Raw genomic sequence first — 285009 nt, 5'->3', positions numbered from 1 at the left:
CTTCATACCTCTGATGTCTGAATAATGTTGGCAGTGTGATAGGCTCTAGGTTCAGATCCTGACACAGAGAGTTTTGTCCAAAAAAGACTTTCAAAATCAAACAAGTAAAAACTGTTATCATTGGTTACATTTTTAAAAAGAGATGAACCAACACATGAATTTCTGTGTGGAAAACAAACTCCACCATGTAAAATAACACAGGAATAAAAAAAATGAGTAAGTGTATGCCCACATCTACCAGTGGGAATTTCACCCCCTAATTCTCTTAAAGAGATGCCACATGGTGGCTGTATAATTTCAACAACACCTTTCTTGTCATTTAATTTGACAATATATAATTCATTTGACATGGAAAAACATGACAAATTGAGACCACCCCAAACAAACAAACAATTTTGAGGTGAAATATAAAAACCAGCACTTGACTGCAAGTGTGGAAATTGACCTGAAAGTTTAATTTCAGACATGAAATCAATATTGACATCATTGTCATCTACAGCAAAAGATAATTTATACAATTTGTTTGACATGCTCCAGGTGCTCTCTTGCCCTCGTCTGGCACCACCAAAATATAAATATGTATAACTATTGATAGGTAATGAAACATGTCCTTCTGGTGGAAAATAATCAAACTCATCAGAAGCTGCACTTTTTCTTGTAATTCTCCTCAAGGGATTCGTTGAATGGGATTTAAAAGGCAAAGCACGGAATTGTTTGTAAATACTCATCATGCACAGGAAAATATGAATGAAATTGAAAGCTCTTCAAAATGGAATAAACAAACAGGAAAAAGAACAGATTTAGCTACCTAGGGGCCCATCATCAAGAGTATACATGCATAAATACTGTAATAAGAGAATATGTATATGTACTTGCAGTTGCATATACATTTGAAGTATACATTTTAAAATTTTTACTGAGAAGTAAATTAATAAAATGGAGATCAGGACTGCTAAATGTGAAAATTGCATCTCACCTACATGTAGATTGATTTAAGGAGTTCCTTCTTCATACAAATAGAAAAAATGCGATATTTTCTACAACAAAAAAAGTAAATATAAGAACAGATATCAAATGTAAATCCCCTCTGCATATAGACTAGCTACAGCTACATCTATGCACGTTCATTTTCATGAATTCTTGCACATTATTACACTTATAATTTGTGACACTGTATTACACAATCTCCTCTAAAACTAATATATCATCAATAAGTTTTAAAATAATCGTCAAATACAGCTTACCTTGTCTGTAGAGGGCTCGAGAGAATAGCGCGCGGCTATAGCGAAAGTAGGGCTCGACGTTCTCATAAACCGGAAATGTAGGAATTGTCGTTCTTGCAACCGGAAATACGGTAAAGGTTATTGCCCCTACGCACGAGTTATCGTTCTTTGCAGGCGACGGCTTATATAACGGAAGTTTGATAGTGTAAGAATTAATTTGCATATTTTAAAACATGAATTACAATATGAACCTGAACACAAATAAACATTAACGAGCAAAGAGGAGAAAAGTCCGTATTGTATCAATATTCTCTTTTTCTGCCCTCTTTTTCTGTCTATATTTTCACAATACATTTTGGGTGGGTTTTTTTCCAACTAACTATCAATTAAATTTCCTCTCCGTCAAAAGTTGAGTTCCCCTGGTCCTTTCCACCTCCTTCTCAGGAAATGATGGATTATTAAGCTTCTTTTTTCTTTCCTTTCCTTCTCAGGAAATTATGGATTATTAAGCTTCTTTTCCCCCCCGATATGCCGTCAGGATTTCTGTTCATGTTTTTCTGATTTCTAACCATTCTGAAAAGTTCAAGTGAATGTACATTCAATTTCAAGCGCATTTTTTCTCTCTATGCGTTAGAAATAGTAATTATTACAAAAAGCAAATAATGTAGAGGAATTGACCAACTGTTCAATAATAATAGCACTAAATCCAATGAGAGATTAAATTTAAATATCTGAACAGATACATCACGTACTACAAACAGATATGATACCTTCAATATTAGATGGTTGCAATGTACCAAATGATCTTCTATCATCTTAATTCTTTATGATGATATTAATAATAAAGACAAAGTTTATCATATTCATTGCTTTTACAAAGATGAATTTTCAAAAAATTCATGAAAAAAATTCTTTTTACCATCTGTTGAGTTTTAAAGTTTTAAAATTGTGTTTGTGTTGTCATTTGTTGAATCGGATACAGCATACTGTCACTAAATTGAAGTTCAGAATGAAAACGAACCTTTGATATCCATATTACAGCCATGAAAAGAACAATGGTAACATATCTGTTTTAATGTATCTGTTGGTTAATCATGTTTTTCTGGGAAAAAAATCATTATCCATCATGGAGAATAGATGTCGGTGTAAAATGCATATACCTGCATAATCATCATGTAATCAATTTTGTTGTACCCTTCTTCTGAAGCTGGATAGGCGGTAGCGTATCTGGTGCAAATGCGCGTCCAATGCTGACTTTTAGTCTTTCATGTGGATTATTTATTATATCCTTTTTCATGGTGCAAAATGTTTAAAACTAATGTTGTATCTAATGAACATGCTATTCACCTTGATATCAAAAATTAAGTAAAACACTTTATTTTTTTTGGTTTTTGTAGTCAGGTTCAAAAATCTGTAACGTACCAGGTGTTCGCAGTCCAACGGACATTGGTTTCAGAACATTTTTTTCCGTTAGAATATAATTTCTTTGAAAAATTCAATGTTACTTACTAGAAATTAGACTTGTTACCTACAAAGAAGAACCCGAAATCATAAAAATTGTTAAAATTGCCAGATCGTAATAACTGACACGGTGATTTTGCTTAATTTTCACATCATAGGAGTGCAGTACTCGGAGCAATGCATGATTCATCTTCGCAAGCCGTGCATGATTATGATACTATTATTATAGAATATATGTTTAAAATACACGATTTTATTAACTAAATTAAGCATTAAATGAATATTTGAGGGCCGCAGACACATAAAATATCGAATTTACGAATTTAACACTTTAATAGAGAATGTACCATATACACTATTGTCCCATTTCAGGTAGCTGAATTAGGCTTATATAAAGTCTACAAACTGGAATACATATCACATTTCAGTAGAATGTTTGAAAAAATGAATGATGTGAATTTTTTTAGTGCTGGAATAGACAACTATTGTTCTGTGGTTGATTTCTTTTTTAGTAAATTGACATTTGCAGTTTAATAGAAGAGAAAACAAAACATGTTGGATGTGTTGTCATTTGTGAATGCGATGGAAATTTTGAAGTTTAATGTGTTTGTCACTTATGTATATAATGTATGTGATTGAACTTCAGAAGTATAATATTGTCTTTTGTAACTTATTTTTGATTTTGTACAGACTGTAGAAAGGAAGATGAAAAAATGGAAAAAAAATAAAAAATGGAAAAAAAGAACAAAAAATGAAAGAAAAAAAAATGGAGAAAAGAAAAGAAAGATAACAAAAAATTAGCATGTTCAGTGTTCTTGCTGAAGTGTTCATACAACCATATATTTTAATGTGAAATGTGTTTGTTTAGTTTAGGGCTGAAACGATTCACAGAAATATCAATACTGTTCAACATGAATCCTCGATTCAATGTTTGATTCATTGCCTCGATTTTCAGTTTGATACGTTTATTACAAATGGGTTCAGTAAAATACATCAGGTTTGGCCTGTAATGATTAATTTTACCTACATGAGGGACACAATATCGTCAAATATCGTTCAGACTGTTGTTTGCCTTGAGTTTTACGAAAATGATAATAAAGTTAAACTACAGAGCCAACATGCATCTTATAGTTTGGCAATTTGGAAACATTTTGCTTTTAAAATTATGAATATGAATCTTGATATAAATTTTTCTTCAATGTTATCATTGGTTTCTTCTGTAAATTGCATCGTATTGAAAGAATGGAATTGTGGCAGAGGTATTGGTAATATGTATCATATCATGAAGGGGGCGTATCGTTTCAACCCTAATTTAGTTTTAGTGTGTTCAGAAGATAATTTTTGCATATTAGCAAAAACGCATATTTTTGAAATGTTTTTTTGTAAGAGCAATAAAATGTGCTATATTTTCTAACTTTTTTTAAATGTCATATTATTGGGTTAATGTATGTAGTTAGTAATTCGATATGAACTTTTCGATTTTCAAGTGTACAGGGAAAATCATCTTAAAAAAAATTTTGTGTACTATTTATTTGCATTCTTCAGTTTGTTGAAATGGAAGTATATACACTATTATCTCATTTCAGGGGGCTGAATTAGGCTTATAGAAAGTATACAAACTGGAATACATCATATTTCTGTACAATGATTGAAAATATGAGTGATGTGAAAATTTAGTGTTGAAATAGACAACTGTTGTTCGGTGGTTGCTTTCTTTTTTAGTAAATTGACTTTTGTTAGTTTAATAGGAGAGAAAGCAAACATGTTGGATAATGTGTTGTCATTTGTGAATGTTATGGAACTTCGGAAGTTTAAGAATTGTGGTTTTGAGAAGTGTTTATATTTTCTGTAAGGAACACAACTGCAGGGAAAGATGTTCATATGCTTGGAGATACTGACTGTGAATGAAATTTAACCAACTTTAAACCAAGAACATCGTCGTATTGTTTGAAAATCTGCTCTATGCTGAAAACTGTCAAATGATGGGACTATATATCTCCATTTCTTTAGTTATTTATTTACAAGAAGTAGAAAGGAGAGGAGGAAGAGACTAGAGAGTATATTCGTAACAGTGTTTCATTACGTACTGTTGCCACATTTTTACTAATATGTGAAGTGAGGTGTAGTGAGAAGTGAACTGTTGCCACATTCTTACTAATGTGAAGTGAGGTGTAGTGAGAACTGTTGCCACATTCTTACTAATGTGAAGTGAGGTGTAGTGAGAAGTGAACAATCCTTCGTTTTAAAATCGCGATTATGATGGAGAGAAGGAGGCAAAAGACTCGATCAATGTCCATGTGAAAGATCGAATATCTCGACAGATTACAATCAAGATATACCTTGTGTGTTAAAAAGAAAACATTTAATTTTGGAACTGTTTTGTGAATGTCGGATGAGTGTCTATCTCTCCGACGACTGTGAAGTGGATGTACATTTTGCTGATGGGGGAAAAGCTGGATGTAGTAAATTGGGACTGCAGTAGCCCTTTTGGTTCAAAGTAGCTGTTAGTTACTACCAGTTTGCATGTTGCCGTATGATTGTGTTGCAGTAGAAAAGACCAGATAATTTGGTGGATTGCATTCTCCAGCTTATTTTCCATGTCTCACTATACCTCAATGTGCACTGTGTTGGCATTGTGTGGACAAAAATATTCTGAAACATATTTCTGGAAAAAACAAGATTTTTGCTTAAGGAAAGGCCGTGCTTTTATGTATCCGGTTTTTAATTTTAAACACTGACTAGAAAGTTCCTGTTATAACTTCTTTGTCTGATGTGTGTAGTTTACGAAAACTGTATGATTTAGCATTCATGTGAATCTTAGATATATCTACCATGAATTATTATAGTTTCAAGTCCTCACTAGCTCCAATGGTACAAAGCCATGTAATATCTACACTGATCTCTAAAAGGCTCATAGCTTACAATCTAAGCCTGAACAAGTTAAAAAATCATACCTAGGCGTGACCCTCACAGTGGAATTAAAACTTTTAGTGAGTTTGTGTTTGCATGGTTAAAAAAACCCATAATTACAAAGTCTCAAAAAATCAATAACAAAGTTGTTGAATATTTGAATTCTTCTTCATAAGTACTTTCAAGAAACAAAATTATTTATACATGAGCTGTAGTTGCTAGAATCTACATGTATGTTACACTACATTAATTTTTTCTGTTAGTATGAGATAGAGTGTATGTATTTCTATGTATGATGTGATTGATAGCAAAAAGAAAAAAAAGAGGGGGGGGGGTGTGAGAAAAAGGAAGGGGTGGAGTCCCTCCCCCCACTCCTTGTGTTCTAATTGTCTGGTAGGACAAAATTTTCAGTATGTTTTACACACACACACACATATATATATATATATATTGTTATATTCCGTTAATTTTGATTTTTAAGACTGTATTTGCTGTTACAATTATTCTTTGCACAACATTTTACTATTTTCAAAGCCTGCAAAGAATAATTGTAAAACTTAAATGGGGGTTTACGTATTCAAGAGACCATTTTGCAAAATATCTCTGGTCATGCAGCTATGGTAAAATATGTTTTTTTTTGTTAACCTTAGATATAATTCTAAATAATTTAATTCTTATTGTATCCTTGTCTCGGATTGGTCAAATTCCAATTGAGGAATGCAAGTTATTTTTGTATAACCTGGTTTGGTATGGGGACACACCCCCTTGACAACTAGATGTCGGAACTATTTTTTTCTCTCTAAATTGACATCGCAGCACTGTTTTCAGCCTTCTATAGAATAGAAAGTCAACGTGTACATTAAGATACTTTGGTTTGATACACGTATTGTTTTCTCGTTGTCAATATTGGCATCTACTAGTACGCAAATCACTGTTGTAAAACATCTTTCTCTGTACATATTGTCGAATCATAGATTAAAAGAAAGATATTATATTCGAATTAATGATTTGCCAAGTAAGCATTACCCTGTTCATTTTGAAATACATTTCTCACTGGGGAAAAGGTGGGGGGTGGGGGTGCGTTTTTTCATTGCTTGATCCATCTTTCAACAAAGCAAACAAAAATTCATACGTCACATTTTATCACATGACGTCAGACACATTGACATGTGGATCGCGATTTGTTACCTCCTTGCATATTTTCTTGTGTCGGATTTACTATTTGCATACAAGGGTAAGTTTTCATTTAGTAGAAGTTTTCACAGAGTTGAAAGCCGTAAATTATTGCATTTTCTGATGTTTTGAAGATTTATTTCGGGTAGGCCTAAGCAATACAATTTCCCGTATTTTCTCAATCTGTCGGAGATGAAAGACTTCAAAGTCGATCTCTATCTCTAAAGGGCAACGAAATACGCATTGCATGGATAGTCTACATATATTTTCTATTATGATAAACTTCACTTTCGATAGGCTACAATATTTTGATAAATGGCTAGGCTCCGTAGAACTAAGATTAAAGATGGCGACCTTCAGCTTCACAGCTAGGCGCTTCGTGTCGTAGTTGCTAAGTGAATCATTGTGCGGCTTAGTTGACTTCTATTTTCCCGAGTTTATGTACATTTTGATAAACGAAGGTTAGCATCTTTGTCTCTTGCATTAAATTATAAAGAATGACTTCAATTCTGGGGCAAGTTATACGAGTATAACCGGGTTTGGGTCAGTTTACGCTTTTTTGTAATCCGCTTCGCGTATTGTAAAAAAGCGTAAACTTATCCAAACCAAGTTCGCGGATTATAAAAAAAATGTAAACTGACCCAAACCAGGTTATACTCGTACTCGTATAACTTGCCCCAGAATTAAAGTCATTCCTTAAATATTTTAAAAGAAAAACTGGCATGTAAGCAATTTAGATTTTGAGAAATTTTCAAAATTGCAATAATCTGTGATTTTTTCTGAAGGATGTGAGCAGATTAAACAGCAATTGTGTATGTTTTCAATTGAATATCTTTAAAAATTCTCTCAGTAAATGAATATCTATTGGTTTTTATATATCATATCTTGCATAAATTAATAAAACATGAGATCATGCATCCTCGTGTTAAAATTTGGCTTTTGCATTTGGAGGTGTATGTGCTCTGTAGCACATAGTATAGAATAAGCCTGCAAAGGTATGTCTATAATACGGGTTTTTAGTTAGTTCATGAGCTGTTAAAATTATTTAAATGAAAAAAATTTTGATTGACAGAAATTTCTAATATTATTTACCTACCTTAAGGGATTTGAAATGCAACATGTTTCATGGTGATGTGCAAATGATTTGATGCAAAAATAAGTGAAGGTCTGATTGAAGTTCCACAGAAGTATCAGCAAATAATGTGAAATAACTGATTTTGGTGTGGGTGTTTCATTGCGTAAAACTATTATAATAACTTATAAAAAGAATAACAATTAAGAAAAGTAATTGATATTTGTGAAAATGTGTGTGTCAAATTATGCAAGAAGATATAGAATAGTAAAACCAGTAGTTGAAAATATTTATGAAATCGTCACTCAAAACTTTTATCGGGAATAACACCAAAAATATTTACAGAATTGTTACTCAATATCAAAGTAAAATAAAGTGAATAAAAATAGAAAATCATGACTAGTCGTAAGAGAAAAATTCATGTTCTTCATTACAGTACTGATGCAGACATGGAGTGGAGGATACTCTAATCTATTGTCCCAATAACTGCCAGTGAAGTTAAAAAAAAGTTATTCTATAAATTTTTCTGTGCCCTCACCACAGTGCCAATTTTTGCATCAAATGCTGTCACTGTTGCTTATTTCCATCCATAGAAAACATTTTCAATGCATATGCTGAAAGACAATTTATACACATATAAAGGGTTTATATTAATTAATAATACATGTATAAAGGGTTTATATTAATTAATAATACATGTATCGTATTGCAAGTCTCTGATTGATTGATTGTTGTCCATTGTCCCTCTCGAGAATTTTTCACTGATATGGAGACATCATCAAATTTAGGCCAGTGCTCGGCGCTTATGGCCTTTGAGCGGGGGGGTGGGGTGGGGGGTGGGGGGTCGTCGTCATTACCATGCCACACCTGTTGTGACACAGGACTTTGGTTTTTGTGTTCTCATCTGAAGGACCGTCGCCTTCTATGACAAGCAAGAGGACACTGAGGACCTATTCTAACCTGGATCCCCACAGCACTGTCTCATATTGATGACAATGAAATAAGTTAAAACTGGAAACTGCAGAGTTGGCGAAAAAGATAGGCTCCTATAGTATATATCACTTCCAACTAAAGAAGGAAAACAAAATACTTGTAACAAATATGGCTGTATGAAAAGGTCAAGATAACGAAAGTGATCAATCTCAACTCCTATAAAGAATACAAAATAAAGAATTGGGCAAACAGGGACCTGTATGTGAACGGTGGCACTTTAAACCTAGGCAGTCACATGTGGAGGCACCTCATCAATTTGAGCCAAAATAAACAGAAAACGGAATTGTGTCCTGGTTTTTTGTCAGTTTTTGCTTTTGCATTTATCCTCTTTAGATGATTACTTTTGATGAAAACATTGTAATCCCCCTGTAAGTCTGACCAGAAGAAAGAATGTTAGGGAAAATCCTAAGAATGTCACTAATGTAGGGAAAATCCTATGAATGTCACTAATTTAGGGAAAATCCTATGAAATATGATTGCTCCGAGTAAAACATGTATATCTAAAAATGTCTTTTCTTTGAATGAATGTTTCTATAAAATTTTATTGATTGATTGATTGAATATTGTGTAATGTCCCTCTCAAGAATACTTCACTCATATGGAGACATCACCACTGCTGGTGAAGGGCTGCAAAATTTCAGCTTATGATCAGCGCTTGTGGCCTTTCATCAGGGAGGGATCTTTATCATGCCACACCTGCTGTGACACAGGATCTCGGTTTTTGCAGTCTCATTCGAAGGACCACCCCATTTAGTCGCCTTCTATGAAAAGCAAGGGGTACTGAGAACCTATTCTAACCTGGATCCCCAGGGGATATGAATCGTTTTTAAAAAAATTTTTTTTTTTGAGTTTAAACATATTTCATCGAGAAATTCAATAGGATCGGGCAACGGGCATTGCCTATGTATAAGCTCTCTCCCAAAACAATTAAGTCAAAATATAATCAATCGATCGTTGAGGCCAAGTATATATGCACAATTTACTATAGTGATCCATCCTTAGAATAAATTTCCCTTTTCTTTTTAGATGAATGAAAATGAGTTGAGAAGCAGCTCAATTAACCCATTATAAAAATTTTGAAAATTCAGTAAAGGCAATTAAATAAATGCATTTTAATTGCTACAAAATTTAATTGTTATTTATGACTGAAAGGAGGTGCAGGGCTTAGGCCAATTCAACTTAATTGATAGATTATCATCCCTGCCCACCCCTCAAAAATTGACCTGCCCCAAATTTTTTTATTGTGCAAAACTTGCAATTTCCGAAATATTTTGATGTGGACTCCGGTATTTACACTTCTTGTTTACATTTCCGGTAGAGCAACGTGAAAAGCCACGTGACAAAAATAGATCTATATGGTTTACTTAATTTCTCGCGTTCTTACAGACGTAAATCTTGAAGAAGTTAGGTATATTTCTGTTAAGTCCTTAAATTAAAGCCTAACCTGGAATTAAGCTATGAAAATAGCATAAATTGATATCCATCTGCCATTAAATGATGCGGATCTGTTGAAATATAAACTCATTTGTCTTTAATATTCCTCTTGGAAAATATAAATTAAAAAATAAAATCCTCCCACTCGCTCCATACTTTTTGCTGACCCTGGATGATACTCTACTAATTAAGTTGAATTGGCCTTAAATATTGACTTTTTCACAAAAATAAGGAATACAAAATTGTGATTGATGGATAAATCTCCTACGCACCTCCAGGAAAACCTGCATCTGCTTCCACAAGGAGGGCCCAAATACCAGGGTCACTGGCGCAATCGTCCCAGTCTTGTGTGCCGCTATCTGAAAAATTCAAACAGTACTGAGATCAATATTTCATTAAGGCCATGATTGCAAATCCTTGTGCATGGTTTTATGTAACCCCCTCCCCCAAAATGCAAAACCAAAACAAAGAAAACTCAAACTCAATGACAAGGACATGACTCTCCCCATTTCTCTCTGTTTGGCTGATGATCTTTAGGGTCATGCCAATGAGGGCTCCCACTTGCTGTGCTGTCGATGAGGATGTTGATTAAGACAAAGTTCCTCATCAGAGTTTACTCTGCCTTGCTCAACACCCCATTGACCACACCCTCGCACCTGCGGAACAGCTCCTCTGTCTTGTTGTAGATGGGGGACTCCACAAATGTCTGGATGTCCTCCGACTCGATCTTGTTATCTGTAAGTGACAATACGTTGATTAACCCCGTCATATTAGAACTCAAATTATCAATTACCAAAGTGTAAAAATACACGCACCATCATCTTCTGCCCTCTTCTCCACCCTTCTCCTCAGGAGATCACCCTTGACTGACCTTGACCATCTACAGAGACGTTCCGTGTTAATGGTATAGATCTCACCAGTTATCCTGCGTGAGTCTATCAAGAATTCATGGAAATCTTGCAATGATCCTGGCAAAACAATAAGAACAAAGTAGTGTCAATATGGAACTCTTGATTTAGAAGTCCTGGTTTCAACTTTGTTTGTCAAACTATACTGCTAAAATCTTACCAAGATGGCTCCTGATAGTTCCTGGGGCCAAATCCCCCCTAGAATCATCCAACCACCTCTCCCGGATCTGTTGGAGGTTGGTAATGGCCAGGAATGAAGTAGGGTCGACCCATCAAGGGCCTCTGCCACCTTATGCACCTGCTGGCAGTGCTGCCTCGAATCCTTCGTAGACCTGTTCTTTTCAAAGGAGCACTGCCATTCGAAGAATACCTTCATCGGTTCACCTTAATATAAAAAATTACAGGTGAAGTAATTTGGGTTAGTGGGGTGTTCAAAACCAGATTCACAGATTTGATGTAATTGGAAATCTTACTGCTCATCCAAGGACTCTTTTCCTTTGGTTCCTCCCCTTTCTTTGAAGAGCTAGCTGTGGCACTGAAATATTGATCATTACATTGTTAAAATCAACCATTTGAATAGTGCAGACATCAAACAATGTATGCATTCCAAAGGTCATGTACATATGTACCTATATGTGGGTACATGTATGTGGGTACCTGTATCTGTTTACATGTACGTGGGTACTTGTATATGGGTACCTGTATATGGTGTTGTCTGTAGATACCTGTATATGGGTACATGTATGTGGTGACCTGTAAGTGGGTACCTTTTGTGTGGGTACGTCTCAGTGAGTACTTGTATGTGTGTTTATGGGAAGTAGAATCAAGTTTCTAAAGTTACGTATGTAGGTACGCAATATCAAACCTGTTGGTATATGTTGCTATGGAATGTTATGAAATGCTAGTGATTGGTAGGGAAATATAACTCATTTACCTTTTTTTGGTCTCAATGACCTTTTCGTGAAGTTCCCTCCCCCTCTTCATGCCATGGCACTTCACAAAATGGGTGTCCATTCGAACGACGGACCGACCACACCCAGGCTCCGGACAGATCTTCCTGATGAAGGAAATTGGAAATGTATTTTCTAATAAAAAAAATAATGAGGTCTGTTATTTATTTTGAAAGTAGGTGATTCTTACTTCTTGCCTTGCGGGTTCGGCAAGGAAGTCTCTTGGCTGAGCCCATGGATCTTCCTCAGGTGCCGAGGCAACTTCACCACTAGAATGCCACATAGGTGGCGTTCCTTCCTCTACCGTGTGGTAGGCTCACTCCGGGGTTTCCTTGGCCGTTTCGCCACGTTCATCAGCTGAAACATGCCAGTTCGAATTAGGTGATATATTCAATTTTTATGAGTTATGTTTAGCCTTAATAGCCACTAGACCTTAGGGTTATGATGTAAGTATATACCTGCTCGTCCTCCTCTCCATTGCCTTCCTCCTCCACTTCCTCCTCTTCCTCCACGGTGTAGTCGGGATCGAAGTCCCGCTCCACTTCTTCGATGGCCCTCGCCCAATCCTCCGGCATATCTTCGTCTGACTCCCAAGTCATGATCGTCGATCTGAAATAACCACCTATGTTTTAGAATAAACGGCAAGGGCTAGGAGGCCTCCAGCCACACACCAAAATCCCAATGTTGTCAACAATTTTTAAAATTATTGACCTGATTTTCACACCACCTCTGCCACTATTATGTAACACTCGCAGTTGCTGAATTTGCTTGATCAGGATAAACAATCTACCACATCACCAGAAAAGCTATTTAGGCATTATAAGTATCCTCTTATTTTACTACACATATAGGAGATATTCATCAAAGTGTCTCAGAGGGGATTTAAAGAGACCACTGTATCATTGATATTTACCATTCTTTCTTCATCCTGCTCACGCTCCTCCTCCCTCTCCATCTCCCCTTCCCTCTCCTCATTCTTCTCCTCCCGGACCTCCTTCTCCCGCTCCTCCTCCTTCCCACCCTGATCTGCTCTTTCATCATCCTGCAACATATGAAATAATTTCAATGGTTACTGAAAATGGGTATCTGTATGTGGTATCTGTATGTGGGTACCAGTATTTGGTGTATGTAAGTATCTGTATGTGGGTACATGTATGCAGGTACTAGTATTTGGGTACATGTATGTTCATGCCTGTTTTAGGAACCTCTATGAAAGTAGCTGTATGTGGGTACCTGTATGTAGGTACCTGTATGTGGGTACCAAATTGTAGGTACCTTTATATGTGCTTGCATGTAGGGGCATATATGAATATATTCATTTTGTTGGTTTTTTTGTATTAAGAAACAACATTCTTTCTGGCCGTCCTGACCCGGTCTGTCAACTTTTTCCGCCACCCCTCTGGCTTGTCTCTTCTCAGGCGCGTCATCACTTTCCGGCCCTCAGGGTCCCTGCTCAGACATAGGACCACGTCCGCCTCACAGACGGCATGGTCTGAATCTACAAAAATCGAGACTCTTACAACTTGCAAATATTTTGACAATTCTAGTTATTTTCTGTTGCTTTCAACTTTTCATAAGCTATTCAAATGGTATTTCTTACAAATCAACTCCCAACAGAGTCTCTGGATGGTGGAGGCCTCCCCTGGGGAAAAGGCCCTCCTTCCATGGGCCCTGGGCGTCACCTCCTCCTTCGCTGCTCCCTGCTTCTCATGTCCCTTCTCCTTTAACAGACATAATCTCTATCTGATACTGTCAAATGCAGTCTTCAATTATATATGATATAGTGTACACACATGTGATGCTGTTAAACAGCATTCAGTATAATAAAAATTATGTACCACTTCTAGTACCTACATTAAGCTAAAGTATACCTCTCCTGGGGTCGCTGTGCCTTGCATACGGATGGGTTTGACCCTAAAAGTTGTTGGAGTGGCCTCCCAAAGCTGGGTTGGGGCCACAGCCTTCTCCCCCTCCTTATCCTCTTCCTCCTCTGCCACCCTTACCTCCTCCTCATCATCAGAAACCTTCAACAGACACAATCTCTATTTGATCCCATCATACCCAGTATTCAATGTTATATGGCATCGTACAAATACATACTATACTGTAAATCAATACTAACAGTATTATTTACCTCTAATCGCAGCCAACCTTCTGGCATCTCTTCATCCGAACTGATGAAGTCGTACACGTCCATTTTCTAAAACAAATCTGGTTTTTATACGCCCATCTTAAGACGGGACGTATTATGGTATGGCGTTCATGTCCGTCCGTCCGTCTGTCCGTCCGTCTGTTAGCTTTTTCGTGTCTGACCCGTAACTTAAATACTACAAGGCCTAGAATCATCAAACTTTGTCTGTAGATACATCTTGGGTAGAAGGTGTGTCGCACATTAAAACCAGGTCACTGTGACTTTTCATTAAGAAGATATCCGTCTGTCCGTCCGTCTGTTAGCTTTTTCGTGTCCGACCCGTAACTTAAATACTACAAGGCCTAGAATCATCAAACTTTGTCTGTAGATACATCTTGGGTAGATGGTGTGTCGCACATTAAAACCAGGTCACTGTGACTTTTCATTAAGAAGATATGGCAATATATGGCAAAAACTTGTCCGGCTCATAACTTGAAAACTATTAGACCTAGAATCACCAAAATTGGTCAACTAATGCATCTTAGGTAGAAGGTGTGTCACATCCTACTTTAAGGTCACTGTGACATTTAATTAAGGTGATATAAAAAAAATGTTTTAATGGGTACAATCTATACTGTTAACAATATGTGACGGGCGTATCATGTGCCGTGGCAGTGCACTTTATTTCTATTTATATTAGTAGATGTACATCATTCTGTTATAGTTATTTATGAAAAAAAATCCATACCTTTCCTAAATAATTTCAAATCTATAGCTTCCAGAGTATGTATAACCCCATAAAAACCCTAAGTCTGGCACCATACAACTGAGCTATTCAAAACCACTCATGGATTAAAATTTTATGTAATTTCATGAAAAGACACAGATAATAATTCCTTATCACCTCGGTAAAATGTTTGTGAAAAATATAGGAAATCTATTGCATAATGGATTTGACAAATAATTTAATGAAAACAGAGTTATTGTCCTTGGATTCAATATTTTGAAACACATCATTGACTATTCAAATATAACTAAGACTTTTGAAATATTTTATGGCTAACAAGATTTTTTACAATAACTATTGAAAAAGACTCCAACAAAATTTATGTTCAAGTCATTAAATTCTTGACTTTGCACAATCTTATGACGTCACAGGAGTGTGGAACTACGTTAAGTGACACAATAACAATTCAATTAATTTAATTTCAAGAACAATGACATTGCAAGTCATTTTTACCATATTCAGACACAAATATAAAAAGTTGATTCAAGAAAAGAAATGACCGGGTAGCTTTAAGATTATAAGACTCTCTTATGAGTAGCCATGAAATATAAGGTGATTCCACCCGAGGGTTGCAAAAAAGCTGTGAAACCCGAGGCTTTGCCGAGGGTTTTACCGCTTTTTTGCAACCCCGAGGGTGGAATCACCTTAATATTCATGGCAACTCATAAGAGAGTATTTTTCTCTCATAATTTTAGAGTTTTCCGTTTTCCTTGTGCCTAGAGACGCCATTTTGAGAAATTTCCAATTAATTAATTTTTCGCTGTACATTAAAAATAACACCAGAATCGAATTCTACGACCCTCATTTTGGCAACTATGTTGCCGACAAAAATCGGCCGATGAGTGTATAAGTGAATTGTATTAGAGTTATTCCTCTTTGAATAAATCAATAATCAGGGCGGTGCGTGACGTAACTCGACAGTCCATCAGCGCGAAACATTTTGACAGACCTAATCCACAACTGCACGTTTTTTTTTCTTAGAGGAGCATTGCTATTGATATTAATTGAGCAGTTATTTAATGACGAGTGTGTAAAGAGAGATTCTAAGTGGTTTTTGTTGGTGAATATGGGCATGGCTATTGGCTAGACTTTCGTTTTCCACGCGTTTAAGGACTCGAGTCTCATGGACATTGAAAGCACTTATTTCACCTGAGACACTGTCAGTAGACGTTGACAGGGTGAATTTGGAGGTAGACCTAGAAGTAATAGACCGTGTGGGCTGGGTTTCTGTGAACTGGCATAATGTACAGGATGACATAGGTGTATGAGGAATTTGTGACTGTTGTTGAGTGTGCGGTTATTGTTCAAGGAATGTGTATTTTTGTGTCCGGTCACATACACCTGGAGAGTATGAGGGACATTACAATCTGTCATTTTTTGTACAAGAGCTTTGCAGACGCATAGTGTTCGTCAATCAAGGCGAGATAAGTTGCAAGCTAGTTGTGTATTGATTATGACGTCACGGGATATGTAAGATAACGTCACGTGATATGAAAGATAGAAATATCTTGCATACCTTTCTTTCATAGAATATCTGTATCTTACATACGTAGATATGAGAGAAATGTTAATCTATCATAGATACAGCAGTAGAAAAAACATACTGGAAAATTACATATTATATGTAAAATTTCTCAAAAAACAGTAGCATTTTTAAAATATCACATGTATATCTTTAATATCTTATAACATCTATAATGTACAAGGTCTGAACAATGTAAGTAAAAGCTGTGAGAGGAGTTCGTTACAAAAAGTAGGTATCATGCTTAAGAAATTATGAAGTTCAACTACATCATGAACATGCAAATATTTCAAAGAATGTCTGGTCACTTCCAAAAAGCCACATGTACAATAAATTACGAAGCGGACTGTTTCCGCCACGATTAACAATCCCCCTCTCCCTATACATCCTATAAAACATGGAGCGGACTGTTTCCGCCCCCAATAAACACTCCCCATACATCCTATAAAACATGGAGCGGACTGTTTCCGCCCCCGATAAACACTCCCCATACATCCTATAAAACATGGAGCGGACTTTCCACCCCCGATAAACACTCCCCATACATCCTATAAAACACGGAGCGGACTGTTTCCGCTCCCGATAAACACTCCCCATACATCCTATAAAACATGGAGCGGACTGTTTCCACCCCCGATAAACACTCCCCATACATCCTATAAAACATGGAGCGGACTGTTTCCGCCCCCGATAAACACTCCCCATACATCCTATGAAACACGGAGCGGACTTTCCACCCCCGATAAACACTCCCCATACATCCTATAAAACATGGAGCGGACTGTTTCCGCCCCCGATAAACACTCCCCATACATCCTATAAAACACGGAGCGGACTGTTTCCGCCCCCGATGAACACTCCCTCTCTCCCCATACATAAAAAAAACCATGGAGCGGAATGTTTCCACCCCCGATAAACACTCCCCCTCTGCCATGCATAAAAAAAAGCACGGAGCGGACCGTTTCCGCCCCCGAATAACACTCCTCCTATCCCCATACATAAAAAGTAAAAACACGGAGCGGACCGTTTCCGCCCCCGATTAACACTCCTCCTATCCAATGAGCCACTCCACCCCTCCTATGGTAGGTCTCTTCTCCTTAAGTTCCTTCGTGCCGTGCGGACCCTGTCAGAAATCCTCTTTAGGTACCCCTTAGGATCTACTCCCTTTAACCGTGACAGGATCGCCCGTCCCTCTGGTGTTCATTCGAGGACTGGCACACGCCACACTTGTAATGGAGCAATCGGGATCTGCAAAAATTATATGGTGATTTGATTAATTGATCACTTCAAGTCAATTGAAGTTGTCGTCAGCTATTTTTGCTTTTTATCATATTGCTTACCAGAAATCAGATGGTGGCATTCATCGATTAGGAACTTGGCTTCCTCCTCTAAGAAAAGCCGCCTACCATGAGAGGAAATGTCTGCAGGTGAGAGACTCAATACAGTCGATCGCAGCGGAGTATGTTGTTCTCCCGGTTGCTCATTGGATGTCGTCGCAGTCTGGAATGGATAAATATAACTGTAATTTCAGTCTAATTTGTTCATGTTGAATTCTTTGTATACGTGATTTGAAGACAGAAATTTTTTATTAGTGCAATACCAAGGACAGGGTTTCATCTTCCTCCTCCACCTCTTCAATAATGGGGCCGGATGGACCTGGCCTGTCTTCCAATGCCTCTGCCTAATGGTAATACAAATATTATTTTCAAAAAGTTTTATTTTTCCTAAATTATTGAAAATTCTTGCCACCTCTAGTACTTAAATTAAGCTAAAGTATACCTCTCCTGTGGTTCTCTTGGCTCTAAACATGAGAGATGACGCCCACCATTGTGACTGAGTCCTCCTTCTGTTGAGTGAGATGGTAAAACTGGTCTTGCGTGTTGGGCCGGTGACTCATCTGCTGCGCCAACAACAGTCTGCTGTCTGGGTATCTTTCGCGCACCTGCAGAAATCCAGACATTTTATGCACTCACTCATTTATCTATGAATTCATTTCTATATGCTATAGTATCTTTTATATGCTACAAAATTTACCGATGTTGCAGCGGTCTTCCGCAGCTGGGTTCCCGACAATGGTTTCTTAAGCCCCGCCTGCCTCCATATGGATTTCATTCCCTTTGATACCATTGAGGAGTTCATAGGTGAAGGCTTCTGTGTTTGGCTGGGGTACGTAAAAAAAACAGCAGCATTTTCCTGGTCAAGTGCATCATCGAATCCGGGAAGTCTCCTTCGCACCTCTAGGAAAACCTGCAACTGCCTCCACAGAGAGGGCACAAATACCAAGGTAACCGGCGCTATCGTTCCGGTCTTGTGGGCCGCTGTCTGAAAAATTCAAACAGTACTGAGATCAATATTTCATTAAGGCCATAATTGCAAATCCTTGTGCATGGTTTTATGTAACCCCCTCCCTCAAAATGCAAAACTAAAACAAAGAAAACTCAAACTCACGACAAGGACATGACATTCGCCCTTTCTCTCTGCATATCTGATGGTCTTCAATGTCATGCCGAGGAGGGCTCCTACCCGCTGCGCGTTGTCAATGAGTGTGTTGAGCAAGACAAAGTTCATCATCAGAGTATACTCTGCCTCGCTCAACACCCCATTGACCACACCCTCATACTTCCTGAACAGCTCCTCTGCCTGGTTATAAATGGGGGACTGCATAAAAGTCTGAATATCCTCGGGCTCGATCTTGTTTTCTGTAAGTGACAATACGTGGATTAACCCCATCCTATTAGAACTCAAATTATCAATTATCAAAGCATAAAAATACACGCACCATCATCTTCGGCCCTTTTCTCTACCCTTCTCGTCAGGAGATCGCCCTTGATGGACCGAGACCATCTGCGGATACGTTCGGTGTTGACCGTGTATATTTCACCAGAAATCCTGCTGGAATCTAGGAGGAACTCATGGAAATCTTGGAATGATCCTGACAAAACAATAAGAACAAAGTAGTGTCAATATGGAACTCATGATTTAGAAGTCCTGGTTTCAACTTTGTTTGTCAATTTATACTGCTAAAATCTTACCAAGATAGCTCCTGATGGTTCCTGGGGCCAAATCCCCCCTGGAATTGTCTAACCACTTCTCCCGGATCTCTAGAAGGTTGGTGATGGCCAGGAATGAGCAAGGGTTATCAAGGGCCTCTGCCACCTTATGCACTTGCTGGCAGTGCTGCCTTGCATCCTTCGAAGACCAGTTCTTCTCGAAGGAGCATTGCCAGTCAAAGAACGCCTTCATCGGTTCACCTTAATATAAAACAATACAGGTGATGCAATCTGGGTTAGGGTTAGTGGGATGTACAAAACCAGATTCACAGATTTGATGTAATGTTAAAAATCTTACTGTTCATCCAAGAACTCTTTTTATTTTCTTGCTCCCCTTTCCTTAATGAGCTAGCTGTGGCACTGAAATATTGATCATTACATTGTTAAAATCAACCACTTTGAATAGTGCAGACATCAAACAGTGTATGCATTCCAAAGGTCATGTACATAAGTACCTATATGTGGGTACCTGTATGTAGGTACATGTATGTTGGTACATGTATGTGGGTACCTATTTGTGGGTTTGTGGGTACCTGTATCTGTTTACATGTACGTGGGTACTTGTATATGGCTACCTGTATGTGGGTACATGTATATGGTGTTATGTCTGTAGATACCTGTATGTGGGTACTTGTATATGGGTACCTGTATGTGGGTACACGTATGTGGGTATATGTATATGGAGTCCTGTCTGTAGATACCTGTATGTGGGTACATGTATGTGGGGACCTGAAAGTGGGTACCTTTTGTGTGGGTACGTCTCAGTGAGTACCTGTATGTGTGTTTATGGGAAGTAGAATTAAGTATCTAAAGTTAGGTATGTAGGTACGCAATATCAAACCTGTTGGTATATGTTGCTATGGAATGTCATATGAAATGCTAGTGATTGGTAGGGAAATATAACTCATTTACCTTTTTTTGGTCTCAATGACTTTTTCGTGAAGTTCCCTCCCCCTCTTCATGCCATGGCACTTCACAAAATGGGTGTCCATTCGAACGACGGACCGACCACACCCAGGCTCCGGACAGATCTTCTTCCTGATGAAGGAAATTGGAAATGTATTTTCTAATCAAAAAATAATGAGATCCGTTATTTATTTTGGAAGTAGGTGATTCTTACTTCTTGCCTTGCGGGTTCGGCAAGGAATTGTCTCTGCTGAACGCATGCATCTTCCTCAGGTGCCGGGGCAGCTTCACCACTAGAATGCCACATAGGTGGCATTCTTTTCTCTCCCGTGTGGTTGTCTCACTCCAGGGCTTTCTCTGCCGTTTCGCCACGTTCATCAGCTGAAACATACCCATTCGAATTCGAATTAGGCGATATATTCAATTTTTATGAGTTATGTTTAGCCTTAATAGCCACTAGACCTTAGGGTTATGATGTAGGTATATACCTGCTCGTCCTCCTCTCCATTGCCTTCCTCCACTTCCTCCTCTTCCCCCTCTTCCTCCACGGTGTAATCCGGATCTATGTCCCTCTCCACCTCTTCAATGGCCTTCGCCCAGTCCCCCGGTATATCCTCGTCGGACTCAAAGTCGTGATCGTCAAACTGAAATAACCACCTATGTTTTAGAATAAACGGCAAGGGCTAGGAGGCCTCCAGCCACACACCAAAATCCCAATGTTGTCAACAATTTTTAAAATTATTGACTTGATTTTCATACCACCTCTGCCACTATTGTGTAACACTCGCAGTTGCTGAATTTGCTTGATCAGGATAAACAATCTACCACATCACCAGAAAAGCTATTTAGGCATTATAAGTATCCTCATATTTTACTACACATATAGGAGATATTCATCAAAGTGTCTCAGAGGGGATTTAAAGAGACCACGGTATCATTGATATTTACCATCCTTTCTTCATCTTCCTCCTCCTTCCGCTCCCCCTCCCTCTCCTCCTTCCCCCTACTCCTCTCCTCGATCTCCTCCTCAATCTCCTCCCGCTCCTCCTTCCCCCATCTCTCCTCCTCCCGGACCTTCTCCCTCTCCTCCTTCCCCCTACTCCTCTCCTCCATCTCCTCCTCAATCTCCTCCTCCATCTCCTTCTCCCGTTCCTCCTTCCCCCATCTCTCCTCCTCCCGGACCTCCTCCCGCTCCTCCTCCATCTCCTCCCCCTTCCCACCGGCTCTTTCATCATCCTGCAACATATAAAATAATTTCAATGGTTACTGAAGATGGGTATCTGTATGTGGGTACCAGTCTTTGGTGTATGTAAGTATCTGTATGTGGGTACATGTATGCAGGTACTAATATTTGGGTACATGGATTTGGGTACCTATATGTTGGTATCTGTTCATAGGTAACTGTTAGAATGTAGGTGTATACCTGTTCCATCTCTTGATCATCGTCCAAGACTCTCCTCCTCATCCTCCTTTACTAATGCACTCTCACATGTTTTTTCACTATCATTTTTCAGTAGAGAAGATAAATTTGTAAAGCTTTAAGTCTTTGTAATAGATATTTACCTTTTCATCGCACCTTCTCAACTTGATCCTGAGCGGTATCAAACCGCTAAATTGGCATTCAATGGGGACTCCTTTTCTCTGAAAGAAATAAATTTGTAGACAAGAGGTAAATCTCAAAACTTCTATGAGAAATTCAAATTAAATAATGGAGCATGTGAAGGATAAAATGTTATCTTCCTTACCCTGACCCTTTTGATGTGCTCTGGGAGCTGTCGTGTTGGGGTTGGGTAGGCCTTAGGCCTCATCCTGAACAGGTTGGGATTCTCAGGGTTGAGCTCTTAACCCTCCAACACTGGAAACTAAATATTAGAGATAAATAAATAGATGAACAGATAGATAGATAACACAGTTGGCCTCCTCAACAGCTAAATTGTTGAAATAATGTTACCTCGAACCGAGGATTAACCGTAAGGTTGGTACGGATCCGGTGTACCGCCTCTGCGACAACTTTCTCCTCCTCTTCATTTAGACGTGCACTCTGAAATTATTTTAAGGGTTATTGCAAACAGGTATCCGTATGTGGGTACCTGTGTGTAGACACCTGTATGAACGTAGCTGTATGTGGGTACCTGTATGTAGGTACCTTTAGATGTCCTTGCAAGTAGGTCCCTATATGAATATTCATTAAAGTGTCTCAGAGGGGATTTAAAGAGACCACTGTATCATTGATATTTACCATTCTTTCTTCATCCTCCTCCTCATTCTCCTCCTCCCTCTCCATCTCCTCCCTCTCCTCCTTTCCCCATCTCTCCTCCTCCCAGACCTCCTCCATCTTCTCCTCCTCCTCAATCTCCTCTTCCTCCCCACCAAGCTCGGCTCTTTCATCATCCTGCAACATATGAAATAATTTCAATGGTTACTGAAGATGGGTATCTATATGTGGGTACCAGTATTTGGCGTATGTAAGTATATATATGTGGGTACATGTATGCAGGTACTAGTATTTGGGTACATGTATGTGCATGCCTGTTTTAGGAACCTCTATGAAAGTAGCTGTATGTGGGTACCTGTATGTGGGTATCTGTATGTGGGTACCTTGATGTGGGTACCAAATTGTAGGTACCTTTATATGTGCTTGCATGTAGGGGCATATATGAATATTCATCAAAGTATGTCAGATATCATTTAAGGAGAACACCATATCCTTGATATTTACCTCTTCCCTAAACAGTTCTGGAGAAACTGGCCAGAGCTCGGCCGTCCCACCTTCCTGCAGGCCCCTCACTGTCTTGGATACTGGTGTTTCCGACATCTTTTAAATATAAAAGCATGATTGAATTCTGATATATATATTTATACATATGGATATATATATATACATATCTACAGATCCAATATTACATACCTAACATTACATATGGGGCACCAGTATCTTAGTACCTGTATGAAGGTACCTTTAAGTGGGTACTCGTGGATACCTATCTTTGGATATCTGTATGTGTCTACCTGTCTTTAGGTACGTTTTCTTGGTACCTGTTAGTGGGTACCAGTATTTAGGCACCTGTATGTAAGAACCTTTAAATAAATGGATACCTTAATGTGGGTACCTTTACATGTGAACCTGTATGTAGATACTTGTATTTAAGTGCCCGTTTGTAGGTATCTGTACGGCACATTAAGATGTGATACTTTTCATGAATACAACAAACAAGTCTTAATGCTTTTCTTGGTTTCTTTATTTCGATTTCCAAAAGTGTCTCTTTGCCATTCTTACTGGAGATGTTGGTGTGTATACTGCACTAATTTCCTTGGTACTTACCTTAACCCTCCAGGGATAGGAACATGGAGTTCCCTTGTTGTAACTAAAAGTTACCTCCCTCCCTGCAGGGATGTCACTGATAGCAAAAAACAATAGCCTTGGCCGCCCATCCACCAACACAGCTTTTGTTGTGGCGTTGTCACACTTCTTATCATCATTGATGAGGCAGCCAAGGCTACCGTCTTCGGCAGTCGCATCCAACCTGAAACATTGATATGCTTATAAAGGAAAAACGTCATAAAGAAAGAAACATATGGACTTCTTCTTATAGTTCAAAATCTTAAGTGTAAGTATCAGTTGATAATTGAGACGTACCAGTATGTTTTGCCATTGAGGTCAAATTCAAACATATATTTTCCATCTCCTGGATCCCTTTCAGTCAACTTCCCCCTATATTCTAGGAGGAAGTCTCCTGCCTGAAAGGGATCCACAGCAAACACACCTCTGCCTAGAAGAATAATGATTGGAATGTCAGAACTCATAAATCTATTTATATCTCTGGCTATTTTCTTGTTAAAAATTTGTGATTCAATGCACACCTTTCACATGGCTTATCCATTTTTCTTCTAATCCCTTGGGATCAATCCCGTCCCGGCAGGTTTTGATGGCCATAACCATTGGCTTTATCCTTTGGCTGTACATGATATCTAAGAAAATATAGCATTGTAATACATTTCCGAATGTATGTATGTATGTGTATGTGTTTATGTATGTATGTAATTATGTATGTAAGTAAGTGTGTGTGTGTGTATGTTTGTATGTATGTATGTAAGCTTTCCTGTGTGTTGCTACCTTAATAACTGCAACCAAATGAACGTCATTTTGTCAAAACTGTATAAAATGACTTAATGTCAAAATGGTGTAACCCCTGGGCTAGCATTTAGAGTAGAGATACTTTTTATAATGGGGATAATTTTGACAATCTCCATCGACATTGACCAATAACTATGGGAACAGGTATTTTTGACGTAACAAAGACGTTTCCAAAACTGTAAAACTTGACTTGATATTATATCATAAATATATAGTATTGGTCTAATCATTTCTTTTTTTTTGAATTTCTATAGAAAATAGAAATCGGAGAGATAGGCCAGAGGTGTAATCATGTATCTAGGAGGACTGCGTATTCCATATCCACCGCTCACACCCGCTCTGAGCCCTAATTCTTGATCAGGTGAACGAAATAATCTGCATTCAAAACCAGTGTACCAAGAACGGTCTAACAATCGGTTTGAAACTCATCAGATAGGATTTGCCTAATACAAGTTTGTAATTGAAAACTAGATCGTTACAACGACCGTAGAACTTGCACCAAACCCTGACTGAGAGACTGTAGAAACCCTGCAACATCAACTTGTGTGTTTGTAGCCTGCCTCAACTTAAAATCTTATATGGAGATCAACCTCTTGTGCATATCGAATCAGTTGAAATATATATAAACACCATACTGTAAAATTGATTATTTTTGTTGTCGATAAATTTTTAACGTTTTTGCGAGTCAGCTGGATTCGCAAACATAATTTTGTCAAAATTAACGTTTCATAAGTTATTTTTATGTTTTTTTAACATAAATTCGCAAAAATAAGAAACACAGAAATAAATATATAGGCTATTTACTCAAATTCGCAAAAAGAAATCAACGCAAAAATATCCAGATTTGCGGTATACTGGTGATACTTATATGAATAACTCAAACAAGTTGTTAGGTAGTTTTTAAGTTGTTTTTTTTATTGAGCTACAATGTTCTTTCTGGCCGTCCTGACCCGGTCGGCCAACTTTTTCCTCCACCCCTCTGGCTTGTCTCTTCTCAGCCGCTCCATTATTTTCCGGCCCTCAGGATCCCTACTCAGAAATTGGACCACGTCTGCCTCACAGATGGCATGGTCCGAATCTACAAAAATCGAGACTCTACTCTGAATGGTGGCAGCCTCAGCTGGGGAGAAGGACCTTCGTCCATGGGCCCTGGGCTTCACTCCCTGCTTCTTCTTCTCCTTTAACATACATAATCTCTATCTGATACTGTCAAATGCAGTCTTCAATGTTATATGATATAGTGCACACACATGCAATGCTGTTAAACAGCATTCAATATAATAAAAATTATGTACCACTTCTAGTACCTGCATTAAGCTAAAGTATACCTCTCCTGGGGTCGGTTTCCCATTCATCCTGATGGGTTTGACCCGAAATATTGTTGCACTGGCCTCCTGAAGCTGGGTTGGGGCCACAGCCTTCTCCCCCTCCTTATCCTCTTCCACCTCCTCTTCATCGGAAACCTTTAACAGACACAATCTCTATTTGATCCCGTCATTTGCAGTATTCAATGTTACATGACATCGTACAAATATATACTATACTGTTAATCAATATAATGAAGAATATTTACCTCTAATCGAAGCCAACCTTCTGGCATCTCTTCATCAGAGCTTACGAAATTGTACACGTCCATGATCTAAAACAAATCCGCGATTTTTAAACATGAAATCCTACACTGAAAATGTTATACAAGTTGCAGTAGCTCAACAGTTAAAATTTTGGCTTCACAGGATTAGGGTTACCTACACAGAGGTATCTATATACAGTTATCTACAAAGAGGTACCTAGATCAAGGTAACCACACACAGGTATCCGCATACAAGTACCAACATACTTGTACCAATATATATGTACCCACATTAAGTTACCCCTAAATATTTACCCGCACAAGTACTCGCATACACGTACCTACATACAGGCATCTACATACAAGAAGAAAATCCTTCAGAATGTATCAATATACATTTACCTACATAAATGTACCCCTATACATGTACCTACATAAATGTACCATTATACAGGTACCCACATAAATGAACCCTTAAACAGTTACCAACATAAATGTACCCCTATACAGGTACCTATATAAATCTACCCATATACAGTTGCCAACATAAATGTACCCCTATACATGTACCCACCTAAATGTATCCCTATACAGGTACCCAAATAAATGTACCCATATACAGGTACCTCATATATGTACCCATATACAGTTACTAACATACATGTACCCATATACTGGTACCCACATACATGTACCCATATACAGGTACACACATAAATATACCCATATACAGGTACCCACCTAAATGTACCCCTATACAGGTACCCACATAAATGTACGCATATACAGTTACTAACATACATGTACCCATAAACAGGTTCCCACATGCAGGTACCCATATGCAGGTACACACATAAATGTACCCATATGCAGGTACACACATAAATGTACCCATATACAGTTACCAACATAAATGTACCCACATACATGTACCAATATTCAGGTACACACACAAAAACACCCACATACAGGTATTCACATACAATTACCCACATACATGTTGGTATCTGTATATGGGTACCAGTATGTAGGTACCTGTATATGGGTACCTCTATATGAGTATATGTATGTGGGTACCTGTATGTGAATACATGTATGCGTGTACCTTTACATGGTACTTCTTTATGGGCTCCATCATACATGAACACACATTCAAATGTCCACATACAGGTACCCACATGTGTACCCATAAACAGGTACCCACATACTGGTAGTCACCTGTAAATTGGTAACTGTATGTAGGTATCAGTATGCATTTACCTGAATGTATGTATCTATATATGAGTTTCCGTATGTGGATTCTTGTATATTTTCCAGGGTGAACTTTATACCCAGAACAGAAGTAGATGACAATATTTTAATGAAGGTGTGGTATTTTGAAACACAATAATTCTTATACTGATAAAAAATGACTCAGATGAATTTCATTCACTATCTACTTCGGTATTGGGCATTTATATTTTCAGTTTGAATACAGCAACAACAAGAGTAAGGAATGTTAAACCATTCTATATTTGGAATTTTTTTTCACAGTCCATTTAATGAATTGGATACTAATGACATTCAATTCAATGAAACACTTCATAAATAATAATAATACATTGGAGAACAAATATAAAATCAAGATAATTATAATAAAGCACAAAATAATAATAATGATAATAATGATAATTTGTTGTTTATTGTGTAGGTCCTGCTTAAAAACATGTCACTCCTAGAGCCATCAGCATTATTGGTGAAAGGCCAACACTAGTCGTAATCCTGGGCTTTGGTTTTGTAGTCTCCTCAGAAAGACCTCTCCAATTCGAACAAGAAAGGCTATGGTGGATCTATGATACTAATGAAATTAAACAAAAATAGAAATAATGATATAAAGATAATAATATAACTGATCATAAGAAATACAAACAATAGCAAAATAATAATAATGAAAATAATCATAATTCTTCCTCTCTATATGCATAGAACCTGTGCTCTCTTGTAAACAAGCACTTTAGCTGAAAATGACAAATTCCCAATCAGAACACTCAAGTGGATTTTTTTCTGGAGGAAATGCAGTTGTTGTGTGTGTTGAAGGTGGATATTGACTCAGTATAGGAAATAAAACTAATGTCTAACAGAAAAAACACCATTGCGATACACCTTCAACAACAATTAAGGCGATTATGCCTGTGCATGATCTCAAAATCAAGTAATCTGCTTTATGTCAGTCGCAACTTATTTTCTCGACAAACAATTGAGTGTGAACAATGCGGATAAAGGCGTATTTAGTATTTTCAGTCTCAATTCCAACCAAATAAAAAGATAAAGTGCTAACCCCAGGTAGACCATTTTGACTATTAAGTCCCAAATGACACTTTCACTAAAATGACGTTCTTTTAGTCGCAGTTATCTATTTCGACAAACTACCTGTTCCGACTAATGGGAATCAAGACTAATTTCATGTTTTCGGTCTCAATTCCAGAGAAATAAAAAGTAAACTGCTCGTCATTTCCAAATTCGTAGAAAAAGAGGGCCATTGATGGGCTGTCATACTGTTACGACAAGAGATAAAATGTAAACTCTTACAGAATTTGTATTTATTTAATGTACTGATTCTAAATGCTAATGACTATTTTTTCTGTCTATGTGGATACAGACTGTGCTCTCTAGTAGACAAACACTTTAGCTGAAAATATCCCATTCAGAATACTCAAGTGGATTTTTTTGGGAGGAAATGCAGTTGTTGTGTGTGTTGAAGGTGGATATTGACTCTGTATAGCAAAATAAACTAATATCTAATAGATAGCACCATTGCAATACACCTTCGATAAAAATCAAGGCGATTATGCCTGTTTATCATGTGAAAATCCCTGAATCGGCTCTAATTCAGTTGCAACTAATTTTTTCGATAAACTATATGTTGCGATTAATGCAACTGAAGAATAATTCTTTAATCGTTACTGTCTACACATATGCCTAGTTTCAAACAGATACCTTCCACATGAACCACATATTGGTAATTGAAAATCAATACTATTCTTTCTGCAGTCTGCATGCGCAGTAAATGTTTCATTCTCTTTGCAAAACACATCAGATATCATTGCTGTCTATCTGTGTGCTAATTTCAAAGTAATACCTTGCAAAATGAGGCAGATATTGACAAATCTTTATTGACACTAATTCTTTAAGAATTTGCGCATGCGCTGTGATTGACCCATTCTAAATAAGGCATATATAATATATAACTACCATATACATGTGTCCCTAATTTCAAACCAATATCTTTGAAAGTAAGGTAGATATTGAGATTTAAAAATTGATACTTATTACTGACGGCCGCCGAGTCCGAGTAGGGCAACTGGGTCGCGTGTGGGAAACGGCTTGTCTGTAAGTAACCAGAAGTGGATGAAATAATGAAAATGACAAAGTGGTCACGAAAGTCTGACACAATTCAATGAGTGGAAGAAAAGATTTACCTCTGGCAGGGGCTTGGAGCGCCCGGTCATGGCCCCGTGGATTTTTCCAGACACAAAGAAAGCCGAGTCCCTTGCCCTGGCCAGGTTGTAGAAGCGGTCGCTGGTCTCCGGGGCGTGGGACATGTGTCTGGCCAGCATTTCCCGGATCCACGGATCCACCATCCGTGTGAAGGTGGCCACTGCCTTGCAGTATAGGGAGGGCGACAGCTGGTGTCCCGGTCCGTGGACGGCACACCAGAGTTGGTTCAGACCTGCGTAGAGTCCTTGTCTGGATAGTGGGCGGACGGGTCCGTCGATGTGATCTAGCGTGACCCAGATGGTCTCCTCCCGCATGCGCTGGGCGTTGTAGCCCGGGAGTGCCTGGTAGCCCTTCAGGAAGTTACGCACCATGTTCCAGAGGGGTTTGATGACGGCGAACACTGCCGGCGCCACGTAGCCCGTCTTGTGGGCGGCGACCTGTCGAGAAAGAAATCAATAGAAACATGCCAATCCACATGCAGAAAAGTAACTGAGTAATCTTTTAAAAATCACTTGCCATGAGTATCGCTCCCTCGTCGGTGACTTCGGCCTCCTGGACGACTGTGGGCGTGATTCCCAGGAGGGCTCCAACCCGCTGGCCGTTGTCTAGGATGAGGCGGAACATGACGAGGTTCCTCACCTGACGAAGGACGTGGACGGTGGTGAAAGTCTTGGCGCGGGATAACCTGAGCGTTATGGCACTGACGTATTGCGAGTTGAGGACGGCGAGGACCTGGTCCGGGGTGACCATGTTGGCTGTAACGAAAGCAGAGATGAATAAATGATGGAATGACGTGTACACAGATATCAGACGACAACGAAGGAAAGGAACTCACCCACGGCTCTGACCTCCATCTGGGTCCTCCGCTCCCGCGTCCGGCGCTGTAGTCTTCGTTGGCTCCTCTTCAGCTCCGACACCGCGGCTTCCGTCGCCTGGACGTCCTCGGCCCGGTAGGTGGACAGGGTGAACTCAAGGAACATGGTCACGGATCCCAAATAGGACTTGGTCGTCCCCGGGGCGAACCTGCGGACCGCCTCCTCCATCCACAGTTCCTTGATGCCTGCCACTGGAACGAGGTCGCTCAGACTGTATTCCTCTCCCCGACGAACCCGCCTCCATATGTCGTATGTCTGCCGGGCGTGTTGGTAGGCCACCGGGTACGGCTTGTCCATGTCAACGGAGGTAAGCCACCTAAAGTAACGTCAGAGTAGGGGCACTGAAAAAAGGAAGTGAATGTTGAAAATGAAGGTAGACTACACGTCCCCGATCCCGATGCCTGCTGCGTAGATAATAGTACTCACCTGTCATGAAGCCGGTGACATCGGACGGGACTTCCGGGGACTGGGCTGGGCTGCTGCTGCTTTCCAGGGTACGGGCCTGTCCAAGCTCGCCGGATGAGTCTGTATGTCGCTCACGAAGTGCAGAGTCGGCGCTCTAAAAGGAAGAAAATAACATGTCGTGAGAGTTAGGAAACAGTGCAGTGTATCTAGCTGTGGCACTAGAGAGGAAAGCATGCTCTTACGTGGTTTTCACCGGTGTGGAGGTGAGCGGTTGATCGTACATCGCTGCCGTCCGAGGAGGTGTGGGGGGCGCGACCGAGCTCGCCGGAGGTTCCTGGACCCTGCCGAGTGCGGGACGGGCGCTCTGAAAGAAGAACATACGATGTCGTTTGAGCGTTGGGAAATAGTCCAAGTCTTGCAGGCCACATTGGTGACTTTGAGGGCAACAAAGGTTACCTAGAGGGCTAAAGTGGTTACATGCAGGGCTAATTGGCAACTTCATTTCGGGGATGAAAATATCAATCTTTTAGGGCAACAATGGTTACCTAGAGGGCTAAAGTGGTTACATGCAGGGCAATTTGGCTACTTCATTTCGGGGATGAGAATGTCAAAGTCCAGAAAAGCATGCATGATCTTACGTTGTCTTCTCTGGCGACGTGGTGTAGGTCAGCCTCCGTCTCTTGGGGTGCCTGGAATGCGAAAGCCAATCACCACTCTTCCTCTTCTCAGCCCCACCTGGTGGAGGCCGGCGGCGCTCAGGGGAGTCGTCCGACGACGACGACGAAGATGAGAAGGCGGAGGACGACGAGGGCCGCCGCATCATCTTCTCCAGTCTGGTTTTCCTAGAAAAAGAAGACGAGGAATGAAATGATTCTGCTGAACACTAACCCCCACCCTTGGCCGACATCGCCACCCCACCCCCCTTTTGCACCCTCAACCCACGAGAGATGAGAAGAAGAAAATATATATCCGAAAGATTCCCTTACCTGCCCTGAGTAACGGCTCTGATGGGATCGAGGGGCGGCCATATCTGTGGTTGTCCTCCTCCCGTGTGGAGTTCTTGGAAGGTCCTGCCCTGCTTGACCAATTCCTTCCGCATGGTTCCGGCCGGTATTTTGTGGACGACCGACAAGTGTTGAGCGAGGCGTGCCACAGCCTTGTGGCACCCTTCCACGGGGCACTCCCTGTACCGGTGTCCCGCACGACTCTTGACGGTGATGGGCTTGGCTGGTGGTTCCTTGTGGTGAACGTGCCGCCAATGACGCGGCAAGTTCACGACTAAGGTGCTGCAGTGGGTGCAGCGGCAAAGGGGTCTCACCCGCACGGGGTTCCTCTGCTGGCGCTGTCTGCATCTCGGTCGGCGCGGGCTGTGCTCCAGCTCCGACGAGGTCTGCGCAGCCGCGGACTCTGGTTCGGGCTCGCACTCCGACGAGAAGAGGGAGGGGGACTCCGAAAAGGCAGACTGTGTCATTGTGGCGCCGGTCCCGGGCGGCGACCGGAGTGGCGACTGGTGTGGCGACCGGAGTGGCAACTGGTGTGGTGACCGGAGTGGCGACTGTAATGGCAACCGGAGTGGTGACTGGTGTGACGACCGGAGTGGCGACTGGTGTGGCTCTTCTTCACGTTGTGGTTTGGGAAGGGTTATAATGCGGTAAGGACCGACCAGCAGGCCATACGAGCGGTTCCTGGTATCCTCGGACTCGGGCTCCGTCTCCGACTCGGAGGAGGAGGAAGAAGACGAAGAGGCTCTTCTGGTGGCGTCCGTCGAGGGTTCACTCTTCGAGGAGAAGGAGGAGGAGAGGGAAGACGTGGATTCGTCTGTGGATGATGCGGCAGGACCCTTCAATGCCGAGGCTTTCTCCAAAGAGAAAGGTTCTTCTGTACGAGTCGGGGCCGGCGACTCGCGAGTGCCGGAGGAGGAAGACGACGATGACAACTCTGGGAGTGGTACCGGCGCCTTTAAGGCAGAGGAGGACTCCGAAGAGAAAGACGAGTGGTGTACGGATGTTTCCGGAACAATAGAGTCATCGCCAGCATCATAGTCTATGGTTCGGTCGGTGTGGGTAGATGTGTCCATGACAGCCTTTGAACGTCGACTGACTGAAGTGTGTTTTTTCCGGCCTTATATAGCCCTTGGTTACACTGTCAGTCTAACCCTAACCCTAACCAACAAAATTCACCCAAAACACCCCAAAACAACCCAAAATCCTTATGAAAACTAGTTCCAACTCTAATTTAAGGCGAAAGAGCATGAAAAAGTAATGAAAAAAGAACAAAAAGCAAGAGATATGGGGAAGAAGGCAAATCCGTTTTTTAAAAAAAAAATGGCCAGATCACTTTTTTTAAATGCCGTCGTTGGTCGACGAAAACGCATTGCTTTTTCGTGCCCTTCACATGGTCGATAGTAGGTGGCCAGGCGATCATTATTTTATATAAAAAAAAAGCCATTATTTTACTTCCTGTGCAGAGATATGAGCCGTTAGAAATTTGCAACTTTCCCGCCCAAAAATTCACGAAATGCACTTTATTGGAAGGATAATAACTCGTTCGTTTCTAACCCCGAGAAGATGTCCTTTACACCTTAGATGGAGAGGGGTGGAGGTGGAAGTAGGCGGAAGAGATGGGATCGGTCGGTATTTCTGGTGCCGAGATATGACCCCTATAAAAAGGGTAAACATTGCCCTCTCCGAAATATTGAGAGTCATGTTTCTCCCCTTCAAAAAATTAGTTAAAAATTGTCCTGCACAGCATTTACTGTCCGTCCTAAGGGGACCCTATGTTGCCAAGATGGAGTTCCTCCCTACTTTCGGTACCGAGATACCGCTCCTCAAAATCGGCCGAAAACGCGACTTTTGGCCTAGAATGAATTTCTGTCATTTTCCCTTGTTACGAATTGACCTTTACAGAGTCGATAGACTCCCCCCCGGTGAGAATCGTCCGAAAAGTTGGTGTTGCCAAGTACTTCCGTTGAGGAACTTGGCTACATTGTGGACTATTGTTTACCTTTTAGGGACGAAATGGCTACCTGTTGGGAGGAGGTGAAAGTTTTTAAGTGTTTAAGGGCACAAATGGCTACCTCATCCAGGACCCCAAAAGGGTCGCCGACCCAAAGGGTGGAGGCCCCAGAAATATTGTCGGAGAGGGTAGTTTTCGACCCCTGTGGGTCGAAAAAGCCTCACTTGGGGTTATCGGGGGCCCAAAAACATGATTAGACGTGGGGCCAGACCGGACCCTTTTTGTGGTGAAAACTAGGGTTGGGGTCAGACGGTCAGTCTGTCTGTGGTCCGTTTGAGGCAACTTGCTCCCATCCAACTGACTCTGTACGCAGTGTCCTCTGGGAATGAGTTCTCTGCACAGCCTACACAGGGTGTTCACCTCCGGGCGTGAGAACGATCCCCTTCCGTGCTGGGGAAGCGACTGTAAAAGAAGACATAGACAACTGTTACCAAAGATGTAGTTTTGAAATGAAGTGAAGATGTTCGATAGAAGAGAGAATTTGACCTCGTCGGGGTCGATTGGGTCACTGCCCAACTTGTGGGGCCAGAAGACTTCAAGTTAGGGTTAGGGACCTTCACTGGTAGACGTGTGACGCTGGGGTAAAAATGGACCTTTAGTACTGACCTGCCATAAACCCTGTTACATCGGAGGAGAGTTCCGGGGAGGCGGCGGGTCGTCGGTGGGCTGCTGCTGTCTGGGTGGACGTTCGCTGGGGAGTGCGCGTCGCTGCTGTCTGGGGTCGGGGTGTTATCAAGGTCGCTGGACCTCGCCTAGAGAGTGCAGAATGGGCGCTCTAAAAGAAGAAAGTGAGATGTCGTTTACAGTTAGGAAATATTCTAAGGGCATAATGTGTTACTTTGAGGGCAAGACTGGTTACTTACAGGGCTAAAGTGGTTACCTCGGGTGAAACAGTTGCCCTTAAATGTAACCGAAATTGCCCTATTCTGGTAGGGCAACATGGTTACTCTGAGGGTTAGGGCAGAAATGGCTACCTCAAGGGGATGAAAGGGCTACCAGACAGAAGTGGGGCCAGGGGTCCCCCATTGGAAAGAAGGGCTCACGGAAGGGGCCGATCCGAAATCCCCATGGGGTGACCCAGCCCCTCCGGTCAACGCGAATCCCCGGGGGAGTACTCCTATTGTATTAAGGTTTGGTGCTCGTAAACGGATGGGGCAAGGGGCCCCCATCGGTTCGAGGCCCCTTGTATTGGGTGCCCCTCGGACCCAATTGGCCCCATGCAAGCATTGTTCGCACGAGTGATCCTGTTTTTTGAATACCTTTTGGGGGGGGAGTTGTTGGGGCTGCCGGTTCTAGTAGGAGCTGAAGGGCCCTTCGGGGCCGTGACCCCAACCGGTCCGGGGCCAGTGAGCCCCTTATTTTGGAAAAAGTCGGCATTTTGTCCCTTTCGGTCTTGACCCCATTGACATTTTTTCAAGGGTCCGGAACCGATGGGGTTAGAGAGCTGAAATCACCGGAGGACCCTTAATGGGGATGGGAGTCGACCCTCATGGGGTCTCTTGGCCCCTTGGGGTCGAAGGGCCGATAGGGTGACCATCGAATTTGGGGTACTTTTGGAGGAGGCGTAACTCTGAAACCGAGCATGCGAGAAGACTGAGTTTTGGCCCCTTTTGAGCCCCATCTCTGCTTTCCCCGACCCTTGAAGGGCATTGTCTGGCCTCGAAGGGTTTCGCGACCACAACTCCCGAATCGACCCCATCTGGTCCATTTTCGACCTTTTTTCTAAGAGTGGTGGCCCTAAGGTCGAGGGGATGGGAGGGTCCCAATTTTCGCGAGGGTCCTCCGAAGGGACCGCCCTCGACTCCCATGGGGGAAATTTGGCCCCTTGAAATCAGGGGCCAAGTGGGGCCCAAGTCGAATTTGTGACTTTTTGGCCCTTTTTTGAAGGGCCGGAAAACCTAGAAGCCTTAGTGCTAGGGAATCGAAATTCACGTGAGATGGGTCCCCCACCGTCCCGTCAGATGTCCAAAGGACAGCTTCTAGTCGTACAGGGTAACAGAGATATGAGGTCAGGACTGGAGTCCACGAATGGCAAAAATGGCGAAAATCGGCCCTTTTTGAAAGACCCCATCTTCCAGATCCTGGGAGGGATCGGCTTGCTTTTTACAGGGACAATCTAGAAAGGATAGGGCAATGCGGGGCCCAAAAATCAGGGGCTTGGGTCAAGGGCAAAGGGTTCGTCTGACCCCAACTCTAGCCCCACCCTTGGGGGGCGAGTCGGTGACTTGGACCCTTCACTGAGCCCAAGTCTTTGGGGTTGCCGAGGACCCCTTGGCACCCCAACATGGCGTGGCCCCACTCTATTGTCCCGTGGTGAAAAATAAGGGCTAGGGGCCCAGACCACCCCACAAGGCCTCCGGGAAGTGAATGGAGTGTCACCCGCCGCTGACTTCTTCTGTAATATCCTTCTAGGAGCCGACCGAAAAGGTGGGTGGCCCTTTGGGGTCCAGAAAAGGGGTCAAACCCCCTTTTCTAAAGGGGCACCACCCTCCAAAAACCCTTCGAGGGCCGATTTGACTCCTTAAGTAGCCATGGCGACCTGACTCTAACGTCATCCTGTCCCCCTTTCCAGACTGATTGGAGGGGCGAAACTTGCCAGATCTGTAGGGCAGGGCCCGCTCTTTAGAACCCACCCACCCCCCCCCCCCCCCCCCGAAAAAGTGTCTGAGGGGGGCGCTTAACACCCGGGGTTAGGGTGGAAAAAACGGTTAGGGTTAGCCATCGATCTGAGATGGGGGGGGGGGGGGGGGGGGGCAAGTGGGGTGACTTGAAAAAATTTCAAAGTCTCTCTCCACCCCCCAAGATGGGGGATCGGGCTGTAATTTGGGGAGGGTAGGTTTTCAAACAGGGCCCCTCGGACCAGGGTAAAGATCCCCCTAAAAATCCAAGGATAAAAAAACCCATAATACTTAGCCAAAAATATGAGTTACTTTCAGAGTTAGACATTACTATGGGGTAAGTTGGGTATACCCCTCAGAGGGTCCTTGTTCCTGGGTTCCTACGACCCCTATTTCTAGGGGTGCTGGGTCAAACCCTCTCAGAGGGTTAGAAATTAATTTTGACCCTCTAACCCACCCCTAATTAGTTGGAGGTCATTAATTAGTTTTAAAAAAGTTAGGGGGCAAAATCCTCGATTTTTGAAGTTTTACCCTCACTTGGTCAAAAAAAATCCTAGCGTCCCGGGGGTGGGGGCACGTTAAACCTTGGCGATTTCTGCAGCATCTAACCAACTGACGTGCCCCCACCTTAATTACTCTTAATTAACGGGCAATTAGGGTTGGGGTTCGCTTTATCCTAATTAGGGTTAGGTTTAGGGGTTAGGGTTAAGGGTTAGGGTTATGGTCCACCCCCTCAAAAGTGTTACTAGGGACCCGGTTATGGTCCTCCGTAACACTTTGGGGACTTGTGCCAAAAAAAGTGTTACTGGGGACTTATAAAAGTGTTACTGGGGACTTTAAAAAAAAAAAAAAGTGTTACTGGGGACTTAGTGGACTTAGTCATTTTTAAGGTCATTTTTGAGTGTTTGGATATTTTTTGACATGGTTACTAAGGTAACTTTTCCTAATAATCCCAACTTGGTTTCAGTGTTCTAAGTGGCTTATTTTCCGACTTATGGAAGGTATAAAGTTGAGAATTTGTGCTTTATTTTAGATATTCAAAAATCCGAGTTTTGGAGGTTTTTTGGGTATAGATCTATTCCTATATGTATTCTGAATAATAATATGTAATTTTTATAAAAATCGGCCCAAAAATGAATCTTTAAGATGAAAAAAACGTTATGTCCCCAAAAGTGTCACTGCTAACCCTGGGGTTAGAAAATTTCGCAAATATGGATATTTCTTGCAGAGAAGACAGTTCTTGTGGGGTTTTAAGGTTAATATTGACTCAATAGGACACAATAAACTGATATCAATGAAAAAAAAAATTTGATACATTTTTGGGACTAAATAAGTCGAAAATTTCAAAATATTAAAAACTCCTATTTTTTCGGGGTTTTTGGGTATAAATGTATTCTTTTAAGTATTCTGAATGATATTATGTAATTTTTTTTAAAAATGCTCAAAAATAAATCTTTAAGATGAAAAAAAACCAAAAGTCCCCCAAACTGTTCTTTCTAACCCTGGGCTTAGAAAATTGGGCAAATATGGACATTTCTTGCAGGGAAGACAGTTCCTGTGGGTTATTAAGGTTCATATTGACTCAATATCACAAAATAAACTGATATGTAGCCCCACACAGATACCCAGATAGAGGTAGCCATATACAGGTACGAAGATATAGATAGCTATATACAGGTACTCTGATATAGATAGCCATATACATGTACCCATATATAGATAGCCATATACAGATACTCATATATAGATAGCCCTATACAGGTACTGAGATATAGATAGCCCTATACAGGTACTTATAGATAGCTATATACACGTACCCAGATATAGATAGCCATATACAGGTACTCAGATATAGATAGCCATATACAGGTACTCAGATATTGATTTTCGGTCTCAGTTCCAGAGAAATAAAGGGTAAAGTGCTCGTCATTGTCAAATCGGAGAAAAGGAGGCCCATTGATGGGCTACCATACTGTTACGAAAGGAGACGAAATGTAAATTCTTAGAGAATTTATATTAATTCAATGTACTGATTCTAAATCCTAATGACCTTCTTCATGCCTATGCGGATACAAGCTGTGCTGTCTTGTAAACAAGCACTTAAGCTGAAAATGGCTAAGTCCAATGTGAAATCTGAAGATCTGCATTTCTATAGTCGCAATTAATATTTTCGACAAACTCCCTATGGCGACTAATGCGAATAAAGACTACTTTAATGTTTTCGGTCTCAATTCCAGAGAAATAAAGAGTAAAGTGCTCGTCACTGCCAAATCGGAGAAAAGGAAGCCCATTGATGGGCTACCATACTGTTACGAAAGGAGAGAAAATATAAATTCTTAGAGAATTTATATTAATTCAATGTACTGATTCTAAATCCTAATGAGCTTTCTTCCTGCCTATGCAGATACAAGCTGTGCTGTCGTATAAACAAGCACTTAAGCTGAAAATGGCCAAGGCCAATGTGAAATCTGAAGATCTGCATTTCTATAGTCGGAATTAATATTTTCGACAAACTCCCTGTGGCGAATAATGCGAATAAAGACTACTTTAATGTTTTCGGTCTCAATTCCAGAGAAATAAAGAGTAAAGTGCTCGTCACTGCCATATCGGAGAAAAGGAGGTCCATTGATGGGCTACCAGACGGTTACGAAAAGAGAAAAAATAAAAATTCTTAGAGAATTTATATTAATTCAATGTACTGATTGTAAATCCTAATGAGCTTTTTTCCTGCCCATGCGCATACAAGCTGTGTTATCTTGTAACAAGCACTTAAGCTGAAAATGGCTAAGTCCCGAATGACATTACTGCATTACAGATCCAATTTAGCCAAGAGACCCAGGTGTTCCAAACACACTATTGTGGTCTACATAGTCTAAAGTACCTACAGTAGAAAAATTATTTCAGTATCTCTACTATAAATGCTAACCCCAGGGGGTAGACCAATTTGACTATTAAGTCCCGAGTGACACTTTTATTAAAATGACGTTCTATTAGTTGCGGTTATCTATTTCGACACACTACCTGTTGCGACTAATGCGAATAAAGACTACTTTAATGTTTTCGGTCTCAATTCCAGAGAAATAAAGGGTAAAGTATTCGTTACTGCCAAATCGGAGAAGAGGAGGCCCATTGATGGGCTACCATATTGTTACGAAAGGAGAGGAAATGTAAATTCTTAGAGAATTTATATTAATTCAATGTACTGATTCTAAATCCTAAGGAGCTTTCTTTCTGCCCATGCGCATACAAGCTGTGTTCTCATGTAACAAGCACTTCAGCTGAAAATGGCAAAGTCCAATGTGAAATCTGAAGATCTGCATTTCAGTCGTCGCGATTAATGTTTTCGACAAATTCCTTATGGCGACTAATGCGAATAAAGACTGCTTTAATGTTTTCGGTCTCAATTCCAGAGAAATAAAGAGTAAAGTGCTCGTCACTGCCAAATCGGGGAAAAGGAGGTCCATTGATTGGCTACCATATTGTTACGAAAGGAGAAGAAATGTAAATTCCTAGAGAATTTATATTAATTCAATGTACTGATACTAAATCCTAGTGAGCTTTCTTCCTGCCCATGCGCATACAAGCTGTGTTCTCTTGTAACAAGCACTTAAGCTGAAAATGGCTAAGTCCAATGTGAAATCTGAAGATCTGCATTTCTGTAGTCGCGATTAATTTTTTCGACAAACTCCTTATGGCAACTAATGCGAATAAAGACTACTTTAATGTTTTTGGTCTCAATTCCAGAGAAATAAAGAGTAAAGTGCTCGTCATTGCCAAATCGGGGAAAAGGAGGTCCATTGATTGGCTACCATATTGTTACGAAAGGAGAAGAAATGTAAATTCTTAGAGAATTTATATTAATTCAATGTACTGATTCTAAATCCTAGTGAGCTTTCTTCCTGCCCATGTGCATACAATCTGTGTTCTCTTGTAACAAGAACTTAAGCTGAAAATGGCCAAGTCCAATATGAAATCTGAAAATCTGCATTTCTGTAGTCGCGATTAATTTTTTCGACAAACTCCCTATGGCGAATAATGCGAATAAAGACTACTTTAATGTTTTTGGTCTCAATTCCAGAGAAATAAAGAGTAAAGTGCTCGTCACTGCCATATCGGAGAAAAGGAGGTCCATTGATGGGCTACCAGACGGTTACGAAAAGAGAAAAAATAAAAATTCTTAGAGAATTTATATTAATTCAATGTACTGATTGTAAATCCTAATGAGCTTTTTCCCTGCCCATGCACATACAAGCTGTGTTATCTTGTAACAAGCACTTAAGCTGAAAATGGCTAAGTCCCGAATGACATTACTGCATTACAGATCCAATTTAGCCAAGAGACCCAGGTGTTCCAAACACACTATTGTGGTCTACATAGTCTAAAGTACCTACAGTAGAAAAATTATTTCAGTATCTCTACTATAAATGCTAACCCCAGGGGGTAGACCAATTTGACTATTAAGTCCAGAGTGACACTTTTATTAAAATGACGTTCTATTAGTTGCGGTTATCTATTTCGACAAACTCCTTATGGCGACTAATGCGAATAAAAACTACTTCAATGTTTTCGGTCTCAATTCCAGAGAAATAAAGGGTAAAGTGCTCGTCACTGCCAAATCGGAGAAGAGGAGGCCCATTGATGGGCTACCATATTGTTACGAAAGGAGAGGAAATGTAAATTCTTAGAGAATTTATATTAATTCAATGTACTGATTCTAAATCCTAATGAGCTTTCTTCCCGCCTATGCAGATACAAGCTGTGCTGTCCTGTAAACAAGCACTTAAGCTGAAAATGGCCAAGTCCAATGTGAAATCTGAAGATCTGCATTTCTGTAGTCGCGATTAATATTTTCGACAAACTCCCTATGGCGACTAATGCGAATAAAGACTACTTTAATGTTTTCGGTCTCAATTCCAGAGAAATAAAGGGTAAAGTGCTCGTCACTGCCAAATCGGAGAAGAGGAGGCCCATTGATTGGCTACCATACTGTTGCAAAAGGAGATAAAATGTAAATTCTTAGAGAATTTATTTTAATTCAATGTACTGATTCTAAATCCTAATGAGCTTTTTTCCTGCCCATGCGCATGCAAGCTGTGCTGTCTTGTAAACAAGCACTTAAGCTGAAAATGGCTAAGTCCAATGTGAAATCTGAAGATCTGCATTTCTGTAGTCGCGATTAATTTTTCAACAAACTACCTGTTGTGACTGATAAGAATAAATGGTAATTTAATGTTTTCGGTCTCAATTCCAGAGAAATAAAGAGTAAAGTGCTCATCAATGCCAAATCGGAGAAAAGGAGGCCCATTGATGGGCAAAAGGAGAGGAAATGTAAACTCTTAGGGAATTTAGAAATCCCTGCAACATTAACTTCTCTGTCAATAACCTCCTTCTGACTTGTTTGTCAATAGCCTGCTTCGACTTAATATCTAGTCATATGGAGAACAAGCTCTTGCAAATCGAATGTTTGTGGATTTTTATTGTTGGTTCTGAAACACAGTTTGCTGCAACTTTGTGGCACACTTCTGGCACTGTCTGCTCCAAATCAAGGGATCCTACATAAACTTAAGTGACACAATAACAATTCAATTAATTTAATTTCAAGAACAATGACATTTCAAGTCATTGTTACCATATTCAGACACAAATATAAAAAGTTGATTCAAGAAAAGAAATGACCGGGTAGCTTTAAGATATGTTAATCTATCATAGATACAGCAGTAGAAAAAACATACTGGAAAATTACATATTATATGTAAAATTTCTCAAAAAACAGTAGCATTTTTAAAATGTCACATGTATATCTTCAATATTTTATAACATATATAATGTACAAGGTCTGAACAATGTAAGTAAAAGCTGTGAGAGGAGTTCGTTACAAAAAGTAGGTATCATGCTTAAGAAATTATGAAGTTCAACTACATCATGAACATGCAAATATTTCAAAGAATGTCTGGTCACTTCCAAAAAGCCACATGTACAATAAATTATGAAGCGGACTGTTTCCGCCACGATTAACAATCCCCCTCTCCCTATACATCCTATAAAACATGGAGCGGACTGTTTCCGCCCCCGATAAACACTCCCCACACATCCTATAAAACATGGAGCGGACTGTTTCCGCCCCCGATAAACACTCCCCACACATCCTATAAAACATGGAGCGGACTGTTTCCACCCCCGATAAACACTCCCCATGCATCCTATAAAACATGGAGTGGACTGTTTCTGCCCCCCGATAAACACTCCCCATACATCCTATAAAACACGGAGCGGACTGTTTCCGCCCCCGATGAACACTCCCCCTCTCCCCATGCATAAAAAAAAACACGGAGCGGACCGTTTCCGCCCCCGAATAACACTCCCCCTCTCACCATACATAAAAAAAAACATGGAGCGGACTGTTTCCACCCCCGATAAACACTCCCCCTCTGCCATGCATTAAAAAAAACACGGAGCGGACCGTTTCCGCCCCCGAATAACACTCCCCCTCTCCCCATACATAGAAAAAAACATGGAGCGGACTGTTTCCACCCCCGATAAACACTCCCCCTCTGCCATGCATAAAAAAAACATGGAGCCGACCGTTTCCGCCCCCGAATAACACTCCCCCTCTCCCCATACATAAAAAAAACCCGGAGCGGACTGTTTCCACCCCCGATAAACACTCCCCCTCTGCCATGCATTAAAAAAAACCACGGAGCGGACCGTTTCCGCCCCCGAATAACACTCCTCCTATCAACATACATAAAAGGTAAAAACACGGAGCGGACCGTTTCCGCCCCCGATTAACACTCCTCCTATCCAATGAGCCACCCCTCCTATGGTAGGTCTTTTCTCCTCAAGTTCCTTTGTGCCGTGCGGACCCTGTCTGAAATCCTCTTTAGGTAGCCCTTGGGATCTACTCCCTTTAACCGTGACGGGATCGCCCGTCCCTCTGGTGTTTGTTCGAGGACTCTGGCACACGCCACACTCGTAATGGAGCAATTGGGATCTGCAAAAATTATATGGTGATTTGATTAATTGATCACTTCAAGTCATTTGAAGTTGTCGTCAGCTATTTTTGCTTTTTTTCATATTGCTTACCAGATATCAGATGGTGGCATTCATTGATTAGGAACTTGGCTTCCTCCTCGAAGAAAAGCCGCCTACCATGGGAGGAAATGTCTGCAGGTGATGGACTCAATACCTTCAATCGCAGCGGAGTGTGTTGTACTTCCGGTGACTCATTGGATGTCGTCGCAGTCTGGAATGGATAAATATAACTGTAATTTCAGGCTAATTTGTTCATGTTGAATTCTTTGTATACGTGATTTGAAGACAGAAATTTTTTATTAGTGCAATACCAAGGAGAGGGTTTCATCTTCCTCCTCCACCTCTTCAAAAATGGGGCCGGATGGACCTGGCTGGTCTTCCAATGCCTCTGCCTAATGGTAATACAAATATTATTTTCAAAAAGTTTTATTTTTCCTAAATTATTGAAAATTCTTGCCACCTCTAGTACTTAAATTAAGCTGAAGTATACCTGTCCTGTGGTTCTCTTGGCTCTCATCACATGAGAGATGACGCCCACCATTGCGACTGAATCCTCCTTCTGCTGAGTCAGATGATAAAACTGATCTTGTGTGTTGGGCCGGTGACTCATCTGCTGAGCCAACAACAGTCTGCTGTCTGGGTATCTGTTGCGCACCTGCAGAAATCCAGACATTTTATGCACTCACTCATTTATCTATGAATTCATTTCTATATGCTATAGTATCTTTTATATGCTGCAAAATTTACCGATGTTGCAGCGGTCTTCCGCAGCTGCGTTCCCGACAATGGTTTCTTAAGACCCGCCTGCCTCCATATCGATTTCATCCCCTTTGATACTGTTGAGGAGTTCATAGTTGAAGGCTTCTGTGTTTGGCTGGGGTATGTAAAAAAAACAGCAGCATTTTCCTGGTCAAGTGCCTCATCGAATCCGGGAAGTCTCCTTCGCACCTCCAGGAAAACCCGCAACTGCCTCTACAGAGAGGGCACAAACACCAAAGTAACCGGCGCTATTGTTCCGGTCTTGTGGGCCGCTATCTGAAAAATTCAAACAGTACTGAGATCAATATTTCATTAAGGCCATAATTGCAAATCCTTGTGCATGGTTTTATGTAACCCCCTCCCCCAAAATGCAAAACCAAAACAAAGAAAACTCAAACTCACGACAAGGACATGACATTCTCTCTGCATATCTGATGGTCTTCAATGTCATGCCGAGGAGGGCTCCTACCCGCTGCGCGTTGTCAATGAGTGTGTTGAGCAAGAGAAAGTTCATCATCAGAGTATACTCTGCCTCGCTCAACACCCCATTGACCACACCCTCATGCTTCCCGAACAGCTCCTCTGCCTGCTTATAGATGGGGGACTGCATAAAAGTCTGGATATCTTCGGGTTCGATCTTGTTTTCTGTAAGTGATAATACGTTGATTAACCCCATCCTATTAGAACTCAAATTATCAATTATCAAAGCATAAAAATACACGCACCATCATCTTCGGCCCTTTTCTCTACCCTTCTCCTCAGGATATCGCCCTTGATGGACCGAGACCATCTGCGCAGACGTTCGACGTTGACAGTGTATATCTCACGAGAAATCCTGCTGGTATCTAGGAGAAACTCATGGAAATCTTGTAGAGATCCTGGCAAAACAATAAGATCAAAGTAGTGTCAATATGGAACTCATGATTTAGAAGTCCTGGTTTCAACTTTGTTTGTCAATTTATACTGCTAAAATCTTACCAAGATAGCTCCTGATGGTTCCTGGGGCCAAATCCCCCCTGGAGTTGTCTAACCACCTCTCCCGGATCTCTAGAAGGTTGGTGATGGCCAGGAATGAGCTAGGGTTATCAAGGGCCTCTGCCACCTTATGCACTTGCTGGCAGTGCTGCTTTGCCTTCTTCGAACACCGGTTCTTCTCGAATGAACACTGCCAGTCCAAGAACGCCTTCATCGGTTCAATTTAATATAAAACAATACAGGTGATGCAATCTGGGTTAGGGTTAGTGGGATGTACAAAACCAGATTCACAGATTTGATGTAATATTAAAAATCTTACTGTTCATCCAAGAACTCTTTTTATTTTCTTGCCCCCCTTTCCTTGATGAGCTAGCTGTGGCACTGAAATATTGATCATTACATTGTTAAAATCAACCACTTTGAATAGTGCAGACATCAAACAGTGTATGCATTCCAAAGGTCATGTACATAAGTACCTATATGTGGGTACCTGTATGTAGGTACATGTATGTTGGTACATGTACGTGGGTACCTATTTGTGGGTTTGTGGGTACCTGTATCTGTTTACATGTACGTGGGTACTTGTATATGGGTACCTGTATGTGGGTACATGTATATGGTGTTATGTCTGTAGATACCTGTATGTGGGTACTTGTATATGGGTACACGTATGTGGGTACACGTATGTGGGTATATGTATATGGAGTCCTGTCTGTAGATACCTGTATGTGGGTACTTGTATATGGGTACCTGTATGTGGGTACACGTATGTGGGTATATGTATATGGAGTCCTGTCTGTAGATACCTGTATGTGGGTGCTTGTATATGGGTACCTGTATGTGGGTACACGTATGTGGGTATATGTATATGGAGTCCTGTCTGTAGATACCTGTATGTGGGTATATGTATATGGAGTCCTGTCTGTAAATACCTGTATGTGGGTATATGTATATGTAGTCCTGTCTGTAGATACCTGTATGTGGGTATATGTATATGGAGTCCTGTCTGTAGATACCTGTATGTGAGGACCTGTAAGTGGGTACCTTTTGTGTGGGTACGTCTCAGTGAGTACCTGTATGTGTGTTTATGGGAAGTAGAATTAAGTATCTGAAGTTAGGTATGTAGGTACGCAATATCAAACCTGTTGGTATATGTTGCTATGGAATGTCATATGGAATGCTAGTGATTGGTAGGGAAATATAACTCATTCACCTTTTTTTGGTCTCAATGACCTTTTTGTGAAGTTCCCTCCCCCTCTTCAGGCCATGGCACTTCACGAAATGGGTGTCCATTCGTATGACGGACCGACCACACCCAGGCTCCGGACAGATCTTCTTCCTGATGAAGGAAATTGGAAATGTATTTTCTAATAAAAAAATAATGAGATCCGTTGTTTATTTTGAAAGTAGGTGATTCTTACTTTTTGCCCTGCGGGTTCGGCAAGGAATTGTCTTTACTGAGCGCGTGCATCTTCCTCAGATGCCGGGGCAGCTTCACCACTAGAATGCCACATAGGTGGCATTCTTTTCTCTCCCGTGTGGTTGTCTCACTCCGGGGCTTTCTCGGCTTTTTCACCACGTTCATCAGCTGAAACATACCCATTCGAATTCGAATTAGGTGATATATTCAATTTTTATGAGTTATGTTTAGCCTTAATAGCCACTAGACCGTAGGGTTATGACGTAGGTATATACCTGCCCGTCCTCCTCTCCATTTCCTTCCTCCCCTTCCTCCTCCACTTCCTCCTCTTCCTCCACGGTGTAATCTGGATCTAGGTCCCTCTCCACCTCTTCAATTGCCTTCGCCCAGTCCTCCGGCATATCCCAATCCTCGTCGGACTCAAACTGAAATAACCTCCTATGTTTTAGAATAAACGGCAAGGGCTAGGAGGCCTCCAGCCACACACCAAAATCCCAATGTTGTCAACAATTTAAAAAATTATTTACTTGATTTTCATACCACCTCTGCCACTATTATGTATCACTCGCAGTTGCTCAATTTGCTTGATCAGGATAAACAATCTACCACATCACCAGAAAAGCTATTTAGGTATTATAAGTATCCTCTTATTTTACTACACATATAGGAGATATTCATCAAAGTGTCTCAGAGGGGATTTAAAGAGACCACGGCATCATTGATATTTACCATCCTTTCTTCATCTTCCTCCTCCTTCCGCTCCCCCTCCCTCTCCTCCTTCCCCGTACTCCTCTCCTCCAACTCCTCAATCTCCTCCTCCATCTCCTTCTCTCGCTCCTCCTTCTCCCCTCTCTCCTCCTCCTGCTCCTCCTCTATCTCCTTCTCCCACTCCTCCTTCCCCCCTCTCTCCTCCTCCTGCTCCTCCTCTATCTCCTTCTCCCGCTCCTCCTTTCCCCCTCTCTCCTCCTCCCGCTCCTCCTCCATCTCCTCCCCCTTGCCACCGGCTCCTTCATCATCCTGCAACATATAAAATAATTTCAATGGTTACTGAAGATGGGTGTCTGTGTGTGGGTACCAGTCTTTGGTGTATGTAAGTATCTGTATGTGGGTACATGTATGCAGGTACTAATATTTGGGTACATGGGTTTGGGTACCTATATGTTGGTATCTGTTCATAGGTAACTGTTAGAATGTAGGTGTATACCTGTTCCATCTCTTGATCATCGTCCAAGACTCTCCTCCTCATCCTCCTTTACTAATGCACTCTCACATGTTTTTTCAGTGTCATTTTTCAGTAGAGAAGATAAATTTGTAAAGCATTAAGTCTTTGTAATAGATATTTACCTTTTCATCGCACCTTCTCAACTTGATTTTGAGTGGTATCAAACCGCTAAATTGACGTTCTATGGGGACTCCTTTTCTCTGAAAGAAATAAGTTTGTAAACAGAGGTCAATCTCAAAACTTCTATGAGAAATTCAAATTAAATAATGGAGCATGTGAAGGATAAAATGTTATCTTCCTTACCCTGACTCTTTTGATGTGCTCTGGGAGCTGTCTCGTTGGGGTTGGGTAGGCCTTAGGCCTCATCCTGAACAGGTTGGGATTCTCAGGGTTGAGCTCCCAACCCTCCAACACTGGAAACTAAATATTAGAGATAAATAAATAGATGAACAGATAGATAGATAACACAGTTGGCCTCCTCAACAGCTAAATTGTTGAAATAATGTTACCTCGAACCGAGGATTAACCGTAAGGTTGGTACGGATCCGGTGTACCGCCTCTGCGACAACTTTCTCCTCCTCTTCATTTAGACGTGCACTCTGAAATTATTTTAAGGGTTATTGCAAACAGGTATCCGTATGTGGGTACCTGTGTGTAGACACCTGTATGAACGTAGCTGTATGTGGGTACCTGTATATAGGTACCTTTAGATGTCCTTGCAAGTAGGTCTCTATATGAATATCCATTAAAGTATCTCAGAGGGGATTTAAAGAGACCACTGTATGATTGATATTTACCATTCTTTCTTCATTTTCCTCTTCACTCTCCTCCTCCCTCTCCATCTACTCCTCCCTCTCCATCTCCTCCCTCTCCTCCTTTCCCCATCTCTCCTCCTCCCAGACCTCCTCCCTCTCCTCCTCCATCTTCTCCTCAATCTCCTCTTCCTCCCCACCGTGATCGGCTCTTTCATCATCCTGCAACATATGAAATAATTTTAATGGTTACTGAAGATGGGTATCTATATGTGGGTACCAGTATTTGGTGTATGTAAGTATATATATGTGGGTACATGTATGCAGGTACTAGTATATGGGTACATGTATGTGCATGCCTGTTTTAGGAACCTCTATGAAAGTAGCTGTATGTGGGTACCTGAGTGTGGGTACCTGTATGTGGGTATCTGTATGTGGGTACCTTGATGTGGGTACCAAATTGTAGGTACCTTTATATGTGCTTGCATGTAGGGGCATATATGAATATTCATCAAAGTATGTCAGATATCATTTAAGGAGAACACCATATCCTTGATATTTACCTCTTCCCTAAACAGTTCTGGAGAAACTGGCCAGAGCTCGGCCGTCCCACCTTCCTGCAGGCCCCTCACTGTCTTTGACACTGGTGTTTCCGACATCTTTTGATATATATATTTATACATATGGATATCTATATACATATCTACAGATCCAATATTACATACCTAACATTACATATGGGGCACCAGTATCTTAGTACCTGTATGAAGGTACCTTTAAGTGGGTACATGTGGATACCTATCTTTGGATATCTGTATGTGTCTACCTGACTTTAGGTACGTTTTCTTGGTACCTGCTAGTGGGTACCAGTATTTAGGCACTGTATGTAAGAACCTTTAAATAAATGGATACCTTAATGTGGGTACCTTTACATGGGAACCTGTATGTAGATACCTGTATTTAAGTGCCCGTTTGTAGGTATCTGTACGGCATGTTAAGATGTGATACTTTTCATGAATACAACAAACAAGTCTTAATGCTTTTCTTGGTTTCTTTATTTCGATTTCCAAAAGTGTCTCTTTGCCGTTCTTACTGGAATGTTGGTGTGTATATACTGCACTAAATTCCTTGGTACTTACCTTAACCCTCCAGGGATAGGAACATGGAGTCCCCTTATTGTAACTAAAAGTTACCTCCCTCCCTGCAGGGATGTCACTGATAGCAAAAAACAATAGCCTTGGCTGCCCATCCACCAACACAGCTTTTGTTGTGGCGTTGGCCCACTTCTTATCATCATTGATGAGGCGGCCAAGGCTACCGTCTTCGGCAGTCGCATCTAACCTGAAACATTGATATGCTTATAAAGGAAAAACGTCATAAAGAAAGAAACATATGGACTTCTTCTTGTAGTTCAAAATCTTAAGTGTAAGTATCAGTTGGTAATGGAGACATACCAGTATGTTTTGCCATTGAGGTCAAATTCGAGCATATATCTCCCATCTCCTGGATCCCTTTCAGTCAACTTCCCCCTATATTCTAGGAGGAAGTCTCCTGCCTGAAAGGGATCCTCAGCAAACACACCTCTGCCTAGAATAATAATAATTGGAATGTCAGAACTCATAAATTTATTTATATCTCTGGCTATTTTCATGTTAAAAAATTTGTGATTCAATGCACACCTTTCACATGGCTTATCCATTTTTCTTCTAATCCCTTGGGATCAATCCCGTCCCGGTAGGTTTTGATGGCCCTAACCATTGGCTTTATCCTTTGGCTGTACATGATATCTAAGAAAATATAGCATTGTAATAGATTTCTGAGTGTGTGTGTGTGTGTATGTATGTATGTAATTATGTAAGTATGTATGTGGCTAGGGGCCTGAAATATTTCTGACGTCACCCTTTGAAAGAGGTGATGCCAAACCCTTTTTTGCCCCTTGTTGGGGCTTGCCCTGCAAGGGGTCAGTAAAGGGCCCCCCAGGCTGGTCTGGTGGGGAAAAAAGGGTACTTCCGGTCCTGAGGGTAAGGACACTCGAAAACTTCCTTCGGGGCTCCCGGGGAGAGTCCGCCCCCTCTCGGGTCCTTTTGGGGTTCCCCAGAGATTTCGAGGGTCTGACCCCTGTGTCCAGGACTCTCCGCCCCTGGCCCCTCTGTTCCGACCCCATAAGGGGCCACCCTAACGAAGGGCACTTTGGCTACCCTGTGTTGGGGGTGAAAACGACTAAGTCTTTTAGGGCCTTTTTGCCATTTTGCCCGATGCCCTTAAAGAAAAATGGCTAAGTCTTTTAGGGCAGTAACCATTTTGCCCAATGCCCTGAAAGAAGATGGCTAAGTCTTTTAGGGCAGTAACCATTTTGCCCGATGCCCTTAAAGAAAAGGCTAAAGTGGTCACCTGCAGGGCTACTTGGCTACTTCACTTTTTTTCTTCTGAAAACTCTCCTGGCCCCACTCTGATGCCCCCCTTGGACCCGTTGGGGGCAAGAGGCCCAAAACACCCAAGTGACTTTTCTTTCCTAAAAGGTTGATCCCAATTCACTCTGGCCCCTTTCTGCAGACCTTGTTGGGACCTACCCTTCCAGGGGTCTTCAGAGGGCCCCTTAGGGTATCCGTGTGGAGAAAATGGGGTCCCTAAAAAAGGGGGGGTAGAGAGGTACCTATCTCGGAGGAAGACTATTATTCCGGTAGCCAAATTAGCCCTTAAATGTAACCAAAATTGCCTTAAAAAAGAGGGGGTAAATTTTCCAATCTCCCATTCAGGTAACCAAGTTAGCCCTAAAATGTAACCAAAATTGCCCTAAAAATAAGAAGGGTTGGCCCATTTGCCAATCGCCCCAGCTGCAAGACGAGTGGGGCTAGAGGACTCATAATTGGGGAGGGACCTTCCCTCGTAACGCCCTTTACCTCATGTGGGGCAAACTTGCCCCTTTGGGGCCAAAGTGGTCTAAAGTGACATCCCTTACTGGAGAACATGTAGGTCTGGGATTGATGGGGCAAGAGGACCCCCATTTGGGATTGGGTCTCAGAGGGGTCCGTTCTCGGCCCTTGTGGGGCAAATTGGCCCCCTTGGGGTCCGGGTTTCCCAAAAGGGGGCTACGAATTTTAAGACTGCTGACTGAGCCCCACCTGATGGGGTCATCCCGAATATTTTCTGGGGGCTAACATGAAGGGGCCACACTCTCTGGCCGCATGGGGTCGATTGGGGACAAAGGACTAAAAACCCTACCCCGGCATGACCCTTTTAAGAGGGTGACCCCAAACTAATTGTCGGCACCTCTAGGGACCTGCCCTTCCGGGTGTCAACAAAAGGGATTTCGAGGGGTCCAGAGCCAAGAAATGGGGTCGCTAGGTACATCCGGTCCTGAGATATGACCAATCGAAAGTTTTGTATTTGTAACGTTTTTTAGGGCCATTTTGGCTACATTTCAGGGCTATTTTGGCTACCTGAATAACAACCTTCTTAAAATGTATCAAAATTTTCTAAGTGTTTTAGGTCCAAAAATATTTACCTCTCGAAAGTGGGGCATAGGGTCACCAACTCGAAAGAGGGACCAAAGGGTACAATAATGATATTATTTGGGCCAACTTGCCCCTTTATAAGTCATGTGTGTTGGGCCCACTTTTTAGACTTGCTGCTGAGCCCTACTGGGGCAAGACCGATCCCATTGTTCCTCGTGGGGCTTTCAATGTATTGTCGTTATCCCATGAAATAAAAGACAAAAAATACAAAGACGTTTAAAATGAATTGTATTAAGTACATATAACCCACCACCAAATAGTACAAGAAAAAATGTCTGTGAATCCTAGTCCAGTGTGACTTCACCGACTCCTAATTACTGCTGGGACTGCTGTGAGGAGAGGGCACTCTAAAATAACCATAAACAGCCGTTAGTGAAGATGATGAAAAATGGAAGTAATGTTTTCAAAGTAAGAAATATGCTTACCTTTTTCGGAGATCCGCCTCATGTCCGTCCGCAGTCGGTCGGTGGTCCTTTTTAGCCAACTGGCTCCCATCCTGCTCTGGAGGGTCTCCAACAGGTAGCATCCTTCCTCCGACCTCTCGAGGGTATCGCGGACCTGGCTCTGCAAGCAGTGCCCTCTGGGAAGGAGTTCCCTACACAATCTGGTTAGGGTGTCCACCTCAGGGCCCGTGAAGGAACTCCTTCCGTGCTGGGGAAACGACTGTAAAAGAAGACATAGACAACTGTTACCAAAGATGTAATTTTGAAATGAAGTGAAGATGTTCGATAGAAGAGAGAATCTTACCTCGTCCAGGGTTATGCTGCAGGACGTGCTTGGGGACGGCGTCAGTGTGTAGGCGGACTGTAAGAAGAAATGATGGAAATGGAATTACCAAATGCAATGCTCCCGGAAGGGTTACCTAAGTTGTCATTGTCATGATAAAAGAACCTGTTCAAGATTAGAGTCTTCCCTCTGGAAGTGTTGGCGGGGGGACTGGTGGATTGACTTGCGCTTGCGATGTTGGGTTGCCGAGGCGCTTGCTGGTACCGAGGCAGAGCAGGGGGTGAAGGCTGACCTGGAGGGTTGGAAACGTTGGCTCTGTAACCAGAAATGGATGAAATAAAAATAACGAAGTTTTCAAGAAAGTATTACACAATTCAATCATTGGAAGAAAAGATTTACCTCTGGCAGGGGCCTCAACCGCCCGGTCATGGCTCCATGAATCCTGCCCGCAACTAAGAAGGCCGAGTCTCTGGCCCTGGCAAGATCATAAAATCTGTCGCTGGTCCCCGGGGCGTGGCACATATGTCGGGCCAGCATCTCCCGGATCCAAGGATCAGTCCGCTGCGTTTATGTTGCCACTGCTTTCCGGTACTGGGAGGTGGAGAGCAGCTTCTCTGGTCCGTGGACCGCACACCATACCTGGTTGAGTCCTGAGTAAACACCCTGTCGAGAAAGTGGCTGGACGGGTCCATCTATCTGCTCCAGCGTGATCCAGATGGATTCCTCCCGCATCCTGTTGGGATTGTACCCTGCCAGTCCCTGGTAGCCAGTAATAAAGTTGCGAAGCATGGTCCATAAGGGTTCCATTATGGCGAGAACGCCCTCATGAAAATTTTAGTCTGAAATTTTCTTGAAACATTTCTGAAATTTTCCTGAAACATTCCAGAATTTTCTATCTGAATCAAGTCTGAAACAAAGTATGAAAAATGCCTGTAATTGGAACATTCCAGGCATGTTTCAAACTTGGTGTTTCAGCCAATTGCGAGTGATGTTTCAGCCAAAATTTCAGCAATGTTTCATACAGTTTTCAAACTGTAAGTAAGCAAGGTTTCAGAAATATTCAGCAATTATTCAGTGCCGTTTCAGCAATTATTCAGCACTGTTTCAGAAATTATTCAGCACTGTTTCAGCAAATATTAAGTACTGTTTCAGCAATTATTCAGCACTGTTTCAGCAATTATTCAGTGCTGTTTCAGCAAATATTAAGTACTGTTTCAGCAATTATTCAGTGCTGTTTCAGCAAATATTCAGTGCCGTTTCAGCAATTATTCAGTGCTGTTTCAGCAAATATTCAGTGCCGTTTCAGCAATTATTCAGTGCCGTTTCAGCAATAATACCCCACCTAATCAGCAATGTTACAGCACTTATTCAGCAAGGATATGCTAGCTTTTCATCCTGCAATATACTTTAAAAAATAATCGAGACAAATATATTTCAATTTTTATTTTTCATTCAAAATATCAGTCTTAAATTGTCTTTTTCAGGCACTACCTTTTTATGCCCCCCTTTGAAAAAGGGGGGGGCATATTGTTTTGCACTTGTCGGTCGGTCGGTCTGTAGACCATGTGTTGTCCACTCAATATCTTGAGAACCATTCGCTTGATGATAATTATATTTCATATGTGGGTTAGTTATGAGTAGAAGAGGATCCCTATTGTTTTCAGGTCCAAAGGTCAAGGGTCAATCTACTCTGGACATAGGAATATAATGTCCGCTCAATATCTTGAGAACCCTTTGCTTGAAAGACATCAAACTTGGCACACTGGTACATCCTAAGGAGTAGATGACCCCTATTGATTTTGAGGTCATATGGTCAAAGGTCAAGGGTCAAACTGGGCATAGGAATATACTGACCATTCAATGTCTAGAGAACCCTTTGCTTGACAGACATCAAACTTGGTACGCCAGTACATCTTCAGAAGAAGATGACCCCTATTGATTTTGAGGTCACATGGTCAAAGGTCAAGGGTCAAACTTGACATGGGAATATACTGTCTGCTCAGTATCTTGTGAACCCTTTTCTTGACAGACAGCAAACTTGGTACACTGATACGTCTTCAGGAGAAGACGACCACTATTGATTTTGAGGTCACATGGTCAAAGGTCAAGGGTCACACTAGACAGGAATATACTGTCCGTTCAATATCTTGAGAACCCTTCGCTTGACAGACATCAAACTTGGTACACTGGTACATCTTCTTGAGAAAATTACCCCTATTTATTTTGAGGTCACATGTTTAAAGGTCAGGGGTCAAACTGGACATAGGAATATACTGTCCGTTCAATATCTTGAGAACCCTTTGCTTGACAGACATCAAACATGGTACACTGGTACGTCTTCAGGAGAAGACGACCCCTATTGATTTTCAGATCACATGGTCAAAGGTCAAGGATTAAACTGGACATTGGAATATACTGTCTGCTCCATATCTTGAGAACCCTTTGCTTGACAGACATTAAACTTGGTACACTGGTACATCTTCAGGAGAAGATGACACCTATTGATTTTGAGGTCGTGTGGTCAAAGGTCAAGGGTTAAACTGTACATAGGAATATACTGTCCGCTCAATATCTTAAGAACCCTTTGCTTGACAGACATCAAACTTGGTACACTGGTACATCTTCAGGAGAAGATGACTACTAATTATTTTAAGGTCACATGGTCAAAAGTCAAGGGTCAAATTGGACATAGGAATATACTGTCCGTTCAATATCTTGAGAACCCTTTAGTTGACAGACATCAAACTTGGTACACTGGTACATCTTCAGGAGTTGATGACCCCTATTGATTTTTAGGTCACATGGTCAATCCACTCTTGACATAGGAAGATATTGTCTGCTCAATATTTTGAATTGATGATACTACTCTCAATTAAATGATGTGTGTGTTTATAACCCTTTTCAATTTTGCACCATGGGGGGCATATGTGTTTTACAAACATCTCTTGTTTATAATTTAAATTTCCATTTACTGTTTACTTGGTATTACATCCTACCGGGTCTTCCCACCTCTCTGATTAGAAATAGCTAGCTGTTGTAGGCCTTATAGTCCACTGTGAGGTAATCATTCTGATTGTCATATAGATCTATAGGCCTTGTCTGTATCCAACGAATTTTTAGGATAATCCACTTCTTAATTTGCTTGAATCCATCTGAAATTATACTAGCATACATGTACATTGTAAACTTAACAATGTGTTTAATCTTATAAATAATGATCGAAGTTCATATAAATTCATGATCTTAATTAATTCAACATGGAATGCTTCAAATTTATGTGATCGAAAGTTCTGATTTTTACATAGTATAGGCACTTAATATGACTATTAGGTTAACATTAACACAAAAATTCATACCTCGAACTGCTAACAAAATGGCGTCGAAGATTCAGGCCAGGGAAACCAAGATCTGGAGGTTTTCATGCTTATGCATTCTCCCTCAAGGTATTTACTAAAATCTTTTCTTGGATCCTTTATACAGGAGAGTGGAATCGCATTAAATTCATCTTCACCCACTCATACAACGATGGTGTTATGATTTCAAGACATGGCTGTTGATCAAACGAATTTTTTCCCGCGTGCAATACTTCCGTCTGCGATGAATTATTTATCGCCGGGGCAGGCGCCACATAACCCGTTTTGTGCCTGGCGACCTGTCAATAAAGAAATCATTACAAAACATGCCAATCAATATCAAGAAAAGTAACTAAGTAATCTTTGAAAAATAATTTGCCGTTAGTATCGCTCCCTCCTCTCTGAGTTCTGCATCTGCTACGACCTGTGGGGTGATCCCCGTCAGGGCTCCGATCCTCTGGCCATTATCGATGAGGATGCGGAACATCATCAAGTTCCTGACGTGTCGAAGGACATCAACATTGGTGAAAGTCTTTGCTATGGAAAGTCTGATGTTGATGGCCCGGACGTAGTTGGAGTTGAGGACCTCGACGATCTGTTCCGGTGTCACCATGTTGGCTGTAAGGAAAGCAGAGATGAATAAATGATGGAATTACATATACACATATATCAGACAACTATGAAAGAAAGGAACTCACCCACGGCTTTCACCTCCATCTCGGACCTCCTCTCCCGGGATCGCCGATGCAGACGTTTCTGCGTCCTCTTTAACTCCAAGATGGCCCTTTCCGTCTGGTCAATGTCGTGGGACCTGTGGGTGGACACCATGAACTCCAGGAACTGGATGAGGGATCCCAGGTAGGATTTGGTAGTTCCTGGGGCGAATCTCCCAACTGTTGTCTGCATCCAGTCGTCTTTGATGCGTTGAACGTCCAGGAGGTCGTGCAATTTGTACTCTTCCCCCTAACGAACCTGGGTCCAGATGTGAAAGGTCTGTTTGCTATCTTAGTATCCCACAGGGTGTGGTTTCCCCATCTCCACCGACGTCAGCCAGCGAAAATAACGTCTTAGGAGGGGTACTGAAAAAGAAGTGAATGTTGAAAATAAATGTAGACTACATATCCCGATCCCAATGCCTGCTGCGTAAATACTTAATGATGGAAAGAAAATGGACAAATAGTACTGACCTGCCATAAACCCTGTCACATTGGAGGGGACTTCCGGGGAGGCGGGTCGTCGGTGGGCTGCTGCTGTCTGGGGTCGGGGTGTTCTCAAGGTCGCTCCCGGTCCCTGGACCTCGCCTACAAAGTGCGGAAGGGGCGCTCTAAAAGAAGAAAATAATATGTCGTTAGAGTTAGGAAATAGTCCAGTGTATCTAGCTGTTGCAAATGAAAGAAAAGCATGCTCTTGCGTTGTCATCACCGCGGTGGACGTGCGCTGGGGTGGGGGTAATATCAAGGGCGGTGGCGGTCCCTGGACCTCTCCTAGCGGAATGGACACTCTAAAAGAAGAAAATGATAGGTCGTTACATTTAGGAAATAGTCCCAAGTCTTTTAGGGCAACATTGGTTACGTTGGGGGCATATGGTGCTGCTTTGAGGGCAAGACTGGTTACTTGTAGGCTAAAGTGGTTACCTGCAGGGCTATTTGGCTACTTCATTGTGGGGAAAAATTTCAAAGTCTTTTAGGGCAATATTGGTTACTTTGAGGGCATATGGTGCTGCTTTGAGGGCAAGACTGGTTACTTGTAGGGCTAAAGTGGTTACTTGCAGGGCTACTTGGCTACTTGAGTTGGGGGATAAAAATTTGTAAGTCAAGAAAAGCATGATCTTACGTCGTCTTCGCTGGTGTGGAGGTGAGCCTCGGTCTCTTTCTGTGCATCGAAAGGGAGTCCCTCTTCCTCTTCCCCAATCCTAGGAGAGGCTGGTGCTCAGGGGAGGTATCCGACGACAAGGAGGAGGAGTAATCAGATGAGGAGGGTCGATTCATCATCCTCTCCAATCTGGTTTTCCTATAACAGAAAAAAAGAAGACAAGGTAGGAAATGCTTCTGCTGAACCCTAACCCCAACCCTTAGGCAACATCGGACAGTCGTTGGAGTGACCTTACCATGTCCTGGATGTACAATCAACATCAGAATAAGCCCCCCCCCTCCCTTTGCACCAGGACCAATAAGAGATGAGAAGAAGAAAATATAGCAGAAAGATTTCCTACCTGCCATGCGTGTTGGCCCTGTCTGGATCCAGGGGTGGCCAGATCTGTGGCTGTCCTCCCGTGTGAAATTCCGTGAAGGTCCTCCCCCTCTTGACCAGTTGCTTGCGCATGGTGCCTGCTGGTATCTTGTGTACCGCGGTCAGGTGTTGACCGAGGCGTACCACAGCCTTGTGGCACCCTCCCACCGGGCACTCTCGGTAAAGGTGGCCCCCCCCCTGACTCTTAATGCGGGTGGGCCTGGCTGGCGGCTCCCTCCGGTGCACTTGCCGCCAGTGATGCGGCAAATTCACCACAATGGCGTGGCACTTGGTACAGCGGCAAGTCGGTCTTACCCGCACAGGGGGCCTCTGGCGCTCTCTCGGTCTAGATTGGTGTTGGGTGGGCTCTGGTTCTGATGTGGTAGGATCAACCTCGGACTCAGAGGAAGATAAGGAGGAGGACTCCGAAGAGGAAGAGGGTTTCCTTATCCCGGATGTCGAAGGCAGGGTTACGATATTGTATGGACCCTTCAAAATGCCATAGGAGCGGTCCCTCGCATCCTCGTCGTCGTCGGAGGAGAACTCTGAAGAGGAAGAAGCTCTCTTTGTTGCGTCTGATGACTCTTGCCTAATTGAGGAGGACAAAGACGAGGACTTTTTGGATGATGCAGGCGCCTTCGAGGCAGAGCAGGACTCCGAAGAGGAAGATGCTTTCCTTGTCGTGGCTGGTGACTCTTGCCTGCTCGAGGAGGAGGAGGAAGACAAGAAGTCTGGGAATGATGCAGGAGGCTTCAAGGAGGCGGAGGACTCCGAAGAAGAAGACGAGGACTCTTTGGACGGTGCCGGAGCCTTCAAGCAATCCCCAATGTCATACTCCAGGGTTTGGTCCAGATCGGTTGATGTATCCATTTCGCCTGCCAAACGTCAAATGACTGAAGTGTGCTTTTTCCGGCCTTATGTATCTCTCGGTTACACTGTCAGTCTAACCCTAACCCTAACCAACAAAATGCACCCAAAACAACCCAAATCCTTATGAAAACTAGTTCCAACTATAATTTAAGGCGAAAGAGCATGAAAAAATAATTTAAAAACCCCAAAAAGCAAGAAATATGGGGAAGAAGGCAAATCCGTTTTTGTTTTTTTTTGTTTGAAAAATGTAAAGATCATGTTTTTTTAAATGACGTCGTTGATCCACGAAAACACATTGCTTTTTCGTCCCCTTCATATGGTCGATAGTAGGTTTCAAGGCGATCATTATTTTATAAAAAAAACAAACAATTATTTTATTTCTGGTGCAGAGATATGAGCCATTGAAATTTTGCAAGTTTTCCGGGAAAAAACTCATGAAATGCACTTTATTGGAAGGATAATAACACGTTAGTTTCTAACACTGAAAAGACGTCCTTTACACATTAGATGGAGAGTGAGGAGGTGGAAATAGGCGGAAAAGATGGGATCGGTCAGTACTTACGGTGCTGAGATATGACCCCTATAAAAAGGGTAAACATTGCCATCTCCAAAATATTTAGAGTAATGTTTTTCCCATTTAAAAAATTATTTAAAAATTGTCCTGCACAGCATTTACTGTCCGTCCTAAGGGAACAATATGTTGCAAAGATGGAGTTCCTACCTACTTCCGGTACTGAGATATCGCTCTTGCAAATCGGCCAAAAAAGAGACTTTGCATAGAATGAATTTCTCTCATTTTATCTCATTCAAAGTTGACCTTTACAGAGTCGATAGACTCCACCCCAGTGAGAATCGGCTGAAAAGATGGCATTGCCAAGTACTTCCGTTTAGGATATATGACCCCTTGAAAAAAGGGTGGAAATAACGTTTACATTTTGAAAGCCATTATCGGCTACTCAAGGGGCAATTCTGGTTACCTTGCAGGCTTCCGAGGTTACTTAGAAGGGAAATTTGGCTACATTGTTTACTATTTTTACCTATGAGGGCCAAAATGACTACCTGTTATTTACCCTGAAATATTTCTAAGTGTTTAGGGCAGAAATGGCTACCTCAAGGGGATGAAATGGCTACCTCACGAAAGTGGGGCAAGGGGTCCCCAATTCGAAAGAGGGGCCCTCGGAAGGGGGCGATCCAAATCCCCATGGGGTGACCGGGCCCCTCCGGTCAACTGGAATCCCCTGGGGAGTACTCCTTTTGTTTTAAGGTTTGGTTCTCTGGAACGGATGGGGCAAGGGGCCCCCAATCGGTTCGAGGCCCCTTGCATGGGGTGCCCCTCAGACCCCATGGGGCCAAATTGCCCCATGCAAGCATGGTTTGCACGAGTGATCTTCTTTTTGAATAACTTTTTTGGGGGAGGTTGTTGGGGCTGCTGGGTCTAGTATGAGCTGAAGGGGCCGGGGCCAGTGAGCCCCTTTTCTTGGAAAAGTAGGCCTTTTGCCCCTTTCCGGTCTTCACCTCAATGTCATTTTTTTGAGGGTCCGGAACCGATGGGGCTAGAGAGCTGAAATTACCGGAGGACCCTTATAAGGGATGGGAGTCTCTCCTCATGGGGTCTGTTGGCCCCTTGGGGTTGAAGGGCCCATATGGTGACCTTCGAATTTTGGAGGGGGCGTGCGAGAAGACTGAGTTTTGGCCCCTTTTGAGCCCCATCTATGCTTTACCCGACCCTTGAAGGGCATTGTCTGTCCTCAAAGGGTTTCGTGACAACAACTCCCCAATGGACCCCATGTTTTCCATTTTCGACCTTTTTTCTAAGAGTCGTTGCCCTAAGGTTGAGGGGATGGGAGGGTCCCAATTTTCGCGAGGGTCCTCTTAAGGGACCGCCATCGACTACCATGGGGGAAATTTGGCCCCTTGAAATCAGGGGCCAAGTGGGGCCCAAGTTGAATTTTTGACTTTTTTGCCCTTTTTTGTAGGGCTGGAAGTCCTAGAAGCCTTAATGCTAGGGAATCGAAATTCACATGAGATGGGACCCCAAACGTCCCCTGTCAGATCTCAAAAGGACAGCTTTGAGTCGTACAGGGTAACGGAGATATGGGGTCAGGACTGGAGTCCCCGAATGGTAAAAATGGCGAAAATCGGCCCTTTTTGAAAGACGCCATCTCCCAGATCCTTTGAGGGATTGGCTTGCTCTTTACAGGGACAATCTAGAAAGGATAGTGCAATGCGGGCCCCAAAAATCAGGGGCCTGGGTCAAGGGCAAAGGATCCGTCTGACCCCAACCCTAGCCCCACCCTTTGGGGGCGAGTCGGCGACTTTGACTCTTCACTGAGCCCAAGTCTTTGGGCTGCCGAGGACCCCTTTGCACCCAAACATGGCCTGGCCCCACTCTATTGTCCCGTGGTGGAAAATAAGGGCTAGGGGCCAAGACCACCCCACAAGGCCTCCGGGAAGTAAATGGAGTGTCACCCGTCGCCTTTGACTTCTTCTGTAATATCCTTCTAGGAGCCGACCTGAAATGTTGGGGGGCCCTTTGGGGTTGAAAAAAGGGGTCATACCCCTCAAAAAACCCTTTGAGGGCGATCCTGCACCTTAAGGACAAGTGGCTACCTGAGTCTAACGTCATCCTGTCCCCCTTTCTAGACTGATTTCAGGGGCGAAACTTGCCAGATCCGTAGGGCAGGGCCCGCTCTTTAGAACCCCACCCCGAAAAAGTGTCTGAGGGGGGCGCTTAACACCCGGGATGGGGGTTGAAAAAATGGTTAGGGTTGGCCAGGGTTAGGCGACGGAGGGGCAAGTGGGGTTACTTCAAAAAAATGAAAAGTCTCTCCCCACCCCCACCCCCCCAAGATGGGGGATCGGGCTGCAATTTTGGGAGGGTAGGTTTTCGAACATTGCCCCTCGGACCAGGGTAAAGATCCCCCTAAAAATCCAAGGATAATGAAAAACTTACCACTTAGCCAAAAAAATGAGTTACTTTTAGAGTTAGACATTACTATGGGGTAAGTTGGGTATACCCCTCAGAGGATCCTCGTTCCTGGGTCCCTGGAAGCCATATTTCTAGGGGTGCTTGGGCAAACCCTCTCAGAGGGTTAGAAATTAATTTTGACCCTCTAACCAACCCCTAATTAGTTGTATGTAATTAATTATGGGAAAGCAGTGTTTGGGGGCAAATTTCTCGTTTTTAGGGATTTTGCCCTAGCGTTGTCAAAAAAAACCCTAGCGTCCCGGGGGTGGGGGCACGTTAAACCTTGGCGATTTTCAGAGGATCTAACACTTATGCCGTGCCCACACCTTATTTACTCTACCCACGGGACTTAATTATGTAATTTGGGGGGCAATTAGGGTTAGGTTTATGATCATCCTAATTAGGGTTAGGGTCTACCCCCTTAAAAGTGTTTTATTGGGGACTCTGTATTGGTCTTCGATAACATTGTAGGGGACTTGATGCTAAAAAGGTGTTATTGGGGAATTAGAGTGGACCCTGGCATTTGTAATTTAATTATAACTCCATGGGGTTTTAGGAGTTTAGGGTTTATTTCTTAAATTGTGATGTTTTCTACCTTAGATTAAATTTTATCATTAAAAATACCAAAAATGGTCAGCCAAAGTGAGGACAAAATATGTAACCTAAAGGTTTTCACTAAATTATATATATATATTTTTAAAAACAGGTTTAAAAATACATTCCTGAGGGTTTCGGGGCCCAACCTAACTCTTAAGACATCCTAATTCTAACCCCCAGTAATTTAAATAAAAAACCTCTTTTCTTGATACTCTTCAGGACAACTGTACATATAAGGGACTCGTCAGAGCGAGTGCACCTGGGGGGGGGGGGGGGGGGGGGTAAATCAGATATCAACTAAAACAGCGTTTCGCTTGATCAAACACCCACCCACCCTCCCCGATACACATTAGATTCGATCGTGTATCACTATGAATAGAACTTTGGAAATAAATGTGAATAAGTTTGAATTAACAATCTATCAATGCTATTATTCTTAAATGACACAAAGGTGTTTTGGAACTTGACATTTATTGGTGATTGATTTCGGAGACTCGTTCTAAATAAAATCTGCCACCGATTGCATCACATATGCAACCGAATTAAATAATATGATTAACTTTAACATTCAGTCTTACCCTTATACATTCTCTTTTAACAAATGCAGACCGCATTTTCTTCGTTTGCGAGGGACGCCATATGTACACATCATCGGCATCGTGTGAAGGAGATCTTTTTCCTAGAAAAGAATGCAACGTCCCAGCAAAATGAATAGTGGGCACCGCATGTCGCAGGAGTGATTTCTTTTTAACCTAGAATCCGATGGATTTTTTTATCCTATACTCCATTGGATAGCAGTCGTGTGTGAAATGTTTTTCACACAGCACGGAATGAAGGGTGGGGCTGACAAAATCTTCCCGCTTTGTTTTAACAAAATGAATCCATTGTTGACGAATGTCTGCTCTATCCTCCTTGGGAAACTCGTGTAACGACACATTATCTTTGTGTGTGGATATACAACCTGCTGCAACGCAGAATTTCCCAGTTCTTCTCTTCGACATACTCATAGTTATGCAGACAGATGCGTCTACGTCTCACACTTATGACGTCATATCCGGTATTTATGTATTTTTACTGAGTGCATTCAGGTGTATATAAATTATTTTTAGCATTATCTTGGAACAGCGGTCAAAATGGGGGTTGGGTTGTAGATCATTTTACTCGTGATAATACTCGCTAGTAAATTTAGTTAATATTATGTAAAATCTCCCAAGTCTTTCTTTAAAGTAGGATACCCCTTTAACTCCCATTTCTGGCACTGGGTCATGCCATCTTCCTTCCAGATATTTTGCCTCTACTTTGTAGGTTGTAGTTTTTGTTTCTTTGGAAGTCCTCAAGTTGTCATGACTATCATAACTGTATGGCTGGTAGATATGGGAGTTGCCAGTTGTAGATATGGCAGAGGTTTCTCCTGCACTATCTTTACTTACTGATGCTTTTTGGTGTCTCTCGCATTACTTGCTGAATAAGCTAGACTGAAGAAGTTTCTGATCAGACACTAGTGAGAAATCATTTAGAGAGTAATGCCTGTAAGTTTTCACAATACCTGGAGTGTTCAACCATAGAATACAAAACTGTTTCCTCCAGGCATGTAGGGGGGGGGGGGGGGGGGGGGGGGTCCCGTCCTGTCCACCGTTTTTCAACAACGACCATTTTCTGTTATTTACAAATTCAAATAGCATTGAATAATAAAAATGTTTACTTGAAGTTATGAATTGAACTTAGTGTATTGAAGGGCCATGCAACCCCCACCACCCCACTCCCATAAAACATTCTCTTCCCATAGACTTAAATGTAAAATTCTAGGTGAAATGAATCAAACGGTAATCAATATTTTAAAAAAGCCATCATTCATGTACGAGATATTAAATATGATCATTTTTAAAACATTGAAACCTTAATTTGCATAAATAAAAAAAAAAAATTTTACACTGAAAAAAATGCAACCTATTTTCCATTGTGAATAGGGCAGAATATCTGGCCATGAGTAGGTACCAATAAATCCCTAGGTTTTTAGCTCACCTGAACCGAAGGTTCAAGTGAGCTATTCTGATCACATTTTGTCCGGCGTCCGTCTGTCTGTCTGTCTGTAAACTTTTCACATTTTCGACTTCTTCTCCAGAACCACTGGGCCAATTTCAACCTAACTTGTCCAAAAGCATCCTTGGGTGAAGGGCTTTCAAGTTTGTTCAAATGAAGGGCCATGTCTCTTTCAAAGGGGAGATAATCACAAAAATGCAAAAATAGGGTGGGGTCATTTAAAAATCTTCTCAAGAACCACTGGGCCAGAAGAGCTGAAATTTACCTGAAAGCTTCCTGACATATTGCAGATTCAAGTTTGTTCAAATCATGGCCCCCGGTGGTAGGATGGGTCCACAAGGGGGGATCAAAGTTTTACATACAAATATATAGGGAAAAACTTTAAAAATCTTCTTCTCAAGAACCACTAAGCCAGAAAAGCTGAGATTTACATGAAAGCTTCCTGACATAATGCAGATTCAAGTTTGTTCAAATCATGGGCCTCTGGGGTTGGATGGGGCCACAATAGGGGATCAAAGTTTTACATACAAATATATAGGAAAAATCTTTAAAAATCTTCTTCTCAAGAACCACTAAGCCAGAAAAGCTGATTTTTACATGAAAACTTTCTGACATAGTGCAGATTCAAGTTTGTTCAAATCATGGCCCCCGGGGATAAGATGGGGCCCCAAGGGGGGGGATCAAAGTTTTACACACAAATATATAGGGAAAAACTTTAAAAATCTTCTTCTCAAGAACCACTAAGCCAGAAAAGCTGAGATTTACATGAAAGCTTCCTGACATAATGCAGATTCAAGTTTGTTCAAATCATGGGCCCCTGGGGTTGGATGGGGCCACAATAGGGGATCAAAGTTTTACATACAAATATATAGGAAAAATCTTCTTCTTAAGAACCACTGAGCCAGAAAAGCTGATTTTTACATGAAAACTTTCTGACATAGTCCAGATTCAAGTTTCTTCAAATCACGGGCTCCGGGGGTAGGATGGGGCCACAAGGGGGATCAAAGTTTTACATGCAAATATATAGTTAAAATCTTTTTCTCAATAACCACTGAGTCAGAAAAGCTGATATTTACAAGAAAACTTTCTGACATAGTGCAGAATCAAGTTTGTTCAAATCAGTGCAGAATCAAGTTTGTTCAAATCATGGTCCCCGGGGGGTAGGATGGGGCCACAAGGGGGGGGGGAGGTCAAAGTTTTACATACAAATATAGAAAAAAGCTTTAAAAGAACCATTGGGCCAAAGAAGTTGACATTTACATGAAAGCTTTCTGACATAGTGTAGATTCAAGTTTGCAAAGGGTAGTTTGGGCCATAATAGGGACCAAGGTTTTACATGCAAATATATATGGAAAGTCTTCAGATATGGGCCAAAGTGACTCAGGTGAGCGATGTGGCCCATGGGCCTCTTATTTTTTTTTTTATCATATTGCACATCTGCGACAGGAATAACCCCTATCTGCGCATGTGCAGCATTTGATAAAATTTTGCTTTGAAAATAACAATTGCTCCAAAGTGGATAAAAATCCTTGTCAACATTTTCCCATTGCTCTATCCACATGGCATTGAAATTTCATTTCTCTGAATAAGACTTCTCATTTACAATGACAAAGTGCACAGAGATACCAATCAAAGGTTGTGCCACTTCCACTGATGTTAACGTGTTTCAATTTCAATGTAATTTCTGTTTGCATTAGAACCTTTGTCTGTCCGATCAACAAAGGAAGCATGATTTGTGCAAAAATAAATTTGACTGGTGAAAGTGTGATGAAATTCAAACCTGTCCTCTCCCCCAATGTAAATACAGCTACAGCAGACACAACCCGTCCTCTCCCCAGTGTAAATACAGCAGACACAAACCGTCCTCTCCCCAATGTAAATACAGCAGACACAACTCGTCCTCTCCCCAATGTAAATACAGCAGACACAACCCGTCCTCTCCCCAATGTAAATACAGCTACAGCAGACACAACCCGTCCTCTCCCCAATGTAAATACAGCAGACACAAACCGTTCTCTCCCCAATGTAAATACAACAGACACAACTCGTTCTCTCCCCAATGTAAATACAGCAGACACAACCCGTCCTCTCCCCAATGTAAATACAGCAGACACAAACCGTTCTCTCCCCAATGTAAATACAACAGACACAACTCGTTCTCTCCCCAATGTAAATACAGCAGACACAACCCGTCCTCTCTCCAATGTAAATACAGCAGACACAATCCGTTCTCTCCCCAATGTAAATACAGACGCAACCTGTCCTCTCCCCAATGTAAATACAGCAGGCACAACCCGTCCTCTCCTCAATGTAAATAGAGCAGACACAACCCATCCTCTCCCCAATGTAAATACCGCAGACACAACCTGTCCTCTCCCCAATGTAAATACCGCAGACACAACTCGTCCTCTCCCCAATGTAAATACAGCAGACACAACTCGTCCTCTCCCCAATGTAAATACAGCAGACACAATCCGTCCTCTCCCCAATGTAAATACAGCTACAGCAGACACAACCCGTCCTCTCCCCAATGTAAATACAGCAGATACAACCCGTCCTCTCCCCAATGTAAATACAGCAGACACACCCCGTCCTCTTCCCAGTGTAAATACAGCAGACACAACCCGTCATCTCCCCAATGTAAATACAACTACAGCAGACACAACTCGGCATATCACTTCCACTAGAGTTACTAGCGCAACTGGTCATGTTGAAAAAATAAACAAGAAACCCAAAGATATTTTATTCTTAACTATAAAAATAACTGTAAAGAGTTTGCAAGCAATTTTGAACTGTGTGATGACATAATCTCAATTTTTAGTTCTAATGAATCGGTCGTGGTAGGAAGCAATGTTTTACGACTTCTACTCGATGTTAATTTGTGTAAAGTTATGTAAATCAGATAAAAAAAAATATAAATACATTTTTATTTTTAAAAACAAACCAGTTTATTTCAATTAAATATAAGAAAGTGTTTATAAAATTAATAAATTTCGTCATAAACCAGGGCTAGAAACTAACTGTTTATGTCACCAGTTCAGTTGGACTGATATTGTATAATTTCAACCAATCCGCAGAAAAATTCACCAGTCCACCAGAGTTTTCCAGTAATGATCATACATATTTCGTTAATGTTATTAAAATGAAATAATGAAATTTAAGTAGATTTTCCTCAGACAATATTGTAATACTTATGTGAGATTGATATAATTAACTTATTAGGTTCGTCTAATATCTACAGAGAAATACCAAATGCATGTTTAAGATTCCATAAGTATGTCCAAAATGATGCTTTAAAAAATTAACCAGTTCCATTGGACTGACTAAAACAAATGTCAGTCAGTCCGCCAGACTTTTAACCAGTCACCGACTGACGCGCACATGTTAATTTCGAGCCCTTTAAACCGCCATTTTTCGGTGGTGACATGTGCAGGAATGTCTATATTCAAATACGACCTCTTGTCCTCAAGGAAAGATGTCCCAAGATAAAAAAAAAAAAAGGAAAAGGTTGGGAAAAAACAAAGCAGGGCTTATGAAATCGAAATTTTAAAAGAAACGGTTGAGGTCATTTTATTTTAAATGGACTAAAGAATGTCCATGCCAGGTAGAATTTAAAGAAACAGAAAATGTGTTTGAAAATAAAAGTATCAAATTGAATGACGAGACTAAAGATTTTTTGAGATAATTAAATACATTTTTGTTCAAACTTAATTTAATGTTTGTCATTTGAATTAAGTATTTAAATATGGAGAAACTATTAGGTTTTTTCTGTAAAGTTGGTCAGGGCTAGTGGATGTAAGGTCAGATCTAGTAAAAATCATCTGAAGTAGCCCGACTGGTCTAGAGCTCAAAAAAGTAAATGTCAAACCCTGACAGTACTTCTTTTATATTGATGTACAATGTATGTTACGTTTAGGTATGGATATAATTATTTCTATTGACATTTTATTGTAATATATGACAGGTATGGATATGTTTTGTTTGCTTTCTGTAGTTTGTTTGCTATTTGCTAGTGTTTCTTTGCTGTTTGGTGATGGTGTTACAGTCCATGATACGTTCTTCTTTCCCACTTGAACGGTGAACGAATGCAGAGCGAATGGTGAACGCAATTTGGTGAACGGTGAGCAAACACAGAGTGCAAAGTGAACGATGAACGAACGCTGAGCGCACGCTGAACGCAAAATGATCTATTTACTCGGAATGTTTCGGATTTTTCCCTGGGAATTTACTTATTTCATAATCAAGTAATAAAATACATGTACATGTATATTTCATCAATTAATAAAATATTAAATAAACCGGAATCGTGATACAGCATATTTTACAGTTCTGGATACATTCAATGTAATATATTTTTGAACAAGTACCGAGTATACATGTATATATTTCATGAAATTATCGCAAATTGTACATTAATACACGCAACAGTCATACACAAGCAAAAGCAAATTTCGTATGTACATTGTATATACCATTACATGTACAAATACCTGTAATGAACAAACAACCAGGAAAGGAGTCAAGATAGATGCAGTAAACAAACAATATGGACGGTATACCGTGTCAACACCTCAACACTCCTAACAGTATTAAATATTCCTACTTACATCCCTTAGAAAAAAGAATGGCATTGAATTTCCATTACTTTTGTAGTTTTATTCTGACCATTGAAAGAACAGTGTTATACCAGTTTCACAAATTCAAATAAAACTAGCAATACAATTCCAACCTGGAAAAAGCATTGATTTTCCAGTTTTCATTGAAAATGCAGTGAAACTCCATTGAAATAAGCGAAATATGTAAATGAGCTTGAGCCAGTTAAATGACATCAAAGTTAACTGTAAAATCAATGGAAAAATAATAGCTCATATTATATATACATTAAAAACCCATTGAAATATCATTTTTTTTTTTTCAATTGTTTATTATTAACAGGAAAACTGCTTAATGAAATTTTGTTGACAATGTAGAAATACAGATATAATGATAAATAAAACTAGAATCAACCTTTTCTTTTCACAACCCACTACAAGTCAAATTATTTTGTACTTGGCATTTGAAATATATATATATATATATCAATAAAACAAATTTCCACTTGTGTGTAAACTCATATTCTGTGCAAATTCATGAATTGTACAAAATAGAATGAAGCAAAAACACAGAGAAAGTTGAAAAGCAAATGGTACATGATCAGTTAAATGCACATGCTTTTGCTGCTTATTCTACAACATTGTTTAAGAAAATATAAAACTGGACTTGAACATTCAACAGTGTTTGATCACTGCCATCAACAAAATGATGAAAGCATACATCGAAATGTATTATGTCATACAATTTTCTTTCACATTTTTACATTTTCTTGTTGTATTCCTCTAAAGCCTGTTTCTTCAAAGTTAATGTCTGTTTCCTGTTGTCCGACCAACCTGGACTCAAAACCCCCGACTTCGATTTTTTTTTTTAAATTCCGGAACAAAAATCGTTTCTGGTCCAATCCGGATCTTACTATGCCCGAAATGGCTGCTTCCATTGGAGCAACAAGCACGAATGTGCTACAGTTAACATTTAAGAAATGTCGGTACAACAAGGAAAAGTCCATTATGCAGATTTCATGTCTAGTCCTATAAATTCAGTGTAACAGTTAATTCACTCCAATTGTTTTAGATAACTGAGTATGAGGTAGTCACTCCTACATATAAAGAATGACTCATGCAATTATGATCCGTGCCTGTCAACTCGACATGATCCAATTCTTCGGATCAAGTTACTGTTGTAATAATATATACTTATCAGTCAGTTTTGTGTAGAGCTAGCTCAACTTTGGTGGAGTTGGCTTTTTGTCGTGCATTTCCTATTTTGTTTTGAACGGTTGATGTAAATGATTTCGGTGGCAGATGGTCGATGTTCAAATTCTGGCACCTGGCATACATGTACTCTGCAAGAAAAAAAAAGAAAATCTAATATATATATATATATATAGAGAGAGAGAGAGAGAGAGAGAGAGAGAGAGGGGTTAGCATCTTTAAAAAAATCTTATTGTAGTTTCAGTTTGTCATGAATATGGTGCAAGTTTCAGAGACCCTTATAGCTAAAATTAAAACAATCTTTTTTCCTTTTCAGCTGTTTTTAAAACAAGGGTAGAGACCTTCAAATAACATGATTTACTGTCCTGCATGATCTCTACTTTGTGTGTGATCTGAATGAAGTCAGATGAGTGGGATTTGTTAATACTTTAATTTGTTAAGTTTCATTAAATTCTATCTAATTGTTCTCAAGAAAATGCCAAAGGCTGTACATATTTTGCATATGTATAATAAATAAAGAAGGTTAATTAACAGGATGTACTGTCAGTGGCTCAATTGTATAATTTTAAATTCACACATACATGACAATAGAATTTATTTAATCAATTCAAGTTTCAAAAACTTCACACACAGACCTTTTCAACATAGCTAGTTAGGCCATTTCTCTTTAAAATGGTACATACACACCTTTAACTGCATCCATTTTATGACCGTCTAGGCCTTTTGCTCCTTTTGTCTGTTGGAGCTCAGTCCCGGTGAAAACCATCTCCAGAACTTTGTTCAGGAGATAAACTGAAGGATTTTTGGATGTCAGTGCCTTCATTTCAGCAGCACGAAGGGATGATGGATTTACAACCACATCATTATAAAGGTCTTCACCATCTTTGATCAATGGGAGCTTTCTCTGTCAAGGTGCAAATTACATAACTTATAAGCTAAGTGTTTTCTAAATATCCATTAATTATAAATCTGAAGTCATTATATATGTTATCTAGGATTAATCCAGTGTACAGATTTACCCCAGGCTGTGTCTCTTACACCCCGAGGCTGAAGCCTGTACACCCCTGATTCTTCCAACTCTTACCCCCAATTTTATGATTTGACGTTGGCAGCCCGTCAAATCATAAAAGCAGGGGTAAGAGTCGAGTATCTCGGATTACCCTGATTAGTCCTAGATAATGAATTTATTTCCTATGTAACCCATTCACCATCTTTGTGACTTAATTTAGAAAAATGATGGTCATGATCCCCATCTTTGTGTAAACATATGAAGAAAGTTCAATAAAAATAAAAAATCATATTCACAATTTACCTACCACTAATATTCAAAGTTTATGTAAAATTAATACTGTCATTCTCAGGTCAATTGTACATGGCCTTACTTTCACTAAAAATTGTCCTTTAAAAATCAAAAGCATGCAAAAACTATGTTATCTAGGATTAATCGAGTGTACAAAAACTATGTGTTATTGAAATATACACTATTTTTACACCTGGTGTTAATCGGGTATAAATGACATAGTATGTGGTACTGCAATTTACCCCTGGCTCAACAGCCAATCAAAACATTACATAGAAAATAATGAATAACATCATATTTTGAAAGAATGTTATTTATCTTTTTATGCTATAGGCAAACAATTATTTGTCATTATGAGGAATACATCATATATCAGGAGGAATCTACATAGAATTCAAAGTATTAAGTTTCATGTTCAGTTAATTTTTTTTCTAGACTAATTATGATCATTCAATACTAGTTACCTGCTCTGCTGTACATGTTTTCTGCATAGTGGCAATGGCTTTTTCAGGACCCTGCTGCATTATACCAAAAGATGTGCTACCCATACTGTTATATTCTGGTCCACACCCTCCATAAGTACATTCATGTAATGAACTTATCAAAACATGACAGAATGAAAGGATCTGTGTTTTTACCTCAAAAGGCAGTCCCTGGTAATATTCTGAAAGAAAAGTCATGCATCATCAATAACATGTACATGTACCATATAAAAAAAAATATCAATATTTACAATGAATATAATGTGCATTGATTTCAAGGAATTTATGCAAAGTTATAAGGTAAAATGATTTGCTTTCATACCCATTAAAGAATGAAATGGAAACCCATCTGCTGCTGTTGCATTGAAACCATATTCACCTTGATAGTTTTGTTGTGATGGCTGGTATGCTGTATATGACTGAAATAGATGATTGAAAATCATTGTTGTAACAAAATATTTCCTTATGTACTTTTCCAATGCTCTAGTTTTATTGCTTAAAATATTCCAAGATAACATGATTTTGTTATTAAAATTCATTTCAATGATTTAATACTTTTCTAAACCACAAACACACCTGATCAAATTCTGGCAAAAGTTCTTCCTCATTTTCATGAAGAACACCAAGGCTCTCGCCAATTAGGGAGGAAATGTCATTCACTGTTGGATCTTCTTGTGCCTTTACTGGTGTCGCAGATTTTGTTGCTGTTTCGAGTCTCCTTGGTTGATAAGCTGGGGTCCTTTTCTGTGGAGTTGCACTCCGTTTTTCCTTTACTGGCGTCACAGATTTTGTTGCTGTCCCGGGTCTCTTTGGTTGATAAGCTGGGGTTCTTTTCCGTGGAGTCGCACTCTGTTTTTCCTTTACTGGCGTCACTGATTTTGTTGCTGTTTCAAGTCTCTTTGGTTGATAAGCTGGGGTCCTTTTCTGTGGAGTTGCACTCTGTTTTTCCTTTGCTGGCGTCACAGATTTTGTTGCTGTCCCGGGTCTCTTTGGTTGATAAGCTGGGGTCCTTTTCCGTGGAGTCGCACTATGTTTTTCCTTTACTGGCGTCACTGATTTTGTTGCTGTTTCAAGTCTCTTTGGTTGATAAGCTGGGTTCCTTTTCTGTGGAGTCGCACTCTGTTTTTCCTTTACTGGCGTCACTGATTTTGTTGCTGTTTCAAGTCTCTTTGGTTGATAAGCTGGGGTCCTTTTCTGTGGCGTTGCACTCTGTTTTTCCTTTACTGGCGTCACTGATTTTGTTGCTGTTTCAAGTCTCTTTGGTTGGTAAGCTGGGGTCCTTTTCTGTGGAGTTGCACTCTGTTTTTCCTTTGCTGGCGTCACAGATTTTGTTGCTGTCCCAGGTCTCTTTGGTTGATAAGCTGGGGTCCTTTTCCGTGGAGTCGCACTATGTTTTTCCTTTACTGGCGTCACTGATTTTGTTGCTGTTTCAAGTCTCTTTGATTGATAAGCTGGGGTCCTTTTCTGTGGAGTTGCACTCTGTTTTTCCTTTACTGGCGTCACTGATTTTGTTGCTGTTTCAAGTCTCTTTGGTTGATAAGCTGAGGTCCTTTTCTGTGGAGTTGCACTAGCACTCTGTTTTTCCTTTGCAGGAGATTGCACATGAGATGTAGGGAATATAGAGTCAATTCCTGCAAAAGCCATCATTTCCTTTATTTTAAGTTCTTTGGCAGTTATTTTCTGGAAGCCCATTTCATGAGATTTCTTCTTCTTTGGGTTCTTTTCCTCTAATTTAGCTTCAGCTTCTATAGCCCTCTTTAGCTTTATGGAAGCACCACGCTTCCCAGCAGAAGATTTTATTTCCTTTGCTAACAACACTAATGATGTTATTGTCTTCTCCTCTGCAAGATTTATCTCTTCATTTACTTGACTTGAGTAATTTCTGCACTGGATAAGACCTACAAAAAAAAAAAAAAACTTGAGCTGAAGTTTTGTGAATCTTTATATAAAAAAAGGAAACTTTTTAAATTTGGAGAAAAATTATGCCCCTTCAAATGATGAAAATACCGATATGCAGTGCCTCAGGTCTGATGCATCATTTTTTAGTTTAATACCAGTGAAAAGGTTTTATCACAAAATATTGAGTCTTTATTCAAGATGTAAACAAAAATATAAGCGGCCATTGTGAAAAGATTGACACTTTTGGCACACACACACACATATATACACACACACACACACACACACACACACACACATATATATATATATATATATATATATATACACAAAACTTTCAGGTCCAAAAAGTGCTGAAAGCAATTATATTAATTATATTAGATAAATACATAATTCTGAATGGCAATTTTTGAATACAAATTAAAAGTTGAAACAACCACTTATCTCTTTGTTTTTACCGAGAATCATGGACCTGATATACTCCATTCGAGCATTTATTACAATCGTGTAATTAGATACTGTAGGGAAATAACCCCCGAAAAAAATAATGCACCCTCTGACTCCTGTGATCCGAGTTTTCTCGACTGACAGACGTTGTTTACAAAATGCAACAATCCATACGTCACACTAAGAGAACGATGATGTCATATTTAATGTAGCTACAGGCTTGGATAAAAATCATATATACCATTGGACATTGGTTATATTGTCTATATTATATATATATGATTATTACTAGTATAAAGCTAGCTTAGATATTCGTTCAGCTTCATAGCGCTAAGTAGCATTATGCAACCGCTAAGATCTAACACAGAATTGTAAATAAGTTCTATCTAGAGTATGGGGCCTAGTGCAGCAATCTTGATTTGTCACAAATATACTTTTTGCACTTGTCTGTATGCCCCTGCCCTCATGGTATACGGTGATAATTGATCTCCTATTACTATTATTAAATTTTAAACGTTTGTAAAGTCATGTTTTCGTTGTTATAATTCTGCAATAGTCAGTAAAGTACATTAATATATATACAGGGCCGTAAGTAGGGTTCTAAATCAGGGGAGGCAGGGGATTGGGGGCCGCCGATTGACTTTACGACTGAAAATGACACTTTTTAAATCCCAATTTATCATGTTTGTGTTTCATTTGTACTATGTAAAGAATCGTAATATGGTGTCAAAGACAAAGGTGCTTGTCTTCATTTTAAACATATATCCTATAATATAACATTTATATAATTTTATTTTCTTTTTTGCCAAAAAATCAGACGAGGCAGTTGCCTCGTCTGCCTCATCGGCAGTTACGGCCCTGATATAGAGTCTACTTACTTCCCGAGAAAACAATCACACCATCGTATGCCATGTCTTCCACAACAACAGTCCCGTCTTCTTTAATGTTCGATGTTTTCCACATCACTTTTACATTTTCGTCCTCAAAGCTTTCACTTTGGAAGATTATCTTGGCCTTCGATAAGACGTGCACCGTTTTATCTGTAGGGAAATACACTACAAAGTGTGAATCTTTTCTCTGAAACTGCGCCATGGTCTGTCTGTAAAAGTTGATATCGCGCGCTTTTCGAATTCTTCAACATCCTGTCGAGAATGCTGGGATTGTTTTCTCATCCAAATTTCCTCACGTCTTTCTCAGGCAGAAGAATCTGCATATTAAGATGAACAAAGGGAAACGTGGACCGTATAACAAGAGAAAGGTACTTACAAACATTTTAATCCTTGGAATTGTTTACCGATATGTGCTTAGAATGCTATATAATCACCTATAATACTGTTGTAACTTTGTTACATGCATAAATTCACAGAATGCTCCAGTATGGAGTATTGAACTCGATGAGTCAGTCAAAACGTATTATTAAAAAGAATTGCAAATTTATATATAGCGCTCTCCACAAATTATTATACATTACATGCGCATGCAGGAATGTAGCATCGTTTTCGGGGGGGGGGGGCTTACTGACTAAATTATAAAGGGGTGGGGGCAAAAAGTGAAAGGGGTAAATAACATTTGATGCAATTGTGAGTTAGTGCTTTCATTAATGTACTTTTGTTCATTATAATTTAGCGGAATTTATGAATTTCGCAAAATTGACTGTTCCAAAGCTGCATGCTAAAATGTGAATATCGCAAATATATAAGTACACATACAAAATAGCCTCACCACACCCCTGTTGCTACACATACTTGATGTTTAATAAAAAGAAAAAAATAACCTATTTTGTCGATATATTAACATGAAATATTCAAGATACAATTTTGTAAATTACCATGAGCTATAGAAGAATCATATTTATTGATCATTTTGATTCATTCTTATTTATCCTATGTTTAAATTGACTGATTACCAGTGTCATTATTGAAATTTATTTCTTCTTCTTTTTTCAAGCTTTTGGAACCCATTGCTGCTGAAGTAAACATTCCATGTAAAGTAGCCAGTGAGTTATATGATGTGGTTGATCCAGACTGTACATGTACACCAGTAGAAGAAAATAGAGTTCACGTTAGTAATGTTGCATCTTTACCTGCGGAGTCTCTTATTCCTTACCAGAACTTTCAGACCACAGTAACTGACAACACAGTTACAACAGCTATAGGTGAACCCTTCCATGTACAAACAACTTTCAATGAACATGGTAAAGAAGTTGATAATTTTAATAGTGATACCAAGAAAGATGTATCAGAGGAAAGAGAATTTAATAATATTAATGAAGCCTTTGATGCTCATTTCGAGGAAATTGTTTCAATTTTGAGTGATGAAGCAAAGCTGAGAGATTCAGATCTTCTAGCAGACGAAAATGAATCAAATGCTACATATGATCCTGAAATTGCTGAACATTTAGGTACCGTAGTAGTAAATGACAATATAACATGTGTAGAAAAAGAGAAGGAACAAGTGGATGACCCATGTGCAAAACCTCTGTATGCTGAATCGCCTCATACATTAGGAGTGACAATATTATTAATTTCTTGCTTCTTAATACGATTTCGTTTACCAGATGAAGCTCTCACCTACATGCTACGTTTGATAGCATGTATATTACCTCATGGACACCGTCTCATGGGAAGTCTATACCATTTCAAAAATATGATGAAACAATATTCTTCTGACTTGTTGCCCACAATTATTTATCACTGTAACAATTGTTACTCATCAATTGAAAAAAGTAGTAAAACTTGTCCATCGTGTGGGAAGTCACTTACTCGAACAGGTGCAGTTGCTTACTTCCTTCAACTGAAGATAGTGTCTCAACTAGCTTCGCTGTGGAAAAATTCTGAATTTTGTGACATGGTACGCAATCACAGATTTCAACACATTGAAAAATACAAAGGGCGCAGACTGGCTGATATTTATGATGGAATTTTGTATCAAAAGCTCTTTCGTGATAATGGTGTTCTTAGCAATGCAAACAATATTTCATTTTCTCTTAACACAGATGGCGCTCCATTATTCAAGTCATCTAACATCAGTGTTTGGCCAGTATATCTTCTTATAAATGAGTTACCAATAGCTCATAGGAAAAAAAGGATGAATTCACTTTTCTATGGTGTTTGGATCTCATCAAGTAAGCCTCAGATGTGGTCATTTTTAAAACCACTGTTTGAAGAATTAAAACTGCTAGAGTCAGATGGTCATTTATTTACTGACTACTTTGGAGAAGTGTTCAACTGTAAATGTGTACTACTAACATGTACATGTGACCTGCCTGCCAGAGCACTTGTTTATAATTGTTTGCAGTTCAATGGCGATAACAGTTGTTGGCATTGTCTTCAGAGGGGTGAAACATATAAACATGAAACTGGTGGAATTTCGCATAATTTTCAATATGATGAGCATGATCCAAAGGGCCCTCCTAGAACAAAAGAAAGTGTTAATCTAGATGTTGATAAAGTAATGGATAATGTCAGACGAAATGTAACACAGTCATCCGTGAATGGTCATAAAGGGAGGTTTTGGTTCATGTACCTTGAAACATTTGATTACATCAACAGCTGTATAATTGATTACATGCATGGAGTTTGCCTTGGTGTAGTAAAAACGCTACTAACTATATGGTTTGACAAAAAAAACAAAGACAAAAATTCCTCTTTCTTCAGTAAAAGAGGATTAGTGAATTGTGTTCTGCAGGAAATTAAACCAACCATTTTTGTATCAAGAATCCCAAGAGCTCTCGATGAAATTTCACATTGGAAATCCTCTGAATACAGAAACTTTTTACTCTACTGGGGCATTCCTATTTTACGATATGTCTTAGATATGGAACTTTACACTCATTTCTGCTTACTTGCCAGATCTATTTTTCTATTATCGAAGGAAGGTGTCGCTTTTGATGAACTTCAGACTGCAGAATCAGCCTTGCTGCTGTTTGTAGAACATTTCCAAATATTGTATGGGGAAAGGTATATGACATTTAATGTACATCAGCTTGTGCATCTTACAGATTGCGTACGTCATACAGGGCCATTATATGTGAACAACTGTTTTATATTTGAAGACTTAAATGGATATATTGTGAAGCAAATACATAGCACACAAGGTGTAGATACTCAGTTAACCAATATTATTTCCATGCTTAGAGTACCATCTAGAATGTACACATTATATCTGAAAGATACCACAAACCAGGAAGCTATTGATCTCTATAATGAGTTATCAGACAGTGTTACAGCAAGATACAAACAATTGGATGAAATAGAAGATGGCATAAGACCATTGGGTAGTGCAACATGGAAACAGTTAAGTGATGATGAAAAGAAAATGGCTTTGAGCCATGGTATAAAGAATGATGAAGTGAAGGAATTTTATCGTGTGAACATGTATAAAAAAGGGTTTTACGTGTATGGCAAAGCATATTCTCGATTAGATAAAAGACAGCAAAATGTAATATCTTATTTAAGATCAGAAAAGATCGAATTTGCATCTGTCATTTCATTTATACAGTCTGAGGAGAGACACCCAAATGTTACCATCAATATTGCAATTGTTAAACCATTCAAAAAGCTCCAGCCATTGGGATGTGTGTGGGAAGTTTCACCAGAGGACACATTTGAGTTCATTCCCATTCACAATATTATTAATGTAAACAATTTTGTTCAAATTAAGAATGCATACTATGTATGTCCTTCCCCAAACAGATATGATAGAGATTAATGTATAAGCTGCAACAATAAATTCATTTTTACCAATTGATTACTGAATTGTTACTTAGTAAACAATTACCTGTAAATTTACAGTGATATACTCAGAAGGAATACTGTTACTTAAACACAGCAGTATATGTGGATGGATGCAGATAGTCTATTCAATTTATTGTTTAACATCATACTAATTAATTGCAACAGGAATTGTTTTGTGAAAAATAAAGTCTACTACTCACAAAATATATGAGGTAAAAAATCGGAAGAGGGTAAATAATTATTTTTGGGTATATATCAATTATCTATGTAAATACTATAGAAAAGGGGTATAACTCTTGTCACTACTGTGCATTTTGGCTAATATCTTTAAGTATATTTTACTACCTAGAAGAAATAGGAGGTGAATTAAACTTTACAGAATGGCATTTATAGATCTATCAGAACATTATCATATCCAGGAAAAATATCTATTACATATACTTATAAGCCCATTTCTGAGTGTATTGTTGCTTTTCCTCACCTTAGATTAATATTTTGGTAGAGGTTATCAGAAAATTGGTCAAGGTCTGTCTCTAAAATCTATAATTATTGATTTTTTTGTAAAATTTTGTATTTAGGTTCTAAATGAAATAATCTATGTATACTAAAACATATAATACAAATGAAATTTTTGTTTTCTCTTTCTTATACTATATGTATTCACTGCTTGTTGATTAAAAAGCTAACATTTCCAAAATTTAAAAAAAATCAAACTCAGATTCACAACATCCATTTCAAATTAAAATTATCAATGGGAATAAATTATCTGTTAATTGTGCCATAATTTTTAAAAACAGATCACGCTATCTTGAAAAATATGCATTTTTCCTGATTATCTCAGCAAAATTTTGGATGGATTTACAGAGTTATGTCCCTTTTCTATAGTAATTTACATAGGATATTAAATGATGCCAAATTCATGCTTTCAAATCAACTGGCTTCGGTGGATTTTTTATTACATATACATGTATTTTATATGTGCTAGATTTTATTTATTGTAAAATAATTTCTGTTACAATTAGTTTGAGGTTTAAGCTTAAAATTTTGCAAGATTGCATGACTATAGACTAAGATATGCTTCACCATTGAACACAGAAAAACTGTAATAGAAATTAACTGGTGTAGTAATGTATATGTATAGCATTGATTATCAAGTTTTAAGAAAAACTGATGTTTCACTGGTAAATTTAAGGTATTGAAAGTGCATTTATCCAAAAACAGGTAATTCAATGGTCATGAAATAACTGTTCTGATAAGCCCCAAAAGCAAATCACTGATAAAATACTGGTATTTCAATGATAACTGCTATTTCAATTGATTTTCAATTTTATTTCAATGGAAAATTTCCAGTTATTTTGGCTAAGGGGAGCTTCTGAAGAAGTTACCTGTATTTACCCAGGATGAAGTTGGTGTCTTGGGAACACCAGAGAACAATGGCAGTCTCCCCTGTAAAAAGAACATCATTGGGGAAGAATTTTAACAGCTTCCATTGTAACAAGGATGTGTACCATTGAGAAGACTCCTGATGCTGATTGTAGTAACCTCATGAGAAGCGTCTTGGGTATGTTAACGTACATGGGTATTCAATGATTGGTACCATAGTAGGGTTTGAACAATACCCCAATAAGCATCTGTAGAGAAAATTAAATTGCAGCTGAAAATCAGGTTATTAAAACTTTTGAAATGGTACATATTAAAAAAAAAATTGTGTTCAATTAAAGATTTATTCATGAGTATAATGTTTGAAGACTGAATAATTTGTCGCTCATTTAGTTGTAGGACATTTCTTTGTACAACCCATAATAAGTAATATCATGTGAAAAAAATTAATTATCTTAATATCTTGTAATAAAATGAAAATATGTTTTGAAAATAGACACACTACAAGGAATAATCTTAATTTTAACTCAAACAAAGATATTGTTGCAATCTTTGCACCAATTCAAGTTGACATGATTTTGTGTCATGCACTTTCATCTGTTTATAATGAGTAAACACCTGATGGGGGTATCGTGTGTCGTGGTGTGCACTTTATTTTAAAAATGAAAATTTTTAAATCAAAACATCAATATTTTTCCCATCCCTGTAATCAATAATTTACTCTATTACAGACTATACTATATACTATAGCTAACAATGAATTCTATGTAACATTTACTGTAGTAAATGATGTAAATACAGTTTTACAGTAGGTTAACACAGGTTCTATAAAGTTACATTTACAGTAATAAATGATGTAAATACAGTTTTACAGTAGGTTAACACAGGTTCTATAATGTTACATTTACAGTACTAAATGATGTAAATACAGTTTTACAGTAGGTTAACACAGGTATTTTGTTTCAAGGCTATTGGGTTGATGAATATGTATTAATTAAAAAATTCATATTTGCTGAAGAAAACATCTGCTAAGGAGCTACATGCACACATTCCTCACAATAAAAGACATTTTAAAAGTTTCTACATTTTATCTCTGGTAGGAAATACTTAGATATATAGCCTTAAAATTTAGGTATAACCAAACCACATGATGAGTAAATGCCTGCTCTCAAATACGGCAGACAGATGGAAGGGGAGGCAAAACTTCAGTCCAAAGGTCTTACATGGAAGAGCAACACCAAAAGGGACGCAACTATACAGGAATGTGATTTATTTGTGCATCTAGATATAGCTTACCTAGGAACTATGCCTGGTGGTATTGTCAATATAGTGTTGGACACGGAGGGGTTACTGGTGTCCTATGGCATTGCCAACATCTCTTTCTGCCAAAACCTACCTTATTTGGAAGACCTTGACATTGGAATGAAACTAAAGTTGAACAACCCATACTACTACCAAATGTAAAGGCAGCTCGAAGTCACAAAAATAGAGTGATGTGATTTTTTCTTTATGTTTACCAAGGCAGGACGTCGACATCATTTGAAATTGAATGAAGGTGTCTTGAATGATATTAAGTGTTATGTAAAAGAGTTTTTCACAGAACACTTAGCTTAAGGAGAAATGCTACACCAGAGAAACTGATATAGATGAAAAGTGGAGGATATGTACAAGATTTTGAAATTGAAAACTTTCAAAATTTACTTTATTTAGTCATAAAATGTAGATTTAGTTGAAAGTAATCTGAATTTTTTTTTTATAAAACCCTTCCTGGACTTGAACCTGCTAACCTACTGAGCCACTCAGGTAATCATTTTTATAAGGAATAGACAAATATTGCTGATATTTATATTTTTATTCATGTTTTAAAGGAAGTCGGCCATTATGACGGATGTAGAGTACCTCCTTAATGAAATTATATGGCGGAGGGACATAACTTGTAATTTATATGGTATGGGCAATATGTTTAAGAAATATACAACCACATCTTCAAATGTATTGATTTCTTAATCATTTCTTTAATACTGGTAATTGTAATAGCCAATTTCGACTTTAAATTTTTTACATTTCCATATGAGTGAGAGATTCTTGAGTAGGAAGTTAAACAATATACAATCAATCAATTTTTTTGCACCAATATGAATGTTATCTCTGTGTTAAGTCATAGTTGAAAGAGCACATATATTTTTGTGGATGCACGAGTTCTCTGGGGAGAATGTGTGTATATTCCTGTCTCGCTGGACATTGTACTGAACTGCTGTTTTTTGTGAGAAACAACTAAGTTGGTAAGACGATGATGAACATTGAGCGCATTCCATACATTTGTTAGAAAATGATTTAGTTGAATTGTTATATAAAGAATGTTTTTGAATATGCCAAAGAGTATTACATAGTTCTGAAGATTTATGCTAACTATGTTCACAGAATTACAGTATCATATAATAATATAATTCAGTGATAGCTTAACATGACACAGTAAGCCCATGTTTAGTTATTATTTGCACAAAAGGGGCATACTGGTTGATTTCAAGCTTTTTGTAACTTCAGGGGCAATAACTCTGTTTGGCGTGCACTATTGATACTTTTATGCTCACCTGAGTTTTTCAGATTGCCTGTTGTCCGTCGTCTCTCTGTCTGTCTGTAAACTTTTTACATTTTCAACTTCTTCTCTAGAACCACTTGGTCAATTCCTACCAAACTTGGAAAAAAGCATCCTTGGGTGTAGGGCTTTCAACAGGTTCAAATGAAGGGCTGTGCTCCATTCAAAGGTGAGATAATCACAAAAATAGGTTGGGTTCATTTAAAAATCTTCTTAAGAACCACAACGCCAGAAGAGCTAAATTTACATAAAGGTTCCTGACATCATGCAGATTCAAGTTTGTTAAACCATGACCCCTGGGGGAAGTTGGGGCCACAATAGGGGATCAGTTTTGCATAAGAATATATAGGTAAAATCTCTGAAAATCTTCTTCTCTAGAACCTCTGGGTCAGGAAAGTACAAATTTACATGAAAGCTTTCTGACATAGTGCAGCTTCAAGATTGTGAAAATCATGGCCTCTGGGGTTAGGTTGGAACCACAATAGGGATAAAAATTTTACATGCATATATATAAGGAAAATCTTTAAATATGGGCCAAGGTGACTCAGGTGAGTGATGTGACCCATGGGCCTCGTTATATGATTGTAATTTCTCTCCGAGTATGACTTGTCTGGTGCAGTCTGTGTTATAAACTTCAATTTTCTGAATTGCCTGTGATTATGATTGTGTTTAATTGTGACTCTGATAAGTCAGTTGGCTCAAAGAAATAAAGAATTGAATTGAATCTGGGTTGGTGTTTTTTTTTTAAATATTCAATATTCCATACCAGTTCTTGTAACTGAAACCCTGTGTTCGGAAAGTGACACCCTTCCTTGATTGTTACTTACCAATTTATTATAATAAGAATTATGAATACAATGGCGTGGTTAGCTTGGACTGGGGTGTACCAAGTGATTTGGTATGGGCAAAAATCTTTTGTTCAAAGTGTGAAAAATGTACCAAGATGTAATGCATTTTGCAACATATGACCACCTTAGACCCACCCTGGGGCATGAACCCTGAATGCAAGGGTTAGGAATTTTACAGATTTAGTCAAGGAGCCTACTTTAAACTATGCTAATACAGTAAAAAGAACAAGATACAGCAAACGCGCTTAAAATGAATTCCAATCTAATTAAAATCAGATCCTAGGATACGCTCACAATCGCTATAAAACGCAGAGTATATGGCGCGGATCTAAGAAGTCTGATTTTAATTAGATTGAATGAATTCACTCTTACAGCAAATTGATTTTCATTGATTGTAAATTAATAACATAAACATATTGGATATTGTCCACCCCCTGCACTTTGCTATAAATGTGATTTAAGCCTTTCTGTAGTTTGAATGCTTGATGTCCAGGAATAAAGAAAACTTTTGAAAATTAAAATGATTTTGATGGATTAGGCCGTGCTCTAATGCTTCTTGGAGGCTGAGTCCATGAAATTCACCATTTTGTTCCTCTTGACCCTGAAAAGTTATGTACAACACTGGATGAAAATGTTTCAGCCGTGCCATATAAGGCCAAGTAAAATTAATTAGTAGATTATCATTCAAACTTCACAAAAAAAATGGGGCGGGTGGGAGGATTTTATTTTTTATTTTTCGCCATGGTATTCTTGACCTCGAAAATGCCTTCTCTCATTGAGAAAAAGGTTTATAAATCATAATTACATGTGTGTTTGGGTTTCTAAAAGGCAAAGTGAAACAGATTACGTTTACGATACCGGACCGGACATAAAAATATCCGGAAATCGTAATTTTGAAAAATAAAAAAAATCGGGGCGGGGCGATTTTCGAGGGGCAGGCGGGAATGATAATCTACTAATTAATTTTACTTGGCCTAAGGAGTTGAAAATGCATGTTCAAAATTTTACAACCAATGCATGACCATTAATGATGAAGAAGAAAAGAAATAGAAATAGGTGATCTAAAGAGAGCAGGCATTTGGGCTGTAATACACACCTGATTCAGCTGGAAAATGGCCGATTTTTGTGACACATTTTGCTGTGACAAATGTCTTGGATGAAAACATTTTACTTTGATTATGTAGGGGCTAGCCTAGATTGTAGAGCTACTGTCACAGGGTCAGTCAACAAGAACTCTTGGTGCAGGTTTAATCCAACAAATGATGACTCCAATAAAATATATGGCGTTGACCGAAAATGAAACATAAAATCACACATACAATTTTCCTCACATATTGTAATTTGAGCAATGAATTGCCACAAGATAGATTAAAACAATTTAAAAGAATTTAGTTCTTGCCAGATTCACCCCGACATACTGCGTTAAAGTCAATCTTCTAAATTTCTAGATTAGTTGGTGCTCATCCTTTTATACAAGCTCACACACGTGCGTACACTAATTCCACTTCCTGAAAACTTGTTTTGCAACTACTAATAAAATACTCACCCTACAAATACCTAACTCAGCAAAACACTATTCACAAAACAGTCATGTGACACCTTGTACACAAGAACACAACACGAATACGATGACAATGCATGAATGGATTAATAAACAGGTGAATGAATGAAATAAATAAAATGCATATAACATCTGATAATTAAGTAATTGTCACCCTGTGACACTTAACCTAGCCCTACATACCCGATACACAGTCCAGGTCTGACCGGGGACCCGAGATCTTCAGATTAGAGAATGATGGGACCTACAAACTAGTTGGTGTCGAGGTAAAGCGACTCCAGTGACCTTGATCATAGAAACTTTATAACTTCACAAGCAGAGCCAATAGAGACGTGGGATCTTCAGATGAGAGGGTGACTAGGATCAAGGTCAAGTGATGGGTTTTACAGAAGGAAAGAGGAATTTTTTTTAAAATTTTCAAAATGAAGGTCTTGATGACTTTAACGTTTTTTTTTAAAATGAAGTTAAAATTGGCCTGGACTTTGTGCAAGGGAGTAATATTTCAGTCTCTATTCATTTTCATCAGTATTTTTTAGTTGAATTTACCATTTAGTGTTAAAATTGAGTTCTAACAATTTTAAATTGCTCAAATGCTTTTGAGCCTAAATGGCTAGATCACATCTTTGATCACAATAAGAGCAATGATTACTGCATAGTACTCGGAAGCATAGCAATAAAATTTCCACACCCCAATGAAAATGTAACTGTTCTGTGACTTGAATACAACTAACTTTCCAGGTGTTCTTGATCAGCTGATTAGACAATTGGGAATGTTGAGCCTAATCTTAATACCGATTATTATTACATTTTATATATATAAATATATATATACACACACATTCTGTATTTGATTTGAACTATCTGACTGAAGCCAACCCACGTTGCATGGTGAACAAATTTGAAATAGACAAAGAATTTCAAATGTCCTCTAGACAAGTGCAAATAAAATCAAAATCTTATCATTTGAAATGGTAAAAATTAGGGATGGTCAAAATACACAAAACGTTTACATTTCAAGCTGCGTTTCTGCATTCCATAGTTGATGCTTCATGCTCTAGCTCAATTTCAAGCAAAATATACCAGTCATTATGAATCATATACCGGTCATTATGAATCATATACCGGTCATTATGAATCATAACTCATCAGTGTGTGACCTTTATTTCCATAACAAGTCCAAATATCAACATAAATACGATTTAATCACATACAGTTGTGTGTTACATTTAACACAAATACGAGTTAATCACATTCACTGTGTGTTACATTTAACATTCGATATATCTGTAAAGGTTGTGCTCTATATTCAGTCACTGAAATTCAAGATCTTGGATACAAATTAAATCTAGCCACAGTTTGTCTTTCTATCACAAACTTAGAGAGAAAACATTGCATATGATCAATACCTAAGCATTTGACTGCATGGTGTTTTTGCAAAGCCTTGATGAGATTGTATATATGGCGACACTTGATGAGATTGTATATATGGCGACACTTGATGGGATTGTATATATGGTGACACTTGATGGGATTGTATATATGGTGACACTTGATGGGATTGTATATATGGCGACACTTGATGGGATTGTATATATGGTGACACTTGATGGGATTGTATATATGGTGACATTTGATGGGATTGTATATATGGTGACACTTGATGGGATTGTATATATGGCGACACTTGATGAGATTGTATATATGGTGACACTTGATGAGATTGTATATATGGCGACACTTGATGGGATTGTATATATGGCGACACTTGATGAGATTGTATATATGGCGACACTTGATGGGATTGTATATATGGCGACACTTGATGGGATTGTATATATGGTGACATTTGCATTGGGGAAAAACACAAATGTGAATAACGTTATAATTGTGTGGACATTTACTTAATTCTGTCCTTGGCTAATTTATGTTGCATACTTTCCTTGGCATGGACAAACTAGGGTGCATGGTATGCTTGTGTACATGATGCATTTGTATCTTTGCATGCTGTGATGCTGTCTTTTGCAATTTGAAATTAAAGAATAGCGACAAAGTTTTGGGTCATGATCCCCCACAAAATTCGATGAGTGTGTATAGCCATAAAATTTTATTTGGCTCATGACACACCTCCCCTCTCCTAAGATGCACCCACTGATAAGGTTTGATGGACCCAAGTCTTAACAGGGTGAAAGATGTGATCCAGACACGATTTGCATATTATAACCATATCAAAAATGAGGCCAGTAACCTACTTTTCGTTCACCTCTCCTACTCTCTCCTCCCCAAAGATGCATCAACTGACCAATCTTGATGGTCCTTGGCTTCACAGTGCTCAAGATATGATCAGGAAACAATTTGAGTATGTATGCATAATTCCAGTAGTAGGCCATAATGAACCACTGTAGAATCATTAGAATTCGTGGTGGCTCAATTTCCATGGGTACCCCTCACCTACGAATTTACATCCTCAACAAATAAAGACAACTAGTATACAAGAATCTTACAAATATATAAATCCACGAAATCACGTCCCCACGAACCCGTAAAAATTCAGCAATCCACGAAAATTGGCCCCCATGAATCTAAATGATTCTACAGTATTTCTGGCTTCCAACTCCCCAACCCATGCATCAACTGGCAAATTTTGATAGTCCTAAGTTTCAACTTGTGAAAGATAGGACCCGGACATGAAAAAACTATCGGATGGATAGATGATGGACAGATAGAAGAGCCTATACCATACTAGGACCAGTATAGCGAGTCAACACAGTGCCAGGAACACTTAATTATAGTTTGTAATAAGCATAAATGGGTGGTGTCCATTTCTTTTTCCTACATTTCATGGGATTAACCAGGAATTCATTATAAACATGTTCATTATAATGGTGTTTTACAGCATAAACAAGATGTTAACAACAAACTGATGAAGGGCTAATAATCAGATTCATTGTAATGAGTAATTATCACACTGAGTGGATTATGCTGCTTTTGTATCTTGCTTGAAATCTATATTTTGAAAAATTTCTGAGTCATAAAACTGTATACCATACATAGTCCCAAATGCTTACAAAAAAATTAAAGGTAAAAGTGCATGATCTTTTATTTGTAAAAAGTGTGAGCTGTCCATCTGTTATTTTCTATGAAATCTTTTTAACAACAATTCATAATTTGGCAGGATAGCAGTGTTTCCTAACAGTCCACCAATTTGCTTAATTAATGTCAACTTCATTTGAATTTTCCACAAAAGAATGCAGGAGAGTAAGACGGAAAAAAATCACTGCATGTTCACAACTGGAACACATTAAAATCATTCAATGACATCTGTATAAACAAAGTACAAGTAATCATTTGTAAACAAAGTATAGGTTCAGTAGTTATAACTGCACATTTAAACTTGATACAGTAATGCGATCGAAGAAAAATACTAAGAAAAATAGGAACTTTGATGGTCAAGTACTGTACATGGAAACATTTTCATCCAACTATATTTTCACTCCCATTCACTTTTGACAAATTTTAAAATAGAGAAAATTGTATTTCAATGTGTCAAAATGGTAATGCTTTGAAATTTTTTTTATATTGAATGATGAATTTTCAAAGAATCAGTTTAAAATCAAACTCTCTGTAAAATCCCATTTTTGGCCTCTTTAGTGTATATATACATGTACTTAAGGTCGATCGATCCTCATGTGACTTATCAGAAAATCACACATTTTCGTTGTACAGAATAATTAAAATAGATAAAAATCTTGTTGAAATGACAAATTTTAAATGTCAACAGTTTAAGAAAACTGTTAATTCATAAATATGTATAAATTAATTGTGGATATTAGGGAAATCATGCATAATAGACATGCAGTAGAAGAAATACCAGCATAGGAGTTATTGCCCTTGACAACATTTTTTTTAATTATAAAGAAATGATTATCTATAGAAAATATACACTTTTTTAATATCAATAGTTTACCAAATTTTTTATTTTATGTAGTAAATAAAATTCCTCTGAAGATATATTTCTTTCATGCGTAAAGTTTAATTTGATAAAGATTTTTGCAAAAACCTATGACATCACATGAGGATCGATTAACCTTAAAACATAAATGATAATTTATTGTGATACATATCAAACATATCCATGACCTAATTTTCAAAATTGCAATTTCTTCTTGCAAAAATTACCAATATACTGTACATTTAATCAAATAGTATAAGCCAAAAGCTTTCAGCATGACGCAGCAGTGTCTGAAAATCCTCGGATTTATTTCTTAGTCTTCACAAAATCATTAAATGAAACTGTGATTCTCGCAGCCATATAGCTGTACAAGCATATATGTTTACATTCAGAGTTGCAAAATTCATTTTAGAAGTACAATAAACATTTGAAAATATTTTGACATTAACATGTTTTTTAAAAAAAGCTAACGAAGGATCATACAGTTATGTATCATCATGTAATGACTAATCATCATGTAATGACTACTTACTTACTTACTGCCCATTATGACTAGCGTGTAGGGCAGCAATGTAATGACTAGAGTAAAGATAATTCTACAACAATTGTGCAAAATACCCGATATGAAAAACTATGTTCAGTGTATATGAAAACATTCTTAAAATTGCTAATTCATAGTGATCAAAATTTCTGCCAGGTGTCTATAATTTCTATTAATAATTTGGAAGATAACAGATTTGTTAACATTGTATGTTGCAAGCAACAGCACCTTATCACAACCCAATACCATAAAGGGACTCCCTCCATATTCTGAGAACTGAGGAAGCTACTCAACATGTGACAACAATTTAACACTACTAAACAGGTTGGGAACACTTCCTCTATAGCGAGATATTCTCGCTAAAACGCGATGATCTCTCTCTAACAAGAGTAAATATATCCCGTTCAACCGAGAAAAACACCCTTGGAATACATCTCTTTGTGTTTCACGTGAGAAGAAGAAAAAGTGCTAAAATATGTGATACTTCTGCAAATATATTAATCAAAACAAAAACACTCACGATGTGTACTGTATTGGATTTCAGACTGCTTCTCTCTTACGCAGCAACTTTGATATGAAATTTCTTGACTATGTTGTCAATTTCATAGAAACAATTTGCTTCATGTTGGGTGTGTGTCGCACTTATTCAGCGTTGCATGGGATTTGCCATTATTTTCAATAAAGACACCAAAACACTTGTTTATGGTAATGTTTATTTCTCGCTAAAGAGGGATAATCGCGCTTTAGCGAGAATATCTCGCTATAGGGGAAGTGTTCCCAACCTGCTAAAAGCTAATGCTGATGCCTGTAATGCACTACAACAACTAAGCATTTAGCTCCCAGATTAGTCATCATAACAACATGAAACACAATAAAAATAAACATATACAACAACTGGACGCATTTAAACAATTGCACAACCTGTGGAATTTTAATAAACATTTTTTGATACAAAGCACTTCTATTTAGTTGTTCTTGTTCCCCTGTTTAACCCTGGAAAAACATCAATTTGGAAAATTAATTGACAATATTTTCATTATCAAGACATTCATAATGATGGAAAAGGGGTGCAATACTTTTCACCTCATAACATGATAATATACAATGAACTGAAGAGCTTTCATTGTGGGGTGGATCATTAATAATAAAATGACAGCTGATATTTGACATGATGCTCACTTTTCTTCCGCCTCTTTTCTCTCTATTAACTGCCTCTTCCACAGTGGCATGTTTTTAAACCTAGCTTCTATTTCTTCCAGCTGAAATCCAAAATACACACAACCAATATCAAGACAAGTGCCTGTAAAATGCTTTTAAATTTTACTTTACAACAAACTCAGTATGTTCAGAAAACTAACAAATTAACTTGTAAAATGTTTGGTACTTCTGTAGAACTCATAGATCCAAAATGATTTGGCAATAAAGGACCTCCCAACTTTAGATGTAGCTTGAGGTACCTTTTTACCATCCCTCTTTTCAAAGAAAAATTTATTTAACTATTATACTTTTTTAGCAAACATTAATCACTGATGTATCTTCACTAAGTGTACAGTCCTTTTCCCCTGGGATATTGGAAGATAAGGGGAGAAAACTTAAGTTTTAAATTATTACCCTTGGCCTGAAAACTATAGAATTACTTCTAGAGTTCAATACAAGTAAATGAAATAGAAAGAAAATGTATAGTTTTTGCAGATTTTTAAAATTTTTTTTTTTTGTATTTGATTTTATGAATTCCATCACCAGCACAAGATTGTCCACTCTTGCCATTTAGATATAATTTTCTTTATTAAAAAAAAGACTTCCTATAGAAAAATGAAATCTGGACAACCTTGTGCTTAAAATAAACAAAGGTTTTAGAAAGCGGTTGTTTGATGAATATCAATAGAGATTTAACAGAAACAGACAAACCCAATTTCAAAAGACAGCATAGCTCTTGATGTTAACAAACTTTTCAGTAAAATAAAATGCCAAACCTCTAAGTTAAGGTGTTGATGAACATCTTGGAGCATTGTAAATTGCATAATTCAAACTGATGTTTTAACCAGTATGTTTAATTTTGCACTTCATGATAAATCAGTGCAATATTGTGTACCTTTTTCTTTTCTTCATGCTCTTTGAAGGCTTTTTCAGCAAGATTTCTGGCTAACATTTGTCGTTTCCATTCTGGCAAAGGGTTTCCTGATTTATCCAAAGAGTCAACCTGGTCCATGAAGTTTCTGGGATCAAAGTCCCCTTCTAGTGCAATCTTTCCCTTCTTTGGCTACAAAAACAAATTCTACATCAGAAATATGATACTACAGTGCATTCAGAGAATGGGTATAGCTGACTGTAGCGCACAAACTACAGTAACACTCTAAAACTTCTTGTTAAATGATTTTAAATGCATTGATTTTATAATCTGTTTTATATACAGTCCTTCATCTTTTTAAAGAGACCGCTTAAGAAGGCAGGGAAGAGAAAAAACACTGCCTTGAAACATTTCCCTTGCCTTGTCCGAGTGTTGACTGGAGTTGTGATTACCATCTCCATTGGTAACAACACCAGTTTTTACTGGTCCTCCAAATGAGTATATGAAGTTCATCTTCCCCTCCTCATTTGGTTTCTTTGTTTTCTTTAGAGATGGAGTAACAGCAGCTTTTTTCAGCTCAGCAATCAGGTCTGTGTTCGATGGTGTGGGACTGCTTCTGGCCGAGCCAGAAAATGAGGAGGAAGCAGGACTATATCCTTGTCTGTTCTCTGACATTGGCGATGGATCCCTGTACAATATAATCTCACAGTACAGTACAATGAGAAGCTTAGCTTTCATTTCAAAGTACATGTATATAGAATTTAATGCGAATCTCTTGACTATGACTAAGGAAAATGTTTCATTTTGTAAGATGGATATAGTCACTTGCAGTAGCTAGTCTAACTTTTATGGATCTACGTAATACAATGTATTCCCCCTTGCCCAAGTTTCAGAAAGTACGTTTTCACTCCTGTATGGCTGTTTTCACTCATTTTCAAACGTGTAATTAAGAGAAGGGAGAACATGGTGCTATTTACAGAGTTACACCTGGGAATTGGGTAACTGCACATTACATGTATAAGCTAAGCTTTTGATAAAATACATGTATAGCATAGTCTAAAAGACTTTTATTCAAGTTGGAAAAAATAAGAAGTCTTTCATGCAAAAGAAATAAAGTGTTGTAGTTGGAACTACATCAGAAATGTTTGAAATAAAAGCCTGTGTACATCAAGGTACTCTATTGGGCCCTTTACTTTTCACTTATATCAATGATTTGGTACTAGATATTGAATGTGTTATTAAACGATTTGTTGTCATGATATATCACTTTATGCTATTGTTGAAAAACGAGGCCTATGGGCCACATTGCTCATCTGAGCCACCTTGGCCCTGTCATTGTTCAAGATCAACACCAAAGTATAACAAAGTCTTGCCATAAAGAATCTATATTTATATACATAATATGAAAGACCTACCTTAAACAGTTTAGGAGATATTAAATAGGTCAGATTTTTCTTAAAATAGGTCAAACTCCAAGGTGAAAAGATCAAACACCACTGTGGCACTATGTCTTGCCATAAAGAATCCCTATGCAAAATCAAGCTATGAAAGCCGACACAATGAAAGTGAAGTAGTAGCTGAAATAATCAGCCATTTTGGGTGTCAAATCTGGAGTTTTCATTTATATATCTTTGATAGTAGCACACAACAAAACACACACACTTTCATGGGCGCCGCCATTACTGTTGACACTTCAAGTTCCTAAAATATTGATGGCGAATCCCATTGGTCCTCGATAGGTCACGTAAGGTCATGCATTTTAATGAGTTAAGTGAAAATATCACCGTTGTGTCCCATGGGAGGTAAACGTAGTGCGACCAATCATGGGTGTCCGACGATGAATTTTTACATGACCCTGTGCAATACATGTTGACTTAATCTTTATATTACTCTTTATATCTATTTGTAATAGATTGATGAAACAATTTTCCTTGCTGTTCAAAAATTCATAGTTGATAGTAAATGATATTTATAGACTGAGTACTTGAATAATATATAAACATGATTTTGCATTGATTTATATTTATAATGATTGGCGAGTAAGTTTCCATATATGCTTATTATTCCACTTATTTTGCATTCTGTGTACTGCAGTTAGTACAATGGAAATCTTTAATATCATTCTGCTGCACAGTTATAACACATTTGTCATATCATCCAGTTTCAGTATCATTGTTGATCAATGTATTATTTTTTTTAAAGTTCTATTCTCTCTCACTGGTTAAATGCCTTAAGAGCCAGATTAATATAAGCCTTTTGGATTGTTTCTGCAATCTCCATTATATACTAATGTATATTGTAAAATATTGATTATCATGAAATGGATATTACGATCTAGCTACCCGAATCTCTGTGGCATTAACTATGATGTCATAGATGGACTTTTATTGTTTTGCCAATCTAGCAGAAAAAACATACTCACAAAGCATTTCAATTTGAAAATAACAGCAATGCAACAGTACACTGAAAAACATGCCCATCTAATTTATTCAGAAACACAGTAGTAATCAAAGAAAAGATTAACATTCACTGGTCCAGAAATGGCTCCAACTGTCTTCCTTTGGCACTTTAATAATAAAATGTTAGCTCTAAGATGGCTTTTTTTAAACATCAAATCACAATATACTTGGAATCAAAACCATGGGAAACATGTCACAAAGTTCAATGATCCTAGCCTTATTAGTTGTGTTTAATGATTACCTATGAAAGTACCTTGACCTTTGACCCTGAGAAAGAACAGATATCTTCCTCACACCATGGGGAACATTTGTACCAGATTTCATTATCTCGGCCATATTATTTTGTTCTTCTGCTGATGGATGAATAGAGAGACAACAGAAAGACAGAAAGACACACAGAAACTCTGCACCATACCATAATACAACCCACCTATGACGGTTGAACATGTTCATTAAGATCTATGATGGTTGAATAAGTATGATGGTTGAATATGTTTATGAAGATCTATCCTGTTATGCGTCTAAAATTTCTTTTCAATAGTACAAGTGTACCTTTTTTTCCCTCAACATAATACGTCAGCCTGAGGGCAGCCTGATCCATCACAACTTGTGAACATTCTTTGAAGTCAAGGATAAACTGAGAAAATGTTTAGGACATAATGCTTCTGTTTATAGCTTTTGAACTGAGCATGAAAATGTTGAATAATCATAAGTAGTAGATTGTATACTAGGTGATGTGCAATGTAGTCCACTACCATAGACATGTATACATGTACATGTATATGCATTTAATATTTGAATATACAAATATACTTTTAAAAAGTCTGCAATGCACATGCTAACCTTGGTCCAATTTTTGGATTGCTGACTGCCTCATATGCATGGACATGTTCATCATTGGACGGCCCCTCTCCATCCGCCTGTGCAGTCTTGACTTTGTCATTCAGTTCTGTCAGTAATAAGGTCCTACTGCTTCTGTAAGTATGGGGAGATAACTGCCTCACCTCCTCCTTCTCCACTTCACTCATTCTGCCTTTGTTGTTGTAAGGTGACACCTGAATAACAGGAGCTGCTGGTCTCTGTGTTAGGGGAGGTAACTCTCTGACCCCACTGTACCTCTGTAAAAAATCTGAGGTACCAAAGGACTTGGTACGGTTTACCTCCGTTACTGACTTGGTGTGACTCTGTGTTGGATTTCTGTAAGATTCAGACTGGTTCCTGTTACTTCCAGACTGATATTGTGAGGATTCTTCTACGATTTCAATAGAGTTATTATTTTGTGGAGTTGTGTTGTTGTTAGGTGTAGTGATATCCCTGTTATTATTCGTTGAATCTGATGGTTCAATGTGTTTGTAATCTCTGCTTTCACACTCGCCAGTCTCCTCTGACAATGTGCAAGATCCAGAATCTTCAAAATCTGTATATACAAAGTGTAGTCTTATTTACAAATACAGCAGGTTACTTTCAACATGCAACATGTACCAATGCTCAATACAGTCTGATAATTAACAAACTTCATAATGGTACGCCAAAGTTCACTACCCTCAGCAATTCATTCAATTGATATAAAAGTATGCCAAGCTACCATCATCATAAGAATAATACTCTCTGAATCACAGAAGCTTCAGAAAATAATGCATTGTGTCTGTCTGCTCTATGTCTTAATCAATTCAAATTGTTGTTTTACAGAAATTTAAATTACATGTATATAAAAAAATGTCCCTGTTTAGTTTGCACCCACAATTATTAAAATTACATCATAACCAAAAGATATTGTAAAACTAGCATTTAAATAGTTACACTACAGGTGTGTATACAGATTTCTTGTGGGCTTGTTTGAAGGATTATTTATTTACTCCCCCACCCCATGTCAACTTAGTAGATACTGGTAATAAGGAGAGGGATTAGTAATACATGTATTGCCTTAGATATAGCAAAAAGGTGGACAGGAATTCCATAGACAAGATGAGCAAATGTAGAAAATCATTTAGATAATATACTTGTAAATTATCAAAAAGTATAAAACATCATTCAATAGTAATTCATTCCAAATAACTGTAATTTTCACAGAGAAGGGGCAGTCCAAGGTTTTAGAGCTTGTACCCAATCCCTTTGTAATGGGTTCAAACCAAACCAATATTTACAGTTCTATGAAATTGATTCCTAGCCATCTTCTTTTTTTTTAAACATACGATACAATGACTATCATTTGCTACCCAAATGATGAATTCTAATGATAAGAGAAACTGAATCACCTACCGTGCTTACTGAAGTTACTGGCTGTGGAGGCAGTGTCTAAATGATGAGTCCAAGACGGTGGGCTTGGTGCTTCTACATCATAACCGGCTTGCTACAAAAGGTAAAAAAACCAGTATATCTTACTTCACATGCAACAGTTGCATGCATTTCATTAATTACTTAATTACGATGAAACGATTACTAACATTTGGAAACTTTCACAAAAATAATTAATAATTGTAATATACACATAGATACTTACTTAATGATATTATTGATATTTTGCTAATGATCTGGTTCTGCTTAGGTGTGCACCATCAATACACATGTGTGTTAAAAAGTAGACAGTGTAATAAATCACAAGATATTGACATCTGACTTTGACGAATTCTGCATCAATTATTCACAATTGTATTAACAAGGTCTGCTAGCATGTAATGACCAAATACTGATCATTGTACGAGAGTGAAAATTACATTCTGAAACAATCTTTCTGTTTATTAAAGCATGTAGGTGCAGTTTTACCAATTTACTTCATCCCAAATAATCAAGTTGGTGATCAGAAATGTTAAAATGCTTTTTAAAAGTTATAATAGAGACATGGAAAATTGCAAAAGTCACATATCAGCCGTTTATTGTGCGACAAAGGTTACAATTACGTTGTAATTTGATCAAAATTTACAAAAAGCAGGGCTTCCAATTAGAGAGCTCATCTTTCCCCCAAACAAGAGGTCATGGGCTTAATGGTCACCTGGGTTTCATGACGAGAAACATAAAATGTTGATGGTGAAGTAAGAGTATCTTTTATTCAAACACACACAGAATTGGCAGATCCAGAAAATTTTGCTTAATAAAGGTAAAAATAATGCATTTTGAGGGTGGACTCCCCCCACCCCTTCAACTGTAGTAGACCCCCCCCCCCCCTTTTCAAAAATTTTTGAATACGCCCTTATGGATTGATCATGATTTCATGAGACACAAAACTCGTTTCTCTATTTTAGACAAGCTTGAAATTTCATTATGTTGCCTGCTTTATTTTATTTTTTTTGTTTAGCCAAGATGATTTCTAACTTACGACAAAGGGAATCTCTCAACACTAAAAAAAATGGTGTTGGTGACAAAGCCCACCTCTTAATGCTTCTAAAGTTTGTTCAGATTGGTAAAAACTCATGCATACATTGATTGAATTCTGTGAGCTTTCAAGATGGAGAAAGTATGTACAGTTCTAACACAGCTAAATTTCTTAGCTTTTTTAAAATAAATTTGCCACTTTGTTTTCTTATGATGGAAATCCATGTACTCAGCCAGGTGATATAATTATTGCGGAGAATGCTGCAATTCATTGTTTTGACATGGAACATATTTTCAGAGGATAGGTGTAGAACATTCGAACAACACTGAAAAATCGTAAATATCTAAGAAATTAATTCACCTTCACGTCAGCATACTTCATGAAGAGGGTACCGGTACGTCATGAAAAGTAACCCAGCGTGAAGTGTCCCTGGCAGTTATTTTCAAGAATGAAATTTATTTTTTAATCTACATTCTACTTTCATATCTGTCAGAATTTCCTGCCATTTCAATAGATGTACAATATTTATCAAAATTTCCTGCCATTTCAATAGATGTACTATATTTATCAGAATTTCCTGCCATTTCAATAGCTGTACTATATTTATCAGAATTTCCTGCCATTTAAATAGATGTACTATATTGATCAAGATTCATACGCACCAAAGTTTTTGAAAGAAATAATGTATTTGCAGAATATAAGCTATAAAATCCCACACTAGCACCAAATCCCCTGACGAAGGGGTCGTGAATTTCACAAGTGTGGTAGAGGACTCCCAGCTCATCATGACTATATGAACAGTAAAGAATATTTTAAAAATTTTAGCCCCAGGGGACCTAGGTCACAAAATTCACCACTCTAGTTGGTCCTGCCTAAAAGTGCTCTCTACTGTATTGTGTGAAAACATGGAATAGGTATAATAGTATCAAAGAAATTGAAAATGTTCATGTTAACACACGATGTACAGTGATGGAAAAAAAAACCAATCGCATTATGTCACTTGAATGACTCAGGTGAACTAACAAAAACAAATGTGTGAAATAATGCCATACACACGAAAAATTCATATTACTTATGTTAGCATGTTATGCATATTTTTCAGCAATGTTTGTGACCTTCATCCCTCATTAAAGAAACCAAAGAAAGACATTTCATTATTTATATCTTTCTGTATTTTTAAAAATATATCACAGGCACTTGACGTTTTAAATATCTATAATAAAAAAATTATTTTTTTTTATTATAGATTTTTAAAACGTCGAGTGCCTGTGAAATATATATATACTTTCAAGTATGTAAAATCTGTAAGTAACATTTTTAAAAATATAACAGCTGAAAATAACCTGACCTTGAATTGTCTAAATATTTGGTATTATTTACATTCTCTGAATCTTTTCTCTTATATTTGATATTGCTTTCATCAAAGACAATGAATACATGTTTGTTGCAAACTAGTTCAATCCAGTTTGTAATACCACTTGTCGTGTAATCATTACCAAATATTGAGCGTTGTCAGGGTCATAGGTTGCATTGGCTGTTCGGTCTAAAGTAACGATATGATATTTCGGTACTTAAATCTAGCTTATATTTCTAAACAATACATGAAAATATAAATATAAACAATAAGATGTTTTTCTTTGTTGTTTCATCAGGTGGTGAAGGTAGCAATCATTGCATAAACCAACAAAGAAAGCTTTTTTTGTTTAAGTGATTTCCATATTTGGACGAAGGTAAAGGGAAATAGTCCAAGGACAAACTCTGAACTCGTAGAATAAAACATTGTATAATATACATGTAGGTATGCATTCTCCATTATTCTAAATTCTAATAAAATGTATAAAAAATAAAAATTTAAAACAATACAACAGAAAACATATTTTCCTACAATTTCAACAATGCCACAAAAGAGAGTCGTGAAGTTCATGGAATGTGCATATTCACATGCTGACAGATGGCCCTAAAATAGATTGAAACAGAATGTGCCTTTATAGTTGCAAATGATAAGCAATGAATCTCAATAGAATAAACACAGTGAATGTAAATATTACTGAATTAAGCGGTATAATTTTTGTTGTATGTTTTTGCTGTAGGTCATAACCATGAATTAGACCCGCAATCCACTACATACATATGTATATATACAATGGACAATCCACTACATACATATGTATATATACAATGGACAATCTGCTACATACATATGTATATATACAATGGACAATCCACTACATACATATGTATATATACAATGGACAATCCGCTACATACATATGTATATATACAATGGACAATCCACTACATACATATGTATACATACAATGGACAATCCACTACATACATATGTATACATACAATGGACAATCCACTACATACATATGTATACATACAATGGACAATCCGCTACATACATATGTATATATATACAATGGACAATCCACTACATACATATGTATATATACAATGGACAATCACTACATTTATATGTATATATACAATGGACAATCACTACATACATATGTATATATACAATGGACAATCCACTACATACATATGTATATATACAATGGACAATCCACTACATACATATGTATATATACAATGGACAATCCACTACATACAATGGACAATCCACTACATACATATGTATACATACAATGGACAATCCACTACATACATATGTATACATACAATGGACAATCCGCTACATACATATGTATATATATACAATGGACAATCCACTACATACATATGTATACATACGACGGACAATCCACTACATACATATGTATACATACAATGGACAATCCACTACATACATATGTATACATACAATGGACAATCCGCTACATACATATGTATATATATACAATGGACAATCCACTACATACATATGTATACATACGACGGACAATCCGCTACATACATATGTATACATACAATGGACAATCCGCTACATACATATGTATACATACAATGGACAATCCACTACATACATATGTATACATACAATGGACAATCCGCTACATACATATGTATATATACAATGGACAATCCACTACATACATATGTATACATACAATGGACAATCCGCTACATACATATGTATATATATACAATGGACAATCCACTACATACATATGTATATATACAATGGACAATCACTACATACATATGTATATATACAATGGACAATCACTACATTTATATGTATATATACAATGGACAATCACTACATACATATGTATATATACAATGGACAATCCACTACATACATATGTATATATACAATGGACAATCCACTACATACAATGGACAATCCACTACATACATATGTATACATACAATGGACAATCCACTACATACATATGTATACATACAATGGACAATCCGCTACATACATATGTATATATATACAATGGACAATCCACTACATACATATGTATACATACGACGGACAATCCACTACATACATATGTATACATACAATGGACAATCCACTACATACATATGTATACATACAATGGACAATCCGCTACATACATATGTATATATATACAATGGACAATCCACTACATACATATGTATACATACGACGGACAATCCGCTACATACATATGTATACATACAATGGACAATCCGCTACATACATATGTATACATACAATGGACAATCCACTACATACATATGTATACATACAATGGACAATCCACTACATACATATGTATACATACAATGGACAATCCGCTACATACATATGTATATATATACAATGGACAATCCACTACATACATATGTATACATACGACGGACAATCCACTACATACATATGTATATATACAATGGACAATCCACTACATACATATGTATATATACAATGGACAATCCGCTACATACATATGTATATATACAATGGACAATCCGCTACATACATATGTATACATACAATGGACAATCCGCTACATACATATGTATACATACAATGGACAATCCACTACATACATATGTATATATACAATGGACAATCCACTACATACAATGGACAATCCACTACATACATATGTATATATACAATGGACAATCCACTACATACATATGTATACATACAATGGACAATCCACTACATACATATGTATATATACAATGGACATTAAAATTGTGAATGTAAACTGTATGAAAATGAATTTGGAAAAGAAAATGTGAAAATGAAAATAACCAGAAGTGAATTCAAAGCTGTATACAATAGTAAAAAAAAACATGCAGTCTAGCTGTCAATTTATGTACTTTCATGTGATAGGAAAAGTACTTTTACATGCACTTAGAAAATTTGAAATTCACCCTCTAGATACCAAATTTCTATATCCTGTAAAACAGTGGAGAAATTAATTTTGGTATTTATGTTGCATGTCCAAATATTACTATACAACCAATATATACATCAACATGGCTTGATTTGCCCCTCAAAATCAGCAATTGTTTTTGTTTCAACGTGGAACTGGAATTATGACGTCATACACATAACATTTTGCTGCAGTTGTCAGTATTTAGGCATAAAATGGCTATTTCCGCACAGTTTTTCTTATAGAAAACATCGAGTGCAGACTTGGACAAAGTTTACAATTATATCACACACTTATCCCTACACATCATAGAAAAATTCTGTCTGTCCAAAGCTGCACCTTATGTTCTCTGAAAGAAAGAAAAAGATCCCAGAAATTAGCATTTTAACTCATTTTATGTAAAAGTGAAGTATTGCATTACTTTTGATGCTAACCGTAAATATCAGAGACAAATCATATGAAACTGTAATGGAAATAACAACGACAATCTAAAGCTTTAAAAAATTTTGTTTATGGAAGCCCAGAAAGGTTTTTATCATACATACATGTAATCCTTTAAATCCAATAACCTCAACTAGTCGACAGTAAATAATAAACAATTAAACCAGGAAAGTGACTCCAATGAACATGCTTATTTTTCTCAAACTACAAAAAATGTGACCTTGTGAAAATAAGTCATTCTTCAGTTGATGAATTTAAAACTTCAACAATCCCTAGAATTGTTACTGTGTGTTTTTGTACTGTACGTGCTTTAACTTTCAGTTCAACTACCACATCTACCCAGAGGTTGGGACTGTAGGGTTCTTGTCTAGGGAGCAGACTTCGCCCACTATATTATCACCATCTTAGATGTTTTGTCTAAGCACATCTATTGTTTTATCAAGTTTTACTTGAAAAGTCTTGTATACATAGTGACATAGAATTAATCCAATGCAGTCTGAGAAAACATTGTGCTTAACACATGCACCTCAAAACAAATTCAACATGTCATCACATCAAAAGAAAAGCGTTTTTTTAAAAACAAAATATAATTTATTACATATCACAACAGATTGTACAATGCACATAGAAGAAAGTCAACAGCTGCACTTTGTAAAAAGTATTACGCCAAAAATAAACAAACACGCCTTGGTGTATTCAAGCATAGTGATAATAAGTAATCAATATCATTTAGGCCCAAATTAGAATTTTGCTTTGTTTCCCTTTTGAATGATTCAGCAAATTGCCCCAACTTGAATTTTATTTCTCAGGAACCTTTCTTTTTCTAACCATACTCTTTCTAGGAATTTCATCTTAAGCTAGCTAACTCAAATTTAAGAGTATGCACCAGCTAAAAATTTGGTTATAATGAAGATCAATATATTTGCCCCTGTCCCTAAATGAATACTTTGTCCGTATCTATCCAAAGTCAAAAAGGTGGTTTGTAAAAGGGAAATCAACAATACTATAATGTAGGCCTTATAAATAGAATTATATAAATCTCATCAGTAAACGAATAATGCTATTATTGTTTAGTATACATGTACACGGTACTGGTATGCAGAAATATTTTTAAAATGAGTAAACAAATTAGATTCATAATTTGCCACTCATGAAGCCAAATTTTGGGTTTTTCCATCAAATTAAGAGCCTACACTGAAATATTTCATATTGTTAAATCACACTACCAGCTGATAGCATACACATTCCATCCTGTTATTATAGCATACATATTCCATCCAGTTATTATTTGCCTCATACTAAAATATGTAATGTTTTCTCTGATTATTGAGTTTTTAAAAAAGTGCTGATACATGTTATAACTATACAAGTGTAAAACATATTGCAAGGTTTTATTCACATCACATATATTAGTTACATGTAGCAGTACACTTGAGTTTGGCTAGCTTACTATGTATGTGTGACACAATACAAGACGCCTAAGGGCCACAGTGCTCATCTGAGTTATAACATCTTTTCTCAATTAGTATCTTGCACATCATATTAAATACTTTATGTAAAACAGGGTTTGACACTAAGGCACGTCCGACCGACCGAGTCTACTAGATGATAGTTCCGGTCGGGTAAAGTGTCGATTTACTAGTCCGACTGGTCTAGTTGACAAAATAAACAAGAGACTTTACTATAAACAATAAGATATTTTATTCTTAACTAAGAAAATCACTGTGAAGAGTTAACAAGCAACTTTGAACCGCATGATGACATAATCTCTATTTTTAGTTCTAATAAATAGTCATTGTCGGAAGTGATGTTTTACGAAATTTAGTCGATGTTAATGTGTGTAAAGTTATGTTGCGGATAAATAGATATTAACTGAATTTATTTTCATTTGAAAAAAAAACAACCCAGTTTATTTTAATTGAAGATAAGAAAGCGTCTATAAAATTAATGAATTACATCGTAAACAGCCATTTTTTCGGTGTTGACACATGTGCGGAAATGTCTCTATATTCAAATACGACTTTTCGTCCTCAAGGAAAGATGTCCCGAGAGATTCAGAAAAAAGGAATAGGTTGGGAAGAAACAAAGCAGGGCTTATGAAATAGAAATTTTAAAAAAAGTGGTTGAGGGCATTTTATTCTAATAAATTGACTAAAGAATTTCTGTGCCAGGTAGAATTTAAAGAAACAGAAAATGCATTTGAAAATAAAAGCATCAAATTGAATGATGAGACTAAAGATTTTTTTGAGACAATACGTTATAGTTGAAACTTAATGTTTGTCATTCTAATTAAGTATCTAAATATGGAGAAACAATCAGGGGTTTTTTTCCTGGAAAGTTGGTCAGGGCTAGTGGATGTAAGGTCAGGTGTAGTAAAAATCATTTGAAGTAGTCCAACTGGTCTAGTGCTCAAAAAAGTAAATGTCAAACCCTGTAAAAATTGGATTCAAATAAAAGTACTGCAAATATGTTATGCATATTGCTTTTACATTAGATTGTCACATTTTGGTCTTTTAAAGAAATATACCAACCAATCAGAAGCTATGACAGCCATGTTTGAATTCCAATTGCTCCAGAACAAATAACACATCTTTGAATGAAATCACTATAAAAATATGTTTGAGGTCGATAGTTAGTAAAAAATCGATTTGAAAAGTTTACATTACAAAGATAGATGAAGAGACTTGATATCTCTGATATCTGCTGACTGCTCTCTGTGGTACTAAATTCAATTATTCTAAAACTTTGTTCTGACATTATAAAAAGATAGGAAAGAGAGCAGATACATAGAATAAGAATCAACAACTTAAGCAAGTCTAATAGATGAAGGACAATCTTTGATCAGAAACCCCATGTGAGCCTTAATTTGGATTAGGTGAGCTAAAAGCAACACTTAGCGACTCCATCCGGTCTCCACCATCTTGAGGATTTGTTTGGTGCTTGTTGTTTGTTTTTGTTTGGGGTTTTTTTTTGGGGGGGGGGGGGGGGGATGGTTTACAGTTGAGGTCCATGATTTTGAAAATTCATCTACATTGACTGATGCAGTGTTTACATAATTTGTAGAATTTAGTGTCAAGTTTCCATTGGCATCCATGCACAGATTTCATTAGTTAATATCGTTCTGGTGTTACCTTAGTAAAACCTTATAGGTTCCTTCATCTGTCAATAACAAAAGGGTTATACACAATAGAAATCAGCAAAACAATGGGCCATGCCTTTCATCTTACATGCAAAACAACATTATTGACATTGATATTACATGATGTACTAGTGGATCAGGGTCACAAAAAGAATCATGTCAAATGGCAATCAAAAGAATGCTATTAAAGGTGTTTTCAGCTCAACATAAAAACTGCACTACACTGACATTTCTTCAAACATGATAATTGCATTTCAAATTGTTTCAGTAATTGCAGGTAATAAAAGTACATTGAAAATCTATGGGGGATTTTTGATTCAAAATTATGAAGTTCTCATTTGCAGATTTCAGTCTAAGTTGACCAGACGTCGACTCATCAGTATAAACCCATAATGGAAGCCAATTGACAGAATTGCAAATACCGATCTTTTGGCATGGTGATAAAACTGACTATAGCCAAACTTCAGAGCACCCTACCCTGTGTTTTATAGAATCACCCAAACTTTCCCTGTGATCTCTTCAGAGTTTATAAGATGGGATATACTTACTTTAGCTTTGATTTCCTTGGCACACTGCTCATTAGAACATTTCTCTGCTAACTCCGCTGCTGTCAGCCCTTGGTTGTCAGTGATATCTGGACTACAGTGGTTCTCTAATAAAATTCTCACAACCTGCAAAGTTAATTACAGATATTCACTGATTAACACCATTATAACTAATTACTAATGCTTATGTACTTAGTGAAGGATATCACACCTTTCCACTTGCAGAATGAACTTTCCTTAATCAGCTAATCAATTCTATTTCTGGAAGTGAATTCTTTTTCACTGAATGCATTGTCATGTCTATCTCATCTTAAGTATTACCTGAACTCAAAGGTAAGATATTACCTGTAAACTGAAGGTAAGAGAAACAATTAAAGTTCTGAGAAAATTTAATCCATTTCACATGTGAATTGTGAAACCTTGAGCGGATAGCAACATCTCTAGATGCTGAAGAGAAAACTACTTCAGTTAATGAAATCCACAAAATTACAGGGAGTCGGATGATGCAAACCTCTCCAGCTAAATAATTCAATAAGAAATCCACAACTGGTCCCTTTTCTACCACTACTGTGATCCTTTGAGTGGTAACAGATGTCAGGAGATATTTTGGAGACTATCAATAATTACATAGTCAGTGACAATGACAGATAACTGAAATTCTAATAATTAGCAAACATCCCCTGGTTGTCTCATCACTAAGAATGGCCGCAATTATACTGCAATTAAAATCTATGGCAACAGGTAGTCCATGCTCCAGGTAGGTAGAGCTAAAAATACACATTAGACCACAGGAACATTTTATTGATTTTTAACTTCATGAACAGATGCAAAATAAATGTAAACCTGAATCAACAATTCTTCATTTCTTCGAAAGACAAAATAAAGCTTGAAATTTTCCCAAATGAAAAAAACAACCCAATTCTAGACAAACAAATTCCAAAAGATTTGCATGGAAAGCAGAGAAGTACTCTCTCAATAGATGGCCATGATCTTACACAGTAAATAACTGTCAATAATAAAATGTCCATGTCAGTATAGGAATGTGTTGTAACTAAGCATGTGTTTGTTTTGGAAAAAAGTTTGCTGGGTTTTTTTAATTTGAAATTTTGGGAAAGTTTAAAGCATATTTCATACATTTCAATTGCTGACATAGAGAAAATGGTAGCAAAGCCATAACTTCTGATTTAACAGCACCCCTAATTGGAGCTATCCATATGGGAATGATATCCACATGGGGCACATTCAAACTTAACTTTTTCCCAGCTCTCAAAAATTGAAAGTGCTCTAAATTATACCCCCTCCCCTTGATGTACTGCATGGTATGGAGGAGAAAGCATGAGCAGGAACAAACAAAGACATTATGAACGCTACTTTGTGCATTGAGAGAAAAGATGTAGAAAATATTCTTCATGTACATCACTCCTCATTTACATACATGGATATCACAAATGGACATGACAAACACTATGCTCTGGCCATATTCAAATAGGGGGAAAAAAAATCCTCATCAACTGCTTTGAAACTGAGCTACCACCAAATAGCAAATAGCAAGGTAAAGGTCACAGGGAAGGTCAAGGTAAAAAAAAAAACAATGTCACAGTTGAATAGTTACCACTAATATGTGTCAGTGTAAGAGTTAACATAAAAATATTGTCATTAGTTGCTTTGAAACTGAGCTAAACACCAAATAGGGGGAAAAGAGGTCAAGATCAAAGGAAATGTCAAGGTCAAAAGTATTGATGCAGTTGAATAGATGTCATCAATATGTATCACCATTAAAGGTTTGATAAAAATATCTTAAAGAGTTCCTTTGAAACTGAGCTAAACATAAAGTGTGACGAAAGGACGGAAGACAGACACTACATGCCCCGGCCATATTCATTTTGCATAAAAAGTTGTGCTATATCAGGATCAGAGAGATATATTCACGCTTAATACAATAATTTTCAACCACAATAACAACATACTTGTTTAAATTTCTTATTTCCTGCAATCCTGATCCCGCACTGTAATGTGTGGTTAAAATGAAAGTAGGGATTTCAGAATACCCCCCACGTATAAGTCATGAAGAAAATAACAGGTTATTTTGCAAAGAGGTGTAACCTAGGTAACGTCTAGCTACGTGTTCCGTTCATTTGAATTTGCATTTATTTAGCTAGGATGACTGTTATAGAATTAATACAGGTTGAGTTGAATATTCTAGCTACTAAAGAAATATTGGGCAATTACTATCTAGCAAGAAGATGGTATGAACTTGTTCAGATAAGAAATTTCTGCCCAAGCCCTCCTCTTTTCATTCTTATTCTCTGAAACGAAGAGACAAGTCATCCAAGTGGGGTAGTGAAATGATGTACCACCATACATTTATAACTGAGACAAAATTCATATATCTAAATATCTGAAATACCACAATTTGCTGACATCTTTACCAGTGATTTTAGTGTCTAAAAGATAGTGCCTTGTAAATCTATAAAAAAAAAAAAAAAAAAAAGACCAAGCCCCCCCCCCCCCCTTTGCACCAAAAAAACATAGTCGCCCCCTCGCTTATTTCACCTACTTCTACTACAATTATTGAGAACCCCATATTCACAACATAAATTACCTTATATGGCTTTACATCCTTAATCAACAGTCAATATCCATTAAGCTTCCAATGTTTCCAAAAACATAACCAAACAGACTGCAGGTGCAATTTGTAAAATATTTCACGATATCTCTCTACAGGTATCAATGCACTGTTTATCAAGGGTGTGTACCCTACTGCCCACTCAAATGATGAAACCAATCATCAAAAATATAGGGAAAATATAGAATCTACCTGACAAAACACAAATGTATTAGAAAAATCTACCTTTTTCAAGATCACTTGAAAACCAATACTGACTGAAAGAAATATCACCTAGAGGTAGTTCACTGTTGTAGCTTTAACAGCCGATGAAGAGGGTGTTGTCACATCCTCAGGAAGCAGGTGCAATGTTAATACAGTGTGGCTGTTATCTAGCATAACTAAGACCCAGTCGCCATTGGATTTGAAAACTATGATAACCTGTCATTGGGGGACATGCTATCTAGATTCTACACAAATGGCATAATAGTCATGCAGGCCTGAGGTGTTAGATGATAAATAGGAATATATCCAAAGATTATTACCTGACGCTTTTGGCATCAGGTCTCTTGTTCCTCATAATAAGTTCAATGGTCTCTGTTATCTTTAAGAATATTTCAGAATGTCAGAGATAAATTTTTGATATGTGTTTGTTAGTATTGATTGTTTTTTCCTAAAGTCAACTTAATTAGTTTTCAGGTAATGATAACATGCAGGTGTAAATGGAAGTGGTCCCTCTCTCCCTCCTTCAAATTTCAGCCCCAAATTGGCCTTAAAAATCATTAGACACAGTCAGACACACAGACATGCACAAACTAAACTCAAACATAACCTCTGTGAGGCAGTAACAGACACACAGACAGAAATGTACAAACTAAACTCAAACATAACCTCTGTGAGGCAGTAACAGACACACAGACAGAAATGTACAAACTAAACTCAAACATAACCTCTGTGAGGCAGTAACAGACACACAGACAGAAATGTACAAACTAAACTCAAACATAACCTCTGTGTGGCAGTAACAGACACACAGACAGAAATGTACAAACTAAACCCAAATAAGTGACTAATTGGTAAAAATTCTATTTCATTTCTCTATCATTCTCATCGCTGAGGTCCAAGTAACCTTAAATCTAAATTATTGTTTCTTAAATTTCAAATTTCAACACACAAGATTGATTTGAATGTCACAATATTAACTTGAAAAACCATTTAAAGATTATATATACATGTAGTACCTTTAGGTGTCCTACTTCTGCTGCATTATGGAGAGGGCTGCCTCCAAGATTATCTAGGGTGATCTTAGCCCCTCCCTCTGTCAACAACCATCTAACAACCTCAGTGTGACCCATGCTTGTTGCATAATGAAGAGGGGAAGCTCCATCAAAGTCTCGTTCATTGACATTGCATCTCTGTTCGGAAATCTGTACAAAAAAAGTATTGTCGTATATCTGGATTTATCTGAAGGGTTATAATATGTAGTTACTAATTACCTCTGGGGGAACATTCAAATTGGATCATACTGTAAATGAGGGGTGTAGTGAAATACCAATATACCAGTATCAATACAAAGCAGTATTTAGCTGTCCAGGGATAGCCAACACAAGAGTTTGATTTGATGGAGAAAGTTAACTTAAAAAAAATATATCATTCAGTTTAGAATAATTAATCAAGGTTAATTTTAATGTTTTCTGTGGAAAATTCAATACAATATACATGTAAATGTTGATTGATATTTTCCGCCACACTCAAAAATATAAATAAATACAATATATAGAATATTGGTAGTATATACATTGAAAATTTGGCCAATATACACACAGCCCTAATAAAATACATATATATTACATACTATAGATTCATTAATTAAAAGCAAACTATTATTTATATTCATGATAGTTTGCAAGCATCTTCACTTACAAAATCAGAAGACTGACTTTTATTTGTATTGAATTTAGTCCTTCAGAGTACACCTTTTACATTTTCATACACTGATGCTGAATAAAAGTTTTAGCAAATCAAGTGCTTGCATAATTATATAAGAAATAACATACTAATATTCAAAACCATATTCATGTGAACTTCTAAAATCTTTGTATCAAAGGTAATGGATCAGATGAATTTCAAATCCCTGTTACATTGATATCCATCGATTTATCTTTTAATAATAAGCTGTTACATTGATATCCATTGATTTATCTTTTAATAAGCTGTTGGTCAAGTTGTTGTTTTCCATCAGTCTGAAATTTGCAAGGTCTCTCAAATTCTTTAATAATTTACCAGCTCAGTTTAATATTACAGTACCCCAATATTGAAAGGTATTAAACAACAATTTATGTTAATGTATTCCATTCCGGGTTATTTTTAATGTATAATATTTTGAAAAGTGTGAAAATCATGGAAAATATACCATGAGAGCACCTAATTTTTAAGACTTTTCTATGATAAAAATCATGCAAAGTTTATTATAGAATCAAATTGAAATTGAAATTTAAACAAGGCCTAGTACACTGCAAGTCTTCTTTTTTACTATTTAGAGTGATCTGCCCCTGATTGTAGAATGCAATTAACAGCCAAGAGGAATGAATGTCATGTGTCAACAGTGTCATCTGATAATACTTCTGTAAAGTGTTCCAATCCCATTGGAAATGAAAAATTTAATCTTACTCAGTGCTCAATGTAGAGAAATCAAGTCTCCCAAACAGTTACAATAATTTTTATTTTGGTTGTATCGTTTTTCTTCAGTGTAAATGACATGTCATTCTTACAACGGGATGCTGGGAAACAATTACATATCAAAGTGAAAAAGCCCTATCTTTAAAATAACTTGTAAAAAAGCATATTAAATGTTTTAATTTGAGCCGTTTTTTATAAGACACAAACTAGCCAGCTAGGTTGAAGAACTTGAAGTATCTGCCTAGCTGAATTAAGGAGGAGTATCATATTGTAATATATGAGAGAGGAGAAAATCTTTGGCTGGACTGGGAATCGAACCTGGGACCCCTGCATTACTAGTCAGGTGCTCTAACCACTGAGCTATCCAGGCCGATATCCACAGTCCGTACAGCCCTAATTACTACATTCCTCCCTCCTTAATTTGTCTTCACCCTCGAAGACACACACAACCCAGGTTCTTTTCGCCCCTGGCAGGACAACCTGCCAATCCAGGGGTGGTCAACGGCACCAAATGTAGTATATATAGGAGAGAGGAGAAATTCTTTAGCTGGACCAGGAATCGAACCCGGGATCCCTGCGGTCTTCACACTTGAAGACATCAACCCAGGGTCTTAATCCCCTGGCAGTTCCAGGGGCTGGTCTACGGCACCAAATGTAACAGGAAGGGAGAAAATGCAACGGACCTGATTGGGATTAAGACCCTGGGTTGATGTATTCAAGTGTGAAGACATTTAAGGAGTGAGGAGTATAGCGGTCAGCAGAGTTCGATCGCCGGTGGCCAGTTGGCTCAGTAGGTAGAGCACCTGACTAGACATTCAGGGGGCCTGGGTTCGAATCCCAGTCTGGTCCATTGTATTTTCTCCCTTCCCGTTGCATTTGGTGCCGTTGACCACCCCTGGAATTGCAGGTTGTCCTGCCAGGGACGAAAAGAACCTGGGTTGTGTGTGTGTCTTCGAGGGCAAAGACAAATTAAGGAGGGAGGAATTTAGTAATTAGGGCTAGATGGACTGTGGATAATGGCCTGGATAGCTCAGTGGTTAGAGCACCTGACTAGTAATGCAGGGGTCTCGGGTTAGATTCCCGGTCCAGCCAAAGATTTTCTCCTCTATCCTATACTACAATATCATCACATTTTTTGCAAACGGAAATACACCATGGATACAAAAATAATTTCAGTTTTATAGTAATGACCCTTGCAACTCAAAAAGTTCAAAAGCACTGTTCAGAAATAAATTCTTTAGTTTTTAAGCTTTCAAAGTTTCTCCATCTGTCTGTATTAGCATGTTAGCAATCAGAAGAATAGGCATTTGATTCTGGCTAATGTTGAAACATTTTGCTCAACTATTCTACACTAAAACTAAAAAATTTTGCTACATGAGACAAAAACCACAACATACAACTATAAGCTACCACAAAACAAATGTCAATGTATGACAGCTTCTGAAAGTTTTGCTCCAAAAGAACAGACTGTGAAAAGGTGAAATACAAGGATTTTTTTCAAATATAATGTGCAGGGGTGTGCAATTAAAAACAAATTAACTACTAGTCCAAGATCATCAGTTACTAGCCCATGAATATAACAAAATGCCTGAAAATGGTGTTGATATATTAATGCACGTTAAAATATAAATATTTTTTATTATTAAACAATTTGTTTGACATCTTCTGGCCAAGTGGTGAACAATTCAGTTTAGTCATAATCATATGGAATTTAATATTTTCTACATGGATTGTAAACAACCTTCAAGTTCAGAAAAGTTATAAATTTTACATGGATTTCACAATATTTCTCTTCATCAAAGTTCAAGTAATGTGATGTTGTCCACTGTATCTGTCTAGCTAAAAAAAATTGTTAAATGAAAAGAAAAAGGTACAGATAATGAACATTGATAAAAAATCCTTTCAAAAATACAAAATTCAGGACAGACCAAACAGCGAAACACAGACTCCTGGAAACATTGATACTTCTCCATTTTGTCACTGAACTGATAATTGCCATCAATGCACAATGTGTTAAAACAGATTGAAGATCTTGACTTGGTAATAAAGTTAATTCATACATAAAGTCGGACAACATAATATTAAAATTTGTACAATGAATGTGTATACTTTCGCTTTAGATCTACTAGGCCCAACACCAACGAGCTAACACAACATTGATTTTTGCTTGCCCAACCTTTAAAATTGGCAGCCCCGGGCGTCTGTAATTGTACACCCCTGATGTGTAATGAATGGTATTACTTTTACTCACCAAAAATTTCACACAATCCAGATGTCCACTTTGGGTTGCAGCATGTAGACAAGACATGCCATCATATGCATTGATTTTAATAGTGCCACCTTTCTGAACAAGCAACCTTAGGACTCCTAATTGTCCACTCTGTGCAGCAATGTATATTGGGGTTGCTCCATTCATCATCTGCATGTTAACAGTCCTATAACATATTGATTGAAAGAAAGATTATGCTAGAAAATGGGATTGTATGTAGCTGCAGAACTGTAGCTCTCTGGGACAAAAATGTCCCAATTTCCCCCCAGAGTTACAGTTCTGCAGCTAGATTGCATGCTGATGTGTTTTTATCACTTTGATCATATCAGAGTTTTATCCAGCATTTAGTTGTTACTACCCATTTTATATTTAAGGGGAATTTTTGAGAATGTATTCATGAGCTTCCAGGGGATGAGAATGGGGGACATCCATGGAATACAACATCCACAGATTATAACAGATTACTCATTTTATCTATATTGTAAGTCTGACAATTGTAGAAAATGATAGAATAATAAAAAAATTATTTTTGTTGAAAATTCTTATACAATTTTGTGAAGTTTCTACAAATAAAGGGGATTTTTTTATCTGTGGAAGGGGAAATATCTATTTGTTGCCAAGGGGAAAAGGTACCGTTTACCGGTAGTAAAAACCTAGATAAATCCCTGCATACAGAATAATAATAATTATGTGTAATGATATTCATAATTGCTAAACTCCGACCTTAAAGTAAAATTTGTCAACATGGTTTTATGGCCATCATTTTAAAAATGATTTGGGGTCATTAAATCAATCAATCACTAAAATTTGTATTGTAGATAATTCAGAAGAAAGGTATTCCTTATGCATTTGTTGGAAACTTATCTAGAATGTTCTTTTATCTGAAATGATTTGCATGATTAATTGCTCAGGCCAAAATAAAAATATTGTTTGTTTCCCCTCGCCCGACCGAGTCTGAAAATTCACACCGACCCATAAGTTTTTATTACGCCATTCTGGTGAAGTTTTTTTTTTAAATTTTAAGAAATATTCAAGGTCGTTTCTGGTGCAGATCAGTATTTTATAATGACAAAAATTTTCTATATCTTCTTTGGTTTCAATCCAAAATTAAAAAATAATAATACGAATACAGGAGGTGTTCTGGTCCGAAATCTAGAAATTTCGCCGCCTCCAGCTGGAGGCGGCATTCTCTGGCTGATTTCAAATACTTACAAGCCGAATTCAATTTTAAGCTCATAACTAATCAATAAAACGATTCTTCTTGTACTTACTAATATCAATTTTATGGGTTCTTTCATCACATAAACAGTCTCTTGAAAACATTTTATCAAACTGTCGAGCTTTGTTTTGAGTCACGAGACTCATTTGCTCAAATGGCAGTGAAAATTTGGTTGACTACAATTGTTGGCTTCTGTTTAATATCGAATTTTGGATTGATATTTTCTTTTAATCGATATTAATAAGTACAAGAATCATGATTGTTTTATTGATTAGTTACAAGTGAGTTTAACATTGAATTCGGCTCGCAATTCGGACTAGTGATCTGCAAGATCGAGATGGAGAATTGTTGTCTATACGAGGAGCGAGGAAACAAGAGAATTCGGGGCATCCAGTGTGCAAGTTGTGTTCTTCAGATGGGGAAAGTGTTGATATTTCGGATGGATGCGATATTTTTGACAGTCAATCAGAAGCATTCTCAATTTAACTTATTTCTGAACTAATGCTATATTTACAAACTGGAAAACACCTAATTATATGCACATGTGTAACTCAGCTCTGATTGGTTGATGTCAGCATCCATTTTGTTTGATCGGCAAAATCAAGTCCCGTTGAAACGTTTTCTGGTAAACTAGATCTACCGATATCATTTAAAAATATAATTAAAATCACTATCATATATAAATTAAGATAATGTGCAAAAAACAAAAGCATAAAATGTCAGTGAACCATAAATAAAAGACAGCAACCGAGTTTACCAATTTTATAACACCATGTGTCCAAAACTAACACCATTGTCCATAGTTGCAACATTCTCCCTAACTTTATTTAAGTGTTAGTATGTGGTATAAATAGCAGAGCAAATTCTGATGAAACCCAATGTTCGTCGAATCAACCAATATGTATACATGTAGTCCAATGCCTAAGTTTGGTGGTTAGATAATGAGCATTTCCAAAATACATGAAGTACTGTCTGAAATATCGACACCTTTCCTAATTGCAAAACGTGGCAATCAAAGCAGAATTTACGCGAGAACTGACTATACGAGTTTGATGAGGAAACATGGATGATGTGCTTCATGACATTTGGTATCGGGCATTGTTAATGGTTATAGGAATTTCATAATAAATAAAATTCTGCTAGCTAAAAAAAAAAACTTTTTACCTACCTACCGACCTTCCTCTGAAATTTAGGGTCGGGAGAGGGGAAACAAACATATTTTTAAATGTGGCCTCAGAATAAATCATAGATCTGCTATAATGATTAATAGCACATGTATTACACACCTTGGAGACTCTTTCAATAGAATTTGAACTGTTTCAGTGCTACCACCAGATGCAGCAAAATGAAGAGGAAGAGCGCCACTTGCTGCTTTTATTGACGTCAAGTTACCCTGAGTATTATCAAGAATCCATTCCACCACAGAAGCATGTCCATATCTAGCTGCCAAATGCAATATAGTCGCCCCAGTACCATCTTGGTCATCCTCAGACAAAGGAGGATTTGAGTGTTTCAGTAACCACTGTAGAGTAGCCAGTTTCCCTGAAGCTGCAGCATCGTGAGCTGGTGTTGAGCCTACCACCGATCTCTTGTGGTGGTTGAACTGTCTAGTCAAGACAAGGTACTCTATGATATCCACCCGACCCGCCCTTGATGCGTAATGACAACAATTCGCCCCTTGTTCGTCCACTAACTTGTCTGTGAGCTGTTCGGGTTTTAAAGTTGTCAGAAACGAAAGATTTCCTTCTGTAGCTGCATTGAATACTTGACTTGTCACCATTATTTCAAAAGACCTCCTACGTCCTGCCTACATTACTCACGGGCTAGGGCTCGATTTCGCTATTCGTCGTCTGCAACCGGAAGTGTACTCATATGGAATAGAATATAATAGAACGAAGAAAATGAAAGGTCGATCCCGATTTGACTTTCTGAACGTAGTCAACATTTTGGGTTTTATTATGTATGATCATGACACCTTATGTATATTGATAACTTATTTAGGTCGCCAATAATCAGAAAAATTATAAGGAAATCAGTTACGTCGGATTAGGATAGAAAATAAACTGGTTCCCTTAACTGGTAACATTAGAGCAGACGATTATACACGGTGTGTTGACAACGGTAATCGAATTCTATTAATTAGGCATTTAGGCCTAGTTGGGCTGCATTCAAGATCGTAGCAGGTAACCTAGCTGCTTGGTTAGATATCTAGGTATGTTGAGCAAACTGTGTGTATTATCGTTTGTTATCCTTTAACCTTATGAACAGCTAGCTTAGATGCTCAAGACCTAGTACAGCCGATATGATCTTGAACCAGGCGCTTGTTTCATAAATTTTGCAGTATAGCTTGCGAAGTTTATGAAACAAGCACCTGTGTCTTCAACACATTCCTGCAATAATTATAATAGAGCCCTCCCAATTCCAGGATTGGGTAAGTTACAGTTAATTAATGTAAAACTAGGGAGTCCTTTTATTATGATCATGGTACTAGAGTCTATCTCGCAACAGGATCACTGTTAACGGTTAAATAAATTTCATAGTATTGGACATATAAAATGACTATGATCTAAAAATATTCCTCTGATACCATATTTTATTCAATTCTGTAACGTGTAGCGGTCACTCAGCCAAGTACTGATCGCGCTCGCCGTTGCTTAACTTGCGTGATGAAGAGAGAGACTCTACCACATCATTAGAAAAGCTAGCTCCCTAGCGAGGCAGCATAAGGTCCCTCTTATACTGTCCGCTACACTCCCCACCCTCCCAATCGGGGAAGCTTTGTCCCGAAGCTTAGCGTGAGTCCTCTCTGAGTGTTTGGCACCTGCTCAGTAATAGCATCCGCCGTTCCCGACGACAACCACTGTCAACCCCGGACGAATCCACGTCCGTACCCAGAGCTCCGAAGAGATTCTACCTGAAGCAGGCCTCCCGCCAAACACCAGAGTCACTACACTGCCACCAATTTGTAACGTGTAGCAGTCACCCAGCCAAGTGCTGATCATGCTCGCCGTTGCTTAACTTGCGTGATGAAGAGATACACTCTACCACATCATTAGAAAAGCTAGCTCCCTAGCAAGGCAGTATAAGTTCCCTCTTGTACTGTCCGCTACAATTCATTATCATATCAAATTTAAACCATTTAAACTCAGACATTTCTGTAGTTTCTTAATTCAGTTTTTTTTTGGTACAAGTTTACTATTTCAACGGTATCAGGTCTGCTTGCCCTATCTACCTGTTACCTGTTCGCTAATCTCAGAGAGATTCGTCGAGGCTAAATATTTGGACTGACGCCTTTTCTGAAGAGGCGTCAGTCCAAATATCCAGTCTCGACGAATCTCGCCAAGATTACCTGTTTGCATGAGTCCGTTCGCCCAGAGTCTGCAGGTCTCCATAATTCTCGTTTGCCCTATACCTTGTTCACCCTAAATCATGTTCGCCCTTTTGTATTAAAACTAGATGTTATAAAACTAGTTTGTTCTAAACATCTAATCATGATTCCCTGGGGTAGGGTGGGGTCAAAATTGGGGATCAAAGTTTTATATGCCGATATTTAGAAATAATCTTTGAAAATATCTGGAGAACTATTTAAGCAAGCGATATAAAGTGAGTGAATCAAATAATTTAATTTTAATCAGATTGGCAAGAACACTATATACAGTATAACATCTCTCACACATACAGAGAGCATAATTAATACAAATATTTTTCAGTGTTGGCAGTAAATGGCACATACATTGCATCTAGCGGGAAATGCATCAGAACTGGATAAACTGATTCAAAGCTTTGGTTAGTATCAGGTTTTTAGCTCACCTGAGCTTTAAATGTATTAGTGAAGTTTTTGGAGGCCTAAAAATATATCTGTGTTTCTAGTAAATCGTCAAAATTAGGGTTGGTAGGTCATCTTTTTTTAAAAAAAATATATCTGAACTTCCTGAAACATTTCATCTCGCAAACAGTTCCCATATTGAAAAATGGAAATTCAGTAACACCACACTGGTGTCGCTGCTTTGTCTACCTTTTACACCTTTTTTTTCACGGATCTACCTTCCATGACGCAAAGATTCAGTTATCGAATGATCAAAATGCTGATTTTGACACCGATTGGAATTTTGTGTATTTGTGCTGTCATCATGCTCAAAGAAATCGAATGGCGGGGATGCAACCTAAGTCAAAGTGATGCTTCTTCATTTGTTGGTGCTAAGGTCATTTAAACAGCAATAACATCATATTGGTCATTATTGACTTGTAGAATAATCATCCGAGTACTGAATTATCACATCTGGGATAAGGTAGACCCACTTGAAATAAAGTTGTAAAAGGTAATTAGGCAAACCAGTGACACCAGCTGGTGTCGCGGACATACCCACTTTTCAATATGGATCCACTTTGAATTTCCCCGGCACACAGTGTTGGTAAGAGTTGGTGGAATCTCGGATTAATATTGAGCTGGTGATGGCCATGCTGCTTGTTTTGTATAGTTTTTAGCCACCATATCGGAAAATAATTACAGTTTATTAAAACAATGTCGAAAGCCCCTGAAATTTAGGATTTTTTTTTCTGTCAACCCATTAGATCTAGTTAAATAAATAAATGGATTTTTTTTTCAAAAATTAGGGTTGGGGGCTCAAAAATTGGGTCAACCCGGTCAGGTTACCGGAAACACAGGTTTTTGTAAAGCCTCATCAAAATTGGTCAGTTGTTCATTTTGTTTAAAGTAAAATCTCTCACTTTCCACCACTATTGATTGGTTGATTATGGTTTTACGCCGTTTTGGCAATATTTCAGCTATTTTACGGCCTCCACTATATCTCTTTCAGTAACAATAAGAACAAGAGCTCGGCAGAGTGGGGGCATATCCCCTTGCAATGAGTCAGAGTGCTACAAGCTTTTTTTATGAAGTCCCATAGTAACTTTTACCTTTTGACTCCAAAATCAAAAGGGTTCTTCCTCTCTTAATAACAAAGCTACATGTGAAGTATCAATTCAATCAAACAAAAAATGTGGCCTTTAGGGTGTCTACAGCCTTTCTCTATGAAGTTCTGTTTTGACCTCCAAATTATTAGGGTTCTTCCTCTCTTGATAACAAAGCTATATGTGAAATATCAAATAGATCAAACAAAAAATTAGGCCTGTAGAGTGTCTTCAAGCTTGGCGTTACATACACTCTCTAGCACATACCCACACACAAATGGTCCTGCTACTATATCCCCACTTGCAATGAATATATGCAAGGGGATAATGATGGAGTAAAGTAGGATGTTGTATTATAATAAAGAGTTCGAAAAACATCATTGTATATTGAAAGTGATTACTATCCGAATTGCATTATGCTGTATATCCTACCCTGTTGCAAATATTGAGGTGTGATGACTGCTGAGAACATGCCATAAGACACCTCTGCATACATTCTCATGTAGAATGAAACTTTTTAAAACTAGACTGGACTTTTGTCTATTTCAGAGTTTGAGAATCAGCAACATGTGAAACTGATTGAATCTGAGAATCAACAAATTGATGGTATTGTTATCATGGTTATGTCAAAAATGTATTAATTAGATACACTTAAAATTTGATTGACATTTTGAAAACATTTACTAGTAATCTTTTACGGGCCAATTCTTGATGATAATTTGAATATTTTTCAACCCATTACATAAGTCATTAAGATTCTTAATGCTCAAACACTAGTTTTACTATTGAAATATCTAGCATTGGTAAAAGAGTTGGTGGATAAAAAGGATACCTTTGCCAGACTGCAAGAGCAAATTTCAAGTTTTGATGAAGAAACGAAGAGAGCCCACAAACAGTTCACTGTCAACAGAGAAAATGTTGAAAGGTGAGATTTGAATACTCTAGTTTGATAAATATTGCAGCTAGCTATTACACCAGAAATAGTTATCATAGCTTTAGATTGTTTTTCCAAGTTCAATATGTAAACGTCTCACTGAATGTGATTTAGCGAAAATATTGTGATATAGAATTTCTTCAATGCTTATAAATGCATATGTTAAAATATCAGAAATATGATTGATTTTAAACATGCAGTTTAAAGAAGACATCTGTCGTACTGAAGGAACATGAGAAAGCTCTTCAGAAGAAAAATGATGCTCTTATTGAATTAGGAGAAAGAGAAAGGTAAATTCTGTACTTTGACTAATGAAAATAAAACAGGCAACATATTTTTTATACAAATCTAATGGATACAAACAGAACAGAAAGAGGTTAAAGTTAACACAGATTATTTAAGTTGCACTGTATTAAATCTTTTGCTATGTGTGGAGGACTTCAGTTTTGCCAGTCAGCCTAATGTCATTTACATGGACTGTTAATTAACTTTGTTATTATTTCACATTATGTTTCACAATGGCCTACATTTTTCCAGTTGCTGCTTTTATACGGGAAGTTGAGGGCATACATATCAATGCTGTCCTCAGCTTCAGTTTCTTCGATTTTATGGAGAACACTTTTTAAAGTGTACACTTTGTCAAATTGAAGGGATGGGTAGGGGGGTGTAAACTGTATTTGATGTTTATTTCTGTTCAAGTTTTGATACAATTACATCTCAAAATAATAGCATATGATAATGTAACTGTAATCAGGCATGTAGCATCGTTTTTCACAAAGATAAGAATAACCAACTTTGCATGTAATAATAACGGAAAAAATACACTGGTAAAAAAGCGGCAGCCTCCCAAAATACTTCTCATTACCAGCTCGTTGGAGTTATCGCGCTTTGATGACTCTTGTGCGTCATTGGTAAGAAAATGCACAAATCTCGCGAGCAAGTGCGAGATTACTGGGACATAAACGGAACAAAACGTACATAACACACACCCCCCCCCCCCCTTTTTTAAGAGTTAAAATGCATGGTGTATTTTTAAATAAAATTACCATTAGTCAAACCGCATTTTTCAAATATTCTAACACTATCTTATTAAAGATGTTACATGTTTTTTAAACTCCACCACATCTATTTTAAAAATTCCAAACAACGATGTTCTCTGGACATCCAAGTCCATCAATATTTTGTAATTTTCAAATTAGCTTAGATGCAGTTTGGAAACGCATTAGGTGTGTTAATTAGTGTTATAAACGTCTTTAAAAAATGCAGTTTGGCATATACATGTATATAACTTGTTGTAAAATATGGGGGGGGGGGGGGGGGGTGTACGTGTACGATTACAAAGTCCATGCCATATGAACCTGTCCTAATTGTATGATAAAATAGAATATCCTCATAGTCTGACAGAATAACTTTAAAAACATTAATCACATTGATTACAAGAAAATTTCTTGTGTTGGATGTGCATATAGGTTTTTCCCTTTACAGTTCTTCTTGTGATTGATGCTTTATATCGCACGGTCAGATTTGGCAAATTTAGTAGCTTCTCTCCCTCACATAGTTTAATAAGTTCGTCTGTTTTCTTGTAAGAATAATCAATTCCTAAATTTGACTTTAGAATTTTAATCAGCGTTGTGGTTTGCAGTCGGTTATAATATATATTCGATACCATTATTCATATTACGTATGCCTAAGTAATGTATTCACATTATGTTGTCCCGGTAGCACGACTTTACGCGCCTTTAATTTGAAGAGTTCCACTAATGGAAATGATAAGTATTGCCATGTGATTGATAATTATTTTTGTGTATATTTGAGCAAGTTTAAATACACAAATTTAATTTTCAAAAGATTGAATAACATGTGAGATAACAGATTTCAATAGAAAGATTACATGAGAGTGCAGATTCAATATAATTAAAGCTATATGATACAATGTTCATGTCTTACTTTGTACAAAATTACTTTAAAGCAGATTAATTAGTTTTTAAAGTTATTAACTTACCTTAAAAGCATTTAATTACAATCAGAAATAGTAAATTTTCTATGTATTCCTTATAATAACACTGATTGAGGTCAACAACATATTGTACGCCTCCTGTATTCAGGGGGAATAATTTGTACTGCTTTGTGAAAAATGTATGATAGTATTAAAAAATATTATAATCAGCAAATGAATTGAGATTTTTCATAATAGAAGCATAAAACATTATGGAAGATTTTACATGATTAAGAATTGTTATAAGAAATTTCACCAAATGAATTTAACCTAGAGTACATCTTAAATATATATACCCAGTATGTTACATATGAAAATGAGTGAATTTAATTATATAATCTTTCTATTATGTTCATGAAAGAAACCAATCATGATATGTTTCCATTTCATACCTAAATTCAAATAAGCACCTTATGCATTCTATATTGGAACAACAAGATGAAATGTTTGGAAATTTTGTTTATGAGACGTTTATTACAATGACTGTGTGTTTCTCAATTTTATTTTACAGAGATAAGCATTATTACAGAAAATATTGTTTAAAAGACTAAGCTAGACAATGTGTGATTGTTTAAATTAAATTTATGACCCAAATGTTTTGAAAAAATATTAGTGTCAAAAGCAAATCAAGCTTGATTGCCAAGATATCAAAGATATCATACTGTAAACGTACTTTTTTCCACGGGTTCATAAGTCTGCGGAATCACAATTTCTGTTTATTCCGCGGGTAGAAAATTGGGCGGATTTCTTAGATTGCCACTTAATGTCTTTCATTTACTTTAAGTATGCTGGGATAAATTTCCGCGGAAAATTTGTGGCCGCGTACATAGCGTAAATTAATACCGCGCGGAAAAAAGTACTTCTACAGTAATTTTAAATTATTTATTTTGACAGTAAAGAGAGATCCCAAATTCTTGAACACTACAGAAACATTTGGAGGGATTATGAGGCCAAGTACAAGTCTTTTCCTTTGGCAAAGACTTTGGAGACCCTTCAAGCCGAGAACAGACAGTTGGAAGATCAGTTGAAACAGGAAGAAGAAGAATGTGACAAACTCAGAAAGAAGCTGGTTGATTTAAGTGGTATGTGTACATTGGATGCATTTAAATGGGAATAATAAAGGATAAATGTCAGGAGAGGAATATATTTAATCTCATCAAACATATTGATACCTTGATATCTCTTCTTTAGGAAAAAGGCCTAAGCCTGTAACTCCTGCTTGTTGAGAGCTGTTTAATTTCTCACAGTATACCGGTATTATGATACAACTTTATGTATGCGACTGAAAAAGGGAGACTCAGACAATTATATAAATCATCAATCACTACATTGAACAAGCACATGTAATGACAAGGTGCAATGTTAAGGAAAATTGCTTTTCAGTTGTAATTTTCACATGTCATATACTATATTACATTTAGTAAGTCATCAATGTTCATTATACCCCCCGCAACAAGTTGTGGGGGGGGGGTATACTGGAATCGGGTTGTCCATCTGTCTGTCTGTCCGTCCGTCCGTCTGTAGACGCAATGGTTTCCGGGCTCTAAAGCATTATCCTTTCCACCTACCGTCACCATATCATATATATGGACTATCCATGGGATGAAGATATTCCCTATCAATTTTGGGGTCAAAAGGTCAAAGGTCAAGCGCACTGGACATCGAAGTAGCAATATGGTTTCCGGGCTCTAAAGCGTTATCCTTTCCACCTACAGTCACCATATCATACATATGGACTACCCATGGGATGAAGATGTTCCCTATCGATTTTCGGGTCAAAAGGTCAAAGGTCAAGCACACTGGACATCGAAGTAGCAATATGGTTTCCGGGCTCTAAAGCGTTATCCTTTCCACCTACAGTCACCATATCATACATATGGACTACCCATGGGATGAAGATGTTCCCTATTGATTTTGGGGTCAAAAGGTCAAAGGTCACGCGCACTGGACATCGAAGTAGCAATATGGTTCGGTTTGTCATACCATTTGTTTTTTACACTCAGAAAAGAGGTAGTTTATACCTATTACCAACACCCTTTGGGAGATTTGGGTAAGCGGGGGGTATTCTTAGTGAGCATTGCTCACAGTACCTCTTGTTAATTCTTGTAGAGACAGAGTGCAGTGATCTGAAAGACTTCAATTCTTTTGCTGTGATGATGTATCCTTAATGTTCAATTCTTTTTAAGTGCATGGATTAAGATAAATGTCTGTGAATTACTATGATATTGTATTGCTTAATGGACAAGTTAAAGAGAAAATAGTATTTAACAGATACTTGCAAATAACTTGATTCATTTGATTTCATGTTTATTTACTTAATAAGTAAAGAGCAGGAATAAAACTTGAGACTAACAGTGTAATTCAAAATTGTGTTATGGTTGATCTAGATCTATCAAAATCACTGGAGGAAATGCAGAATTTGACAATGGTAAACATCTGATGTTACAAAATTTTCAATTGATATATTTCTCATATCATTATAACTATATGAATATGTTGTGTTTCACTAAACATTTATTCCATTATGTTTGACTTTGTGGCCCATATGATTGTGTTTATCCTATCATTACAGTGTCCAAAGAGTTTTCAACAGAAGGCTACTTTTGAATGTACTACCCAGAGCAACCAGCAGTCCGACATGTCCAGAAGTCCTCGGCAACAGTCTACTGCTCAAACTCAATATAATCCCAAGCTTATCAGGTAATATGACAAGAAACTTCACATACCTACCACCCAAAGCAAAGCATAGCCTTTATAACCTTATCAGGTGTTTAATGCAGAGTCTGGCTAATGAAATTAATCATGTTTCTCATTAAATGGAACAGAACTTTTAAAAAGAATTTTTAATGAAATGAAACATTACTCCACTGTTGACATTATTCCATACTTATATGAACACTTTGATCTGCGGATTCGTTATCCCTTCTTAAGCCACGCACTCATACTAAACTGTATGGAGAAAGACAGTTTGACGTGTTCTCATCTACCCTATGGAACTGCCTCCTGCTGGATCTTCGATTCAAAAGTTCATTAGCTATTTTTTAAAATAAACTTGAAACATCTTTTTAAACTTGCATTTGATTTGTAATTCTGAGATTTTACAGGTATGGTATCCGAAACAAAAATAAAAGATCCCTTTCTCAGAAACTTTTACTATGTCTTAGATAACCTTTTATAGATTTGCCTACTTTTAGTTACTATGTTAACCTTAGTTTAGTATTATTCTTAAAATTAATTAATGTCTTTTAGTTCACCTGAGGTGAAAGCTGAAGTGAGCTTTTCTGATCACCCATTGTCCGCAGCTGTCAGCCTGTCTGTCTGTAAACTTTTCATACTTTTGACTTCTCCAGAACCAATGGGCCAATGCAACCTCATCCTTGGGTGAAGGGGATTAGAGTTTGTTTAAATGAAGGACCATGCCTCCTTCAAAGGGGAGATACTAGTAATCCCAAAAATGCAAATATAGGGTGGGGTCATTTAAGAATCTTCTTCTCAAGAACCACTAGGCCAGAGAAGCTGAAATTTACATGAAGGCTTCTTGACATAGTGAAGATTCAAGTTTTTTAAAATCATGACCCCTGGGGATAGGGTCGAGCCACAATAGGGGATAAAAAAATTTACATGCAAATGTATAGGGAAAATCTTTAAAAATCTTCCTTTCAAGAACCACAGGGCCATAAAAGTGGAGGCTTATCTGAAAACTTCCTGGTATAAAGTAGGTTCAAGTTTGTTCAGATTATAAGCCCGGGGGTAGGGTGGGGCTACAATAGGAGATCAAAGTTTTATATGCAAATATATAGGGAAAATCAAGTTTGTAAAAATCATGGTTCCCAGGGGTAGGTTGGAGCCACAATAAGGATCAATGTTTTACATACGAATATGTAGGGAAAATCTTTAAATATGGGCTCAGGTGAGCGATGGGCCCATGGGCCACTTGTTTAAATGTATGTATTGTTCTTTGTTTTCGTTTGTTTTGCATGTAAAGTACTGCTTTATGGTATTTGTGTTGAATAGAGTTCCATTTCAACTGAATACCTTCGGGGCAAAGTGAGCCCCTATATTAAAAATCATTAAAGCTTACATGAAATTTTAGTAGCCCACACATATGAAATTGAAAAACATGATATATTTTTGTTATCAATAAGGAAAAAACCATCAGGTTAAATTGCAATTTATTTAAAAAAATCAATAAGCAAATTTAATTTCCGTAATTCTTTCAAACACTCCTCTCTCTCTCTCTCTCTCTCTCTCTCTCTCTCTCTCTCTCTCATCCCCACTTTCATTTTGTCAACCTAGCAAAAATATCGGAGTTCATGCACTTAATGATCTTCACGGTGTTTGACTTTAACAAAGGTTCTTCAAACTTTTTATTCGATTTCGAACGTTTTCAGCTTTACAATGCTGTCAAGTTTATAGATCAGTCAACCTGTCATAGTGATTGGACCTTTCGTGTCATGTTTTGTTCACACAGCATACGTCATCCCCTTTTTGCCGTCATCAAGCCATATTCTCCCCTTCTTTCTACTTTGGTAAAATCAGACGCTTTCTTTTCGTTTCATACTCTTTTGAAGTAACCCTTGCGTGGTTCAACTTCATCTGGTTTACATTTTGGGTGGTTTGATATGCCAGAAATGTCTCGCCGAATCTCAACCGGAAGTTGAACTTCAATTATACATGTATTAGGACTAAGATCGATCAGAAAGAAAAAAGTTGATTGGACAATTACAGAGGGCGACGGGAATGGAAATTTGGGATGCCCACAAGCATAGTATGGTCGCCAATGCGAGTGGGTGAGCGGTAATTTGGAACCCTGTAAATGTACAATAATAATGGTAAACATTTTCACAAACCCATCCTTGAAAAATGATGGACTAAACTGAACATGGAAGATTTTCAAGACACAAGTGATAAAAATCATTCATTTGAATTATAATTCCAGTGAAATTAGACAGAGAGAGGAAGAAGGAGAGGCCCAGATGCAAGTGACAAACAACTCCCAGTCCGATCAAGTAACTCAACTACATCTCTCTGGAGACAGAATTATTCCAAGCTCTACAGTAACTACAGAACCACAGAAACAGTCAAACCAGGAGGAACCTATGGTTTTCAGTAGTTCTGGATTACAGGTGACAGAGGGAATTTTACCACAACCAGGTCTGTTTGAGGACAAGGGTAATCACACCAAGCAGATCCCAAAGGTCAATGAACAAGGTGATAACAACAAGGTGTCCAGCCTGCAAGTCGTGCCACCCCTCTTAAAGAGTACCATTCCAGCAGTATCAAAACTGGACGAAAGATCAGTAACCCATGAAATGAGTCCAATGATGCCTAAAGCATATATACCTTCCTTAGAAGAAATGAGAGCAAAAGTAGCAATCCCCTCAAAAACTCTGAGTCCAAAACTTCAGGTAGAAATCAGGTAATAAGTTGATAACAATTTTAATTTGGTCACTTAGATATTCCATGGTTGTATGTTAAGGACATGTGACGTTTCTCAATAATACTGTGGACTCATTTTAATTTGTGGGGCCAATGTTTGTGGATAAGCAAAATTTTGCTGGTTCGTGGGGAAGTAATTTCATGGGAAACCGATTCGATGTCACTAGGAGAGATAACTCTACTTGGTTTAAAAAAATGCTCGAGGACACGTAAATTCGTGGGTAAGAGTGACCCACGAAATCCACGAACATCAACCCCCCACGAACAATGATGATTCCACAGTATATAATTTTTTGTGATACGTATAAATCATTTGCATTCTATCTCATTTCTACAAAAAATCTTGGGGTGTCTATTTTAGAGTTAGCATATTTTGATGGTTACTGGTTGTTCGCAAGTAAAAATGTAAAGTCAGCTTTAATGTATTACAGTAAGTTGTATAAATGAACTTCACTGTAGTAAAGGAGAAAAAAATCATTGGAATAATCTGGTATTGAACCCGGGACCTTTGCATTACTAGTTACATGTAGATGTCTGTCCATTATGAGCTATCCAGGTTGATACACAAAGTATGGTAATATCACTATAATATAAAAGTTTAATCTATTTCAGAAATCATGAGAGAACTCTTCATATTGAGGAGATGAAAAAAAATAATTTTTGAGAAAATGTCAGAAACATTATGCTTATGTACTTTAAAAAACACCCAAAAACTTAATATTTGTATTTTTGCAGTTCAAAGACTCCACAGCTTCACATCCCATCCATTTCAAAGCTGTCAATAAGTCAAACTACCAAGGCCCCATTAAATAGCTCAGTGATTCCAGTTATCAATCAACAGTCCAGAAAGACAACCAAAACTTCAACAACTGAATATTTGCAAACTTCAGTTGGTCAGCATCTTGAGAAGAGTAACAGTGCACTTGGATTAAATACATGTACCAGAGATATCAGTGCTCAATTTGAAAGGCCACAAATTATAGAATCTTACAATGGTAAAACCTGTAAATTTAAAGTTTTATAAAAATGTGAAGTTTATGTATATGTAACTCCAAACTTAGTGTAAAATTCCCATACTTTGTAGAGTCAAGAAATCCAAAATTTACATCAACAAATGATAGTGGGAAAGTTATCTGCGGTGAAAGGGCTGTAATTGAAACCAATCAAAGCGAGGAAGTAGAAATGGAAGAAACAGAAGCATCCAGGACAGCAAACACACCTAAAATGCCAGAAGTTCAAGGGGAAGTTAGTAGTGCCTGTTCAACTCCAGGTTTGCCTCTATCAAGTACTAGATCAATTATTGTATTTTATATGCCAGTCAAGGACGTGCCATATTATTGTTATTGTAATTAAAAGATTTATGGTATATAGCGCCCTATCAACATTAGTTCTCTAAAGCGCTTTACAGATGTGAGAAAAAAGATAATATAAAATCAATGTGCACATACATGTGAATACAATATTCATAGTGTCAGAATTAAAATGCATAATTACCGTATTAATATATAGCGCCTAAATGTAAAATATAATTACTCTAACAACATAAAAAACAACCCTAGGAATAATTAAATACCTAGAAAGGAAAGGACATTATGGTATGGCATCGTCCTTCTGTCTGAACTATGGTGTCGTCCTTCTGCAGAATGCAAAATGAATTGTAAGCTCCAGGATCTTACAACCTGGTACATTTGGTTACCATGATGAGAGGAAGATGCCCGTTGTTTTTCAAGGTCATAGGTCAAGATCATAGTATCAGTTAATTGGAAAACCTTGTAAGCAGAATAAAGATCGAACTATAGGGGCTAGGATCTTACTACTTGGTACATTTCATCACCATGATGAGAGGAAGATGCCTATTGTTTTTCAAGATCAAGATCGTAGTATCAGTTAATAGGAAAACCTTTTAGGCAGAATACAGACTGAACAATTGGGGCTAGGACTGTCAATCTTGGTACACATACTCCTCATGCCAAGTGGAAAATGCCTTTTGTTCTTCAAGGTCAAAGGTCACGGTCGTAGTATCACTTAGTAGGAAAACCTTATAGGTAGGATACAGACCGAATTGTTGGGGCTAGGACTATCAAACTTGGTACACTTACACTTTATGCCAAGTGGAGGATGCCTGTTGTTTCTCAAGGTCAAGGGTCAAGGTATCACTTACTAGAAAATCCTTGTTTTTGTTACAGATATAGATATTGCCATGAATTTAGTCATAAGCTTCCTCTCGGAGGAATATAAGTCATGCACCATGACCTACTTTAGGGGTAAAAGTAGGTCAAACAGTTTTCCAATTTAATTTTTTTAATTTTTTTTTTCTGTCATGAATACAGGTATAACCCAGAAATTTTGTCACAACCTCCCTTTCGGAGAAAATACGTAATCTGTTCACATTTCAACTTGATTGGTGCACCATTACTTACTTTAGGCCTAAAATCAAAGTCTTTTAGCTCAAGTGAGCTTTTCTGATGACACTAAATGTTGTCCGTTGTCTGTCTGTTCGTCCATCTGTCTGTCCATCAGTAAACATTTTACTTTTTCGACTTCTTCAGAACCACTGGGCCATTATCAACCACACTTGGGAAAATCTTTAAAAATCTTCTTCTCAAGAACCATTGGGCCAGGAAAGTACAAATTTACACGAAAGCTTCCTAACATAGTGCAGATTCAAGTTTGTTAAAATTATGGTCCCAATAGGGAATCAAAAGTTTTACATACAAATATATATGAAAAATCTTCTCAAGAACCATGAGGCCAGAAAATTTTACATGACATATTGCAGATTCAAGTTTGTTAAAATCATGGCCCCCAGGGGTAGGATGGGTCCACAATAGGGAATCAAATGTTTTACAAACAAATGAATATGGAAAATCTTTTAAAATCTTCTCAAGAACCTTGGGACCAGAAAAGTTTACATGTACTTGAATGCTTCAAGTTTGTTAAAACCATGGCCCCCAGGGGTAGAGTGGGGCCACAATAGGGGATAAAAGTTTTATATACAAATATATAGGTAAAATCTTTGAAAATCTTCTGAAGAATCACTGGGCCAGAAAGGTTTATATCTACATGAAAGCTTTCTGACATAGTGCAGATTCAAGTTTGTAAAAATCATGGCTCCCAGGGGTAGGTTGGGGCCACAATAGAGATCAAAGTTTTACATGCAAAGATATAGGAAAAATCATTAGATATAGGCCAAGGTGGCTCATGTGAGCGATGCGGCCCATAGGCCTCTTGTTGGACCTTTTTCTCATCATGGGTACAGATATTGCACTGGCATTTTGTCACAACCTCCCTCTCAGAAAAATACATCATCAGTTCACATGTCAGATAGATTGGTGCACAATGACCTACTGTAAGGCTTTTCTATTTGGAATATGTATGATATCAATATTCAGAAAGCATAATGTGCTTACAGGTCCCATGAGCATATGTTGTACCATTTGTGGTACTCTTGTTAGATATATTTCAATAATTCACATTTCTAAGTACATGTAATATCCATTTTGATTTAATCTCTTCCTTATGCAGAATCTTTACAAGGATCTACAGGAGGAGGAAGTGGTGGATTTAGTCCATTTGATATCGATAAACATTCTGAAAGAGTTAAAATGTTTCACAAGTCCCCAGGCATTCCACCTGGTATCTACACATCTAAGCCAAGAGTCACCTCAGAATCAGTGGTAATAGTCCTTTCATATATTTTACGTGATATACTGTATGTATGTATGTGGAGATAGAGAAGGGGGGATAATCAACTCAATGTTGGAACACATAATGTAATGTAAAAAGGTGGATTAAAATGTCTCAAATCATTAACCAATCAAGTTACAGTATTTCAACTATTATCAGGAGTAGATGTATCAGCCAATCAACTTCAGGCAAAAGGTATAAATACAGCCACACCATATTTAGTCTGGGATTTTTTTTCCCCCCTAGTGTAGCAGGCCCCTACTGGGCAGTCTGCACTATAAATCTACACCATCGTCGTAGTCTGTTTTTTTTAGTTTTGATTGCCAATGACACCTCACCACATAATATACCAAGTGTAACAGGGCCCAAGCAGGACAGTTTGCATTTAAAATCTTCTCATGATTATTCCGTCTGTACACTTCAGGGTGAAAGCTGGGACAAGTCTTGGGACTGTTTCGGAAAGCAACAGAATTGTTCAGCATCCACTCAGATACTGGGCATGGTTTTGTATTAATGTGACTCGAATTTACATAAAGTGCATGTCTCTGTGAGTTATATGTTAGGGAATTGTGTTGGCAAGGGTCGATAGTTGTGGACTAGCTGTATCCGAGAAAAGTTGGCAGTGCAGTATACAGCTGCCAAAGTAAGTGCTTATTGTAAGGTAGGGTTTATTTTGTCTAGGTGTGACCTCATAGTTGATTTTGTTTATTATCATTGTTTTAGGTTTTAATCGTTATTCAAATATGACCAAGGAAAACTATATAAATATTTTCCGGATTGTACTTGTTTTTGTGGCTCTGGTTAGTTCTGCTGATCAAAATCACAAGTTTTGTTGTGATTTAACTTTATTTTTCTAGGATGGAAACCTAAGTAGACCCAATTAGTAATTAAAATGAGTTATTTGATTATGTAATTTGTTACTGTAGCCTGACTAATAAAATTGTTATGGACCAAAAGTATAAGATATGCATCTAAGTATAAATTTGGGAATTTTGAAATTTTTATTATTTTGAAAACATTGCAAGTTTAACAAAACATCAGTTGGCAAAAAATTAAAACTCTCACATGAGTGAGTATTTACTAGTATCATGATCAACAGCCTTGTGGCATAATCCACTGAGCAAATCAGATAAGCAAATATGATTTACATTTTATATTTTATTATTTATGTGTGTGTGATGTGTATCATTTTGAAATATTGTGATAAAGTTTTACTCATCTCTTTATGGTAACTTAGAGAGCTGTTCATTATCGTCACTTATTGTTGTACATCCCTACTTCTTTTTTTATTGCAGATAAATACCAACACAGTGACTACCAGTTCAGCAAGTCAGTCATTCCTAATGCAAAACACTGAAGCAAACCCATTCAGTATGAATGACTTTGATATGTACAATAGGGAAAAACCAAACCAATATTCAGGTAATTAACAGATTTTAGCATAGTTACCAAACTTACACAACATCAGATTGGTCAATTTGTTTGCTAAAAATGGGTGATGTAAAATTCTGTAAAGGCAAATACATGTATTGTAAAATCAACAATGTTATGCAAGTGGAATTTTCATTATTTCTGTGGTATGGACATGCAACTGAAATCAAATTCTCCATGAACAGGAGGATGTGAACCAAAAGAATGACAATTGTTTATCCATGAAATCTATACACCTGTAACATTTTTGTTGAGCCTAAATAACCACAAATTTAGATCATCCATGGACTGAAAAAACTGTTTAACCATCAAATCATGTCATGACAAATATCCTTATTTTCATGTTAGACTTTTTACATGCCTGTCAAAAGACGGGACATTTTATGGTATGGCACCATCCGTTGTCAGTTTGTCTGTCTGGACCTTGTAAGCAAAATGCACCGTAAGCTCCAGAATCTTACAATTTGAATGGTTTTTGAGCTTGGACTTTCACCTACTTTTAAAAAAACAACCTATTCAATTTCTCCTGAACTATTTAAGGTAGGGCTTTCATATTTTGTATATAGGTTCTTTATGGAAAGACCTTATTAATATTTTAACCTTGACCTTAGAGTTGGACCTACTTTTTAAATATCTTACCTATTCATTATCTCCAGATCCATTCAAGGTAGATCTTTCATATCTTGTTTAAGAGATTTCTTATGGAAAGACATTTTATTCATACTATGACTTTTGACCTTGTGACCTTCAAATTTGACCTTTTAAGAAAATTTCACCTGTTAAATATCTTTAGAACTATTCTAGGTGGGGTGTTCATATTTTGTTTATAGATTTTTTATGACAAGACCTTGTGATACAATAGTATTTGATCTTGTGACCTTGACTTACTTTCTTTAAAAACCTGACCAAATCAATATTTCCTGAACTATATAAGGTAAAGGTTTTATATTTTGTATATAAATTCTCTATGGCAAGACCTTGATATACTTTGGTGTTTGACCCTTGACCTTGAAGTTTTACCTACTTTTAATAAAATTCTTACCTATTCAATATCTCCTGAACTATTTATGATGGAGTTTTTATATTCTGTATGTAAATTTCTTAAGGTAGTACTCTACATCGTCATAATGGCTGACTTCCTTTAAAAACATGGATGACAAAATCGATATCAGCAATATTTGACTTTTCCTTTTCCATTTAAATACCTAGCCGAGTAGCTCAGTAGGTTAGAATACCGACTTCTGAACTGTAGGTAGCAGGTTCGAGTCCAGCAGGGGTTTTAAATTTTTTTTAGATTACCTTCTACTAAAACTGTATTTTTTGACAAAATAAAGTAAATTTGAAAATTTTTAAATTCAAAATATTTTTGTATATATCCTACACTTTTCATCTACATCAAATTTCTCTGGTGTAGCATACCTCCTTAAGGCTGCATGGTTTGACACTTACTTTTTTGAGCACGTACTAGACCAGTCGGGCTACTTCAAATGAATTTTACTAGACCTGACCTTACATCCACTAGCCCTGACCAACATTCCAGAAAATATTGATAGTTTACTTAATTCAAATGACAAACGTTAAATTTTATCTAAAACGTATCAAATTGTCTCATAAAAAATCGATAGTCTCTTTACCTGGCATGGAAATTCTTCAGTCCATTTAGAATAAAAACGACTTTGACCGTTTATTTCTATTTCATAAAGCTGCTTTGTTTCTTCCCTACATTTTCTTTTTTTCTCTTGGGACATCTTTCTGTTAGGATATTTGAATAGACATTCCCGCACATATGTCAAAACCGAAAAATGACTTTTTATGACGTAATTCATTAAAATTTTACAAAAACTTTCTTACTTAAGAAATGAAACTTATAATTCTTTGTTTAATGCATGTATCAAACAAAAAATTGGATGGAAAACTTCATCAATGTGCATAGCACATTGATGAAAAAGTCTTCCATCCAATTTTTCATTTGAAATCAAGTGAGCTTTTCTGATCAAAATTTGTCTGTTGTCCGTCGTCGTTGTAAACTTTTCACTGTTTCATCTTCTCCAGAACCACTGGGCCAATTTTAACTAAACTTGACACAAAGCATCCTTGTGTGAATGGAATTCAAGTTTGTTCAAATGAAGGGCTAAACCCTTCTCCAAGGGGAGATAATAGCGGGTACCTGTAAAGTGCGAAACGAAATCTACCGAAACGAAACGAAATCTACCAAAACGAAACGAAACCCAACGAAACGAAACCTACCGAAACGAAACAGATGGTATAACCGAACTTTTTAAATTAAAATAATTAAAAATGGTATCTTAGGCCCCTGTGAAAGTTACCACAGATAAATAAAATTCGCCTCCCCTTTGATGTAGGCTTAGGGCTTGACTGATACAAAGTTTTAAAAGTTGGAAGGGGGGGGGGGGGTGAGTAAGGACAAAGTACATATCCGAAGTTGATTAAATACCATGTGAAATTAGTTTCGGATCAGTAAATTTCAGAACGGAGGGTTACAGTCTCAGAGGTCTGGGGAAACACACTAAACGAGGGGTGGGGGTCCCCGGCGTTGGATCCGCCTTTGGGTATAGATACATTGTTTGAAGAAGCTGTTGTCTGAGAAAGTTGAAAGCAGGAAGAGCTCTTAACCTCTTATTTTATCTCTAACTGCTGAGGTGCGAGTGTATACTTTCAATAATGAAATAAATTAAATAGTATACCATATTATATGAATGCAATTCGGTAAGATATATATACATGTATTATTAAAAGTTATTATTGATATGTAGTGAGTCTAAAGATAACTCTATACATTTGGGGTGTTGCTAAGACGTGAAATTGAAAACGGGACGGAAAACGGAAATTGTTTTATGCAATAATATCAGGAGGAGGTCAGCATTTTGTAAAATCAAAAGACTTATGAACAAGGGAAGCATAAATTACAAAGAGAACGGGAAGACATACTCAGAATCCACCGTTTGATATACTACATACAAATACACAATATCCACATTTATACATAGATTTGTCTTTAGAGCAAAAAACACTGAAACATGTATTTATGCCCAAACGCGGATCCAGCGCCGGCGACCCCACCCCTCGTCAAGACCTCTGACCTGTGAGACTGTAACCCTCCGTTCTGAAATTTATGGATTTGAAACTAATTGCACATGTTATTTAATCAACTTCGGATATGTACGTTTTGCTTACTCAACCCCCCAACCCCCCCCCCCCCCCCCCCTATTCCAATTTTTAAAACTTTGTATCAGTCAAGCCCAAAGCCTACATCAAAAGGGAGGCGAATTTTATTTGTATGTGGTAACTTTCACAAGGGCCTAAAATACCATTTTTAATTACTATAATTAAAAGAGTTCGGTTGTACAATCTGTTTCGTTTCGTTAGGTTTCGTTTTGGTGGGTTTCGTTTCGGTAGATTTCGTTTCGTTTCGGTAAATTTCGTTTTGTTTCGTTTCGATTTCGTTTCGCACTTTACAGGTACCCGATAATAGCAAAATAGTGAAAGTACATTAACAACTTTTAAAAATCTCCTCCTTCAGAACCACTGGGCCAATTTCAACCAAACTTGGCGCAAAGCATCCTTGGGTGAAGAGGTTTGTTCAAATGAAGGGCCATGCCCCCTTTAAAGGGGAGATAATCACAAAAATGCAAGAATATGGTGGGTTCATCAAAAGAAAATTCTTCTCAAGAACCACTTGGCCAGAAGAGCTGAAATTTACATGAAAGCTTTCTGACATAGTGCAGATTATGTTTGTAAAAAGTATGGCCCCTGGGGGTAGGTTGGAGCCACAATAGAGATCAAAGTTTTACATGCAAATATATAAGGAAAGTCTTTAGATAATAGGCCAAGGTAACTCAGGTGAGCGATGTGGCCCATGGGCCTCTTGTTTATTTAAAAATTAGAATGTCTATCTAGGTCATTTAGGCATGTTTTATTAGAAACATCATACCATGCATCTTATTTACAAACAAAACACCTTTTTTTATCATTCCAGAAAAAATCACACACAAAAATAGAAAATAATTAAAGCTTGCATATCTCTTCAATGGTGAAATCATAGTTCATAAAGAGGTGTTTTGACAGCCATTAGATAAAAGTTTGGTGTAATGAGCTACCTTAAGTAATGTAAATTCAAGTTTAAAATTGGAGCCAGATTTGATGTTTTTATATTGATTTAAGTGACCACTCCTGCTTCGACAACTTATTGGCTAAAACATGGTTTATTGCTTTTCAATCTGATCGATTGCATTTGGTATTTTCACTGAAGAAAATGATATATAGACAACAAACAGTAAAGCTAACACAAGTCTTTTACTCAGGTGTGCCAAAGATAAGTATTTTATTTAAAATTTCCAGACTTACAAGGATTTGGGGAATTTAACTTCAGTGACAGAGGATTCAGCTTCAATAGCAATACAAATGATTCCTCTGGATCAGGTGGATTAAGTTTTGCTGACACTACCTCAAAATCTGAAGCATCAAGTGGATTCAACTTCGGAAATTCTTTCACTTTTGGAGGGAATTCTACCAAGGATGATAATTGTGAAAATTTCTTATCCGTGTTTGGAAGCAAAAAAGACGACAGTCAAATGGAGTCCCAAGAAACAAGTTTTACTTTTTCCTTTGGTGGATTTTAATCACAAAATATCAGTTGTTTATTGTGAATTATTTGTTGATTGACCAAAACACTTTAATGACTTTCAGTGCAATTTAAAATTGTTATTAATTAGTTGAAATGTTTTGAAATGTTATTTTTCTTATAACTAAGAATTCGAAGTTGTGGTTAATATAATTTGTACCATAAATTGACTTAATAATTCATTTTGTATAGCTTGGTATATACTGAAAAGTAAAATAAATAATAAGTAGGCTCACTGTCGATTGGATTAGGTATCTAGGTTTATTGTTCCTGAAAATAATTAAACAATGAGTGAAGCTGCCTGAATCACAAACAGCCATGAGGAGCTTGCTGCTAGTGACTCCTGTATGATCAAAGAAAATTGTCTTTCGTTGTAGGTACATGTATATACATGCACTAATAAAAACAAATGCATGATAGGTTTACTTACATGATTTATTTTATAACAAATAATAAAACTGATAGTATTGTTTATATAAAACATTATCAGAGACAAACTTTGTGGAGCAACAATGCATTTTCATACAAAACGCCATTCTATAACTTAAAATTATATAAGGAGCAATCTTCATTAACATATAAATTTCAGATGCACATCGAATCCTAGTGAATCATTTGTGAGCTGTGCAAATACTATCCAAACCTGCAATATGTCTACTTTTTGTTTTACAAGAATAAATATTCGAACATGTACCGTTATTCCCAGTGGATGTTTTCAAATTGCAATATCCCTGAAAAATCATGTACTAATAGCAGACCAGGAAAGATTCACTGTTATTTAGATTGCTTATACCCAATGGAGTTGTCATTTGTCATAATGACCACATTCAGTTCAGACATGCAGACTACATACTCAAGTACTCAACAGATAATATGGTAACTTTTGCATCATGGGTAAATTTTAAATGAGTTCAGTTATGAATTGCGAACACATGAAATAAAAAATTCACCCACCAGCAAAGACCCTGCTGAATATAGCTTTAAAGGGACTGGTTCACGATTTTTGATAAAAATATTTTTCATTTTTGATGGTAAACATTAAAACTATAACTCATTTGATATTGACAGCCAAAATTTTGACCTTCTGAATGCAAGAATTAAAGCAATATTTTACCCTTAAATCTGTGTTGTGTAAACAAAGACTCAAGTCTTTTTATGTATACAAACAAGTAAAATATTGATTTTGTAATATAAAGCATCTTAATTTTGTATAGTCACAAACTTTAACTTTCAGATGACACATTTACCCCAAACATTCTCAAAATCTGAAAGATATAATACACTTAGATCGATATCCATTTCTTTTGAAAATTTCATAAACAATAACATACCGCAATCTTTGTTTACAAAACAAAGAATAAACTCTCTAAAATGAGCTTCTTTGATCATGAATAACCTAATTTTTATGTGAATTCTTTTAAACACATTGGACAGTAGATTTTGATCATTAAAAGTGAAAAAGAAAATTTTGGGTAAAATCGAGAATCAGACCCTTTAAATGGCAGCACATATATTAAGAACAGCAAATGTTCATTAATTATATAGATTTGTACTAAAATCAAATATAAAAAATTGTAAAATTGCAAGTGTGAAGTAGTCAAAATGAAAATGTGATTAAACTTCATACATACTAATTACTATGCATGACTTCACTTAAAGTCTTAAACTCAACTACAAGAACTGCCAACTTCCTACATGTACAGATGTACTAATTTATCATGTACGAAAATCAAGTACAGTGTTAATATATTCATTTTCAGTAATTTACTTGCACCAAGCTTAAAAATAAAATGAACTCCAACAAGATTATAACAGTACATAATACGCCCGTGAAAAGCTGATACAGGGTGTTTTTCTTACACTATGATTTGTAGAACTTGGCTTCAAGTAGCATCCGCAATCATCAGGGTGTGACATACTTACTTTGCATTGTTAAAACAGAAAAATCATGTACTCTCTGTGTAATATTTTCACTTGGCATAAAAAAGATGTGTACCAAGTTTGATGGTGCTAGCCCCAACAGTTCGGTCTGTAATCCGCTACTACGACCTTGACCTTTAACCTTGAGAAACAATAGCATCCTCTATTTGGCATAAAGTGTATGTTTACCAAGTTTGACTGTCCTAGCCCCAACAGTTTGGTCTGAATACTGCCTACAAGGCTTTCCTACTAAGTGATCTGTGACTTTGACCTTGAAAAGTAATGGGCATCTTCCTCTCATTATGATGATCAAAGTTACCAACTTGCAATATTTTGGAACTTATGTTTCAGTTTGTATCCTGCCTACAAGGTCTTCTGTGATACTGCAACCTTGACCTTTGACCTCTAACCTTGAAAAACAATAGGTATCTTCCTCTCATTATGGTGATTAAATGTTCCAAGTTGCAATATCCTGGAGCTTACAGTTCAGTCTCTATCCTGCCCACAAGGTCCGGACAGACAGACGAACGACGCCATATCATATGCGTCTGTATAAAAAATGAAAATTTCGATTTTTGCAATAAAATAGAAAGGTCAGTCTGTGGAATACACTTAAAATAAATCATGACCAAATGAACAGATTCAAAGTCCTTAGGTCCTACAAAAATGGTCCCTTTGTTATGGACCGTTTCCATGCCCATCACATGAATGCCATTGTTATGTTCCATAAGATAAAGCCTACATTATTTATCAAACTACAAAATACTGTTAAAGTAACTGAAATTTTAAAATGCTATAAGAATATTTAAATTTACGAAGTAATATACAATATCATGTTTAGAATGAATACATTTGTTCTGCACACAGCTTATGAAACATGTACTGTATCTAAATACAAAAGAATATACTTCATTATTAATAGCATCTAATACTAAATATTACCGCCCAGTGGGTATTTTCTGTGGTTTTCCATTTCTTGCGGATATAAAAAAAAATCCGCAAAAATTACAATCGCAAAATATATATACATGCATATAGGTATAATGCAACTGCAGAAATTGGAAACGCAGAATATGATTTGCTACCATTTACAGATGGAATTGTAAAAATCTCCTATCACAGAAAATACCCTATATACGGTATGTTAGCAGAGAATCTACTACTAATAATTGATATTCATATTTGTGCCATATTGAAATGCCTTCACCAAAAGGGTGTGATTTTCCTGAAATTGTATCTTATGAATATAAAAGCTCTATCATTGCTTTCTAACTTCTACTAGCTCTGCAGTAGTCATAGCAGTGTGCAAGGAATATTGCTTCCATCAAAAATGAATGTAAGAAATGTCTTCTAATCCGATTTTCTTCTCTGATGACATATTCACTCCACTAGGGTGAATAATATGGTGACAATACTGTTTCTCTACTTTGTGCCAGAGCTCTTGCTAACTACTGTCACTTGTACTGTTGGTGCTGGATGACTCTCTTAAACCTGGCATGGGTTTTTGAGGTTTTCGTACATTCCAGTGCAGGCATTCTGCTAGTGACTCGAACCAGTCATCCATCTGATCCTTTGCACAAACAGAGGGAACAGGATATTGAGCTGTGGTTATTCGAACACTGGAAAACCAAAGAAGTATTTTATTTTACAAAGAAAGAATTTCTGTGTTCTGTCGGTAAATTCTCTTTCATTCAAGAACATATTAAGAGAACAATGAAATAGTTTTCGCTTGTTACAAGGCAGTTACCTGTCTCCTTGAAAAATTTCTTGTCTATTTCTTCCATCAAGTGACACCCAAACAGAATTCCTAGCCTCGGGAGAGACCATTATCTGAATAAGATTGAACTTTTTACAATTAGAGCTTCTCACTGAAATGTTTCAAATATTTCTGAATCCGTAAAGTCAAGCCATCTTTGGGAATTTCCAAAAAGTATTCTTCACACTGAAGACCTGTAATTCCAGGTTGTCGGATATGATCAAGATGCATATTTTGCAATCTGTCTTTCCTCAATACATAGATTAGGAAACATGATATTGAATATCAACAACTGCTTACACGTGTATGGACAGTAATCGATTTCCTTGTGAAACCATTAACCTGTCAATCAAACTTTTTAAGTGATTTCTAGGACAAAATGCTGATTCTTGTATTAAATTTTTTTTTTAAAAAGCACATAAATTAATTAGATTCCCTTGTATAATGTGCAATCCATCACTGTAGAGTAACAAGGTAATCTGTACCCAATTGTCATGTTACAAAAGTGAATGTTGAATTAGGTGTTCATACACATGATAGAAATTGTTTGGATAAATACAAGGTGTCCCCTGTGGAGAGGACCCTCTGAATCAAGGCGACCATCAAGACAGCTTCGACCGTAAGTCTCGAGAATGATCATCTCTTCTTTACACCTAAAAGAAATAGTATCACAGTCGTTTGATATTACTTCACAGCTAACCTTTATTTCTGCTCCTGCTGGAACAACAACTGGTCGGAATGAGAGAGAGTGAGGACAGATTGGTGTGATGACTATTGCAGGGACATTAGGGTGAACCATAGAAGCACCTGCAGCTACTGCGTAGGCTGTACTTCCTGTGGGTGTGGATATGATGAGACCTGAAAGGTAATTTACTAACTAAGCATCTGTCTGTGTCTCCATTGTTTTGTTTTAAAATGGTTTGAAATACTGTCAAAACTCGTTATCTCAAACTCGATGGGACCGAGAAAAAATTAATCGAGGATCAAATACTTAAAGAATAAGTGGTTGGGACTTCCGAATCACTTTGACATATCCATGGTATTCAAGATATCAGTGTTTGTGACACCGAAGATCAACTGTATATCATTCATGGGAATGTACTTGTCGAATCATATTTCTACAGGTAAATATGGACTAATGAACAATGCTGAACTTTCACTGATGTATTCAATTGAAATGCTTGAGGTATAAAATACAATAGGGATGTGTTACATATGCAGACTTTGTAAACTCACCATCTCCCTGAACTGTGGTGACCAGCCTGCCCTCCACATACAAATCGATATTACTGAGGTAGGGAGACTGCCCTCTGTCTACGACTACTTCATTGAACACCTGACAACACAATGCACAAAATTAGTTAGTAAAGAGTATTCCTTCCTGCAAACTAGACACTTATGAGCATCTTTCAGGTACAGGTTTGCCTAATACATGCGCAGTGGTGAGATACTTACAAGCATATGAGATTTGGACTGAACAGTACTTTGAGATCTCTGTATTTGCTTCACATGTGGGATTTTGGATATATGAGAATCCTTCCTACATATGACACACTTCAGTCTGGATCGCAAGAGCAATCCAGCGTTTCCTGTCAAATTAAGAACAAATTGAAACCTTCACTATCTGCAAAAATGACCTTTTCTGATGCTAAGTTAAGACACTATATATGGGTAAGGGGCAAAGAGAAAAGAAGTTGATCTCAAAACATAACAGTGACTGACTTACAGAGCTATAGCCTTCATCATTCCCTAGCAACAGAGGTGTAGGTTATCCGAGATTCCTCGAATTCTTACACTTGTTTTTCTATACTGACATGTGCAAGGGAGAATCGGAGCAGATGCCATACTGAAATATGGAATTCCCTACTACCAGCTGCTATCACAACTTTCCTTACCACTTGTTTCATAATTCAATATTGTCTGACCATTGGGACACTGAAGTTTCATTGTAGAAATGTTTTGCATGATTTAAACAATGACGATTTTGTATTTGTTTGCCGATGTCATCCACAGAGGAAGAAAATGACAGTGATGCTCAAGTGTAAATTAGTTACAATTGGTAGTGAAGATGATGCATGATCAATGCAACACATAGGTTTGACTACAAACATGTGAAATGACCCTCTAAAATGAAACTGCACCTTGGTGGTTTGGCATTAAAATACATGTATAATAAAAAAAAATTTTAAAAAGATACAGTGTAAGTTGTGACACCAGCTGATGGCAGTTAGTTTTCAATGAAGCATCAAATCTGCATCTTGCCTTCATGTCAAAATACAAAAACAAGCACATGGGTCAAAAGAATCTCCATTTGAGTTGTAGGAAAGATATATATTATAGTAAATAGCATATTCATTTGAATCTTCTGCATTGGTTTGGCCTTGGAAATAAGATTTGAGCTATCTTTTATCTACCTTCCAGGGATGGTTCAAATATTGCATTAAGGTCTGCTGGTTTTCAAGCTTTAAAGGAAGTTCAATGGTAGGAAAATTCTGCAATTTCTTCTGTGCAAGACTTTGAGAGTCTACTTGGAACCAAATTTCAATTATACTCCAACACAAAAATTCTGTGTTCTTATCGATTTTAAAGGTCACCCGATACATGTATTTTGTTTTGAATACATCATGCTGCAAGGGGGAAACTTTTTTATTAATTATCAAATGCAAAGACGTATAACTCAACGATACCTTCAAGAACTTGTGTGACTTGCTCTTTGTAATCATGAAAGCTAAATGGTGTCAGAAATCCCAAAGATCCCATGTTGAAAGCCATAACCGGAGGCATGCTGGTCTGCAAAATGAAAAAAGAACAAATATCTATCTGTTATGACACTAAAAGAAAAAACAGAAAAATATATATGCATTACCAATTCACATAAGAAAAAATTGAATAAAAATGAAAAGTTTCATAATAATTACACCTCACCTGGAAGAGAGATGATGCATAGAGCAAAGTACCATCTCCTCCCAAACATATCACAAAGTCAATTTTGTTGGTCAAGTCATCTTTCTCTAAAGATCAAAACAACTCTTATAACAAAGGATGAATTATATCATTTCTTCTTTTTCCTCAAGGTAATAAATTCTCAATGACATTGTGTTTTTAAATTTTACCAACCTTCTTCAAATGTTTGTATTTGTTTTTGAAGTTCTTGACACATTGGGTTGCCTGTACACACTGCATCATCAAACACAGCCTTTTCTACATACACTACCATGTTTTTCTCCTTCAAAAGAATTAATAGAATTAAAAGAATAGCAAATTGGCAAATACAGTAATACCTTGAGCAACATCACAACACTTTCTTCAAAATAATTGGAACAAAAGATATTATATTTTCCATAGTGCCCCTCCTCCCCCAGCCCAAGAAATTAGATCTTTTCATGATTCCAAAATGATATGTCACCACAATAAAACCTAAACTTGATTAAAAATCTAATTTTCAATAAATTAAATAATTTGTGGACATGATTTTTGATTGTTTTTGTTAAAGAAATAATTTTAAAGATCTTTTATAAAGAAGTGGATGATGAATCAATTCAGGGAGCAAGCACAAAGAAAAAAGAACAAAAAATTTTTGTGGTAAAATCATTTTACACCCAAGCCGTCAACTATGGCACCACTCGGATTGTTTATTCATGCGACATGTAAACATAAACTGGGCTCGTGCCTTCTTTTGAAAACGAAAAGTTTAGATGTCTCAAATACATCTTTGTGTCAGTTTTTGAAATTTAGGTTTCTTGCTATAATTTACACGTATGAAATAAAATCATGTTATTGATTTTAATGTCTAAATAATTTTTTGTACCGAAATCAGTTCCATGCCCCTTTAACACTAAGGCATATTCAAAATACTGCAGATTGGAATGCCATATTCATACATGCTTCTACAATCCCTGTGTTACATAGTCATCGTATTCTTGAAGTATGATCAGTGATTGTGTAATGTTTTTATTTTCCAAAAATTGATAGAATCCTTCATTGGTATGAGCGTGGAAATTCCACCGAGGGGATCAGATTCGTTGTCTAGGACAAGGCTTTGCACCCATAGGCAGACAGAAAGAGAGACTGCCAAGGTAATTATGGCTTCTCCCAAAAAACTTTGTTTGTGGGGGGTATAAAATCAGGTGTATTAAGTCAGTTGATATTTAGAATTCCGAGTTGTCAGCTGATATGTAGAATTCTGAGCTTTTTCAGATGACAGAAGGCCAGAATATAACAACAGAGGCAGTGATCGATGCACCTCAGAATGTGATAAATGCATGCAGGTAGACATATCTATAACACGATGCCCCTTGGGTAGTAAAAATGTTATTAGTAGTAAAAATTTTGAGTTTTTGTTTAGAATTATGCAGATGTTTACCCACCAGACAATATTGAGACAGTACCTGAATTATCCACTTCACAAGTTGGGTGAACGCAAACAAGGCGTTCTCGTCGTGCATCTTTTTGATGATGAGGACTGTGAGGGGGGGTTTGTTCCAATTTAGTTTCTGACTTCCTGGATCTGGAATGGTCCTGCATAAAAGTTTTATAGTATATAACTCAGAAAATTGTAGGGAGCAATGAAAGAAAACTTGGTCTATACTGCATTTTCAGTAAAATTGGTCAATGGGGTAAAGTAGTGCAAAGTGTTCTTTTTAAAGGGACATGGACACAATTTGAGCAGAAAATTTTCAATTTTTATTTTTCCATTTTAAATGTTTAAAATGCTTAACTAAGGTATTTCTAATGCTCAGCAAAAATTTGAATGTCAGTTGTTGAGATGCATTGGAGATACAGAGCTCACAATTCTTTGTTATGTAAACAAGGCCCTTGCCATATTTTTGTTTACATAGATAAATATACTAGTAAATTTTAAGTTAAAGTAGATTTTTTCAATTTATAAGTTAATTCTGAACACAATTAAATAGTTTCTAGTGTTTAGCACATCTCATTTTGTTTTAAACACGCTATTTTTCTATTAAGCAATCTGTATCTAAACAAAAACATGACATGAGCCTTCAATTGTTTACATAACAAAGAATTGTGAGTGCTGTATCCTACTTGTAACTCAACAACTGATATTCAAATTTTGGATGACTATTAGAAATACTTAATTAAGCATTGATAACAATAAAAATGGAAAAATGAAAATTTTCCAACTCAAATTGTGTCCACGCCCCTTTAAGGGGAAAATGTGAGGAAATTAAAGAAGTTCCATCTAGATTCTGTGATGTCGAGGCAAACCTATGATGATGTTAAGAAAGGAATTTTAAAATATTTTCCTTCTCTTTGATCATGTATCAATTAAATTCAAAACCTACATCATTTTGCCAGATATTTTCCTCCATTGTTTAAACTCATGTCCCCTGACCCCACCATTACTTTAAAAGGAACTGAATCACGATTTATCACCAAATTTTGTTTTTCACTTTTAATAATCAAAATCTACTGTCTAATGTATTTGAAAAGGCTCACAAAAATATTAAGGTTATACATTATCACAGAAGCTCATTTTAGAGAGTTTATTATTTGTTTTGTAAACAAAGACTGCAGTATGATATTGTTTACGAAATTTTCAAAAGAAATGGATATCGATCTAAATTTATTTTATCTATCACATTTCAAGTATTAATTCCTTTGGGAAAATGTGTCATCTAAAAGTTAAATTTGTGACTGCTTTGAATTACAAAATTAACATTTCACTGGTTTGTTTGTAAACATCGAAAGACTTATCTTTGTTTACGTAACAGAGTTAAGGCTAAAATATTAGTCTTATCCTTGCATTCAGAAGGTCAAAATTTTGTCTGTCTACATTATATGGGTTTAATTTTTAATATATCACATCAAAAAAGAAAAATATTTTGTTCTAAAAACATGAACCAGTCCCTTTAAAGAATAAGAGACCTATGGGCCACAATGCTCACCTTAGCCCTCCTGTTCTTCAGAGAAAGACTTTTTAAAATATCTTTTCTCTCTTTCATACCATGATAAAACTGAACCTCGACCCAGCCACATGGGGTTGTAAACTTCCATCCAAACAACATGGTGATACCTCAAAATCAATAGGACTTACATGGCCTCGTTGTTCTGGTGAGATTTTTAATAAGAAGGTTCTCAATTGAAAACTATGAAGGTGTCAGGCAAAGATTGATTGATGTTTTCGCCACACTCAACAATTTTTCAGTTATCTGGTGGCTCCCAGTTTTTATTGGTGGAAGAGAGAACCCAGATACACTGATCTCCACCGACCTTCCAAAAGTAAACGAGGAAACTTTCTCACTTACCGGCGCAAGCGGGATTCGAACCCACACCGACCAGGTGCGAGGCCATGTGATTTTGGGCATGATGCTCTAACAACTCGGCCACGGAGGCCCCTGTTAGGCAAAATCACAACTCTCTATGTAATATTTCTTCAAAACTGACTAAGCTCAACAATCTGTAACTTTCTCAAAGATTGAAGAAAATCACAATCCTTGCCACATGCACATCTTCAATACGCATACAAATACTCTATTAGATAAAAAGTCCTGACTTGAAAATTGCAAGAGGAGCGCGTCAGACAAATTATGTACCATCCATATAACATTTTTCAAATAAAGGGACAAAACTCTTGCAAGAGGTCGAAATGGATAAAATTGCAACATGATCTCGAGTGACCCACAAAGAAGCTACATACCAAGTTTCAGCTTGATGTGTGACAGAGAAATGAAATTAGAAACAGAAAACTCCAAACAGACAGATGGACAGACATTGCTGTACCTAAAAACCGGCATATGAAAAAAGTGCTGCTTAAGAAAAACAATTCACACAGTAATACAGTGCTCCCTCGATTGGACAATTTCTTGCAGACATCTGCAGTATCCTTCGCAATAAGATCCCCACACTATGTGTAATCACATAGTAAATGATTACCAAGAATATGAAGTGCCTCAAAACATCATTTACAGTGTCTTAAGAATTGCACTGATTATTAAAATTTAGTTATCATTTGAGTCTCAACTTACATTCCATAATGAATCCTCATTTTGACAAAAGTTTAATCCCCACACTGTAGCTATTCAACTGCATCTCAAACCAAATAGTGTGAAAAAGATTTTTAATTCGTGTATACATAGTCACTTAGACATTCAAATTGGTAAAGCAAAACCAGTCACCCTAAGAGTTCTGAGAAATCAGATATTTTGCTTTGCATGTAAACTTTTCGTGAATAAATATGATTGGCATTAGTGCTAAACTTTAACATGAACATTTCTTTTACAAATACACCCACAACTTCCAACTCCAGAATATTGAATAACTAAACTGTTAAATACAAAACTGTGTTTTAAAATACAAAAGTGTAATCCAAATACACAGGTGTTCTAAACATTTTTGCAATTAATTTTGCAAATAAATCAACAATAAAGAAAAAAATCCTATCAAAATGTTGGGGAATTGGGTGTTATTTGGAATCAGCAATGACCATTACTGAGTAATGAAGTTGTAATCAGGTATTCCAGATTTTCAAAATCCATTTCATCCAAATACACACATCCAAACTTCAGGAAGAATGCTACACCAGAGGAATTTAATATGGATGAAAAGTGGAGGATATGTACAATATTTTTTAAATTGAAAACTTTCAAATTTACTTTTTTAATCAAAAAATGCAGTTCTAGTAGAAAACAATCTGGAAAAAAAATTTAAAACCCCTGCTGCATGGACTTGACCAAACAATCTACATAAAGTTCAGCAGTCGTCATGCTAACCTACTGAGCTACTCAGATAGGCAATGATTTTTTAAATGAATAGACAAATATTGTTGATATTTATATTTTCATCCATGTTTTATCAATATAAGGCAGTCAGCCATTATGACGATATCCATGGGAATCAACCTATTCATTTACCTGAATGACAATGAAGTACCGATATCTGTGAAACCATTTTCTCCAATTATCACCCCAAATTTGTGATTATGCAAAGGCTCCTCCTGTATTGGGTGAGAAGGTGGTTGTAGGTAGAACATCATTTCAGTACATCACCACATCCTTATCAGAACCTTATAGTGCCTCAGAATTACCAACATAACAAGTTTATTCTCACATGATAATTCTTCAATGCATACAAAATCCCAAACTCACGATATCTTATGAAATGAGAGATTAAATATTCTAATTTATTAGGAAGCAATCTATGCTTTATTTTCCTAGTCTCTAACAAAAACTTGGCTTTTTTCACATGACTTTAAAGGTCCAACAGAAAACAATGTATTATATTTCTCCTGAGAAAAATGTCAGCTGTTTCATAAGGTCTAAAAGTCTTAACATACATTAACTTCAACAACAAGTGACCAGCACCTACAGTTCATTAATTCTTTGTTTACACAAGATTTATTACATACTTCGACAACTATCAAAACCTAAAAGATCAATCATCAATTGCTAAATACTCTAATTAACATCGTTTCATTGATTAAACTTGGGAAATAAGGAAATAATACATGTACCTTATTCAATATGCATATATGCCCATACCTAATACATAAAGTGGAGATCCTTAACTTAAACATTCTCTGATTTTTAGTTAAAAAACCAAAAAGCATGAGAACACCATGCTTGTCTCCAGTGCTTCCTTTAACAAGACACAGGCTGATTCCAACATTCTCACTGAGGACAAACCAGTACTTACAACAAATGATTTCTGTGTTAAACAGCGGTAATTTTAGCCAAATTTGTGAAAAGTAACCACTGTTACATTGGACGTATGTCCTCAAGATTTTACAAGGTTGACATTTTCTGAGTAAAATTAAGTCTGTTCTTGATTGTGTAAACTTGGGTTTCCAAGAAAAATAGACCAATGATAATTTTTTACAAAAACCTGTGTACTACTCTAGCTATAGCATACATGTATAAAGAAATTTCAAAGAACACACTACCTGAAGATCCTCATGACAGGACATTGGCTATCATACTCAATGGAGGATCACACACAGGACATCTACCTGTCTATCATACTTCATCAAAGGAACTAAAGGTTATCCACATTTTAGATAAAACATGACCTCAATTTTACTCATGCAACAGGTTATGTGCAATTGTGCACTACAAATTTTCAGAAATTCTCTCAAAAATGGACTCTCAACATCTATATTTGAAATTGAATATATCAGTATTTTAAAAGTTACAATTATTTATTTATTGTACAATTTATAGTTGTATGCATATGTAATTAATCAACATGGTGTTTAAAACCAAACTATATACAAAAAAAATTCTTCTTCTAATAAATCAATACCAAACTTCATAAGCATTCTTTAATGAACTGTATATGGCAGCTAGAACCAGACAAGTATCTTATTGTACTCCATCTGGGAACTGGACTGGGACAGAATATGCGCCAGGTCTTTGAAAATAGTCCACAGCTCGAATACGATAAAACCCAGTCACTGACTCATCTGTTAGAACCTTAACATTCGGCACATAATTAAACGCTGTCATAATGCAGGTACTGTTGTTAATTTTTGTGTATGGACCACTCTCTGCCTTAGAAAATTCCACATCATAGAACAAAATGCACTTAGTATTCACACAGTTATCTGTCCAAGTGATCAGAACTTGACCAACAGTTATATTATGGACCACAATTCCTGTGGCTTGGTCTGGAGGTAGCATGGCTTTAGCACATATATGGATTAGGATTACTCCTGGCTGTATCAGCTGTGGATATTTGTGTCGGTACATATGGAAATCTTTTTTCTTTCTGATATATTTTACCTGTGACGATGTCAGTCCTTCTTGAGAGTGCATTTCCCTAAATTGCTGAACAGAGGGAAAAGATGGTTTGCCCTGTTTCAGCCAAACTCCATATGGATTTGTAACAGTATTATCTATGTAATATTCTACAACTGCAAAGTCACCAGATCCATGCATATTCAAACTTACAGTTATAGAGTCTGTTCTGGTGGAGGATGAAGTGTCATTGCTACTATATATAAGAATGGTTACCTGCCAAGCATCTGCTGTTGGAATGCCTTTGTAAGGTTTATGGAGACTTGCAACAGCACCCACATTACTATCATTTCCAACATGCTTATAACCAAACTCATCTGATGCAGTTAAATTGATGTGTAGCTGTTTGTCACCCATAAGTGATAATGCTGCCATCACCAAGAGAACTGGCTTCAAGACAAACTGAACATAAGGGCTTACTGTAGTATTCATCTGGAATCTTGCAGTCAAAGTCCTCTGCGTAAACTGATGTGGAACATAGCTCAGAAAGGCATTATCATTACTTAGAAGGGTGTAATTCAAAGGTGGTTTCTTTTTGGATAATATCATGTTTTGGTGTTGGGCTATAACTTTGGCTACCATTGCAGCATAGGTAGAATCTGCACGCCATGCCAAATCTTTACTCCAACCTACCATAGGATCTGCTTCATCATTGAAAAAAGGAACTGCGGAAAGAGATGGAAATTTTTTCTCAATTTCTGTCATTGTTTTAAGTTCACGCTCATAGATATTCAGAGAGGAACCATTCCCTTTTCTGTGATAGGAAAGGAAGTCTATCCTGTTGCCCTTTTTGCCTGTGAAGAAATTAGTTCCATTGACAACATGTTTTAAGAGAGCATCAGAGAAGTTTGTATGCCTAGGTCTATCACATCCATCCCCTGGGCCTCCAAATTTAAGGAATGGACTAGCAGCTAACAAGCCCTCTGAACAGGCATCATAATAATTCAGAAAGCCCTGAACAGAAAACTTGATGTCATCAAAATCATGACAGTCTGGCTCATTCCAGGTCTCAAAGTTCCAATCCATCACTTCACTTATGCCAAACTGGTCTATATAGTTTGAAGCTAACTGGGTCACCATATCTTTCCACAAACACACCTGTGTGGAGTTATCAAAGTCACTGAAAAAGCCTGACGGATTTCCCATAAGCTCAAATCCTGGTTTTAATCCATAGCTCCATAGCAAACTGATCACATTATCCAATCTTGAAAAGTCATAAGACACATTATCATTGGTTTGTTTCACAGTGATAAGTTCCAATAACCAATGGATTCTCACCTGTTTTATTCCAGAATGAGGAAGTGATCCAATCAGAGCCATGTTTAGTTGGACATCTTTGCTAAAATCAAACTTATAAGCATCTTTATGTGGCAGTGGGGGACAAAATCCTGTGCTCTTCCAGAAATGTGTCAGATTGTTTCTTACATCTTTTGTGTCAACATTTAGAGTATATTTAAATGATGTCACTTGAGACATCAAAGAGAAAATGCTACAAATCATCAGCATGGTTTTTCCAAAAGTCTTGAAAGAGTAACTCGATGACCAGGACTGGAAGTGTCCATCCACAGATTGAGAGTCTGTTACAAGCAGAATGTCTTCCAGTTCTTTAATCCATAATGGTTGATAACAGTTGTCACAGGACCTAAAAGGGGGTTGAAATGACCTTGCTGAAGTTATCTTTACTAAACTATTACCTGTTATGATCAATGATTAATGTGATGCATTTTCCCACTGTTTACATACAATAATAACAAGAGGTACTGTGAGCAATGCTCACTAAGAATACCCCCCGCTTACCCCAATCTCCCAAAGGGTGTTGGTAATAGGTATAAACTACCTCTTTTCTGAGTGTAAAAAACAAATGGCATGACAAACCGAACCATATTGCTACTTCGATGTCCAGTGCGTGTGACCTTTGACCTTTTGACCCCAAAATCGATAGGGAACATCTTCATCCCATGGGTAGTCCATATGTATGATATGGTGACTGTAGGTGGAAAGGATAACGCTTTAGAGCCCGGAAACCATATTGCTTCTTCGATGTCCAGTGCGTTTGACCTTTGACCTTTTGACCCCAAAATCGATAGGGAACATCTTCATCCCATGGGTAGTCCATATGTATGATATGGTGACGGTAGGTGGAAAGGATAATGCTTTAGAGTCCGGAAACCATTGCGTCTACAGACAGACGGACGGACGGACAGACAGACGGACAACCCGATTCCAGTATACCCCCCCCACAACTTGTTGCGGGGGGTATAATGATATGCATTTAATATTTTCAGTTTCCAAAATTGCCTTCAATGACAGGGATCGGTAGTTTTTAAAATGTTTTAGGCACCTGCTTTTGTTAAATTAATTCAAACTCAATAACTATAGATATGTTAGAACAATACAAATGACAAATGTTCCCACCCATAGCCAAAAAGTAAGTACATGAACATGTAGAATAACTAGATGTGTCAAATGGAACAAAGTATAATAATTAAGGTGGGTCCCTTCAATATTTTCTATAGTTCACTTAGTTTGGCTGTGTCTTACTAGGAAGTTCTTATTCCATTATCTGATCAATACACTTCACAATCATACGCTTAATATATACCTCTAGAAAATGGCATATCTACAAGAAATCAGGAAGAATAAATATTATCCATTTCTTATGTTCCATATCTCTTTGAGAAGAACTAAATTCCGTGGCAAATTTCCAACATAATAGGACATTCAATACACATAAAAGAAATATCAACAAGCTGCATCTGTGAAATGCATATATCTTTCAATAGCAAAGTCCATGCTAGCAACACTGAAAAGCCCAGTCTCTAAAATAGGAAAACTAGTCCTCTCTCTTACAACTAAAAATTATAAGCTCTCAGTAAGTAGCTACAAGTAGGTCACAGGACACAGTCAAATGGCTATCAACTCTGGCACAGTGAGATAGTTTTGTCACATGGATTTCACTAACAAAATCTCAAAGCCCTCCATCTTATTATATTTCAAAAGATATGAGCAATCTTAAAATTTGGACATTGGATGTAAATAAAGTGGGTCAAAGGTTACAATGTCATATAATGTGGCACTGTCAGAAATATCAATCCTTCAAAGTCGCAGTTAGAAATACACCCAATCAACACAAAAGTTCAGTGTTATAAGTTATGCAGAAGATTTTTGATAAATGGGTCATGTAAAAAGTTAATGTCAAGGTCACACTACATCATCAAATGTGGCACAGGTGGAAAGAATTACACCCATATAAAGTCAAAGACCTCTCATTTGTAATTCAAAAGTTGTAACCAATATCAAGTTTTTGGCCAGATATTTGACAGGCAGATCGAGGAACAAAACAAAAACTAACTGCCTCATATCTTGTGCTCTGGAACCATGCATATGTCATGCACATTTTTGACACAATTAACTTCTGATTCAATGACTGTGTCTTGGATATTTCGGAGAAATAGCTTTAACAAATGGTAATATCTTTTAATAGTATTTTCTTAGAATTTATTTTACCAGTACAAAATGAACTACCAAAATTTGTTCACTGTGACAAGCAGCATACAAATCTATAGGCATTTTCATCAAATCAAAAGAAAGATTGGGTACATGTGGTACATATTCTATAGGTCTTTTACTATATAAAACTTAAACAAGAACTGTTATACATTGCTGGTGTAATAATTGCATATTTCCAGCTCAGATAACTGTCGTTTTTTATTTGTGGAAAAGTGGTGATTATTGTCCATTACTTTCCCCCCTAATGACCAGATTTAAACAATGGTCAAATGATGTTCTTTCAAGGTCAAGGTCACTTTTAGATTCTTTAGTGGTATAACAGAACAGGAGAGGATTTATAATTTTTTAAGGTGGGTGGGTAAATGTCACCCGAGATGGTACATGTTCCTTCCCCAGAAAGTGGAGGGGTGCAGCCCTATAATAAACCATCACTGCTGATAGTGATGTTTTGTACTCACAGCTCTACCACAGTATATATGAACTTTACTGCAAAACATTACATTTCAGTTGATTTTAAAACATCCAATTCTGTCACCAAGTAAATTTTATTCACAATACTATAATTCTCTTGCAAAAGTGGTCCAATTGTGATGAAATCTATAGTTGTTGAAATGGAAATGACATGAAAGTTTATACAAAGGGTAACAACTCTTGTTTGTTACATTCAGTATCTCAAAGTACAGGAGTCTGAAGTTTTATCAATTGAATTATAATAAAAATCCGGGGAAAAAATTTATCCAATCCAGAATAAAATATACACTGTCTTCTATTAAAATACACCAGGATGGCAACATAATTAAAGGGGGGGGGGTCCCCTGAAAAAAAATATTCCTGGGTTTAGCTGGAAGATTTAGCGACTATTTCAGCAAACGGATTGTTTTAGGTATTTATCAAAATAAATTCATTCAACCTCCATGGTGATTATCATCAATTCATGGGGCTGTTTTCCAGAGTTTTTCCACTTTGACAAGAATTTTTTTAAAAAGGAAAACAAAATTAAAAACTATTCTTAATCAGGTGGGGGAATTCTATCCTTTGTTCAGAACCACAGGTTGTTTCCCCTGTTTACAATAACCGATGGTTTGCGATGATGATACTCGACTAGCTTCTCAAAGAGTGATCTGTAAGCTCTTTGTCTGTTATTTGTAAACAAACGCTACACATTAGAGCAATTAAAACATTAAAACCTGTTATTGTGATGACTGGTCTATAAATAATTGTGTCATTTCATAAATATTCATGAAAATTGAGGGTTTTGCTTAACATACATCCACGGTTTAAGGTAGGGTAGATACTCCCAGACTCAATACACGTGGCTAGTGGCGATGAACCTACTGATGCATCTTTAAACAAATATGAACTATATAAGAGATACAGTTACTAGGGAATGGCCCTTCTGCAAACACTCTAACCTGATCACTCATCTGAACAAGAGGCCCATGGGCCCCAATGCTCACCGGAGTCACCTTGGCCCTGCATCAGAAGATTTTTAAAAGATCTTGACCTTCCTTCATCCACACAACATGGAGATGACTCGCTATCAATATGACTAACATGACCTTGCTATTCTGGAGAAGATAGAGGGACCAACAGAACTCTCCAGTCCCAATGGCAGGGGCTAGATATGTAGTTTATACATGCAATATGTATCGAAATATGTAATGAAAATGTCTAGAAACTAAAGAGATTGTTTTTTATGAAAAACCAATGTCTCCCCGCTGCTCCCCAAATGGGAAGTGTTCTAAATGAAACCTCCTTCCCTTAATGTACTGCATGGTATGGAGGAGAAAGCATGAGCAGGAACATAGACATTATGAACTTCAATACACCACATAGGAGAAGTGTTCACAAACTATTTTACACCTTCCACCCCTCAGATCCACTATAACTTTAAGGATAACAATTGGATTCTCCTGTCCCCACAATATGCACTTCTGCATATGGAACTGAAGTATTGTACATACATGTATGTACAAAATTTCAAGTCTATCAGATAAGCCATATAGGAGAAGTGTTCACAAGTTATTTTAACATCCTCCACCCCTCTTTGATCAACTATAACTTTTTAGGAAAGTAATTGGATCCTAACCTGTCCCACCAATATGCACATCTACCAATAGCAACGAAGCAATATAGTACAAAGTTTTAATTCTATCCGATAATCCATATAGGAAAAGCATTCTCAAGAATTTTTGGCAGACAGATGGACAAAAAGTACAAAAACAATATTTTTCCCCTTGAAAGAGTAGGGGGGGGGGGGGGGCATATAATTTGCACTCCAACTGTTGCGAGGTCTGGAAAACAGCGAGTACCGATAAATAAATGTAAACTTTCATGTTTCCTTCTTACACAGATTAAACAAGAAAATTTAATTAACTCTGTATCTTGAAATATCCTTTTAAAAGTATTCAGCCTCAGGATGTTTTGAAATATATATATAGGGGTACATTTAAGTACAAATATTATTTCATTCTTTTCCTTTGAACTTCATGGCCTTGTGGCTTTAGGGACAACAACCTTTTTACAAGTAAGAGAAACCCTGTCAACAAGTATTGATCACAGTTGTGCAAGACGTAAACATTTAGTTTATGCATGTTTCTTCTCAAAAATTCGAGATTACTGCATATTTACTATTCATGTCAAATTTTATTATACTTTAAAGAGATTCACTTAAACCATCATTTTGACAAGCAAAATTTGGGGGAAAGTATGAAAAAAAATTGTGGGTTTTTGCATTTTTTAACATTTTGTACAAATTATATGGGTTTTCCAACTATTACATTTTGTACAAAATATATGGCCATGCACACTAATTAATATTGTTCATAATGATGAGTCATTAATCTAATATACAAAGTTCAAAATATATTCATAAGGAAATTGATAGCAAGAGCACATAATACCATGAAATTAAACTTACAAACAAGTTGCTGAATCATCCAATATGGTTCCACACCGACCAAACTTGCAATTTGGCATTACACCATAGAGGGACTTTGTTCGCCTAAAATAAAAAAAATTCAATTATCAATAGAAATCTATATAAAAGTACAAATTCATAATGCATAGTACGAAATCTTGCTCGCGCACAAAATCTGTCAAGATAAAAATCACTTGTATATATCATTTGATTTAAATGATATCATACAATTAAATTTTAACACGTTACAATCATGAAAAATTCACATGTATTTTCTTCTGATTATTGGGTTAGTATGTTTAAACTCACTGTACAAAGAGTCTTAATGTAGTAAGGGGCTTTAATTCAATAAAATCTTCAAACTTTTTTAATTTAGACCAAAACAGATATCAAACCTATAGACAATACAGATATCAAACCTATAGACAATACAGATATCAAACAGATATCAAACCTATAGACAATACAGATATCAAACCTATAGACAATACAGATATCAAACCTATAGACAATACAGATATCAAACAGATATCAAACCTATAGACAATACAGATATCAAACCTATAGACAATACAGATATCAAACCTATAGACAATACAGATATATCAAACAGATATCAAACCTATAGACAATACAGATATCAAACCTATAGACAATACAGATATCAAACCTATAGACAATACAGATATCAAACAGATATCAAACCTATAGACAATACAGATATCAAACCTATAGACAATACAGATATCAAACCTATAGACATGGTATTTTGTCCTATCAGAGATCTCAACATAATTTACTCCATTCATTGTCAAAATCATAGAAAGCCCGGCAAAACATCCACTGATTCTATGAGTAAAGCTAAGTAAAGACATGATCATTTAACATACCACTGGCTTTTTATAGATAGTGCACATCTTGACATCAGGTTTAAATGCAATTAATATTAATCACAAACTTTGGACACATTTAAAACAATAAAATTAGTAGCAGTGATTTATTTTTCTTGTTATTAAATGAATTATTGATAAGTCATGCAAGTTAGGAATTTAATATGTTGTCAATCTGTTAGAGAGCAGTATGACAGAAAGTAATCTAAAACAAATATACTGAACATAAAGAAAACAATGTGTGCTGTGCATACAAAATTTCAATTTTGTTCTATACCGGCTGGATTGCTTCAAAATTTTGGAAGTCTTTTTTTGTTTGTATCTTTTTTGTTGGTATCTTTTTTATTTGTATTTCTTTTTTTGGGAATCTTTTTTGTTGATATTTTGTTTTACGTCCCATTTAAGAATTTTTCACTCATGTCGAGAGTAGAGACATTACCAGCTTTAGGAGAAGTATCAAAAAATTTTATCTATGTGTAGTACTCGGGATTCTTTAATGTCAGCACATGCCTAGACTATAACACAGGACCTTCATGACTATAAATAAGGCCATATCTGAAAGATCTGTAACTTTCACATTTATCTAGTGCCAGGTGCTTTGTAAGGAACAGGTTGAGAAAGGAAAAGACATTCATCTGAATCACCTGAGTATTATCAGAATCACCTGACAACTTCAATCTGAATATCATTTCTCAAGTAGCAAATACTGTGGGGAAAATTTGTAAATGACTGTTACATGCAATTTTCACACACACATACAGTCAAAAGTACACACACGACTCTAAATACATAAACTACAGTAAACTTTTTGCATGTTGAAGGTGCATTTAAGAAACTTGTATAATGACTCTCTTGACTTCTAATATTTCTGCTATGCAAAAACTTTTGGCCTAGACAAATAATTCTAACTTTTTAATCTGACCTGAATCTTCACCCAATACCTTGATATACAATATGGTCATGGTTTTCGTACCGAGTATGAACTTCTCAGTGTCATCCCATTACAAAGGTTATGGTATGTGAAACCTTTTTTTGCCAATGACATTGACCTTGTCCACACAATATTGGACTTGGCAGTCATGACACATAATACCTGGTCATGAGCATATGTATAGGCATTCATTATTTTGAATTCAGTACAAATATACAGCCCCCGAGATATCCATCTTAACTCTTACTCTAATTAAATACTGTCTGATCAATCTTTATGCCAAGTATGAGCTTCCGATGTTTATTAGTTCTAAAGTTGTGGCCCTAACAATTATTTCTAAAATTTTTATTATTTAACTCTACCTTGACCATATGACTGGTTCAGAGCCAGGTCACACCATAAAGTCAAAAGCAACGTCTTTGCTAAATATCCTATTCCTAAACTACAAAGTTATGGGTGCACTTTTACACCATTGACCTTGCCCTTGGATAAATGACCTTGCTTTATTGGTTTAGGGCGACAATACAATACCTGATCATGAAAAACCTCTCAAGCAAGTGAACTCCTGTCTGTCCATCACAAGGTTATGACCTTGAGGCATAATATGGAAGGAAAGAAGATGGACATGAGGGCATTGGTTTGAAAAGACAGAAAGACATCATGAGATTCCTATATTATAAGCAAATTAAATTTTTGTTTGCATCCAGTTTGTCTGCTATAAGAGAAAAGAGAATTAAATCTTTCATTTTCAGTATAGTATATGAGCTTGTAGCCTTGCCCTGTAACCTGACCCTGGGGCGAATATTTTCAGAGTTTTTGGTAGATCTCAAAGCCTTCATGCTCAAAAATTGCTCATTATAATTTTTAACTCACTGTTTCTTTATTCAAATTAAAGTGGCAAGGAAGAAGATGCTATATCAATCATAGACCCCCACCCCACATAATTTTGGTACAAGCTTCCTGCTCATCAAGATTATACACAAAGTTTGCCTGCTAGAGGTCTTTTTTTTAAAATTTGCATTATTTTCTAGGTTCTGGTGCCATTTCTGAATTCTAAGGAGATGAATCATAGCATTCAAAATCTTTATTCCCCTTACTGAATAGATTATTAATTACCGGTATACCAAATTTTATTAAAACTGGAACACCAATTTTGAAGAAGCTGAAAATATTGCAATTGATAATGGATGATGTACAAGACAATAATAATGTTATGATTCAGCCCAACTTTTACACATTGGTAGCAATTTACCATGTTTCATCTTTGAATATTCCAATGTCACTGTTTATAATATCAACTTAAATATCATAGTGACTACTTGTTGTAAACTTAAATAAAGTTTATCGTTTCACGGGAGCTATATTATCCATTTTGATATTAGTGATTTTCCATTAGTAAACTTTGATGCATGCATTTTCCCTACCTTATTTACATTGGAAGTGTCATAGGGTCATTTCAGGTCAGGGATTGGCTAGTTTGGGTCACATAAGGGTAACGTCTAGTATACAAGCTGACAAAATCATCTGCTCAAGTACTTGGACAGACTGATTTAGACGAACAGTCCCCACGATCATCTATTCCTCCCATATTATCACCTACTTTGGGAAATGGAAACAAGCTCATATACCAGTTAGGGTAATTATATTTTACCATTAGTTATATAATATTAATTGTGATGCCAAGACACCTTTGTGGGATTAGGTGGCCCATACATAGAATGGGAGGCCATGCAATCTGGGAAATCTACGAAAGTTAAAATATACATTAAATAATTGAGGAACATAATCAAATTAAGGAAGAGTTAAAATCATAGGAAATTTATACATTACCATAATTAAGGAAATTTTATAAGTACAAATAGCTAGCCGGCTACTACTATTAATTTTATAGAAATATACAGATTATTTTACAGGTTGTGGGAGTGACATAAATAACTGTTGAAATTATGCTGTGATTTTCATTATCATCTATTACAGCATAAAATCATAATTAATATTGTACAAAGTGTAAATAAACCCATTTGTTGAACTTTTAATCCTGACTTAATTATTTATTTCACAGAGTCGATGCACGAGAGTGGAAACCCACTTGAATCCACGGGCCAGGGCCCTTAAGTTTGGGGAAATACCAATATTTGATTAAAATTGGGAAATTTGTTTCACACAAAAAATAAGAAAAAGCAATTTTTCATAATTTGCAAAACATTTAAGAATTGAACAGCACTTTTAAGCTGTTCATGGTCAATATGAATGAATTTGGATTTGAGGCAAATTCTGTGAATCGCACTAGCTATTCACAGAGAATTTCCCTCAAATCCAAATCTGTTCATATTTACCATGAATAGCTCTAAAATGCTGTTCAATTCTGATATTTATATTCATCTACTAAATCAACGTTTGTTTAAATTGTTTCTATAGGTCAGGAAATATTTTGTTGCATAAAACGAACTCCTAAGATCCCCCTATGTCAAAGTCGTATTGTGACAGTATGTGACAGTATGTCAAAACATGGACATGACATCACACTTCGTCTTACCCTGCCTTTTATCAACATTGCACGGTGCACTGTAATTTGGAGCTAAGAGACCACAAGATTTGGATGATAATCCACATAAATTCATAAATTCCGAGGTGTGACTTTGCGAGATCTTTTTAACACATGTATTTTTTATCAAATCATTACGCTCTCTCATTTGCATGCTTTAAACTAGTCCATAATCCGTTTATAGTCAATATGAACGGATCGTGTCGCGTGCTGAAATTGGTTGGTTCATAGTGGAAAATGCTATTTGTAATATAAATATAGGAATATGTACAACTGTTTCATTTGTGTCATGTTACGTTGAACGATGACTGAATACGTAGAGTGAGTGACAAACACATGTAATAACTGCAACTCTCTTTTCTGGAACACAGAAACATGATGTCACACATATCAATACACACAAAGATATCATGGGGGGCATTTACAGCAGTTGAGTCCCATGGGGATCCGGGTTAGAATAGGTCCTCATGCAGTACCCCTTGCTTGTCGTAAGAGGTGACTAAATGGGACGGTCCTTCGGATGAGACCGCAAAAACCGAGGTCCCATGTCACAGCAGGTGTGGCACGATAAAGATCCCTCCCTGTTCAATGGCCTTAAGCGCTGAGTATAAGCCTAAATTTTGCAGCCCTTCACCGGCAGTGGTGACGTCTCCATATGAGTGAAATATTCTTGAGAGGGACATTAAACAATAATTAATCAATCAATCAATACAGCAGTTGATAGTTACGTTTCCCTGTTGTTTACGCGTGTGCAATTCTTCTGGACAATTTCAGAAACAATTTTTAAATGATTGTATTCAAGTAATTGCCATAAAAGAGAGCTGGTTTGTGAACTTACATGTGAGAAGCAGATCGAGGAGCTAATTTAATCATATTGTATATCTAGTTACAATGTGTTCACTTGAGATCACAAGCTCATTGGTTTCTGTCTGGGAACAGAATGTAAAATATGTTGAGAATCAGTTTGAAATCAGGAAATTATCTAAATATGCATATTAATCTTTCAGTTTGATTATCATAAGCAATTATATTTTAAGATTCATAAAACCATCTTGAAAAACAATTTATATTTTCTTTTTCACATTTGATCCACTAAACACAGTTTTAGGTAACAAAAGTAGTATTTTCAAAATGTCAAATTCTTCTCACACTCACAGATTTTTCACATTTAGACTTGCATTTATTTCTCATTTAACCTTACTATGATTTACTTCGCTAGGCAGTTTGATTAGAATTTGAAGTAGAGCAATAGATGCAAGAAACATATTCATCCAAGCAATATATTCTATGGACTAAATTTAAATGTTTTCTTCTCATGTCCTCTGTAGTATATATTTCTAATTATAAAAATCTTAAAACATATTTTTCATATAGATATAATTAAGGTATAGAAATTTTAAACAAATTGCTCTGACAAAATCAATTAAGAAGATGTTAGAGTTGTAGTTTTCATGTATATGCCTGAACTGAATTTATTTCTCATCACAATTACACAATTGTATACAGAGATTTAGTACATATATTTAATATAAAAGTGATGGTAATATATCACTAAATGTTTGAAGGCATGCGTAAGTATGGCGATAGGTAACATATGCAATATTGATATCATGGGTGGGGAGTCTTAAAAATGTCACAGATGGTTTTCCAAATCCTATTTTTTTTTAAATTATTATTCAAGTTGCTGTTAAAGTGGACTAGTGGACAAAATCTCAGATACTTCTGTTAAAGCCATATTTAGCTACGAACACCAGGAAGTCATTGGATTACGTAAAGGAGAGGTGGTTTTCCAAATCCTAGTTTTTTTTAAAATTATTATTCAAGTTGCTGTTAAAGTGGACTAGTGGACAAAATCTCAGATACTTCTGTTAAAGCCATATTTAGCTACGAACACCAGGAAGTCATTGGATTACGTAAAGGAGAGGGTGGTAGTAAATTATCCTGTTGTACTGCAGCAATCTACGAAAGACACAGGCATGTACACATCTTCCTAAAGGAGATAGTACTCAACAATATCCTCTATATGACTAAAGCATGTACTACATGCAAGTACTAAATCATTATTCAAATTATCTTACAAACACCAACAATACAACATGTATTTTGTACATACATAGACAACTGCCTACAAGTTAGTCAAATTATCATGGGTATAAGTACAACAGAAATAATTAAATCACAACCAAACAAAAGTGCAGAACAAAATGTGTTTACAAAATTACCTTCCTTTTCCTATGTCTTGGCTATTTGTTCACCCATAAAAGAAATTATGAAAAAGTTATTTCAAAACTTGGGTTATTCAAAAACAATGATCCATCGAGACACCTGTTCAATAGAGCGATTAAGAGTAACTCTTCTCCACCCCATCAGCTCAAACTTACAAATTACATGACATGTTCTACTTTGCACTTAAACGTATATGGATGATAAGCACATGTAGTGTTTTGGATTATACACTGTAAATAATACTTAGTGAATGTTTGAAAGAGGCTTGCATAGTACATTATATTATGAAATTGAAAAATCTAAAAGTACCTTTTATGGTAAGAAATCCCAAATTTAGTCATAAGTCACGGGAAAAAATCAAAATCTTTCTGGGACTCAAATTCATGATCTACCTCAACAGATTTGCAACCTTATGTGTTCACCAACCTAGCTATTCAGGTACTCGTAGATTTCAAAATTTAAAAGGACAAAAATAATGACTGATATTTATTTATACTTTGGTGTTTTGAAAGGAAGTAAGCTGTTATGATGATGTGTTAAATTCCCCCGTAAACACTGAACCTGCACTCTCCTATGGACGATATTGCATTCATCTGGCAGGTCGGCTTTTATCACATGTACTTATAAGGACATATGCAACGTTTCTCAATAATATATATTTTTTTGTGAAAAATTGCATGCAATTCAATTCTAAATCTATCTCATTTCTACAAAATATCTTGGGGTATATTATCATGTCTGTTTCACAGTTAGCATATTTTGAAAATATAAATTTAGCTGTAATGTATAAATGGGCATTAACTTGCACAGTAAAAACAAAAGAGAAAAAAATCTTTGGAACAATTGTGTATCAAACTCGGGACCCTTACATTACAACTAAGTGACCTAACCATTAAGCTACCCAGGCCGATGTAAAAGATTGCTTATATTGCTACAATATAAAATTTGAACCTATTTGAGAAAGGGGATCCAGGTTAGAATAGGTCCTCAGTACCCCTTGCTTGTCGTAAGAGGCGACTAAATGGGACGGTCCTTCAGATGAGACTGCAAAAGCAAGGTCCTGTGTCACAACAGGTGTGGCACGATAAAGATCCCTCCCTGCTCAATGGCCATAAGCGCCGAGCATAGGCCTAAATTTTGCAGCCCTTCACCAGCAGTGGTGACGTCTCCATATGAGTGAAATATTCTCGAGAGGGACATCAAACAATATTCAATCAATATTTGAGAAATCATACAAGAACTATTTAGATCTATATCAAGATGAAAAAATAATTTTAGAGAAAATGTCAGAAACGTTGTGCATGTCCTTATAAAAATTATATTTGCAGTCCCGGGCCCATTATTGACTTCATTCCATGGAAATGTTATTTTATATTGATAAATATTCACGATCACAATCAGCTAATCATGAGATGCCTACACTGAAGTGCTCAAGAAAAAGACTGATTATTCACATTTACTTACATTTAGATTCTGATGCACAAGCATTTTGAAGCAGAAACTTTATGAGCATTAAAAATCTATAAAATCAAAGGGGAAATTCAATGGTAGGTGATAAATAAAATGCTATAAGGTAAATTTACTTAAAAATTCATTTGTCATACTAGTCCCAAGATACCAAATTTATATCAGACTAAGCATATGATAAAAGAAACTGTAATGACAAACTTGATTCAGAGTTCTTTCGAAATCTCACCTTGTTCTTGAAAATCTTGCATTCCTCCTTTTCACTCCACCGACAGAACTTCCACCATCAGATTCATCGGTGAAATTTTCATCCATGTTGAATTTCACCATCTTATCATTCAGTTTGAGATCCATCGATTCCGATTCAGAGTTACTTTTCCGCCTGCCACCGTTGCTTTGTCTGTCCATCTTCCTTGTTATCACACTCGGTCTATCTTTCAAGTAATCTTTTCAGTTGTTTACATAGTGTTCAGTCTGACATCAAACTTCAGAGATCACGAAAGCATGTCAAACACGTTCAACAGCAGAAAAAATGTACCCAATCACTAACAAGAGATACAAAACACCACCTTTACTTCCTTGTTGTCTAACTTCAATTTTAAAAACCCGCTGGGTATTTACTGAAACTCAGTTCAGAGCTACCACTGCACGCACTCCACTGCACATGCACATTGACTAACTGCATCACCCGACATGATTGCGTTCTGTTCACCGACCTCCTTTTGTAACAAAACGAAAATTTTAAGATAGCACACTCGATGCAAAAGGGGCAAACATGGCTTACATTACTAGGCCTACTGAATATCTCAGTATTATATGTTACCACAATACTACAAATTCAATTATACATGTATATGACTCATTTGCAGAGTTTCAGAACTTGGTACATCATTTTCCTGAGGAATGAACCGTACGACGCTGCGCACACCTTCGGAGAAAAAATGTTATGCGAGCACGCATAAATTCCACTCAATGTTTTTATCATAGTAGAGCTACCTGGAAACGAAACGAGAAGTGAAATCTGAAGTTTCAAGAAAGCGTATACCCAAAACAAAAAAACAAACACACACAAAAAAAGAAAGAAATCTGAAAAGGAAATATGAGTGAAAATGAAGAAGACACGACGATGTGTAGAAATTGGTAGGTTGAATAACCACAATAAGCACGAAACAATGTGTTTTGACTTTTGTCATAACTCGAATGCCATCGGTATATGCTAGCCCATTTACCTGTTAAGGGGCTGATTAACAAACAGGTGAAATACATTGCTGAAATACATTATTTTTATTTATTTTTTATTTCAAACATTAATTAATTATGAAGCAGATTGTCGGTATGTTAGCAACAACTTTTATAAAAATTGAAAGATAAAATCATAAAAATGACCCAGTACTCGGGCAGTAAAATGAGGTCCATATAGAAATAATAATGGACAACTAGGCCCCAAACCAAAAGTAGAGTGGATCCTCATTTGTTTGGTGGTGGGGGGGGGGGGGGGGGTGAGAGAGAAAAAGGGCAAACTATTCTTGAAGTAGAAGCACACATTTGTCAGGGTCCATAGAATGACCAAAATTACTGCCATTCACAGAAATTGCTAAAGAAATGTATTATGACAGAAATTACCAACAAAGGAACCAAAATTACCGCAGTATATGTTTGTCTGTATATCATGTACTGACAGTTACATACGAAATTTCATGAAGACTGAATATAATTTGAAGGAGTTGTGGTATAACCAGCTGATAACACCATTTTATTTTATTATATACCCATCAATGTATCGTTATTTGATACTGTGGATTTCACAGCATGTGATCCGGTTTTCCGGATCACCACCCTGTTGTTTTCTGATTCCGTATCAGTATCTTCTGAAACTGATGCCGTCACAATGACGTCACAATGCATCAACACGTTTTTTGCTTAAAATATTGGCCGCGTCACAAACAAAGCTGCATACACAAAACATAATTTCACTGTATGTCTGTATTTTTGATAATTTGGATTACATTTAGTATCATATAAATGTGGATTTAAAATGCATAGGGGGTATATAATAAATTTAGGCCATCTTTAAAAATATTTTTGTTTGATGCACTCCGACCCACATTTTTCAAGGTGGGTCGGTAGGTAGGTTGTTGTTTTTTTGGGAACGTCATGAATTTTTTTTTATATTTTCTTTTGAAATAAGGAGAATATTTTATTTTTCAAGGGAACCAAAAAAAAATTAATTAAAAAAATTTAATTTGCTGAAAAATATGATCAGGTAGGAGCAAATTTGACGGGTCGGTCGGAGTACATCAAACAAATCCATTTTTATTTTTGGCCTTATCATTACTACAGTAACTTGATCTGAAGAGTTGGATCACGTCTCGTTGACAGGCGCGGATCATCAGATCAAACTCGACGCTTCGCGTCTCGTGTGATCTGATGATTCGCACTTGTCAACTCGACGTGATCCGACTCTTCAGATCAAGTTACTGTAGTAATAATATATATATATATATAGAATAATATGTTGTACGGTGTAACCGTTGAGACGAACAAAGCCCATTAACATCTTACAACACGAACTTATAGACGTTTTATCCACCTCTTCATTTAACGCGGGAAATATAACGTGGTGGATGTAGTTACATTGTGATGTCATATTAGCTGCAATTTTTTTTTCCTCCTAATCTTTCAAACCAAGCCAAAACACAACGCACAAATTAAGCTATGAGAAAGCTTGTCTGGAATTTAAAAACGTTTATGGTACTTTCTAAACAATCCAATTATTTTAATTACGGGGTTGTCCATAAAGTATACCGCAGTGACGGCAACATTTTTCCAGAAGCATTACAGGCAATACTCATATTTTTTCAATTGATTAAGAGCAAATCACATGACTCATATGTGTAATCATTGGAGCAAGCTCGTCGCTTTGCGACGCGAGCTTTGCTCGCTATTAAAATAGATTATCATCAATGGTAAATTCAAATTCACCAAGACATATATGCAATAAACTCTCTGAGAATGGCTATCAAAGGAAACTAGATATTGCTACACTTTAATACTGAATATCGGAACCATTATTCCGTCTCCGATTCCATCGTGGTTTTAATATTTAGTATGCCCAACGAGATCACATTTTCTGCGTTAACTTGGGCAACTTTCAATAGATGAGCACCTAGTTGTTAATAATTATTATCAGATATAGTGAGTTCAGGGACAGTTAAGCGTCGATTTTGAAAGTTGAGGGGTGGGGAGCAAACGGAGAAAAAAGGTGCCATTATATATTTAGAAATTTTTTCTAGCAAAAAAAGCAATTCTGCCCAAACCCCAAAATCGTAAAAACTCAATAGGGAGGGGGGGGGTATTCTTTAGTACATGTACGAGTTCAATACTTGCATTTCTACTACCTCTCATCGCCATTATAACAAGTGACCAGCTAATAAATCGATCTTTGCATGTACTAAACAACAAACATTGTATATGATAATAACACGATAAGTACGTCTCATCTCAAGAAAAAAGTGGGGGGGGGGGGGGGGGGGGGGGGAGTAGAAGTGAGGGAGAGGGGGCTACATGATGAGCTCTATGTATGTATCTGGGAATCGATGCATAAATTGTGATTATTTATATCATTTTATTGCAGTTGGTTGTTTTAACGACTCAAGAAAATAAATCTCGTTAATAAATATCCACATACGTACATAGAGGAAATAAAAAAAATTTTATCTTCGCTTTTAAACATCAGAAATTTAATCTAATAACTCATGTTTTTGGTACTAGGACATTCACTTACAACATTCTGCAAAATAACGTACAAACCAGGTAGATATTTTTGTATCAGAAATGAGTCGTCTATAGCCCTCACTATTTTGTATACAAGAGTTGCCCAAGTGATGCTTAATTTTCCTAATTTCTTTTTCTGAAGAGTTCCAAAAATTTCTAGTTCCGATATCCCGTATTGTCTCTCCTTCCCAGAAGGGGGCCATATTGTTTTGGTGTGAATTCTTCTTCTTCAGCTTTTCATACAAAGTTCAGGCCATAACTTTTTTGTAATTTGACATAGGCCTTTAATACATGTTATGTGGGAATATCATGATAAGACAGTGTGTCTCATACCATATTTGATTACTTTTTACCTTTACCTTTTATGTAAAGGTCAAGTTAGTAATATAATTTTTGGGGTTGTTTTTTTTTTTTGGTCCAGACCATAACTTTTTTATCTTTTGACATAGGCCTTTGATCCATGTATTTGGTATGTGGGTATACCATCATAAGACATTGTGTCACGTGCCATTCTTGACTACCTTTGACCTTGACCTTTTATATAAAGGTCAAATGATAGAATTTTTTTGTGCAGACCATAACTATTTATCTTTTGACATAGGCCTTTGATATTTGGTATGTTGGTAATTTTAATTTACTATCATAATTATGTTCACAACACTATTCTTTTAAATTGGTTGAGGCACATATACATGTTCTTATAGGTGACTGTTATGTATACCGTACCTCTTTTAATTTTCCACTTTAAAGATAATCCCTAAAAAAAAAATTTAAATTATGGAAAATGCAAGGGGAGACATCATTTTCAGTGTGCTTCCTAGTTAGCATTTCACAAAAGTCAGCTTCTAACCTGAGTACAAGATAATTTTCTAACTCCCAACTCTTTCAAATCGTAATCAATCTTCAGAATATTTCATGTGGCTAGATGACATTTAGATAAACATATACTAAGGTAATTTAGGCCCCATTATTGATAATTTCGATCATTTCTTTGGTAATTTCAGTCATTCTATGTATTGCATCTGTCATGTATATTGGCCTGATAATTCCTGTTTGTAAATCAATTCTTCAACAAAAGACATCTTTTGATGGGAAGTATGCAGCTGACATGTCTAATTGCCACCAGTGTACTTTACACTGAACTTGTACCAGTATACCCTGAAAATATATCATTGTGAAAATGGAAACATTATATATATACTGCAAATCATGGTTTCACCGTGCATTAATGGATTTAAACTTCCTTGTATTCAACTTTTTCGGCAAAGTCCATGTAATGTACAAGCGACTTTCATCAGCTCAAGCTACAATCTCTCAAAGTCAAGTCCATATCCCTATTTCAACCTTGAAACAAATTTCATGCCTCTTTCTAAATTTATCAAATCTCAACTGAGTTATTGAAAATGGGAACATTCACAGAAAATAAGTGTCTACATTCATGATGCTTATGGTGAAAATAATTGTGGGATTATATGTTATCTGATCCTCAGCTTGCAATTTGATAAAAATTTCAAAAAATGTTAAATCCAACTACATACTTACTACACAAACATTTACGTAGCTAGTGTACAAGTGGATCTAACATCTAATTTTAATTGGATAGGTTGCCATGTTAATTTTCTGACTCTTGAAAATTTGATAGATCCATAGTTTTTCAATCTAGTAATTGTCCCTTGGACATCATATTCTTCTATATCAATAACTGTAACAAACAGGGGTGTCATAGAGCACCTCTCACAATGTCAGCATTATGAAAGGTGAAGATAACGAACAGTGATCAATCTCATAACTCCCATAAAAGGTGAAGATAACGAACAGTGATCAATCTCATAACTCCTATAAAGGTGAAGATAACGAACAGTGATCAATCTCATAACTCCCATAAAAGATGAAGATAATGAACAGTGGTCAATCTCATAACTCCTATAAGCATTACAAATAGATAGTTGTAGTTGGGCAAACATAGATGTTCCCTGTAGTAACCTTGACATTTTACATTATACATGTAACATAAATCAATATAAACAACTGGAATTTTGAGGTACCATCAGTTGAAATGTCACTGAAATCAGATGCACTTACTGCAGTAAAATCTTATCAAATACAAGGAATTTTGTAATTTCCCATCCTGTGATCTTTGACCTTTGACAGTCATTAACATGAAAGTCATTAAACGATCCTACCGGAATAGACACTTAGTACAAATGCCTATTAGATAAACAGGAAAATGCTACTTCCTTGCAACTAGAGTATAATTAGAAACAATATTTTACATGTATCATGAATGAATGGTTGGGTGATACTAAAGATAAAGAGAGAGTAATGGACTTTTTTTCTGTTTTGCGTCAAGATTGGGATTGAAAAACAAACCAGAAATTAAAAGAAAAGAAATAGAGGGATAATTTTCTGTTCTCTTTTTTTTAAAATTTTCTTCTTTTTTTTTTAGTATGACGGGTATCTCAAAAATCAATTTTTTTGTCAAGACTATTCAATACCGAATCTACATGTAGCTGCATTTTATCACATTTTATACACCCGTCAAAGACTATAGGGTTATTGAACTTATATCGGTGAATATTGGCACGAGTTGGCTGTGAAAATGCACGAGCTTGCGAGTGCATTTTGACAGCCAACGAGTGCCAATATTCACCTATATAAGTTCAATAACCCTTTTATTATATAGCTAAAGTATTTGGTTGTTAAGTTATATCCATTTTCACTCAAACTACTCCAAAATAGACGAGAATTCATCAATATTGCCAGTGTGCAATAACAGCATGCATTTCTTAACTGTTCAATATTTTACCCGTCATTAATGCATGAAGCAAACTGATTTTGTAAATTGGGACATCATTATTTATGTACAGTAAAACATAATGCTTAAGTAAATATCAAATACCGGCTCTGTCAAATTCGGAGGACCGTCGTCTGCCATTTTTGCTTGTTTACGTCGTTACGGTAACGTCAATATTGAACGCTCATACTCGGAATGTTTCGGGCGCATACAATTTACGCAATGTAAAGTTAGCGTTCAATAAATTCTCAGGATATTGAACGCTAACATTCTCTAGATTTTACGCAGATTTTATATTAGACTATTTATTAGCTATATAATAATATTTAATACTGAATCTACATGTAGCTGCATTTTATCACATTTTATACACCCGTCAAAGACTATTCAATACTGAATCTACATGTAGCTGCATTTTATCACATTTTATACACTCGTCAAAGACTATTCAATACTGAATCTACATGTAGCTGCATTTTATCACATTTTATACACCCGTCAAAGACTATTTAATACTGAATCTACATGTAGCTGCATTTTATCACATTTTATACACCCATCAAAGACTATTCAATACTGAATCTACATGTAGCTGCATTTTATCACATTTTATACACCCATCAAAGACTATTCAATACTGTATCTACATGTAGCTGCATTTTATCACATTTTATACACCCGTCAAAGACTATTCAATACTGAATCTACATGTAGCTGCATTTTATCACATTTTATACACCCGTCAAAGACTATTCAATACTGAATCTACATGTAGCTGCATTTTATCACATTTTATATGCCCGTCAAAGACTATTCAATACTGAATATACATGTAGCTGCATTTTATCACATTTTATACACCCGTCAAAGACTATTCAATACTGAATCTACATGTAGCTGCATTTTATCACATTTTATATGCCCGTCAAAGACAGGATGTATCGTGGTATACCTTCCTCCATCTGTCTAGACGTAGGCAAAATGCAAAGTAAACCGTAAGCTCCAGGATCTTCAACTTAGTACATTTGATCAGTCACCATGATGAGAGGAAGATGTCTATTGTTTCTCAAGGTCAAAGGGCAAGGTCATAGTATCAGTTAATAGGAGAACCTTCTAGGGAGAATACAGACCGAACTGTTGGGGCTAGAACCAACAAACTTGGTACACATACTCCTCATGCCAAGTGGTGGATGCATTTTGTTCTTCAAGGACAAAGCTCAATGTCATAGTATCACTTAGTAGGAAAACCTTGTAGGCAGGATTCAGACTGAACCGTTGTAGTTAGGAACACCAAACTTTGTACACACACCTTATGCCAAGCGGATGCTGCGTTTTGTTTCACAATGTCAAAGGTCGTAGTATCACTGAATAGAAAAACCTTTTTTCGTTACGGATACAGATATTGCCCTGAGATTTAGTCACAAGCTTCCTCTCAGAGGAATATAAGGTCAATTTACATTTCAGCAGGATTGGTGCATCATGACTTACTTTTGGGGTAAAAGTAGGTCAAACAGTTTTCCAGATTTTTTTTTTTTTCATTATGAATATAGGTATTGCCTTGAAATTTTGCCACGACCTCCCTCTCTGTTCACATTTCAACTTGATTGGTACACCATGACCTACTTTTAAGGATTTTTCTATTCAGAATGTGTATGATGTCAATTCAGAGTGCATAATGTGCTAACAGGTCCAATGGGCATATATGTTGTACTGTTTGTGGTACTCTTACTACAAAGAATGTGTTAATTAATGAAGTAAAGGTAGACAAAGCAAAATTATGTTTTAGAAAAAATACTTGTTTGTTTTTCAAAAAGCTACCTGTAAGCAGACACAAAACAGTAAAAGCTTTAATTTGGCCTTTTGTACAGCAAAATAATTACATGTCAGTGACCATTAAGATATGTAAAACAATTTGAAAATGTTTCAGTCGAAGACAGATTAGTTCATCAAATTTTGTACTGCATGAAATGCACTGCAAAAGGAACATTTCCCTGTGTAAGCATTGCAATGAGCCAATCCCAAAAGCAGAAATGGACATTCACTTTGAAGAGAACCATGCCAAAATACCATGTCCCAAGTGTAAAACAGAAGTAGAGAAGCAGCACCTAGAAATTCATGAGGTATACTGATGATGTAAATTATAGTTTATCTGTTGCTATGAAACCATTAGATACAATTGCGCATTACTAGTAAAATTTACGTGTAGTAGATTTGTAGTACTGTAATGTTGTCTTTAAAAGTACACCTCAAGGTGCTTGATTATTAATGAAATGTTATTGACAGAATAGCTGGGACTATGCTTGCCTGGAGTCTTAATTGCTTGGTAAAGCAGACCAAGCTTGTGAGGCCTGCTTTTGTGCAAAGATAAATTTTCTTATATTCTTAATATTCAGTTAATAAACTTTTTAGCTCACCTGAGCCGAAGGCTCAAGTGAGCTTTTCTGATCAAAAATTGTCTGTTGTCAGCGTCATTGTAAACTTTTCACATTTTCATCTTCTTCTCAAGAACCACTGGGCCAATTATAACCAAACTTGACCAAAAGCATCCTTGGGTAAAGGGCTTTCAAGTTTGTTCAAATGAAGGGCCATGCCCCTTTCTAAGGAGAGATAATCACAAAAATGCAAAAATAGGGTGGGGTCATTTAAAAATCTTCTCAAGAACCACTGGGCCAGAGGAGATGAAATTTTCCTGACATAGTACAGATTCAAGTTTGTTTAAATCATGGCCCCCAGGGGTAGGTTTGGGCCACAATAGGGGATTAAAGTTTTACATGGGAAATTGGGAATAAATAGAAAAAAATCTTTAAAAATCATCCTCTTAAGAACCAATGGGCCAGAGGAGCTGAGATTTACATGAAAGCTACCTGACATAGTACAGATTCAAGTTTGCGAAAATCATGACCTCCAGGGGTAGGTTGGGGCCACAATACGGACTAAGGTTTTAAATGCAAATATATATGGAAAGTCTTCAGATATGGGCCAAGGTGACTCAGGTGAGCGATGTGGCCCTTGGGCCTCTTGTTACTACGTATTTTTCAAATCAAATATATTTCTGATTTTAGAAGTGCACATTTGTTTTTGGTAGAAGACAAAATGTTTATGTTTGTTATTATTTCTATGCAGATGTGACATCGCAATTTAGACAAAATGTGTACTGATAAAAGTGTGATTTTTAAACTTTGATAGTAACTTCTCTGTATTCAGGGTTTGTCTTTTTTTTACTCCAGGAACAAGAATGCCTCAAAAGACCAGTCCAGTGTGTGTACTGCGAAATGGACGTGGCAAAGGGAGAGTTGGAGGAACACCAGGGATACTGTGGAACTCGGACAGAAAACTGTGTTCGCTGTGGGCAATTTATAATGGTGAAAGACATGGCTCAGCATGAAGAGAACAGGTGCAACCTTAGAGAAATCCAACCCAAGTACAATAACAACCCACCTCCCAACATTCCATTGCCTGGTGGTAAGGAAAATTCAGCTGCAGCCAGGAGGAAACCAGCTCCAAGAGCAGTGGATACTTCCGACGATTTTCTGTTTGGATCAGGTGAAGTTAACTCCTTTCAGATGGATGAAATCCAGAGGCTATTGAGAGCAGATGGGTTGAGAGCATCACATCAGACAGGAATGATGCAGTCCTCTCGGACGTCTGCTCAGGGAAGCACCCAGATGACTACTAGTAAGAGTAAGAAAAGGGAGGTCAACCTAGGAAGGAGGAACGGAAATGTCAACCATGACGAAAACCAGAATCAAGGTTTTAATCATACTCTTCACTAAAACTCGCTTAATCAATGTCAAAGGCTGAAAATTTAGATTGGGAAATTTTATCTTTAATTAGCCGGATTCGGTAGAAGAAAACTTTCAAATGGATGTGTAGACATGTAATTCGTGACTGGTTAGACTCTTAAGAAACATCAGCTCCACTAGACCAACTGACCAGTCACATAAGAGTGTAAGAATGATTAAAAGAAACACATCACAGTTTGAATAATGGCAGTAGATATCCAAACAATTGCATTTTATTTTTCAGATCAAACATTTTTGCCCTGTGAATTTTGTGGAGAAGCATTTCCTTTCGATATGCTAGTTTTACATCAGGTATATGATGTGTATATTTTTTCCATACTATACAATATTTTCAATATTTTATCTAAATGCTCCAATCAAAAATGCATTGTATATCGAAACCAATGTCATCGGTAACTGATGATTGAAAGTATGTGAAGTGTGTATAGTGAAGCAGTGAATGGAGGTGAAAATAAGTCCTTGATTTACAACCATTTTGTGACAGAGTTCATGTACAGAGGACCAGTTGAGCTCACTAATGGCAGGCACTGATCTCACAGAGGCCGAGGACAACAGAATGATGTACCCGTCTCCCCCTGTCCAAAGACAGGTCCCTAACGTCATCGATAATCTACATGGATATGACAGTTATGATGATTCTGATCCTACAAGGTAATGATTAATGCTTACATAAGAAATATCCACGCCAATGGTGGTGCAGATCCTGTATTTAATCACACAATATAACAAAATAATGATTTCAGGTTTGTTTGACGATGGAGTTACCTGTAGTGAACACATTTTAGCTGCTATACTTTTCGAGATTTGGAAAATTTATGCATGATATTCTACCTTCCCAAGATGAACACTGTCAGTTTATTAAGGATGGCAATGGAATATAAAATTGGTTAACCGCAGCTAGTTCCCACTGATCAAAATACACATTTTGTGTGACATTGATTAGCTTTAATTTTCAAGTAAGCTCTATTCATATTCACAAAAGGACTTGAAAAGGTGCCATTGATATTCTGTTTATGCTTAATCAGAACACTATATGAATTTCATTTCAATAGCCAAAGGAAAAAAAAGAAAGCGATGAAACATACATAGTTATTTTCCCCGACCAAATGTCACAACTTCATTCTGCATTGTCTCCATCATCAGAACTAGCAATTAATTTTTGCTCAAATTTATAATTTGACTGACAACATTTTTAGGATATATAACGTCTATCGTAAGATTAACTTTGTTTGGAATGAGGCCATCTGTTGAGAATATCTTTACGGATGGCAGTGATGTGTCCAATAAAGATGAATACCTCTTTGATAACCCAATAAGGTTTAAAAATTGTATTTCATGATCTATCCACCATTTATAAGAATCAACAATTTTGTGTTCCTTTTTCCTGTAATGGATGGATTTTTTAAAACCTTTCAGTAAGATGCCTTACTTTTTTATGCACAAACATATTTGATGTAACACCAGTGTTCATCAACTTCATTGAGCAATGTTGGCATTTGACCTTTTTTCCATCTAATTCTCTTTTGAAGTATTTCAATGTGTGTGATGTCCTAGAGGTGGCATGTTTAGTGACAAGGAGTAAGAGGGGTACTCATTAAAAGCAGGCACACAATCATCTTAACAGCACTCATCAGGGATTTTATTTTCATCCATGCATGACTAAAGAAAAGCTGGACAGGTTGGGCAATCGCAGTTACCCCACAATATTTACATTCACTGAATCTTTCCTCTAATATTTCTATTGAAATTGACATTGCTTTCATCAGCGACAATGAATGCATGTTTGTTGGAAACCAGTTTGATCCGGATTTTTAATACAACCTGTCTGTGCCATCATTACCAAATATGGAGCGTCATCCAGGTCAAAGGGTGCATATATTGGCTGTTCATTTAACATACAAATGGGTCAACCATACAATATTTTAGTACTTGAATCTAGTTTATATTTTAAAACAATACATAAAAGTATAAATATAAACAATAAAATGTCTTTCTTTGTTGTTTCATCGGGTGATGAAGATAGCAATCATTGCAGGAAAAACTTAGGTAACCCGCTTACAAGGGTTATGATTTTTTTCTGCGATGCTAGCTACCTACACACTCGATGAAACAACAAAGAAAGCATTTTATTCAAGTTAGCCTGAAGAGACTTTAAAACTTATTTTCAATTTAACTTTTTTAGATATGTGAAAACACCAACTTACAAACATTTGAATTTTTTGAAATTGAAGTGAAAATAAATCTCTAGATAAAATTTTACTCAAATAAAAACATATTTTAAAGGGGGGGTGCGACTAACAATTAAAGATTTTGCAGCCAATTACCATTGTTCAGACCAAGTAACCGATTATCAATTACTCATAAACTGCAGTAAATGTATTTCAGTTCCATGTTTGCAATTCCAATATTTTAGGTTTATTGATGAGGCTGGCCCGGTGGAACCTTTGGATGACATGATGCTTCCGTGTGAATTCTGTGATGAACTTTTCCCACAGGATGTACTTGTTCAACATCAGGTTGCGTACCATATAAATTAATTGGCTTGAAGTACAAATTATGTAGTTGATATGTTATTGAGATATCTTGGTTACCCTGGCTCAGCAGTTATAGAATTTCATAGTACAGGCAAAATAATCATAGATTTGGCACACATTGCTCATTATTTATACATGTAGTTTGCATATATCATCTACTATTTGCAGGCAGTCTGTGATTCTGATACATTAAAAACTCCAAGAGTGATGTCCCCTGTCACAAGAAACCTAGGTGGCACTGCTAGAAAAGTGCCAAACACAACTCACAACAAACCACAACACACTCCAAATATCAAGGAAATTATATATGGAAAAGACCGACACACAACCCCAACTGGGCCTCTTTCAAGGGAACTGGACCACACATTACAGAAGTATGGTAGTCCCCCCTTACGTATGTATGGTAATAGGGATCAGCATCAAACTAGTGAGACTGAAAATATCTCACCACCGTCCCCCAGACAACCAGTATCTAGGGCCTCAGTGAGCAGTGCTGCGCGCACCAGAAAGACATTGAATAACTTGCTCAGTGACAACCATGCTCCTCTCCCTTCCTCCAGGTCTACTGGTTCCCGCAGAACAAGTGATCCACGAGAAACTGCTGGATCCTTTGTAGGGGTTTCAAGCTCAAGAAAGAACAATGCAACTGTGAATAATCTCACAAGAAAGACAGCACAACCGTCTTTTAGCTCTAGTCGAGTACCTGGTGCCAGTTCTAAAAGAAGCGGTATGCATTCTTCATTACATGTACACGACCTTCATTCACCTCAGCAAGATATCATACCTGTTCTTATTGAAAAACTCACTTTTTGTCCAATATTTAAACCAATTGGTAACATTTCATGATATTTTATGTGAATGTAGATGCAAAGAAGACAAACATGGGAGCCAGTCGGCGAGACCATTTTGATCCAGAACTGGAAGTTGGTAACATACGCCCACTAAGGTAATTAAAGTAATTCATGTATAATTTCTTTAAGTAGTACCCCAATCAGTTGGTCTTTCTCATTTTATTTATTGCAATCAAACTTTCAGGATTTAGACATGATTTATTCAAGTAGAAATCTTATTCATAACTTTTATTAGAACACATGCATAATACGTATGATCTGCATGTATTTATTGTAAAATATATATGTACAGTGGCCCCCATTTACAATGTAATGAAGGGGACCTGGGAATAATTCATTATATCCATCTTTCAAGGTGTCCAGGATCACCAATAATTGGAAGATCAATGATTGTTTATCCTGATTTAAGAAATGACACTGAAATATAAAAAGTGTATCGTACAGAGTTGAAGAATATGTAAACACTTTTAAAAGTCTTATCATTGATGGAAAGATTTCAGTTATAGAAAACTTTATCAATAGACACAATTCAAACTAGTTCCAATTGTAACGGGGACCGTTACATATGTTCCCCAAACCTCCCCCAATTAAAAAGTGATGTCCTTGTGAATCTATAGCAAAAAATCATTTTATTTTAGCCTTTAATTACATGTAGTACGTTCAATATGGTCATTTCAGTACCAAGAAATGAAAGAAAGCGTTGCACGTGCATACACGCGCATGTGTGTATGATTCCGAATTTTTCTTGATGTCGTTCAACAGGCATTTGTATCATATAACCGCCGTATGAATTTCATAACGTTTCCACCAAATATAAGGAAGTTATAGCGATTTTAAAATCGTCCAATCAGAATTCAGCACACGTGCATGCACGTGCTGAGCAGTAACTCTAACCAGAACAATTTGTAAGGAGTACGAAGACACATCTAAACCTCTAATATCAATACAATTTGATGAAAAACAAAAACGTTATCGCCCTTTAAAAATTGAACATTTGAAAAACGATGCATGCGCATGTGCATTGGCATTTTTTGTTACACCAATATATAGATACACATATTGTCTATGTATGCTGTGAATATCATCTCATTCGCTTCATAAATAAGATAGTTACAAACATTTTAGTATTATCCAATCAAAATGAAGCGCACGTGCATACGCGTGCAAATAGGTAATTTTGACCATGCAGATCAGTTAAGGGTCTCAATATCTACCTATGATATGGATATCAAGCCATTTCAATGAACAACAAAAAAGTTAGACTGATTCCAAAGTTAGTGTACAAATTTTGTAATGCACGTGCACAGATCATATACTGTACAACAGATCATATACTGTACAACAGGTCATATACTGTACAACATATCATATAATGTACAACAGGTCATATAATGTACAACAGGTCATATACTGTACAACAGGTCGTATACTGTACAACATATCATATACTGTACAACATATCATATAATGTACAACATATCATATAATGTACAACAGGTCATAAACTGTACAACAGGTCATATACTGTACAACATATCATATACTGTACAACAGACATACTGTACAAAAGGTCGTATACTGTACAACAGGTCATATACTGTACAACAGATCATATACTGTACAACAGGTCATATACTGTACAACAGGTCATGTACTGTACAACAGGTCATATACTGTACAACAGACATACTATACAACAGGTCGTATACTGTACAACAGATCATGTACTGTACAACAGATCATATACTGTACAACATATCATATACTGTACAACAGACATACCGTACAACAGATCATATACTGTACAACAGGTCATGTACTGTACAACAGGTCATGTACTGTACAACAGGTCATATACTGTACAACAGGTCATGTACTGTACAACAGGTCATATACTGTACAACAAACATACTATACAACAGGTCATATACTGTACAACAGATCATGTACTGTACAACATATCATATACTGTACAACAGATCATATACTGTACAACAGACATACTGTACAAAAGGTCATGTATTGTACAACAGGTCATATACTGTACAACAGGTCATGTACTGTACAACAGATCATATACTGAGTAGCTTTGGCATGCTGAAAATGTTTGCCTTTTTTGACAGAAGAGGAAAATTTGCAAAAAATGAAAGTGCCAAAATTTTTATTCGTGTAAATAATACACTTGTTCAAAGAAATTGCACCAAAACAAAGCTCTATGATTTCACAATATACATGTATTGTACAATGTACATGCATATAGTGTGCGTTTTTATGATTTAATAATGCAGCTAGTAACTTGCATCATGATAGATTTCAAATTGTGAACTTGGGCTTTGGTAGGTCACAAAGGAGCTCCGATAGTCAATATTCATCCCCTACTTCTGGTCAATATTTAAGGCAGAGAGACAGAACATTTGACTATGATGGTGACAGAACAAGTAAAACTGTAAGTGACATTGTCAGATTTCAATTATGAACTACTTGACAAATCAATGAAAAGGTTATTTGTAAAGTATGAGATGTGTCTTTAGAAATATACGTATGTGTGCTACTTGTATAATTATCACTTTAGAAATATACGTATGTGTGCTACTTGTATAATTATCACTTTAGAAATATACATATGTGTGCTACTTGTATAATTATCACTTTAGAAATATACGTATGTGTGTTACTTGTATAATTATCACTTTAGAAATATACGTATGTGTGCTACTTGTATAATTATCACTTTAGAAATATACGTATGTGTGCTACTTGTATAATTATCACTTTAGAAATATACGTATGGGTGCTACTTGTATAATTATCACTTTAGAAATATACGTATGGGTGCTACTTGTATAATTATCACTTTAGAAATATACGTATGGGTGTTACTTGTATAGTTATATACAATGCATTTCTAACTTTTCCCTTTTTTGCTCTACAGAGAAATCCAACAAAAAGAAGAGACCAGTATTAAACAAGACAAACAAGTTTTGTGTAGATTTAGACCAAATGTTAATTGTGAAGAAATATAATTTCAAAAGCCATCCATGCTCAAATATTACACATGTACCTGCAAATTAGTTCTCTTAATCTCTTCCAGAGAGTGAAAGAGAGAGAATGCAAGAAAGAGAGTGTGGAAAATTTCATTTTCATAGTAAATCATTGGTGCCTTGTGAACTGAGGTATTGCAGGTTTCATGGTTAAATTGGGGCATTGATTTTTACCATCTAACTTTAGTGATAAGCTCTATGTCAATTTAATTTAAAATTTATACAGGGAAAAGTGGGTCACATGATTCTCATCTGATATTCGCATAAAGTTCATGCAAATTTTTGGTATAAAAAGATGAAAAGTAAGACATATGCTCTTTGTATGGTTTCATACAATTGAAAATTATTTTTTAGAAAAGTCATTTAAACATGATCTGTCTGGTAATGGAAATATCAATTATAGATTGGTTTCAAGACATTAAGTATGATTTCAAGCAGGATTAGGGTAGTAAATGACATCAACAGAAACTAATATTAAATGATGTTATTTATTAGTTTAATGGGTTTAAGATATGGGTAATGGGGGAATATTTCTCATGAAAAATGAAAGTGGAGAAGAGACTGAAATCACAAAAATGACTAAGGAGCAACGAGGCTGGAAGCTGTATATGCTCCATATACTCTGTCCTAAAAATTCACCCCTATTTTATTTTTTCATTCTGCCCTCATCCTCTTTGGGGTGTTTAAAACTAGGCTAGATTAACAAAATCTGTAGAATTCTAAAGAAACAAGATATCCTGAGTGATATTTTTAAAGGGGCAAAATGATCTATAACAAATAGTACATGGGGCGAATATTTCCTAGTTTACAGTACCCCTTTCCCCATCCTTATTAAAATTCTTAGCAGAGATTCCAGTGACCTTTGAACTGATAATGAACAGAAATCATCCATAATTCATGACTTACATATGAATTAAGTTTGAACACTGTCGCGCATAAAATTTCCTAGTATGATGTAAAAAAGGATGATCTTGACATATTGACAAGAAAAATAAAGGGTGCAGCTGCCACGCCCATGAAATTTGATGAGAAGGAGGGAGGGAGGACATTTTCATTGTAACCTATTTGTGGATATTATTCTAACACTGTCTACATTTACCCTCTGCTGAACATGTGGTGTTAAGAATTGATGAAAATTTCAGTATATTTGTACTAGCTGTGACCTTGACTGTAGGTGCATTGACCCTAAAATTTCTTAAATATACATGAAAGTAACTTGCCATATATATATCCGATTTGAATATTTTTAATGTTTTTCACTATGGAATTGGACACGTCTGAAAACTTCCTCTCCTACTGTTCATCTGACTATAAGACAAGCTGGACTTGTTGCAACTTGTCTAATAATAGAACAAGACTTACCTGTAAGGTGATGCTTGACCTGAATTTTTCTGACTAACATTGGGTATACAGAGGGACCAAGGAGGTTATAAGCTCACCGCGCATATCATGCTGGAGTTGGGTTGAGTAAAATTGGAGGGTATTTCTTGAAGAATTAAAGCGGGATTTTTGTTCTGTATATAGGGAAATTTTTGTGTCCAGTTTTGGTGAAATAAAAACTTAGTGAATTAGAATTTACCTTTACTTTAAAGCAACACATAACATGGTTTTCCAGGGGGGGGGGGGGGTGAACTTGGTTTTTCATTGTGCTTGGATGAAATTTTGCCAGTATTTGTACAGTATATCACCAGTCAAATGTTTACAAATTCAGGTGAGATAGCATTTATATATTGTATGTTGCAAAGACAGGGTTTTTTTTATTGGATGCTACAAAAAATGTAAAATAATTGTAGACAATACATGTATTTTTAATCTGGCAGGTACACTGCACTCCAACAAATGTACATTTTCAAAACGAGGCTGAGCCTCATTGAAGTTAAGGTTTTCACTAATCATCTGTTTGCCATTACGACATCTCACTATTTATGTGTTAACTTTTGTGATATCATGTGTCCGACTTGTGTATATGCAGAGTGATTTCTTGAGAAAAATGTCATTTTCATTACATTATTGAAATGGTTGAACACCAAATGATCATTTGTACCAATCTACAAAACTGCTGTTAGATCTCTCTGCTTCATCATTAGTAGATCTAGATGTACCAAAACACCCTACAACCTATTGTTAATGACCATTTTAATATGTATTAAATAACATTGAAAAAGACAGTTCCTTAAAGTACCCTAAATGTAGAACACTGATTTTAAATACACCAGTCTTGACAATGTACAAAAAATAATTTTACAAAAGAAGAGCAAAATATTGCATGTGATTAAATTAAATGATTTTGATCATTTGCGAAATTAGTAGAAATCATTGCCATCAAATAAATTTAGAAGTTCCCATTAGTCAGAGTTGAAGTGTATCTGTGTTACAATTCACTAATACTCGACAGAAATTGACATGGTATCTTCAATTACAAAGAAAATACAATTGTACAATTTTTGCTGTTTTGCCAAAAAGTGTTGCAAGAATTTTTAAACTTTTGTGACAGTTTATCCAGTAAAAAAAATCTGAAAATGGTAATTTTCAGTCATTTAAATTGCATTGATTTGCAAAATTCCCAAGGAGACACATACGGTAGTAAAAATATTATTTTAATATGTTATCACATTAGGAGAAATTAATGTCTTAAATTCAATAAAAAAAAGTCTCGGATAATTAGGAAAAGCTGTGAACAGCATATCAAATTGGTGTGCTGTGTCATTTGTTCTTCCAGTTCACATCTTTGTATTGGTGATTTTTTTCTTCATCCCTGGATGAAACTGTGTAGGAAGTCTCATTTCCTTTTCTTTGGCAAAGTGAGATGTACAGTTTTCATATATGCTATATATACATGTTGAAATTGACAGTGATTTATATACCTCTGTTAAAATTGATATGTCCTTTGCGTTTGAATAAAAATGGAATTGTTGTTGACTGTTTTATCCTGAAGAAAAAAAGGCCTGTGGATAATTATAAGAGCACTGCACATAAAAAAGCAGTTAGTTTCTAAAGTCATCTGGCCCAGAAAAGGGGTGATTTAGTAGGAGTCCCAAAATCTGGCATTCAAATAAGGAATGTATAAGCAAACCCAAAATACATTTAATTTACTAAAAAAAAATTGCTTTTTATGCCCCCCGAGATCGGGGGGCATATTGTTTTTTGTCCTGTCCGTCATTCTGTCTGAAACTTTAACCTTGCTAATAACTTTTGAACAGTAAGCTGTCCGTTATTCTGTCTGAAACTTTAACCTTGCTAATAACTTTTGAACAGTAAGTGATAGAGCTTTGATATTTCACATGAGTATTCCTTGTGACAAAACCTTTCCGTGAGTACCAACATTTGTGACTTTGACCTTGGAGTTTGACCTACTTTTTGAAAACTTTAACCTTGCTAATAACTTTTGAAAATAAGAGATAGAGCTTTGATATTTCACATGAGTATTCCTTGTGACAAGACCTTTCCGTGGGTACCAACATTTTTGACCCCCTGACCTTAATGTTTGACCTACTTTTTGAAAACTTTAACCTTGCAAATACCTTTTGAACAGTAAGTGATAGAGCTTTGATATTTCACATGAGTATTCCTTGTGACAAGAACTTTCCGTGGGTAACAACATTTTTTACCCTTGACCTTGGAATTTGACCTACTTTTTGAAAACTTTAACCTTGCTAATACCTTTTGAACACTAAGTGATAGAGCTTTGATATTTCACATGAGTATTCCTTGTTACAAGATCTTTCCATTGGTATTGGACCTTTTGACCTTGACATTTGACCTACTTTAAATTTTTTTTACATTGGTCATAACTTGTAAATGGTAAATATTAGAACTTTCATATTGTACATGAGCATTTCTTTTGACAAGATCTTTCTACTGGTACCAAGATATTTGCCCTTGTGACCTTGGCCATCTTCGGGATTGGCCATTATCGGGGGCGTTTGTGTTTCACAAACACATCTTGTTGTTATATGAAAGGAGCATGAAGTTGGCATTAAATTGCAAAAATGCCAAAATCAATGATAAATTCAGGGGGGTTTTCCATTCAGAAAACCTACAGCCCATGCGTCAAGCAAATTCATATTTAAATACATTTTTCATCTTCTATTGACACACAAAACAGTGTATATATTAATTTCATTTTGCTCGACAGATGGGTACACCTTTTCCTACACATGGTGACTATAACAATCCTACAAAACATGAACAAAATCCGTTGAGCAGTTTCTGAGGATTTGCGTCCACAAAGTGAAGTGGGACGGACAGACGGTAACACAGACGCATGGACACAGGTATTTCTATGTCACAAATTCATTCACCTGCGTTGCGGCAGGGGACAATAAACACAGCGCTTAGTACAGACTATATGAACGCCAGACCTGCAAAAAAGGGTTCTCTAGTTATCAGACAATCAACCAACAGGTCAAAAGGAATACTGCAGCAATTACGGTGAGGATCAAATTTTAGCATTTCCTGGTACTAGTATTAGCAAGGGTCTCGGGATCACCAAAATTATGAGGAAAATCACTAACTATCCATCTTCCTGAAATTCCCACCTATACAGCCCTTCTCTAATGGGGTGGATAAAAATATGGATGGTAGCACTGAGCTGTTTTGTGCCAAATCCTCAACAGTGTAGGCTTAGCCATGCTCTACAAAAACTGATTTTACCAAAGACTGATGATCAGAAATTCAAGTAGCACCTGCTTTCCTTTGAAGGAGGGGTGAATGTCTCCATGATTAGGTTTTTCCTCTCTGTTTAAACAGCTGACTTATGCTTCATGAAGTCGGATTCCGGCTTAATATACTGGTAGATGACCCTTAACAGAACCAAACTCCATTTTATTCGTGAAACTGGAGATCTCTAAAATCCTTGTGTTTAGGACTTTTAACTCACAAAATGATTTTCTGACACTTGCAGAAAATGATAATCCTTCAAATAATATTCCTCAGTAACAGCAGAGGCCAGAGAGGCAGATTTTACTTGGGCCAAACTAAAAAATGCAGCCCAAAACAGAGTACGTTGGAGAGGTGTGGTTGTGGCCCTATGCTCCACATGGAGTGAAGAAGAATAAGTAAGTTACAGCATTGATTTGATATTAAGAGAATTTGAAAAAAAATTCATGGGAAGAGATGCATCAAGACACAAGGAACAGTATTTTATAAAGACAAGAATATCAGTAAAACTGATGGATGTGTCCCGATATGCATCTAACCAATAAATTACTTCATATGACGAATGGCTCACACACTGATCAATAACTGTTGAAATATTGTGCAAAATGAATGTTTCTTTTTCATATACTAGGTATATGTTGAGTGACCTTGACCTTTCCAAAATGACCTTGGTCCAAAAGCCCCTGTCTCAAGGAATATTTGAGATCAATTACTGTGATCAATTATATCAATTTCTGATGAAAGGTTTAGAAGATATGGACTCAAACAGACATGTCCGTGACTATATGCTCCCCCAATATTTTTCAAGAGCATAAAAAGTGCTTGTCATCACACATTTTTCTAATTACAAAAATTGCAGAAATGGATGCATGCTTCCTGGCAAGCTAAGTTTTCTGACAATTCTTTGTTATTTATGAGGACGTTTGGTATATTTTCAATAGTGCATTAGGAAAGAAACAAGTACCTCTCTAATAATTTTGTATACATCTGTAGAGACCAAAAATTGCCCATTTGTAAAAGTTGCATCTTGCTGATAAACCTGACAAAATCATGGAAATAAAATATTGCGATGCATCATAAGAAAGGATTCTGAACAACTGTAAAATTCTTTAAACATATTTATCAGCAATAAAAATTTCATAAATGGAAAATAAGAGTTTAAATATGTACAACACTAGGATCTCTGAGAATTATGCACTGCTGTCTGTTACGGTACTCCTGGTCTGGTAATTTGTCCACCTCACTAAGGAATACCTCCCCCTACATCACAGGATGGAATCTGTTTGAAGAGTAACAGGTTTATAATAAACAGAGTGCACTAGAAGTTGTTCATCTTTAAAAGAATTTTATAAATCAAACTAGAACAAGAGGCCCATGGGCCACATCGCTCACCTGAGTCACCTTGGCCCATATCTGAAGACTTTCCATATATATTTGCATATAAAACCGTAGTCCCTATTGTGGCCCCAACCTACCTCTGGATGCCATGATTTTTACAAACTTGAATCTGCACTATGTAAGAGAGCTTTCATGTAAATGTCAACTTCTTTGGCCCAATGGTTCTTGAGAAGAAGATTTTTAAAGATTTCCCCTATATATTTGTATGTAAAACTTTCATCCCCTATTGTGACCCCCAACCTACCCCTGGAATACTTGCATATTAATATGACTAATCATGGCCCTGCTATTCTTAAGAAGATATTTTTCCTACATATATTCCCATGTAATACTTTGATCCCCTAATGTGTCCCCACCCTTCCCCCAGGGGCCATCATTTAAACAAATTTGAATCCCCTTTATCTAAGGATAATCTTTGCTAAGTTTGATTTAAATTGGTCCATTGGTTCCTGAGAAGGTTTTTAAAAGATGCCACAAAATTTTTACTGATTTTTAATTATCCCTACTTCAAAAAGGGTGCGTCACTTTCTTTTAACAAACTTGGATCCTCTTTACCCACCATGTTTTGTTGGCAGTTTGGCTGAAATGAGCCATGTGATTCTGGAGAAGAAGTCCGAAATGTTAAAAGTTTATGGACAGACAGATGTGGTTGCTGGACAACAAGAGATCAAGTTCAGTTTATTCTCTCACACCACTTTATGGTACATGAGGTTCTATATACAATAAATACAAATAAAGACAATAAATACAAATAAAGACAATAAATACAAATAAAGACAATATATACAATAAATACAAATAAAGACAATATATACAATAAATACAAATAAAGACAACATATACAAATAAAGACAATAGATACAATAAATACAAATAAAGACAACATATACAATAAATACAAATAAAGACAACATATACAAATAAAGACAATAGATACAATAAATACAAATAAAGACAACATATACAATAAATACAAATAAAGACAACATATACAAATAAATACAAGTAAAGACAATAGATACAATAAATACAAGTAAAGACAATATATACAATAAATACAAATAAAGACAATATATACAATAAATACAAATAAAGACAACATATACAAATAAATACAAGTAAAGACAATAGATACAATAAATACAAATAAAGACAATAGATACAATAAATACAAATAAATACAATAGATACAATAAATACAAGTAAAGACAATAGATACAATAAATACAAATAAAGACAATATATACAATAAATACAAGTAAAGACAATATATACAATAAATACAAATAAAGACAACATATACAAATAAAGACAATAGATACAATAAAGACAATAGATACAATAAATACAAATAAAGACAATATATACAAATAAATACAAGTAAAGACAATAGATACAATAAATACAAATAAAGACAATATATACAAATAAAGACAAATAAATACAAATATATACAATAAATACAAGTAAAGACAATAGATACAATAAATACAAATAAAGACAATATATACAATAAATACAAATAAAGACAACATATACAAATAAAGACAATATATACAATAAATACAAATAAAGACAATAGATACAATAAATACAAATAAAGACAATAGATACAAATAAAGACAATATATACAATAAATACAAATAAAGACAATAGATACAAATAAAGACAAGTAAAGACAATATATACAATAAATACAAATAAAGACAATAGATACAATAAATACAAATAAATACAATAGATACAATAAATACAAATAAAGACAATAGATACAATAAATACAAATAAAGACAATATATACAATAAATACAAATAAAGACAATATATACAATAAATACAAATAAAGACAACATATACAAATAAAGACAATATATACAATAAATACAAATAAAGACAATAGATACAATATATACAAATAAAGACAATATATACAATAAATACAAATAAATACAATAGATACAATAAATACAAATAAAGACAATAGATACAATAAATACAAATAAAGACAATATATACAATAAATACAAATAAAGACAACATATACAAATAAAGACAATATATACAATAAATACAAATAAAGACAATAGATACAATAAATACAAATAAAGACAATAGATACAAATAAAGACAATATATACAATAAATACAAATAAAGACAATAGATACAAATAAAGACAAGTAAAGACAATATATACAATAAATACAAATAAAGACAATAGATACAATAAATACAAATAAATACAATAGATACAATAAATACAAATAAAGACAATAGATACAATAAATACAAATAAAGACAATATATACAAATAAAGACAACATATACAAATAAATACAAATAAAGACAATAGATACAATAAATACAAATAAAGACAATAGATACAATAAATACAAGTAAAGACAATAGATACAAATAAAGACAATATATACAATAAATACAAGTAAAGACAATAGATACAATAAATACAAATAAATACAATAGATACAATAAATACAAATAAAGACAATATATACAAATAAATACAAGTAAAGACAATAGATACAATAAATACAAGTAAAGACAATATATACAATAAATACAAATAAAGACAATATATACAATAAATACAAATAAAGACAATAGATACAATAAATACAAATAAAGACAATAGATACAATAAATACAAATAAAGACAATAGATACAATAAATACAAATAAAGACAATAGATACAATAAATACAAATAAAGACAATAGATACAATAGATACAAATAAAGACTATAGATACAATAAATACAAATAAAGACAATAGATACAATAAATACAAATAAAGACAATAGATACAATAAATACAAATAAAGACAATAGATACAATAAATACAAATAAAGACAATAGATACAAATAAAGACAATATATACAATAAATACAAGTAAAGACAATAGATACAATAAATACAAATAAATACAAATAGATACAAATAAATACAAGTAAAGACAATATATACAATAAATACAAATAAAGACAATAGATACAATAAATACAAGTAAAGACAATAGATACAATAAATACAAGTAAAGACAATAGATACAATAAATACAAATAAAGACAATATATACAAATAAAGACAAATAAATACAAATAGATACAATAAATACAAATAGAGACAATAGATACAATAAATACAAATAAAGACAATATATACAATAAATACAAATAAAGACAACATATACAAATAAAGACAATATACAAGGTACACGTGAAAAGAACAGAGTAAGTTTATGTGATTGAAATGAATTATGGAGGACAGACTTAGTCATATATTCTAGATATCAGACTACACAATTTGATTAGTACATTGGAGTCAGCATTTGATAATAATTTTAAAAAATTACAACATTTTTTGTACAGATTTTTTTTTCTTTGCCATTCTTCAAAAAACTGAAACTAGTGGATATAATGATATCAGAAAACCTCAGGTGAGCTAAAAATGTTATACATTGGGGGGGGGGGGGGGTAGATAATCAATTGCCTTCAAATATTATACTATGATCATGTTGGGAATATTTGTTTGCAAGATTGTAAATGTATGCTCTTAAATTTAACAGTGCTTTTAATACTAAGAGTATAATTTAGATGTTTTATGTGATAAACCACTATCATCATGATAACACACCAACATACAAGTAAAACTGAGAAGACAGGAGTTCTATCATACCTGAAGCCTGTCCTCGGCTCGAGTTGTCTGCTATTTACACAGTGTTGCATCTATTTGTTGGATATGAGGCAGGGCCAGCTTGATCTTCCGTCGGTAGTTTGGATCCGGTTTCTTATCTTGGTCATAGTAAATAGGATTCCTCTCTAGGTACACTGTGGCCAGTTTTTTCATGGATTCTAATTCTTTGAGGTCATCCCAATTTGACACTTGATTATCATTGAACTGAAATAAGATAATGTTTTGTTAATGAGACATGATATGTCCTGAACAAATGAATGAACAGAGAGACTTGTGAAATGTGTACGTTGATTGAATATTGTTTAACGTCCAGCTCCAGAATTTTTCACTCATATATATGTTGATTGAATATTGTTTAACATCCAGCTCAAGAATTTTTCACTCATTTAGTTGTCTCTTACGACAAGCAAGGGGTACTGAGGACCTATTCTAACCCAGATCCTCACAGGATGAAATGTGTAGGAATTCCAATGATGTCTGTGGTCCAGGGTCGCCACAAGAGCACTAAGATTTATAAACAATCCTCACTGCTACAGCCCTCAACACCATACATAGGTCTTAAGGTAGTAGCTCATTACACCATACATAGATCTTGAGGTATTAGCTCATTACACCAAGACTTTTGTAGGGGTCTTTTGTTCATATTTATTGAAATAATTTTTTTAAATCATAGTTTTTATCCAAAATTGCATGTTTTCTGCTTTTTCGGCATATGTACTTCTTACATATCATCATATCTTTGGTAATTCAATCTTTTCATACTGATTTCAGAAACTCTTTCAAGGTGTAATGAGCCACCTTAATTTGTGGCACTTCACCTACAATTGGTTATGTCTCAATATGAGTGAACAATTCTCGAAGCGACATAAAACAAGCTAACATTACAAGGCAGTATAGAGGACCGAATTAATGTAGCTGCAGATCTTTAGCTCACTGGGAAAATAATGGGACAGACCAGAGTCTCTGCAGATCTGTAGCTCTCTGAGACAGATTAGAGTCTCTGCAGATCTGTAGCTCTCTGAGACAGACTAGAGTCTCTGCAGATCTGTAGCTCTCTGGGACAGACCAGAGTCTCTGCAGCGCTCTGGGAAAATATTGGGACAGATTATAGTCTCTGCAGATCTGTAGCTCTCTAGGGCATACTAGAGTCTCTGCAGATCTGTAGCTTTCTGGGACAGACTAGAGTCTCTGGTCTGTCCCAATATTTTCCCAGAGAGCTACAGATCTGCAGCTATAATTAATGACACATGATGAACTCTGGATAATATTGGTTAAATATGGAGGAATAGACAAAAAAATGTACACTCACCCAAAATTCTTCCATTTCTGTCAAGTGGCTCACATTTTCGATCTTTGGAATGAAATTGGAAGCTAAATCAAGGGTTGTGAGTTTTCCCTAAAATATGAAAGAAAATGCCATTTCATCATCAAAGACAACATTTATGTTAATTAATAAAAGAGCAATACCTGTACTGCTTTACCTGTGTTAGAATCATTGTAGAACACAGTTAGGATTGCTTCTTTATAATGAGAACATATAAGTATGTAATCCATACTTTGTAATAAATGATGAAGAACAGAACAGTTTATTAGAGGAACAGTTTTACTATCGGTGTACTGAAGTTAACAAGACCTGAAATGCCCCAAACCCTTTCTGGGTTTTTTTGCAATCAGAGTGATTTGCCACAAAGTCAATATCATAATCATGCTGGTTATTCAAATGTGTCTAGTGCTTGTTTGCGTGAATGATCCAGAGGAATCAGTGTTTATAGAATCAATCTTCAAACCTTACAATCTGAAGCTACTGAATTTATTAATATCAATGTGTAACAAACATGTACTCACATTGTTTTCTAATCCTTCAACCTTTTGGATTCCATTGTTACTTGCATAGAATTCTTCTAAGTTCACCAACTTGTCTAGACCCTCTATTTTCCTTATTCTGTTACTCTGTCATGTACAAACAAGAATAGCATTGTGAACTTGCCATGATCATGTGTACATACAGAAAAGTTTTACCACTATAAGCTAGACTATCATTAGAGCGGGACACACCTGTATACTGAGACAACGAAGGTGGACTAACGTGTCCAGTCCCTGGATGCGGGTAATTTTGTTCTTTCCAACAAAAAGTTGAGTGAGATTTGTCAAGGTGGAGATACCATCTATTGCCTGAAATATGCATCACATACATTTCTTTAGATGGGAATATCAACTACTGTCCTGGACTGCGAATCTTGTTCCAGAGGTGGAATATTTCCCTATCCCACACAAGTATATAATGAAGGATTATTTTTATCACATTTTACCCACAGTTTAGTGCATAAATTCAAAAGCTTCGAGAAAATTCAAAATTATCAAAATCCTCATTTGAACTTCAATGCAAAATACTAGTCAAAATGAGCATACCCAAAATAGTTTACACTGTAAATGTAAACTAAAAAATCAAATGTTGTCCGCCAGAAAGTTACATGTATATCAAAATGAAATTTAAAGAAAACAATACAAAATATTTTACTTCACCATGAAACATAAATCATAGAAAACATATGAAATCACAATCAAATGATGTCGCAGCAGTACGAGACAGAAAAATCTCACATGGCTGTCTCACATGGATAAAGTCCATCTCACACTGGTGATAATGTGAGAAATACCAATTATTGTATAGCAATTTTTATATTGCATCCTATTTCAGCCAAAAGTCTCTTTATGTAAGCCCCAATAATCATCACACTTGAAGACTGATATAAAGTGACCTTGGGCTGATGTATGATCATATTATATGAAAAATGCTGTGTCATAATTTTCATATTATATGCTTTTGTGATAATGATGCCCCACAATTAAAGAGTGGTTAAAAAAATGTCTAAAAGGAAAGTTTCCTCACCTAGTGAGATAACTGTTCATTAAAATAGTGATTCTGTGTCACATACCCTTATTTTATTGGATCCAAGCTCCAACATTTCTAACTGGACCAGATGGTCCACATTCTCCATTTTCTGGATTTTGTTGTGGATGAGGAATAGTCTTCGGAGTTTTGTCAGCGTTTGTAAGCCCTCAACTTTCGGTATTCTGTTAAAGGACAAATCCAGCACTCTGAAAAATTAAAGGATACATTCCGGTTTCACATTTTACATATTTCTTACACTTACAAATAAATAATTCAATACTGTGGATTCCTTATTTTACACGAGTACTTAATTTGATGAAATGACTCGTATATGTCAATTCACGCAAACATGAATTCACGTGTCATTTGTTAATCAAGATTTCGTACATGTATTTTAGCAACAAAAAATTCAAACCGAGTAATTTTATGTCACGAGTGATGCCTCTCACGAAATTACATGATAAATTCCTCGCATATATTTAGGAATCTACAGTACTGATACAATACATACAAAGTATGCTAGAGCCCAATCTTATATCACAGTTTTCATTTGATTTCCTCGGGAGAAACCTGTTTGTAACCACCTATTTTGACAAATGACACAAAATCTAACATTTAGTAAAAAGGCTCAAGGTTTATCATCTTATATACTTTCAAAAATTGAAAGACATTTTTAGAATATATTTTCAAAAAGGGACTCACACTTATGTACTACAAGGGTTTGCTTTGTGTGGAATTTTATTCAGAGCATAAAAATCTATCCCTGTCTTTATTTTATCAAATATGAATACCATATAAGGAAAAATTGATTAGATTATTTGTAATATGGGAGATATATAAACAATGAAAACATGTGGTATATTCTGTGTACAAAACATAATCGGCTTTGTTGGTTACACAAATTACCCCATAACACAAATAACCAAGACATTTCTTAATTCTACCACAATCCAGGGGTATTAATTTTCTGTACACCCTTTGGCGTCAAAATATAATAATTCTTATGTCAAAGAGTTTATTCTACAGTTTATACTCTGACATCATGAGAATATTAACAAGAATTCTGTAACTATGCATGGCACCACATGTCCCCTACCAAACCCAAGTTAAGTCGTTTGCATAATATTCATGTCAACAGTTTATGTATAATCATAAAAAAAAAAGATCAATGAAATATACTTTATATTTTTTTCAGTTACTGATATGGATCTCATGCAATAATAAAAATATACATAAAACTAGACAGAGTATAAAAATTCAGAGAAGTTCAATCAAACATGAATCTAAGTCTTACAATTTTTGTCACAGCAAGATATGATTATAATCTGCCGATTAAAAAGTCTCCAAAACAAAGTACTGGCTGTACAAAAGTAGGTATTCTCTGAGAACTATTATTTTCCCCCACATTAATAACTCCCTTGCAAAAAAGCCAAGCCAATTTTAAGTTTATTTAAAAGATTTAGATCACAAAGACCTTGATTTTGAAATTTTTCAAAAAATTCTCTTTGTTTCCTTTAGCAAAATTGGCATTCCTTGACCTTAATCCTAGTTTGTAGGTTGCAACATCCTCTCATTATTTCTGAAGACCCTATATTTCTATCAGTCCCATTTCTGAAGTTAAACAAGTTTTTATGATGAAGGTCAAAGAACAAGGTCACTGGAGTCACTTGACCTTGATAATAGTATGTGAGACCCATCATATCATTTCTGAAGATCCCAGGTCCCTATCAGACCTGGATCTGATATTATAACAGTTTTTATGTTCAATGTAAGAGGTAAAGGTCATTGGAGTCACTTGACCTTGATACGAATTTGTAAGTCACAACATCCTTTTATCATTTCTCAGGATTCCATGTCTCTATTGGTCCTGGTTCTAAAGTAATACAAGTTTTTATTATCAAGATCAAAGTTCAAGGTTAATAGAGATACTAGTTTGCATGTCACAACATCCTTTTATCATTTCTGAAGATTTCATATCTCTTTCGGTTCTGGCTCTAAAGTAATATGAGTTTTTATGATCAAGTTCAAAGGTAAAGGTCACAAGTCATGTGACCTTGATACTAGTCTGTATATTCTCTTATCATTTCTGAAGATCCCATGTTTCTATCAATTCAAGTGGTAAAGTTAAACAGTTTCATGTTCAAGGTCAGAGGCCAAGGTCACTAAAGTCTTGATACTATTGATAATAATTTGTAGATCCCATCATCCTTTCATCATTTCTGAAGAAACCATGTCTCTATCAGGACTGGATCTCAAGTAATACCAATTTTAAGTTCCAAGGTCAGGGGTCAAGGTCACTGGAATCACTTGACCTTGATACTAGATTGTAGGGCCTATCATCCTTTTATCATTTCTGAAGATTCCATGTTGTTTCCATTAGTCTCATTTTAAAGTTATACCAGTTTTTATGTCCATGATCAGAAGTCAAGGCCACTGGAGTCCCTTGACCTTGATACTAGTTTGTAGGCCCTGTCATTCTCTTCTCATATCCAAAGACCCCAGGACTCTATCTTATTTGTCAAGTTATACATGTATCTGTTGAATTTTGGAATTAATTTTTTTCCCCGTAGACTTCTATGCTAGAACCCACCCCCATTTGATCCCCCCAAAATGTACCTAACCCCTTCAATCTGAAAACAAAAACATTTCTTCACAACTAGATACACTGGCCTATAACATTCTTGAATGTCTAATACTTTCATCAACAGGTTACAGGGAACAGCTGCGTTCGTTTTTAGGCACAAGAAAGTAGAAGCAGAAGAATAATAAGAACCAAGTAAAAACAATAATGCATCTAATCATCAGATAACAACATATCAAATATTAGATTCCTAAATTAAAGCATCGTGGAAAAGTCTGCAAAATTATATTCAGAACCATGTTCCATAAATCTCATAAAATCAGCCAACTGTGATCAAATCTTAAACTTACTCTGCAAACATACATTAGCAATCACATACTAAGTTTCAGCGCTCTATATGTAAATCAAATCTTGAAGAATAAAGTGCAGAAAACTAATATGTGACAGATATACAGAAGGAGTGGAAACTAGTAGTTCCCTTTTCCTTCATCAGTAGGGAACTAATAATTACCTTGTTGTTGGAATAGTAAGAGAATAACTCCCTCAGTCTCAAACTAATACTGGAAAATAAAAACCTCACCTGTCCAACTCAAACAAAATCTATCGATCTCGAGAATTATGCATATTAGTATGACTTTTTGTGACAAAATTGGTATAGCCCATTTGTAAAAACTATATTCAATACTGAAAGCAAATGTCAATATAATTGTATATGTTACTGGTAACCTACACGTTTCACATACAACTTACTCTAGATTGACTAAAGCTTCCAAATTTTCTATCTTTGTGAGCTGGTTGTCGTAGAGGTCTAGATCAGTCATGGTTGGAATTCCACTTAACCCTTCAATTCGTTTGATCAGATTTTGACGTAAACATAGACTCTGCAAATACATACTGGCTATAAATACTTGCATGACCTTTTAAGTTTTGAGAATATCTTATAACCTCACTTCATCACCATGCCGTTGAATCATATATACAGTCAAACCTCATTATCTCGAACTTGGTGGGGCTGAGAGAAATATTTGAGATATCTGAGCGTTTGAGATATTGAGGGTAAAATATATAATATTATACATATCAACTTTACCAATTCTTGCAAATGTTTAGTGTAGAAAACTTACCTCACATTGTGAAAGTCCTTCCAAATTACTTATTTTAGCAATTCTGCTTTGGTTTAAATCAATCTCCTGTAAAAGTTAACACAAAAAGATTACTAACAAATAATTCTTTTCTTCAACATGAATTTTTGAAACTGGAAATATACATATATGTAGTTCTTAAATTTGTAACATCAAATTTTCCACAACTACATAAACTACAACTGTTCTAATTTACATATACATAATTTGTTTTTGTTAAAAACAATTGTCTCCCTAGCTCTCCAAATTTAAAGTGCTCCAAATTACACCCTCCCTCCCCTTAATGTACTGCATGGCATGGAGTGGAAAGCATGAGTAGTAACATAGACATTATGAAATGCAATATGTACATTGAGGAAAATGATAGAGAAAATATTCAACATTGATGTGAACAATGTCATTGTTGTACATATGATACAAAAATAATGACTGTTATGCTGAAGTACCAGTAGGAAAGTGAACATACCCTTGTAAAGGAAAAAAAAGTTATAAAAACACTCCTTTTAGATTCCTGGGTCAGAACAATGTGAACATCATTAAATGATAATAAAGTTTTGTACAAAATTTCAAGGCTATCCAATAAGCCATAAAGGAGAAACGTTCACAACTATTTTATGTCCTCCACCCCTCTTAGATTCACTATAACTTTTAGGAAAATAATTGGATCCTCGTGTTCCAAACAATATGCACATTTACAAATGGCAATGAAGCATTGTACAAAGTTTCAAGTCTATCCAATAAGTTAGAAAGGAGAGGAAGCATTCACAAGAATTTGTGACAGAAACACAGACAGACAGATTGAAAGAAAGTACCAAAACAATATGTCTTCCCCTAAAAGAGGGAAGACATAATAAAGATCCTTTAAAGTTGTGAATTGGTTAGTATTTTAGGCATCCTTGATGAAATTGAAAGTAGAAGACCACTTTCTATGCCCTAATGTCAATATGATCCAAGACTTGAACCATTCATTCTCTACATAAGAGGCACGAGTATGGCAAACACAGAGTGTTCAGTTATAATTCATGTTCTGAATGTCTTTGTTTTGATAGATGTTATTTTGGAAGAACACAAAAAAAGCACAAATATATTTACTGTAAATCACATATTAAATGCAAGACTTTATTTCTACAATATTACCTCATCAGACTTATCACCGCAATACTTTGAAGTGCCGCATCCTTGAATTCATTTATAGAATCAATCAAGTTGCACACAAAATAGAGTCTGTGATAATACAGATGTCATTAACATGTTTCATGAAGTTGGCTGGCATGAAGCATCGCAGGTCATACCTCATGTAATTTCAAAAAAAGAAATTTATTTCTTCATTATCCTCTCATATCTATGTCATATAATTTACTAGTAGTCAAGAACGACTGGCTGCCGATTTCAAACCATTTTTCACCAATCTGTATTCACATTGAAACTTGTTATGGAGGCCTACCACAGCTGCACGGTCTCCAATCATGAGTTCCCTAGTCTCCCCTTTATCAGGCTCGGGTTCCTCCTCCTCCCCACTGGACATGAAGTGAGGAGGGGTCTCATCTGCTCCCTCATCCATCTTTGCTACTTTTGGCTCCTCTGGAGATTTTGCCCTCTCTTCTGACATGTCTTTAAGCAAAGATATTAATGTATAAATGCAAATTTTCATTCCAAACTTTGTATTGTAAATTGGCTTGGTTCTGCAATATTATTATGGAAAGTTATCACATCATCAAATTTTAACCTTCTTTGTCAATATATGATATCTATTTCTCATCAGCATATCTACCTTAAACTACCAGTACTGAAAGTCAAAATTTGAGATAAATTGTCACCGATCGAATTGCACATATAGTACAGTTTACAAACCCAAGTTATCAATTTGAGAAGTTATAATATCATGTGTCTGAAATAACACCACTGTCAGTAGCTGCAACATTCTACCTGACTTTATATAAGTGTTATATGTGATATAATTGGCAGAAAAAATCCAATGAAAACTGAGTGTTCGTCGAATCAACCATTATACATGTACAATATGTCTACGTTCAGTGGTTAGAAAATGAGCATTTCTGAAATACATGGAGTACTGTCCGAAATAGCAACACCTTCCCCTAATTGCTAAACATGGCAATCAAAGCAGAACTTTTCACAAGAACCGACTTAACGAGTTTGATGAGGAAACGGAATGATGTGCTACATGACGTTTTAGTATCGGGCTTTGTTATCAGTCATAGGGATTTCATACTAAATAAAATTCTGCATTTTTACCCACCTCCTCAGAAATTTAGGGTCGGGAGAGGAGAAACAAACAAATTTTTAAATATGGCCTTTTGTATACATGTTACGCTACACATATTCATGAACTATGAGTCTGTATTTGTTGTTATATGCACTGTCTTACTTTTACTAGAGTTTACTTCTTTGTATGCCTAATATTAATTGATAAAGAAAGGTGTCTCTTGATCTACTATAAAGATCTGAATATATGAATCAACAATGAACTACTACAGGAGTCGGCAATTTTATCAATAAAGTGAAAAAAGTGACAAATGGGTGTGAATGTTACCAGTGATCGAGTTTGCCCGTTTCTCACTTTTTTCACTTTATTGATAAGTGCTGACTCCCGTAGAACTGATGAAAATTCCTTCTTCTTCGTAAATAAAAATTTTGAGTGGGGTTGTACGTCCGCTTATACTAAAATCAAAAATATTTTTTTCAATACTACGGACATAACGGAAATCTAAACAGTAGGTCTAGCTTGGTACGTAAAATCATAAAAATGAAACGCACAACACCTGTACATGTATGTATTCTTCGGAAGATAATGAAATATAAATGAACATATCATGTACACCCATCTGCTTTAAAGTTATGGAAATTCTCATAAGCTTTTACAATGCTAATAACATAGGATAATGTTTTCGGACAAATTTATATGATCTCTTACCGTTTATCGTTTGTTGGATCTCCAAAATATTTTCCTTTATTGACTAATTTCACAATGCCGAACCCGAGTAAATTTCTTAGTTCAGACGCACGATAGACGGCAGCGTTGTTGTGTGATATCAGACATCCATATGGGGTTCTTACAAATATTTTTCTTCTATTCAATATATGGTTCTGTAACTCATCTGATTTTCCTGTACCCTCCATACGATGTACTACATAGGCGTAAGCAATTTGGCCAATTTAGAAAAAACAAAAATAATTAAGAAAACATATATTACAAAGACAGTATATAAATATGGGGCGCCAAATTAACATAAACTCAAATAATTGAAGATATTTTATTATGCGCGCATTAAATCAATAATTGTTCTCATTAATTCAATTGATGCGCACATTAAATCAATTATTGCTCTCATCAAATGAATTAATGCACGCTTCAATTCAATTATTGCTCTCATCAATCGAAATAATACGCGCATCAATTTGATTTAATGAGCGCATTAATTCAATTATTGCTCTCTTCAATTCAGTTGATGAGAGCATCCATTGAATTAATGAGAGCAATAATAGATTTGATGCGCGCATTAATTCAATTATTGCTCTCTTCAATTCAATTGATGAGAGCATCAATTTTGTAGAAATATTGCTCGCAATAATTAATTTAGAGCTCGGTATAAATAATTTAATGATCTCTTTAATTCAATTGAAGATATATTTAATTATTTACAATGCTTTTGTATAAGGAATTAATGCGCACATCATTTATTTTAAAGAGAGCAACAATTCAATTAAAGAGATCATTAGTTCAGTTGTGGATATGTTGAATTGAAGATATCTTTAATTATATAGTTGCTCTCTCTAAACGAATTATTGCTCTCTTCAAATGAATTAAAGATATCAATTGAAGAGAGCAATAATTGAATTAATGCGCTCCTTAGATCAATCATTGCTCTCATCAAATGAATTAATGCGCGCATCAATTCAATTATCGCTCTCATCAATTGATTTAATGCGAGCATTATATCAATTATTGCTCTCTTCAATTGAATTGTAGCGCGCATCAAATCAATTGTTGATATCATCAATTCATTTGAAGAGATAATTAATTCCATTAAATCTTTAATTAAATTGTTGCGCGCATCAAATGAATTGATGATATCTTCAAATAATTGAAAATATCTTCAATTGTTTGAGTTTATGTTAATTTGGTGATCCATATATGCATAAAAAGTAGAGCCAAATGGGTAGAAGAGGGGGAAGAAATAAACACATTATTTTTGTTCTCTGAAAACTAGAAATTTTCCAAGTAAATTGATCCCCAAACTAGAAATTGATGATGGGAACATATTCGTATCTAACAACATCAAATTAATTGCACAAACTTGGATTTACTCTGTCAGGAAGCTTTCATGTAAATTTCCATTTTTCTGGCTCTGTGGTTTTTGAAAATAAGATTTAAAAAAGATTTTCCCTTAATACTCGTGTGTAAAACTTTGATCCCTATTGTGGTTCCATCCTACCCTCGGGGCCATAATTTTTACAAACTTGAAATTGCAAAATATCAGGAAGCTTTCATCCAGGCGCGGATCTAGAAAAATTTTCAACGGGGGAGGGGGAAGAGGAAATGCAGGGGCGAATCCAGGAATTGCGGTTACGGGGGCGCCACTTTATGAGGCAGGGGGTTTGGGGGCGGCCTTGAGGCTCCCAGAAGCTCCTGGATTTTACTGATTTTATAGGGATTAAACTATGTCTCCTATTTAAGTCATTTTTACTATTTTCTATCATTCTTAATAAGGTGAAATTAGTAAAATGACACAAATTTTAAGGGTTTTTTTGGAAAAAATTAAGTTCTCCCAGTGAAGTAATTCAAGAAATCAAAAAGATTTTGTCATTCATTTCTCTGGGAGTGGAAGAAATTATTGCTTCTTTTATCGTTTAGTACATTTGTGTGAACAAGATACCACGATTTACCTTAAATTTGAAAATTTTAGGGGGGGGGGCGCCGACTGCACCCCTCCCCATCCTTAAATCTGTCACTGAAATGAGAGTTGTTATAACGTACATTAACATAGTTAAACGACAACTTAACAGGAATGCTATCAATTTGTATTTCTAAATTCAAATTTGGATTAATGTTATTGTATAATTATCAGACGTAGATCTGTCACTCTTGATTTTCAAACGAATCCTGTTTTAAAATGCATTCCGATTTACTCCCAGTAATTCATTTTCTTTAAAAAATAAAATGTAATATTACAGATACAAACTATATAAAAGATAATATGAATTATCATCACCTGATAGAAATGTTGACGGACAATTGTATAAACAATTTCCATCGCCTAGGATTTTAATAACTCTATAGTCATTCTCTCTCTCTCTCTCTCTCTCTCTCTCTCTCTCTCTCTCTCTCTCTCTCTCTCTCTCTTCTCTCTCTCTCTTTAAGCGAATCTAAAGGGGGGTTGCAACCCCCGTAACCCCCCCCCCTCTAGATCCGCCACTGTCATGTAAATTTCAACTTTTCTGGCCCAGTGGTTCTTGAGAAGACTTTTAAAGATTTTCCCTATATATATTTGCATGTAAAACTTTGATCCCCAATTGTGACCCCACCCTACTACAGGGGGGGGGGGGGCATGATTTTAATAAACTTAAATCTGCACTATATCAGGAAAATTTCATGTTTACAATTTTCAGCTTTTCTTGCCCAGTGGTTCTTGAGAAGAATATTTTTAAATAAACCCACGCTAGTTTTGCATTTTTGTGATTATCTCCCCTTTGAAGGAGGTATGGCCCTTCATTTGAGCAAACTAGAATCCCCTTTACCCAAGTATGCTTTTTGCCAAATTTGGTTGAAATTGGCCCAATGGTTCTGAAGAAGAAATTGAAAATGTAAGAAGTTTACAGACAGACGGACAGACGATGGACAACGTGTGATCAGAAAAGCTCACTTGAGCTTTCAGCTCAGATGAGCTTTAAAAAATCGGATAAAAGGTTACTATTACATCGTTCACACAAAGAGAAGAAGCGAGTATGTGAAAGACAAGATATGAAAGGAGAGGGTTCAGGGATGCGATCACTGCCCCTTTGTACCTGTCTGTCATTAGGGCTAAACAGTAGCTCTAGGAAGACAGCTCCTATCCTGCCACGCCTTCTATAGCCTTTTTTAAACAAGTACCCGATTGGAGGGAAGTCCTGTACCCATATGTATCTGATTGGAGAACAGTTCTGTATCTAAGTTTCTGATTGGTGGAAATTCCTGTACCCAGTTACATGCATAGGAGAGCATTCCTGCACAAAATTATCTGATTGGAGGGAATTTCTGTACCTAGCTACATGGTTGAAGAGAATTCATGTACCCAAGTATCCGATTGGAGGCACTTCCTATACCCAAGTATCCGATTGGAGGGAAGTCCTATACCCAAGTATCTGATTGGAGAAAACTCCTGTAACCAATTATCTGATTGGAGGGAAGTCCTGTATCCAAGTATTTGATTAGTGTATGAAGTGACGACCTTAAATTCTAACCTTTTGACCTAAATAATATTCAGGGTCATTCGTTAGTCATAGGAACTCTTCATGTGAAGTGTCATAATCAAATCAACACAGACGGACTAAAGCGGGAAACAATGAATAAATAAGTTTTGTCTAGAGAACATAACAGCAAAGGCACTTTATGAGGAAAGAAACTTAACATATTCTGGAGATTACTTCTTTGAAATGAGTTATTTCAGTGAATAGGGTAATTGAATTCTGGTATCGTTGGAAATGCAGAAACTGGTATCAATAACGACGACTGAAGTGGGCGTTACATGTACTTGCCACAAGCTTTTCACCATATAAAACAGTAATCTTCGCCTCTGGACCTGAAAGCGTTCCCCCCGACAACTCCACGCCTTTTTGGAGCGAACACAATATTTTCCTTTAGATAGCCATGCCCCTGGACTCACTTTTGAGGTGGTTGAGTGGGGGGAGGGGGTAGACAAGAAGGGTTAACGAACATACCATATTGATTCCCTGGCTCTTTTTAGCTACAACCTAAGGCCTCGTTTTATATCATTTTGATGTTGTGATTTTCAGATTTAATTTCTTAAATGAGTATCGTGCTATATCTAGTATGTTAGAATGTTCTGTCCTTACTAAAGGTTGTGGTAGATAAGTGCTCCCTTATCAACAAACACTAGTTTAACTGATTTTTATGTTTGTTGATTGAACATTGATTTTTTTTTTTCAGTGCACTGCCTTCACATTTTCTTATCTCCAAAACTCAGATATCAAAATCACAGGAACAAGATCGAACTTCTACGAACGGCAGCTAGAAAATTACTTCCGTGCATATCTATTAGTGAAAATGGTGACTTAAAAGGATTACATTATCACAGAAGGAAAGTCCGTCAAAATGAACCTCGTTGTGGCCGTATTTGGTCTGGCGGTTTATATAATATGTCATTCTAATTCAGTGTTGGGTTTTCTACCTTCGTCTGAGAGTGGGGGAAGGAGGTCAGATTTTACACACGTCAGTATCACAGAAGATGGAATCTACAAAGCGGTGGCGGAGGTCATCATAGAAAAGGTCAAACCGGGAATTTACGACACCGACAGTCACACGGACAAAGTGAAAGAATATTTCAATTCCGGTAATGAATATTTGTTAGCGCCATGTCCCTGTGCTTTGATTGACTGTTTTCCCCGTGTATTTAACTTTTTTGACCATACTCTCCTCTTACAGATGCCTGGGGAAGGTTACAATTTCAACAGACCGTAGATTACATCGTAGACAAAGTCAATCTTGCACAAAGGCAATATAGCACTGATGCTTGTAGAACAATGAACTGTGAGCAGATTTCATCAGGTAATATGTTCTACGATTGGCTGTCTCGTGTTGTATCAGTTTACAATAATTTACCTGTCTAGAATGACTTCTTAAATCGTTTCTATAATTTATCAAGTTGCTGTCGTCCGTTGTAAAAACATGATATTTACGCCTCGGGTTGTTTTATACACAACACGTTGGTTTACAGAATCGGGTGTAGTACTGGGTACATAACACAAAAGCACACACACATTTTGAACATTTTCTAAATCCGCTCTCGTATAACTTGGTTTTTAATGTAAATGTCAACCAGAAGTAAAATGGCATAGAAAGTCAGTGTGTACCCTCAACATACTAGCAGTCTTCTGACCTAGAACACATACATTGTAACCTTAATAAACTGCCAAATTACATTACGACAGTGTGTCCCCAATACACTGCCTACCCTTCAATACGCTATCATCCAACAGTGTGTCCCCAATATACTGCCTACCCTTCAATACACTATCATACTACAGTGTGTCCCCAATATACTGCCTACCCTTCAATACGCTATCATACTACAGTGTGTCCCCAATATACTGCCTACCCTTCAATACGCTATCAAACTACAGTGTATCCCCAATAGATTGCCTACCCTTCAATACGCTATATCCCGTAGGGATCCGGCTTAGAATAGGTTCTCAGTACCCCTTGCCTGTCGAAAGACGCGACTAAATGGGGCGGTCCTTCGGATGAGACCGTAAAAACCGAGGTCCCGTGTCGCAGCAGGTGTGGCACGATAAAGATCCCTCCCTGCTCTAAGGCCGTAAGCGCCGAATATAATCCTAAATTTTGCAGCCTTTCACCATGACGTCTCCATATGAGTGAAATATCTCGAGAGGGACGTTCAACAATATATAATCAATCAATCAATACGCAATCATACTACAGACTGCCTACATAATAATAATAATAATAATAATAAAGCCTTTATTTATCCAGGATTACATATTTAGCGATAACGCTAGTTTTCAATATGGTCCTGCATATAACATACATACAGACAGATATTAGTAAAATAAACACAGATTAAAAGAAGTAGAATACATATAAACTTAAGAAATAATTATGAATGTAAAATAAATAGAAACAAAATGAAGGTTAAAAAGTATGGTGATAATCTCTAAGATAATTTCTCTTAAAACACGCAACACTCGTTGAGTTTCTTATATTTTGACTCAAGGCATTCCACACTGTGCTCCCTGAAATGCTGAAAGATCTTCTATAATATTCTGTTTTTGCCCTGGGTATATACAATATATTTGAATAAGAATTTCTAGTTTGCCTCTGACTGACTTCTGATACATATTTAAAAACATTTAAATAATCTGGCATTAAACCATGTAAAACTTTATACACTAAAATGACTTTTCTATAGACAAAGTAATCTGATAGAGGCAACCAGTTAAGTTCTGTAAACATGACATTAGATGGTGTTTCAAAATTTCTGATGTTAAGAATTACCCTTGCAGCTCGTTTTTGCAATATAAAAAGCTTATTCACATTTTCAACATTTCTTGGATTGCTCCATATAGTACAACAATATGTAAAATGTGGAAAAATCATAGTATTAAAAATCTTCAGCAGCGCATCGTTTGACATAAAATATCTTATTCTTCTTAAAATGCCAATTCTCTTGGAAATCTTGTTCATAAGTGATTCTATATGACTTTTCCAGGACAAAGTTTCATCAATAATAATACCAAGTAATTTTGACTCCTGAACACATTCTATGACATGGTTATTTATCACTAAATTTAATTTTCGATACTTTGATAATTTTTGTGCCGATCCAATAAGCATACATTGAGTTTTAGACAGGTTTAAGCTTAATTTATTTTCCTTAATCCACATTATACTGCGCTGAAGATCTTCACACATCTTTGACTCAATATTTTCCACTGACTTATCTGTTACATCTTGTGAAGTATCATCTGCATACATATTTACATGAGAATGTTTCAGTGCTTGTGGATAGTCATTAATATACAGGATAAAAAACAATGGGCCTAAAATAGAGCCTTGCGGAACTCCAATGGTTACATTTTTTTCATCCGATAAATTGCCTTTCCAAATAACTCTCTGTGTACGATTTGTTAGATATGATTTAAACCATTCAAAAGTATCGTTGCATATGCCAAATGACTTGAGTTTGTGTAATAAAACCATTGTGATTGATAGTGTCAAATGCTTTCCGTAAGTCTATAAAAAGTATACCAGTAAGTTTACCTTCATCAATATTTTTAAGTCATCTATCTACTAGAGAAATAAGAGAACTTTCACATGAGTGTTTTGGCCTAAAACCAGACTGACAATCTGTAATTAGAGAATTTACTGACAAATACTCATAAAATGAATTAAACATGCCTTTCTAAAATTTTGCTAACACAGGGTAAAATGGATACAGGCCGATAATTATTAACTAGACATTCATCCCCTGATTTAAAAAGTGGTACAACTCGTGCCTTTTTCCAGTCATCTGCACAAATACATTGAAAATATATGCAAGAATATCACATACACTGTTTGATGAAAGTTTTAGAAGTTTGACAGAGATACCATCCAAACCTGTTGCCTTTGATGCAGACATACATTTTATCTCATTTTCTATAAATTCTGCAGTTATACCTGGTATTGTATAAGAATATTTAGGTATTTGTTCTTCAACTGTAGGTAAAGTGTCATCAAAATGTTTTCCTAGCTCATGACCAATGTTACAAAAGTAATTATTAAAACATTCGGCAATATCCTTTGTATCTTTAAAAATTGCGTTATTGTCCTTAAGAAATGTACAGTTTGTATTCGTTTTCTTAGATGGTAAGAATTGCCTAAGTTTGTCCCACATGTCCTTGGGCTTGTTTTCTGCCTGGGAAATTGCTTCCTCAACAAATGCATGTTTTGCCTCCCTGATCTTTTTCGTCACCCTGTTTCTTGATGCTCTGTATAGGTTCCACGCGTGACCATCATTACTCTGTGTCGCCTTTTTAAAGAGGTGTTCACGACAGTGCATTTCTGTAAGTATGTCATCGTTTATCCATTCTTCTGAACGTGAGTCAATTCTTCTTTCTTTTAGAGGAATGTGTTTATCCACCACTTCAAAAAATTTAGAATAAACTCTTCAATACGCTATCATACTTGCGTGTAATGTCCCCTCAAATACTGCCACCTTGAAATCGGCAATTTCAAGAATGTGGTCACATTTACTGATTACTGATTACTTAAGCACAACACTGCATTCTGACTGTCTGTACCTACACTTTAGTTATAAAAAATATCATAGCCACGCTGAGAAAAGCTGAGTTTAAATTGTAATCTAAATATATTCAAGGTAACATTTTGCTACAGTCCCTGAAATTCAACATCATTCAGAACTCACAAACTACAGCTGGAGACTGGGCACCTATTCGGGATTTACTGGGAGAATATTTGTTCACCATGCAGGAGTTCTACAGTAACACTAACTGGGTAGAAATGTTCGCTAGCAGACCATGCAGAGAACTAGGTGTGTGGTCGAATTTTAAACATTAAACAATATACTAGTGAACAATTTTTCATCAAAGTTTTGTATTGAATATTGAATTTCAAGGAATAAACGTCTAGTTAATTTGTTTGTTATTAAACAATGAAAGCCTTGAGGTAATTTCTGCATAAATAAACGAATATCCGTATTTATTGATAATTTTTATTTTATCTATTTATTTTTATGATATTTACATGTAGGCTTTTATGTCAAGTTAAAAGGTTACTTGCGCGTCACAGGGCATTCATCGAGAAATGAAAACAATGGGGAAAAAAGCAAAGGTTTATTGCAAATAAAACACTGTTGATCGTTTTATTGACATTTTGTTCTGTTCAGGGGTGAAGAGACGATTACCATTCAAACTTTCTAGCGTTCAAGAAGCAACTTGTACCAGCTGCAATTATTCCAAAGATGCGTATGTTTTACCTATTATAACAATATTGTTCTTTTACAAATTGACAGTATGAGAATGGTATTATTTCACGAATGCATATCTTACAATCTAATTAAAATTATACTTGTAAATCTGTTCTTCTACGATATGCTTCATTACAAGATCTAACAACTCCCCGTACAAGGTCATATCAGCATGACCCAGGATGTTGACCAATCAGAGCGTCGCCTAGAAAATTTTCGGTATGCTCTCGTTCTATCGGAACTACGTAACTTTACTGAGGCGTCCAGATAAATCCGAGTAAAGAAATCAACATGGCGGTTACCATAGCTTCCTCGCCGAGCAGTTGATAGTGTAATGATTTGCCGAATCCAGTCGGTAATATTGCTATGCAATCCTTAAGAGCAATGATAGTCTGCAAAATTTCCAGCTGTTGAGGCTTCTATTGTATGTTTAGCAAATCGGTAACCTTCGCTATGTACAACCGATAATCAAATAACACACTTTCTCATTGGTCGATCCGTGGTGTCATTGGTTCTTCATTGGCCAATCAATATATTACGAGCAAAGGTCATGCTGAGATAACCTTGTAAGGAGAGTTGTTAAGCATATCGTAGAAGTCTAATTTTAATTAGATTGGCATGTCTTACAGCCTTCTCTCCAATTCTTGTTCTAACAACATTATACAAAATGGAAGACTTACAAGTGGATACACTTCAATCCAAAACGTCGTCAAACCGTTCCGTATGTTCTTCATTACTTTTCATGGCCACTTTTTTGTTGTTGTTTCGCAAAAGTCATTCTGTAGATACAAATAAAATCAAATTATGATATTATACAGTGGCAATCAATTGTGCTTTATCAGAGTTTTCCTGCCACCACAGGTAAATGCAGTCATGGTGGCCCGAGCGATGCCTACAAGGACGTCGTAGCGATTGGTGGAATTAACAAGGAGACATCTGACCCAGAGTTATCCCCCCATTATCACCTGCATCAAGTAGCAGGTCGGGCGGCAGTTCAGGCGACATATGACCTTTTAGTTGGAGAAGGTGAAACGACAGTGTTTCTGTACATTTGACTACCATCCGTACTCGGATTCGATTCGAACCCACAACTCTTACATATGAAATTAACCACTGAAACATAATTTATGGATCGCCAAATCAACACTCTGATCTACTCAATTAAATGAAAATTAAATCACTGCAACACTTGAATTAAAGATCTCTTTGAGTAATCATAAATATCCGAAACAGATGCATCTTTTTCTCTAACGATATCATCAATGACTGACGACGTAACTGTATTTCAGACACCGGCCTGTTATCCGCCATTGGTTTAGACAGAACGATGAGCCTGTTAGGAATGGACCACAACAATCTGTGTTACAGTTGTTTCTCGCCCTCCCTGTCTCTGGTTTTTGTTATTGGTGGCACGGGTTCTATGGCTGAAGAGATACTAAAGACGAGCACATATAGTGTCGCCATCGTCAATAAAGGACAGGGGTCCACATCGCCATTCAATTACATATTGTCCACTTTCAACGATCCAGGTATAATCACACAACATGGTGCTGGCTTCTTTGAGACGTATATGTAATAACTAGTAATCTCTACATTTCGTATTATGAACGTGCATGCGCAAATGATATATGTTATAGTACACAATTCAAGGAGAGACAATACAATTGTACGTTTATGTATGTACTAGAATATAGAAAGCACAGTAAAATTTCTAGATGGGCACTCAAAAGAACAAACTCCAGTTTCAAAATGTCACGGGGTAAAATCATCTGCTTTAATTAAAATATTCATGTTTACAGAGACTAGGGTGTTTGTAACAATGAGCGGTGTGGAAATTAAGAAACAACTGCAATCGCTTAAAGCTCATGGAAGTGGAGACTACCCAGAGATGGTGCTGCATGGAATGGTCAATGGTGAGAAATACTTTTTCTCTTAATCATTCTAAAATTATACAACTGCCCAAAAGTATTCCATCTCCAATTTGACCAAACTTCTAAACTACATTTTTTTTTTACAGCCATGAAACTTGCCGAGCAAGGATCGTGTATATTCTTTTTCACAGACACTGATGTGAAAGATCTAGGACTCTTGTCTGACGTCATAGAGCTGATCAACAACAAAAGCCTGCATCTTCTGCAGTTTGTGATAGGGAACAGTTCGACTCCACACACTGCCAATGATGCCAAACCTCATCATATGCCTAGATTCGCTTTTACACCTCCAAATGTCCACTGTATACCAAACGGACATAATCTGTCAGGTATCAAAACACGTGAGCCTCACGCGCTCCGATTGTCCCAGACAGTGAGCAGAGTTTGATTTAATCAGACTGTCAGCCTTTGCTCCTACACAACTGGTACCCACCAGCTAATTTTTGGTATTTTAACTAAAAAAATTTATCATGAACGGTTGGCATTTGCTTTGTGAGTACCAAAGACGAAAGTCACAAGTTCTCTCTCTCTCTCTCTCTCTCTCTCTCTCTCTCTCTCTCTCTCTCGTAAGAAAGATTTTCCATTGCGTTGGAATACTAATACTATACCTGGAGATAGATTTATAGCATGTGCGGCCCAAGTGGAAATGGGTGAAAATTTTCGAAGGACTGTAATGAATTACGCAAGTTAATCAACAGTATTTCACTAGCAGTAGTGTTACCTCATTTTCTCTGTTACACATTTCTATATTTGATATGAAATAGGTGAACGAAGGAAGCGTTCTATGGGCAGTATTTTCGATCAGATTGCTGCGCAGACTCATTCCACCGTTATACAGACGTCACATTCAACTCTCGGAAATACACTTGGACAAATAATCCAGGTAGCCAAAGGTTTTCATCTCCCAACCAAAGTAGAGAATGGTGATTTTATCATAATTGTAAAGCCACCCATGGCCTTAGTCAACATCTACGTAATGCTGTCACTAATAGTTCGTCGGCAAAGTCAGTGGTGGTTGCACCTAGGCATTGGTCAGCCTGTCTCTATTATCTGTCTTTCCGCAACTTTAACCTCGGTAATAATCTAATAATTTTACAAGATAGAGACTCCATTCATGGTGAATTGAAATGTTAATACTATGAAAGTGCTAAAGGTCAAGGTCATTCAGCAAAGTGAGGATCAAGTTTGCCACAATCCAATGTGGTCACTCTCAAGGGGCACTGTGTTTAACTAACACATCTTGTTTCTCCATGATAAAATCATTTGGCATCATTGTCGTGGATAATTATGCATAGCAGCATGGATTTCATGTAGTCAATGGAAGTTCAAGAATTATACACTGTATTTGAATATGCATGTGATTGCAGGAAAATATGAATATACACACACTGGGTGTGGCCTCGTTTGAGATGGACGCTGACGTTCGATCCTTTCCTGTAGACCGCTGTCTGTCTTTGTTTACGGTCAGTCTAGAGGGGAACGGCTGTTCTAACGTCGCTTTACTCCGACCTGATGGTAAGACATTGGAGAATTCATCTTTTTTATACAGCCCGAAAATGTAGAGGGCAAAATTAACATAACTTACTATATATAGTATATAATATAAATATCTTAAATTATATAAAGATATTTTGATGTGTACAACAATTCAATGAAAAATCTCTTCATATAGCTAATTATATCTTCAAAGCTAAATTGTTGCGTGCATTAATTCATTGAATTGTTGATAGCATTAATTATTATTAATTATTGACGCGCGCTATACTTGAATTGTTGTTCTGTTTAAATGAATTTATTACATCAACAATTGAATTGGTGCGCGTTATACTGGTACTTCAATAGCTAATGCGCGCAACAAGTCATTTATTGTGCGCAATGATTGAATTGGTGATATCTTCAAAAAAGTAAACGTATCATCAGTCATTTGAGCTTATATTAATTTGAGCTCCATATGAAAATGCTATTCATTAGGAAACAAAAGGCAATTATTTTCATATTTTCAGGTTCGAACCAACCTTTTACAGGAAATGCAACTAAAGACATTATAGACCGGAAAACGACTATTCTTTCTGTGCATGTAAGTCCCTATGGAAGCGAAATCCAAGCATAAGTACATACATTGTGTATAAATATTACATTTGTACATGCAAATCTTGAGATAACAAAACACTAGTCAGAACAATAGGAACATATCCCACGCCATCATTACTCTGTAAGAAAAAAGCCCGAGGGCTTACGAACTTTGCGAAAGATGGTTCAATCCTATGGAGCGCCAAATTAACATAAACTCAAATAATTGAAGATATCTTTAATTATTTGAAGATATCATCAATTCAATTGTTGCTCTCTTTAATTGAATTAATGTGCGCATTAAATCAATTATTGCTCTCATCAAATGAATTAATGCGCGCTTCAATTCAATTATTGTTCTCTTCAATTCAATTGATGCGCGCATTAATTCATTTAATGAGAGAAATAATAGATTTAATGCGCGCATTAATTCAATTATTGCTCTCTTGAATTCATTTCATAAGAGCATCAATTTAGTAGAAATATTGCTCGCAATAATTAATTTAAAGCTCAGTTTAAATAATTTGATGATCTCTTTAATTCAATTGAAGATATCTTTAAATCATTTACAATGCTTTTGTATAAGAAATAAATGCGCGCATCAATTCTTTTAAAGAGAGCAACAATTTAATTAAAGAGATCATTAATTCAATTGTGGATATGTTGAATTGAAGATATCTTTAATTATATAGTTGCTCTCTCTAAAAGAATTATTGCTCTCTTCAAATAAATTAAAGATATCATTAATTCAATTGAAGAGCGCAATAATTGAATTAATGCGCGCATGAAATCAATTATTGCTCTCATCAAATGAATTAATGCGCACATCAATTCAATTATTGCTCTCATCAATTGATTTCATGCGCGCATTATATCAATTATTGCTCTCTTCAATTGAATTGTAGAGCGCATCAATTCAATTTTGATATCATTAATTCATTTGAAGAGGTCATTAATTCAATTGAAGCGCGCATCGATTCAGTTGAAGAATTAATGCTATCATCAATTCAATTAATGCGCGCAATTATTCAGAATTGAAGATATCATTAATTATTTGAAGAGATCTTTAATTAAATTGTTGCGCGCATCAAATAAATTTATGATATCTTCAAATAATTGAAGATATCTTCAATTATTTGAGTTTATGTTAATTTGGCGCTCCATACAATCCACAGTGTTTATTTTAATAAATGTTTTCTTATGCCAATTTTGCAGAACCCGTTACATGGAATGTGGCAATTGAAGAATATTGACAAAAGTCATTGTCACGTGACTGTTTCTGGTAGTGGGTGTATAGACTTCACATACAAGATATTGGAAGATATACGAGGGGTAAAATATCCGATCAGCGGAACAAGCCCCGTTGCAGGTAAATATGTTCCCAGAACTTGCAGACATGACATGTACAGTCCGACTTCGTTATCTCGAATCTGGATATCTTGTATTACCCACCCAGTGAACAAATCATAATATCGTAATTACATCGCTACATACCATAGTAATTTCATCCAGGTAACAATTACACACTCAGTGTGTCGGTAAGAGGGATTCCTCAAAATCTCGGAATACACACAAATATCACACAGATCTATTTGAAGAAACCTGACGGTCGTCTATTAACGTCACTTCCTGTGTCTGATTCATCGAGAACTAGCACGAGGTCCGTCTTCACCGACGTCACGTTCTGGGAGGTAATGTATTGTCTCTGAATCTGATGGCTCCCTGTCACATTCTCAGTAGAATGTTTGATGTTTTGAATACTAATAACCAATTGTTTCATTTTTTAAGCCTTTTTACGTTGGAATCAAGGGGTTGGTCGATATGGAAACAATGACCAGAGAAATTCTGAAAACAGTGACGCCTGTGAAAGGAAAAATAGAGTTTGTTCCTTCTTCGAGTAAGTCATAATAACAAGTATACTCAGGGTTTATATTTTATGCGATTACACGAACGATTAATTTTTTTCATCCTCTGATTCTTGAATTTGTAACACATTATATTTATAATTTATATAACGCAAAAATGCATGAATAATATTAGAAAGAGGAAGAGAGAGATTTCTTAATTCGCAGTGATCATAATTTTACACAGTGAAGTATACAACTACGATGTAAGCAATGATAAGCTTTTACAGATACTTTCATTCCAATTCAATAGAGAAAAAATGTTTCCCTGGCGTTTTGGTTTATTCTTTCTTTCTTTCTTTGGGGGGGGTGGGTATTTTTTTGTTTGTTTATTTGTTGTTGTTTTACCGATGTGGATACGGTATTCCATGTGCTGGAAACTATATATCTTTCCATATCATATCGCTTTTTCAAACAGACTCACTAGTGTACAATCAAGAGGTTGCAGTGAGTGTTAGGATAACAAACGCGGGAGTGACTCAGCAGACGTTTGACGTGGCAGCCGCGGATACTGCGGGCTTTGTTACTAGCGTCATTAAACACGTGACGTTGGATAGTAAGCAGACAAAGACGATGGACTTCCATATTACAGCAATTCCACCTGCAACATACACGTTAGTTTTTTCATAGAACTGCATCAATTTCAAACGTATAGATATATACATGTAGTTACATGTATATTCACCACTGTTTTGTCAAAATTTATCAATTGCTAATACAGTATTTACGACACGAGAAAGATTGCTTCGCATTGAAAGTTATTTGGGGAATGAAATGTATCTTTTATTTTACAAAACATACATACCATATAAGGGAATTTGTTTGTAATGTAGAGAAGATGTAAACAATAAAAGTTCCTGTATGATCTCAGATTATACAGATTACTCCGTGCTTCCATTATTTATATACCTGCATGATACAATCAATCTAGACATTATTCCTTAAAATTACAAATTTATCAGTGTCCCTTTCCTCCCATAGAAAACTCACCATCACCCTCTTAACTGAAGGAGCAAGCTCCAGAATAGATAAACACCTCATGGTAATATACATGTGGTTTTTCTTGCGGCATTTGATTTTACATATTGGTTGAAAATCTATAATTCAGGATTCTCCCTTTGACCTGTGATTTAGGTTTCCACTGTAAACCCACCAGATTTGAAAGTGGTCAACCGCTCAGAGAACTGTAAAAAGGCCAGTCTGAACATTTACAATTGTTCCCATCAGCAGTGGGAGATGGTAGTGTCTATTGTCTTCACGGCTAACATGACGCGCCTGTATTGTACTCCGGTATCCAGCACTCTAATCTTTACATATCACCAGGACAGCGCAGACAAAAACAAGTACCTAGCTACTCTCAAGTAAGTCTACCATTGTATGTGATCAAGTCTTCACTGCAATGCGAAAATGAATAAAAATTGATAAATGTATGATCAACTTATTTTCTATGAAAGTGGACATTACAATATTTAAGCCTAAATGTTCTTTCTTTGATGTATCGCTTTCTTTATGAAAGGTAAGATCTATCTCCAATCACTGACGGTGGCTCTTCTGTATTCAAAGTTAGTTAAACAATCGTAGTACTTGTATACGTGCCTTGTGAAAATACGTAAATTTCTATTTATTGTCACTCGGTAAATTTCAAAATTTACTCGACTTATAGAACGTCATTCCCCTTTATATGAATGAAAAAGTATAGATAACGAACAGTAAATTAACGATCTTATAAATCCTATGAAGAATACAAATTGAGAGCAGAGCAGACATGGACCCACTGGAAATCCAGAGGTGGGATCAGGTGTCTAGGAGTAAGTATTCCCTGTTGACCGGTCACACCCGCCGTGAGCCCCCTATCTTAATCATGTAAACCAAGTAATCGTTAGGTAAAGAACCGCCTAACAATTGGTATGAAACACGCCAGACATTCGACCTAATGACAGGTTGTATTTGCAAGTAATATCATTATATAACGACCAAATAATTTGCGAAATGCTGACTTTAAACGAGACTGCTGAAACTCCTGTAACATCGACTTAATCGTCAGTAGCCTATTTCGGTTTTTAAATTGATAATACGCAGAACTTGCTCTCTCGGTTGACAGACATGTAAACACGATATGTAGACGATATGGAATACTTCTTCATATATATAGAAAGTCGAAGATGGAGAAGCTGATGTCATCCCATTAAGTATTCCATGCATACCAGTGGCGGATTTAAGGGGTGGGGATTCAGAAAAACCCCAAGCTCTTTTTTTTTTTTTACCACACCCGAACCTATAAAGGATGTGGTGACTATAAATGAAAGGAAGAAGGAACAAGAATTTCAGTCGAAAATGTATTAAAATGCACCATTTTAAATCAGTCTCTTTAAAATTTCCCAGAAGGAGCCCCCCCCCAATGGGAGGGGGGTATTCATCCTCCCCCTTCGGCCCCTTGGGCCTCAACACCCCCCTCCCCCCCCCCACACACACAGTAGGTCTAGATCCGCCACTGCATTCAATCATACTTCTAATAAAATCACATTTTTAAACAGAGGAAATTGTTGTACATATCAGCTATCAGTGATCGCTCATGACTCCGCTGGAAACTCAAAGACATTGGCGATAAAGTTTTCAGGTGAAAACAAATTCAACACGGATGTAGGCGCAAATCAATGGAGCAAGGTGGGTGGCTCATATCACAAATTCAATATCAGTCGTGAATTGCTTCAAAACATTTCTTGATAAAATTGATCTGTGTTGAAGTATTGCCGCTGGATAGCAAATATTTCATAAAAGAGAGACAACTCTTGTGAATAAATCATATTTTTGCAGCAAACTGGGAAGAGCAAAGAGGGATCCAGTTCTAATACATGGCCAGCAGTAGGGGGCGCTGTAGGTGCTGCCGTCGCATTAGGGGCGTCTGTACTTGGATTCAAGAAATACAAATCCATGAACAAAGTTGAATCGGATTTACCGGATGCTATTACGGACCAAATGCAAAATGAAAGCTTTGACAAAAACAGAAAAAAGAAATTTACAATGTTTTGATTTGATATGCATGGTTTATCATACGATCTTTTTTTTTTTTTTTTTTTTTTTTTTTTTTTTTTTTTTTTTACGGTGAATCCTAATACATCTACCGTATTCTAAATGCCAATTCTAAAAAGGTCAAGGTTAAATTCTTTGGTAGTGTCTACAATAAAGATTGCCATTAAACTTTTATTTCAAATATTTTGTGAACTTTAACACTGGATGTGGTTAGATGTTTTGTTTTCGGACATCAACAACTCATGGCGAAACAATTATTGAGTATTATTGGTATTTTATTTTAAATTATCACATCCCATCCCTGCATGTGGATTTTTAAAAAAATATCTTCATATTTAGACAGTCCGAGAAATGTATCTCAAAACAAATAAAAAGAGAAAGAAAGACTGTCTACTTTTTATTTTCAACCACATAACAAGCAACATTTGACATAACTCAAACAAAAGCTTTATGATACTAACATACACGTGTACATGTACACTCCACGGGCAATACACATGTACACTCCACGGGCAATACACATATACACGTCATTGGCAAAATACACATGTACACGTCATTGGCAAAATACACATGGACGTTGCAATTCAAACATCAGAGTCTGTTAAAATATGCTGTCTTTCTTAATGCATCAACAAGATGGTTGGACTGCGTCTTAACAAAATCTTGATTTCATATTTTTTTTATAAAAAAGTTTTAAAATTACTTTGCCAATACACATGTACACTCATGTACACGCCATTGGCAAAATACATATTAACGTTGAAATTCACACATCCGAATGTGTTAAAATATGCTGTCTTTCTTAATGCACCAGCACCATGGTTGAACCATGTCTTACTAAAATCTTGATTATATATATATTTTTAAAAGTTTCAAAGGGGCATTAGCTGTGAAAGTGATGGCAACAATATGTTCTCAAAATCTCTCAGTTGCATAGGAATATATGTTGATGACTAATAAAAACATTTATTTTATACAAAAACAAGAGAACACTAATAAAACTACGTTAGATAACCGCTTTTAGTGTAAAGAAATACATAAGGAAGAGTCATTGTCTTGCAAGACAATAATTATTCAATCACCAAAATTACTCATTCATGTGTCTGCATTGAGATTAAACAGTGTTTGAAATAATTAAATAGTGGTGTTATTACTGAAATATATTATATTGAGCAATTTTCATTGAATGCAGTTTTTTGTTGTTGGCAAAATGACAGCTAATGCCCCTTTAAACTTGCACAATTGCATTAGTCTTTCCTTTCAATAGAGTACTATCTGCTCGATATAAAGAGAAAGGCAAGTTAGAAAATATGAACATATCTGTTGAGAAATCATCAAATACCACTCCCTTACTTCTAGCGAGTCAGGGGATGAAATAGCTGCATCACAATCCATTGGAAATATATGTCCACATCGTCATTTATTTTCATTACGTCGCGGGTATTCGGGTACACCTCAAATTTAAATTAGTAACTCTCACAACATTGTTTGGCACTTAGCAAATAATGAATCAGTAATTCTAAGGGAACTACACTGTATATTTCAAGGTGTCAACATCAATGTGGTTAATTCAATATTTGTTTAATTATCATCTTGAATTAACAATGGCATATAAGGAAGAGGGGGGGGGGGGGGGGTACTGTACACATATTTACGTTATCTCTGTGTCGGCATCAGTCACCGACTCCTGGGAATTAGATTTCATAAAGAGCCACTTCAGAGAAGTAAACGCTCTTGTACATTGTTCCATTCCATACGCAAATTTCTGATTTTGATTTCTTGAATCCTGTGCCACGGCACCCGTTGTGACTTTCTTGGTTTGAGATGTTCCCAACTGAGAAACTAACCAATCAAATGCTTCTTCGATTCCTTCTCCTGTCTTCGCAGATACAGGGAATAAATCTAAATAGAAATAGTGGTTTCTCATCATTTGCATAATATCATGAAATAAAAATCTAGAAGGAAGTTATTTCGTTGTCTGAGCAAATCAATACGAAGAGGCACCATGTTATTAGTGTTGATATACCTACTCCAGACTCTTTTAAGCTGATTCAGCTTAAGCTTTTCTGCAATATCCTCCATTGACATGACGTCATCAAGGTCTGACTTGTTGGCCAGGATGAGATACACTGCCTGGTCAAGTTCCGGTGACAGATTGGCGGGAAGGATTATGTCATGGTACAACTCGTCCATTCTTTCCACGTCACTTCGGTCAAGGACGAATATGACGGCATCAGTACCTTTATAGTAGAAGCGAATCAGTGGTCGCTGTTCCAATAGAAAGTTAAGCACAATTCAGAATCAGGAATGCACATCAATTTTAGCCAGGATCAGTAAATGTCCTGGTCCAGTTGCACAATGTTAGTATAAGTTTAGATGTAAGAGTTGAAGGGTAGATAACTGTTAGTTAACGTCAACTAACCCTCGTGCAACTGGGTCCTGGAGACGCTTAAGAATATTTGAGATTTTTAATTAAAAGGCATTCAGGGAAAATTCCTTGACCATTGCAACTGAATTACATTTGCGTCTGACCAAAAAGAAAGAAAAAACAAGGTTGTTTTAGATACATATTTGTCCAAGTATGGCAACTTTAAACTTAAAATGTCTGTAATGATAGTGTTGCCTGCTAGTCAGGGGCAACCACAATGCTAGCTGCAGAACTGTAGCTCTCTGAAAAAATATTTTGACATAACAGAGAGCTACAGAGCCACCCCTTATAAAAACCTTCGATTTACGGCGCACAAGAAGTTGTGCACGGTTGAGGCCTTATATCGTTGTATTCTTGACTAGCTGTTTCATATATTTAACATCAAAAAATTCTTAACATATTTTCCTACTATACTTGTGTCTAAACATACTTTCAAATATTCATTAAAGCCCCTTACGACCTGAAAACTCTCAGCTTCAAATGATTTCGTTTATTGACGTACCCATGTTAGGTAGCCGGGTCAATTCGTACCCTGTTGTTGTTGGTATATATTCATAAAATTCGTTATATGTTATGTATTCGCTCTTCATTTATCATCAATACAAATAATTTATAGAAATTAAAAAAATAAAGTTTTTCTAAAGGTAAAATAAGCTCTTGATTCATGAAAATGCTACTAAAGTCCTTAACACTCGTATGGCAGGGATGGAGACCGAACCAGACTAATGAAAGCCGCATTGCCGTGAGTTTAGCTATTAGAATAATTATTATTTAAAGGCACTAGGATGATACATTATTTGAAATATTTAGCTAAAATATTTGTGGGGATATGAATTCACATCTAGACGTTATTGTGCAAGTATGGAAATTAACCAGGATTCGAATTGACCCGGCTACCTAACATGGCTATGTCAATAAACGAAATCATTTGAAGCTGGGAGTTTTCAGGTCGTATGGGGCTTTAATGAATATTTGAAGGTATGTTTAGACACAAGTATAGTAGGAAAATATGTTTAGAATTTTTTTATGTTAAATATATGAAACAGCAACTCAAGAATACAACGATATAAGGCCTCAACCGTGCGCAACTTTTTGTGCGCCGTAAATCGAAGGTTTTTATAAGGGGTGGCTCTGTAGCTCTCTGTTATGTCAAAATATTTTTTCAGAGAGCTACAGTTCTGCAGCTACCACAATGCCAGGTTTGATTTCTCAATATGATAGAACATATTTCTGAATAACCAGTTATTTAAGTCATGGCCGTTGACCTTGTAACTTGAAAACCAATGGGCGTAATCTACTCTTTCGGAGTTTGATGTCTGTCATCAAGGTGCGCAAGAGAAACTAAGTAGAATATTTTCTTATGTTCAGAGTAGTTTGACCTTGTAACCTCATAATCAATGAGGGGAGGGGCATCTATTCCGTAGGATGTACCAGTGTACCAAATTTGATGCTGTCAAGCAAAGGGTTCTCAAGATTGCTATTTGAAGTTAGACCTTGTGACCTCAAAATGATTAAGTTGCATCTAACAGTTAAGGGAAACCAGTTTATCAAGTTTGAAGTCTATCAAAGGTTCTCAAGATATTGAATGGACAATATCCTCTATATCAGAGTAGTTTGACCTTTGATCGTGTGACCTTGAAATCAATAGGGGTCATCTACGCCTTAGGTAGAACCAGTGTACCAAGAATAATATCTGTCAAGAAAAGGGTTCTTGAGATAGTGAGCGGACATTTCGTCTATCGACAGGTGAAAAACAATATATATCCCTTTTTTCAAAAATAAAAAATAAAACAACGCGATACGTCAAACCTTCTAGTTTTCATACCATTTTCTCCCGACAACCAATGTCCCACGCCGTGAATCTAGTGTTCTTGTGTTGTATTGTCTCAACATTAAAACCTACAACAGGCATACCATCTGTAAATGTTTCATCTGCCTTAAAGATTCTAAAAGTGGTAACAATAACAATCAAAGCCACTTTATACACAAGTATGCACTGTTCTTTAACAGGGTTAACTTTAAAACTGCATTATTAATCTTGAATAAAGGCGAATGTTTATCTCAAGTATCAGCCACGAGAACATGAGAACATTGTGTTTTCATGCTGGGCTCTGCAGTCATACCTATGGATGGTAGAGCGTCTATGACTTCTCCCAGTTTTATCCGGTACAACAACGTGGTCTTTCCCGCAGCATCCAGACCTGGATATATCAAAAGCAGCTCAATGATAAGCCTTGTCTACATATATATAAAATGCTGTATCAAAAGCTTGTTGCTTGAATTATTAACAAAGTGGGGGGGGGGGGGGGGGGGGGTTACTCAAATAAATCGTGTTTAAAGTTAAAGAACACACACACACACACACACACACATATATATATACAAACAAACAAACAAAACCATCAGCAGACCCAGAGTACCCCAGCAGTTTTATCCACTTTACTTCCGTGTTGATTAAGGAATAAAACGTCTGTTTTCGTTGGATTATGTGGGTATAAAGGCAATGACACGGACATTTGCATAATCGGCGAACAAAGTAGATTTATTATAATCATATTTTGTGACAAGACGCTTGCATATCAGTGTTTTTATCGAGAATTACAAACACGTAGATACATATTGGCAAATACAAATACGCCCACCACATGAGAAAAACTACCTGAAATTACTAATAAGCAACCGACTCCCGCGTAAATGCACATTGTATAAATCATCAAGCAAAAATTAACATCCATCTATTTTTGTCAGTAATTCAAGTAAGCCGTCTTACAGTACGCAGTATTTTTCGAAAAAGAAAAATATGGATCTTTCTATTTGACATGAAACCCTTTATACATGTATATATTTTGTAAACCAAGTAAATATCTGGGTTTTATGAATAATGGGGATATAAAACAATGAAAATATGGCGGTAGCTTTTAATCATCGCTTTCGGCGGTCATGTTTCTATTGATTTATACCCCTATAATATACATGTAAACAACCTAGACATTGATTTATCATCATTGTGCATATGTGCATCTATATGACTCTGTAACCACGTGCGGATGAGCCACTGCTTTGTGCTGAACATTGTGGCGTTCAATGATCTTCTGCTTATTTTGATGGTAAAATGATTCACACGGCGCACTGGTCTTTGAGAAACATTCCCCGAATAAACAGATGGTGCTCTACAACTTGTGTAATAGACCTCGGTCGAAGAAAAACAATCTGGAAAATAGCTAGATCTGCTCACGTTCTCTCAAAGTTTATATATCATTCTTCGAAACGACCAAAAGCATTTACTTGAATAAAAACGTATGCGATTTTAATTATATATGAATATATATATACTGCATCTCTAACGGAACGTCTGCTTGTTTATTGCGTAATTTTCGTCTTCGTTTTTATAAAAAATAATTCATCGCAGCTGGAAAATCAGAGAGAAATGAAAAATGAATCCAAATTACAGACGTGTCAGGAAGAAACTTGTAAAATAACATTTAATTTGATGGAGGATTATTTTACGGTGATCTCATATCTGTATAGGCTCGTCGCAAGTTCGTATGATGATTGATTTATTTATGCTTGTTTCTATCTTTTCTTCTTTTTTTTTTTGGAATTCCCAATACTTCGAATATGACTGGGGCGACAAATGAAGTATTTCCAAGTATGGCCATTTTAATTGTCGCAAATCAGACAATGACCTTGATGAATAACCCTGACCTTTAGTAGCCACAATGACATTGCCCTTTCAGTTCACTGTTATCTGTCTTGTTCAGTTCAAAAGTCACAACCAGTGTTAAGTTGTAGACAGACAGAAAGACCTAAAAACATATTCCCCAGATCCTTGATATCACCTGTGTAAAAAAAAATCGGTTTTAAAATTGTTATGTAAATTCATGTCATTAAATATTAATATAACAGAAATAATCGTATCATTCTAAAAATAACCACTCGATACTATATAACGTCAGCTTTCTGGGAATGAATACCGACAAAGAACAAAATTTATTTAGTGCTGTTAATTTTGATCAACAACAAAATCAGCGAAAATCATTCGTTCTCTACTTCGAACTATTTATTCTATGTACAATGTTAGATATGCAGGGAGTGTAATTTGTTTCTCAGTGAAAATTACCGACATTGTGTACTATATTATAGTCGTACTGTATGCATGCACCGATTAAACACAAAATATATCCACGATAATGAAATAAAGCCTTCACGAGGTGCACGAAAATTCAAACAGAGTCAAGTTACAATTTTCCACAAAACATTTTTTAACCGTTATTTCAGAAAAAAAAACGCTTTTATTTTTGGGGTATTTTTCTTCACACACAAAATGACATCAAATATTATGTCATAGTGAATCATCATCCCCATTATAAATTTGATATATTTGAATAAATCAACTGAAATGTACTCACCACATATAAGAATTCGAACATCCCTTGTTTTAAACACCCGTGCCCAAATGTTACCCATGTGAAGAAGAATTAATTAATATTAATATGCATTACACGCATCTCTAATCGCTCTGCTCCTTCCCCATGTGTGTTGGCATTTCTAATGTAAACAGAAATGACGTGTTCCTATTGATTATAAGATTCCAAGCGCTCTGTTCCACGGGAGCTGATTGTAGTAGTGGGAAAATTCAAACAGAAAACGTATCCTATAGTATAACAGTTCTGAAGTGAATTTCCGCCACTTTAACTTTTAGAACACCACATTGGTTGATAAAATGGACAGTTTGTTTACCACCCGGTTCGTTTCCGTAATTTGTCAAATATTTAGGAGGAAGGTAGACTTTGTGCTGAGGAACAATTAAATTTAAGGACACTTGATAAAAAAAAAAAAATATGCATAGGTTCCTCACTCCTTTGGACTTAATTGAGAAATCATGGGGGAAATTAGATTCCATACGGTGATTAGAATTCATTTTATTTATAAAAACATAAACTTAGCTTTTGTTTTCCTAACTTTTTAAAAAGGTTTATAGCAAGTGTTGATAAAGGCAAATCTAGGAAACAATTTATGCAGCTCAAGTTTTAACTATGTCCTTGAATGGTGTGCTAAGGACCTACACACCAGAGTCCATCAGATGTTCTTTAAATTGCATAAGCCTGATCATTACATATATAAACCAGCATGATGAATGATGATACAGGCCACGCAGGCGAGAATCCCATACTTCTTTCTTTACACAACTTTCAGTTAATACGAGTTTAATTAATTCCCATCCAAACCACTGGAACATTGATAAATGCAGGTCCAATCTCTGGAACATTGACAAATGCAGGTCCGACCACTGGAACATTAACATGCAGGTCCCACCACTGGAACATTGACATGCAGGTCCCACCATTGAAACATTGGTAAATACACAATCTGATTAAAATCAGATCCTCGATCCGCTCCTCTTTCTTTATCTTTTTTTTTTTCCTTGTCGCTAAATGACAAGATGAAGAAAGAGGAGCGGATTGAGGATTTGACTTTAATCAGATTGGTAAATGCAGGTCCAACCAACACCACTGGAACATTGGCAAATGCAGGTCCGACCACTGGAACATTGGTAAATGCAGGTCTGACCACTGGAACACTGAAAAATGCAGGTCCCACTGAAACGTTTACAAATGCAGGTCCCACCACTGGAACATTGACAAATGCAGGTCCCACCACTGGAACATTGACATGCAGGTCTCACCACTGAAATGTTGACATGCAGGTCCCACCACTAGAACCTTGACAACTGCAGGTCCCACTGGAACGTTTACAAATGCAGGTCCCACACTGGAACATTGGCAAATGCAGGTCTCACCACTGGAACATTAGTAAATGCAGGTCCGACCACTAGAACATTGGTAAATGCAGGTCCGACCTCTGAAACATTGGCAAATGCAGGTCCGACCACTGGAACATTAACATGCAGGTCCCACCACTGGAACATTGACATGCAGGTCCCACCATTGAAACATTGGTAAATACACAATCTGATTAAAATCAGATCCTCGATCCGCTCCTCTTTCTTTATCTTTTTTTTTTTCCTTGTCGCTAAATGACAAGATGAAGAAAGAGGAGCGGATTGAGGATTTGACTTTAATCAGATTGGTAAATGCAGGTCCAACCAACACCACTGGAACATTGGCAAATGCAGGTCCGACCACTGGAACATTGGTAAATGCAGGTCTGACCACTGGAACACTGAAAAATGCAGGTCCCACTGAAACGTTTACAAATGCAGGTCCCACCACTGGAACATTGACAAATGCAGGTCCCACCACTGGAACATTGACATGCAGGTCTCACCACTGAAATGTTGACATGCAGGTCCCACCACTAGAACCTTGACAACTGCAGGTCCCACTGGAACGTTTACAAATGCAGGTCCCACACTGGAACATTGGCAAATGCAGGTCTCACCACTGGAACATTAGTAAATGCAGGTCCGACCACTAGAACATTGGTAAATGCAGGTCCGACCTCTGAAACATTGGCAAATGCAGGTCCAACCACTGGAACATTGGTAAATGCAGGTCCGACCACTAGAACATTGGTAAACTGGAACATGGGAAATACTTCATTACAGGTTAACTTCCATATACTTTCCAATATTAATAATAGAACACAACAATTTAAAAGTTACTGAAATACTAAATAATCCTTTAAAAAAAACAATGCGCATTCGAATAGATATTGTGACAAGCATCATAAAAGGGTCCTGCTGTGTAGCATTGTTTGCTAAGTTCAAGGTCCAATACTCTTTCAAATAAGGTCAACAAAGCCCAAACTGAAACTTGATCTGTAACCCAATGTCATTAAGTTCATAATTTTTCAATTTGATAGCTGCAGGGATTTGTCAAATCTGTCACATATAAGAAATTCGCTACATTCAAGGTTAATAACTCTTTCATAAAAGGTCAAACTGATTCTTAATCTGTAATGCATTAATACAAGTTCATATAAATTCCTTATTCAATAGCTGCAGGATTAGCAAAACAAGAGGCCCATGGGCCACATTGCTCACCTGAGTCACCTTGGTCCATATCAGAAGCCTTTACATATATACTACTCATTTGATAAGGATCACTAGGTTATATATGTGTAATTTACCACTAACATAACAAAAGACATAAATTTGACTCAGAAACGTGTTTACTCAGGTTATGAATAAAATTCATGAACGGCATGAACTTTTATCAATACGGAATGCTTGAAATCTGATAACAACACCAAAAGGCATTTCATTACAAAAAGTTAACAGCAAACCAGAGAAAGAATTACACAGTTTTTGGGGATAGTCCATCATTACACTTAGTCGATGAAGTGTCAATACCGGGTATGGCCTCCCCTTGCATCAATGACGGCTTGACAACGTCGAGCCATGCTGTCAATAAGCACCCAGATGTTTCCAATGGGAAGGTTGTTCCACTCTTCCACGAGGGCGTTTCTGAGCTCTGCCAAAGTCGTGGGTTGTGTTCTACGACGTGAAAGGGCAACCTGCAGCATGTTCCATCATGCTCAATCGGGTTCAAGTCCGGTGAGTGCGCTGGCCAGTCCATACGGACAATTCTCTCCTGCTGAAGGTACTGCTCCACCACCCTGGCGCGATGAGGACGGGCGTTATCATCCATCAGAATAAACTCAGGGCCAACAGCACAAGCGTAGGGTCTGACGTAAACATCGAGGATCTCATCCCGGTACCGCACCCCCGTCATTGTTTCTCTCTCCAGGACATGAAGATCTGTTCTTCCATCCCTGCTGATTCCACCCCAGACCATGATGGAACCACCACCATAACGGTCATGTTCACTGATGTTGGCATCATGGAAACGTTCACGTTGTCGTTGCCACACTCGGTGCCTCCTGTCTGTAAAGTCCAAACAATACCTGGACTCATCGGTGAACAGAACTTGAACCCAATCGTTCTGTGTCCAAGTGACATGATCTTCAGCCCAGTCCAATCGCTCCCGCCAGTGTCGAACAGTCAGAGGGACTCGAACACATGCCCTTCTTGAGTTGAGACCTGCATTGTGGAGCCGATTCCATATCGTCTGAGTGGACACATTCACCCCCGAGGAGTTCAGGAGGTCATTACGTAGGCTGGTTGCTGTCCAAAAGGGATGGCGTCATGCCTGAAAAGCCACAAAATGGTCTTGGCGTTGGGTTGTCGACCTCTGACGACCACCCCCACGTCGGTGTGCTGCTGTACCAAAAGTTTGCTGTCGGTTCCTGGTCCTGTTTACAACGCTCTGGCTGACGTTTAGTGCATTTGCAACGTCACGTTGTGAATAGCCAGCGTCAAGCATTCCAATACATCTGCCCAGTTGTTCTGTCGTCAGGCGACGCCTTACCCATTGAGGGGGCATTGTGTTGATAAACGTAGTGTAAACACTCAAGTGAGTTTGAAATTTTAGAAAGAATCAGACACTGATGCCTGAGTGAAAATCGTGCAATGGTAGCAAAAGCATAAACTGTGATGAGAAACGCATTTCCCATGGCATGAAATGCACGTGCAAGTTTGTTGAAGACGTTTTTGATTTCACTTGGACACAATATTGCCAGTTATGCAGTTATTGATTATTTAAACAGAACAAGAGGCCCATGGGCCACATCGCTCACCTGAGTCACCTTGGCCCATATCTGAAGACTTTCCATATATATTTGCATGTAAAACCATAGTCCCTACTATGGCCCAAACTACCCTTTGCAAACTTGAATCTACACTATGTCAGAAAGCTTTTATGTAAATGTCAACTTCTTTGGCCCAATGGTTCTTGAGAAGAAGATTTTTAAAGCTTTTCCCTATATTTGTATGTAAAACTTTGACCCCCCCCCCCACTTGTGGCCCCGTCCTACTCCCCGGGGCCATGATTTGAACAAACTTGAATCTGCACTATGTCAGAAAGTTTTCTTGTAAATATCAGCTTTTCTGACTTAGTGGTTATTGAGAAAAAGATTTTAACTATATATTTGTATGTAAAACTTTGATCCCCCTTGTGGCCCCATCCAACCCCGGGGCCCATGATTTGAACAAACTTGAATCTGCATTATGTCAGGAAGCTTTCATGTAAATCTCAGCTTTTCTGGCTCAGTGGTTCTTGAGAAGAAGATTTTTAAAGATTTTTTCTATATATTTGTATATAAAACTTTGATCCCCTATTGTGGCCCCATCCAACCCCAGGGGCCCATGATTTGAACAAACTTGAATCTGCATTATGTCAGGAAGCTTTCATGTAAATCTCAGCTTTTCTGGCTCAGTGGTTCTTGAGAAGAAGATTTTTAAAGATTTTTTCTATATATTTGTATATAAAACTTTGATCCCCTATTGTGGCCCCATCCAACCCCAGGGGCCCATGATTTGAACAAACTTGAATCTGCATTATGTCTGGAAGCTTTCATGTAAATCTCAGCTTTTCTGGCTTAGTGGTTCTTGAGAAGAAGATTTTTAAAGTTTTTCCCTATATATTTGTATGTAAAACTTTGATCCCCCCTTGTGGCCCCATCCTACCACCAGGGGCCATGATTTTAACAAACTTAAATCTGCAATATGTCAGGAAGCTTTCAGCTCTTCTGGCCCAGTGGTTCTTGAGAAGATTTTTAAATGACCCCACCCTATTTTTGCATTTTTGTGATTATCTCCCCTTTGAAAGGGACATGGCCCTTCATTTGAACAAACTTGAAAGCCCTTCACCCAAGGATGCTTTTGGCCATGTTTGGTTGAAATTGGCCCAGTGGTTCATGAGAAGAAGATGAAAATGTGAAAAGTTTACAGACAGACGGACGCCGGACAAAATGTGATCAGAAAAGCTCACTTGAACCTTCGGTTCAGGTGAGCTAAAAATATCTATGATCCTTATCAAATTTTGAGTAGTATATATTTGCATGTAAAACCGTAGTCCCTATTATGGCCCCAACCTACCCCTGGAGGCCATGGTTTTTGCAAACTTGAATCTACACTGTGTCAGAAAGCTTTCATGTAAATGTGAACTTCTTTGGCCCAATGGTTCTTGAGAAGATTTGTAAAGATTTTTCCGATATATTTGAATGTAAAACTTTGATCCCCCCTTGTGGCCCCATCCTACCCCCAGGGGCCATGATTTGAACAAACTTGAATCTGCACTATGTCAGAAAGCTTTCATGTAAATATCAGCTTTTCTGGCTCAGTGGTTCTTGAGAAGAAGATTTTTAAAGATTGTCTCTATATATTTGTATGTAAAACTTTGATCCCCTATTGTGGCCCCATCCGACCCACGGGGACCATGATTTTAACAAACTTGTATCTGCATTATATCAGAAAGCTTTCATAAAAAATTTCAGCTTTTCTGGCTCAGTGGTTCTTGAGAGGATTTTTCCTATATATTTGTATGTAAAACTTTGATTCCCCTTGTGGCCCCATCCTACCCCCGGGGGCCATGATTTTAACAAACTTGAATTTGCATTATATCAGGAACCTTTCATATAAATCTCAGCTTTTCTGGCTTATTGGTACTTGAGAGGAAGATTTTTAAAGATTTTCCCTATATATTTGTATGCAAAACTTTGATCCCCTATTGTGGCCCTATCCGACCCCCGGGGGTCATGATTTTAACAATTTGGAATCTGCACTATATCAAAAAGCTTTCATATAAATCTCAGCTTTTCTGGCTCAGTGGTTCTTGAGAGGAAGATTTTCCTTATGTATTTATATGTAAAATTTTGATCCCCACTTGTGGCCCCATCCAACCCCCTGGGGCCATGATTTTAACAAACTTAAATCTGCACTATGTTAGAAAGCTTTCATGTAAATATCAGCTTTTCTGGCTCAGTGGTTCTTGAGAAGAAGATTTTTAAAGATTTTCCCTATATATTTGTATGTAAAACTTTGATCCCCTATTGTGGCCCCATCCAACCCCCAGGGTCATGATTTTAACAATTTAGAATATGCACTATATCAAGAAGCTTTCATATAAATCTCAGCTTTTCTGGCTCAGTGGTTCTTGAGAAGATTTTAAAAATATATTTGTATGTAAAACTTTGATCACCTATTGTGGCCCCATCCGACCCCCGGGGGCCATGATTTTAACAATTTAGAATCTGCACCACATCAAGAAGCTTTCATATAAATCTCAGCTTTTCTGGCTCAGTGGTTCTTGAGAAGATTTTTAAAATATATTTGTATGTAAAACTTTGATCCCCTATTGTGGCCCCATCCGACCCCGGGGGCCATGATTTTAACAATTTAGAATCCGCACTATATCAGGAAGATTTCATATAAATCTCAGCTTTTCTGGCTCAGTGGTTCTTGAGAAGATTTTTCCTAAATATTTGTATGTAAAACTTTGATCCCCATCCAACCCCTGGGCCATGATTTTAACAATTTAGAATCTGCACTACCTAATAAAGCTTATCTATAAATTTCCTTTTCTGGCCCAGTGGTTCTTGAAGAATTTTTTAATGACCCTACCCTATTTTTACCTTTTCTTGATTATCTCCCCTTTGAAAGTGGCCTGGCCCTTTATTTTAACAATTTACAATTCCCTTTACCTAAGGATGCTTTGTGCCAACTTTGGTTGAAATTGGTCCACTGGTTTTTGAGAAGAAGTCAAAAATGTTAAAAGTTTACAGACAAACGGACGGATGGACAGACAGACAGACGCTGGAATACGGATGATCAGAAAAGCTCACTTGAGCTAAAAACAAAAGAAAAAAATAAAGTCCTGAAAACTGCCAATGCATGCAAGCACAGGCTCATTGCTACGGGAGACTTCAGTTACCCCGAGTTGTAATCCAACAGAAAGATTCAGCTCTTGGATCTTATATGACATATTGCGACATTTGAGCTCTACCCAAGTAACCCTGCCTTTCACAAGTAGCAACATGTTGGTCTTGCAACTGTCAGTTTTCAAACAATGGGAGTGATTCGTTGGAGCATTATCCATGGGAGTACAAAAGAACAATGGAATACTTACCCTGCTAACTCCGGTATGAACCAAAGTCGTCCTATAGGGCTCACACCAATAGGCGGGCCTTAATTAATCTTACTCGGAACATTGCAAAGATATTTCAATTGATGGCAACTAAGGCTAGCCTGGGATATTAAATCATATGGCAACCAAGCATGGAGCAAGCATAAAGAATAAAATTTATCTTGATAATCTTTATTCGTGCACTAAACAATGCCCTTCGGGTTCATGTCATGTAAATGACTAAATGCATGTGTAACAAAAATACAAATAAAAAATACATGTATAAACATTCCTATCAAAAGAGTGACAAATCTGAACTAAAAATGCATCCTTTACAACAAGAAGGAATAAAACATACTCAACGTCTCTTATCAAATGCAAGTATGCTCTCGATGCAAAACTAAAATCAGAAATTATTCTTTCTCCTTTTTATACGCTAAACCAGTTTGGTTAGCTTTACTATTGGATTAAGGCATTTGACTTGCAACCGGTAGGTCTTGTGTTGAGTCCAACAGGATCTGCTTAATTACACTTTAATACATTTAAGCAACATTTTTTAACACCACTAAATTATTGCACATATATATAATATATATCTTTGTACTTTTCATTCCTGATGAATTTCAAAGGTGTGTTATTCCTCCTTAAAAGAATGAAAAGGAAAAAACTGTGCATCATATAACAAGAAAATGCCATCTAATAAATATGATATGCTCTCGACAGCAATTCTTGTTTATTCAATACTGTTCATCAAATTACATTTAATAACTTAAGTTAACAGACATTTTCAAAGAATAGAGCCCATGCAAACACCAACAAACAAAGCACCAGTTTAGGAACAACTATTTGTTGTATTTGCCCAAGTTTATTACATTTCACAGAATTCTGTATTTCAAACTACATTGTTAAATATTCGTTTACTGTAGAATAATTACATGCAGATTTCCTGGACAAACTGCCAGATTTTACATACATATACTTATGCAACATGGACCAAATTATCAACATGAATGAAACTGAAGCAATTTTAACTACCATACAATGAAAAACATGTGAGGTAAATAGTTTGTTAACATTCGAGGCACTTGTTCTCGACATACATTTAGAAAAAGGACAATTTTTACAACCAAAGTTAATTTCACACACGCGCGCAAGCAAAGCTCTATATAATTCTTCTTTACATTCATTCCAATCTACCTAACAATGGACAATTTAAGACAATGAAAAATTGAAACAATAGTTAAGTTTTTCAATATGAAAAGTTTAGAGTATTAAATCTGCTCGACATAATCAACTGTTTGAAATTACAATGTATCACATTCTAATTATTCTTCTACAAAACAATGCACCTAGTAAAAATTATTTTTGGCAATGCATTTTATCTAGCACCGTAATAAAAGTCAGTTTTTACAACTGGAGCCAGTACTACCTTTTTCCAACATTAAGAAATTCTAAAGACATAACATGCTAGTGCAATATTTCCAATCATACTTGCTCCGAGGACAAATCCCACAAAGCCTGGGCTGTTTAGGAACTCTCCTGAAACACAAAATACACTTTTATTACTTAATTTGCTACTATATTATAAATTTATGTAAAAAAAATAAATAATAAAAAGCATTACTATAATACCATAAAGTAAAGTAAATGAACATAGAATGATGTTCTCAAGCAAAGAAGTCAGGTTTAGGGGTAATTTTATGGTTTCAGTCTCAAAAGACATATATCATCAACAAGAGATGTTTGTAAAACACATATGCCCCCCATGGTGCAAAATTGAAAAGGGTTATATACACACACATCATTTAATTGAGAGTAGTATCATTAATTCAAAATATTGAGCAGACAACATCTTCCTATGTCAAGAGTGGATTGACCATGTGACCTAAAAATCAATAGGGGTCATCGACTCCCGAAAATGTACCAGTGTACCAAGTTTGATGTCTGTCAAGCAAATGGTTCTCAAGATATTGAACGGACAGTATATTCCTATGTCCAATTTGACCCTTGACTTTTGACCATGTGACCTTAAAATAATTAGTAGTCATCTTCTCCTGAAGATGTACCAGTGTTCCAAGTTTGATGTCTGTCAAGCAAAGGGTTCTCAAGATGTTGAGCGGACAGTATATTCCTATGTACAGTTTAACCCTTCACCTTTGACCACGCGACCTCAAAATCAATAGGTGTCATCTTCTCCTGAAGATGTACCAGTGTACCAAGTTTAATGTCTGTCAAGCAAAGGGTTCTCAAGATATGGAGCAGACAGTATATTCCAATGTCCAGTTTGACCCTTGACCTTTGACCATGTGACCTCAAAATCAATAGGGGTCATCTTCTCTTGAAGATGTACCAGTGTATCAAGTTTGATGTCTGTCAAGCAAAGGGTTCTCAAGATATTGAACGGACAGTATATTCCTATGTCCAGTTTGACCCTTGACCTTTAAACATGTGACCTCAAAATAAATAGGGGTAATTTTTTCCTGAAGATGTACCAGTGTACCAAGTTTAATGTCTGTCAAGCGAAGGGTTCTCAAGATATTGAACGGACAGTATATTCCTGTCTAGTGTGACCCTTGACCTTTGACCATGTGACCTCAAAATCAATAGTGGTCGTCTTCTCCTGAAGACGTTTCAGTGTACCAAGTTTGATGTCTGTCAAGAAAAGGGTTCTCAAGATACTGAGCAGACAGTATATTCCCATGTCAAGTTTGACCCCTGACCTTTGACCATGTGACCTCAAAATCAATAGGGGTCATCTTCTCTTGAAGATGTACCAGTGTATCAAGTTTGATGTCTGTCAAGAAAAGGGTTCTCGAGATATTGAACGGACAGTATATTCCTATGTCCAGTTTGACCCTTGACCTTTGACCATGTGACCTCAAAATCAATGGGGGTCATCTTCTTCTGAAGATGTACTGGCGTACCAAGTTTGATGTCTGTCAAGCAAAGGGTTCTCTAGACATTGAATGGTCAGTATATTCCTATGCCCAGTTTGACCCTTGACCTTTGACCATATGACCTCAAAATCAATAGGGGTCATCTACTCCTTAGGATGTACCAGTGTGCCAAGTTTGATGTCTTTCAAGCAAAGGGTTCTCAAGATATTGAGCGGACATTATATTCCTATGTCCAGAGTAGATTGACCCTTGACCTTTGGACCTGAAAAACAATAAGGATCCTCTTCTACTCATAACTAACCCACATATGAAATATCATTATCATCAAGTGAATGGTTCTCAAGATATTGAGCGGACAACACATGGTCTACAGACCGACCGACAGGTGCAAAACAATATGCCCCCTCTTTTTCAAAGGGGGGCATAAAAATAATACACTGGTACATAACCACTATCAAACCAGGACAATTGCATTTATTTGCAATCTTTTATCTTTATGTCAAAGTGATGGTTGGACAGAGTTACCAATGAACATACAAGATTATTTCGTCACTGCAATTTTGCAAAGAGAGATGACAAAATATCATGGTAAACTACAAACTAATCAGTCTGTTTTATAGCATTAACCTTTGACCTAGAGCAATGGAAGTCTGCAAACACAAAGTACTCACCAATAGAAAACCCTGCTGTGTGCTTGGTCGTGCTGTCCACTAAACAATCTGATGTCTGCTTGCTAGCCTCACTTTTGTCTGAATATTTCTCTGAATCTTCACGCTGTGGCAGCTGTTGTGCCTGGAGTCTCCTAGTACTGCTACTATACAATCTGGGAACTGTAAAGCTAGGGCTAGCAGTCAACACTGCGCTTCCATTTGGTAATCCGTTTTGGAGAGACTGAGGTGGAAAGAGATTCACGGATTTGGGAAGTAGACATGGACGTTGATTTACAATGAAGGGACTTCTTGTGGTTGTCACTAAACAAATCAGTAATACAGGTTTACATATTCAGTTTTAACACAATGGTAAACAAAAAGACAAAACATTCCTGGACCACTATGCTCATGCAATTCTATAAAAGGTTTGACCTTGACCTTGATCACAATCTGAACAAATTTGAAATTCATACTACAGTATACAATACTGTGACAAACTTTGTCTTCCTCTTTAACAGTGTTCGAAATTAACCATAGACTGAGTCTATGTCAAATGACAACCGGTCTATGCTGATTTTCTACGTTTAAAGCAATAGAGTTATCCCAAAAGTCAACATTTGATAAAAGTTATGAAGAAAGGAGGACATTGATATGGAAATGGAAAGAAAATATGCTTTCTGAGTACATTAGAAGTAAATAACAATGTTTTAAATTTGTGTTATTTTTTTTTCAATGCTGCGGTCTATGCCAATTCAAAGAAGTCTAAGTCATCTTGTTTTGGCATAGACCCGTGGTCTATACCAAGTTTTAAACCAATTTCAAACACTGCTCTAATATAAAAACATACCTTGGAATTTTGTTGGCGTTGAAGACCTCTGCTGCATGGACAATCCGAGTTTAGCTGGACTGATTAAAGGACGTTTCTCCCTGAGAGCCTGTGCTGTAGATGAGCTTGAGAAATTGGATGGTGCTCGACTAGAGTTTGTGAAAGAACTGGTAAATAGTCCTGTAATGACCAACAAATAAGTGAGCCTCCAGTTAAACACCACATTGATACTGCAGATCCAGATTATATGCAGGGCTTTCATTTTCAAACAAATTTAGTGCGAGACTTACGAAGACTTTAGATCCTCATAAAAATTCCATGTAGAAATTTTTTCAAGTGTATATATCAAAAATGTTGATATTGCAAAAAAAAAGTATTGTGAAAATTTTGCCCATGATAGAAGTTTCAGATTCATGTATGAAATTTGTGAACTACTTTATCAAAAATTTACTCTTTTCAAAATTCACTATATAGAGGAACATGGTCTCTTTTCATTAATAAAATCAAAATCCCAATTTATACCTGAATTTTTCTGGATTCTGGAAGCAGGTAGTCCCAGTGACACTGCCTCCAGCTCTGACAGTGTGTCATCTAAATTTTCTGGATCCTCCTCGATGATCTCTAGCTCCTCCTCTTCCAGGTCTCCTCCCACCTGACTGGCTGAATACAATTCACTGCCTTTGGAGGTGTCGGACAGAGAAGACGAGGACTTGCTGACATCTAATGAAAGCCTACAATAACAATGTGTTTCCAAACACTAAATAAAAATTTCATTGATTAATCAATCCAAAATTAAACAAGAAATTAATTCCTTGTGAAAGATTTTCAAATTTATCTTTTTTAAAAATCATAAACTCTACAATAACTATCAAAGTATTTTCATTGTTACACTAGATTGCTTTGGTAATATACAACTTCAACAAACAAACTCGAGCTATCACAGCAAAGATACATCAAGTGTTACCTTCGTATATTAATACTCGGTGACGTTCTGGATTTCCTCCACAATAAGAGACAGAAAGCGGAGGCAATAACGTTACACAGTAGGACTATTGGTTCTGCTGTTGAAAGACTTGACATGCTGTCGCTTTCTTGCTGGATACAGAGTGCAGTGAGCCACAGTGGAATTTGTAAGGCATCTGGGAGACGCAATCTGAAAATACGACATTACTTTATCATTAAAATTTATTCACTTCTTGAAGAAATTTTTCAAGGTAATGTAAAAAAAAAAGTTTATGGTATTTATGTAAAATTCAGTGTATCTTCGAAAGAAATTCCTCTTCTTATAATTTGTCATATTTTATTGTAAATTTTCATATTATAAGAAAAGTAAGCATTATCCGTCTCCTTCTAACTATTCATTCCAGTTTGATATATATGTATTTGATTTACCTGTCCTTTCCTATTGTAATTTTACCAACAATGCTTGTCACTAATCCAACCATTCCAATTAGTTTTCTATGTTCCTTAAAGCTGACCATGAAAGTTTCAACATATCTGTGGTATTCGCTGTCCTTGAAATCTGCAAAATGGCTGACAGAAGACAGCAACAGTAGGAGACCGCACACTGTAGAAACTGCCTCCATGATACGGCCAATCACTAACTGCAAGTGGACAGATTTTTCAGGGATCTGTAAAACAGAACAAAAAACTTTTGATGAAATGTTAAGTGAGGCAAACAAGTGTCTGAAATAGTAGAAAGTAACTTTTATAAATACACAAACAATACATCTAGTTCTTTAATACAACTTACTTTTTTTTTTGATATGCAAGTTTCAACCATGTTGGGTATTTATATAACTTATCATCGAATAAAAAATGAGTAGATCTCCCAGAGACATCACCACTTAACATTTATCTAAGAATGCTTTGACCCTAAGGTCATGGACTGAGGTGAATTTCACACCAGCATGGTGTTAATATCCAGGTGAGGTCTCCATTCAGTGTCACCCATCTAAATGACTTGAGTAGCCAGAGTAGTATAATTAAATCATTAAAAAAACACAACTGCCATTTGAGTGATAAAACCTTAACAAATATGATTACTGTTTCCACATGTTTTTGCAGACAATGCAAATTTAATAACTCTCAACAGAGAAAATGGACTTTACTTGAATCTGTGAAACTTCTGAAGACAATGGTGAACATTCAGTGTAGATATTTTCTAGTTTCTGTTGTAGAATATCGTCTTGTTTTGACAATTCCTTGTTGACCTCTGTCTGACATTCTGAACACAGCCTGTAGAGTTTTTCTAAATATCCCTCAAAGGCAGTTACTTCTGCATCAAAATTAGCCTGAAATTCACATACAACAAATGTCAGTTTCATTTCAATTAATGTGTGAATTTCTTAAAAGTAATAGCGAGCGTACAACATATTATATGTGATATATACAGTCACAAGCATAATGCAAACAACTATAAACTCAAAGAGGTTTTTTGTTGTCATAATGAGTTACCTCTCTTTGCTCTCAATACTTATCATTTCCATTAGTGGAACTCTTCAAATTAAAGGCGCGTAAAGTCGTGCTACCGGGACAGCATACGTAATCATTACTTAGGCATACATAATATAAATTATGGTATCAGATACATATTATATATAACCGACTGCAAACCACAACACTGATTAAAATTCTAAAGTCATTTAGGAATTGATTATTCTTACAAGAAAACAGACGAACTTATTAAACTATGTGAGGGAGTGCAGGTACTAAATCTGCCAAATCTGACCGATATAAAGCATCAATCGCAAGAACTGTGAAGGGAAAAACCTATATGCACATCCAACACAAGAACTTTTCTTGTAATTAATGTGATTAATATGTTTTTAAAGTTATTCTGTCAGACTATGAAGACATTCTATTTTATCATACAATTAGGACAGGTTCATATGGCATGGACTTGGTAATTGTACACGAACACGCACCCCCCCCCCCCCCCCCCCCCCCCCTCAATTTCCATATTTTAGAAAAAGTTATATATATGCCAAACTGCATTTTTTAAGACGTTTATAACACTAATTAACACAACTAATGCGTTTCCAAACTGCATTTAAGCTATTTTGAAAATTACAAAATATTGATGGATTTAGGACAGAGAACATCATTGTTTAGAATTTTTAAAATAGGTGTGGTGGTGTTTAAAAACATGTAACATTTTTAATAAGATTGTGTTAGAATATTTGAAAAATGCAGTTTGACCAATGGTTATTTTATTTAAAAATACACCATGTATTTTAACTCTTAAAAGGGGGGGGGGGGGGGGGGGGGTGGAGGAGTGTTATGACCGTTTCGTTTATGTCCCAGTAATCTCGCACTTGCTCGCGAGACTTGTGCATTTTCTTACCAATGACGCACAAGAGTCATCAAAGAGCGATAACTCTAATGAGCTGGTAATGAGAAGTATTGCTCCTGTACTTCACAAATATCACTCTCTCCTTCTTTAATAACTCAAACAGGTTAGTTTTAGTTAACTTCTTTACATTGTGTCAACCCCCCACCCCACCCCCCACCCCCCTAACTTCACATCACAGATTTTCACTGGTACACCAAGAAAAAAAACAAATGTTTGTTTACTTTAAAATTTTGCTTAATACAGAAAAATATCAACAAGTCTTTGGAAAAGTGTGGAAAATTGTTCATTTGTTGATAAAAAATTTCACCCCAAAATGTAAATAACATTTCCAAATAACAAGTAAAATGCAACTATTCTACACCTGTTACATGTCTGTTTGTCTGTTTATTGAAGTCTGTGCACTGCATCCTCTTTTACATCATGGAATCCCAGAATGCATTACATATGATAGTATTTATCAGTAGGAAATACAAAAGATTTCAGACGCAATCAATGACCCTGTAAGATTGTTAAAATAACGATAATGTGCTATTTCAAAATGTACATACATAATTGTATGTGCATTATTTTTCACATATCTCGTATTAATGTGTTTGCATTATACCCTTGACTGATATATGGGCAAATTCATTAAATTTTTGTGTGGAATTCAATTACTTATATTTTACTGCAAGTAATTCACAATTACAAAGTTCTACATTTAGGCAACTAAAATGATATTACATTGTAATTCAGATGACCTTGGAGCAGTCTTTGATTGTAAAAGAAAATACAGTGAAACTTCTCTAAACCGGCCGGCTCTCGGACCGAAAAAAAAAAACGGCCGGTTTGGAAGGATGGCAGGTTAACCGAGAATTTAGCATTTAGAGACATTTTATCTTAATATTCACAAAGTAGGTACTGTTCCCTTTCTTCGGGTGATCTATTATCAGCGGAGATCAAATTATTCCGCATGTACCTACATGTAATTAACACAAAATATTCTCACTGAAATCATCTAATTATAAACTACAGGATTCCGATACATAATGAGAACACAAAGGCATATTGGAATTCCTCTTACCTATAAAAACTCTGTTTACATGCATCGCTGATATATTTCTTAGGAATTTTAAGTCTATGGAAACCAAGAAAATTAATCTATCTTTTAATAATTATCATTAACAGTAATGGGTTCGTTTTCTTTATTAACTACCACTTATATCCATATGATAGAATGGTGCAACAATATGGTGTTTGATACTGAATTCATTCAATATGTTCCTAACTGTTTCTTACATTTTATAAGTTTGGAAGGGTCACTTGGTTTAGCCAAGTGTCACTTAACACCCTTGAAAGCACAGGTAAACAATAGAAATTAAAGAGGCCACTGGTGTTTTTCACACCTCCCCTTGATGATCTCCCACTTGGCCAGTTGGTCAATCCAACTGCACACCTGGACGATCTTGATTACCCTCTTGCCAAACTTTTCTTGTCTTCAAAAACGGGCAGGTATGATAAGGGTAAATTACTCATGTTTGTTAACAAATGTACTTTAAAAAGTGGCCGATGTTCGGTTTTCAGGGGTGGCCAGTTTTGTAAGACTTTCTTTGTGATGAAATGTTAAGATTTCTGCCAGGACTTTAAAAATTGGCTGATATTCAGGGAGAACCAGTTTTCTGAGGGGCCGGTTTGGAGAAGTTTCACTGTATAAGAAATAATAATAATGAAATTTTCTTTTAATTTCCATGCATTCAACAAATTATTCTTTTAATCATTTGTGTCTTCTAAAAACTGGAACATTGAGTTGTGTGCATTATTTAAATAGGTATATTCAATATTCAAATAGATATATCTAACACCTGTACCTCATTCATAGGAACAAAGGCTGCCAACTGCTTGGTTTTCAACAACTGGTTTCTAGAACATTTTTCACACAGGACATCGTTCTTGCTGATGAAGTCACTTTGTACACAGGAAACAGGGTGATTTAAGTCCCCATCATATTGAGTAGGAATGGGTTTGTTGTAGTCCCCATCCTAATCAAAACAAATCACAGACAGTGAGTTTATAGTCAAATATCATATCTAATGCATACAATAGTGTTATTTAATCAAACTCTATCAACACGGTATTTCTACAAGAAATTGTCACAGTGATCATATCTAATTTTCACAACCAATACAGGTTTTTTAATAAGTCAAATTTAATGATATTTACATACAAAAATTAATAACTTGTCAAATCACTATCAAGTACAATGTAAACAAGATGTGTGTGACAAACACTGATGCCCATATGGCAGCAAAGTAATTAAGGTACCAAATTCAATTCTGCATTTCTTTCATCAGAGTAACAGTTGAACACAATGATAATTGAGGGTAATTCAGAGAGAGAAAGAGAGTGAATGTAGAAAGTAAACAGGTAAATAATTAAACATCAAAGTGTCATTTTCTTAATAGTATAGCAGCACTCAATTTTTTTTCCCAATTTCAACAAATTGCTGACATTTAATACTAGTAGTTAATAATTTAATTATTTTAAAAACATTTGGTCTTGAATAATATTTTTTCAACATTTTTCTCTTCAAATCACTATACAGTGGACATTTCAATATGAAAAAAAATTCCTCCTCAATATCATGAAGATCACAACATGTACATACCTAAATACAGTCTTGTCACAAGGAATACTAAAGTATCAAAGCCCTATCACTATCCATTCAAAAGTTATGGCCGAAGTTAGTTTTTGTGGACAAACAGACTGACCAAAAACTATATGCCCCCAAATCTTGTATTATCCATATGGGGGCATAAAAATTGAGAATACACTTTATTACTATTTATACAGTTTCTAGGTTTGACTGTAAAATATTGTTATAATGTTTTATAATGCATGTTTTTATTTTTGATCAAAGGAATAAATTAAAAAAAATATTGTGAAAAACTATTCCTGATCCATTAATAAAGCAGTTACTGACTTATGATGAGGTTTACTCATGACGATATTGACCAGGCCCGGAGGTTTTAAAACTTTTTTGAGCACATTTTCATACTCAAACTCCATGCTCTAAATCGTACCCATACTCAAACGTGAAGGTTATAAAACTTTTATAAAATTATTCTCATGCTCAAATGGAGTACAAGTTCAAGATTTCTTGAGTATGCTTCAGAGTTTGCCAGGGTTGGCAAAAAAGTGGTCAATATGAGTATTGACCGGGCCGGTGGTCAATACTGGTTAAAACCGGTCAATACTGGTTGATTGAAAATTGTTTGGTCATTATAGTCTGTGTTGTTGGTTATAATTTAAATGTTTCAGTGGCCATTATGGTAAATACTGTAATTCATAACATGCACTATCAGTTTATAATATACTTGCAAGTCATAATATTAAATAAATAATGTAAATGACTCAATCAAATAGGGGAAGCTGTAAAAGTTTATTGTAAAAATTAAAAACTGTTTCGTGGCTGTATTACTTTGGCACTGACAACAGCATTGCAGTCTTTACATCTTGCTGTGGTCTTGTTGTTGTCCTCAACAATATCATAGAAATTCCAAAATGTTTTGTTGAAGCCATAGATAGTATGATGTGGGGAAGTGTTTTTTATTTCTGTTCAAATTCTTTATCAAGAACTACCTATTGTTTCAAATCTTCATTTAACTGTTAAATAAACATTTGAGGGGCTGTGTTGGTGATGTTTCCATAACAATAACATGTACACTGGTCCTCTCTGGTCCCAGAGTATGCTAATTAACACCTGTCAACTCTGTTTCCTGTGCTCAGGTACATCTCCTGCTCTGTACATTGCAACACATTGTTTATCTACAGCATCTGTCACCCAATTCATATTCAATCACTGTGTTTATTTAATGTCCAGCTACCTGTTATTCTTAATCTGTCCAGGTACATGTATAAGCAGATCCTATTGTCTAGTTATGCTATATGTGACCCTCTTTTATAGTTCTGAAGATATTATGGTCACAGTTTCAGCAAACCAAATATATTAAACTTATGAAATTGCATCTAATTATATAATGAAAATTATTGATAACCAATTGATCCATATATCATAATGAAAAGGCTTAATTTATCTTTGCAAAAAATATACAAAAATAGGAAAATGGACAGTTTAAATCTCAATTGACCAGTATTGACCACTTAGGGAGTATTGACTGGGACGGTTAAAACCGTTTAAAACCGCTGGTTAAAACCGGGGGCGGTTTTAACCGCCCAACCCTGGAGTTTGCTCAGAGTTGTACTCAAAACAAACATGACTGAGTACGGTAAAAGTTTTATAACCTCCAGGCCTGGTCAAGTATTGGTTGACCTTGACCTAAGTCAACCAATATCTGAGAGTAGTACTCAAATCAAACATGACTGAGTACGGTAAAAGTTTTATAACCTCCAGGCCTGGTCAAGTATTGGTTGACCTTGACCTAAGTCAACCAATATCTGAGAGTTGTACTCAAAACAAACATGACTGAGTACGGTAAAAGTTTTATAACGGCCTCCAGGCCTGGTCAAGTATTGGTTGACCTCGGCCTAAGTCAACCAATATCTGACTGGGTCTGTATAGTCACAAGTAGACCAATCAAAATCTACAATTGTATGATGTTCAACTAAGAGATAAGAAAACAATAATATTACTTTAGAAGAAGGAAGTGCACTTTGCTCTTCCTTCTTGAATTACAGAAAACAATCATACATGGTTTATCAAAATATCTACTTTTGGACTGATAAGAGAACATAAAAAGCTATGGGTTTTTTTCTGTTATCAAAATAGTTTTAACAGTCTTGTTTTTTACCTTATTGAAGCCATTGTACTGCAGACAAACAGGGCAATCCCAGCAGTTCTTGTTCCCATAAGGAACAACCGTGTCCGTGGAACAAAACCAACAATTCACCTTCACAGGGTAAAGGGGCCTGTAAAATTTAAACAGCACATAAACACTGCTTTATCTCTTCTCACTACAAATCTACTGCAATCAGACACATCAGTTTGGAACTTGTTTTCCAACTTGAAAAGAAACGAATCATGCCGTCTGATAATCAGGGAAGGGGTAATTGATGTCAGTGATTATCTGTTATGAATTACTTTTGAAAATGTAATTAAATGTATATGGATTTTTTTTTTTTAAATATTGACAGAAATATGGATTTGTTGTATAATTACGATAATTATGAATTCACAAACATTATCTTGTTATTACAGTTTTGCTTCATACAGAAAGAAACAAATTTGCCTAATCTACACACAGCTTCTTTAAAAAATTTCTAGACCCAGTAATTAATTATAAAATTTCCCTAGTGTAAATTTTTGATAAAATGTCTAGATTTACTGCTTTTGAGTAGGCAAAATTTCAAGTTTAAGAATTTATACTTAAATTATTATTGGTTTTTTTTTATTGTGTGAATCAATTTGGACATAAAGATTGTTCCCAAGAAGTATGAAGTTTTTCTGTTTACCGGTTTTAATATTACCTATAAAACATCGCAATCCAGGACCATTGGGAGTCAGCAGTACTAGATTTACCGCCCGCCCTTGTCAAATGAGTAAAGGATGGTTTATCAGACAACTTAGAAACTTCAACCCCCATCTCTAGTAAGCAATGGAGACCTAGCACATTGAATTGCTTCAACTCTAATTGCTTAGTAAAGCTATCATAGTTTTATCAAGCTTTTCAAAATACTTTGATTTAAATATTTTTATAAAGAGAAATTATAACCAATTAAAAAGTCTCATCAAATCATTTCTATACTAGTATATATGTATTTATTCAACAATCCAAATAGTACATCTATGAAACTTTTTAAAATGTTTAGGGCCTATATATTTTTTTCTATAAAATATAAACACCATCTTTTTTTTTTTTTTTTAGCAAACTGTCAGGATGTGTTGAGGCATATACAGCTATCATCAATATATGGCTCAAACTAGTTAGAATAATCTAACTGTGTCTCGGGACAGGCCCTCACCACAGTTAGAATACCTCCCATATACCCGTAATGTAGCAGAAAATTGCGGATCGCTCCAAAACGATTTTAAACTTATCAAAGAATGAACGCGTACATTTAAAGTTAAATTTATATACAACTAACCTCATTGGTAATTTGTAAGTCCTTAACACTGTAAAAAATCGTATAATAATATTGTAAACTCAACACTTTGAAATGTCACTTTTCTCGATTCGAACTGACTGCCATTTTACCGGAAACTGCCATCGGAACACCCTGCTGCATGCTGTTTTCCAAAAACGAACGCTTACCTAATTTGCAAATAAGAACGGCCCAAGTGGGTCGTTAAGATAACTTTCCAAATGCATATGAGTGATGTGTTACATAATTTTACCGAAACATGCACTGTGTGCAATTTTCATTTTGCTACATTGCAGGTATATAGGACGCATTCTATCGTTAAATCGGGTCCGTAGGACATTATCATTTTAACGATAGAACATTCTATCTAGGCTCAAACCAACTCAATTTTTTTATGCTTCCTTTTTAACAGATACATTTCAAAATGAGCTTGTTGAATACAGTTACCGCATTGTCTTCTGTGAGAGTGGTATACATAATATAGAAAAAATGCTTTTATATATATATATATATACACACACACATACAGACAACCGACTGTTCAAATCACAACATTGTGTCAGACCACTTAATCTCCACAATGGAGTCTCCGATCCCGAACTTTTCTTTTTTGACCCAATATCTCGGATATCAAACGCCACAGAGTCTATATCAACAAGCCCGTAACCTCCCCCCCCCCCCCCCGAGGACATACCAGTACAGGGTTGAATTTGTGGAGGGCTTTTTAAACTCATTCATTGAAACTGTTAAAAACCCATCAACCAGATTACCCTTAGAAAACAATACTTTAGCGGGGAAAACCTTGATATTTACCTGACATATTTATAAACAGAAAGGCATGCTAGAATGATAATCAAGAACACTGCCAATAATAGGCCTATCAAAGCCATGCTGAATATTATTTCAGTCTGGCAGCATGTCAGACAGTCGAAATCTACGAATGCCGATCCCGAGGTTATTTCCTGGCTCCAAAAGCAATCGTTCCATCCCATGGTCATAGTCGGTTAATCTCGTCACTATCTTTTAATCATACTTTTCTTGCCTTTACTTTTGTTAGTTTTGGAATTTCTATAACATCACAGTGGCGGATTTAGGGGATGGGGGGTCTGGACCCCCACCCCCCCCCCACCCCCACCCCGCTCTTCTTTCTTTTTTTTAACCACACCCAAACCTATAAAGGATGTGGTGACTATAAATGAAAAGAAGAAGGAACAAGAATTTCAGTCAAAAATGCATTAAAATGACCCATTTTAAATCTATCTTTTTAAAAAAATTCCTGGGGAGGAACAATTCAATTCAATTATTTATTGATTCACCAAGCATGTTGGCATACAATCATGTTACACAATATGAGATATATAATGGCAATAAACTAATTACTAACAGTTCATTTACATATATGCAAATACAATTATATATTTGATATGTACCTGTGATATTAGACTATGTATGCAATTTAGTATTGCATATTACATAAATTAAATGTAGTTATAGCACTCTACTTTTGGTGCGCAATTCAAAACATTCATGTAAAAATTCACAAAACCTTCTAGCATGAACTACATTGACAGGATTGCATAGTACTTTACAATGGTTTTCCTTTGATGTATATCATCGTCTGAATTGTAGATGTTCAAAGGGTAATATTTCTTTCTTATATCTTTATACATGAAGCAGTCATATAAAAACAAGAATTTCAGTCGAAAATGCATTATTTAAAATGCCCCATTTTAAATCAATCTTTTAAAAAAAAATTCCATGGGGAGGCCCCCCGGACCCACCCCTCCCATGCCCTCCCCCTTTGGCCCTTTAGGTCCCCCCCCCACACACACACACAGTAAGGTCTAGATCCGCCACTGCATCATATCAATATTATCTGCAAAGTTCAGATCTTCTTTTGTAATTATAAAGTTCCATTTTATACCTGTTGGTTTATGCCGCACACATCGTTTCTAGCTTAACATTCGGATTACAGTGGTACCAAGTATTAGAATTTCGTGCAGTCGGATCATCGTCGCAAACCAAGAGTTATTGTTTCATTCGGAAAATCGTTTATCTCTTTAGATGGCTCTTATTTCAAAGAGAGATGTGCTCTCTACAGAAGAGGAGATATGCCTTATTACTTTCATTCAGATAGATATTTCTTATATTGAGAGATATCTTTCATTTAGATATATATCTTTTGATTTGAGATATATCTTTTTCACTTAGAAAAATATACTTTTAAGTTACAACGATATCTCTTAGAATTTGAATGAGAGATATCTTTAAAAACAATAGAGGTATTTCTCTACATATCCAAAGGAGGTATCTCTCAAACAAAGATATATCTTTTCTTAAAGATCTCTCTCTCTCTCTCTCTCTCTCTGTGTGTGTGTGTGTGTGTGTGTGTGTGTGTGTGTTATTCTAATTTTGGTCGAATGCATACGGTGTTGTATAGTAGCCTTTCAATTCCCCCATAGTAGCCCCCCCTCCCCCTTCTGAAAAATGGCTATATAACAGGGGGAAAGGCTACTATATAGTAGAGCTTCCCCCATAACAGGGTTATCCCCCTCACGTTTAGGAAACAGGTTATGGGTAGTCAGTCGGGATTTGTACAATAAATATTGGTATTACATAGATCTGAGTATTAAAAAGTGTATGTTGCCGAGAGTTTAAATACATATATCTATCTTGAATTAACAACAGGCCCACAGGCCTTGACGGTCACCTGAGCCCATGTATGGAACTGTCTGGAAGGCTCTTATTTGCATTACCCACCCACAACCTGGTTTACAAAATAAACAATTTTGTTAAATAACTTGTGGTCTTTCTATAAATGTGTTTAATTTCTTTTAGAATAGAGAAAAATCTTGAATTTGTAAATACTAAACGTATTTTAACTATACAAGCATTTTAGCCGGGGAGATTAGAGAGAGAATTAGTGATTTTTTTTTTAAATATTCACCTTTAGATGATTATTTTTAAGATTTCCAGTTGCATTCTAGAAATGAGTTTGAAACATTCAGAAATAGTCGCGTTTTCATTATCGTAAAAGAATATTACCAAAATAAAATCCACAAAACAGAGAGAAACGCACATGAATGCAAGTGCTGGACTGTAGTTTTAACAATTGAATGATTTTATCACACAAAGTTTGAAAATGTTTATATGAAACTTAAAAGTAGCAAGAGACCCACGGGCCTCATCGCTCATCTGAGCAACAGTTTCTAGGGAAAAAACACGCTTTCAAGAGTAAAACTGTCATTATACCAGCACTTTTATTCATAAAATATTTGAAGGTAACAACGAAAAATTCATTATTTAATTATTACCTCCCCTTATAGGAGTCCTGTGGCCCTTCAATTAGACAAATTTAATCCAAGAATGCTTTGTGCCAAGTTTGGTTGAAATTGGCCCAGTGGTTTTAGAGAATATTTCTAAAAGTTGTCAATGCATTTTAACATTTTTGCTTATATCTCTACTTGTAGAGGGGTGTGGCCCTTCGTTTGAACAAACTTGAATTCCCTTCACCCAAGGTTGCTTTGTGCCAAGTTTGGTTGAAATTGACCCAGTGGTTCTGGAAATGAAATCGAAAAGGAGGAAAGTTTACAGACGAACAGGCGACGGACAAAAAGATGATCAGAAATGCTCACTTGAGCTTTCAGCTCAGGTGTGCTAAAAGGTTTAATTGTGCATGCTGATATCAAAACTTTTCCAGAATATTCTTCGCATGAGAATAAAATATGATGACGTTGTCTATCTGTCAGATTCATGATAAATTCATCTATGGAGAAATTTGTAAACGAATATATGTTATAAATCAAAATACAGACAGTACGGCTGGGAGTTGTACCGCCTGGAACAGTATAGTTACGATTATATCGATAACATGATCCACCAATGACCCGAGAACAGCTGGGGAAAAGTTTCCTTTCAAAAACCTCTAATTTGATTGAAAAATCCCTCTTGCTAATGAGGTGTTAAGAATCATGTCTAGCGAAAGAGCGAGTTGATTCCTAATAGTAGCGGCAATTTGGAATCAGGGGTAGACAATCAACAGAGTTGTAGAATTTAAGTTTTACTCCACTATCTGTGTGAGTATACGCGTTAATAAAATGGAACTAACAAATTCTGAGTTGCCCAAATAGGTGCTCTTTTCCAAGCACGAACTATTTTGATTTTACATTCTAAATATATGACTGTTTCATATAACATTTAACTGAATGAAATGATGTTTGTTGAATAATAGATATTTCCAACAACAAAAAAAAAAAAAAAACAATCAAGGGAATTTGGAATTTAACTTTGCATTTAGCATATAAAAGAAATGAATGGCCCGGAAAGGATTAATTTCAAAATAGAAAGAATATGGGAAGGGTTAATCTCGGTTGAGATTCGACTCGGCTGAATATTTGGACTGACGTTAGTCCAAATATTCAGCCGAGCCGAATCTCAATCGAGATTAGGGAAGGGTTCGTTGTGAACGTAACCGGAATGAAAAAGGGGAGGGGGGCTCTACTAAATAGTAGGTTTTCCGGGGGGGGGGGTCTGGCTATAAAGGGAGAAAATTCCTACTATTTAGTCACATTCCCTTGAGGGAAGATCTACTACATAGCCATTTTCCGGGGAGGGGACTACTATAATATATAGGCATTTTTTCCGGGGGGTGGCTAGGGGGAAAGCCTACTATACAACACCGGTCTTAAAGAACCACGCGATAAAACATATAAATCAAGTATTCGAATGAAAACCTTGCAATTCCAAATACTAAGTATGTATTCAAAATACCAAGTAGAAATTGATTTTTGTTACGAAAGAAATCATATTTGTAAGACTCCAAAGTGCGATGGTCACGCCAAACCCCGATGGTCTGCGCCAAACCCCGATGGTGTGACACGCCAAAGTGCGATGGTCCACACTCATGCGCCAACGTGCGATGGCGTGACACGCCGAAATCCATTGGTTTGTAAACGACACAGTGTTTTGGTACAGACTGTACCAACCGTGTGTTGTTTCACTAAAATATCAGTGCAAAATCCATGCATAAAAAATAAGAAGTTCAACTTATTTCATCGCACTTTAGAGTCTTACATATTTATCTTTGGGAGATGGTGAACAGTCTAGGGAAGGTGGCGATGTCTAGCAAAGGAGTTTTTCCTGTAGTCTGGTTATACTTATTTTCGACATAGTGTAGCATTAGACAGTCTTTTCTTTATCACGATGTTTCAGTGGAGGAAATAAAACTAATATAAAAGTTCACCGAGATGGTCTGTATGATACTGCTTTCATAAAGTAGGATTTCCCAGGGGCGGATCCAGGAATTGTGGTTACGGGGGGCGCCACTTTATGAGGTAGGGGGTCTGGGGGCCGCCTTGAGGCTCCCAGTGGACCGTAGGATTTCCTCTACAGAAAACTCACCCTACCGTAGGATTTCCCGTGCACGGAAACTCACTCTACTGTAGGATTTCCTCCACAGAAAACTCACTCTACCGTAGGATTTCCTCCACAGAAAACTCACTCTACCGTAGGATTTCCCATGCACGGAAAACTCACCCTACCGTAGGATTTCCTCCACAGTAAACTCACTCTACCGTAGGATTTCCCATGCACAGAAAACTTACCCTACCGTAGGATTTCCTTCACAGAAAACTCACTCTACCGTAGGATTTCCTCCACAGAAAACTCACCCTACCGTAGGATTTCCTCCACAGAAAACTCACTCTACCGTAGGATTTCCTTCACAGAAAACTCACCCTACCGTAGGATTTCCTCCACAGAAAACTCACCCTACCGTAGGATTTCCTCTACAAAATTGTTTCTCTACTTTTGGATTTCCTCCAAGAAATACTAATAATCACTCTACCATAGGATTTCCTCCACAGAATACCCACTCTACTTTTGGATTTCCTCCACGGAATACTCACTTTACCATAGGATTTCCCCCAATGGAATACTCACTCTGCAGCAGAATTTCCTCCATGGAACACCCATTCTGCTGTAGGATTTCCTCCAACATGTAGCATTTCGATGTTACGTAACAACAGTTTTGTCGTTTACTATTACCCCCCCCTCCTTTTTAGTTCACGCTTTAAACAAGGGGTTCTTCTCGGCACCAAATGACAAGAGACAACAAGTGCTTATAGTCCAAGGTTTTATATAATGTCCGTTTAATCAACTATTGCATTCATTTTAAAACTTATCTTGACCGATCAACTGGGGATGCTTACTTTTCCTTGGCACCTCACCACGCCTCTGGTATGTCCAGGGGGTCTGTGTTTACGCTACTCTTAATTTTGTATTCTTTATAAGATTTATGAGATTGGTTGCTGTTCGTCATCTTCACTGTTCATCTTCTAAAGTATGACTGTAAATTATTATGAATAATTCGGTTAGCCTATGCAGATATAGCACTGCTCTATGGAGCGCCAAATTAACATAAACTCAAATAATTGAAGATATCTTCAATTATTTGAAGATATCATCAATTCAATTATTGCTCTCTTTAATTGAATTAATGCGCGCATTAAATCAATTATTGCTCTCATCAAATGAATTAATGCGCGCTTCAATTCAATTATTGCTCTCATCAATTGATTTAATGCGCGCATTATATCAATTATTGCTCTCTTCAATTGAATTGTAGCGCGCATCAATTCAATTGTTGATATCATTAATTCATTTGAAGAGATCATTAATTCAATTAAAGCGCGCATCAAATCAGCTGAAGAATTAATGCTCTCATCAATTCAATTAATGCGCGTAATAATTCAGAATTGAAGATATCATTAATTATTTGAAGAGATCTTTAATTCAATTGTTGCGCGCATCAAATGAATTTATGATATCATTTCTTCAAATAATTGAAGATATCTTCAATTATTTGAGTTTATGTTAATTTGGCGCTCCATACTGCTCATTGTTGGTAATTTTCAAAGGAATCGTAAAAATTACGATAGAACAGAATTTGTATTTGCATCGACTCCTATTTATAAATAAAGTTGAAAATAAAAGAATAATTTGTTTTGTGTGTCGTATGCTTGACCTAAATTCCATAAAAAATAATAAAAGAAAACCAAACCACTGTTCCTTACTTATACCAATACTAGAAATTTTAACGGGAATCTCCCTCCGAGACACGATAAGAGAACGATATTTAGTTCTGGAGTTCGCCCCCCTCCGTAAATTCCAACTCTGAAGACGGGTTTCCGGGACGGAAACTGGAGATGGGGGATCCTGTTTTCTATAACTACGCAATCATTATCTTTTAAGAATTGCCCTTTTCATTGTCAGGTTGCTTTGTGAGACCATTTTTTTTTTTTTAACAATGTGAAATAGAACCAGTCACGACTACAACTCGAATAAAAAAGACAACCAAAAATTTTCAATTCTACTTTATTTTCGCCTTGAGCAGAAATATTTTATTGTAGGGCCAGTGAATTTGAAAGTATTTTAAACATACTTTTAACAGTGCTGGATATTTTTTTTTAAATCCTTGGATCTTTCTAACGTCTACCTTTACGAGAAGTACATCATCATTGTATAGACAGGTAGGTCTATATTATGAACACAGAGCTTGTTTACAGTAAATACAATATGCAGTATGTATGTTTTGAAAGTTGTTTTTGAGAAATACGACTTCAAATTTAGGTGACGCATATTGCGGTCTAGGAGGAGGGGAGCGGAAATGTATAGTTCACGTGTGTTTACAGTTTCTTGATTTAAAACAATGAAAACCCGACATATCCTATGTAAGGTTTAAATGTACCATGAGCTGTATGGAGCGCCAAATTAACATCAACTCAAATAATTGAAGATATCTACAATTCATTTGATGCGTGCAACAAATTAATTAAATAATTAATGATATCTTCAATTCTGAATTATTGTGCGCATAATTGAATTGATGATAGCATTAATTCTTCAACTAAATTGATGCGCTCTTTAATTGAATTAATAATCTCTTCAAATGAATTAATGATATCAACAATTGAATTGATTCTCGCTAGAATTCAATTGAAGAGAGCACTAATTGATATAATACACGCATCAAATCATTTGACAGAGCAATAATTGATTTAATGTGCGCATTAATTCAATTATTGCTCCCTTCAATTGAATTAATGATATCTTAAATTCATTCGATGAGAGCAATAATTCATTTAGAGAGAACAACTATATAATTCAATTTAACATATCCACAATTGAATTAATGGTCTCTTTAATTGAATTGCTGCTCTCTTTAAAAAAAATTGATGCGCGCATTAATTCCTTATACAAAAGCATTGTAAATAATTAAAGATATCTTCAATTGAATCAAAGAGATCATAAAATTATTAATTCCGAGCTCTAAATTAATTATTGCTCATTAATTCAATTGAAGAGAGCAATAATTGAATTAATGCGTGCGTTAAATAAATTTTGCTCTCATTAATTCAATTGATGAGAGCAATAATTGAAGCGCATATTTATTCATTTGATGAGAGCAATAATTGATTTAATGCCCGCATTAATTCAATTAAAGAGAGCAATAATTAAAATTGATGCTATTTTCAAATAATTGAACATATCTTAAATTATTTGAGTTTATGTTAATTTGGCACTCCATAGAGCTGACAGTCTGCAAAAGTTACTGAGGGGATTTTTAATTAAAAATAAGTTCATTTTTTCGGTGTCAATAATTCAGTGTTGTAACAGAGATAAATTTCAGTAAAACAGAAATTGGTTTTGCTTTCATGTGGGGAAACACATTTCAGGAGAAAGAAAAACAAACAATATGTACAGATAAACTCAGTATTTAATGACTCCATCATAAAAATACTGGACAGGGAAAATAGATACTTAAAACATGTAATCAGCTGTGTAAAAATCAACACAACAAAACTCATCCCAAAAAACCCATAGCTGCACTGTTATTGACTGTTTATGCAGGTCAAACCTCATTCTTATAGATAAAAAATCAACAAATACTGCAAATCATTTATATTTTGCGACGCTACATTTCTGTCGCAGTGATCTTCATGACTGCCTTTTGCGAGTGTTTATCTTATTCCTTACTGTGTTCTTGCGAATAAGCGATGTATATTTCCTTCTTTACCATGTTCTTGGGAACAAAAAAAAGCAATTATTTCTTCATTATTATGTTCTTGTGATAACTGACTTTAGTTGAAAATTTCAAATTAGTATTATTTTTAATCCCCTGGGACTAGCATATAAGCAACTCATTACAATATTGATTCATATTCCAAATAACAATGCATATTCACAATATCCTTGGAGAATGTCATTTTCTTTATTTACATGTAAGTTCATATCTAATACTAAAATTCTCAATATGCAACAAAATATCTTTAAGAGTCGATGTGGACAGTAAATATTTCACAGCACACAGTGAGTCCTGCACATGAATTAAACACATCTAATGAAAATGTGACTAAGTTTCAGACATGTTTAGGAGTACTAATGTAAGACAATCAGTAAGTTTGTGTGTTATCCCTATGTAGGACACTCCCTAGCATACCCATAACTCCTCCAACTAAACAGTTTGACTTGAATCTCGACTTTCTCATAAGACAACTAAAAATATCTTTCTTTTTCATTTCGCTTATTAGTTTTGAGATATATATTTTAAAACATGCAATCACACAATAAATATTCTTTGCAAATAAATTACCTCTGAAAACTGTACAATCATTATGTTAATTCATGACTTGAAACAATTTCCTAAATCATTATATTACTAACTGACTGGCAGATGAACATGTTAATTCATGACTGGAAACAATTTCCTAAATCATTATATTACTAACTGACTTGCAGATGAACAAAGATAACTTGGTACAATAATTTAATCTTTTCCATACTAGTTAGCTAGTCTGATATAGCAATACAATATTTCACAACTTCATTTTGTGCATTGCCTAATGGGGAGGATTATCAGTCACACCGGATTAAGAGCACTAATTGCCTAGAGTATCAATATGTAAAACATATGTTGGACAAGTCATTCACGCCATCTGGCTAACTCTCTCCTCCTCCAAGGCTTCTGGGACAAAACCAAAGGGAAGTAACTCTCCTGTCTTCATCAATCTGAAGGTGTCGTCCGGCTTGGTCATATATACATCCCAGTCTGTTCCAAACTGTAGGAATATTATCGATCAATTATCCATTAGAATTACACATCAGGATAAAATGACCTATACAATATCTACAGTACTAAATAAGCTGGATCCATATATATATAAATAAATATATATATGTAATAAATTTTTGAAAAATACATGATTGAGGGTATGTACATAGTTTTTCTTCTAGAAAACATTGAGTGCAGATTTGGACAATTTATACCATAGATATATTTTTCCAGTAAACATATATGATAGATAGATTTTGTGTGTTCAAAGCTGAACTCTATGTTTTCTGCACAAAAAATGTTAATTCACAAAAATGAGCATTTTTACTAAACTTGATTAACATTGAGAAATTTCATCATTTTATTATATGCTAGTTTATACAAATGTCTGTGCATATCAGAGACAAATACATATTGTATGTGAAAATGTATTAGACAGGATCTCTTTTGTGAAATAAAATTAGATTAAATTTTCCTTTCAATTTTTAAAATGCTGAGCTTGACAGGGGCCCTAGAAAGATTAATTTTTGTTATCATGCATATAGTCCTTTGGTGAGAGATTAAACTTACTTCAACCATGAACTGCCTACAAGCCCCACACGGTACTATACACGATGTTTTCAAATCACTGAAAAAGAAAGAATGTCATGAAAACCTCTTTCCCAATAATCAAAACACAAATTTAAAAGTGCTTGTCACTTTCAGTGTAATTAATATACACATACAGTGCTTCACTACACTTGTTCAGAATTTTGTTGAGAGATATCATGTCACTGGTTGGGTGGCTGGTTGTATATTTTTTAATGTCCCACTCGAGAATTTTTTGCTCATTGGAGATGTTCCCATTGCCTGTGAAGGGCTGCAAAATTTAGACCTATATGCTCAGTGCTCACGGCCTTTGAGCAGGGAGGGATCTTTATCGCACCACACCTGCTGTGACATGGGGCCTCAGTTTTTGCAGTCTCATCAAAGAACTGCCCCCATTTAGTGCCCTCTTACAAAAAGCAAGAGTTACTGAGGACCTATTCTAACCCAGATCGTCGGTGAGTTATGTAATTTTTGCATTTCCTTATGTATATGTGTTAGATTTCTACAGATGTTAATTTTCAGTCATGACAAAGTTCAAGATACCTCAATTCTTTTCTTATCAACTTTCATTATAAAAAAATTACCAAAATGAAAAAAAAAAAATCTTTAAAAAATGGTCCATGGGTTGAAGAAGTCACCCGAGTACTATAACACAAGGTAAAAGTAGTGTTTAGTGTACATTTTAAGATGTGGGTCTTTCATTCATGAACTGTTCAGGTTTTTTCATGGTTAGGAGTTTTGGGGTTTTTTTATCACTAAGATAACACTAATTTTCCTAAGATTTTTTCATTAGGATTAAATTTAACTCCATGATCTCCTCTACCTCGGTATGATCATATTCCACTTATTGACCACTTTCTACTCACCTCTCCGATATAAAAACTTTTTCAATGAGCAGGGAGGGATCTTTATTGTACCACACCCCTGCTGTGACACGAGACCTCAGTTTTTTGCAGTCTCATCCAAAGGACTGACCCATTTAATCTTGACTTTTTCAATGACCTGCTCTCTTTCCCCACACTAGAGGGTACCATTTTAAAACTCTAATCTTCATTATCTTTCCTAATATGATCCCATGACAACCTAAAACTTTATTTGGTCACTCTGGAAGGCTTACTTGCATTTTCAGAATATGGTCCATATGGCCATGTCTAATCTGAACACACGACTAACTTCAGACTAAGGGGTCCAGAATTTCCCATGTCTAATCTGAACCCACGACTAACTTCAGACTAAGGGGTCCAGAATTTCCCATGTCTAATCTGAACCCACGACTAACTTCAGACTAAGGGGTCTGGAATTTCCCAATTTGATAGAGAGCCTCAAGCATGTACTGCATGTTCATATGACCAAAATTAATTGTTTTAAAATTTAGAAGAAAATGATGGATCTACCCCACTTTGTTGGCACATCTAGTTTAATTCTACAGATATCTTGTATTTGATGAAACCTTTGTCTAGACATACATGTACTATGTATGTTGATAGATGTACAAATCATTTGCTGTATCAAGTAGCTAGTTTTCTTGGATGCCACAGAATTCCTTTTGCAAAACTGAATGCTAGGAATACCTTAATGTCATGAGTGCTTAGTCCATCAATTTCAGAATGCAGTCATAATTTGCATTGCGGAAAGTTTTAAAATAGATTGCAAATATGTTATTATACCTCAACAAAATTTGCCTTTAAATAATTAAAGTTCACAACATAATTTATCTAATACAATCTGAAGTCACTGATGTAAAAAAAAAATCAACTTACTTATGCTAATCAACTATCTACCCTGTGCAGTGATTTTAACCATTTGCCCTGATCCTGGTTGCCTCAATGCAGAGAAAATTACTATTCCCCTCAAGCTAATTTGATATCGATATACATACAATGCCCCTGGTAATACATGCAATGAGACAGTGATGGCAAAATGATAGGAGCATTTAAATGCTTATATATTTCTTAAGTCATGACATATTGTTTTCATTTAGAAATTTTAAAAGAAAGAATTTTATTTAAATAGGAAATAAGAATATACAACTGTCTTTAAATCTAAATTTTTAAATTTTTTTATCTGATGTCTGGCATGTATGTATTGATCAGGTGACAACTAGGCCTAATTTTTTGGTTTTACTTTTTGGAATTGTTATTCCTTATTTCCTTCTGCAATATATCGAGAGTCATGCAGTCTGAGCTGCGAATCCATGCGACCTCCCACAGACATTGACTTTGACAATAAGCAGCATTTAACCAAGTTATATAAACTGGAGATCCGGTCACGTGATGGCAGTAGGCTGACGTACTTTTGAGCGCTCCGCTAAAAATTCGATTTTGTTTCTCAAAAACTTTATAAAAGCTTCAAAAGACGCCTAATCAAATGAAAGACCGATTTGTGCATGTTTCTGTGGAATTTCTGTGGTATTCTTTGCGGTTTTGACTTTGTATTCCTTGAAGTTTAAAAATCATCGTGAGCAGAGATCTACTCACTGGAATATCGGAGAACATGGACGGGAAAGAGAAAACAGAGAAAAAGAATGAGAAACAAGCAGATCGCAGCGGAAAATCTCTGGAGAAAAGGTTGGTACAGAGTCAACTGAAGATAGATTCGGTACCATCATCTATAAGAACTTTAAGAAGTACGAATGTCTCGGACAAAAGGCTACAACAACGGACTAGTAGTTCCGACGCAGAACCCACGACACCCATGTCTCCAGGTGCCGACATATCGGGTGAGTTAAAAAGAATTCATGAAAGCCTAACAGAGATCAAGGAATCTATGGTAATGAAAGACGATATCAAAAGCATAGTTGCAGTGATTATGTCAGAAATGAAGGGAGAAATAAAAAATGAAATCATCTCGGATGTTAAAGCTGACATGAATTAATAAATATAGTATAATTCTATATGTCCGCCATATTTCTCTGCTAATCCGCCATATTAGTTGGAATTTCTATTGTTATATGTATCGGGGTTCGCATGGTATATAAGGGGACGAGCTTTGCTACGCTTCACTTCATATCAGTGTCTTCGATTTACCTGTGCGGGTAGCTTCGACAGGTAACACGTACATCTCCGATACTAATTTATAGGACATCAAGAAGAAATGAAATCACGTTTTGGAACACCACGCAGTGCTCAAAATTATAATAAACATATCGTACAGTAGTAAATCATTCTAAATATATATATTTGGATAAGTATATATAGAATGCCTTTTCTTTACGTGAACGTGCGTACATTTGCAGTAAATATGTCAAAACTATACAAAAATGCGGAGAAATATTTCATCTTTTATCTATTGATAAAATGGAATAAGCAAAGAGTATACAATCTATACCATTCACAATTACTTCAAGTAAATGGCAAAGACATAAATACTACTGTACTTATAAAAATGGCATGTATGCTCGCCATGAAAACGCATCGAATGCGGACGACTATTTACCTGGGCCTACTCGTAATATCTGTAAAGGACCGCAGATGTACGTGTACACTTGTCGAAAATACTCTAAGTAGTAGTAAAACTCCCTTTATTTGCATAATCCATGAAACAAAACGATAAACTCCATTTGCATTCCAACAGTAAACAACATTGTCCATTCTACAGACTGCGACACACTTAGCCCGTGCCGATCAGCTATCTTCCAATTTTCCATTTTTCTCCCTGTTGTACCCCCCCCCCCCCAATGAAAAATGACAATACATGTCTGGTTATTACATGTACATTTTGTTTTGCAACACATGCATGTATACGAATTGTATGGTGCATGTAGAATTGCACCCTTTACCAAGTTTTCCTTCATTTACAGTGTAAGGAATGGTAAACCAAAATCACAAAACAAAATGCATAAAGACCAAGATATTTTCAAGCGTAGGAACTTCATTCATGAATACATAAATACATGTATTAAAAAAAATCGCATGCATGCATTACAGGACTATAGCATTTGTGTGTTTTAACGTTTCTGTCACATGCCATAATGATTACTTTGAGGCTTGAGTGTAATTTATTCAAAAATATTTTCATTTCGTAGATCTGGCGCAATGGCCATACCGCTGTACGTAGAAATTTCAAATTCAAATGTATTCGATAAGATGTTAGTATGCATAAATCAGTAAAATTCGTGTTGAGCTTTTATTTGATATGATACAATGTCAATATACTGTAATGCATTAGTAGGATATGCAGAAGGCAAGAGTATAAACATTTTCTTTTTTCATTATCAGTATCAATATCTATATGATCACGAAAAAACATTATATAATTTATATCCGGATTCATTTATACCGATTTAGATATCAATAAAAACAAAGCTGCATAGTTTGGGAGAGGGGTTTCTAATGAGTCTGATGAAATTAAAAGAAGAAACCCAACATTTGCATTCAAACAAGATGTACTTCAAAATGAATTCATTTCTGCTCTGACTGAAAGCATGATTCTAAATTCGGGAACGAATCTTGCATACAAGATAATTAATAGGGGAACACATAAATTCGAGCTCCTTTGGAATTTAATGAAATGTAGATATGCACCTTTCTTTCGACACGAATTGATATGTTGTTTCAGGCACAAAAACAGGGGGTTGGGGTGGGCAGGAAGGCTGGTCTGCTTTCCCCACTTTTTTTGACAATTTCCTTTTTTCCCGTTATTCTAACATACAAAGTCAGTATTTTCTACATGCACAGTTCAAACTAATTTTTTTTTTTAAAATTTGTAATGAATTCAATTATAAGCATCAACTCCTGTAAGTTTCCAATATATTGTCAATCGCAAATTTTTAAATAGCTGGAAATTTTTAATGCTTGAAAGCTTACATTTATATAAGTGATCAATTTTCTTTCCTTCTGTGAAATGATATATTAAAAATCGAAGTAGGACGCTCTCTCTCTCTCTCTCTCTCTCTCTCTCTCTCTCTCTCAATGAATATGGACATACAGAGACCGTAAATAAGTATGTGGTTCCAAAAGAGACAACAAAACTATATTTTCGTTTATAAATTTCCTTTCATATGTGTCTTTGTGTAATGAACTGTTTATTATGGATTGCAAATGTAATACACGCATTTGCACACAGATGTATATTTTCGATCATTATTCCCTTATTTGTATATCCAAGTTTGTATATGATCATCGAGAAATTTTGAATTGTGCACGCAATATATCCAACCAATATTAGATTCCCCATTTCTATAAACTGCAAAATCTCGACCAGACAAGCATTCAATACAGGAAAAAATTTCGTCTCTGACATCTCCCCTGATTGAAGACACACTGTTTGGCACGGGTGAAGTGTGTCGCAGTCTGTATAATGGAATGAGAACGTGTTGTAAAGTTCTAACGAGATACAAATGGAGTTTATCATTTTGTTTCGTGGATTTATCAGAATAAAGAGAATCTAATATTTTCGGTAAGTGCACATCTCCGATACCTGTTGAATAGACGCCCGTATTTGATACTTTTTTTGGCGATTATACCTTGTGCATTGCATATTATGCATATGGCATGCACCTTTATTTTGCAAGAATTGATATAAATAATATATTTTATGCTCTTTGCCTATTCCATTCTATCAGTATGTAATTGGCAAATGATTTATCCGCATTTATTTTATTAGAAAATGCAAATACTTGCATGCACTTACAAGTGTGCAAGAAATATTTTGTTTGTTGTTTTTTTGTTTTTTTTTTTGCATTTTTGTCTAACTTATCTAAACTTCCAGAATGTTGCATTAGTATACAATCAATATTTTGTAATTTTGAGCAAAGCATAATGTTTTAAAATGTTATTTTATTTGTTTCTCATTCCCTATATATTACTATCGGAGATGTGTACTGGTCGAGTCCACCTAGAAAAATCACTCAGGTGTGACAATCACATTTGGGGTATATACGGGTAGAGTAAAGTAGGCTACCTGAAAGAAATATGGCGGATAAGATGAGAAAGGTGTACGTATTTATTAATTCATGTCAGCTTTAAAGAGACACTAACAAAAGAAGTCAATGAAAGCGTGAAAGCTCAGGTGAAAGACGAATTTGAAAGCAGAGTCGACCAAAAAGTAAAAACGTTTGTGTCGAAAACTAAAGAAATTGAAGATGGGGTGAATATGGACTTAATAAACATAAGAGAGAAGTTTCAAGAACACCTTAAAGAATTGAGATCATTACAGAGCACGATGAAAAGATATCGATCCCTGACGGAATCAGCGTTGACCCTCGCTAATCACAACCAGCAGTACTCTCAGAAAAACAATATAAAATTTCTGGGATGGAAGGAGAAACCACAAGAAAACCTTCGAGAAGAACTGTGTGTCATAATGAAGGAAGCAGCGAAAGTGACCATCGACCCCGCTGATATTTTAGCCATTCACAGAATTCCAGGGGCGAAAGGAAAAATCAGACCAGTAATTGCAAAATTCAAAAACTCAGAATCTAAAATTACAGTTATTCGAAACAGGTCTAAGGAAGAAGTCAAAAAACGATTCAAGATGTTCGATCATATAACACAGATGAACTCTCAATTACTAAGAGATCTCAACAACGACGAGAAAATCCAGAGTGCCTGGTACTACAACGGAAAAATTTTCGGGTTGGACCAGAAAGGTGTTCGACACAAGTTCGATATTATGGACACAGCCTGTTACCCTGTAGAAAGCTAAACAAACTTTAAATTTACATGCGGGAGCAACAAATTTGGATCGGGTTTGAAATACCAGTATCTGATGAGCGACAGGACCGGGATCGGGATCATCGAACCGATACAAATTGTTTACATGTGTTTGTGTTATTATGTGAGTGTTAGTGTGTGTGAATGGGTAAACGATGGACGGGTAAGTTACTTGCTGAAAATGTCTAGATGTTTAGTTGTTTTACTTATTTTTCTGCGATGCGTTGTCTGAAAATATTTTAATAGCCACAGTGAACTGTCAGGGGCTGGCAACTCCATCTAAACGTAAAGATGTTATTAATTACTTGAAACAAAAGCGTTTTTCTATTATATGTCTACAAGATACTCATTTTATTTCTGAATGTGAACCATATATTGAATCACAGTGGGGATACAAATGTATTTTTAATTCTTATATGTCAAACTCAAGGGGTGTGTGCATCTTGTTCAATAATAATTTTGAGTTTAAAATTCATGGTGTAAAAAGGGATTGTGAAGGTAATTTACTTGCACTTGATATGACAATTGAAGAAAACAAAGTAACTCTTATTAATATATACGGGCCTAATACTGATAACCCTCAATTTTACGAAAATGTACGAAATATTTTCTTGGAATATGACAATGAATATTTTATTCTATGTGGTGACTTTAACCTCACATTAAACCCTTCACTGGATACTTATAACTATTGTGGAATCAATAATCCCAAAGCACGTGCTAAAGTTCTAGAAATCATGGACGATTTACAACTTTTAGATTACTACAGAGTGCTAAATCCAGATAAAAAAGCTTATACATGGCGGAAAAAAAATCCCTTAAAACAAAGTCGCCTTGACTACTTTCTTGTATCTGATAGTTTGTCAAATTTGGTTGAAAACTGTACCATAAAGCCAGGATATAGATCTGATCATTCTGTTGTTATTCTTGAATTAAAATTTAATCCCTTTACAAGAGGGCGTGGCCTTTGGAAATTTAATAACAATTTATTAACAGACAAAAAATATGTTATGAAGGTCAAAGAAACTATTCAATCTGTTACTAGCCAATATTTGGATAACATAGATAATATAAATTTTCAGTGCAAAAACGATATTGATGAAAGTTTATTTCTGGAGGTTTTAATGATGGAAATTAGGGGAATTACTATATCATACTCAGCATTTAAGAAAAGAGAAAAAGACATCAAAGAAAAGAAACTTTTAGACGAAATTGAAATTTTAGAGTCTGACTCTCCTATTGATTTTGATATTCTAGATGAGAAGAGAGCAGCTCTTGAAAACATTAGAAAAGAAAAGCTACAAGGTCACATGATAAGGTCTCGTGCACGTTGGATAGAGGAAGGGGAAAAACCTTCAAAATACTTTTGTAATTTAGAATCCCGAAATTATTTAAATAAAACTATCAAAAAAATTCAGTTGGATACTGGTACAATTTACAATCAGTCAGATATATTAGAAGGTGTCAAGAAATATTATGAAGCCTTATATACTAATAATGATTTTAACTTAATTAATGTCGACCTGGAAAACATCATCTCAGATTACAATTCTCCCAAGTTAGATACACATGCAACCAAAAAACTGGAGGATGATATTGAAGAAGCAGAGGTTCTTAAAGTATTAAAAAATATGAAAAACAACAAATCCCCGGGTAGCGATGGTTATACAACTGAATTCTTTAAATTTTTTTGGAATGACATTAAATATTATGTTGTTAGAGCTATTAATTGTATATATCATAAGAGGGAACTTCCTATTTCGCAAAGACTAGGAATCATTTCATGCTTACCTAAAGGGGACAAACCAAGACAGTTTTTAAAAAACTGGCGACCAATTACACTTTTAAATGTATTATACAAAATTATATCTGGTTGTCTCAGCTTTAGAATTAAACAAGTTTTGGATTATATAATATCCGATACACAGTCTGGTTTTTTAAAAGGTAGATATATAGGGGAGAATACTCGATTTATATATGATATTATGTCATACACTGAAAGAAATAATATCCCAGGCCTTCTAGTTCTCATTGATTTCGAAAAGGCCTTCGACTCAATGTCATGGTCATTCATATATAAAGTTTTAAAGTATTTTGGTTTTGGGGAAAACTTTATTCAATGGATAAAAATCTTAAACACAAATTTAAGAGCCTCAGTTTTACAGAGTGGCTTCTTATCTGAACAGTTTGATATACAAAGGGGATGTAGGCAGGGTGATCCCATTGCACCTTATTTATTCATCCTATGTGCAGAAATTCTTGCAATATTAATTAAACAAAACAAAAGTATAAAAGGCATATGTATAGAAAACACAGAACACAAAATATCGCAATATGCAGATGATTCTTCACTAGCCCTTGACGGATCACCTGAATCGCTTTTTGCAGCTCTAGATACGATAGAATTTTTTTCCAGTTTTTCTGGTCTAAGGATTAATTCTTCTAAAACAAAAATTGTTTGGATTGGTTCAAAGAAATTTTCAGATCAAGTTTTTCACCATACAAGATGGAAATTAGATTGGGGATCAACAACTTTTAATTTATTGGGTATTAATTTTTCAGTTGACCTTACAGAAATTGAAGATATAAATTTCGGAATTCAAATACCAAAAATCGTTGCTCTTACTGAACAGTGGAAAAGAAGGATTCTTACTCCCATTGGGCGGGCTACTGTCATTAAAACCTTGCTTATTCCAAAATTGAATCATTTGTTTATATCACTTCCTACTCCAAAGAAAGAAACAATCTCTTATTTATACAAAATTATTTTTGAATTCCTATGGAAATCTAGTGTAGATAAAGTTAAGAGGTCTGTGATAACACAAGACTATCTATCGGGTGGTATCAAGATGGTTGATATAAGCAATTTTATTACATCATTGAAATGCTCTTGGATTAAAAGGCTTACTAGGTCCAACTGTCAGAAACCATGGATGAATATTTTTTTTGCCATGTATGGAAATGATATTTTAAAGAAATTATATGACTTTGGAGATAGTTTTATTGTGGAACAATTATGTGTTAAAAGCAATGTTTTTTGGAAGGATGTTTTTAATGCTTGGTTTTTTTATTTGAAGACTAGTCAAAATCTTCCAAATATTAAAAATAATTTCCATAATATTCCAGTGTGGTACAATTCTAATATTAGAATTGCGGGAAAACCTGTGTTTTATGAGAAATGGTATGAAAAGGGGATTAAAGCTGTTCAAGATTTTTTTGATACTGATTGTAACTTCCATACCATAGAAAAATTTCAGTGTTTATACAATCTTCAAGAAGTATGTGTAATGAAATACAATAGCATTATTACTGCAATTTCAAAATATTTAAAACGTCTGTCAATTGATAGACACTCAACCAAACAAAATGTTAATCCATGTATGCCTATATTTTTTTAACCAGTTTTATTACATGAAAGATGTTCTAATATTATTTACAATATTTTAAATGCAAAAGAAGATATCCCAACTTCTATGGGCAAGTGGAAAACTGAACTATCTTCATATGGAGTAGATGATATTTCAGTGCAAGATCTGTTTAAAATTTATTTCAAAACATCTAGTGATTCTTCTGTTCAGTGGCTACAGTTTAGAATTTTACATAGAATTCTTCCTGTTGGTTATTATTTGAAAAACATTAGTGTTAAAACAGATGATCTCTGTAGATTTTGTACAAGTAATATTGAAACAATAACACATATTTTTACTTCGTGTAATAAGACCCAAACATTGTGGAGTGAGTTAAGTCTTCATATATATAGAAAAATTTCAGAAAGAATTGGTTTTAATGTGTCAAATATAATATTTGGTGAAATTCCACTGTCTTTAAATAATAAAGCCATAAACTTTATAATTTTATATGCTAAACAATACATATTTATCTGTTTAATGCAGAATAAAGAACCAAATCTTGTTAGATTACTATGTCACTTAAAGTTTAAATATCATGTAGAGAAATATGCTGCAATTCAAGCATTTAAAATACATAACTTTGATAAAATATGGATGAAGTGGGAAAATATTTTTGCAATTGATTAATTATTACTACATGTACTTGTCATTATTTTTAGTACATGTATTATTGTTATTATTATTACTTTCACTATTGTACAGCAAGTAACCTAAACCACAGGGAGATGTATGCATGTATGAAAGGTATGTTTGTGTAAGTGTTTGATGTATTGTATGAAACCAAAAAAAAAAATCAAAAAAAAAGGAAAAAAAAAAAAAAAAAGTTATATAAACTGATACTGCATTTGACAAGTCACCTAGAGATGGCAATAGCTTTGAAATGCCGATGTCCCTCTGATACAGCCTTGGTCAGAGCCGTTCTCTCAGCACATATTGCTAATCCATAGGACGCATTCTCCACATTACAACCTGAAATGTAATAATGCACAAATATACGTCCAGTGGAAATGTGACCTATATATGTCTCCTCACTGCTGATGTAACATCAGATGCAGTGGAAGTGCAGTGTCTAGCCAGAGTGTTTATCTGCTTCCCCTATTCAGGTTAATGTACATGTAAAACTCGCAAGAATGCTAACTTGCATTAAAGGTCTGGGTTTTTACTGATTTTTGAGATTAATGTAAAAAGTCAAGGTCACTATAAGGATGATTTCAAATTTCCTCATGTACAGAATTTTGAGTAATTTTTAAATCCAGTTCACAGACAAATGCAGATATCTTGCACACAGCAGACAGATCTAGCTTCCAATTGATTTTTTTTTTATGCATAAGGTCTGCAAACGACAAAATCACAAGAGAGCTACCCTTTAAGAATTTATATTACTCTTGTTTTCACTCTGCAAAGCTCTTGTTTTCTTTAATGTGTACAGCTTGGATTTCTGCTGTATCCATGATAAGATGAAATGTAATTTAGCAGACAATTGCATCATGGTACACTAACTTTCTGATATTGAAAGTTCTTGTACGGTAAAATGATTTACCTCCTTACCTGTGCAACAACATCCTGATATTGGATATTATTATTCAGGTAAAAGCACCACCTCCATGGTTTGTCAAGAGTTATTGAAACACTGCTAACAAAAGGAGGGGGTAGTCTAGGGGGTGGTCCAAGTCTTTAGAACTTGTGTCCTATCCATTTGTAATTCTATTGCAGTGAAATATGTTCAAACCAAAGGAAAACACACAGGTCTGTAGTCCAGCATATTTTAATGGCACCAGTCTTAATCAATGTACATGTAATATTCTTCAATATCTAGCAGCAGCAACCAGCCAAAATGAAAGGTAATAACCCTGCATAAGCAACAGAATTTTCTTTCTGTGCCATAAGTTTATAAGTTTTAGACTAACAATGATCAGTAGAATAAATTATCAATACCTCATTTAACATTTAAACTGGTAAGATACCTTCAAATCATCGCAGTCTTTGAAGTATAATACCTGTAATCACGGTGCCATCTTCACACAGGAGGGCTGCCCCAACTCTGAATTTACTATATGGGCAGTATGATTTCCTCTTCATTTCATGGCTGGCTTTAATCAGCTTTTTTATGGTTTCTTAATGAAGAAAAAATATATATATCAAAGAGAAATTACTTCATGCAAATGCTTTTTAAGAAATTCAGTCAGCTGATACATGTATTGACTGTGAAATTCAAAGGCGTTTCAGATGTTCATCAATTTGTCAATTTAAAAAGGGTCCCCGACAGACTCCATGGATCAAGAAAAAGGAACATCATAAAAAGAGGCTGAATGTCAGTTTTTTATGAATGTTCAACCTAAATATTCACATGACTTTACCTTGCAACATGGACATAAAGTGAAGATTGACAGAAATATATACTGTACATATATTGTACTTCTTGCATCACATACATGAATTTGAGCAAATATATAAAATTAACTTGACATATAGACATATGATTATATGCATTTATTTGAATTCAAATAGAGTGCAGTTGCTGCTGTTGTTACATGTACATAGCTAAATTGAAATGAGCATAGCACTCATTAGGGGAAACAATTCTCTAAATGTTGATGATGCAGAGCTATATTAATGAAGTGAGAATTCTTTTCAGTAGAACTTTTTTCCACAGCTTCCATAACTGTTTCCATAGAAAATCAATTGATTTACACAAAAAAATTATCTCTGCTATCACAGAAAGCCATTTAAAACATTATTAATGTACATCTATCATGTAATTTATTTTCCTAAGATTATAATTAGCTTAATATCTTAAAGGAACTCCTTCCATACAGATTTTACAAACTTTTACAACTTAAAGTTGCATTTAAAAATTGATAGCATTGTCCCAAGGTTACCATGAAACCTGAAGGAATTAATCAATTGTTGGGTACTTTTAGATTGCATTGTACGGAATCAGGGCAAACGCGCGCTAATCAGTTTTCTGGTCATCTGCAGGAGAGAGAGAGAGAGAGTTCTTTCTCGTCGAACGTGTGTTTGTATTTTTAAACCTGGTAAAGGCAAGTTGGCGAGTTTGTCAGTTTACGCAACACGTACGCGTACGCTTGTTAATGACAATGTAAACAATACGCTTGTTCACGACAATCTTGTTAATTGAAATGTAAATTGTCGCTTGTCGTGGTGTCAGTTCTCAGTATGCTGTGTCGGAATGTTGTTGAAATACCTTCTTGCTAACTACAACTTACCTGATGTATTTTTCTCCATGTCGTTTTCAGTACTTGGCACGTTCTCTATCCTGTATCAGTGTAACGTGAAAGTTGCTGACCAACGACGCACATGGAGAAAGTAACCAATCACCTGTCAGTATTTGTACACACCCATATAAATAACCTCAGTTCATTTCTTGAAAATATCAGAATGTAATGTTAATCTTTGCGTTTCGTTATTATTATGTAATTATGTCTTATAATTAGCAGTATATATATTGTCCATCATACACTCTGACTCTGTGGCCAGTGTGAGCATCGATTTACGATAATGCGTCATGCTTGGTTGCCATGGAGATTTGTTTCCGTATTCACCTCAATTCCGCATCAAACAGCAGACTCGTCTGCGTTACCTGATTGCTACTAGCGCCAAATTAACATAAACTCAGGTATCTAGTGTAACGGTTAGAGAAGATCTGATTTTAATTAGATTAATGATTGGAGACATCGTTAATTATTTGAAAATATCAATTCAATTGTTGCGCGTAATAAGATGCGCGTATTAATTCAATGTCGTTGATAGCAATAATTGATTTGGTTGCTCTTGTCTATTCATTAAATGTGCGCATCATTGCTATCAAAATTTAATTTGGTGCTCGGTATAAATGATTTGATGGTCTCTTTGATTCCATTGTTCAGAGATGTCTTTTATTTACAGCTCTCAGTTGGATAAGGAGTATTGTATTGTATTGTTTATTGGCTTTAAGCCTTACGGCTCATCAGCATAATACATATTCAATTACAAAGTATAAACAAAAAAGATGTATACAGTATGAAAAGTGGAGTGAATATTAGAGGATGGACATACATGAAGAGAGTTATAAGACAAGTTTACATAAAAAAGAAACCAACAAAAACCAGCATATACATTAGACGATAGTTTGGCTAGATCGTAAGAGTAAAGCACCTTTTAAAAATTTACCCAGATTACAGATTTGTTTTCTATTATGAATTGACATCAATTGTACCAGTTTAAACATAGAAGCATGCGACCAATAATATTTTTTTATATATGCAGATCTGAGGTTTTTGTACAAAGGACATATTAAAATAAAATGATATTCGTCCTCAACTTCGTTCAAATTACAGAATTCACACAATCGATCTTGTCTTGCTGTGCCATTATATCTACCTTGTTCAATTCTAAGCTGGTGAGCAGACAATCTAAATTTTGCTAAAAGATTAATAAGATTTTCCGGAATAGATTTTGTCAAGTAAAATTGAATGGTAACATTATCAATAAGGTGTCTATACAGAATACATTTGGGTTAATTAACAAAAAATTCATCTCGTGACTGCATGAAGTTGTCAGTTAAACGCTGTTTGAGACATTCTAGAAATAAAACTTCATTATTAACATAGTGGTTAAACCATACATCACCAAATCCTTTCGATAATAATAAATGCTTAACTTGGCAGCGCCAATTACAGTTCTTGTGATTGCAAATCAACATGTCATCATATATAGATTGAAGGATACAATTGTCGGTTTTGATAACTTTCAACCAATATTTGATAATTTTTATCATACGTAAATTATACATTGGCACACGACCAAGTTCCCCGTAAACCATATAATTTGGAGTGCACTTCTTTACATGTAAAATTCGCTTACAAAAGTCCACATGTACCTTTTCAACATCGTTACCTGGGTTAAAACCCCAAATTTCACTACCATAATTCAAAACACTTGAAACATAAGTATCAAATACATGAAGTTTTGTTACAATATTCAGTGACAGATTATCACAAATTCGAAGAATATGGTACATACATTTTCTACCCTGCTCGGCGATAATACACTGAGACTTTAAAAATTTACCATTAAAATTTAAAGTAAGACCAAGATAATTAAAACTGTCAACAACTTCTAGTTCGCTACCATTGTAAAACCATTTGCTGGCGGCATTTATTTTCCCTCCGTTACGAAAGACAAGAACTTTTGTTTTTTGAATGTTAACTTTTAGGTCCCATTCGTTACAATAAACTGATAAAGTATTTAACATGTTTTGTAATCCTGTGGCTGATTCAGAAAAAAGTACAGTATCATCAGCGTACATTAGCAAAAACAGTGATATATCTTTAAAGTCAATTCCATCACATAAGCTATTAATAAATGCATTCTCAAAATCATTCACATAGAGAGAGAACAAAAAGGGGGACAACCCCTCACCTTGCATTAATCCGTTTGTACATGAGAAGAAGTTCGATAATTCGGATTGAAATCTAACACAGGATTTTAAGTTACTATATAGTGATTTGATGATTGTAAGTAATTTACCAGTGATGCCACAGCGTGATAATTTAAAAAATAACTTGTTTCGGTTGACATTATCGAAAGCATTTTCATAATGAACAAAACAGCAAAATAACTTATTTTTGCGTGATAACGTTCTACTAATGACACTTTGTAATGCAAATATAGCGTCTGAAGTGCCAAAACCTGGTTTGAAACCAAACTGAGCATCTGACACAGAATTATTCCCGTAACACCATTTTAACAACCTATCATTTAAAACAGAAGTAAATATTTTTGCCAAACAACTCACCAGAGTTATGCCTCTATAGCTATTAGTGTCGTTAGCATTTCCTTTCTTAAAAGATGGGAAAATAATTCCCTCAGACCAACATGTTGGAAATGTGCCACGATTAAAGATAATATTGAATAGATGTGACAACAATGGAGTAAAAATAACTCGAAATTTACAAAAGTATTCATTTAACAAGTTATCAATGCCCGGTGATTTAGCAGCTTTCGTTTTCTTTAATACATTACAAACTTCATCACATGATATTGGAACATCTAGCTCCTCGAAAATGCAACTTTGAGCTCGGTCCACATCTGTATTATTGTTATCTCCATCATTGTTACAGACAGACTTGAAATGCTCAAAAAAATTATTCAAAGACAACTCTGTAGGTGGAGACCGTGAATTCTTCTTAAACGCTTTGTAAAATTGCCTAGGATTATTCCTACGTAACAGACTAAGTCGGTTCCCCTCTGATCTTAAATACTTACGTCTGACCTGTCGTTCATAACGTTTATATTCACCTTTAGCTTCAACCAGATTACATCTGTTTTCCGGGCTACGCTCAGAATTAAAGATGTACATAAAATGACGATAAGTGTTGTACAAGTGCTTACATTTTTCGTCAAACCAAGGTTTATCCTTGTTGGTAGAACTTTTCTTATTTGGTGAATTTTTTTTACAACATTTTACATTTCTAGAACAAGGTTGAAAAACATCATTTAATATAGAATTAAACTGCTCAATACCACGATCCAGTGTTAGGGTAGATGATTGTATTAAGTCGATAATATTATACAGATCACTGACTTTGTCATTGAGGTCACGTTCCATTTGTTCCACGTGCTCGTCGTCCCATCTGAACTTCCGTGTCGTATTTGGACCACTCGTGATTACATCACTATTATTGGAAAAGCTAGCATTCATACATTTCAAAGTAAATTCTACTGGTGCGTGATCTGACCATTCGTTAAACTCACAGACGTTAAGCTTAGTGACATTGTTAAAGTACGCATCTTCTACTAAAATGTAATCTATAACACTTGTACCCAAGTGATTGTAAAAAGTTAACTGACCATTTTCATCACCTGGTGTTCTACCATTACAAAGTCTTAAACCAGTAGATTTACATAATTCTAAAAGCTTTCTGCCAAACCTATTAACCATCATATCTTCTGATACTCGATGTGGCATGACCGAATCGGTGTTATAATCAAAAACATTTGACAGCATATCATGAATAGGTATAGCAAGAGAGTCTTCTACAATATAATCAGGTAAATTACCAACTCTACTGTTTAAGTCACCGGCAACAACAACAGTGCCGTTCTGTGTAAAAATTGACATATCATTTAAGATACAATCAAATAAATCGCAATTATACTTTGTGTAGTAAACGTTATGATCATGAGGTATATACGCAAAACAGATATAAATATCGGGATGATCTCTTTGTTCTACTCTTAACCATACGAGTGTGTCTTCAACATATTTAACAATTGATACAAACTTACGAAGTGTTTTTCTGTATAACAGCACAAGGCCACCGCCTTTACCCTTCAGTCTAGGAAAACATTTGTATTCAAATTCGTCGTTTAACCAATCGCACTTTAGAGCTGTTCCAGGTTGAATCCAGCATTCTGATAAAAATATTACATCGTAGTCAGATATGACTGTGCAAAAATCACTGTCACATATCTTTTGCTCTAAATTTCTGTTTACATTCCATGCGACTATACGCAATGAATGTCCGACCCCCGCAATTTCCTATCTCATCGGTTCCTGGATCCGTGGGTTGGTAGGTGGTTTGTATGGAACGCCATCAATGTACAGTTTATTGTACACTAAACGTGTCCTGTGTCCTTGTCGTTGTTTCTCCTTCGCAATGTGAATTAGTTGTCGTCTTTGTTCGTTGATTTCTGGTGGAAATTGTTCATTTATATAAAAGTTTGTACCTTTCAGTTCTCTGGATCTGAATTTGACGTCTTGCCTTTGTTTAAAGTTGTTAAACTTCGCCACTATTGCTCGGGGTTTGTTACGTCCCGTCATTCTATGTACTCTGTCAAACTTAATGTTGCTCACATCAGCCGTATCCATTTTCAGTTCTTTTTCTAGAAATTCTCGTAAAATGTTCTCAGTCACATTAGGGGTTTCGTCGACTCTCTCAGGAATATTTGAGAAGATTAAATTGTCCCTCATAGAGCGCGCTTTTACGTCAATGATTTCCCATTTCAGTGCTTGATTTTCTGACTCTAGGTGTGCTATTCGGTCGTCCATTTCGTTGCATTGGTACTCTACTCCATCTGTCCTTTCACCGAGAGTTGTAATCATGTCCTTTGTTTGTTGAAGACTTGAGTTTATACTGGATTTTATGTTGGATAGTTCCGATTCAAAATTTGAGATAGTTGTGCCGATGCTCGCTACTTTAGTTTCAACACTTTCAAGTTTTTCGAGTTTTTTGTACACACCGTTTACTTTGGACTCCAACGTACGGAAAGCGTTGACAAGTTCCTTAGCCCATGGTGGACATGTATCATTTGTTTGCGATTGCACCAGAGAGACATTTTGTTGATTCTGCGATGCTGCGGTTGGTAACGGTGTAGAAGTAATATTTTCTCGATTGTTTGTATCGATAATTGGTGTAGCTGCCAACGTTGAACTTCCATAGAGCACATCGTTCACTTCACTGAGAACACTACTCACAGCCAAGGTACTACTGTCACTATTGTCCGAACTGCTAAGACTTTGACTTTCTTTTTTGCGTTTTTTATCCTGATTCTCACGACGAGATTTCCCCATTTGTATCTATAATCGCTTCAATTATAAAGAGCTAACATACACAAAACGTATGTCGCAAGATAATTTGACCTTACACTTATAAATCCCCCAAAATCAGGAGCCCCCAAAAACACGTCCACACACCTTGAAATCTAATCAAAAAGGAGTGAATGCGCGCATTGATACTTTTTTTAAAAGAGGGCATCGGGTGATTAAAGAGACCATAATTAATTCAATTGTGGATATGTTGAATTGACGATATCTCTAATTATACAGAACTTTGCTTTCTCTAAAGAAATTATTGCACGCATCAATTGTATTAGTGATATCATTACTTCTATTGAAGAGATTTTATTGCACACAATAATTGAATTGATGCGCGCATCATTCAATTGATGAGAGCAATAACTGATTTGATGCGCGCATTGATCAAGTAAATTTTTGAGCACAATAATTGAATTGATGATACCTTCACTTATTTAGAAATAACATAATAACGAGGAGTCTTTAGCAAATCAGAATCTCGTAATAACGACTTATTATCTCGTAATATTAATCTAACGACTTGCTATCTCGTAATAACGACTTATCATTTCGTAATATTAATATAACGACTTGCTATCTCGTAATACCGACTTATCATTTCGTAATATTAATATAACGACTTGCTATTTCGTAATAAAGACTTATCATCTCGTAATGTAACAACTTATTGTCTCCTAATAACAACACAGCTCCTAATGATGAATTTTATGACTTGTTTTACATCACTACAACACAGACTAAACATTGATAAGATTCAGTTCTATAATTTCTGAAAATTCTAGTTATATAGATTCAATCGTAATTATTGTAACACTAATATGGCAAATTTCAACACCCCCATACAACGTTGATGTTGAATTTGAAGGATGAATTCTTCTCAAATTCATCGAACGGGTTGAGATGGGATGTTTTATTTGCAATAACTATTTGAAATGTATGTATTCTACTTTTAACACACAGAAAAGTGAGTATCACTGTTCTTGTTTTTGTGTCAAGGTTAATTGAAGGTCACGCTCTTTTTTTATACCAAGGGACCTTGAACTTCCATTTGTGCAGACATAATTATATATTCAATATATACTTGTGATTCGTTAAATATTTCGTCATTGTGCAGCATGGTTACTATATATAATATCATTTATCGTGGTTACTATATATAATATCATTTATCATGGTTACTATATATAATATCATTTATCGTGGTTGCTATATATAATATCATTCATCATGGTTACTATATATAATATCATTTATCATGGTTACTATATATAATATCATTTATCGATTCAAAATTAACGCCCCTTGGACATACTGTTAGTAATGCATATGACAAATTTCAATATACAATGTTTATAATAATGATAAGAAAACGAAAACCACCAGAATATGCACTGTAATAGTACAGGTATGAGCTTAAACAATGTCCATAACAAGACAATACTTAATGTATTACATATAAGTACATCTTTATATATATAAACGCTTTTCTATGGAGCGACGAATAAACATAAACTCAAATAATTGGTTGTATATTCTTTAACGTCCCTCTCGAAAATATTTCTCTCATAAAGAGACGTCACCATTGCTGGTGATGGGCTGTAAAATTTAGGCTAATGCTCGGCGCTTTGAGCAGAGAGGGGTCTTTATCTTGCCATACCTACTGTGATACGGGACCTCGGTTTTTGCGGTTTCATCCATTTAGTCGCCTCTTACGACAAGCAAGGGGTACTGAGGACTTACGCCAACCCGGATCTCCAAGGGACAACTAATTGAAGATATCTTTATCATTTGAAGACTATATCATCAATTCATTTGTTGAGCGCGGAACAAATCATTGAAAGAACTTTTTAGGTAATTAATGATATTTTCAATTCTGAACTATTGCGCGCATTAATTGAATTGTTGATAGCATTAGATTAACTATTCTGCAGTATTGATGAGCGCTATAATATTAAACTGTTGCGCTCTTCAACTGAATTGATGATATTAGCAATTAAATTGATGCGCACTACAATTCAATTGAGGAGAGCAATAATTTAATTAATGTGCATATCAATTCAATCAATGTTCGCAATAAGTGAATAATTGTTCTCTTCAATTTAATTAATATCATTAGTTCATTATTGATATGCACAATAATTCTTTTAGAGAGAGCAACTATCTAAATAGAGATATCTTCGATTCAAGATATCCACAATTGAATTAATGATATCTTTAATTGAATGTCGTTGCTCTCTTTAAACGAATTGATGCACGAATTAATCCCTTATACAAAAGCGATGTACACAATGACAGATATATTCAAGTGAATTAAAGAGACTTTCAAATCATTTATACCGAGCTCCAAGTTAAATTTTGTGAGCAATAATTCCACTTATTTGATGCGCGTATCAATGTGAATTGATGAGAGCGATGCACGCATCAAATCAATTATTGCTCCCATCAATTGAATTCATGCGTGCATTAATTCAATTAATGTGCTCAGTAATTGAATTGGGGATATCTTCAAATAATTAAAGATATCTTCAATTATTTGAGTTTATGTTAATTTGGCGCTCGTACATATCTGTCTGTTTGCAAAGCAGAACTAATAAACACTGGTAAATCGAATTTAATTCCTTCGATAATTTTTAGAGTTTTGTTCACTGGTCGTTATTTCTGTAAAAAATTGTAAAGAATATAGGGGCACAGATTTCAAATAAATAATGGTAGGAACCAATTTCTTTACAAGCATTTTAATTCACCGGACCACTCCATCTTGTTCATGAATGATTTTGGAAAAAAATTACCAACACACAAACAAATATTAAACATTAAGTACCCCTTTTCGTATACAATGAGAAGATCACTGGATCAGGACCCTATAGGAACTGCACTTCCCTATGGATGCAATGATAATGTATATGATGTGGGGAATTTTACTAGACCACAAAGAAATAACGTGAATGTGATGGGACTCTTTCCCAATACCCAACGACGGAAACGTAGTCATGGACATCGTTCACATCAAAGACCAAGTATAAATGATGTTAAGTTTGATCCATCTTTACCTTACGTCAACAGACAATAATGAGGTCCACATCATATTCGTACAAAACTTTACTCTGTTCCATGGAGAAGTTTTACATACGTTATTTGGAGAAGCCACAACTAGTCTATATTTGGATTTCTCAACACCTGAATATGTGATTATCATTATGGATGTTGCCAATCACAGGTCCTTTAAACCACCATGGATGATATTCCTTCCAAATCATGCCGCCAGTTCCGTGAGCTAAAACTTACAAACAAAGGAATGGATGCCGTCAACATAAGCAACATTCTTCGTCATAAAAAAAGTTCAGTCGTGTATTCCGACTTATTTCAAGTTCAAGTCTACACCCTGTATTTCCTACAAGTATACTTCTACTATTGCATCCAAACTTTTTAGTTATAAACAAACTTTGCAGTGCCTAGATATAGACCATCCACCTACGTGTTCTTGTTCTTCGTCTTCTTTCAACTGTAGTCCAGCTGGACATGTCATTACTGGTGATGTGATATAGTTAGAAATGAGGACCTCAAATCACTTATTCTAAAAGGTCCTAAATACAGAGAACTTTGGTCTTTCAACTGATGACAGAACTTCATCTCTAGTATGAATTATGTCGAAGATTATGCCAGGCGATGGGCTAAATATGAAAAAGAAGAACTTGATTCATTGTCAGAGTCGATTAAAAGTACAACAGGAATATTAGAATCCCGCACTAGACATATTTAAACAAAAGTACGTACCGTATCATCTACCCTTCTGTGTTTAGTAAACCAGAAGTGATAAAGAATTAGATAAGTCATGTAGGTTACAACATTGTCTTTGTTTGTAAGGCTCATCATTACAACTGTATTTCAAATGAACTTGGCATTAACTTCACTTTTGGTAATCGCACTTATACTCCGGCTACCATTTCAAAAGATGAAATTTTTCAACCATGCTTCAGTTTTAGGCACATTTGGTATCCCAGTCGGTGGATGGAATGAATATGCATGAGTTACCGTACCTATACTGGATTCCTAAACGACATAAAAACCCCTACAAACAGAGATACGACATCGCTGGATCCAGTAAGTGCTCTCCCAAGCTCCATCTTTGTTCCTTACGAAAGTATTAACAGCTATGAAAGAGAAACTTCAAACTGACTGTGCGACTACACATGCCAGAAGTGGTGTAAATCAAATGTGGATTCTAAAAAAAAATTCTAAAGAACTTTTAGTGAACTTGAAATCGTGAAACTTTTCTCAGATCAACAACATTCATAGGCGTAGCTTGGGATCGAATATTACCGAGGCAGGGGGTCTGGGGGGCTGCGCCCCCCCAGAAGCTATCGACATTTTAACAACGTAAAAGGTGTTTTTTTTTTTTACCGAGGCAGCTGCCTCGGTTGCCTCAATGGAAGCTACGCCACTGACATTAAAACCTATGACTTTTCAAAACTTTGCACGACCGTTCCTCACGATAAATTAAAAACTAGACTTTTTGACATCATAGACAGTTGCTTCTTCAACAAAAATGGAAAACGGAGATATTCATATCTAGTGATCAGTTATCCAAAAAATTACTTTGTTAAACACCACTCTGGTTTCACGCACAAGTATTCTGAAGTTGAAATATAAAATATGCTAGAGTTTCTTATTGACAATATCTCTGTTGTCTTTGGTGATCAGGTCTTCCAACAGTCTGTTGGAATTCCCGTGGACACGAGTTGTGCTCCTTTGTTAGCTGACCTGTTTTTATATTCACATGAAGCAGAATTTATTCAGAAACTTCTACGTGAGAAGAAAAAAATCTCTTGTGTTCTTCAATTCGACATTTAGATATATCGACGACGTTTTATCTATTAACAATAAACACTTTCATTCATATGTCGAATAGATATATCCCTGCGAGCTTGAAATAAAAGACACCACAGAGTCCTCCATTTCTGCTTCATACTTAGATATATTATTGAAAGTAAATATTAACGGCAAATTAACAACTCATCTTTATGACAAACAGGATGGTTTCGGCTTCTCCATCAGCAACTTCCCATATTTATGTAGCAATATTCCATTATCACCTGCATATGGTGTTTGTCTCTCAACTTATTCGATACGCGGGAATTTGTTCTGCGTATGATCAGTTTTTAAATCGAGGCAAGCTACTGACAAACAAGTAGGAGTTTTAACAGTCTGGCTTAAAGTCAGCATTTCGCAAATTCTATGGTCGTTATTACGATCTAGTTTGTCAATACAACCTATCATTGGGTCACATGCTGTCTGACATGTTTCATACCGATTGTTAGATCGTTCGTGGCACACTGGTTTTAACTATGAATATCTCCATTTACCTGTCCAAGATATAGGCCTCACGGCGGTTGTGACCGGTCGACAGGGGATGATTAATCCTCCTAGACACCTGATCCCACCTCTGGTATATCCAGGGGTCCGTGTTCGCCCAACTATCTATTTTGTAATGCTTATGATTGATCACTGTTCGTTATCTTCACATAGATATGGCAGTTACATGTATTATCAATGTCCGTATGATAACAAGAACCAATGCTTAAAGGGACATGGACACGTTTTAAGCTGAGAATTTTCAAATTTCATTTTCCCATTTTTATTGTTTACAATGTTTAACTACAGTGTTTGTAATGGTCAACCAAAATTTTAATGTCAATTGTTGAATTACAAGTGAGATACAGCACTCACAATTCTTTGTTCATATAAACAAGGCTCTTGTCATGTTTTGTTTACATGTATATAGGTTGCTTAATAGAAAATATCATGTTTAAAACAAATTTAAGTTAGATGTGACAAACACTAGAAACTGTTTAATTGTGTTGAGAATTAACTTGTAAATTGAAAAAATCTGCCCTGAACGAAACTTTTACTAGTATATTTAACCTATGCAAACAAAAACATGCCACGAACCTGGTTTACATCTTGACAACTGACATTCAGATTTTTGCTGACTACTAGAAATACCTTAGCATTCTAAACATTAAAACTGGAAAAATAAGTTTTGAAAATTTTCAGCTGAAATCGTGTCAAACAACAAACTTCTTACAGAAAATGAGATATAGTGTCTCAAACACCCCTACCGTCAGGTTGCCAAAAACGGAAAATGTTTGATTTCGCATTAAAAAGTGACCCAACTTTATTTCTGGAAACACCATTACCCAAAACAATAAAAAGCAGGTGTAATTACCAATTTAGAGTATGCTGAATCCAATTCTGGATTCCTTTTACTCCACTTCCTTACAGAAAATGAGGTATAGGGCCTTAAACACCCCTACCGTCAGGTTGTCAAAAATTGAAAATGTTCCATTTCACATTAAAAAGTGACCTGAAAGTTATTTCTTGAAATAAGGCATACAACAGAAAAGGAAAACAATTAATACTAAATTGTTCCATGAACATTCTTAGTTGTTTTGGAAAGAATATATCTCACCTCTGGACTTCACAGATACAGGAAAGGAAGAGGAATACGGAGCAGATCAACGATCTTAAATTTAATCAGATTGGGCTATAGCCTAATGAACTGATGAACAGGAGCAAAAGTACAATTAATAGGAAAACTGATTTATTAAAAAACAGCAAGTCTTTTCCGAGAACTTCTGGTAGAGCTGTCGGGGGGGGGGGGAGGGGGGGGGGGGGGGGGCTGAGTTGCATCATTATCAGAATTTACCGAAACAGTGGACTCTCCGGCCAGTCTGGGGGCTGAGCTAGTTGCATCAGAACTGACAGAAGCAGAACTATCTGGCCAGTCGGGGGGCTGAGTGGTATCAGAATGTATTATTTATTTATTTTTATTTTTTCAAAATTCAGAAATTAAAAAACTGCATGATCGGATTTTTTTGTAACACTAATAATTAATGTCCCTTTATTGCGATGACTCTACAAGTACAAACCATGATATTAAAAAAAAAAAAATGAAATGATAGATAAATAAATAAATAAAATATTTGTAAGTTACT

The 285009-nt window shown here is 36.3% G+C and overlaps 17 protein-coding genes and 1 long non-coding RNA gene across 29 annotated transcripts in view; 6 read left to right on the top strand and 12 right to left on the bottom strand.

The window, feature by feature from the left end:
* The window catches only part of LOC130055087 (uncharacterized), a 5624-nt gene extending 4354 nt beyond the window's left edge, over positions 1 to 1270 (bottom strand). The window contains exons 1-2 of the long non-coding RNA XR_008803314.1: positions 1245 to 1270; positions 977 to 1037 (exon numbers count right to left, since the gene is read on the bottom strand). This is a non-coding gene — a long non-coding RNA (uncharacterized LOC130055087). The remainder of the gene's footprint in view (positions 1 to 976; positions 1038 to 1244) is intronic.
* A 9609-nt stretch (positions 1271 to 10879) lies between these two features.
* Positions 10880 to 14321, bottom strand: LOC130048399 (cilia- and flagella-associated protein 251-like). The gene is made up of 13 exons (XM_056145059.1): positions 14259 to 14321; positions 13996 to 14148; positions 13725 to 13845; positions 13495 to 13622; positions 13038 to 13166; positions 12836 to 12891; positions 12583 to 12733; positions 12429 to 12481; positions 12109 to 12231; positions 11648 to 11709; positions 11388 to 11558; positions 11082 to 11234; positions 10880 to 11001 (listed from the first exon to the last, which is right to left on the bottom strand). The coding sequence occupies exons 1-13, from the start codon at positions 14319 to 14321 to the stop codon at positions 10880 to 10882; spliced, it is 1485 nt and encodes a 494-aa protein (XP_056001034.1).
* Positions 14322 to 30904: 16583 nt separating this feature from the next.
* Positions 30905 to 33059, bottom strand: LOC130048389 (uncharacterized). The gene is made up of 4 exons (XM_056145048.1): positions 31969 to 33059; positions 31621 to 31824; positions 31004 to 31134; positions 30905 to 30918 (listed from the first exon to the last, which is right to left on the bottom strand). The coding sequence occupies exons 1-4, from the start codon at positions 33057 to 33059 to the stop codon at positions 30905 to 30907; spliced, it is 1440 nt and encodes a 479-aa protein (XP_056001023.1).
* An 8590-nt stretch (positions 33060 to 41649) lies between these two features.
* LOC130055086 (uncharacterized) lies at positions 41650 to 44641 on the bottom strand. The gene is made up of 4 exons (XM_056166407.1): positions 44138 to 44641; positions 43959 to 44039; positions 43699 to 43858; positions 41650 to 43606 (listed from the first exon to the last, which is right to left on the bottom strand). The coding sequence occupies exons 1-4, from the start codon at positions 44318 to 44320 to the stop codon at positions 43434 to 43436; spliced, it is 597 nt and encodes a 198-aa protein (XP_056022382.1). The 5' UTR covers positions 44321 to 44641; the 3' UTR covers positions 41650 to 43433.
* Positions 44642 to 56721: 12080 nt separating this feature from the next.
* LOC130048380 (uncharacterized) lies at positions 56722 to 59715 on the bottom strand. Its single transcript, XM_056145037.1, has 2 exons — positions 57068 to 59715; positions 56722 to 56987 (listed from the first exon to the last, which is right to left on the bottom strand). Exons 1-2 carry the CDS (start codon positions 57273 to 57275, stop codon positions 56722 to 56724), a joined length of 474 nt encoding a protein of 157 aa, XP_056001012.1. The 5' UTR covers positions 57276 to 59715.
* LOC125664079 (abl interactor homolog) lies at positions 57370 to 58691 on the bottom strand. The gene is made up of 5 exons (XM_048896641.2): positions 58582 to 58691; positions 58203 to 58379; positions 57792 to 57870; positions 57557 to 57693; positions 57370 to 57448 (listed from the first exon to the last, which is right to left on the bottom strand). Exons 1-5 carry the CDS (start codon positions 58689 to 58691, stop codon positions 57370 to 57372), a joined length of 582 nt encoding a protein of 193 aa, XP_048752598.1.
* On the top strand, positions 58876 to 67760 carry LOC130048366 (ankyrin-2-like). Its single transcript, XM_056145015.1, has 6 exons — positions 58876 to 59055; positions 59104 to 59439; positions 59976 to 60018; positions 61445 to 61590; positions 66837 to 67360; positions 67469 to 67760. The coding sequence occupies exons 1-6, from the start codon at positions 58876 to 58878 to the stop codon at positions 67758 to 67760; spliced, it is 1521 nt and encodes a 506-aa protein (XP_056000990.1).
* Positions 67761 to 68239: 479 nt separating this feature from the next.
* LOC125673708 (neurofilament heavy polypeptide-like) lies at positions 68240 to 74800 on the bottom strand. The gene is made up of 5 exons (XM_056166404.1): positions 73236 to 74800; positions 72982 to 73078; positions 72642 to 72841; positions 71565 to 71781; positions 68240 to 71008 (listed from the first exon to the last, which is right to left on the bottom strand). Exons 1-5 carry the CDS (start codon positions 74349 to 74351, stop codon positions 70863 to 70865), a joined length of 1776 nt encoding a protein of 591 aa, XP_056022379.1. The 5' UTR covers positions 74352 to 74800; the 3' UTR covers positions 68240 to 70862.
* Positions 74801 to 76912: 2112 nt separating this feature from the next.
* LOC125673709 (uncharacterized) lies at positions 76913 to 84441 on the top strand. Its single transcript, XM_056166395.1, has 3 exons — positions 76913 to 79300; positions 81092 to 81302; positions 82254 to 84441. Exons 1-2 carry the CDS (start codon positions 77580 to 77582, stop codon positions 81102 to 81104), a joined length of 1734 nt encoding a protein of 577 aa, XP_056022370.1. The 5' UTR covers positions 76913 to 77579; the 3' UTR covers positions 81105 to 81302; positions 82254 to 84441.
* A 4764-nt stretch (positions 84442 to 89205) lies between these two features.
* Positions 89206 to 117576, bottom strand: LOC125673763 (espin-like). The gene is made up of 10 exons (XM_048910565.2): positions 116974 to 117576; positions 114451 to 114634; positions 110762 to 110947; positions 106919 to 107041; positions 97403 to 97493; positions 95987 to 96560; positions 93105 to 93372; positions 92709 to 92876; positions 91796 to 91875; positions 89206 to 91609 (listed from the first exon to the last, which is right to left on the bottom strand). The coding sequence occupies exons 1-10, from the start codon at positions 117465 to 117467 to the stop codon at positions 91582 to 91584; spliced, it is 2196 nt and encodes a 731-aa protein (XP_048766522.2). The 5' UTR covers positions 117468 to 117576; the 3' UTR covers positions 89206 to 91581.
* Positions 117577 to 117603: 27 nt separating this feature from the next.
* LOC125673759 (uncharacterized) lies at positions 117604 to 138967 on the top strand. The gene is made up of 15 exons (XM_048910551.2): positions 117604 to 117899; positions 119398 to 119473; positions 121148 to 121204; positions 121397 to 121523; positions 121733 to 121822; positions 124423 to 124610; positions 125638 to 125686; positions 125857 to 125956; positions 126101 to 126228; positions 128468 to 128947; positions 129703 to 129962; positions 130052 to 130237; positions 132493 to 132644; positions 133950 to 134076; positions 138445 to 138967. The coding sequence occupies exons 2-15, from the start codon at positions 119410 to 119412 to the stop codon at positions 138723 to 138725; spliced, it is 2289 nt and encodes a 762-aa protein (XP_048766508.2). The 5' UTR covers positions 117604 to 117899; positions 119398 to 119409; the 3' UTR covers positions 138726 to 138967.
* Positions 138968 to 139144: 177 nt separating this feature from the next.
* Positions 139145 to 167518, bottom strand: LOC125673710 (NAD kinase-like). Of its 11 annotated transcripts, none has more exons than XM_048910515.2 (12): positions 166877 to 167518; positions 165177 to 165197; positions 158589 to 158672; positions 146792 to 146921; positions 145521 to 145629; positions 145329 to 145414; positions 145091 to 145193; positions 143859 to 143992; positions 143640 to 143739; positions 143104 to 143261; positions 142395 to 142477; positions 139145 to 142266 (listed from the first exon to the last, which is right to left on the bottom strand). In XM_048910515.2, the coding sequence occupies exons 1-12, from the start codon at positions 167053 to 167055 to the stop codon at positions 142092 to 142094; spliced, it is 1362 nt and encodes a 453-aa protein (XP_048766472.1). In that variant the 5' UTR covers positions 167056 to 167518; the 3' UTR covers positions 139145 to 142091. The 11 variants fall into 11 exon arrangements, with proteins under 11 accessions (XP_048766472.1, XP_056022333.1, XP_048766473.1 ...); XM_056166358.1 differs by lacking the exon at positions 166877 to 167518 and adding an exon at positions 165490 to 165620; XM_048910516.2 differs by lacking the exon at positions 165177 to 165197.
* A 129-nt stretch (positions 167519 to 167647) lies between these two features.
* On the top strand, positions 167648 to 186358 carry LOC125673768 (TRAF-type zinc finger domain-containing protein 1-like). The gene is made up of 10 exons (XM_048910576.2): positions 167648 to 167787; positions 175143 to 175335; positions 176443 to 176965; positions 177242 to 177309; positions 177503 to 177669; positions 179432 to 179534; positions 179721 to 180279; positions 180417 to 180498; positions 182744 to 182849; positions 183336 to 186358. Exons 1-10 carry the CDS (start codon positions 167747 to 167749, stop codon positions 183366 to 183368), a joined length of 1875 nt encoding a protein of 624 aa, XP_048766533.2. The 5' UTR covers positions 167648 to 167746; the 3' UTR covers positions 183369 to 186358.
* A 2847-nt stretch (positions 186359 to 189205) lies between these two features.
* LOC125673776 (protein phosphatase 1 regulatory subunit 7-like) lies at positions 189206 to 202853 on the bottom strand. 2 transcript variants are annotated; one of them, XM_056166388.1, is made up of 11 exons: positions 202764 to 202814; positions 201558 to 201617; positions 201276 to 201442; positions 199814 to 199879; positions 199440 to 199570; positions 196152 to 196314; positions 195271 to 195387; positions 195061 to 195165; positions 194525 to 194611; positions 193198 to 193419; positions 189206 to 189382 (listed from the first exon to the last, which is right to left on the bottom strand). In XM_056166388.1, exons 3-10 carry the CDS (start codon positions 201438 to 201440, stop codon positions 193228 to 193230), a joined length of 1026 nt encoding a protein of 341 aa, XP_056022363.1. In that variant the 5' UTR covers positions 201441 to 201442; positions 201558 to 201617; positions 202764 to 202814; the 3' UTR covers positions 189206 to 189382; positions 193198 to 193227. The 2 variants fall into 2 exon arrangements, with proteins under 2 accessions (XP_056022363.1, XP_048766539.1); XM_048910582.2 differs by lacking the exon at positions 201558 to 201617 and having other exon boundaries at positions 202764 to 202853.
* Positions 202854 to 207023: 4170 nt separating this feature from the next.
* On the top strand, positions 207024 to 220873 carry LOC125673785 (von Willebrand factor A domain-containing protein 7-like). Its single transcript, XM_048910589.2, has 20 exons — positions 207024 to 207399; positions 207492 to 207614; positions 210946 to 211119; positions 211474 to 211552; positions 212184 to 212275; positions 212416 to 212580; positions 212844 to 213083; positions 213354 to 213467; positions 213572 to 213814; positions 214250 to 214368; positions 214853 to 215000; positions 215489 to 215562; positions 216771 to 216924; positions 217068 to 217246; positions 217344 to 217452; positions 217878 to 218073; positions 218441 to 218501; positions 218594 to 218820; positions 219994 to 220123; positions 220274 to 220873. Exons 1-20 carry the CDS (start codon positions 207162 to 207164, stop codon positions 220487 to 220489), a joined length of 3081 nt encoding a protein of 1026 aa, XP_048766546.2. The 5' UTR covers positions 207024 to 207161; the 3' UTR covers positions 220490 to 220873.
* LOC125673793 (transmembrane protein 201-like) lies at positions 220874 to 249558 on the bottom strand. Its single transcript, XM_048910612.2, has 14 exons — positions 249467 to 249558; positions 248039 to 248098; positions 247363 to 247480; positions 244423 to 244593; positions 241332 to 241514; positions 240613 to 240851; positions 240185 to 240373; positions 239743 to 239951; positions 239242 to 239400; positions 238416 to 238715; positions 225044 to 225121; positions 224746 to 224819; positions 222523 to 222760; positions 220874 to 222394 (listed from the first exon to the last, which is right to left on the bottom strand). The coding sequence occupies exons 1-14, from the start codon at positions 249541 to 249543 to the stop codon at positions 222144 to 222146; spliced, it is 2346 nt and encodes a 781-aa protein (XP_048766569.1). The 5' UTR covers positions 249544 to 249558; the 3' UTR covers positions 220874 to 222143.
* A 7853-nt stretch (positions 249559 to 257411) lies between these two features.
* Positions 257412 to 272821, bottom strand: LOC125673800 (cytidine deaminase-like). The gene is made up of 5 exons (XM_048910625.2): positions 272643 to 272821; positions 271413 to 271529; positions 270273 to 270384; positions 259335 to 259392; positions 257412 to 258771 (listed from the first exon to the last, which is right to left on the bottom strand). Exons 1-5 carry the CDS (start codon positions 272659 to 272661, stop codon positions 258640 to 258642), a joined length of 438 nt encoding a protein of 145 aa, XP_048766582.1. The 5' UTR covers positions 272662 to 272821; the 3' UTR covers positions 257412 to 258639.
* Positions 272822 to 282093: 9272 nt separating this feature from the next.
* The window catches only part of LOC125673805 (nucleolar complex protein 2 homolog), an 89581-nt gene continuing 86665 nt past the window's right edge, over positions 282094 to 285009 (top strand). Inside the window, exon 1 of the mRNA XM_056166278.1 lies at positions 282094 to 282115. The gene's annotated coding sequence lies outside the window, so the exon portion shown is untranslated. The remainder of the gene's footprint in view (positions 282116 to 285009) is intronic.

The sequence above is a fragment of the Ostrea edulis genome, chromosome 1, assembly GCF_947568905.1.
Source record: "Ostrea edulis chromosome 1, xbOstEdul1.1, whole genome shotgun sequence".
Classification (NCBI taxonomy): Eukaryota; Metazoa; Mollusca; class Bivalvia; order Ostreida; family Ostreidae; genus Ostrea; species Ostrea edulis.
The sequence above is the reverse complement of the archived record's forward strand: the minus strand, read 5'-3'. Positions and strand labels throughout refer to the sequence as shown.

What these genes read in the sequence shown, in the direction of transcription:
- LOC130048399 (XM_056145059.1), bottom strand. Translation starts at nt 14,321, where the DNA reads ATGGACGTGTACGACTTCATCAGTTCGGATGAAGAGATGCCAGAAGGT. An exon ending in ACTCTGTTGGGAGTTGATTT is followed by an intron (nt 13,623 to 13,724) that starts GTAAGAAATACC and finishes CGATTTTTGTAG; the next exon opens with ATTCAGACCATGCCGTCTGT. An exon ending in ATGGAGAGGAGGACGAGCAG is followed by an intron (nt 12,482 to 12,582) that starts GTATATACTTAC and finishes GGCATGTTTCAG; the next exon opens with CTGATGAACGTGGCGAAACG.
- LOC130048389 (XM_056145048.1), bottom strand. Translation starts at nt 33,059, where the DNA reads ATGGACACATCTACCCACACCGACCGAACCATAGACTATGATGCTGGC. An exon ending in AGAGCCGTTACTCAGGGCAG is followed by an intron (nt 31,825 to 31,968) that starts GTAAGGGAATCT and finishes TTCTTTTTCTAG; the next exon opens with GAAAACCAGACTGGAGAAGA. An exon ending in ACGTCGCCAGAGAAGACAAC is followed by an intron (nt 31,135 to 31,620) that starts GTAAGATCATGC and finishes TTCCTTTTAGAG; the next exon opens with CGCCGACTCTGCACTTCGTG.
- LOC130055086 (XM_056166407.1), bottom strand. Translation starts at nt 44,320, where the DNA reads ATGTCTGGATTTCTGCAGGTGCGCAACAGATACCCAGACAGCAGACTG. An exon ending in CCAAGAGAACCACAGGACAG is followed by an intron (nt 44,040 to 44,137) that starts GTATACTTCAGC and finishes TATTACCATTAG; the next exon opens with GCAGAGGCATTGGAAGACCA. An exon ending in ATGCCACCATCTGATATCTG is followed by an intron (nt 43,607 to 43,698) that starts GTAAGCAATATG and finishes TAATTTTTGCAG; the next exon opens with ATCCCAATTGCTCCATTACG.
- LOC130048380 (XM_056145037.1), bottom strand. Translation starts at nt 57,275, where the DNA reads ATGCAGACAACAGTTGGGAGATTCGCCCCAGGAACTACCAAATCCTAC. An exon ending in GATGGAGGTGAAAGCCGTGG is followed by an intron (nt 56,988 to 57,067) that starts GTGAGTTCCTTT and finishes CTTTCCTTACAG; the next exon opens with CCAACATGGTGACACCGGAA.
- LOC125664079 (XM_048896641.2), bottom strand. Translation starts at nt 58,691, where the DNA reads ATGCGCAAGCAACTGGTCAAGAGGGGGAGGACCTTCACGGAATTTCAC. An exon ending in AGGGCCAACACGCATGGCAG is followed by an intron (nt 58,380 to 58,581) that starts GTAGGAAATCTT and finishes TTTCTGTTATAG; the next exon opens with GAAAACCAGATTGGAGAGGA. An exon ending in TGTGACAGGGTTTATGGCAG is followed by an intron (nt 57,449 to 57,556) that starts GTCAGTACTATT and finishes CTTCTTTTTCAG; the next exon opens with TACCCCTCCTAAGACGTTAT.
- LOC130048366 (XM_056145015.1), top strand. Translation starts at nt 58,876, where the DNA reads ATGGCGTGGCACTTGGTACAGCGGCAAGTCGGTCTTACCCGCACAGGG. An exon ending in CCCCAATGTCATACTCCAGG is followed by an intron (nt 59,440 to 59,975) that starts GTTTGGTCCAGA and finishes TTTACACATTAG; the next exon opens with ATGGAGAGTGAGGAGGTGGA. An exon ending in AGGCGGAAAAGATGGGATCG is followed by an intron (nt 60,019 to 61,444) that starts GTCAGTACTTAC and finishes CCTTTTTTGTAG; the next exon opens with GGCTGGAAGTCCTAGAAGCC.
- LOC125673708 (XM_056166404.1), bottom strand. Translation starts at nt 74,351, where the DNA reads ATGGGCTTCCAGAAAATAACTGCCAAAGAACTTAAAATAAAGGAAATG. An exon ending in TCCATTTCATTCTTTAATGG is followed by an intron (nt 72,842 to 72,981) that starts GTATGAAAGCAA and finishes CTTTTCTTTCAG; the next exon opens with AATATTACCAGGGACTGCCT. An exon ending in TAAAATGGATGCAGTTAAAG is followed by an intron (nt 71,009 to 71,564) that starts GTGTGTATGTAC and finishes TTTTTCTTGCAG; the next exon opens with AGTACATGTATGCCAGGTGC.
- LOC125673709 (XM_056166395.1), top strand. Translation starts at nt 77,580, where the DNA reads ATGCTACGTTTGATAGCATGTATATTACCTCATGGACACCGTCTCATG.
- LOC125673763 (XM_048910565.2), bottom strand. Translation starts at nt 117,467, where the DNA reads ATGGTGACAAGTCAAGTATTCAATGCAGCTACAGAAGGAAATCTTTCG. An exon ending in TGGATTGTGTGAAATTTTTG is followed by an intron (nt 110,948 to 114,450) that starts GTGAGTAAAAGT and finishes TTTTTTGTACAG; the next exon opens with ATTTCCGAACAGAGATGCAA. An exon ending in AGAAAAGAGGCGGAAGAAAA is followed by an intron (nt 91,610 to 91,795) that starts GTGAGCATCATG and finishes ATGTTTTTCCAG; the next exon opens with GGTTAAACAGGGGAACAAGA.
- LOC125673759 (XM_048910551.2), top strand. Translation starts at nt 119,410, where the DNA reads ATGGCACATACATTGCATCTAGCGGGAAATGCATCAGAACTGGATAAA. An exon ending in AACAGAGAAAATGTTGAAAG is followed by an intron (nt 121,524 to 121,732) that starts GTGAGATTTGAA and finishes TTAAACATGCAG; the next exon opens with TTTAAAGAAGACATCTGTCG. An exon ending in AATTCTTTTGCTGTGATGAT is followed by an intron (nt 125,687 to 125,856) that starts GTATCCTTAATG and finishes TAATAAGTAAAG; the next exon opens with AGCAGGAATAAAACTTGAGA.
- LOC125673710 (XM_048910481.2), bottom strand. Translation starts at nt 167,055, where the DNA reads ATGGACAGACAAAGCAACGGTGGCAGGCGGAAAAGTAACTCTGAATCG. An exon ending in CAAGACATAGGAAAAGGAAG is followed by an intron (nt 158,673 to 165,176) that starts GTAATTTTGTAA and finishes TTTTTATTTTAG; the next exon opens with GCGAACAAAGTCCCTCTATG. An exon ending in GATGATTCAGCAACTTGTTT is followed by an intron (nt 153,801 to 158,588) that starts GTAAGTTTAATT and finishes ACCCCCTTTTAG; the next exon opens with GTCCTGTGACAACTGTTATC.
- LOC125673768 (XM_048910576.2), top strand. Translation starts at nt 167,747, where the DNA reads ATGAGTGAAAATGAAGAAGACACGACGATGTGTAGAAATTG. An exon ending in ATATGCTAGTTTTACATCAG is followed by an intron (nt 177,310 to 177,502) that starts GTATATGATGTG and finishes ATTTTGTGACAG; the next exon opens with AGTTCATGTACAGAGGACCA. An exon ending in ATGTACTTGTTCAACATCAG is followed by an intron (nt 179,535 to 179,720) that starts GTTGCGTACCAT and finishes TACTATTTGCAG; the next exon opens with GCAGTCTGTGATTCTGATAC.
- LOC125673776 (XM_048910582.2), bottom strand. Translation starts at nt 201,440, where the DNA reads ATGTCAGAAGAGAGGGCAAAATCTCCAGAGGAGCCAAAAGTAGCAAAG. An exon ending in GAAGCTTTAGTCAATCTAGA is followed by an intron (nt 196,315 to 199,439) that starts GTAAGTTGTATG and finishes TTAATTTTTCAG; the next exon opens with AGTGCTGGATTTGTCCTTTA. An exon ending in TTCGTTGTCTCAGTATACAG is followed by an intron (nt 195,166 to 195,270) that starts GTGTGTCCCGCT and finishes TGTACATGACAG; the next exon opens with AGTAACAGAATAAGGAAAAT.
- LOC125673785 (XM_048910589.2), top strand. Translation starts at nt 207,162, where the DNA reads ATGAACCTCGTTGTGGCCGTATTTGGTCTGGCGGTTTATATAATATGT. An exon ending in TGCAATTATTCCAAAGATGC is followed by an intron (nt 211,553 to 212,183) that starts GTATGTTTTACC and finishes CATGTCTTACAG; the next exon opens with CCTTCTCTCCAATTCTTGTT. An exon ending in CGGAACAAGCCCCGTTGCAG is followed by an intron (nt 216,925 to 217,067) that starts GTAAATATGTTC and finishes AATTTCATCCAG; the next exon opens with GTAACAATTACACACTCAGT.
- LOC125673793 (XM_048910612.2), bottom strand. Translation starts at nt 249,543, where the DNA reads ATGGCTTTGATAGGCCTATTATTGGCAGTGTTCTTGATTATCATTCTA. An exon ending in CCTTTGTTCCTATGAATGAG is followed by an intron (nt 241,515 to 244,422) that starts GTACAGGTGTTA and finishes TGTGAATTTCAG; the next exon opens with GCTAATTTTGATGCAGAAGT. An exon ending in CACAGCAGGGTTTTCTATTG is followed by an intron (nt 225,122 to 238,415) that starts GTGAGTACTTTG and finishes TGATATATCCAG; the next exon opens with GTCTGGATGCTGCGGGAAAG.
- LOC125673800 (XM_048910625.2), bottom strand. An exon ending in AAAGCTATTGCCATCTCTAG is followed by an intron (nt 259,393 to 270,272) that starts GTGACTTGTCAA and finishes TTTCTTTTTCAG; the next exon opens with TGATTTGAAAACATCGTGTA. An exon ending in GTAGGCAGTTCATGGTTGAA is followed by an intron (nt 258,772 to 259,334) that starts GTAAGTTTAATC and finishes ATATTCCTACAG; the next exon opens with TTTGGAACAGACTGGGATGT.